Raw genomic sequence first — 288358 nt, 5'->3', positions numbered from 1 at the left:
CAAGTTTATTAGTTTCACACAGTTTCACACGGCTCAAGCAGGAATCAAGTCTAAAAATCTATACTAATATTTATTGGTCACCTTCTTTAACCCCTAGTTTCTTTTATTCATTCATCGATAATTATTTGTGGGTTTCCTATTACAGAGCAGACGCTGAGCTACATGCTGGGGAGACAGTGGGGAACACTCAGCCATCTTGGAGTTTACACCTGAGTGACCAAAGAAAACATCCCTCCTGTTTTCCCCTCAGCTGTCCTGGCTGTCAGCACATGCCCCGGCCCTTTCAGCCTGTTACCAGACACGGCCCTGGGATGAGGGTCTCTGGGCTGGCTACCACTCAAACTGCCAGACCTTGACACAGATATTTCCACTAAAGCCAATCCCTGAATCTCAGCCAGGGCCACAGGCCCAGAGCCACAGAGAGAGGAGGCCCCATCTGAGAGGAGCCATGGTTTAGGCCCACGAGAACTTGAATGAGTCTTGCTTTCCTTGGACGGGAGTGATTTCCACTGCCTTTGATCACTTTCCCCTCCCCCAATAACCTAAGTCTTCAGTACATGGCTTTACTAAAACAAGACTGTTATCAGCTCTGAGAGGACCCCACAGACTGTGGGAGCCCTTTGTTGGGGAAGGACAGGGGGTCTGCTTTGATTTTGCGTTGGCTCTGCTGAGCACCCTGCGTGGGCTCAAAGGCACTAAATGCCTGGGGAAGCCAGCGTGGAGGACAGCAGGATGACCCGAGTGAGTAGAGGACAGTCTTCGCTCTTGAAGCATTGGCTAAGGCTGTGGCTGAAGGTAGCCTACAACCACTGGGCAGAGGTTTTATTTTTACTTCATTGATGACAAATAAATTTAAGACTTAGGATTTATGAGAATTACAAGCAAATATGTTTGCAGATGTTAAAAGGAAAAATTCCGTTACTAATCAATCATTTCATTCATATGACTTTGTATTATCTATCATAAAAAGTAAGTCTTCCTTTGTAGAGAATATAAAAGAGAAAGATTAAGAAGATAAAAATTATACATAGTCCTATTACCAAGGATCATATTTCTAGTATTTTACAAATCATTATACTTTTTTCAAAATAAGATTTCTAACCTGCAATATTTTTAAGCAAGTATATATTGAGAACATTTCCCCCTACTTTCATAGTTTTCTATGACATCCTCTTTGGTAGTTATATTGTATATTCTTCTTTTTTTAAAAATTGATTAAGGTATTAATATGTGTACTTATCCCCCCATTGCGACCTCCCCCCAATGTATATCCTTTTGTATTTTTATTGGAAGTTGAAAGGTTGTTCCTTTTATTTTCACTACAAAGAACAGTCTTGGTTTTAATTTAGAAAGGTCCCTGGTTGCATAAACTGAGCTCTGGCCCCATGGAAGTTAGGGCTTTGAGCTGAAGAAGTGGCAGGAAGGGGGAGCCCAGCCGTCTGCCATTCATCACTCCCTTCTGCCCTCTAGTCTGACTAATGAGGTTCCCCTTTGGCAAGACGGTGACCCTAAGCCTCAGACCTTCCATAACCACGAAACTTCTCAAACTTCCAGGAACACTTGAGGAACAGTTAGTGCTGACTGATGTGGAAGCTAAGTCAGGGGCCGCATGAGTGTGGGGGAGTGGTCTCCTTTGCTGCTTCAGGAATGGAGTCCTGGCCTTAAAACTTCCCTGTTCTCTCTCCATGCTCTCTCCCCCCAATCTCCATCACAACTTGGCGGTCCAAAGCACTAGTTTGCCAGGTCTTAGTCTATTGGCAGAGAGGAGCTGTTTGCCTGTTAGTAGTCAAGGCCATAGCCACAACCACAGCTGGGTTCTCCTCCAATGCAAGCATTGGTTTGTTCCAGCCTGCAGGTAAAGCAATTCATCAAACTCTAGAATGTCGGAGCCCTAAGGGACCACAAAAATGATCGAGTCCCCCACCCTACCCCCTCCCGTTACAGAAGAACAGTGATTTGACCAATGTTATTGGGTTAATGACAGAGCTGGAACAAGGGGCAGTGCCAGGGAGCCACGTAGCCACATGTTTAATTACTGTGCCTTGGGGAGCAGACTGCCTGGGCCAAGCCTGTAGCCAACACTTCAGAGCTGTGTGACCTTGGGCAACTAATATCTCTGAGTCTCAGTTTCTTTATCTGTAAAATGGAGATGGTACTTACAATACTGACATCATAGGGTTGTTGTGAATGAGATAACATGAATAGGATGCATACATAGCAGTTCCCCAGTAAATGTTAGCTAGGGTTATGATAACAAGGGTTGTTTTTGCAGTAGCACTGACTCGCCGGTCCGGGACACAGCCCTCTCCACCTGATGCTTGGGTTGCAACCATAACTCATTACCAGAAGCTCACAGAACTTGTTACTCTTCCAGGGGAGACTCCTCTAAGTAAGCTTGTGTTTGGGACGCCCTCATATTAACCTGCTTGCGCCCACTGCACCTTTTGCTAACAACCGACCCAGTGGCATTCGTGCGGAAAGAGCAGAGCCTGTCTGAGACAGAGATGTAACCACAGGGCGAAAGAAAATTAACAACGTGGCACAACTGAAGCCTCCTGATCTCAGCCCAGGGATGCACAAGGCTTAGAGACAGACACATTCGCTCAGAAGGGCCCCTTTCTTCTTAACAGACCCCTTAGTGGTGTACATTCCACCAAATTTCTTTTCTCTTACATGTTTAACTTAAAGTTTTTCTTGCAATTAAAAACATTTAGGATTTTTAAAAACATGGATTTACTATCTTAAAGCATATCTATCTATCTATTTGGCATCTATCAATCGATCTATCGATTTATCTATCTATTTTTTTAAGCAAACCAGCTTTGGTTAATTTCTATTTTCAGGCTCCTTTTGTGGTTGACTTGTGATGCCACTGCCTGCATCCCAGCCACACCCACTGGAGGACAGACCGCAACAATAGGGACCTGGGAGGAGGTGAGGAGGTTCGGGCACTGAGAATCAGAATCACAAATTCTCGAAATGGGGAGGAAACCCAAAAACTCCTTTCTTTCAGACAGATTCTGTCAAGTTGTCTTCTTCTTTTATAGGATTTGGAAAATATTTTTTATTATCTGAGGAAGCTTTGTTATTTTTTATCTGAAGAAACCTTTAAAAGTGTCGACGGGTTTAGCATCTCAGACCACCCCACGTGCTGTGGAGCGGAGTGTGGGGCTGTGCTCGAGGCCCCGCATGCACACAGCCACCGTGACTGAGAGAGGTGTTGGCCGAATTGAAATCACCCACTGGGTCCTGTTTCCTTTTCTTCTCCTCATTCTCTCCCTCCTCTCTCTCCTCCTCCTCTAATGAACTCAACTTACATTCAATGACCAAAATGAAAAACTACCAAACTTGCCTTTTCCCACACAAAACCAAACCAAACCATAAAATTAGATAATTAAATGAACTAAATAGTGGATCTACTTCTTGCTCAATAAATACAATGCTCTGACTTCAAAAAAATTTAATTTTTTCCCTATGGTCATAATTTGCGGAGAGAGAGTTCTTATTCCTTCTAATGTGATGCTGTCTATAGATTCAGAAAATCTATAGGGGATCTTATTTATAAAATCCATGTTGGGATTTTATTTTTTTCACTCCCAGGACCTGTCCAGGTTGTGGCCTAAGCCTCAATTAGCCCCACTTGGTGTCCACTCCCGGCTAAACTTGCTTGTTGCCCAGCCCCAGGAGGAAACCTGCGGGTGGCCACATGTTTGCTGGATGAATGCTTCTTCTTGTAGGAAATACCTGGGAATAATAGTCCAGAATGGGGCGAATGAAATGGGCAATGCTCCACTTTATTAAAAAAAAAAAAGGAGAAAAAGTCACTTTTCCAGGATAAGTTGGTTTGCTACAAGCAATCCCATAGAGCACGGAGGACGCATAGCAGCACTTTTCCTCTGTCAGGACTGTTCCAGCCCAGGCAGGCCCCGACCCGGTTCGTGGTGCGGAAACACTCCCGCACCTGCACACCCAGACCTGGAACCCAAGTCCAGGGGCCGATTTAATGCGATGACAAAGGTGTTGCATGCGGCTGTAGAGTTACTACGTCTGCCCACGGGGTGCTGACCTGTGTGTGCACGCTCCCCTGCACACACACGTTCCCTCCTGAACAACGATGGCATGAGACTATTTCTTTTTGTTTTTATTTGTCTGAAGTCAAATATTTACTCCTTCAGCTCACCAGTATCTCGTAAGCCCGGCGCTAGCCCGCACTGCTGCAGGGCTGGGACAAAGAGACGATGTTACAGTCTGGTTTCTATGGCAACAGAGGAGGGGTAATGAAAACCGAAATGTTGGAGACACCCCTTCTGACAATTGTGACATAATTCAGTTTATTACGAGGACGCAACTACCGAAGAAGCAGAAGTGTCATTACCTTGCAGCTCATGTCGGCAAAAAGCTACACTGCACATTTCTCTTAGCTGGGCTGCTAAGAGGAAGGAAACATGAAACACACACACACACACACACACACACACACACACACGCATGCCTCGCGTTTTCTGCATGTAAAATGTGTGTGAGCTTTAAAAGCCAGTGGTTGGCTGGTTTTCCGGACATGATGTGGTTGAAGCTGTCATCGTAATGGAAATTCATTGCTGTAGCTATGGTAAATCGAGTTTCTGCCTGTGCTGAATGCATTAGTCTAATGAGATGTGTGCAGCCGGAGAGCAGGGCTGCCGGAGACTAACTGTGAGCGTCTAACACCCGGGTGGACGCTTAGCTTTTGCAGTACTCGGTTTGCACGTAGCGAAAGTCTTCCGTCTTCTGAGCCAACCTTCCCGGCCTGGTAAAGAACCCGACCAGGGCTCTGGTGAACCCGCTGTAGGTAAGGGAGACACACACGCGGAGGGTGTGCCGTGGGCACGGGGTCCTGCTCTTTCCGCTGCCAGCACGACAGGTTCCCTGGCTCAGCTGGGCTGGGTGCATGCCTCCCTCTCGGGCACTGCATGAATGTTCTGCACTCAGACCGCGGAGGCGGCAGGTAACTTTAGAACCTTCTACTCCAAATACGACCTGTGATTTCTCAATCTGATCTCAGGGGGGGAAGACGTAGCATAGAATCGTAGAGTTGATACGTTTAGGGATATACATGTTCACTGCTCTTTAACTCTGCATTTAAATACGGAAGAAAGTTGTTTCCCCCCCGAAATGTGAGCTCAAATAAATGGTTAGCTATTTTTTAAATGATGATGATTTTGCTTTGTTTTTTAAGAAAGACATGTTTAGCATGTCTTGGGATAAAAATATTTACCTAATATTTAAAAGGTAAATATTACATATTAAAAATATGTAATATTTACCTTTAATTTAATATGTAAATTTTACATATTAAAAATATTTAATATGTAAAATCAGTGTGTTGTGAAGAGGCGAGAGTGGTGTTTTAAATGGAATTTTATTTTTTTTGTATACCCGATGGAATATTTTACGGGTTTTGTGCTGGTGTTTCCTAATTTCCCAGGATAAATGAGAATACTATTTATTGCTAGTTGCTGGTGCCGGTTAGTTTTTTTGGAGAAAAATACACACACACACACACACACACACACACACACACACACACACACAGCAATAAATAGTATGAGGTGACTATGGCGTGTCAGGAGCAGTTTTCCCAAATTCCAATACACAGAGTCACATTGGGGACCCGGGGTGACTTGAACCCGATTCCACATGTCCCTCCTGTTGGCACGAGGCTCCCTCTCCGGGTTTCGTGCTGAGCAGGAGAGGACCGGGAGGGGGGCGAGGTGCCGGCTGCATGGAAGTCATCGGACCGATACTCCCTGTCACCGTCAGCGGGGGAGGCTCCGGCGTGGCTGTGCTCCGGGCCGGTCCTCAAGAGGTGAGGCCATCGGTCGGTCGCGTTCTGAGAAGGTGGCTTGCTGGCTGGGCTCAGCCTCTGGCGTGAGGAAGGAATCCAGGTGCTTCGAATGGAGATGTTGGTTGTCCACTCTAGTTTTCCTCCCTTTGCAACCAGAGGGACCCCTTTTAAAGCGAGACATAGTTCTTCTCTTTCCCAAGACCCGTTTCTTTTTAAAGAAAACAATATTTGGAGTGAAAGCATTGAAAATAACTGTGAGGGAAGTGGCCGTGTGGTCGAGTGGACTGTGCCGAGCGTCCTGCTGGGGGGGCAGCTGGGAGAAGATGCAGGCGGGGGTTCGAGGCAGAGCAGCTGGGCGGAGACGGCCTAGAAAAGCAGGAGCGATCGCACAAACGCGAATAAGGCGTTAGTCTAGAACCCCCAAGGGACGTGTTTCGGTTGTTTCAAAATCGTTACTTTCTAAAACATATTTTAAAAAATCGGAGCGTGTGTTCTTTAGCTCTTTAAATTGTGCCTGTGGAGGGGCTCTGACATTTGGGTGAATTTGTCCATCTGCTTGATCGGTGGAATTAGAAGAAGATGGCAAATCCCACAAAAACTCAGTTCTTGGCTGTTTTAGCATGTTTACATTTCTTTTTTTTTTTTTTTTTAATATTTTTTATTGAGGTATTATATGTGTACATATCTTACCATTACCCCCCCACCCCACACCCACACATGCCCTCCCCCCCAGAGTTTTGCGTCCATTGTTTATGCTTATATGCATGCATACAAGTCCTTCGTTTGATTTCATAACTCCCCCACCTCTCCCTAACTTTCCCTCTGTAATTTGAAAGTCTGTTTGATGCTTTACTGTCTCTGTATCTATCTTTTGTTCATCACTTTATACTGATCTTTACTATCCCTAAATGAGTGGGATCATGTGGTATTTTTCTTTCATTGACTGGCTTATTTCACTTAGCATAATGTTCTCCAATTCCATCCAGGTTGCTGCAAAAGATGAGAATTCCTTCTTTTTTATGGCAGCATAGTATTCCATTGTGTAGATGTACCACAGTTTTCTGATCCAGTCATCTGCTGACGGGCACCTAGGCTGTTTCCAAATCTTAGCTATGGTGAATTGTGCTGCTATGAACATAGGGGTGCATATATCCTTTCTGATTGGTGTTTCTAGTTTCTTCGGATATATTCCCAGGAGTGGGATTACTGGGTCAAATGGGAGTTCCATTTTCAGTTTTTTGAGGAAGCTCCATACTGTTCTCCACAGTGGCTGCACCAGTCTGCATTCCCACCAGCAGTGCACGAGGGTTCCTTTTTCTCCGCATCCTCGCCAACACTTGTCGTTTGTTGATTTGTTGATGATAGCCATTCTGACAGGTGTGAGATGGTACCGCATTGTTGTTTTGATTTGCATCTCTCGGATAATTAGTGATGTTGAGCATGTTTTCATGTGTCTCTTGGCCTTCCTTCTGTCTTCTTTTGAAAAGCTTCTATTTAGGTCTGTTGCCCATTTCTTTATTGGATCATTTATCTTCCTTTTATTAAGTTGTATAAGTTGCATGTAGATGTTGGAGATCAAACCTTTATCAGTGATGCCATTTGCAAATATGTTCTCCCATGCAGTAGGCCTTCTTGTTGTTTTGTTAATGGTTTCTTTTGCTGTGAAAAAGCTTTTTATTTTGATGTAGTCCCATTTGTTAATTTTCTCTTTAGCTTCCATTGCCCTAGGGGCAGTGTCAGTGAAGAATTTCTTTTGGCATATGTCTGAGATTTTGCTACCTGTGGATTGCTCTAGTATTTTTATGGTTTCCCGTCTTATGTTTAAGTCCTGTATCCATTTTGAGTTTATTTTTGTGTATGGCGTAAGTTGGTGATCAAGCTTCATTTTTTTGCATGTATCTGTCCAATTTTCCCAACACCATTTATTGAAGAGACTGTCTTGACTCCATTGTATGTTCATGCCTCCTTTGTCAAATATTAATTGAGCATAGTGGTTTGGGTCAATATCTGGATTCTCTATTCTGTTCCACTGATCTATATGTCTGTTCTTGTGCCAGTACCAGGCTGTTTTGAGAACAGTGGCTTTGTAATACAGCTTGAAATCTGGTATTGAGATCCCTCCTACTTTATTCTTCTTTCGCAGGATTGCTGTGGCTATGCGGGGTCTTTTTTTATTCCAGATGAATTTTTGGAGAGTTCTTTCAAGGTCGGTGAAATATGCCATTGGTATTTTAATGGGGAGTGCATTGAATCTATAGATTGCTTTGGGTAGTATGGACATTTTAATGATGTTGATTCTACCAATCCATGAACATGGTATGTTCTTCCATCTGTTTACGTCTTCCTCTATCTCTTTTTTCAGTGTCCTGTAGTTTTCCGTGTATAGGTCTTTTACCTCCTTAGTTAAGTTTATTCCTAGGTATCTTAATTTTTTTGGTGCGATGGTAAATGGAATTGCCTTTTTAGTCTCTCTGTCTGTAAGTTCACTATTGGTGTATAGAAAGGCCATAGATTTCTTGGCGTTAATTTTGTATCCTGCTACATTGCCAAATTCATTTATTAAGTCTATTAGTTTTTTGACGGAGTCTTTCGGATTTTTTATGTACAATATCATGTCGTCTGCAAATAAAGACAGCTTTACTTGTTCTTTTCCAATTTGGATGCCTTTTATTTCTTCTTCTTGTCTAATTGCAATGGCTAATACTTCCAGTACTATGTCAAACAGGAGTGGTGAGAGTGGGCATCCCTGTCTTGTTCCTGTTCTTAGGGGAAATGTTTTTAGTTTTTGTCCATTGAGTATGATGTTTGCTGTGGGTTTATCATATATAGCTTTTATTATGTTGAGGTATGAGCCTTCTATTCCCACCTTGTTGAGAGTTTTTATCAAGAAAGGGTGTTGGATTTTGTCAAATGCTTTTTCTGCATCAATTGATATGACTATGTGATTTTTATCTCTCAATTTGTTTATGTGATGTATCACGTTTATTGATTTGCGGATATTATACCATCCTTGCATTCCTGGGATAAATCCTACTTGGTCATGGTGTATGATCTTTCTGATGTACTGCTGGAGCCGATTTGCTAGAATTTTGTTGAGGATTTTGGCATCTATGTTCATGAGGGATATTGGCCTGTAATTCTCTTTCATTGTGTTGTCTTTATCTGGTTTTGGTATTAGGGTGATGCTGGCTTCATAGAAGGAGCTTGGAAGTGTTCCTTCCTCTTGAATTTTTTGAAATAGTCTGAGGAGGATAGGTTTTAGTTCTTCCTTGAATGTTTGGTAAAACTCTCCTGTGAAGCCATCAGGCCCCGGGCTTTTGTTTGCCGGAAGCTTCTTGATGACTGCTTCAATTTCGTCCATAGTTATTGGCCTATTGAGCTCTTTAGATTCTTCTTGATTGATTTTAGGAAGGTTATATTTTTCTAGGAATATGTCCATTTCCTCCAGGTTGTCCAGTTTGTTGGAATAGAGTTGTTCGTAGTATTTTGTAACAATCCTTTGTATCTCAGCGGGGTCTGTTGTTATTTCACCTCTTTCATTTCTGATTTTGTTTATTTGGGTCCTCTCTCTTTGCTTCTTGGTGAGCCTGGCTAGAGGTCCATCAATCTTGTTTATCTTTTCAAAGAACCAGCTCTTGGTTTTGTTGATCTTTCGTATTGTTTCTTTGGTCTCTATGTCATTTATCTCCGCTCTGATCTTTGTTATTTCCTTCCTTCTGGTTACACTGGGCTTTTCTTGCTGCTCTTTTTCTAGCTCTTTGAGTTGTAGGGTTAAGTAATTTATTACCATTGATTCTTGTTTTTTGCAATAGGCTTGTAGAGCTATGAACTTCCCTCTCAAGACTGCTTTCGTTGTGTCCCAAAGATTTTGGATTGTTGTGTTTTCATTGTCATTTGTTGCCATGATGTTTTTCATTTCTTCCTTGATCTCTCTGGTGACCCAGTCATGGTTTAATAGCATGCTGTTTAGTCTCCAAGTGTTTGATTTCTTTGGATTGTATTTATTGTAGTTGATTTCCAGTTTTATGCCACTGTGATCTGAGAAGACGCTTGATATAATTTCTATCTTCTTGAATTTGAAGAGACTTTGCCTGTGACCCAGCATATGGTCTATCTTTGAAAATGACCCATGTGCACTTGAGAAGAATGTATATTCTGTGGCTTTGGGGTGAAATGTTCTAAAGATGTCAATTAATTCCATCTGGTCTAGTGATTCATTTAGGATTGCTGTTTCTTTGCTGATTTTTTGTTTAGAGGATTTGTCCAGTGGTGATAGTGGGGTATTAAAGTCTCCTACTATGATTGTATTACTATTAATCTCTCCCTTGAAATCTTCCAGGAGTTTTTTTATGTATTTGGGTGCTCCTATATTGGGAGCATATATGTTTACCAGAATTATTTCTTCTTGTTGGATTTCTCCCTTTAGTATTATGAAGTGGCCTTCTTTATCTCTTGTTATGGCATTTACTTTGAGGTCTATTTTGTCAGATATAAGTATTGCTACCCCAGCTTTTTTTTCATTTCCATTTGCCTGAAAGATATTTTTCCATCCCTTCACTTTCAATCTGTGTGAGTCTCTTGTTCTGAGGTGGGTCTCTTGTAGACAGCATATATATGGGTCGTGTTTTTTTATCCATTCAGCTACTCGATATCTTTTGATTGGAGCATTTAGTCCATTTACATTTAAAGATATTACTGAAAGGTATTTGTTTGTGGTCATATCTATTTTTGTGTCTATATTCCTTCTTACCTGTTTATTTCTTCTTTTTACAGTATTCCCTTTAGCAATTCTTGCATTGCTGGTTTGGTGGTAATAAACTCCTTAAGCCTTTTTTTATCTGCAAAGCTCCTGATTTCCCCTTCAATTTTGATTGATAGTCTTGCTGGATATAGTATTCTTGGATTCAGTCCTTTGCTTTGCAACACTTTGTATACCTCCGTCCATTCCCTTCTAGCTTGTTGTGTTTCTGTTGAGTAATCATTTGACAATCTGATGGGTGTTCCTTTGTAGGTAACTCTCTGTCTCTCTCTTGCCGCCTTTAAGATTCTCTCTTTATCATTTATATTTGCCATTGAAATTATGACATGTCTTGGTGTGTGTCTTTTGGGGTTGATCCTGCTTGGGACTCTCTGTACTTGCGTAACTTTTATCTTTCCCATATCCGGGAAGTTTTCTGTCATTATTTCTTCAAATAGATTTTCTAATCCCTGCTGCTCTTCTTGTCCTTCTGGCAGCCCTATTATACGCATGTTACTTCGTTTCATGTTGTCCCGAAGCTCCCTTAGGCTTTCCTCCTGCTTTTTAATTTTTTTCTCCAATTGCTGTTGAGATTGAGCTTGTTTCTGTACCTGATCTTCTAACTCACTAATTCGGTCCTCTGCTTCTTGTAGTCTACTGTTGAAACTTTCCATGGTGTTTTTGATTGTAGCTATATCACTTTTCATTTCTTCCTGATTCTTGCATAAGTTGTTGATTTTCTCATCCATCCGATGTATAAATTCCACGACCATTACTCTAAACTCCTTTTCGGTCATGTTGCAAGCTTCAGCTTCACTGATTTCCTTTCTTGGCGACTCCACATTTTCTTTCCTCTGTGAGTTATTTCGTTTCCCCATTCTGGCTATCACCAGAAAGCTCAAGCTTCCGTTTGCGTGGACCTGGGCCGTGTGCTGTGGGGACTTCGCTCCACCCGAGTTTCACTGAAGTGCTCTGACACTAGGACGTGTGGCTGCCTTTGGTTGGTGGAAACCAGACTTGCCCAGGGTCAGTGTCCCCAGTGTTCCGTGTGGTCTCGTGTGCACACTTAGATTCAGGGGCCCTGTCTGCACCACACTGTTGGTATGTGCCGAAAATGAGATCCTTAGCAAGTGCCAGGAGTCAGAGTTTCCCTGTGTCTGCACCAAGACTAGAGTGTCAGAGTCTCTGTTGCCTTGTGCGGTTTCTCGTTGAGACTCAGGGTCCCTATGTGTGCATGCACCAACAATTGGGGTCGCTGGCTCTTAGTGTGAATGCGCTGTGAGTCAGGGATCCCAGGCAGCTGTGTCCGGCGTGCCAAATTCCCTGAAGTGGAGCTGCGACCTGTGTGTGCTCTCTCTACTGAGCCAAACCGGCTAGGGCGCACACTCTTGATTTCCTGAAGGTGAGCTGGCTCCGTGCACTCTACGGAGTCCCGGAAGGGGGGCGGAGTCTGTCCTGCGCGCCAAATTCCCCAAAGGGAAAGCCCCTCTGTGCAAGCACTAAGATTCCCCGAAGGGAGAGCTGTGACCCGCAAGCCAAATTCCCCCAAATTCTCCGAAGGGGTGCCCTCTGTGCGCACTGACAGATTTCCCCAACAGGGAGCTGATTCTCTCCTGTGCGCTCGCACGCGCGCGCCAAATTCCCTGAGGGGGAGCGAGTCCCTGCGCAAAGCTCTGCGGCTTGGGCGAGAGGCGGATCTATCAGTTAAAATGGCGCTGTCTGCGCGCCTGCGGGGAGGGGGTAGGCTCTTTGACTCACGGAATTCTGCCGGGACGTCTGGATTCTTGTTGTTTGTTGGTCTGAAGCTGTGATAGCAGTTCTCTGTCCCCAGTGGCTGCAGGGTCCTGGTTTGTGTCAGAAGCCAGGATCCGAGTCTCAGGCAGCTCTGTTTCTCAAGATGGCGTGGTCTCCTGTGGTTGAGGTGTGGGAGAAGGTGTGGACTTGTGGAATCTGGGGAGAGTAGGTGGTCCAGGAGAGGTGGTAGTGAGTCTGGTGCTGAGTCATACCTGAGCCCGGGCCGCCATTTCTGTTTACATTTCTTTCCTGCGCCACCAACATGCCTTCCATTTTGCTGGAAAAAGTGAAAATAAATAAATAAGTAAAAAATGGGTGTGTGGTGACGGGAAAGAAAACCATGAGGAAAGCAAGGGGAGAGTGCTCTCCGTGGCGTCTGCTTCTGGTGGTGCAGTGTCACTTCCTGGTTCCTGGCTCCTGGTCCTCCCCCACCCCCCACTCCCGGCAGCAGGTGAGACCCGCAGACCCGCGGCTGGCCAACGAGAATCCGAAAAACGACGACTTCTACAGATGTTCAATAGCATGTTCACTATGGAAACGAAGCGATGCCTCTAAGTGCAAGGGTGGAAAATGTGTGAACTTTTAAGTGGTGTGAGCGTCAGGCTGCATCCACGCTCCCAGGGGGCGGTGGCTTTTATCTGGTTCGTCTCCGTTTTGGATCTCAAATTCTTCAACGCGTTCAAGAAATACATGGCTGAAGTCCCCTTAAATCAAAACGAGGGGTGCTGGGAGAGAAGCAACCTGTCCGAACATTCGGGGAGTCAGACTGGGGAGTGTTTTGCAAGTGCTTTTACAGTTGGCGTGCCGGGTGGACACATCACACCTGTGTATTCTTGCCTCTTAGCACCTGGGAGAGCCAGCAATGGGTGCGGGCAGAGGTGGGGCCGCAGATGGGAGCTCGCTCCCTGGGGCCCCGGCAGAGCTCCGCGGGAGGGGCTCCCCCCAGCCTGCACCCCTGGGAGCCTCAGCATCACGCTGGCACCGAGGGGCGCTCAGCGCAAGCCACGCGTCCTGAAGAAAGCACTGGCCCTTGTGGGGCTGGGCCCTTCAGATGCCAGGGGCCCCCAGTTTTATCCCGAGCCGCTCCTCTTTCCCCTGCCTTCTGCTTTTGTTCAGGGATGCCGTGGGAAAGACGGGGGAAAGAGGAGGAAGACTTTCCCCATCTGATTGTCAAAGAGCATAAAATTCGGCCCAGCATTTTGGAGAAGAGGGTTATGAAAGCCGGGCCATTTGCCTTGAGCACACGTGTTTCTTCATTTGGGTGGGCAAATTTGACTTGTCTAGGAATGAGTTTTGATTTAGTGCCTCCTTGGACATCTTCTTAATTCTGTGATTTCCCAAAAGGCTGGTGTGAGCTTTACCTGTTTTTATTATTTCTGTTGCCTTCAAGGGCAGACAGGTGAGGAGAAACCAGGGGATTAAAAACACCCCCTGGGAGAAAACACAAGTGGTATGGTGCATAAATAATGTAACAGAAGCCACTACTGTGTCTAGTAAATTGCTCTAAATTTTAATTAATAAGTCACAGAAACCACACCACGAGGTTTAAAAATTACCCCTTTATCAATAAGGTGATAATGAACTTGCTCTGGAATTAGCCATTCTCTCAGCCCGGGGCAGTGTGCAGCCTCGTAAGTTGTCTGGAATGCTGCCAATTTTAAACAATCGGTCTTCTGGCAAACTTACTGGGTTTTAATTCAAACATCGATTGTGACGTTTTCCAACAAGGTTCAAAGACCATGGGATCACCCAAGTCACGGTAGAATTTCCGAGATGTTAGGATTGCATTTAAATCTGTTGCTTTCTCTTTCTTTATTTTCCTTTTCTTCCCCCGCCTCCCCTAAGCAAAACAAAACACAGCAACAACAAAGCTTTGCATTTGCAAGAGCGCCTCGATCTAGTCTGGGCTATAAATTTCTGCTAGAATCTCTGCTGTGTCGCTGTGGCGAGTCCTGCGTTTGTTGATACACGTTTACCAAGTTCCAGTGCTTTGGCTGCAAGCCCACGAGGTCCTAAGTGTGTTTTTATTGTTGTTGCATTTGACTCGGTTTTGGTTCTGGCAAAGGTTCATTCCTTAGCATTTCTGCAAACTCTCACGGCAGTTTGTCCGATGCCAAGATTGAGACGGAGACTCGAAGCAGAGGAGCTGCCGGGCAGAAGGGCCATATCAGACGCACTTAGGACTGTTTGAAATTTGGCTTATTCTGACCTCCACATCCTAATGTCCGGAGGAGTACAGGAGCACTGGGCATTTCAGAGCAGCCTGCTCCACAATTCATTCTCTCTCTCTCTCTCTCTCTCTCTCTCTCTCTCCCCACCCCCCCACCTGTCACTGGTGGGTGGCATTCAGGGGCAGCCTGATGAGAGGCACTGCTATTGGCCACAGTGCACAGTGTCTGGAAGGCGAGTGGTGATGGGGTGCCGTCAATCTTCAGAAGTCAGAGCTCTCTCTCCTCCCTCTGGGTTTTCAAATGTTAGCCTTGGTGGCTCGTGCTTCTCTCAGCCAGGAGACCTGGCCAGGCTGGGGTGCTGGTGACAAGGCTCTGCTGGGTTAGCTGGCAGTTCTGACCGTCAACAACATCCCTGCGTCAGGAGGGTGGGATGGAGAGGAGCAGCAAGCAGGACTTGTGTGTTCTGGAACAAATGAGAATGTGTCAATCAGGAGAGGTACTCTGCCACCATGGAGGAGATAAAGCACCTCCCACTTCTCACAACTGTTACCCCGTGGACTACGATTTTAGGACAGAAAGGAATGTATTCCCCTGTGGCTGTTCTTGGGGTGTGCCGAGCTGGAAAGTCTCTCCACGGAGCCCCTGTGACACCCTGGGGTAATGGCGATATATCCTGAGACCCGCACCGAGAGCTTCCCCGGGGTTGCCACGGTCACGTTCGACCAGTTGTGTTTTAGAGAATCTGGTGGCACAAAACCATGTAAACCCCTCCCTCCCCTCCCACCAACCCGGACACATTCCACCTACGTTTTTGTTTGTGGGGAGGCAGACGTATTTCTTTCTTGGCAGCTGCATTTACTGGTCAGATAAACGGAACGTAGTCCCAGAGCAGCTGATTTTCAAAAGCGAAGGCACTCTCCTGCAGCCAGGCCGTGCCCTTCGAGGACGGGGCCGGGCTGACCAGGAGTGGCCTTGCCGTCTTCGTAAGGGTTATGACACAGAAGCACAGGAGCGGAGTTAGCCAGGAGGAGAAAATGACAGGCCAGGGAAAACCAGATGTCTGGTTAGCCCCATGATGGTGACTCAACTTTTGGGAGCTAAATATTTGTTAACAAAAGCCTTTGCTCTTTTTTTTCTTTCTGTGCTGGTCATTATAGAGCAAAAGCCCCCATTCTTTCAAGACAAAACATATGACTCAAAAGTAATCCTAAAAAGAAACATGCAGTCCTTCAATGAAGATGGGCACTAAACCTGGAAACAAAAGCTGAGCTGGGCAGAGCAAGAATTACCCTGGTTGGGTCCCAGTCAACCCCCCTCCCCCATGAGAAATGGCGCTGAACAAAGAGGTGTTGGGATAAAGCTCAGAGGAGAGAGTGTGTTCCACCCCCCCACCCCACCCCCGTTCCAAAAGCGGACCTGGCCATGGCTCTCCTTCCTGTGCCTTCTGCAGTTCACAGAGGGGTCAGTGAGAGCTAACCGTAGCACAGGCTGTCCCCTTTCAGCCCTTTTTACGGGTCTTTTTCTTTTGGGTTGAAGGAAAGCTGTTCTGTTTCCCCTTTCACATTTGTCCACAAGACATCCTGGGGCATCACTGATGAGAGAGAATCAGGGTCGAACGCCAAGCGGTGTGTTTTTCGCTGGTGTTTGGAGCCAGGCCCACCCATCAGACCGGTGGAAACCCCCAGCAGTGTGTTGTGGAGTAAATGGGTGCAGCCTTTGGGGCTCTCTGGGGCTGGCCTCAGGATTTTAGTCCTGTTCTGACAGGCAACTGTGGCCTTGGCGAATGAGGAGAGAAACACAGACGAAAGCCAGTTCCGGGGCATCCAGACTTTCTGTTTGGGAAGACAGGATTTGGAGGTCATGTAACTTAAACAGTTTCTTTGGGCCTAACCGTTTCTATCCGATCACAACCTGCTTCTTTATGGCTTTCCAAGAAAGAGGCTGACCTTTCTCCTTCACAGTCCTTTAGGATTTAGTACCCTCCCTACTGGGAAATGATGGTGACATCAAGGCTTAATCAAATAATTAGCCATTAAGATATGCTGTTTATCCCAAAGAGCATAACTCAAAAATGTCATTGGGTTTATTGATCACTACAGAATTCCACTGTGGCAATATATTTCTGTCATTATTCAGCCTTCAGGACCCTGGGGTCACGGGGTCATGCTGTTGCCATTGTTGCCTGTACTGTGGAGTCTGCCATGAGATTTGGGGTCCAATCCAATCATCTGTGTATGTCCCCTTATACGGGGAACTCTCCCTTTCAGATGCTAGAAGATGCTCAAGCATATTTGATTATGTCACTTTAACAGCTCATTTGCAAAAACGCTTCAAGTGGAAAGCTGTAGATAGCTTTAGATTTTGGTGCACAAATTATGAACAAAGCATGGGAATGGTGAAAATAAACACACCACAGCTTGTTCTAATCACCACCCGCAATGTGATAATATAGCTCTCATTTTGAGTGTTGGTAACATAATTAAGTACTTAACATCAATAATGAGGGCAAACTGCATGGTGGGGTTATTTTGGTGCCTATGTGGAAACGGTTAATTGGTCCCACAGTGAGAAGCTGTACAATGTGTGTTGCCTTAATGAGACCAGGTGAGTATAAACTCTTTCTAGGGAATTGAGTTAGAAACTCAAGTTGGTGTGGGATATACGTGGCAATGTGTGGGGCCAATGCTATGTGGTGGCACAGAGGAGTGGTCTTCTCTCTCTGTTGCCCTCCCTTTTAGTTACAAGTTGTTTAGCAAGAACCCAGTAAATAAGAACACAGCAGAGTTAGGAAAAGGGACATTCAGAAAAGTTTGTCTTGTACTTTTTTTCCTTGGAATCAGCCCAAATTTCTGCTAAGGTCAAGTGCTAAGAAATTGGGTTCTTATTAATTGGCCTGAGACCAGAGTAATGTGGAACAAATTAGAAGTATAATCATTTTAATATATATATATATATATATATATATATATATATATATATATATTTCTGGGCACAAGATAAGTTTTTATGACTCTATTTGACATTTTCCTGCCAGAAGAAAGAAAAAAAAAACTTCCATGCGGCCAAAGACCTAGGCTGGTCTTTGTATATTTCAAACAGTGGACAGTGTGGGTCTCATGACTTCCTGGACAAAGTTAAGGAAATACTTTTGCCAAGATTTTTCTGTATTCTGCTTGTGTACTTAGTAGATGGGTCAGTTTCCAGGGGTTTTCTTTCTCATTCCTGAAAATACAGATTTACGGCAGGTCGGGAGCATTTACACTGGGACCAAGGAACCACTGACGTCCCAGACCATTTTCCAGCTGCTCACCCCTTTGTGAAAGCTGGAAGGTGAAAATACGAGCCAAAGAAATGAGCTTGGAGCAAAAACGCGTGACATTTGATGGGAAGAGTAAAAAGCAAAAAAGCCTCTACGCTGAGAAATGTTCTCTAAGTGAGTCCAGATTCTTAGGCTGAATGGGTGTTGAAGGCTCTCTGGGATGTGAAGGCTCTCTCCCAGGGCAGGCCTCCAGCGCGTCCCCAGGGTCTTTGGAGGATGCAGGCAGCACAGCCTCCCTGCTCTGGAGGCGGCCCCTTTCATTGTTGGACGCTCCCGCAGTGAGCAAGGCCACCTTTCCCTGCAGAACTTCCCCCAGCTTCCTCCTCCGGTGACTTCCTCCTCTGAGGGTGTCCTTTTGTCCTTGAAGCTGCGCAGAATAAATATAAACGGAGCAGCATGGACTTCAAGTGGCAAAAGCCAGTTCAGAGGCTACCAGTGTGACCCAGGACAAGCATGGTGGCCACCCTGGGCCTCTCTCCCCGCCTCTCCTCCATGGGGATGCTGTTCCTGTCAGTCCCCACTGCTGAGGCCCAGCGCCTCGAATGCAGCAAGTGCTGAATAAATATTTATCGAATGAAGGAAGGAACGAATGAATGAATGGTTACAGGAGAGATCATGTCAGCATGGTGGAGGCCACCGCACGGTGTTGTGGAAAGAGCAGGCACACTCTCTGTGCTACCCCCACGATATTAGATCATAGGAGTAACATTTCAGAAGTGGCTGGGAAGGTTACTTCGGGTAACGTCTACAAAGTACAAAGGGAACCGTCTATGGAAAAGGGCTTTGCACACTGTGAAGTGCTGTACAATGATACTAAATAACATGCTCCCATTTATTGAGCATCCTAGGCTCAGGGTTGCTGAGGGAAGCACTAGCCAGGCTGTATCTTATTTATCTGATTTAATCCATACAGGAAGTCAAGATGGGAGGGGCTATTTTCCCCTCCGTGGTACAGCTAGGGAAACCGAGGCTACGTTACACAGCTTGTCAAGGGTCACATGGCCGTGTGAAGTTTGCTGAGTCTTTCCTTTGGGTTTAAACCGCCGATGGGGCTTCCGTGTCTTTCACCTGCGAGGCCTGAGGAGAAAGAGCTCTTTCATGCCCGCCAGCCGAGCCAGCTGCTCCCGCCGGCCTGCGGGGCTGTTCCCAGGCCCAGCCCGTTCCAGAAAGGAAATGATTCCCTGGTGTTTCCACTTGGAAAGACATTTTTGATCCACAGCAAACTTCTTTTTAAAGCGGTAGGCCCTGGGTCCTGCCAGACTCCACCCTCATTTTTATTACAGATGTTGTTTAACTCCCTGTTTCCAACCCTGAAGTGAAATTCCCAGATAACATAACCCATTCACACCCGTAATGTAAAGAGAATCAGTGTCATGTCATAACTGGACTATAAAGATTACACGCGGCCCACCCACGTTGGGGGAGGTGAAACTGCTTCACTCAGTCTACCGATGCAAATGTTCATCTCATACAGGAACACACCCCAGACACACTCAGAACCACGGCCCAGGCAAGTTGGCACATAAAAGTCACCATCAGAGGTGATGTCCAGACAAATGCTGCACAGGTTGTATCTACGGATCTGTATTTGCTAAACACTCCTTTGAGCCCTAGGCTGTCCCTGTCTCTGGCCTGAGGATTTGGAGCTGAAATCTGGGTGGTACGGCTCCATTCATCAGGACTGTGATCCTCTGAGTCCTTCGCATAATTTCTCCTGAGAAAGTTATCCTTCAGCTTTCTGAGCAGCTTTTAGAGCAGGTCCCTGTGGGTGACTCTAATTCTGGGGAAGGCTGAGCCACCTTTCAGATTTTCCAGCTGCCTCTCTGGAGTGGCCGTTCCCAGCATCCCACCGCTGGCCGCTTGTTCCCGCCAGTGCCCTGGGCTGCCCACCGTTCTGCAGCTGCAGTTCCGGGTCCTTGCTGGCTCCCACACAGGATCACACGTCACCGCAAGCGTGGTCCTCTAGTGAGAAAACGTCTGCCCTGGAAGTCAGGGTCCTTCGACACCCTGTCTCACTGATGCTAAGTCTGGCTCAATGGTGACAAGGAGCTCAGCTGTGACGTATATGCTATGACATCATTGGAGCTATGATAGCCCCTGTCTCATGGCCGTGAAGGCAGCGGGACATCTTCATGTCCTCCTTCCCCCCCTTCCCCCCCGGGGCCCTGCTTGTTTGGATGATGATGTGTGCCACCATCGAGTTCACGAGTTCACGGACCCACTTTCTACTTTCTGAATTTGTGTCCAGACTGCCCCCAGAAGTAGGATAAACATCTTCAGAACAACAGTTTTATCTGTTTGGCCTCTTTGACCTGAAGTGTTATTGCAGAACAGAAAATCAGCGAGGGGCGCCTCAGGGGGATTGACAGAGACACAATCAATGGCTTTCAGTTGGGGCAGTTTACACCAAGTGCTGCAATCCAGCACGGCCAGGTGTGCCCTCACCTCTCTGCAGCTGTCCGAGAGCATGGAGGCCTCCACCTGGGACAGGAGGAGTTGTGTAGGTCTCAGAGGAAGCGGGAAGGTGGACTGGGAAGCAATACGAGACACAAAAAGAGGCACAAAATGCAACAAAGAAAAGCACGTTCACAAAACAAGTTGTGTTCATTTTGATCACATATCTATAGGAACAAAACAGCAGTGATCTGTTCCCTGCACTAGAGGAGAAAATGTGCTCTTAGTGCCTGCATGCGTGTGCGAGGGACGCCATCATAAAACACCAGAGGCTGGGTGGCTTAAAAAACAAAAATTTATTTTCTAACAGTTCTGGAGGCTAGCAGTCCAAGCTATTTGGTTTTCCCTGAGGCCTCTCTCCTTAGCTTGTAAAAGGTTACCTTGCTGTGTCCTCACACGACCTTTCCTCTGTGTGTTTGCACCCCTCTTCCTCTTATACCTATTGGATCAGGGCCCTACCCTTGTGACCTCATTTAACCTTAATTGCCTCTATAAAGGCCCTATCTCCAAATATAGTCACATTGCTCGTTAAGCCTTCAACATGTGAATCTTGGGGGTATGCAATTTATTGCTTAACAGTGCTTATCTTCAGATTTCATCTAACAGCTTTCATGTACTTCCCTGTAAACTATCAATGGTGAATGTGCCTCATAATGGTCTCCTATGACTTAGCAAACACCTACCTTCCCTTCCACGTCAGGTCAGTCACATCACTGCTGGACTCGCTCCAGATGGCCAAGAGATGTTCTTCACAAAGGTTCCAACTCTCCCCTTGAGGCAGAGGAGGGGACCTGATGTCTCCAAATCCCTTTTCAATGGCAACTGAAGTCTCCCCTTCTCTCCTCCCCCCAGCAGTGCAAGTTCACAAAGTCCATAAAATGATGAAACTCCACAAGGAGGGTTATACTGGTGGAGTTAGTCTCGACCCCAGAGTTTATGCTGTTGACAGGGCTTCACCTGTGCCTTCTATGCATCTGCTTCTCCAGTGACCCCCCCACCCCCCCCCCTGTGTTCAGGGACATCCCAAAATGCTTTGGGCACCAGTTGGCAGAGGGAGTCTTGAGGCTACAGATTCTATCTGAGCGAAACGTATTAATCTTATTATCATCCTTTAACTAGATTTTCTTAAACTTTTCAATTTCGAATTTTCCTCTAAGTCCTGAGAGATCAACCTGCTGAAAATGAATAACAATTATTGTGGCCTGAGTTTTAAAACGGATGTTCAGATGCACTGTATTACGTTTCTATGAGGTGGTTAACAAATGTCATTGCAAGGAAACAGAGGTACCATAAGTTGAATACCTTGCTTCAGATCAGGTTATACTTGAGCATCCTAGGCATTCTTGACTCATTGGCCAAAGCCGTTGTCTACTGACCTGTCACGTTTTCCTAGAACCGCCAGTTTGAGGACAGGCAATATGTGATGCTTGAGCATGGAGAAGTTTGGACAAACATTGCTTTTGACATAGAACTCACTCTCCTTACTCATATTTGATGTGTGAACTGATTTTGACTTTGGCCTGTCACAGTTTTGGTTGACACCGCAGGCATTGAGAGAAAGCACCAGGAGGTTGTCTTGGGGCCTTTGTTGGTGGCTTTCTTTACCCACACCCCACCCAATGCCCCCAACCGAAGTTTTCCAGTGGGTTCTGGGTCCCGAGTGGCAGGCAGTGTAGGGAAGGCCCCAGTGAGAGGTTGTGAGAGCGAGTGCCCTTGGCTTTGGGTTCCTCACCGGATAGTGATGGCATTAAGATTGTCGTGTGAGCCTCCAGGCAGGGTCCCATGCCCCAGGTGGCTAGCACCAGGGCTCTGCCTTAGCCAGGAATGGCCTCTGCTTGTTAACTGCCCCTCCCCCCAAACAGGTGAGCATGGGGCCTGGCATAGCAAGGAGCTCTCCAGGTTTTCTGGATGGATTAGGGATATATGGACAGAAATGGGTGATTATGTGAAGGGGTTATGTACCCAAAGGCTTGCTTGGCTACCTACCCGAGTTCCAAGTTGAAATTTCAACTGTTTTAATGGACATCTCCATCTACTTGTTTCATAGGCGCCCTAAACTCATTTTCAAAATCAGACCCATCATTTGCACCCTTCCCCACATCTTCTCGTTCTCCTTTATTCTGTCTTCATGCAAACTGCGTTCTCAGCTCTCCAAAATAACCATCTCAGAACCCCCAGCTCTCCTCATGCCATGCCTTAACCTGAAAACCAAGTCCTAATAGATGCTACTTCCAAGAGTTTCCTGTACGTCACTTCTTTCTCCCTCCACCCCTGAACTGCTGCCCTTGTTCAGGCCGTCCTCAGCCCCTTCACTGGGTCATAGCCATGGCCTTCAGCCCTGCCTCTCTGCCTGCAGTCTCCCCTCCATGCACTCACCTCATGCACTGCGCCAAGGTCATCTCGGTAAGACACAGATCCCCTCTAGCCACTCAACTGCTTAAATATCTCAGAAAGATTCCACTGCTTACATCAACCGTTGCCAAATGTTTGGACAGTGTTCTTCATTATAAACAACTCCTTGAGGGCACATCTCCAACACATGTGTATTCATAATTACATACCTACAACTATATTAGTGCACCATATGTATTATAAACATAGGGAAAAGTAGAACTAAGAAGAGGCCACAGGAGGTTTTTGCCCTTCCCCATACATTCACACAGCCTCTTCATTTTTTCACTTTCTATTTCCGTGCCCTGGAATGATCTTCCCTCAGTTCTCCAGGTGATAAGATTCTGTGTGCTTTTCAAGACATCGCTTACACATGACTCCCTTGACCCCGCTTCTTCACACAGACTTCCTCTGTGCCCCCTCTTTATAGGGGATGTAGATCCTTACCCTTCTCTTGCTGAATGATCCTTAACCTTCTCTTGTTGAATGACTGTGGAAGAAGGAAGGTATCAGTGTATGTCCATGTGGTTGCCAAGAACAACATTTTAACACTAATATATCTTTTCCTTCCCAGTCAAACATTCCAAAGAGGTGTGTTTTTTGTTTTGTTTTGTTTTTGTCTTCATTCAAATTTCTGTTATTCTAAGTAAAACATGTCTCCTGCAATGAGTGTGGAAGGAGGCAGCCAGGCAGACGCAAAGTGGGAAGGGAATGATTGAGGGAGACAGCAGAAGGAAGCTTCCTTCTGGTATCAAGCAATTAGGCTAATGTGATTTACAACATCACTGCAGGTGAAGTTTGCGTTTGTGTTACCCTCAGACTGGATTGAATTTATGGAAATGCTGTAGCTTAACTTTTTTTTTAGTAAACTAAGATAATGGAACTGTTCTTTGAAACAAACAACCTAGTCATTTTACGGTAGCATAAATGGAAGATAATTACAGTTTGAGAGAATGTCTCCATCCAGGGCCAGAACCCCAATGGCTTGTCTTGGGGGTGGGGAAGAGTTGCTGTGAGCACAAACTGCCAAGTTTATGGGTGCCGCGTGGGGAGATGGCAAGCATAGCTGAGGAGAGAGCTTAACTCACTTGTTAGGTTTTCCAACCAGTGTCCTACAGGGAACTGTGCAAATAAACATGACAATAACATCGTAATGGGACAAGAAAGGCTGACACAGCGTCTTATTAATTTGCGTTCAGCATTAGCAGGGAGCTTTGCAACCCCTGGGCAATGGGACGGGAGCGTATTGGTTGGACTACAGGCATTTTAATGACAGGTCCTGGGAATATCTCTGTGTCAAGGCAGCTGAGTGAGACCTGGCCGCCCAACATTTACCCACGGCGTGCGTTCCTCCTTGCCCTCGGCAGCCATTAAAAGGTCTTACTGGAGGCAGGGGGCTGGGAGAGGGGAGGGAAATGTTTCTTAGAAGAGCAGGGCCCCTGGCGGGCTGGCGTCCAATACCAATTAGCTCCTCGGCTGTCAGCACCAGAGCCCTTGTTTTACAAAGTGGTGGCAAAGCTTGACAGAAAGGGCTTAACCCCATGATGGATCTCCAGGCATTTTTAAAAGGCTCTTTTTACTCTTGTTACCTTTTCACAATTTGGCTTAAATACAATGCAAAAATAAAGACATCATAAATCAAAAGCTGTTAGCACACGTGGCCCCCGAAATATATGGGTATTAAGCAGAAAATGCGTAGAAATATTTCACCACATAATTTTCCAATCCCCGAAGGCTCATTTACATTTCCTCCCCTCCCTCCTGATTGCTAATGAAGATCACTGGCTGCTGGCTGTGCATGCCTAGGAGCACCTGGGCGCCTGGGTGCAGGGACAACTCTTTACCACGGAACAAGCTGGTTGATGGCTGTGGGGTGGAGAGGAAAGCTCTGCCCGCCTACCAATGCCACTGGACAAAGAGCCAAAGAGAAAGACGCGGCAACTGCCCACAAGTCAGTGATGTGGCCTTGGACACGACAGAGTCCATCAGCAGTGAGCTTCCTCCCCATTTCTTTCACCTTTTGCCTGGGCTTGGAGGGTGGGCGTTCGTGGGAGATGGTGGGAGTAATTGGGGGTAAGGGACCCACTGCCAGGCCAGGGTGGGGACTTCACACTCAAAGCCAGCCATCTCTGCGGCGCTTCAGGAAAGCGAGTGCCGGCTTTGGAGGCCTGGGCTACGTCCTGGAGGACGATGTGCAGAAGGGTGGGCCCTCCCGATGGCCGGCATCAAGGAGCAGAGCCTCCGGGTTAGGCCCTGGATGGCAGCTATCGGGGCTCACTCTGTCAGTGAGGTAGAAACCAATTGGTGGTGTTACTGACATTTGTTCGTGAACTTGACGAGTAATTATTGAGCGCCTCTAGCGGGCGAGGCACATGGAGTGACGTACCTGGCCCTGCAGTTAGACAGTCAGGGGAGAGTGTCCACGCGGGCCAGAGCGGGACTCCTGCCCTTCAGTGCTCACCTTAGGGGGGCCTCCCTGGCCTTCTCCCGCCTATGTGCTTCCTCTCCGAGGGCCACTTGGGTCTGTACCTCCATCCTCTGCTCCCTTAGGCTGGCATTTAACTATTTTGCCTGTGTGTGTGTGTGTGTGTGTGTGTGTGTGTGTGTGTGTGTTCGTTCTCCTCACTTAGGGCAAACTCTGTTGGTGTCCAGGCAGCCCAGGGTTTGAATTCCAGCCCTGCCACTGCCTAGGTGGCAAAATCACCCCTTTTCATCTCCCTGAGCCTCAGCTTTCCCACTTAAAATGCAGACAACAACACCTATATGACAGGTTGCTATGAGGAGCAAATGAGCTAAGCTGTGTCCAGCGCTTTGTCTATTGCCTGGCCCCAGGGAGTACGCCATAAACGGAAGCTATTCGGTGGATATCCCTTAGCTCATGGGTTGTCAGCTGAGCCCCTGCACATTGTCAGGAACAAAATCTCTTTCGGACCGTCTGTGCTTCCCGAGTTGATATGGGGCCCTCTTATGTTGAAAGCTGCTTTGGGAGAAGTCGAGAAGGCAGTCGGCACAGGACTCTCTGTGAAGTCACCTGGCCATGGGATAAATCTTTGTGTGTTTTTAAATTCTTTATTGTTTAAAGTATTACATGAGTCTCCTTTTCCCCCCCCACTGACCTCTCCCCCGCAACCCCCTCCCCCAAGCACCTGCCCTCAACCCCCCCCCCTCCACCACCACCCCTCATGGGATAAATCTTGTTTTATCCAACAAGGAAAGCAAAGCAAAGCAGGGGCATCTCCTTAGACATTCTTCTGGGGCTGATGGGAATATAGAGACCCAGACTCCTGACGGTGGCCTCCTCCGTGTGAACCTGGGGCTTTCCTGCTCTGACCCCCCTGCCCCCCGCCCTTGCTCCTGGTTCTCCCAGGAGATAATGCCTGTCACCTCCAGTCCCCTTGTCCTTAGGATAATTGGGAGTATTATATTTCAGAACCAGGCTGACTTCTCCTCAGGTTTCACTGCCGGTAGTACAGCTGCCATGTGCTCGTAGGTCCAAGGGCCCATACACTAACTCGCCACAGATGTGAGACTTTGCGTCCCTCTTCGCTGAGCTAAGTTGGGGAATTTACAGCTTAGAAGAACACAGTCAAGTTGAAAGTGTGACATTGGCTGGATCTGGGCATAACTGGGGTTTTCAGGTCGGGTGTGGCAGCTTTCATCTCACTGAAGCATCGGGGCCTATGAAATCAGCCCAGGGTCCCCGTGGTAAGGTGTTGTATTAAACATTCCTGCCGGGGCCACCATCCCTTACCTTTTAAAAATGATTGTCGTGTGGGATTTTAGTGATGTAAAAATGGACAGGGACCCAGTTGATCCCGTCATTAATTAATTAATCCACTCAACATATACTTACTCAGTATCAGCTGTGTGTTCATCCCCGTGAAAGGGCTGGGGGATAGCCAGGTAGTTCCTGCCTATGAGAAGCTTTCTATCTGGTTGGGAGTGTGGAGCCAGGAGCCAGGCAAGTCCCACCAAGTCCCTGTTCCCCGAGAGGGAGCTGCGGGGAGTGCCCATCAAGTGCCCATGATGTAGGCTGGGAGTGGCCTTCTGCTGGACAAGCTGGGGAGGGTGTCTGGTCAAGGAAATGCCCTCTAAGCCACCCTGGAGGGATGACTGGAGTGTGCCAGGGCCAGAGGGAGGTGGGAAGGGATTCTGTGCAGGAGAACGCTGTCTGCGGACCAGTGGGAGCTGCCTGGGTCAGACTGCAGAGGGGTAGGGGGAGAAAGGTAGGCCAAAGCGAGTCTTACCTACTCCTCCTCTAGAAACGTTAAGGCGTGTTTTTCCATGTGGAGGGCAAAGCGGAAGGCCCCAGGTAAATCCGGAGGACAGAGGTAAGGCCAGGGGAGAGATGTCTTTGGGAGGCAGAGCTCAGCTCAAGGTCAGGAAGAAGTCATGATCAGTCATGTCCAGCAATGCACGGGCTTCTACCTCCCAGTGTGCAAGCAGGAACCAGGGCCTGTGGGGGTAGTGAGTGTGGGTCTGTGTCTCCTCTGCAAACGTAGAAAGAACACTCACAAATGGGCTGAGGAGGAGATGAACTTGATTCCCAGCCCACCCCCACCCCAGGTCAGCTCATCCTGCTCCATTGGCCTGTGCTGGCTCTCACCCAGGGAGAGAGCAGGGCTTACACTCAGACATGGGCTGGTGTCCACCTTGGCTCTGGGCTACCTCGAGAACCCCAATTTTGCTACACTTTTCTCTTTCAAGGCATAGGAAGAATAGGACAAGTGGATAATGTTCTCTGCAAGCAGGCGTTCGGAGAGCTAGCTAATTTTAAAAAGTAAATGGATGTGGGTACACATATCCATAGGTATGAAATAAAGTGTTGTGTTTGGATCCCAACTATGAGGTCTACTTAGAATGCTCAAGCAACACATTGCAATTGGGATTCGGCTCACGTTCTCTTCTGGCCCCTCCGGACTCCCCTTTGGACATCTTGCATCTGAAAGGCTGAAATTAAAATGGAGAAGCGAAGCCCTGGGCCACCTTGACTTCCCATGGGGCCTGGCCTCGGACAAGGTGGGCATTCTGCCATGACTTAATTTTGTAGCAAGCTGTTGAGGTTATTTATTTATTTTTAAATTATTTGTTTGAGTTATACAAGTTGTACATACACATATGCATGTTTAAAATGAAAATTAGCAAATTAGTACAGAACCCACATAGCTGCGCTCTCAACACAGCAGCTAGAGCGAGCCTTTTGCATGTGAGCCACGTCACTTCTCTGCTCAGCTCAGAAATGGGCGGTGGCCCCGCCCCTCACTCAGGGGGAGAACCAGTGCTCCTAAGTGCCTATAGGGCACTAAGATCCCCCATTCTCTCTCTCACCTCGTCTCTCTCCCCTGTGCCCAGTCTCCTGGCCTCCCCTGTGCCCAGTCTCCTGGCCCCCCCTGTGCCCAGTCCCCTGGCCTCCCCTGTGCCCAGTCTCCTGGCCTCCCCTGTGCCCAGTCGCCTGGCCTCCCCTGTGCCCAGTCTCCTGGCCTCCCTTGTGCCCAGTCTCCTGGCCCCCCCTATGCCCAGTCTCCTGGCCTCCCTTGTGCCCAGTCTCCTGGCCTCCCCTATGCCCAGTCTCCTGGCCTCCCCTATGCCCAGTCTCCTGGCCTCCCCTGTGCTCAGTCTCCTGCCCCGCCCCCTATGCCCAGTCTCCTGGCCTCCCCTGTGCCAAGTCTCCTGGCCTCCCCTGTGCCCAATATACTGGCCTCCCCTGTGCCCAGTCTCCTGGCCTCTGTACTGCCTGGGACACACCAAACACACACCCGCAGCAGGGCTCTCGCCCTTGCCGCTTCCTCTGCCTGTCATTCACTCAGCCCTAACGTCTCACTCTCTAAGTTCCTTCAGGCCTCTGCTAAAGTATCCTTTGCAGGGACGTGGAACCTTTTTCTGCCAAGGGCCATTTGGATATTTATAACATCATTCGCTTAATATAATTCACTTACTGTAAATTGATGTCGCTATGAAAAGCTCCTAGATCTGTTGAATTTTGAGTCCTGCCTGCGGTGATCTTGGCTGGGCCAGAACACAGGCTTTCACACGCGGCCCGCAGGCTGGACGTCCCCCACCCCTGCCTCAGAGCGAGGCCTTCCCACCATCAGCACACAAGAGCACCTCCGCTGCCACCATTACCTCCCTCAGGCTGATCGGTCTTAGAGCATGGGTCACCCCCTGGCTTGTTACCCAGTGTTTGCTTGTTGTCTGTCTCTCCCCCTGGAATCTGCATGCCATGAGAGCAGTGACTTTCTGTTATTGTTGATACTAAAGTCTTAGTGTCCAGAACACTGGCCCACAGTAGCGGTGAGCACCCAATATTTGTTGAATAAATGAATGAACCCTTGAAGATGATAATAAAAAGTAAGCACTCTCTCCACCCTTTAATGTGCCCTCTCACTCCCATTCCCCCTTTCTCAGTTCTTAGCTCTGTAACAGCGTATCCCTCGGAAACTTTTCTTTGCATCTGCGAGAATACCTAGAGGCTTCTGCTCCCAGGTAGGATACAGAAGGATGCGAAAGACGTTTGGTCCTGGGAAGCAATAAGAATAAGCTGGAAAAGGAAACAGTTCTTTTCCACGGCACTGGCCAAAAGTGATGGATACAAACACACCGTGGTGAACTACCTTCCTGAGAGAAGTGAGCAGCGGAGAAGTCGCGCTCCCACACCTGGGGAACGGGCAGGTAGAGGTAGATGCAGGAGTGGGGATCCCCAAGTTGCTGCTCTGTGAGCAATCTGGAAGGCTGACTTGGAGTGCACCAGACCCGAGAGGGAGAGGGGGCAGGGGTTGCAGGCGTGGGGAGCAGTGGGAGCTGTCTGGGGACCAGTGACAGTGTGGCCCGGGTCTGGGATGGAGGAGTGGGCCTGCATGTGACCGTGGGTGCAGCTAGGGAGGGACTGGAACCTGGAACACCCTTGGGTTCAGTCAGAAGACATAAAAACACACCAGAAATTTGAATCGGGCAGATTTAACATACAGAATTGCTCACTGTGCACAAGGTGGTTAGCTGCTGAAAGCGGAGCGGAGAGCTCTAACGTGGTAACTGCAGAGAACAGCAACTATCCCTGAGGCTGAAGGGAAAGGAAGTATGAGGAAACTGAGTCAGACCTCTGCGGGGACAGCGTGGACACACGCTGGAGAGTCTGCTGCCCGACCAGAGAACCGCCCTCCTCTCCCGGCAACACTGCCTTGACCCCTGCAGACAGAGCCACTTGCCACCAAGTAGGAACGCTAATCAGGAGAAGAGGGAAAAGTCCCTTCTTATTTGCAGTGTCTCCAAGGCCCTCTGTTGACGGCCCTGGCTGGGGGAAACGTAGTCTGTAGGATCCAGTACCACAGAGGAGGGCGAAGAAAGGTGGGTTTGTTGCTGACAAGCAATACTTTAATAAAGTGGCACAAAAACACATCCATAAAAACCCCCAGTAAATTCATCTCCCCCTTTCTGTATCGTGCTGAGACAGCATCAGTGGGGGGTGGCTGTTCGGCAGAGAAAAAAATGTGTAGTTTTTGGCTTCTGGGGCCCTGAAAGAGCTGAAGTCAAAGGTAAACAAGAAAATTGAGGAAAGTGGTTGGGAGCTGGGCAAATCGCAGGCAAACGCAACGTGAACAAAGCTGCAGCTCCGTTCACTCCCGGGAAAACGGAAAACCACAGGACAGAAGAAAGGGCTTGCGACTCTGGGGCATAAACAAGACTAAGGGTAAAAATCACGCTCCATTCTCCACTGTTCTTCTACACACAATTCCTGGAGTACAATTTTAAAAGCAGACATGCAAAGAAGCAAGAAAATGTTACTCATGATTAAGAAAAATACATAGACAACAGGAACATATCTATAGATGGCCCAGCTATTGGAATGATCAGATAAATATTTTAAAATAACTATTATAAATATGTTAAATAATATAAAAAAATGGATATTTTAGGAGAGAAATGGAAACTAAAATTAAATAAAAACAAGTAGAAATTGAAATTCTAGAACTAAAAAGGAAAATATAAGACAAAACACTCGTGAGAAAAACTAAAAAAGTCATAAATAAAGGGAGAAATATACAATGTGTATGGATTATAAGACTCAATATTGGCCAAATTTCAATTCTCCCCAAGTTAATTTATAGGTTCAATGCATTCCCAATCAAAATGTCAGCAGGTTTACCACACTTACATGAAAATTTGAATGTAAATTATGAAATAAACTTGAGAAAGGAAAATAAAGTTGGAGGACTCACACTACCTGATTTTAAGACTTATTATAAAGTAAACAAGAGTTTGGTATTGGCATAAGTATAGACAAATATTTCAATGAAATGAAATAAATGGTCCAGAAATAGACTCAAATTCATATGATTAATTGATTTTGACAAAGTAGCCAAAGCATTTCAATGGGAAAAAAAGTATTTTCAACAAGTTGTGTTGGAATGACTGGATGTCTGTTATGTGGGAAGAATGAATCTTGAACCTTATCTCGCACCACACATAATAATTTATTTGAGATGAATCATACACCTTAAGCAATAATAGGTAAAACCACAAAGCTTTTTAAATTAGAAGAAAACAGAAGAATATCTTCACGACCTTGGGATGGGAAAAAATCTAGGAGAGGGCACACAAACTACTAATCATCAAACAACAGGTTGCTGTTTTTGACTTCATAAGAAGTTTTTAAAAATCTGCTTATTGTCGCCCTAACCGGTTTGGTTCAGTGGATAGTGTGTCGGCCTGCGGACTGAAGGGCCCCAGGTTCGATTCTGGTCAAGGGCATGTACCTTGGTTGCGGGCACATCCCCAGTAGGAGGTGTGCAGGAGGCAGCTGATCGATGTTTCTCTCTCATTGATGTTTCTAACTCTCTATCCCTGTCCCTGTAAAAAATTAATAAAATATATATATTTTTAAAAATCTGCTTATTGTCAATGATTTGCTCTCATCATTGATGTTTCTATCTCTCTCCCCCTTCCTCTCTGAAATCAATCACAATATATTTTAAAAAAGGAACAAAAGTATATATGAAAATCTGCTTATTATTGACACTATTTGAAGAGTGAACAGGCAAGCCACAGATTGGGACAGAAGTTTTGCAGTTACGGTATAGAAGACAAAGGACTTGTATCCAAAATATGTAATGAACTTCTATAACCCAAAAATAAAAAAGGCAATAAATATTTGGGCAAAAACTTTAAACAGAAGATACACAAATGGCCAATATACACATGAAAAGGTGCCCATCACTTTGTCTGCTCATCTAGGCAATACAAACTAAGTTCCACCCCCCAGACCAGTGGTCGGCAAACTGCGGCTCGCGAGCCACATGCAGCTCTTTGGCCCCTTGAGTGTGGCTCTTCCACAAAATACCACGGCCTGGGCGAGTCTATTTTGAAGAAGTGGCGTTAGAAGAAGTTTAAGTTTAAAAAATTTGGCTCTCAAAAGAAATTTCAATCGCTGTACTGTTGATATTTGGCTCTGTTGACTAATGAGTTTGCTGACCACTGCCCTAGACAGACAACCAATATTGGTGAGGACATGGAGCAACTGGCTGGTGGAGTGAAGACGGTGCAACCACTGGAATACTGTTTGGCAGTTCCTTATGAAGTTAAACACAACCCCATGACCCAACAACGCTAATAGGCTCTAATGTCTTTACTAAATTGGGCTGCTTAGAATTTGGGGTTTCCCCAGATAGAAGGATGCAACTCACCCTGTAAAGAAGCGACAAAAGAGATGAAAGTAGAAAGAATGGGATCCCATCTGGTTGGTTCACAGTGAGAAAGACACCCTCCTAGAAGCAGGGAGGAGGAACCCAAATGGCCTATTCTGCAATTGTTTGGCTTGTGTTAATATTTGCTTTTTCATGGGTTTCCCAATTCTTCTTCTTCTTCTTCTTCTTCTTCTTCTTCTTCTTCTTATTCTTCTTATTATTATTATTATTATTTTCTTTTGTTAATCCTCCCCCGAGGATATTTTCCCATTGATTTTTAGAGAGAATGGAAGGGAGGGGGAGAGACAGAGAGAAGCAACCATCAATTGGTTGCCTCCTGCAGGCACCCCGACTAGGGCTAGGGATTGAGCCTGCAACCCAGGTATGCTCCCTTGACCGGAATTGAACTTGGGATCCTTCAGTCCACGGGCGATGCTCTATCCTCTGAGCCAAACCGGCCAGGGTGGTTTCCAGTTATTGGGGCTGTGTTTGATGTGCACACAGGGCTACCTGTCCTGTAGGATAATAGCCCCTGGCTGCAATATGTGGTATGCCATTCAGTTCATCTCGCTGCTGAGGAAAGGAAGCCCATGAACTATTGCTTTCTCCTTTGGATTCAGTGGTCAGCAAACTCATTAGTCAACAGAGCCAAATACCAACAGTACAACGATTGAAATTTCTTCTGAGAGCCAAATTTTTTAAACTTAAACTTCTTCTAACTCCACTTCTTCAAATAGACTCGCCCAGGCCTGTGGTATTTTGTGGAAGAGCCACACTCAAGGGGCCAAAGAGCTGCATGTGGCTCAAGAGCCGCAGTTTGCCGACCACGTGTTAGATGGATCTTATATAATGAGAATTCTGAGGGACCCTTCTTTTAACTTTATTTAAATTCTTGACGCAATGTGAGAGTGGACCCCACAGGAGCTGGGGTGGTTGGGGACCATCATGGAAGCTGCCTGTATCTCCTGGCTCTGCCTGTGGTGCCAGAGGAACGATCTGTCGCTTCTGCAGGATAAACCCTCAGTTATTTCAACTGCCCCATGAAGGCAAGTTCCCATGTGCCTTCTCTTCTCCTTTTGAACTCAATATTTATTTTAATTCTTGCCCCCCCAAAACAAGTGTAAAACTCCAGATGTTCTGAGAACAAGGGTGATTGTTTCCCTTGATCTGGACACTATACAACCTATATTCCATGAGCCTTTTGATAACATGGCCCACACCAGAGTCTAAAGAAGACTTGTCATTAACTGGAAGTCCTAGATCTTTTCTACCTAGGAAGCCTTTCCTGTACATCGGGTTGTGACATTTCAGATATTCTATCTTTTTGAACTTTCATTTGATTGATTGGGTCTATCTGACTAAAAAATTTTGAGTCTTAAGTCTATCATCTGGAACATTAGCTGTCCATCCCACACTTGTGTCACCTGATTATTTGATAGCCCCCCTGCCTTGCAAATCTTCATACATGTCGTCAGGGAGAATATAACGAAAACTAAAGATGTCTGGCAGGCTGCCAGGGACAACTACAGATCCGTGCTGTCGTAGTCATGCAGCTTGGGACCCGGGTGGTGTCTCTTTAGCTATGATTCTACCCCAAAGTAATAGCCTTCTGCTCACATTTACTATCTGCTCCATGACATTATTTTGGGAAGTTTTGTCAAATACTTGGCAGTAATCAAGACAGCCCACAGTTCTAGCATTCCTCCGATTTCCAACCTAATTCCCACGCCCCCACCCCTGTCCAGTAAATCTAGTTAGGTTTAGCTTGAATATTAAAAAAAAAAATATATAAAAATATATAAATATATATATATATATATATATTGATTTCAGAGAGGAAGGGAGAGGGAGAGAGAGAGATAGAAACATCAATGAAGAGAGAGAATCATTGATCGGCTGCCTCCTGGACGCCCCCTACTAGGGATTGAGCCTGCAACCCGGGCATGTGCCCTTGACTGGAATCGAACCTGGGACCCTTCAGTCTGCGGGCCGACACTCTACCCACTGAGCCAAACCAGCTAGGGCTAGCCTGAATCTTTAAGGGAATTTGCTCCTGGGAGCCAATGTTCCGATATCAGTGAGGACCAAGTTTCTTTACAAGAGCTTAGCAATATGTTTGACAATCGATTCTGTAACCAATTATTCCCATTCAGAATCCAATCTATTTTGAAAATTGGGAGTAAAATATGCCCATCTGTTCTTCCTGTACTTCTCTCCTTTCTAGGATTTCTCAGAAATTTCCAGCAGCTCTGAGACCCTATCCGTAAACTCCTGCTGGGCAGGAAGGGTATTTTGTCGGAGCCTAGAGAGGTTTAAGCTCACTGAAGTGAGTGACAGCTGTCAATACCTCGCCCCACCTCAGGCAGCTGTCCCCTCTTTTATCATGTGTTCTGCCGCCTCCAGTTTGAGATCCTTCCCCTTTCTGCTCTAAACAGAATGGAATAGTCTCTGAGCCATCCTGTGAACGCCCGGTCTACTTTAAGCAGTAGGCTAATGCTGTCGTTGTTCTTGGTCGAAAAAGTCAAAGTTCACCCATAGACACCCTGTGTTCTTTAGTGCTCTCTGTCACCGGCACTCCTCTGCACGTTGATCTACGAGGAGACGTCTCTTCCTGGCTCCTGCAGGAAGGATGCGAGATTTGTCCTCGCTCGACCAGGCGTGCCTGTCGGCTGCACCCACTTTTCTGTCTGTGCTTGTCCTGAGCCCCTTTGTATCTCCAAGGCCTGGTGCAAATGCCTCACACCTAGTAAGTGTTCAATAAATATTCATATAGCTATAGATTTTTAAAAGGTAAACTTTGAAGGCTAATTAAGAATGGATCTACCTGCTGTTGCATGGCCTCAGGAAATCTTGGAGAAAGGGGGAGATCTGGGAAATTATCCAGGAAGCCTCTGCTTGCTGACTGCTAACCCACTGGAGAGGGAGCAAGACAGAGTCAATCTCTTTTTCATTTCTTGACCTTTCCTTTAGTAACTGACAGGTGGAAGCCCGCAGTTGCATCATGGTATGGTCCCCTCCCTCCCTTTCTTTTTATGAGTCAATCAGATCCTATTTGCTGAGGACTCATTGTCTGCGAGGGCCCGGGAAGTCAAGTCAGCTTTGACCCAGCCCAAGTACTGCGTGGTGATGACATCGCCGACTGTCTCAGGGAGCGTGCGAGGCTGCCAGGCTTTTTGGTCTTGAGGAGTCAGCTTTTAAAATGTAACATCTCCCAGCCAGAAACAAAGGCCTTGGGAGACAACACCCTGGAGTCTCAGCTGCTAATATCTAACAAGGTGCTGGTGGACAGAGGCTGGGCTGGGCCGGTGGATAGAGGCTGGGCATTACTGCGTGACCTCTGGCAAGACAAGCCTTTCGGAGCCGTCATCTGAGCAGGGCTGACAGACTCTGTACCTGTATAATGGGGCTACATAACAGTACTTGCCTTTGAGGCTTGTAGTGAGAATTGAACAAAGTAATGAATGTGTGTCTGTATACTTCATTAGTTCATTTGTTATTCAGCCACTATTTGTCACCTTGTTGGCTCTGTGAGCTGGGCCCTGTGTGTAACCGTGGCTACTAAGGACTGCACCCCAAGCAGAAGGACACAGTGTGAGGGAAGTCGCGGACCAGGGCTGGAGGGGTTGGGAATCCTGCCTCAAGGGCTGTGCTGGGGGACCCAGGGGTAAACTTGCTGCTCTGCTGTGGGCTGGCCGGCCTGGGCCACAGAGGCCCCGTCTCTGTGCCTAGTGGCCATCCCTCCCGCTGGACTGAGTGTGTGGTATGGCTGCTTCTCCTTCTCAGGGGACTTGCTAGTGTCACCAAGCTCAGAGCCATCCTGGGACACTGAGACTGAGGAGCCGTGTGCTGACAACACAGACATGGAGAATCCAGCTGCACAACACGCCAGTGTGTGTGTGTGTGTGTGTGTGTGTGTGTGTGTGTGTGTCTGGTGGGTGGTACTCAAGGAGACACAATGACCCGTAGGTGGTCTGCTTCTCTTCACTCCTTCTGAGAGTGTCTGGTGCATCTTCATGCCCCCAGTGGGCTGGCACATGATAGGTGCCCAGAAAATATTCGTTGAATGATTGAAGGGATGAGTAAGAGGAGAAAAGTCTGTTGCTGTCCAGCGCTTCTCTTTTGGGGCTAAGAAGTTGCTTTTTGGTCCTGGTCTTGTAGTATTTCAAAGGCTCCGGGGCCTCTAAGCTGTGTGGCCATCGGGATCACTGGTCAGGTCCCCCCGCATGTCCTTGGGGGGATGATGCCCTGACCGCACCTAACAGGACAATGCAAAGCCTTTGTGATCCTGGTGATCAGAAGCTAATCAGCACTGCATCTGGTTTTCCTTCCTTCAGTTAGAAAGTTTTCCCGTACTCCGTGTCCCAAATCCTCCGTCCCTTCACCCATTCTATCCCTGACCTCAATAGTTCGCATTCCTAATATTTGAAGACCCTGAAGTTTTCCTTTGTAAAATAAGGGAGAGAGTGGCCCTTGTGTGTAGTGACTGCATGTATGGACGATGGATAGTGACAGTGTACCCCCCTTTAGACGCGCCAGGTACCCCCCTTTTCCTCTAGCCACTCAGCTTCCTTGAGACCTCTGAACCCTCCCCCACCCCGCCCATGCCAGGGTGTCAGTAACAGCACCCCCGGTCCCCCTGAGGCAGGTGTAATCTAGCTGGGAGGCGGGGCTATTGCGATGCTCTGCAGGAAGGGCCGAGGAACGTGGTGTTCTCTGGATGCATTTGGGTGCACTTCATTAGCTTGGTAAATAGAAACCAATGATTTTGTATCGTGTTGTCTTTGGGGCCCCTGCAAACAAGTTGGTTGGGAAATAGAGTTCCTACCAGCTCTCTGTTCTTTGCAGAGGGAACAAAAGATGAGAATCATTTGTCCGGGAGCGGCAGCAATTTATGTCACACAAGGCTCGACAGATATGATGGGCTCTCACAGCCATTTTCCCATTGGACCCTCAAGGCAGCTGGTGACGTGACCCTGGCAAGTACTGGTGTCTCATTCAATAGGTCAAGGGCACCGTGCCCAGGAATCATGCTTCTACTCTACTTATTTCTCACTGCGACTCAAAGCCACTCTCCTGATCCTTGCTTGCTGTCTCCCGGTCACTTTCTCCTCCTACTGGCCCCTTGACCACGGAAACATGGTCCTTGTCTATTGGGGAAGCAAACATTTCAGCTACCAAACATGGAGAAACAAACTCAGTTTCAAGATAACCGTGTGCTTGCTCTTGACTTTCACTTCTAAAATGCATCTCTCCTTGACTTGCCCAAGAAGCGAGGGCATTGGTTTCTGGGTTGTTGTCACTTGTTTTCTGCTGACTGCTGTATCGTGTATACATGAGTCCAAGGCGGTGTTTTTCTTCGTGAGTTCTTCGAGGGCAAACATTGGGTTGCTACTCTCTTTACATAGCGCTGGGGAGTGCCTTAGATACTTCAAGGTTTTGCAAAGAGTATCACAATGAAGATATCACAGTTACACATTTCTCTACTTTAGTCTAAACAATCACGATTGTTTGAAAGTGTTTGTGTTGGAAACGTCATTGCCTAAAGAAGCCGTGTGTGAAATCCTTGAGGAATTCGCAAATCCCCAAGACTGGTGGATGGATTTGCACTGTGTGAGGTGTTGACTTAGAGAGCTGTGATTTGTGTTATATGAATCTCATTGTTTTACTGTGAAAGCTTTAAGAAGTTTTCTCAGCAAAGTACTTTAAAGAAATCTAGCTGTACAATTGGTTTATATTACAAGAAAATCATCTTGAAAAGAGATTTTCTTTGTAGATAAAGATTATGCCAGAAACAACCAAAACACCAAACCGCCAGTACTTTCTCAAAACTAAATGTGAAGTATAAATAGAGAACAAAACAGGAAATAGTGGTTTGCAAAAAAAAAAAAAGAAAAAAAAAGAAATACTTGTAGCTGCCCGAAAAGTGCCTTTCCTTACAGTGTAGAATGCGAGTTCTGAGACGGAGTGACAGAAAGTCTGACTCCACCTCCTAACAGAAACAAGCATCTGCCAGCAAGCACTGCCTTTAACGATCTTTTAAAATATGTGGATCAGTCTGCATGCCATAGGCCCTGACTAAGGAAGGGTGTTCTTCTGTCCACCCAGCCATCACATGCTCAGCGAACTGATTGGGTTGCCTTATACCTGCTAAGCTTTCATCTGCCAGTGTCCTCTCTTCATATCCTATAGACACTTGGGAGACGTGGCTCGAAGGGTTAGGTTTCTCTCCTGTCCCTTCTAACCAGCTCCGTTGCCAGCTCCCCCCCATGCTGCCCAGGCCTGACCCTGGGAGGCAGCTGTAGGGATTTGTGCCAAGAGCCCTGTGGTGGAATCTGAGTCCTTCCCTCTAAGGAGTGACCTCATGAAAACTCTCTGGTCTCAGCTCCTCAATGATGAGTCCAAGGACAACAATGCTTATTTCACAGATTTGTGAAAATTAATAGAGATGAAGCAGGTGAAGGCCCATCTTGGCAGCATGTGGTATACTGTGGCTTTAAAAAAATTTTTTTTAAATTGATTTCAGAGAAGAAGGGAAAGGGAGAGAGAGAGAAACATCAATGATGAGAAAGAATCATTGATCCACTGTCTCCTGCACACCCCCTACTGGGGATCAAGCCCACAATCCTGGCACGTGCCCTGACTGGGAATTGAACCGTGACCTCAACCATTGAAGCACACCAGCCGGGCGGTGCATTGTGTCTTGTTGGGGAGGCCTTATTTTTGGAAAGTGGTTATCATGGGATAGAGTTCTGAGCCTGATGGTAACAAATGCCTGGGTCTTGTTGCCTCAGTGTGGGGAGTGGGGGAGTCCTGGAGGAGGGGATGGCCTACTGATCATTCATGCATTCATTCTTCCATTCATTCATACATCCTTGGTTTAGTAAACATTTGATAAGATGTGCCAGATGCTGAATTAGGTGGGATACAATTGATCAAGACATAGCTAGCGCCTCCTTCAAGGAGCTCACGTATATCGGGAGAGATAGAAAAGGATACCAATAAATAGAATGACATGTTGGAGGTGCTGTGATAGAAATTGTTCCGTCACGGCCACAGGGAAGGATGGAATATAAACACGCTCTCCAGGCAGAGCTGTGGACAAGGAGCCTCGGGAAAGCCACCTCCCTGAGGAACACAGGTCTTTGAAAGTGACTCCTTTTCATCGGGCCACGGGGAAAGGACTCCCATTTCAGGCAGAAGCTGATGCCTTTCGGGGAGAGGTAGAGCTCTCTCTTGAAGAGCTGAGCAAAGACCCAGTAATGCCCCTTCTCTGAGTCCACCTTAGAGAAAACTGAGTGGGGCACCAAGTGAGAAGCTTCTCGGGAGACCTGTGTGATTCGCTTACCTTGAGTTCTCCTTCTACCTTCATTCAGATTGGAAGCAGGTCAGTTTGATCATTATGTTCAAGCCCAGGAGAACCTCCTGGAACGAGAGAAGAGTAGGTTTTGGAGGAAATCCTCAGGGGCTACATACAGGGGACCCCTTCAGCTTGGATGTCCTCTGGGGTCAGCAGTAAAGGGAGAGGGTGCTAAGATCCTGCAGGGAGTGCCAGGTGGCAAGGACCCGGTGAGGGTGAGGTGGAGAGGAGCTGGCAGGCCCCAAGCTCCGACTTTCCTTTCAGGTCCTTGACCCTGAGAATCTTAGTCCCTCGGGACCTCTTCTCTCCGAGAATCCTGGCTCTTCGGTCTTCATCCTCAAGACACTAGTTGCCTCAGAACTGCCCTCCCGCCACACCATATCTCTTCTCCCTTCCTAAGTGGTGAGCTTCTCAAAGGCAGGAGGGACGTGTAGGGGACTGGCTCCACCATGGCAGCCCGGCCACCTTGCATGACTCCCCATAGGCCACACAGGCAAGGCTTGCCCACAGCTGACCTAAAGCTGACCTAAGTCTTCTCAGAATCCCTGGGGTCCTCCCGGAGCAGGGGCGCACGGGAGGCCTGTGAGGAGCTGCTACAAGGCCATTTACTACCCGCCTCCCATGTCTGTCCAGGAGGCTGTTGTGGGACAGTTTCTCGCTTCTTCCTGGTACTGATGAGCAATGAGGCGTTGCCTGGCCCTCCCTTAGGGGGCAGCTGCGGGCTATGAAATTGCTTCACTGCAGCATGGTGGCTCCTCAGCACCAGGGTGCCACACCACTCCTATGGCTTCACCTGGCCCCTTTGGTTTCTGTGTTGTCTTGTGAGGTAAGAGTAGGTCTCTTCTTGCTTTTGCTGTCTATGTAAGTTAGAAACTATCTAAATCTAAGAAGGGCTTCTAGTCACTTTATGTACCTGAGAGCTGTGCTTGACAGGGAGCTTAGACCTGTATCGATGGGAATCTGAGGCCCAGAGACATTAAGTGACTTGTCCTCATCTCTCAGCTGATTAGGAGTAGAGCCAGGACTGGGGTCCAGGGTCATTTCCACCACACCTACTACTATGCCTCATGTGCTATGAATGCCCATTGAGATGGTTGCTGGTCTGGTCATCACTGGAGTTCTTAGGTGACCTTTTTGGTGCACATGCACACAACCATGGCACAAGTGGAGTACATCACCCCGGGCCAGCTGGTACCTTGCAGCCCTTTCAGGGTCCAGAGCACCTGGGCAGCCTGCCTCCCTGCAGCTAGCCCTGGCCGACCAGTCGTGCAGATGGCAGAGCCACTCACTCATTCTCCTCTAGAGTGAGAGAGGGTAGATTAGACTTATTTATTTGTTTTTTGAATGCACACAAAATATAAGAGGTAGGAACCAGCACACAGAGAAGAGTCCCTTTCCCTTTCCAGCCCCTAGAATTCCAGCCGCTGCTGCCTACCTCAAAGATGATTCCTACAATTTAAAAACACTTCCAGAGATATTTTATGCATATGAGCATACATGCATGCACATGTGCTTATGCATCTGTAGCGTGTATCTTCCTCACCTACCATATGGTAGCATGCCATCCATGCTACAAGGTAAACTGAAACATTGATCTTGAAGACCATTCACTCTCATTTTTCTTAGCTATGATTCTGCTGACCACCGCCACGGCAGAGAGCATCCTATCTCCTCCCTCCTCCAGGGCCCTCCTCACAACCATGCATGTGGGCATGCTCCCAGGTGTGGCCACAGGTAGGCAGACTCCATCTTTTGAGAAAGTAGGAAAGATAGGAAGTTTCCAAAGGAGGCGTTCTTACAAGCTTCCCATTCTGCTGGATCAGTGACTGACCTGCCATCCTTTTCCATGTCTGTCTGTCGGGATCTAGCTAGGAACTCTCTTCAGCATTTAAGACACTAGGAATTTAATTCTGGGAAATGGTCGTATGATGATGAAAAAGCCCAAACAGGAGACTGGACAATTAGCCACAGTCCCTGGGCTAGAGGCGCAGAGGGAGGAGGGGTGTAGCAGAAGGCAGGGCCAAGCCACCCCACAGGCTGTGCACCATGAGGCTCTCCAGTGGGAGCTAACAAAGCAGGGAGAGAGGGTGACAGCTTCCCTTGTCTTACCCATGCCAACCCCACCCTCCAAACTCAGACCAGCATCCCCCCTTTGGGCAAACCCAGCAAGCAGCTGTCAAGAAAGCTTGAAAGACAGCTCAGGGGTGGAGGGGGGCTGCTCCTTTCACACAGAGAATTGCAGGGGCTGGAGGAGGGATGGAGCTGAGGGAGATAGGCCGAGGGCCAGCCCACGGAGTCTCTCGAGGGCTGCCTTCTGAAGGGATGTCACCTGAAGGGGAAGGCCTGTCAGTGTGGCGGTCAGGGTGTCTGAAAGAAGGTGGCAGCCAGTCCCTCCTGGGCCCCACTGCTTTCTCTCGCTCTCTGAAACCACGTGCTGAGGAGCAGCTGCGGCCGGTGGGCCCAGGTGGTGGGGCTGGAGTGGGACTCAGCTTCTCTCTCCTTCCTGTGCTGGATGAGGAGAGGGCAGATCCCAGGACATAGGGAGATTTAGGGAACAGCCCAGCCGGTGAATTATTCATACCTCTGTGGTGTGCTGTCTCTCATGCTTTCAGATACTGTAACATTTTCCCAAACCCTGCAGGCGGTAATGGGTGTTTCTCGCACTTCACTACACATATTCTCTGCTCTTGGTTTATGTGTGTTTCCTCCTCCCCCTTAAATGTATGAGTCTCGGCTCTCTGTCACCATCTGCTGCACCTCAAAGTGTTCTTTTATGGGTGCAGGGCAGGTTCCAGTACTGGGAGACGTTTACAAGTTCCGCTAAGGGTAGGACGGACTCCACAGGCTGTTAGCGCCTGCCTTCACAGCAGGAGGCCCATTATAAGGAGGCGGGAAGCCCCCTGCACCCCACCGAGCCACAGGGCTGAGTCCTACCTGTGACGGGGGAGGCACCTGCGTGTTGAAGTCTCGGGTGCCTATGGGCACACCCGGCAGCTTCACCTCCTAGGCCGAGAGAGGACAAGTCCGCACATTACACCTCCTCTGGAGCCATCCAACGGCCTCAGCACCTTTGGGTATTCTATTGCACCCACTTGTTACCCGGTTATTGTTTGGGACAACTGGGGCTTCTTGTTCCTGAGTCAATTCCCGTTTTTCCAGGAGAAGTTGGCTTATTGACGATTTCTTTGTACTCATTCATGTCAATTTAGTCAGGTAGAGACTTAATAGAACAAAATACCTGCGGATAAGCTTTTCCCTACTTATTAAAATCAGCAAAAATAACTGACATTTTACTCTATTCACCCTTCTTTTATATGAAAATGATCACAACTAGAGTTTTGTGCACCTTACCAGAGTCTTCTGAGTCTCATAAAGAACTCTTGGGGGGAGGGGGGAGGGGTTGATGACAAATATGTGATACCTTAATCAATAAAGTAATTAAAAAAATAAATAAATAAAAGAACTCTTAGCCTTTCACAAGCAATTACTTCAACTCATTATATTACCATTGTTGTTGTTGCTGTTGATTCATAAATTGTTACAATTTGCTTCTTTGTCCTCCTAACTGTCAGACCTAACACTACCCCTGATACTCTTTTTTTATTAAATTTATTGGGGTGACATTGGTTAATAAAATTATATAGGTTTCAGGTATATAGTCCATTCTCTGTGTGTTCACCAACCCAAGCCAAGTCTCCTTCCATCATATTCATCCCCCCTTTACCTTCTACTACCCACCTTCTTCCCTCAGGCAATCACCATGCTGCTGTCTGTGTCCATGAGTCTTTCTTTCTTTTTTCTTTGCTTAATCCCTTCACCCTTCTCACCCAGTCCCCAACCCCTCCCTCTGACAACTGTCAGTCTGTTCTCTGTATCCATGATACCCTGGATAATCCTAAATCATCCTTGATCTGGTAATAATAAGATGTTCCATTGTAATCCTTACCTTTCTCTCTTCCCAAGATATGGAATCAGTTATTCTAATTTTATTTAGAGTGGAGAACAGTATCAGAGAGAAACATGTGAGCACTAGGTAGGAGTGAGTACAGATGAGTGCTGGCTTTGCTTCTGTTGGCCCAATTTTAGTGTCAGAACCGGGAAAAATGTGTATTAAGAGGATGTGTTTCCTCAATTTAACAGAACATATTGCTGTCCCTCTTCCTACGGTATGAAGTTTTCATTGACCATCAAAGTGTTCTTTTATATTGATATATTTACATCCAAAATTAAAATTACCTCTGACCCCAGCTGTGGGCTGCTAGCCCAGGTGAGATGGGTAGATTCCTCGGTGAATGGCATTGCCACAGGTGCCAGGTGCACTCTGCAGGCGCAATATTGCACCAGGTGCTGTGAAAAGCAGAGTGACATATGAAATATGGCCCCTGGCCTCCAGGAATGCACAGAAATCATTTATGTGGGTGAAACAATGAGAAAATGATATCAACCATCACTTAACCAATGCTTGCTGAAACTGGTGGTGCAAGCAATAGATGGTGAAGGAGTTGAGAGAAGTGAGAGTGTGAGGAGAAGCAAGAGGGCTTGGGCCACCTTGAGGAATGGTTGAACTTTAGATAAATGCAAGGTACATTCTTATCACTGGAAACCACCTTCCACACAGAATTAAGCATCCCGTGGAGCATGGTGTTAGGTTGTATATGAGGCTGCTGACAAAAGAATCACAATAGAGACACTGGCATATGCGGAATTTAACATGGTGCCCAAGAATGAGAGAAAATAGACAGGATTTTGTTGTTCTTTTGAAATGGCAGTGAGAAAGAGCATTACGGCAAGGTCAGAAACCCATTCCATGCAGTTCATAGAAGGAAACAGTTTAGAGTCCATTAGGAGTCTAGAGACCCTTGTAACTTCTACCTCTTAACGCTTTTAGAACAACAGAAGGCCAGTGATCCTGCTTCCTGTCTGGCTGACCCATCCTTCTCCATGTACCACCAAGTGCCGCTGCACGAACCTGTTCCATTGCCAGCCCTGCGCATTTAGCTTGCCCTGCTCGGCCTGGGAATATCCTACCTCTGGTGTCACCTTCGTGTGCTTTCCTGTCCCCACTGCTCCCAGCCCTGCTAAGAGAACTGATTTCTTTCCTCCATGGTGCTCTCATAGCATTTCATATGAAACCTCTGTGCTACTATCTCTCTCACATATTATTATTATTGTCTCTCTACTTGTCTGCCTCTTCATAGTTGGTGAATACGTTAGGAGATGTATCTTATTTATTCTCATCTGTAATCCAAGTGTCTAAGCACAGTATTTGACACTCATTGTGTAATCAACAGATATTTGTTGGATGAATTGATAAATGAATGAGTGAATGAATGAGTGGATACATGAATACATGCCTCAGGATCCACTCCTAGGTGACTCCATGGCACTGATGTATACTTTTGGATTTGGTCATTCCTTGTTTTTGACCTTGATAGAGCTACGATTAATTTACATGCATTAAATTGGCAAGACTAACAGGTAAAATGTCATCCCTAAATTCATAGATCAAATCTTAGTTTCTCTTGGTTTCAGTTGTAATATTTCTAGCCAAGCCTTGTTTTGATAAGAAAAGGGAGACCTGGGAAACCAGCTATAAATCACTTGATTTAATATGTCAAGTCATCATTTAACAACTTCATAGAGGCAAAACTTGGAGATCCAGAGACTCGATGATTAGGCTGTATTAGGAGCAGAATCTTCTAATGTTTACTATACTAAAGCTCTTTGCTCCAAGATCGCCTCCAAGAGCACAATTGAAAGCAGAGAAACTCAGAGGTCTCATGTACACCTCCAGGGTTGTGACAGTTCTGAAATGATTGGTTGTATCAAGTTGTGTGTCCATGGCTAGGATGTCTTTGGAGAGCATTTGAGGTCTTTGGAGATGATGGGAAATCTTTGGGGAAGGACAGTAACCCAGCTGCCACCTGACCCCACCTGGAAGGAGGTGGTATTAAGGAGGGTGGTTGTCTCTGTTTTTGCTTTCTTCTTTGTACCATTTTTAAAATCATAGGTAGAAAAATAGTATAAAAAATTAACAGTGAGTGAATAATTCCCATTCTATGGAAGTTTCTATTGGAAATGTGTGCTTCTTATTTGGCCTTTTTTGCTTTCTTGTTTTCTAGTGGTTTTGGCTCTTGATCCACAGAACTTCCCTGGTCACTGCTTTAACACCCCAAATTGTTACAAAAAGGCAAAGAAGATTTTGTCACCAGAAATATCAGAGAAGACTTCTTTCTATGCCTAAACATATGCAGATTTATCTATATCTATATACATAAAAATATATGACTAGAATCATACTATATATACTATTTTGCAGTGTTCATATATGCATGAGTGTATGCATACACGCATATATACTTAAAATTACAAAGTATTCTATTTTATGAATGTGAAATAATTTACTAAACTAAGGCTGTTTGGAAAGATATTCTGCTTGCGTCCAGTGTTTCACTATTACAATTAATATGCAAAAATATCCTTGGCCATATATCTTTGTGTTCTTCCCAGATTATCTTCTTAGGAGAAATCCTTAGGAATAATATAGCTGGATCAGGAAGTGTGCATGTGTGAGTTTTAAAGAGATTTTCAGATTGTCCTCCAGAAAGGTTAGCTAATTTCTACCCCTGCCAACCGTAAATAATAGTGCCTGTTCCTCTCCCCCCTCACCAATAGAGGATTGCAGGGTTATTCACATTTATCAGTCTGAGAGCCACAAATGATATCAATTCACTTTTTGGGGAGGTTACCAGTAAAGTTTAAAATCTTTTCATGTGATAATTGACCATTTATTTCTGTTTATCCTCTCTCTTTCACATTTTTAAATCAGAGTTCTTATTTTCATTTTAATGATTTAAAGAAATTCTTTGTATTAACCTTTTGTTGGCCCATCTGTAGCAAATAGATTCCTCAGATTTTCATTTATTTTCAATCATTTTTCATGATTTTACTTTTACTATATGAAAACACTTGAGTTCTATGTAGTCATGTCTATCAATCTTTCCATCATCCCTAGATTACCTAAGTTTTCCATCAAAATTAGAGAGTGCATCACCATCTCAAGAGTATGGAAATTCAGTCTGGTCCCTGCATACTGCCCAGACAGAGTGTAGGGACTGCTCTGTCATCTTTCCCAACTCTGTCTGCAGCCTTTTGAGCAAGAGCCTCTCATTTCCACTGTTTGGTATCACCGATTCTCAGAAACTAGTTTTATTACCTGACATCATTCCTGAATAAAAGTCAAAAGCTCTATTTCATTTGCCACATTACTGAACATTCCAGGAACTCTGACCTCTGAGCTCATGATATCGGTTGTGTTCTCTGGGTTGGGGATGAGCAACAAGCTCTTGCTGAAAGATGTGGCCAACTGTACTTGAGAAACTTATTGTTGGTATTTTTAATTCTAAAAATATTGTAGTATGTGGGGTACTATTCACTTGGAAGAATGGATTTTCATATGGTGAACAGTTACCCAGAGTCCTACCATCTTTGCCATTGGTAACCTTTTAGCATGTTTACTTTTACTGCTTCACCATATACATTTTTGTGTAATTGAAGTCATGTTTATGTGCAATTTGTGTGACACTTTTTCACTCAACACCATATTATTAAGGATATTTTAAAAGGCTTTTAACTAGTTGATTGTTTTATTCTGTAGATAAACCAACTATTCCCCTATTGTTTGTTATTTGGGCTATGTCCATTTTATTTTTGCAATTACAAATCAGGTTAAAATAAATATTTCCATATGTAAATCTCTGTCCACAATTAGATTGAGGGATATAATTGACTTTTAACAAAATTGATTTGCACTGTTAAATTGCATTCACGGGGGGAAAGTTTGTAACAATTTACAACCCAACCAAAGGGATAGGAGTGAATATGAGAGAATGATTATGTCTATTTAATACTATTATTATATCAGTTCAAAGTTGAACTAACTGGGGAAACTGAGATATGGATAGATAAACTTGTCTTGTTGCTGGTAATACTATCAATTGCGTTTGGCGTTGGGAATCTGTTGTCCTCTCCACCTAGCCAGTACCTTTCCTACTTCACTAGAGACCCATGGAAATGTGCTATCCTTGAAATTAGACCAGGAGCTCAACAGCACCATAAAAGCTCCTAGTGGTGCCTGGCTCTCTCCTGTATTTGGCCTTCCCCTCCAAAAAGGGGTGGTATGGCCAAAATCACCAAACCGGATCCATGTTTGCCTTGCAAACCAAACAAACACTTCTGTTTCTGTTTTGCTTTGTGTCTGGACTGACTCTTAGCACCTCTTCTGCCTGTGAGTGATTTGCCACTTCTCCTGCAAGACTGGCACCAGCAGAAATGCAGTCTCAGAGGACCCCTGGGAGAAAGCGAGGCCGACCCCCACTTCACTCAACACCTGTGAAGATGGCAGTTCATAACCTTTATTCCGCTTCAGCTGGTTCTTTACCGGCAGTGAAGATCCCAAAGAAAAGAGGGCGGAAACCTGGGTACAAGGTATGGCTCCATCACCCCCTTTCTCCACAGTGCTACCGGGCTGGGGCACGGGTGCGTGGGCAGAGCTCCACTGGGGAATGTGAGGGAAGGTGGGGAGCTGGGGAAAGGCAGGATCAATACCTCTCTGTCAGTGGAGCTGTAAGGGACGTGGCCCCGCTATTACCCGACGCATGCTGTTGCTGTCATGTGCATTTTCACAAGTGGATGAAGCAAATTACACCAGATGGGGGAAGCTGTAAGGCGAGACCATTTTAGGGTCAGAGCTAGAGACACATTATGCAGCCTCACCTCTAAATTAATGTTTCGGACGCTGAGCTTTCCCCTGACTGTGCCTTTTGGGGCGGCTCTGGAAAGCACTTCCCAGAACTCATTCGTCATTTATTTTAGTAGAAGCAGATGATGTCCCCGAGTCACTTACACTAATAATGAGAGCAGGCTAGAGTCAAAGGACACAGGAGAGTTTTCCCCAATAGAGCCTCAATGAGGGGACTCATCCTGAAAACGCTGGGTGTGAATTCATGGTTTCCTGCTTATAAAAGCTGTTGACGTCATTTGGCTCCAAGGAGGCGTCTCAGGCAAAGTTAAAATCCTGTGACCCTTTTACGAATTAAGATTTGGAGAGGCTGGGGGTGGAGAGAAATTCTCCACTGGAACTGCAGTCACATAAAGCAGCCCAGACCCGCAGATGAGCTTCACCCCTAAGATGTGTTTGCAGACCCTGCTGGAGAGGAAAGACAAGCTTGTGCCCCACAAGCCTTTGGGCATCAGAAAATGAGCTTCAGGAGTTTCCCTTCATTCACTTGTCTTGAAATAAAGAGCTTATGTTTCCATCTTGAGATCTGAATGCTCAAACCAAAATGCAAATTGGCAATTAACTCCCATAGATTTAGGGAAATGTATGGAAATTATTTCAGGTCAGCAGAGAGACGAAGCTTCCGAAGAGCTGGTTATGAATTCAGCCTTTATCCCTTTGGTTCTCTGCAGTTCTTCCAATTGCTGGAAACGAAAAACGGTAGGTGGGGGGAAGTGACTCAAAGTTATTTGGGGGTCGTTGGTTTTAGTAAAAGTTTTCAGGTAAAGTCTTTTGTCACTGGTTATTTTTTTAAATATATTTTTATTGATTTCAGAGAGAAAGGGAGAGGGAGAGAGAGATAGAAACATCAATGATGAGAGAGAATCATTGATTGGCTGCCTCCTGCATGCCCCCAACTGGGGATCAAGCCTGCAACCCGGGCATGTGCCCTTGACCGGAATCAAACCCAGGACCCTTCAGTCCACAGACCGATGCTCTATCTGCTGAGCCAAACCAGCCAGGGCTGTCACTGGTTATTTTTTCTAATGAAGGGACCCCCCTTTTCCTCATGGGTATCGCAGCTTCAGAACTGTGTCTCTGAAGCTGGCCCGGGACAGGTCTCCTGCTCAGCTACCTGCCCCGTGGCCCGCGGCTGGGAATTGCATCTGGAAGGCTGGACCGGGCAGCCTTTCTGTTTATAGAGCCAGGGAGCAAATCCAGGAGCCGAAGAAGAAACACACTGAAAACTTTTCTCTTCTCTTTGGCCTTTCTCCTACTCCCCTGGGAGCTGTGACCCAAGAATGAAAATTACTGACAGACACAGCATTTCTGGAGCCAGGAAAAATGGAAATTCACTCCATGGAATGAACCCGACTTTGCAATTTTCCTGTCTCCTAAAAAGGGCAGCTTTCAGGGCTCCCAACACTCAGAGACACCTCAGGGCAGGAAGAAAGCTTTGGGGATGCTAAGCAGGCGCTGCAGGCCCTGCACCAAGTAGGCAGGTCTCATGCCCATGCCTCACAGGGTTTCATGTGGGGACAATGGGCCACAGCTCTTGCTTGAGTCCACCTCCCATATACTTGGGGAAATGGGGGGGGAATTATTTCAGGCCAGCAGCTCCCAGACAGCTCCCCAAGCATCAGAGAAGAATGGCTCCAAGCCAGGTGCCCGTCTGCATGAAGTTCCGACCCACTTATGACATGAGAAAAATAAGAACCGACTGAAAGGCTTCATAAAGCCAAAATGATTCCACTTGAAGGATTATCCTTTACTCTGACATATCTGCTTCCTACTATTCTGGTGTTAAAGTTTATTTTATTGTGTTGTATGTTGTCAGGATTTGCTAATTTTAAAAAGGTCCTATTTGGCGAAATAAAGTTGGCAAACTATTAAGTCTCTCCAGTTTTATGTTGACAGTTTCTTAGACCCCGAAGCCCCCTTTACTATTAACAAAAAGGTTTTAATTGTGGAGAAGCTAGCAAGGAAACTATACAGTTTCATTACATTTACCAAATAACCACTAATTTGGCAATTTTAACAATCTGGGACACAGTTGGGGAGCCAGAAGTTGCTTAAAAATGCTGAGCAAGCAAAATCAGATATTACTTGGTCTACTCTTAAAGATCTCGTATTTTATTACCAAGAAAATGCTTTCGAGCCCTCCCTGAGTTTGTTTACTTTACTGTAGACACATTTCTTACAAGCTCGATTATAGCAGTTTATTAATAGATTTGAAGGGGGTGATGTCTGGGGAGAGAAGACTACACACACAGCTGGACAACGAGGGAATAATAATAATCATCATCATAATTCTATGATAATGTGTTAATAATATAGAACAATAAAATATGCAATAATATTAACATTATAAAATAATAAATAACATAATTTTGTCATACCAGTAATAACATTATGATATATTTATACTACCAATATTATCATAATAAGAAGTGTTTGAGCCTTCGGCAGACTCGGCAGACTCGCCCCCAGGAGGTTCTGAGAACAGCTGGCCGTGCTGACTGCATCACAGGTCTGTGCTGCTTGCTGTCTGTCACTTCGTGCCTGGTGCTCTCCCAAGCTGCTCTGTCAGTCATGTGCTCCTGCACATGTGGAAACTCTCTCTGGTCCAAGTAGGGAGCAAGCTTCTCCTTTAAGACCAATAACAGGTGGTGACATTTAACCCCTTCTCTGAGTCTTGAGAATAACATGAGTGAATTATAGGCAGAAAAGGGAAAGTTCAACTGGCTGTCAGTGCTCCAGAGTTCATAGGTCGTGGCTCCTCCCAGGGCCCATCTGGCCACCTCTCTCTTCGCCCTGGCTGACAGCCTCATTGCTGGGACAAGCTCACTGCTGTGAGAGGATCATTATGGCTTTACCGTCCCCTTCTCATCCAAGTCAAAGGAAGCAAACACCTCTGAACATTAATTTTCTCTGAAGAGCTGTAACCTGACTACCATGAAAAAAGTCATCTTCGTTATCAAACAGAATTTTACATCTCATTAGCAGCATCTGCTATTGATTTGGGTCCTTTGTTCAGAGACTCCCCCAGGTCAACAGGTAGACCCCATGACTGAAAAACCATCGAAGTCTTTTTTAGGAGATAAAGAGAGAGGGTCTGCACCAAGGGGAAGCCCTAGCTCCCATTCTGTAGACACAGATGATTCCATGTCTCCACGTAGAAAGATTTTCCATTTCTGTGTCTTTATGATTGGAATTCTTATTTAAGCAGAAAAAAAGTACTGGACGTTTAAAATAGCCATTTGTCTCCAATACATAATAATAGTAACTAATACTAATAGCAATGATATGTAACATTTGTTGAGCACTCCTATGTTTGCGGTTCTAGCCAAAGCACTTTATGTGCATTTTCTTATTTGATCCTTGATGGTTTGGTAGTAAGGGGAGTTAGAAAAATGGCAGGAATTAGGCATGAATCAACCACCCCCAGAGCCTGAGGTCACTTATTGTCAGGCTAGCAGCCCTGTACCTTTTCACTATTCTTCGTATTATTATTCAGAAGAGTAATTATCCTTTCTGATTCAAAAAAGAGTAAATTATGTTCTGTCTGCTCTGTTTAATGAGTTAGAAAAGTATAACATGTTCTAGAAAGAATTTCATTCCTGAAATATTAAAAACAAATGGTTAAAATGTTCTTAAGTGTTGGCAGTTGTATTATTCAGGATACAAAGTCAGCTGCTGTAATGGTGGCTTAAAGACAATAGAAGCTAATAATTTCTTTCTCATGTTAAAGTCTGGGAAGGCCATCTGGCACTGATACAATGGCTTGATGGTAATGGGGACCCAGGTTCCTTCTATATTGTTGCTCTGCCATCTTAACAAAAGTCCCTGCTTCATGCTCTTAAATGGCTCATCCAGTTCCTACTATCCCACTCATTCAGCCAGCAGAATGGCGACAGAGCTAGCGGAAGCATGTTTTTCCCCTTTAAGGGCCCAGCCACACCCCTATTCTTGCATCTAGCTGGCCAGACTTAGTTCCTTGGCCTCACTTAACTCCAAGGAAGATGGGAAAATGTAGTGCTGGGTGACCAGGTGATGAGCTAAAATTAAGGGATTCCATTATTAAAGGAATAGGGAGCATGGATATTTGTGAATAATCAGCAGCCTTAGCTAAATACTTAAAGGTCAGTCTTCTGTTTACTGGAAATTTTACTTTTAAAGAAAGTAATTTTATAATGAATATGGGTAAACACAACACTTTGTTTTGTTTCCCTTTTCTTATTGCCATCTCCCCTTCCACCCCAAAGTATGTACTTTTGGCACTGAGTAATAAGAAGTCAAATTCACAAAAATCTCAATTAAGAGAATGTTCAAATTTAAGAAGACAGGGTTTTGTTTGTTTCAACACTTCTTTGAAGTGTCTTTCCAAAATGTGTTTTCTTTAGAAATGTTGAATTGGCGTCAATGCTTCTTTGATCATACAGATCTTATATGCTTTAAAATCATATATATGAGCACTAAATGCAGCTTAATAGCAGGCAAGGGAAGAATTGATATTTAATAACTTCCTGTGCCTAGTTTTAAGGTCCCCCTCTTGCTGATCGTAGGTATGGAGTGCCACCTGTGGTTCATGGTGGAAAATGATTACACAGGCACAAGGCAGGGGCCATTCTCTCTGGCTGGACAGTGTGCAGCACCGACTGCAGGGGCTCTCTCCTTTGAACTTCTGTAGCCCCCCCAGTCCCCACCCCAGGGCTGGAGCAGGGGTCAGTGTTGGGCTCAGCCATAGGTCAGGGGCAGTGGTATGCTGGCAGATGTTTCCAGCATTCTGAGTGTAGCTTCCGTGTGAATGTTAGCTGATATTTTCACAGATGTTAAGGAGTAAGACAAATGTAAACAAGTGAAGTTGTATGTTGGAACTTCTTTCATGTGTCAAGGATGTGAGTTCTTTGCTGAATTGGATAATATAGTTTTGAACTCAAAAAATATTTCAATTTCTTGTCCTATTTACAGTGTAACAGCGACAGACAAGACACACTTTTAAGTTTAACCTGGATTTTTAACACTTTCTTAAATCTATAAATCAGTAAAATAATAATTCCAGTCCTAATTTGTAGCATTTGCCAATTTCCAAGGTCTAAATATTCCCAATATGGCCAATTTCAAGTCACCAGTGTGACGTCTCTGAACATGGTTTTGGGAAAAGATGTGTAGCAACCTACCCTTGCATCTGTATTTTCATATTTGTTACAACTTTTTATATTTGCCATGTCTTTTAACCTCTCCTCCATAGTTTTTATGTATTTGTCTTCATGCTGCTTTTTGGATAATTTCTCTGACATATCTTCCAGCTCACCAATTCTCTCCTTAACTATGTTTCATATGCACTAAATCTGTCCATTTAGCTTTTAATTTTAGTTATTGTATTTTTCATTTATAGACGTTGAATTTGGTTCTTTTTCAAATTTGCAATGCTATTTTTTAAGTTTTCTGTTCTCCAGAGATATTTTCAAGTTTGTCCTTTATATCTTTATACATTGTATCACAGCTTTTATTATATAAGTCTGATAATTGAAAATTTTAAACTATTTGTGAGTTTTTTGCTATGTGTTTTTATTGCTCTTTCTTATTTTGGTTCCTTGCTTCCTTGTGTGTTTGGATATTTTGGATTGTGCTATTCATTGATTTGGGAGGGAGGGGGTTGAGACCTTTCTCCAGAGATGATTTATATTTACTTTTCCAGGTACGGGGGGAGGGGGGCGTGGAGGGGAGAGGGGCACTGTCAGATTGAGTGATTTTTTCACTAAGTTCACAGTCTGAAGTTTTCTTGATTACCCAAGTTGTGTGAATTTGGGCTGCAAACCTGAGATCTGGCTTGTGGCAATTTCTTCTCAGAAATCTTGCATACACCCTTCCCAGTTTCAAGACAACTTTTCTGTAGTTAGGTAAGGGTGGGGGCAGGGCAGGACAAATTTACAGCTGGCTCACTGTTTGGTTAGTACTTCTGTTTCTGCCACACCTGCATATTCCTAGAAAAATACTTGAATTTTACATCACCTGACCCTCTTTCCTTTAGTGTCTTCTGGCCGCACATCCCACTTTGCAAACAGATCCCTTCCCAACTCTCTCCAGTGATTCTCTAGAAATTGTCTGAGAGAAGGTCTGGAGCAAGAAACTCTCTAGGCCCTTATTTTGGATCCGTAAATGGAAAATCAAGATGAGCTGACCCCAGATTCCCCAGGCCCCTTTGGGGGAGAGTCCAGCTGGCAGGGCCGACTCTACTCCCCTGCTTCTTCCCACCTGGATACTTCAACAGGCGAAGCACAGCCCCTCCAGCCACTGGCAACCGCACTGTGGATGAGGAGTTGCTGACTCATATTTTGTTTAATTGATTTTTTGAGAGAGAGAGAGAGAGAGAGAGAGAGAGAGAGAGAGAGGCATCGATTTGTTCTACTTATTCATGCATTCATTGGTTGCTTCTTGCATGTGCCCTGACTGTGGATTGAACCCGCAACCTTTGCTTATCAGGATGATGCTCTAACCAACTGTGCTATCCAGCCAGGGCCCACAGACTCGTTTGACTGAGGGTTTGAATTGTAGGTAAAGGTGCCAACTTTGCCAGGATCTGTACCGGTTGTTGGCTTTGCTGGCCGAGGATCAGCTCCTATATGTCAGAGTAAGGTGTCCTGGGCAGCAAACCTTCTTCCAGCTTTATGTTGCCGAGGAAAAGACCTCTTCTTCCTCCTTCCTCTTCATTTTACCCAGTTTATTCTGCCAGATCCTATTTTTAATATTTCAAAATAAGCTCTCTTTGAGAATAATTTTAGATGTAAAAAAGAGGTGCCAAGATAGACAATTTTCATATACCCATACCTAGTATCTCCTATTGTTAGCATCATACATTACTGTGGTACATCTGTCACAACTGCTGAACCATTAATAATACATCATTATTAAATAATGTCCATATTTTGTTCAGATTCATTAGGTTTCTTCCTATTCCATTTCAGGATCCATCCAGGACACCACATTACACTTAATCGTTGTATCTTCTTAGGCTCCCCTGGGCTATGAAAGTTTCTTAGACTTTCCTTGATTCAAATGAAGTGCTGGTCAAGCTGACCTCTGAGTGTGACCCCAAACATGGATCTTGGACACGGACTCGAATCTGAAGTTCAGCCCCCAAAGCTGCAGAGTAGAAAGGGGTGGAAGTGTTGTAGAGTAGCCAACGTTAACTGCCACCCAGGAAATATTCTGGTAGGGTGTAGAGAGCATTCCAGGTTTTCATTGACCAAATGGGCTCTCTCTTGCAGCTCAAGTCTCCGGTTCTCCTGACTCCGTTGGCCCTCTCACCTCCGCGGAGTACGCCGGAGCCCGACCTCAGCTCCATCCCTCAGGACGCAGCCACCGTCCCCAGCTTGGGAGTCCCTCAGGCTCTCACAGGTAGGTCAGGAGAATGAACTCCAAGGCTGTGATGGCCTGTCCGTCATTTAACAGTTACTTTATGAATTAGAGAGCTGTCACCGACATAGCTCAAATAAAGGATTTACTCTGTTAGCTAGACAGCAGATAGGATGACCAGGTTCTCTGAGAACATGAGTTTAAATGTCTCATAGTTTGGATTATTTGAAACTTGGTTTTCAGTGTATCTTGGGTTCAGCTGGTTGCCTTGGGGTGGGACTGGGAAGAGTAGTTGGTGGCCTAGATTTTTCTTTCCAGAGCCAGGTTTACTTTGCACCAATGGTGAGCCTGTGCACCTTGAAGAGTTTCTACCCCGATTTGTACTTCCAGATCTCCCAAGGATCCTAATCTCCTTTAATTCTATCTGGCACCTTCCAATTCAGTCAGGATAGCACTCAACCCAGTGTCTCTCATGGGACATTCACCAACCAACAGTTCCATGGTAAGAATAGCAGCAATCAGATTTTGTCAAAAACACACACATACACACACACACACACACACACACACACACACACACACACGGTCCCTCATCACAACCCCACTGCACTGCCCTCTCCCATCCCACCTAAATTCCTTCATTCTCCTCCCATTTATGGCCCACAAGGCCCTGTAAGTTCCCTCCCTCTGTGATCCAGCCCACTGCTCTGCTTAGTCCCGGGGGCCCACCGCAGGATCTCAGCACAGTTTCTTCTCTCCAACTGGAATGATCTTCCCTCCGGTCATCCTATGTCTCCCTTGTATCTCAGCTCAGGCACACCTGCCTCCTTCATGGGCTTCTTGCCGGGGTCCTCAGGGAGCCTCAGGCCTGGGACAGTGGTGGTGGCCAGGGTCTATGCTCCATCTGTAGGCCTCCAGGGCCCTTTATGAGTCTGTGTGCCGAAGGCTTCTCTCAGGCTCTCCTAGCACCAGTGTTTCTCCCAGTCCCAGTCCCACACCAGTCCCTGTGACTCTCTGAGAAGGCCTGCCTCCCCACTGAGCCCTGTAAGCCAGGGACCTCCTCGGTTTGGTTCACCATTTTCTCTGTCAGGCCTAGCTTGGTGTCTGGCATGAAGGTTCTTATTAATCATATTTATTAATCACCTGGGATGAGTAGAAGGTAAGGCAGCCTGGTAGATTGAAAAGGGCATAGGCTTTGACCTCAGAAAGGCTGGGTCCAAATCCCTGTTGCTCCACTAATTACAGACACTAATCCCTCTAACCACGTGAAGCCTCAGTTTGTTCAGTAGTAAAGGAGGAATAACACCTAATCCCCAGCTTGTCTTAAAAATGAAACAAGATAAAATATATAAAGTGCCTGGACTATAATAAGCGGTCAATGAAAACTAATTTTCTTCGTCTTTGTTATTACTGTTCAGTAACCCTATTGGTGTCCTCTTAAAGTCCCTCTTCAACTCTCCTTTGCATTAGTGGCCCCCAAGGCAAGATGCTCATGCTCTGGGGTAGGGCTGGGGCAGGGGGGGGGAGGGGACAGGAGAGGAGAGTCGATGTACAGAAGAAAATAGGATACCTATTATTAATATATGTTTTTATCTCATCCTTTAAAATTTTATTTTTCTTGGGTATGTTTTAAAATGTAAACAATACATTAATACAGACAAGACTGTATATGCCCTACAAATAAATAGATACACATTTTGGGGCATGTGCTCAAACTATTTTTACTTTAGATCTGTGGAAAACCATTGATTGTGCTCACCTGAATAGTGGCTGAGTGATTATTTTCCCTGAAACTGTAAATAGCACTCTTTTCAGCCGCTGAATGCATAGTTTTTGGAGCAATCAACATTATATTGATGTTTTTATTCATCAAAAGTGGCAGACAGTATGTATAGCTTGACAGCTCCCTTGGAGAAGAAGGGAAGATGCCCAGCACGAAAGTGCATTTATACACAGTGTCCACATGGGCCTCCATATCTGTCCGATCTGATCACAGGGGACCCACCTGTCCATCTGTCCCCAATCAGGAGGCCCTCTTGGGAACAAGCCCTGGAAGTTGGGGCAATTGGCTTCTTTGCCTCTTTTACTTACTAAGTAGGAAGAATCACTCCCACTTTTGCCCTTTTCAGCTTTCCAAGGCCAGGGCCGAGGGAGCAGCTCCCTGGCTGATGTGCACTGTGCTGAGGGCTTGCGGGTCTGTCTCCACAGTCTGCCTCTACATCAACAAGCAGGCCAACGCCGGGCCCTACCTGGAGAGGAGGAAGGTGCAGCAGCTCCCCGAGCACTTCGGGCCCGAGAGGCCGTCGGCCGTCCTGCAGCAGGCCGTGCAAGCGTGCATCGACTGTGCCCACCAACAGAAGCTGGTCTTCTCCCTGGTCAAGCAGGGCTATGGTGGTGAGATGGTCTCGGGTAAGGCTCTGGGGCAGGTTTATGAGGAGGGCATGGGTGTCTCTGAAGAGAAAAGCAGCCATGCTCTGTCTAGGGGGACAGTGGCTGTGGCCAGGGTCTGGTCTCTATCTGTTGGGCTCCAGAGTCCTTCATGAGCCTGTGGGCTGAAAGCCTCCTTCAGAGCTCAAAGAGAAGATGCTCCCACATTTGGACAAGAAGACTGGACATCTGAAACCTCACCCCTGACTCCTCTTTCTCCCACCCCACTCCTCTTTCTCTCCAACCCTTCAGTAAGTGCTATTGCTCTAACCAAAACATATCCGGAATCCGGCCCCTTTCACCACCCACAGCAACCACTCTGGTTCTTTAAAAATATAAGCCAGATCACGCCCGTCCTCTGCCCTAAACCCTCAATGGTCCAATTTCACTCTGAGAAAAAGCCCACGTCCCTACAAGGCCCGACAGGCCCTATGTGACCTGGTCCTGGCCACCTCTTGGATCTCCTGGTCACTTCTCTCAAGTCCCCCACCCTGCCCTGGCCACAGCTTCCTCCTTGCTGTTCTTCCCGTGTCCTCCGGCCATGCTCGTGCCCCAGGGTCTTCGCACCTGCTATTCTCTCTTTCTGGAATGTTCTTCCCCAGCTGTCCATGTGACTTGCTCCTGAACTTCCTTCAGGTTTTTACTTGAATGCCTCCTTGTTAAAGAGCTCCTTCTTGACCAGCTTATCAGCCCCTGTCACTCTTTATTCTCCTTTACTCTCCGTTCCTTTTTCATGGCACCGATCGCCATGCAGGCCAACTTCATCTCCCTGGGCATGTTTTTTAAAACAAGAGCTTTCAAAGTCAATCCCTTCTCTCACTGTCATTGCCCATCTCCAGTTTCAGCCCCAACCCAACAGCTTCCAGAGGCAGCAGAAGTTGTCACCATATGTGAGAGGTGGAATCAGGAGCTCTGCCCCCTTTAGATGTCTTACTGGAGGCTGTCTACACAGTGGTTGTCACCCTTGACTCTAAGGGGACAGCTTGGTGTTTTCTCTGGCCCAGCATCATGGGCACAGCCTCCATATCAGCAAGGAAAAGGGATAAGATTCCCAGCAATGGGTCCGTGCAGGTGACCCTGCTGGCTGGCTAAGAATGGGGGAAAGAGGACTCCAATGTGGCTCCATCCTAAAGAACCAAAGCAGCACGTTTCATTTATTTATTTATTTATTTATTTATTCTTTATTGTTGAAAGTATTACATATGTTCCCCCCCCCCACCCACGACCCTTTCTAGCCTGCCCCCACCCCCTGCCCTGGACCTTCACCACCCTATTGTCTGTGTCCATAACTCCAGATCCCCAGGGCTTGGGCTGGGCAGGGTGTCCAACAGCCTCCCCAGCTCTGACTGTTTTAGCCCACCTTCTGGAGCTCCCTCTGAGCAGGAAGCTGGGTCTGACTTGCTGGTAGTGGATTAAAATAGAGCTTGGCTAGGTCCAAGTGCATGTGTCTGACCCAGGTTGACTTTTAAGAGACTTTAGCAGATGTGAGCAGAGATACAAGTACTGCACCGAGAGAAGCCAGGAGGAGAGACCTGCTGTGAGGCCTTCCAAGAGCTTCCTGGCCGTTCTCCTCCTAGCTTCTGTCCGAGAGCCAGGTTCTCTCCTGGGCTGCAGCCTGAGATCAAACGCCCGTCCTCTTCCCTGCTAAATAGCAGGGCTCAAGACACAGGTGCTAAGAGAAAGCCCCTCCTGCATTGTGTGCCCACCTTCTTGAGCAAATCCCACCTGACTGATTCTTTACGGCTCCTTCCCCCAAACCTGGGAGAGCTGACCCCGTTTTCCCTCCTTTCTTGCTCAGCCTTTCTGTGGCCTCAGGGGCCTTGGCGCGGGGGAGGAGCTTCGGTACTGCCTGGCACCAACGTGAGTGTGGGCAGAGTCTCGCCAAGTTTCCCTTGGCTGAAGGATTCCCAGGAAGGCCAGAGCTGAGCACTTGGTCTTAGTGTCTTGGAGAATGCAGTAGCACTGAGGGGACTCCTCGTGCCACCACTTTGAGGCCAAGAAGTGGCCAGGTGGTCTTTCATGTTACTGATGGTGCTTGGAAGCTCAGCAAGGCTAAGTGACAGCACTGAGGTGGTTTAGGGAAGGACTCAAGGACTCAAGGAAAAATAGCCAGACACCCCCCGCCTCGCCCCTCCCCCCCCAACTCACACACACACACACACACACTCTCCAACAAGAACCTGATCCTGGTTTCCAAATATTCTCATGGCAGAATACATAAAGAATGGTGACACTGGTGCTGTCACAATGAGCCAAAGGAACCAAACTGCTGGGCCTCGGGGAGCAGTCCTACTGTGCCCCACACCCACTCCCTGCACACCTGCTGGGATGCTCCGCCTTACTGCCCCCTCCCACAGGGGTAGACTTTTTGATCTCACAAATCCATGTCCTCCTCCAGGAGGTGGAATTTTCCCACTTATTTGATCTCCCAGGCTCCTCCAGGAAAGTATGCACACTGATTTATGGGACAGACCTGATGCCCCAGACCGTCCCACCGTGTGTTCAGTTTCCAACACACCCGGTCTTCTATGGTATTGGAGGCAGGCAACAGTACCACACTAGGAAGGAATTGCTAGGGCATCTGAATGGCCAAGATGACCCCTTGGTGGGCATTTGGGAGCTCCTTGGCTGCCTCTCTTAATCAGGGCCACCTGGAGCATTAAAATGACAGGCAAGTCCACTTAGAGGCCACAGGAGCTGGAAAAACCAGGCCCTCTGCAGTGTCCTCATCTGTAACATGGGGCGCCCTTTCCACTCTCCTCACAGGACAGTCAGGAGGCCTAAATGAGGTCATGGATATGAAAGCTCTTGTCACACTATAAAGAGCTACACAAAAGATATGGATGATTTTGATTTCTAATTAAAATGGGTATTTTTATTTGTTTTTAGTTTTGAAATAAAAACTAGCTCTGATCACCTCTTATATCTCCCAAAAGCTTAGCCTTGCTGAATTTCCAACCACCATCAGTGCCTAAATCTTGGTTTCTAAATATCAATCTTCAGTAAATGGAACCAGGGCTGCTGGAGAAACAGCTGAGTTTAGGGCTGGGTCAGAGAAAAGACAAGATGAACCTGGAACATACTGAAGTGACAGTAACTAAAGAGTTGCTAAAAATGAGAGCATGTCATAGGGACACAGGAGTCATCCTAAAAGCTTGGACAATTTGATCAACAAAGTAAGTAACATAGTATTGGATAACCACAGTACAAAGTAAATACAATGCGTCTGTACTGATGATAATAATAATAAATGAACAAATAAATAAATAAGTGGAGGAGAAGAGACTTCTTCCTTCTACAAGGATTATAAATGCTATAGAGACTCTCCCCTTCCAGAAGGTAGAGCTTAATCCCTCCACTACCCTGGAGTGGGCAGGACCTTGTGACTTCTTTGTAAGGCAAACAGAAAAGGGAGAGTACAGAGGAGAAGTGTAGCAAACACTGTCTTGGCCAGGTGACGGTTAAACCCCAGTGATGTCCTGTACACCTAACCTGATGCAATGAGGAAGGCACTGCACCTCTGTGGTCTTCCTCCCCAAAACTCATCACCCCAGTCAAATAATGAGGCAAAATTAGACAAACCCAAATTGAGGGACATTTTACAAAATATCTGACCAGTGCCCTTAAAAACTATCAAGGTCATGAAGAGCAAGGAAAAGCTGAGAACTAGTCACAAACCAGCGGAGCCTAAGGAGACACCACAGCTACCCCCAATGTGGTCTCCTGGATGGCATCCTGGAACAGAAACAGGACATTCGTGAAAAAACAAACAAAAATAAACAGACAGGTGGAATCTAGACGTAGGCTAGCTAGAAACAAAGCCGAGCCAACAAAACCCCGCTCCCCAGGCCTGAGGTGTGTGGCTTTCTCCAGTGCCCTGCTCTGAGCTGCTGTCTGGTTTTCCAGTCTCGGCGTCCTTTGACGGGAAACAGCACCTGCGGAGCCTGCCTGTGGTGAACAGCATCGGGTATGTCCTCCGCTTCCTCGCCAAGCTGTGCCGAAGCCTCCTGTGCGATGACCTCTTCAGCCACCAGCCCTTCCCCAGGCGCTCCAGTGCCTCCGAGGAAGCCCAGGAGAACCAGGAAGGCAGGATGGAGACAGGTAGGCTTTGTCCATCTGTCTTCCCTTTGCCTGCAGGTGGTCCCAGGTGTACCTGCCCTCCCGGGCCAGATGAGGCTGCTGCTGAGGGAGCTGCCACAACTCCTCGGAGCTCTCCTGCTGGAGGCCCACGGCTGCTTCTCTGGGAGCCCTGGGAGTAATCAGGGCCAGTCAGGACCAGGGATACCTAGATGGTCCCCGTCCCGGCTGCAGTGGGAAGAGGTCACTCCATTATAGCTTCTAGGCCTATTAGAATTTAAGAGACCACATTGCATATAAAGAGTGATTTTCTTCACACTCCTCTGATTAAGGCTCTTGGGCATCTATTCATCATTGTTGAGTAGTTGAAAAACCAAGAAACTAAGGAACTAAGAAATCCTGGAAAAACTAGGGCTAAGAATCAATTACATTGGTCCTGCCTGGGGACCTCAGATGCCTACCAATGTCAATAAAAGGTGTGCCTGAGTATCTATAATTGCCGGAATTTGACCAGGCCGTAAACCACATATGTCTTCCAGTGAGAATTAGTGTTTCTTTCTCATCACAGAATGGAAAGTGACCCAGGGGCTGAGTGCCTTTGGTACCACCAGCCCCAGAATAGCTCAGCATGGGAAAGTGGCCAGTGGGAAGGGCATAAGGCCACATGGGCAACCTTGCCATGATGTGTCTGCCCAAGGGACTAGACATCAACAGGAAGTGCTCCTTCTCTACTTAGCATCCCTGAGTTATGGATTTGCAAGTAATTAAATATGAATCCAGGTCCCCAAGGATGAACAGAAGTATTGTCTTTCTCCTTTCTTCAGAAGCAGTGCTGTTGGCATATAAGAACGCATAGACAGTGACACTGGAATCTAATTATTATGTCATTCTGCAAACATTTGTTGAACCCTCTTCTGTTCCAAGACCCTTTCTTGGGATAAGACAAATACACAAGCTTAGCAAAGTTGTTGTGGTATTGAGTGGCCATTATGAATAATGAAAAACCGATACAACTGTAGGTATGTACTCACAGACAGCCTTAGAATATTCAACAAAAGGATCTTTATAATAAGAGTGGCTATATCGTAAGCCTAGGAAGAGAGCAGAAAAGGATAAATTTAGATTTTTTGTCTTACATTTTTTTAAACATATTTCTCTTTTTTATTTAATTTTCAATTACAATTGATATACAATATTAAATTAGTTTCAGGTGTACGACATAGTGATTAGACATTTATATACCTTACAAAGTGATCACCCCGCTAAGTCTAGTACCCATCTGACACCATACATAGTTATTACAATAGTATTGACTATATTCCCTATGCTGTACTTTACAGCCCAGTGACTATTCTTATAACTGGCAATTTGTACTTTTTAATCCTTCCACCTTTTTCACTCATTCCCAAAACCTCCTCTCAAATGGGATCATTACTTTGTTCTCTGTATCTATGAATTTGTTTCTGTTTTGTCTGTTCATTTATTTTTAGGTCCCACATATAAGTGAAATCATATGGCATTTGTCTTTCTCTGTCTGACTTACTTTACTTAGCATAATATCCTCTAGGTTTGTCCATGTTGTTGCAAATGGTAAGATTTCATTTCTTTTTTTATGGCTGAGTAATATTCCATTGTATCAGTATATATGTACCACATTTTCATTCATCTCTTGATGGACATTTAGGTTGTTTTCAAATTTTGGCTCCTGTAAATAATGCTGTTATGAACATAGGGGTGCATGTATCTTTTCAAATCAGTGTTTTAGATGTATTCAGATAAATATCCAGAAGTGGAAGAGCTGGGTCATATGGTAGTTCTACTTTCAATTTTTGGAGAAACATGCATACTGTTTTTCCAGATTTGGTGGCTGCTCCAATCTGCATTCCCACCAGCAGGGCACGAGGGTTCCCTTTTCTCCACATCCTCACCAACACTTGTTGTTTGTTGATTTAGCCATTCTGACAAGTGGGAGGTAATATCTTATTGTGGTTTTAATTCACATCTCTCTGATGATTAGTGATGTTGAGCATCTTTTCATATGCATGTTGGCCAGCTGTATGTTCAGTTTGGAGAAATATCTATTCAGGTCATCTGCCCATTTTTAATTGGATTATTTGGGCGGAGGGAAGAAGGGGGGCTTAAGTTGTATGAGTTCCTTATATATTTTGGATATTTGCCCCTTATTGGATTTATCATTGGCGAATATATTCTCCCATGCAATACATTGTCTTTTCATTTTGTTGATGGTTTCCTTTGATGTGCAAAAACTTTTAGTTTGGTGTAGTCCCATTTGTTTATTTTTTCTTTTGTTTCCCTTGCCCAAGGAGACATAACAAAAAAATATTGCTAAGAGTGATGTCAAAGAGTTTACTGCCTGTGTTTTCTTCTAGGAGTTTTATGATTTCAGGTCTCACATTTAAGTTTTTAATTTACTGTGAGTTTATTTTTGTAGATGGTATATGAAAGTGGTCTAGTTTCAATTTTCTGCACCTATCTGTCTAGTTTTTCCAATATCATTTATTGAAGAAACTTTCTTTACCCCATTGTGTATTCTTGCCTTCTTTGTCATAGATTAATTGACCACATAGGCATGGGTTTATTTCTGGGCTCTCTGTTCTGTTCCATTGATCTATGTGTCTGTTTTAATGCCAGTACCATGCTGTTTTGATTACTGTAGCCTTGTAGTATAGTTTGATACCAGGTAGTGTGATACCTCCAACTTTGTTCTTCATTATCAATATTACTTTGGCTATTTGGGGTCAACAAAGTCTTAGCATAGTTTTTTTTTTCAAATACTGTCAAGAACATTGTCTACAGTTTTACTTTAATCTCTCTGAAACCAGGGAAATTCTGCCTTTACAAAGAAGGGTACCTAATTAAATTTGGCCTTTGTGAGCAGATGCTGTATATTTCCTGTTTTTCTTGATGTCTCTGGCCTCAGTTTCTTTACTTTTTAATATATTTTTATTGACTTTAAAGAGGAAAAGGGAGGGAGAGAGAGATAGAAACATCAATGATGAGAGAGAATCACTGATTGGCTACCTCCTGCATGCCCCCTACTGAGAAGCAACCCATCGAATCTGGGACCCTTCAGTCCTCAGGCTGAAGCTCTATCCACAGAGCCAAACCTGCTAGGGCTGGGCCTCAGTTTCCTAAATGAGGTCTTGGAGTTGCTCATGTCTAATGTTCCTTCTGGTTCTGACAGTATGGATCAGGCTCTCCTATAAAACTTAGTTCACTCAGAAACATTCTAAAGCTAATATATCTTCTAGTGAATCTTGCAATGAGAAGAGCAGAATTATCTAATTTCACTTCTCAAACTCTTGAATCTTTGTTTCATTGAACAACCAATGACCCATGGGACATAATCACAAAGCCACGTAATCCATGTCTCCCATTGTCCTTTAAATGTACCCTGTTGGGACCATTTCTTTCCTGTCCATCAATACATTTAGGACAAATCTTGTGACTCTTCTGGCTCCTTTCAGGTAACAAAACATTCTCTAGTCAATAATTAATATGTCCAGGTCAGTGTGATCATCAAACTTTAAATTTCACTCAAAGATATAACTACTCCCCATTCCCAGCTGAGGCCTGCTTTGCCAGCTGCCTACAGCAGTAAAGGAGGGTTTGGTTGGCTTCCCTGCACCCCCTGCCCAGCCTTGTGTTTTTGCCCCTCTCTCATATCTAGCTCATGGTTTTGAAGGAGGAGAGGCAAGAATAGGAGAGTTTTTACTTGGCTAATCCTGCTGTGAGTTGGCATCATGCCCCCTGATTCTGGCAGGTGTTTAAAGCTGATCCTTCATCCTGTGGGCTTTTACAAGGGTCTTTCGGTGATTCCACCACCTCTCACATGGACAAATGTAACTCCTCTCTGGCTGCTCACTTGCAGCTCCTTCCATAGCCTCAGGTACCTGTGAGTAAATCTCTAACTGCTTTCTGCTGAGGCTCCGTGTGCCCCCAGACAGTCCTGTGGAAAGGATCTAAGATCTTACTTCAGACCTCTCTTCTGATGGCTCCATCCAGCCCCTGAGAAACACACATTCTCTACTCAGACTAACTGTGGGCGTGCAGGCAGATCTCTGCAGGCACCTCTCCTTTGCTCTACCATCACAGCAGCTAGACTTTTAGATTTCTCATGGGAACAAAGCAGTGATCCATTGTGTCTCACAAGTTCCAGAGACAGACAGTAAGCTCTTCATATGGCCACATTGAAGACCCTGGGAACCTCCTGGACAGTTCTCTCCATAATTCATCTTATATTCAACCTGTTTGGCAACCTCTATAATTTCTTTTGTAGACTAGACGTGGATTGTCATCTATAGGTGTAGAACTGGCTTCCCACCATCTCTTTCTGCAAGATTGACACCCTTCACTCTGGTATGGGGTGTCTATTGTCTTGCAGCCTCAGCCGAAATGAAAGCTAAAATAGTTTTATTTTAACATCTTGTCCCAGGAGCCCCCCTTCCGCTGTCTCTAAGTGATCATTGAGAAAACTCTTGCCTTGGTTTTCACCTTATTCTCTCCCCTTCCAAGCTCACCATGTTGAAGGAAGTTCCAGCCTCTCCCCTGGAGTAGTGTTGCTGCCTCACTGCTTCCTTTGACGGGGGCAGGTATTTCTACCTGAATGCTGGTTTAATTCCTAGTTGGCTTGGCTTTGGAAGTAATGACTGCGATTGTTTTCATGAGCCCTGCCCTAGCCCATGGATGCTTAGAAAAACTGAATTGCTCTGAATCAACCGATTTCATGGACATTGTTCCTCATGCCCTGAGTGTTGCAGAACAGAGTGCCATGTGTTTCATGTGTCCAGGGACCTCAGGGAGAGTGGGAGGAAGCAGCTATGGCACAGTATGCTCTAAGCAGCCCCCTTGTTGCACGTCTTTCCCACCAATCTGCCATAGGGCCTAAAATGACACCATTTAGGAGTTTGTCTTTAGATTATGACATTGCCTCTTTAGGCTTACCTTGTCAAAATTCCCTTAAAGGGTAACACATCAAATTATTATTACTTTAGATGAGGAATTCGTTTGTCACCTGTTTTCCCACCATTGTGTCAAGAAAGGCAAGGGTGTTTACAAGGGGGAGGAATGGAGGTCTTTGTTGAGCTTAGGCTCCCTGTCTGTCCATATGACCACATCATTCCTAAACGAGATTGTACAGTCTTGAGCTCATTTGAAGCAGGTCCTGCTTTGCCCTGAGGTTGTTCCGCCAAAGCTGGAGTGTTGCAGGCTTGCTGCCACATAGTTAGAGGGTGTGTCAACATTCATTAGAGCACTTCCAGAAGACAGCTGATCAGGCAATAAGAAAATGCAAAGCCATGGCACATAGGATCTATCAAAGGAACTATGATGTTTATGGCTGAACATGGATGATTTGGGGAAGACATGATTTTCTGTTCCAGTATAAAAAACAGCAGGTCATGTGGATTTGTTCTCTGTGGTCCTGAAGCTGGATTTAATTTAGCCTGAGGTCTTGCCACTCAAACTCTGGTCCGAAGCATTGTCACCACCTGAGAGAGGCAAAAGCTCAGCAGCCTCCCACACTCTTTAACCACAGGTGCCAGGTGTTTCGAAGACACAGAAAAGTTTGGGAAGCATAAATTTAAGGAACACTCTTCTAGGTGGAGAATTTGGCAGCTGAACAACCAGGTGGAACTCTCAGAAGATAGTTCCCTCAGACGTCAAGTGGAGTTGACATTGTAAAGACCCTTTCAAAGCCAAAGCCACCCAAGGCTGCTTGGGCAGTAGTGATGTCCCCATTATTGGTGACACGTGCAGGTGTCCACTTAGGTGCCAGAAGGGGGAACTCTGGCAAGATGTTCTTTCTGGTCCCTTCCAGGTTGAGAGTCACCTCTGCAAGTGTCAGGGGATAGTACTGGACAGCAGGAGGTCAGGGGGCCCCAGAAGCCCCAGCGAGAGGGCCTTTCAAGGTGAAGGTGAGGAAACTAAGAGAGAGGGCTCCCATGGGACCAGAGAAAGGGCTTCTTCCAAATCCTTCCTCAGATTTTTGAAATATAAACTCTTTCACCAAATGATCTTTCTCCTGTGTCTGGGAGAAAACCGGGCTTCAGACCTACTCAGCCGCCTAAATTCAGTCTGGAAGGTAGTTCTTGGCTTGAGACCAGAGACTTAGTCATTTTTCTCCAGGTCTGTTAACTGCCGGCCATCCGTGGTTTGTGTTTTAGAAACTAGAGCAGCTCTCTGGGTGCTTCAGGAGAATGGAGACAGAAACATGGACCTGATAGCATTTGTGGTTCAATGAGATGTGAAATGATTAAGGGGAAAAGTGTACCTTACCTTTGAATATTGAAAATTATAAATAAGTTTTAGCCAGTGCTCCTGAAACTTGAATGTACTCAGGAACCATCTGGAAATGTTGTTTAAAAGCTGCATCTGGCTCCAGGGGGGCTGGAGTGGGCCCGAGAGTCTGCATTTCCAGCGAGTGCCCAGGTGCTCTTGGTGCTGCTGCTGGTGGGGGACCACACCTTGAGGGACGAGGGTGGGCTGACCGAGTCCTGCTTACACAGGAAAATTTACTTCGTGTTTCCAGTAAAGTAAGTTTTCCTCTGCTAGGACAATGCCTCCCCCGTAAAAGGGTTGCCACTAAAGCTAACCCAGTGTCCCATGGAGGTAACCATGGGCTGGAAAGGAAGATAGGGTCATAAGGGACCAGTGAGGTCAGGGGGAGGGCACGTGTGCAAATCCAGATGAGAAAGAAGGTATTTGTAGGGCTGGGGAGGAGGGTGAAAGAAAGGAAAGATTGACAACAAGCAACTTTCTCGGTGTGGACTGGCAACCACCTGCAGCAGGGTCTCTGTTCCCCAAGCCCTGTGTACACATCCACAGTGGCACTGGATTCTGCCGGTCTTTCCGGAATGTGGGTCCAGATCTCATCTCCCTGCTAGAGGCCTGGGGAGAGGACCCCACAGTCCCCAGCAGAGCCTGAGACATAACAAGTCTGCGGTGAATATTTACTGACTTAAATTGTGTGCAACACAACAGACCAAATTGTCTCCTCAGCAGGAGTAGGGGTGATCTGGAAACCACAGATGTGGTAGCTGAACTCTTCTGCAGGATCTAATGTAGAGATTGGTTTCCTGCCTTTTGAAGGTGTGACATGATGGGAACAAATTGTTTACTTTTTGTTGTGAAGCTCTTTTGATACGCGGATGGTAGGGGTGGGAGATAAGGAAGGACATTTATGTTTGAGGCTTGATGTTTTTGTTCCTTGGCTGTGGTGTTTGAGCTAGAAAACTATTAGAGTAGCAGACACTCCCAGTGTGTTTCCTTATGGTGGGACTTATGCACCCAGCATTTAGGAATCAAATCTGCTTCCATGTTGAACTACAAATCTGTCTAATATGCTCTGCGGAGAACATCTACGTTTCCAAAAGACTGTTTATTCCAAAGAGGAAACAGAGTTTATCCAGTGGCATGAGTTCCTTGATACAGAAGCATCCATTGAGTGAGTCGGCAAACATCGATTGGGCTCCCCCTACTTGTGATGCATGAAAGCCGTAGAGCCGAGGCCACACAGAAAGGCAGAAGTGGGAAGGACCCTGAACTCAGGTCTTCTCCTCCCTGGCCCTTTGCTCTTCCTCCCCAGCGGGTCTGTCTGTAGGGCCCTAACACTTGCTGGGTGGGGTGTGTGTCCTATTTCCCAGCGGAGAAGCCTGACGCACAAAATGCATGTTCACAAGTGGCTTGTGGTAGGCACACCCGTGTCACTTCTTCCAGCAAAGATGTAAAAGAACAAAACACCCCCCAGCTCCCATTCAGCAAAATCTCAGAGGTGGAAACTGCATTCCAAGTACACTGATCCTCTGTTCTCCTGGCTTCTCTAACTCGGCCCCAAGGAGTGTTTCGTCCTCGTCCTTGTGCTCCAGCTATGTCCTTGCTGGGCGACATCCAGGGGCCAGGCAGAGCCCGTCACTCCAGACACAGGAGCACTTGCTCTGCAAAACCCACACCAAGTGGCCTGCTCCACCAGACACGAGGCACAGTTTGACCTGGTGCTTTAAATGATGATGAAATGAGAGATGGGAAAAGGAAATGAAGGAAAGAGTGTTACTCCAGATTTCGCTGCAGCTGCGGTCTCCTGGTGCAGGCTGCTGATTGGAACATTGCAGAGCTGTGTTCGTCCCGCCCCAGCCGTGGGCCATGGGAACCAGGTGAGCTGTCTGGGTCTCAAGCCAAGGGGGTCATTTGGAAGGAGGACAAAGTATCAGTGTCAAGCTCGGGTCTTAAGAACCCTCACAGAAAGTTTTGATGGAAAGCTTAAAAGAAGTGTGTCCACAAGTTCTGTAGCAGATTCTAAGGCCTCATGTGTCTTCCGAGCACGGAGTAGAGAGCACTTGCCAATGCGGGAATTCCTAATCTGAGTTCTGTCTGTGTGCCAATAGGATTCATTTAGGAAAAGCTATTAATTATATTTTCAATGATGTTATTCATTAAATTCTAATATCAGTACATGTTTTAAAACATTGAGTCAAAGGGGAAACTATAACCTCTAGAGAAAAGCCTGGCTTTTGTAGAATTTAAAATAGATCTTTTACAATGTTCACTAATTTATTGGATCCCTTTACATTAGAAGGCTTAGGTTCTCCTTTGAGTCCTGTAGATACAGAGGAAGCACAAGATACGTATTCAATAATTATTGGTTAAATGAATGAATGAATGAATGTTCCAATTAAGTTGTTGAAACCTCCCACGGTATGTCAAATATGGGACAAAGGGCATGATAGTGAATCATGTTGACCAATTTCATAATATTTTAGTAGAAAGTGTTTATATTAAAATGCAACTAAAAAAAATTAGGATCACAAGAGAAATCATTTTGTGGATTAAAGATACCAATACCCAAGACCTGAGGAGCGAATGGTGGCGACAGCAAATGCCCACGAGGCTCTTGGCTGTTTGGAGAGCTCCTTCTGTGAGGGGCTGTGGAGGAAAACACGAGCCCATAGAAAGCGGCCATAGGGACTCCTTCTTCCTACAGGGCTGGTCTCGGAAATTCTCTGAAACACACCCATGCCCCTGCCCCGTGCTCTCTCTTCAAATAAAATATCTACTAGAATTCTGCTTCTTTGTCTGTGAGGTTAACTGTGCCTCATGTGACACCCCCACCCATCAGTCCCCAACTGGCCAGACAAGGCTGGGGACTCCTGGGTCAGCTGCAGAGGCCTCTGTCCAAAGAGTCTCCTGTCTGATGGAAGAGATGTAGGGGATGGGCCAGGCCTCGAAGGAGATCCAAGAAGATAGTGACCAAGATCTCTGATCCATACATCAGAACACAGAAATCACAAGACGGATGGGAACAAAGGACCAAGTATATGAGATATACTAGTAGCCGTTCCCAAACCCTCAGGGCTCACAGTGGCTATAATTGAGACTCTATCCACCCCTTTGGGCTGTTCCCCTGGACCCATACCCTGTGGCCCTGTGGTGGGCCCTAAGGCAGTATCTGCCGCTTCGCTTATCCACACCAGTATCTGCTGGCCGGGCATCAGAACGAGGGTAAAAATGGCAGAGCATGCCAAAGGAGCTAAAGTAACTTAGTAACCCAGTAAGCTTCTAAGATAAACTCACACACTCTCTCCTCTCAGTGGGCAATTTCTGGGTCTCACCCCTAAGCCGTAAACCCTTTGCTGAACGCAATCCCCTAACTTTCCCTGCAGAGAATTGGACAGCTATTCCATAGCAGATACAGCCTAGCTGCTACTGAATTAATAATCACAGCTTCCATTTGGGATATGCAGGGTCAAGAGGAAGGAAACAAACCCCCTCTCCCCATCTGTATTAGTTACCTTTGCTGTGTGACAACACTTGGTGGTTTCAAATACCATTTGTTACCTCACAGTGTCCGTGAGTCAGGAGTCGAGGCGCAGCCGGAGTCCTCTGGCCTTGTGTCTCCCACAGGGTTGCAAGGACCTCAAAGCCCAACTAGGGAAGGATCCGCTTCCCAGCTCACTCATGGGCTTGCGGCAGGATTCCGTTTTCCGCCAGCTTTGATTCCTTGCAGTCGAGACCTCTCCACAGAGCACCCTGAGACATGGCAGCTTGTTCCCCGAGTGCGAGGAACACTTGGAAGTACTGGGAGCCCTCCTAAAAGTCAGGGTGTCCATTTAGAACTGAAACTTACAAGGCGTCCTCCCTCTATTCCAGGACTCAGCGTTTCTCTGATTAAGAATCATTTTTAATTTCCTCAGAGTTCTATGAAAGTCCCCAAAGTGTGGGGACTGTTAAGGAAACAGAGCATGACTGTGAAAGTCACACACCCCCACACCCCCCCCCACCCCCCCACCCCACCCCCACCCCCGCTTTCACCTCCCCCTCCTGTGGCAAGTTCCCATGGGCCTTGGGGCAGAGGCTCGACAAAGCTGCTAGTGGAGAGGTGATTACACAACCTGCTCTCCTCCTGAGAATGAAAGGCCATTCACGATTCCAAACGGCTAACTTTGGGCGAAATTGCCTCTGGGCAAAATTTCCACAGGAGGAAATCAACCCATAGGCTTAGAACGAAGTCTGAGGCAAACCAGAAATATTGGGTAGATAAACCAGAACCATTGAGGAGGAGTAAAGAAGTTTAGGTGTCAGGCATTAAAATTATGGCTGGCTTCTGTGCATCTCATTAGGGGGAGAAAGGATATAAATGCATGTAAATGGACCAGAGGGGAGTCATAGGTTGATTCTGAGGGCTGAGGGCTGAGGGAGCTGAACCTCGAGACAAGCTGAAAGAGAAAACCTGTACTGGCCAGAGACCACGTGAAGGGGAAATGTAATGGAAGCAAATGAAATGCTGAGCCTCAGAGGTGGTGTGGCCTGGTGCCCTTTGAACCGGGAAGGCTGGGACGAGAGGCCACCGAGGGCCCTCAGGGAAAACACCACGAGCTTATCTGAGCCAGAACGAGGAGGGGCGGGACTGCCCGAGAGAAGGAAATCTGCCAACCTCCCGCGGAGCCTCAGTGAAAGCCACTGAGGGCTGGGAGGGAAGCTGCAGGTCCTGCCACAGGAAGCCCTCGGAGGGAGGCCTCTCTGCCTCCCAGGCAGGCTCGGAGCAGGTGAGGGCACCGCTGGCGCCCAGAGGAGCGTGTGTGGCTGCCCGGTGGCAGAGTCACCCAAGGTAGGAGACAATGCCCCGTGTCCCTGATCGAGCAGGGGCGGCGCAGCTCTGCTGGGGGCTGGCTGCTGTTCCCTGGGGCCTCTCCCTCCTGCCCCTTCCTCTTTCTGCCTCTCTCCTTGCGGCCTCTTTCTTTGCATTTCAGAGCTTCCTGCTGCGCTCCTCAGGTGGTGGCACCAGGAGAAGCTGGGGCACAGTTGCTCCCAGCTGCCCGAGTGGCAGTGTTATCAGGCTGGCTGTAGTACTTGCTTTTCTATTCTGGTCTCCGGGCCAGAGGTCTGTGGGGCCATCTCTCAAGCAGCCTGGCCCAGCCTTCACACATGGAGCCCTCGGGACACGGACCTGGGGGGCGGGGGATGGGGGGTGACCTTCCTGCCAGCCTGGGCAGGGCTGTGTGGTCTGCTGGGCTGGGCAGACCTGCTGGCAACTGATCCCAAGAAGGCACGGGCTCAGCCTGGGGAAGGTGGCAGTGACGATGGTAGGAAGGGTTCAGCCTGTGCAGCTGCTCCTGCAATTGGGAGGTTATGACCCATGTGGGGAGATAAGGTGGGGAGAGGAGGGTGAGTGTGTGTGTGTGTGTGTGTGTGTGTGTGTGTGTGTGTAGAGAGAGAGGGGGGGGGGAGAGAGAGACAGAGAACAGAAAAAAATAGGAAAAGAACAGAAGAAAATAGTGTCTAAAGCTCTGGAATTTGGGGGTTATTATTGCATGAATAGGTGTTATTGAAGAATAATTTTGCAGATGGAGGTATTTTGCTCTTCAGGGCTTCATTTGGTTAGAGAATCCAAGTAAAGGGCCAGTTTAATTTTTTCAAGTCCAAGTTCATTTAACTGTGCAACGTTAGGTATCGTGTTCTAAATGACAAGGGTCAACGCCAGCTGAACTGAAATTCGGTCAGGAGAGCCTGTGGTTTTATACGTGGGGACCCCTTCCCCTCTCTGTGCTGCTCCTGCCGCTTTGTGGCTTTCTCTCTCTCTCTCTCTGGCTCTTGGTTTCTTCTTCTTGTCCATCCACCTCTTCCTGCTCGTCTTTGGAGGTTTTCTGGGTGCCACGCCTGACTCTCCCCCACCACAGCAGGAACGGGCTGCACCAGGCATCCTGGAAGCCTCTGCAGAGGCCTCTGTGGGGGAGGGGGAGCAGGGGGAGACCACACACTCCTGACCCTGGAGTTTGCTCCCCCAACAGAGAGGCTTAGGCACGCGTCAGGTTCAGAAGCAAGCAGGTATCCCTTGAGGCTTGAGTGGGCTTGACCTCTTCCAGAGTGTTCAGTAGCCTCACTAACCGGCAGGCTTCATACACAGCGGCTGCGGGAAACCGTGGTCCACAGATTAGCAATGGAAGTTCCCGACACTAAACCCTGAAAAGGTGGCAGGCTTCTTTGTGCATTGTGCATTTGCCTGTCCTTTTAGCAGGCTCGTGTGTCAGACAAATGCTGATCAAATGCTGATCATTCCTTTTTCTGGAGGAAAGATCCTTAGTCCCTAGGACAGAGGAGGGGGTGATAGAAGGGAAGTGCATAAAACACCTTTTGTTTGCCCTGCTTTGCTGAGCTGGTGGTCTCCTCTTGTTGAATGGGAGGTGCCAGGGTCACAAGACAGCTCATTTCTGACGAGAAGGGACTTTCTAAGAAGCCAGGAGACAAGGACCGTGAACGTGGTCTGCACGTGTCTGTGTGCAGGGGCTGGATCCCTGCGGGGCACTTGGGTTGGGCGATCCCAGGTCTGCTGGCCCCATCTGGTGTTCACTCACCAGTCAGCCACAAAACCGTTGGAAAAGTGTAGTTCTCTCTCCAAGTATAGATTTGGTGCTTCTTTGTCCCGGCTTTAAATCGTAGTTTTAGGTAACAAACAATTCATGTGTCCTACTTTATTAAAATTTTAAGCTACTAGAAGTTCTGCGTACCTGTAATGCATCTACCTCTGTGGGGGATGGCTTCACGGCTTGAACAGTGTAAAGGTTTCGAACAGCTAGAAGAGAGAAGGAAGGACCCTCCCCTGAAGCTTTTGGAGAGAGCCTGGCCCTGCAGACACCTTGATTGTAGGCTTCTAGCCTCCAGAACTGTGAGAGAACACGTTTCTGTTGTTTTAAGCCACCAAGTCACTGGTGATTTCTGCAGCCTCAGGAAACGAATACACCCAAGTCCCACCTAAACTCGTCCCCTGTCCCACCAGAGGGACGCAGGTAACACTGAGGGACATGCTGGGCTGGGTGTTCTGTGAAGGTCCTTTGCAGTCCCGAGGTTGGATGACGGCCTTCGTTGTATCAGTCAGGTATGATGTAAGCATCAGCGCCCCTCTTTATAAAGGCGGGGAAAGGCAGTTTTCATTGGGTTTGAGCAGACGCACCTCATCAGTTCTGAAGGGCACCCTGGTGTGTGCACCTGACCTTGATGTTCACTCCCAGAGCCACGGCTGGGGCTTGGTGGTGTCCCCGTGGTTGTCCACCAGCTGACTTCAGAATCACCGATTCAGCCTGTGCTGAGCAGAGGGCCAGTGCTCGATGCTCTCTCATGTCTGCTTGACTTTCTAATGAATTCATTTGGATCACAGCCCTTCGATCTCATCCATGGTTTCTAAACCAGTCACATTCTGTTCCCTTGTTTCCCATTTCCACACATTATCATAGGAGAACAATTTTCCACCTGCATCTGTAATTTCCAACTATAGTGCAGATTGGTGAGTTATCTCATTCTCTACCTTAGACTATCAGAATTCCATAGACATATTTAATTTGGATTTAAAATATTTAATAAACAGAATGTTTAAGTTCAATCTCTTTTTCATTACTTATCATTCATTTACATGAAGAATTTATATTTAAGCCTTTGTAGTCTGAATTTTAATACATATTCTGCTAAACTGGCCCAAATGCCTACTCAACAAATATTTATTGAGTGCCTTCTGAATGCCATGCACAGCATCTGCCCCTGGAGACACAAAAAGGATTAGCGTCCCACACTATGAGAACTCGCCTGTAAAGGGAATGTAACGACAGTTTTACCACTCACTGGCCTACAATGATGCTGGCTCAGAGTAGGTGCTCAATAAATGTTTAGTATTTCTCCTTCTCACTCCATTCACGAAGCAGCCTCACACATAGCTCTGTGGCCTGGTCCCTTTTAGAATCTTCCTGCTGATGTCTTCTGACCCAGAGGGAAGAGATGCAATATAGTCCATCCAGGCGAAGGTGCCGAGTTCTAGGTTTCGAAGACACCTTGCAGCCCTCCATTCGCCACAAAGGGTGAGACACAGGGCACGCACACCCTTAGGCTGCTCGGCTTGCGCATGTCCCAGCAGCCAAAGTGTTCGTCGGGCTTGATTGTACAACACTCTCAAGAAGGTGTTCACACCTAACACTGGGCTTCTGCCATGACTTTTAGAAACAGCTTTATTGAGATGTAATTCATACATCACACAATTCACTCATTTAAAGTGTTCGTTCAACTCAATGGTTCTTAGTATATTCGCAGATATAGGCAGGCGCCACCCCAATTGTAGGACATTTTCAATACCTCAAAAACCACATACCCTTTAGCTAGCATCCTCTATCCCCTCAACCTCCATGCCCAAGGCGACCACTAACCCACTTTTTGTCTCTATGAATTTGCCTCTCCTGGACATTTCACAGAAGTGGCACCACCTGATATGCAGCCTTTTGTGGCTGGCTTCTTTCATGTAGCATGTTTTAAGGCTCACCCCCTGTAGCTACATCAGTCCTTCGTTTCTTTTTATGCCTGAGTAATATTCTGTTGTGTGGATATACCACATTTTGTTTCATCAGTCACCAGCTGATAGCCATTTGGTTTGTTTTGGCAATTATGAATACTTTTCTGTCAACGTTCACGCACAGATTTTTGTGTGAATATTTCTCTTGGTATATATCTAGGAGTGCAATTGCAGGGTCCTATGATAGCTCTATTTTATCCATTTGAGGAAAAGCCAGACTGTTTTCCAAAGAGGCTACACCATTTTACATCCCCGCCCGCAGTGTCTGAGGGGTCCAGTTTCCCAGCATTGCCAGGATGGGGGGCCAGAGAAGAGAGTGCAGGGGGATTCAGACGAGCCCCTGAACACTGCCAGAGGGGCCGGGCCATGGAGGGGGAAGACTTTTGTTTGACTTTTATTTCCAAGTCACCCATCACCAAGATCATTACTTTTCCCGAGGACACACCTCCCATGCCGAGGAGAATATGCTTTGTTGGGGAGGAGGGCGTCTCTGCCGGGAGGTGAGCTATTTGGGATTGTGCCCAGGGGCCCATCTCTGAGCTCACAGCCGGCCGCCCCGCTGCTGGGGATGGTTCGCCCAGGCGGAGGCCAGGCTCCCGGGAACCGCGCTCTGATCGCCGCCTCTCTCCCTGCTTTCCGCTTAGCCAAGACCTTCGCCACCGCAGAGTGCCGCCTGGCGACCGCCGCGGGCATGAGCCGCTACAGCCTGGACCCCTCCGCCCCCGCCTTCAGCCACCGGGGCTCCGTGCCCCCCGCCCCCTCGCTGTACTGCAAGAGGCAGAACTCCGGAGACGGCCACCTCGGGGGCGGCCCCGCGGCCGGCGGCCCCCGCACCAGCCCCCTGTCCTCCGGAGGCCCCTCGGCACCAGGGCTGAGGCCCCCAGGCTGCAGCCCCAAGAGGAATGGGACCTCTCTGGAAGCAAACAGATGCGGTAACGTAATGCAAGCCTGGGCCCCCCTGGGCCTCTCCCTCCTGGGCCGGTGGGACCACCGCAGATGGGGGAGGAGGGGACCCTGGCGGTTTGAACGTGGGAACACTGGGAAATCCCAAGTTTCCATAAGTCCCCTCCTGAATGTCTGTTCTTGAACACAGCTGAGGTCAGGCTGTGAGGATAAGCACAGGAAATGATGTGTTAGAGTAGGCGAGGCTGTAGGAGTTAGCAGGCTCCAAAATTACGGTGGCTCGAGTACCATAGAAGTTTATTTTTTTGTTCAGGAGACTAAGGCGGGTGTTCCTAGTTGGTGGGTGCATCCCTAGGGGCCCAGGCTCCGTTCCGTTTGTGGCTCTACTACCCCCAGGCCCCGAGCCCCAAGCACCCAGCGGTGGAGAGGGCAGGAGCAGGTGGAGCAGCACAGCCTCCCTGGAGCCTGGGCTGGTCACATCCCTCCCGCTCCCACGTCTTTGGCAGGAGCGGGCCATTTGGCCACACGTCCCTCTCGGGGGGTCTGAGAGGCGTGGACTAGCTCTGTGCCGGAGCCAGATGTTAGTAAAGAGTTTTGTCTTGCGTGGTGGGTGACACCGGCGGCTACAAATAGATGGGCGGAACCAGAGATCAGCCAAATGCCCACAGCACTGGTTGTGACTCCACTTCTGTCTCACCGTTACAGGTGGTTTGTTGTGATGCAAAGTACAAAAGTGCCGTCATTCTAGGGATAGCTGAGCGTCCATTCTGGTGTGTGTGTGTGTGTGTGTGTGTGTGTGTGTGGTGTGTGTGCTTTTTAAATCATTTTCAAACTCCTGTATTTCGTTAGCGGATAGAAGCTATAGAGCACAGTGGATAATCGCGTGGACTGGGAGCCGGATGACCTGGCCGGGACCCTGGATCTGCCGCTTTCTCTTTAGCAAGTCTGACCTTTGGCACGTCTGAGCTTCTCTGTGCCTCCGTTTCCTCACCTGTAAAATTGGAGTAATAATAGTAGCACCTACCTCATAGGTTTGTTGGGAGGATTAAATGAGTTCATGTGTGTATTTAGCACAAGGCCTAGCCCAAAGTAAGAACTCAGTAAATGTTCGTAGTTGCAGATCACATGAACATACCCCTCAACAGCGCACAGCTCATCAACTCAGGGGCTGAGAACTGCTGAGGAAGGAGGCGTAGGCCAAGGAGGCAGAGTCTTCATCCTGCCCCTCCGGAGCCTCCCAGGGGCTGGCGGTCTTCCTTAGCAAGCCACGTTTCTGTCCTGAGCCTTGGCTCTCTCCGCCAGCAGCCCTGAGAAGCCACAGCAATGAGCACTTTGCGGGATCCAAGGTGCTCCGCATACTCCCCTCAGCGAGCCTCACCCATCCCAGCCGAGCCTCTGCTGGCCGAGGATGGAGAGGGAAGCAGGGGCCCCGTGGCGGGGAGGCAGTCCTGAGGGCATAGCACAGACCCCCTCAGCCAGGCTGGCGGCTTTGGCCAAATGTAGAGTCACCTGTAGGCCACTCCCCAACACTGTCACTCAGGGCCATTGGCCAGGAAGAAGATTCCAAAAGCGAGGGACGCTGTTCCATCTGATCTCTAAGAACAAGAGAAGGGAACAAGATCGGGCACAAACCAATGTCTTAAAGTAAACGAGGGGGCAGCATTTATTTCCCAGGTTTATCCCCAGAGTTCAAGTGACACCTGGCATATAGTAGGTGTTCAATAAACGCTCACTGTACCTGCCCCCTGCTGCCGTGGTGCCCAGAGCCCTCATGTTGCTCCTGGCTGTCAAAACCCTCATTCCTGTGTCCCTCTGGCCTTCACATGTCTCTTCTCTCAACCTCTTCTCCTCAACCCAACTCCCACTTGCTCAGGGTGGTGATCACAGGATACCACCTGGTTGAATTGACTCATAACCCTAAGAGTGCTGCCTCTAGTTGGTGAAACCTCAGGCCCTGTGTCGTAAGTGTAGGATTCCAAGCAGTAGGAGGAAGACACGATTTGGGTAGAGAGAACCATCACTTGCTGTAGAGTTGTCTGCCCCGTCCCAGTCCATCTGGTCCCCCTGGATGAGGAGACCCAGGGCCTGTCAGAGGGGTCTCAAGGGAGCTCAGCTCCCAAGTCCCTTGCTGCCTCTTTCCCGTGGACCCTTGAGATGTCCTCTCACCCCAGTTTCAACCATCCTCCTGTCCTTTATTTTGATCTCCACCAGCCTTTTGTTCTCCTGGAATTAGACCGGGATCCGCTCTCTGGGTAATCTGCCAGAGGCAGGGCCAGCTCTGAGGAAGCCCTCTCTATCGGAACCCCGGCTGTACCCAGGAGAGCCCCCCTCGCTCAGGACTCCTGCCTCCCAGGGTTTTGGGGAGGTCAGAGAAATAGCCCTCCAGTTCCCACTGCCTTCCATTCCAAGCAAACCACTAACTATATCCTGAATATCGAAGGTCTCTTTTACAACTTAGAAATATTAGTGAGAACTTTGCCTGATACCCTGAAAATTAGAGTTGTTCATAGTCAGCAGATGCCCTAGGGCTGTGGGATGTTCAGAAACACACAGCCGCCAGCCTCCCTGGAGCAAAGCTGCTGCAGGATTAACAGCTGAGATTCATGGCCGAGCCTCTGTGACACACTGCAGAAAATGAAATTATTTACCCTTTGTGGGTGCATTAACTCTTTAATGCTCCAAAAATCCCTTTTACTCAGTGCTTCCTTCAGGGTGCGAAATGGAACCACAGATACCAGAAAGAGCTAGCCAGCCATACACACTCTCAGCATCCAGATGAAGGAAGGGGGCAGGGAGGGTTAGGGAACAGAGGGCAGTGCTAGCATCTCTGGCCTGAGGTTTCCACTTCTGCTTACATCTCATTGTCCAGAATTTAGTCACATGGCCTTGAGCTGCAAGGGAAGCTGGGAAATATAGTTTCAATTCCAAGCAACCATGGTCCCAGCTGGAAATCAGGGCTTCTATTACAAAGGAAGAAACAGAAAAAAAGCTATTGGCTAGGCCAGTGGTCGGCAAACTCATTAGTCAACAGAGCCAAATATCAACAGTACAACGATGGAAATTTCTTTTGAGAGCCAAATTTTTAAAACTTAAACTATATAGGTAAGTACATTGTTATTAACTTAATTAGGGTACTCCTAAGCTGGCCTTTGCTAAAAACTCAAGGGGCCAAAAAGCCGCATGTGGCTCGTGAGCCGCAGTTTGCCGACCACTGGGCTAGGCAAGTGGCAGCCTCAGCCACACCCCACGATTAGATGTGTTCCTTCTCTCCTGCTTCCTCCACTGGCACTTTGTTTCCTCGCCTCTAGTACTTCCTCTCTCCAGTCCCATGGTAGGAGCCAGACCCTCCGCTTTGTGAGGTTTCTCACTCGTATTTGTCTCCTCTGCAGCCCCAGAAGAGGGGCCTGCTTGTTTGAGGCATATGCTAAATTTCTATTTATTGAGCAACTAACCCTTAGAGGTTCTAGGGAAGGGGAGAGGGGATGGGAGCAGACAGGACTCCTGCACCCCAATCTCTTTAATCGGGGCCTCTTTGTATTTGCAGAGTGGGGCTTTACATATGCTTTGCTTGAACGTAATTTGCACAGCTAAACATATTTGGAAACCACGGAAATAAACCATGCGGGATTGAGTGGCAGTGTATTAAAGTAGAGAGAAAACTATTGGCCGCCATACCCATTTGTCACCTGGCTGCCTGCTGGGGGCCCTCTGGAGGGCCATTAGTTTTCCCTGCGCCCAAGGAACTGCTCAATATTGCTCTGAAATAGCATCCCCAGTGAAAGCAGTTGGTATGAAGGAACCATGCCCCTTTAAGAGGGTTTGACCCAAGTCATAAACCTTGGAAGGAACCTAGCAATGGATTTCCCCCCCCCCATGGTGCTAATCAAAATGGATTAAAACCACAGAGGCCAGAACACTGCATGAGGCTGCAGGCAGGGGAGTGGATATGGATGGCGTGACAAACCTGCAAGCCTTCCCTCTCATGTGAACACTTACCCTGGCCACCTGCTGTCTCGATATATCACACCTGTCACCTCTGTCAGTGGACTCAGAAGGGATGTCATCACAGGACACATTTACCTGTTGTTTTTTGCTGATACTCAGGTGAAAACTCAAGAGCTCTCTCCTGTCTCTCCTCCAGGACATAATCACTGAGAGCCGTAAGGAGGCTGCAGACAACAGAAGCGTCCTGACTCTTGCCTTTAACAGGACGTGCTGTAGAATTCCCAAACATAACTTCACGTCCAGGTTTCAGAATCAAGAAACAAAGGAAATCAGACATTGTTATTAGCACCCAAATGCTTCCCATGAGTTGGAGTTTGCTTTCGTAGTGTATGGCATCCGGGTGATGGACAGAGACAATTCAGCCAGAAAAAGGATGGGAACAGCACCGTATGTGATGTGGGTGGATGGCTGAAGGCATGGCAAGGGTCTGTTCATTCTGGGGAGAAGAGTTGCGCCCGCTAAGACTTAGAGAGATGCCAGCAGAAACTTACTGAGCACAACATGCCAGGGGATCGTCTCGGGTCTAAGGATGGAGCTGACAGGGTGCAGCTCCAGAGACAAACAGAACAATCGCACACACTTAATCACAACTGTGACTTGCCCCACAGGACAAGTATGGATGCTATGAGAGAGTCAGGTAGTGAGGGGTTGCTGGGCCTCCTCTGGGGAGTCAGGAAAGGCTTCCCGGAGAGGTGACTGTGGAGCCAGCTGGAAGGGGAAGCAGGAGTTGGCCGGGAGGGGCAGTGGGGAGAAGGGGTGAGATCAAGTTGCTTGCCCAGAGGTCACAGTGGTGGCAGAGAATGAGTCAGCCCTGCTAGGCCTCCCTTCAAGCCTATGGCCTCTCGTCTCTAGAGGCATCCTCTCTTCTCATACAGGCATGGCAGCTGGTATTGAAGGAATAAAAGAAAAACTTGATTAAAATCTAAGAATTGGGCAGGCCCTCTTCGGCCTCCCATCTCCCTCACCTCATAGGGAAGACTATTGTAATAGAAGCAATGAAAGACAACACTTTTAAGTTGCCTGATGCTGCCCAGATTGCGGGCTAACCTGCCACCTTGTGCACTGCATGCCTTGTTTCTAGGAAGGGTGCATTGTACGGAGCAGGTGAGGAGGAGGAGCTGAGGACAGATCTACCCTCCCCATTGCCTTCACCCTGTCTCCTCCCAGCCCAGCTCTAGCTGGGGGGCTACGGGGATCTACAGGCAGCCCGAGGAAGGGCACCATAGTTCCCTTTTGGGCACTGATGGGCGTTCCTTCAGATGCTTCTTACCTGGCTCCAGCCCAAAGCTACACATTCACTTGATTCTTACAATATTCCTGAGAAACAAGTTGAAGAAACAGAGGCCCATAGAGAATGATCAGGGCCAGGAAAGGGACCAGGAGCCTGGCTGTTGGTTCTTCATCCCATGGGCTTTGCACATGGACACAGATGAAGGTCTCAGATGCGTGGGAGGCTAACCCGTGAATGTTGCTCAGGGCAGCCTGTGGTGTAAAGGGGCTATGCAGTGTCTCAGGTGGAAGGGACCTTCGAGGTCCTTCCCAGCTCCCTTATTTCACACCCGAGAGGCACAAAGATGCTCACGTAGCTGGTGGGCGGTAGGGATTTCTGACTCTAAGCTCATTGCTCCTTCCCTTCTTCTCGTGACCCCATTGTTAGCTAAGAAATTTTCTCTGACTTATGAATGCACAAAAGGAAATGGTGCATGTGCTTGTGGGTGTGTGTGAGGCAGGAGAGACTCGGAGGTAGCAGTACAAGTGCTTGGCTGTGAGAATGCCGGGATTGATTTTAACCCTGATTCATAGTCATTCTACTCCTGGGGAATGTGAGTTCCGCTTTAGAAATGACAACAGCCATCTTTAATTACACATGCGTTCACAGCCGGGTTTCACGTTCCCATCTCCAGCAGCCCAGGGAATGGACAGGACCCCGCACAGTGGCCTCTGTGCTGGAGAATGCCGCCTCCCTAAAGGCCCCGGGCGAGCACTTTACGCGCTCTGTTCTTTTAGGAGCAGGATTTTTTTCACGTCCTTCACATCTTACCACTGTCCAGTCACATCTGCCTGGCCATACCCGTCCGTCTTCCTGACACGTTCACAGCGCTGGAGGGGCTGGCGTATCTGTTATCTCTGCGAGCAGAGGCCACTGCAAAGGCTTTACAAACCTGCTACCGGAAAGTTCCATTTCTCTTCCTTCTAGAGGGAGTCCATGTGCTTTGGAACTTGAGCAACTCCAGGGGTGTGACAGGCTTCCTGCTGCTCTCTGTCTTGTGTGACTAAAGGCCCCTCTGAGAGGCTCCCAGGCCTGGCTGCAGCCCTTCCAGCCTGGAAAAGTGAAAAATGCCCGCAGTGAGCAGCAGGCGCCAGGAGGGGGCCACTCTCCCTCCAGGGCCATCACCTGGCGCACCTCACCTCCTCGTAAAGACACACACCTCCCTTGCTCAGCCCTGTTCCCTGGCCTTGCTCAGAGGAACTCAGGCTCCCACGCATGAGGCTGTGAGTCGGCCTGGAATTTTTTCTTTCTATCAGATACAGGAAATTAGATTTGCCCTCTGCTCTGATCACTCTAAAATCATTCTTGGCACCGTAGACTTCCAGCCTTTGTAATCAGAGCATCTATTATCACCCTGACTAATGCCGAAGCTCCGACGGGGCGGGATCCAGAGGCAAACGCGATTCCGTGATGCCTCGTCCCCATGTTGAGTGCAGATGTCTTTAAAGGCTGTGGCGTCATCTCTAATAAGCACACATCTGCATGCAGATGGCTCCAGGGGGCAGCGACAGTTTCCCCGGCAAAAGTGCCCATGCCAGACAACCTTTAGGGGCCTCTTCCAGGTGCAACAAGGAAAAGGCAGGGAAATGTCAAAGAAAACCCAATTCTCAGCCACACCATTACGCTGTGAGGCTGTGCTTTTCTCGAGCACCGTACAATGTGGAGGGAAGAAGGGACAGCAGAGAACCGCTGCACCCTGAGGCTGGAGAAGGGGAACAGAGCGAAGGCTCCCCCACTTCTAATATAGGATTATTCTGTGGGAAAGCGGCCTCACCATTCAGAGCCTCAGCTTTTTTTCTGGCCTGAAAATGGGATTAAGGATTACCCACCCAAGGCTCTTGTATAAGTTATTTACACTGTTTCTGCCAAAGGTATTGAATCATTTTACATTGATTGACCCAGTGTTTACAAATATATACTTAGAGCAACGGAGAAGCCAATGATTACAGACCCCGTAATGAGAGGACACCGTTTCCCACCGAACATTTTGCCCAGGACCTGGTAAAGAAGAGACAGATGCTCAGTAGATGTTTTGGAATGAATGGGGGGAGGGGAAGATGAAAAAGATCATCCTCAAGAATTAAAATATAACTGGAGCTTGCAGACAAGTATGTGCATAATTGTAATGCGAGGCAAAATGGAAAGCATCTTTTTTAAAAAAATATTTTTTTTATTGATTTCAGAGAGGAAGGGAGAGGGAGAGAGATAGAAACATCAATGATGAGAGAGAATCATTGATCGGCTGCCTCCTGCACGCCCTCCACTGGGGATCAGGCCAGCAACCCAGGCATGTGCCCTGACCGGAAATCGAACCTCTTAGTTCATAGGTTGATGCTCAATCACTGAGCCACACTAGCCAGGCTGGAAAGCATCTTAAGAGAAGAACAAACAAAGATTTGGGGGTTCAAGGTGAAGGGAGGTGACGTTCAGATGGCAGGACACAGAAATGCTGCCCGGGAAGGGTCTCCCTGGGCGCTGATGCGGGTGGAGCCGCTGTGGGAAGGAGGAAGGGTAACTGTCTCCTGGACAGATGCCAAAGCCCCAGCTCAAGGTGGACAAGGGAAGCTGGAGGAACGCCGGGTCACAACCAGGGTGCAGCCACTCACAGCCTTGCTCTGTCACAGGAGGTCACTCAGGCCAGCACCTTGGACTTGAGGGCCAGGTGGGAGCAGGTAGGTGCTCAGGCCCTTGTCCTGGTGTCTAATGGTCTCGCTCTCCGTGCTCACCCATCCAGCCTCAAGCCCTTCTCCAGACGGGCAGGACGGCAGGCGGCCAAGGAGCAGGAACCCGTCCACCTGGACCGTGGAGGACGTGGTCCGGTTCGTGAAAGACGCTGACCCGCAGGCTCTGGGGCCTCACGTGGAGCTCTTCAGAAAGCATGTATGTGTGTGGTGGGCCCGGCCCTGGGGAGGTGGGTTGGGGAGGCATGGGAGGAGGGTGAGGTTCAGGGAGCTGGGGGCTGGGGGCGGTTCTGAACTAAGCTCTGGGGGCACCACTCAAGGAGGCCAGTTCTTCTCAGAGCACAATCACCACTTAGTTTGTTTTAGAGGGATATTTGTCCCATCGGTTCCATCATGTTGTCCTTTAACAGGAGTGCCTGTTTTCCTGCCCATCCATCCATCCATCCATCCATCCATCCATCCATCCATCCATCCGTGCATTCAACAAATATTTATAGCACACCTACGATATGCCAGGCAAACTATTAGTGCCTCGTCCTAAGCAGTTTGAGGGTTAAGTGAGAAGACGCACCCGAGTGTTCAGCGTGGTGCCTGGTTTGTAGATAGCCTTCAGTTAGCAGGCATTCTTATAATCATGTAGGAGATCCTCAAATGTGTAAAGGTGGGAAATGAAAAAAAAAAAAAGATAAGAATTCATACTTTACCTGCCAAGCTTACTATGTCAGTTTTCTATTGCTGTGATACTCAATTCCCACAAATATAGTAGCTTACAACAACACTTTTAAGAAAATTTAATTTATTGGTTAATAAGGTTATATAGGTCTCAATGGACAATGCTATAATACATCATCTGCATATTGTACTGTGTGTTCATTACCCAAAATCAAGTCTTATTTTGTTGCCAGATATTTGACCCCCTTGACCCTCTTCTTTCTCGCCCAACCAAGAACAACACAAATTTATCGCTTTACAGGTCACTGGGTCAGAAGTCTGGCAGGGGTCTCACTGGGCTGAGGTCAACGCCAGCAGGACTGACATCCTTTCTGGAGGTTCTCAGGAGAACCCGTTTCCTTGTGTTTTCCAGCATCTGTCTACCCTCATTTCTTAGCTTGTATCCCCTCATCCTCATCCTCAAAGACATAACATTAAGCAGGGTCCTCCTCAGGCTGCTGACTCTTTTGTTCTTCCTTTCTTCCACAATAAAGGACCCCGTCATTACATTGCTCCCCACTTCCCAGTGACCCAGGATACTCTCTATTATAGAGTCAGCTGATGGGCAGCCTTAGTTCCATCTGCGAACATAATTCCCCTTCGCCAGGTAACCTAGCATGTTCCCAGGTTTCAGGGATTAGGACATAGATGTCTTGGAGCGAGAAGAGGGAGCATTCTTCTGCCGACTACAGTTACCATTAATTTCCCCTGCCTGTCTCATTTTATTTGGTGTTTCTGTGGAGAAATCTTACTCTCAGATCTGGGGAGGATCCTTATCTAATCCAGCACTGACATTTATTAGGGATCGATTGGACCTCACCTAAAGTGGGCCTTCTGGGCAAGGACCACAGGGTGGGTTATGTTTAGACAGAGCTGGGTGGGAGGAGCCTGGCTGTGGTCTGGAGTGGTGGGAGGCGGTGAAAGTCTAGGGGGTAAAGAGAGGCTTTAGGCAATGAGGCCCCTGGGAAGGCCCACAGGTGAGATTGGCCCACTCTGCATTGTGCCAAGGACATGGAGAGTGAGGGACACAGAGTCAGCACTTCATCAGCACCTGGAGGGCTGGCTAGATGAAGGAGAGGGACTGGTGACCCTTGCACCGTTATATGAGTCCTGTAATTGTGCCTCCTCCCCAGCCCAGTGCCCCACATTTCTACCCTTTATTTCCAGTGCTCTGAAAATAGCACTAACGGTTAACGAGGAAGCCCAGCCCTACTAGGTCCATGAATTCAGCACGCATTCTGAAGGGTTCCCATTTTCAGAGACAAATGGGAGCAATGCCAGGACCTCAAGGGATGGGCATTCCTTTAGTAGTTCTTCGTGCTATACCTTGAGATAAAGCAGGTGCATTATGTAGTGGTATACCACCCAGCATTACTGACAGGGCCAAAAAAACACCCAAGTGCCCTCATAGGGTGTAATTAGCAATCTGGTGATCAGCTAAAGTTAGGTGGGCTTACCCAGAAAAGAAACAAGAGATTAGAGTGATGGATGGAAGTCAGGGCCTTATACCAGCACCTGGCAGGGGTCTCACGGCGCTGAGGTCAAGGTGCCGGCAGGGCTGACCTTCTTTCTGAGGCTCTCAGGAGAATCCGTCGCTCAGGAGAAACTAGTGGAAAGGGAACCACTAGTTTCAGGGTCTAATGGATGACACTTTGTCTTAGTCAGCTCGGGCTGCTCTAACAAAGTACCGTAGCCGGCTGGCTATGAACAATAGCAATTCACTTCTCAGTTCTGGAGACCAGAAGTCCGAGATCAGCCTGGTCTTCATCTGGTGAGAGCCCCTTCCCAGGTTGTAGATTGTCACCTTCTCATTGTGTAAGGACACTAATCCCATTCATGAGGACTTCACCATCGTGACCTAATTACCCCCAAAGTAACCACCTATTGGAGGTGAGGATTTCAACATGTGAGAACACTCAGTCCATTGCACACTTCTTGCTCATTTAGCCCTAGATTGGATGAGGAGATAGACATCATATGTGAGATATTGGGACCCCTGCTGGAGTTATGTTTAATTCCTTCAATCCTCATAAAGTGGGAATATGAAAGATCCACTGTATTAAATTTCCCCAGGGAGAGGAGCATATAACATTTTTGCTCTATCTTTTAAAGAAGATATTGTGTTGGGACTAAGAACATGTACCTAAGTACATCCGCATTCCCTTACCTCACCCCCTGACCACACTTCCACTGTAGCCACCACCTTACCTCACCCCCTGACCACATTCCCTTACCTCACCCCCTGACCACATTCCCTTACCTCACCCCCTGACCACACTTTCACTGTAGCCATCACTCTGACCATCTTCTGGGTTTCCTTTGTTCTGATCCCGTTCCACCAGGAGATTGACGGCAATGCTCTCTTGTTGCTGAAGAGTGACATGATCATGAAATACCTGGGCCTGAAGCTGGGACCTGCGCTGAAACTCTGCTACCATATTGACAAACTGAAGCAGGCCAAGTTCTGAAAGTTTCTAGAAGATAGAAGCAAAATCCAGACAGCAGATCTCAAGATCATCTCTGCCTTACCAACATCCAGCCACCATGGAAAAACAGATTCTCTTCTCAAAACAACAGGCACAAAGACGGGGTCTTTTTACAAAACTCCTTGCCTTTTCAAAAAGTCAACCTGGCCCATTTCAAAGGCTCTTTTGTGTTAATGATTTGCCAAAAAATTACAAAAATGCCTATTACCTGTAACATTCCTAATAGGTTGGTTGCCATCAGAGTGGGTCCTATTTGGACAATGAGAGAGTGGGGAACTGAGTGCTATCGCCCAAGGTGAACCCTGGAGGGTTCCACGGGAATGAAAAGAACCTTGGTCTCAATCTGCAGGCCTTGTGGCCACGCCCACCACAGCACCACCTGCCTTTGACTGTGACCCGGGGGCCTATCATTGTGAGCTTTGCTTGATTCAGCTCTGAAAGTTGTCTTTGGAGATAAATGCCTCCCCTTGCACTATCTGGAAAACTTGAATTCTTTTGCTCTCTGAAAGAGAAGAAGAAAACAACAAACCCTTTTCTATTCCCAGTGATCTGAAGTACTGTGTTATCCCACTAGAGGGCAGACTGCTAATGAGATTTCAGGACCCTCACTCCTGCAGGCTGATAATTCTGTCCTCAGTAGGAGGGTTAGGGCTTCTGTGAACAAGATCTAGCCTACACAGCATAGGGAATTTATTCCAAGGTCGGCACCACGAATTGCAAACTTGGGAAGACCTAATTACCTCCCAAAGTTAATTGGAAAGAAACCGTCTTCTAGAAGGTTCTAGTTCTTAGCCAATCATTATTACGGACTGATGCACAAGCAGCGAAGGCAAGAAATTGGAAGTTCATTCATCCCAGATGGGGCTTTGGAGTTTCTTCTCTTCCAGAATCCTTACTGAGGTGTCGATACGTTGGCCTGCCGAACAGTCTTAGTGACATTTAGCCATGGGTGTTTCTTTAAAAAAGAAGAAGAATGTCTCAGCTAAGCTTTGAAATGGGAGTGTTGGTTGCTAGTTACATTGCTGGATTATGTAGTTGTATCTGTGGCTAATTTTTCTAGTCCTTAACAAACACGCAGACATGCTATTATTGGGTTTAATTCCGTTTACAAATAGGTTTTCCTTCTTCGCTGTGGAGTAATAGAAAAAAATTGATTTTCTACCCCTTTGCAGCTGTGTCCAGGGAAGGACGATGCATCCACAATTTACTAGGCAGAAGGACAACTTTGTCTCCATGCTTCTTTTTATCCCTTTCCCTCTCTCTTTTTTTCCTTCCTCTTTCACTGAACAGAAAACATATCTTCAAAATGAATTCACCTTTGCCAGGGGCCTTTCCTCTTTCTTAAAAGATAAATAAATAAAAATCCATAGTTGGAGGTGAGGAGATGAAGACCAGACTTTGCCATCTGAAGGGTGAGGATCAAAAAGGACCTCAGGGTTTCCCTTGGCCCAAATACACATTAGAAAAGGCACGCCCACCTCCAGGAGGCAGCCTGAGCAGGGGTCTCGGCGGGAGAGTGGAACAGGCTGGGATTTCTGCCCCTCACCCCTCAGCCAGGTGCCCTTGTGCAGGACATGGCCTGCGCAAACCCCAAGGCAGCCCTGGGGAGCTTTGTGAATTGCTTCTTTAGAAATTGGTTAGAATTAGATGAAGATCCTAAGAAATACTCCATGCCGTGCTGTGAGAGGTCCGGAAACCCCACGACAACCCATGCTTCTCCACTGTTTCTGCTCAACCCTCTGGAACTCCTGGTGCCTCTTCCATCAACATATACCTCATTTAGAGACTTTCACAACTTCCCACCCACCCTCACTAGCACCCCCCTCACTACAAAAACATGAACACTGTGCCCCCAGATCGAAACCATCCCCAAACAACGTCAAAGGGATACTTTGGGCAGTTTTCAGGGGTGAGAGATGTGGCCATCTCAAGTCTAGGGGAAAAGTGGATCCATGTTCACGTGTAACTGCTCTCACGGAGGTGCTATCTCATTTCGCATTAAACTTTAAGCAGGACAGATTGCTGAAGCCATGATATTTAAGGTTTGACTTTTTAAAAATCTCAATACTCTTAAAATGAATGCTGCCATATCAGAGAGTAGCCCGGGGAGGAAATTCTCCCTTGCCTGTTTTTGCACTGGAATGCACTTAGCCGACCAAATCATTGTAGCAGTACTGCAATAATAATTAATTTTCACCCCTTTCAAAAATCTTGTCAAACCAGGCAGCCAAATAGCTTAGCAAATGTAAAACATGCCAGGCCATTTCCTCTAAACAGACCTTAAAGAGTCGGGCCGTGTGCGTCGCTCTTGTCTGAATGTGAGCTTATTTGGGGCCCCACACTTGCACAGATGTTGTAGTTGTTATGCCACTGTCGTAGCTTTGCTTCAGGTTGTGACGAATAATGCTATAGTTTTGTGTGTCTCCAAATTAGAGAGAGAGTGTGTGTTCATGTTCTAAATATTTTCAATTATACTTTTCTTTAAACACTTTTTAAAAAATATAGAGACAATTCTATTGCCTAAGGTGTTTTAAATATTTTATGAAGCACATTATTCCTTTGGTGAAGACTTCAGGTAAAAGATGTGAGGAGTGTGTGTGTGTGTGTGTGTGTGTGTGTGTGTGTGTGTGTCCTGACACTGTAGTTGGAAGAGCCTTAGGAAGTGGCTGGGAGTGTATCAGCTACTACGCTTGTTTGGTTGAATTTGTGTCTCCAGCTTTGTAACAGGGAGGCAGAACATGCTTACCTTCTATCGCCAGCAGGGGCGCCCTGGAGGCAGCTGGGGCCTCCTGGGCCTACCCAACTCGGAGATGACTGAGGCTCACTGTGACTGAAGGGGAGAGGCCCCGCCAGGGAGACCTGTAGGCAAGGAGCAATATTCTTCAGCGTCTGGTTCACTGCCCACCAGAGTGGACACTGGCTCCTGGCATTTCCCGTCAGCCGGGCTGCCAAGCTTTTCTCCTTCCAGTAGAAAATGGAGTGAAGGGCTCCGCCGGAGAATCAAGTGTGATATTGAAATACACGGCAAAGGAATGCCGAGCTGAGGCTGGCGTGCTTGAAAAGGAAACCAGTGAGGGAGGGGAGACAAAACTGTAAATTTCTTAGGGAAACAAGAAAAGAGCACCTCTTCGAACAGTCCCAGCCCTTGAAGCTGCAATAGCCTATTTTTTGTATTTGCATCCTGTATGAGATATTTCTTACTTTTTAAATATTAAATTTATTTTTAAGTTGTTTTTTGAGATTGTTTTAGGAGAATTTTGTCATATATCTGAAGATAGCTGGAAATGCTCAGAGGTGGCTAGGAACTGGAATTTAGTCCTTGTCAGTAGGTCTCGAAAGATGAAAAGTTATGGTTTCTTTCCGAAGAAACAGCCAGGTTTTTATGTGTGCGAGCAGAAGGCGGTGCTGTTCGATGTTTGTTCTGATGGGACACTTTTTCAACTCTTCTCCGATGGGGGTCTCATGAAAAAACACACACAAAAATCTCAGATAACAAAACATGGGATGGTGAAGGAGTAGATACATTTTGAAAAAATGCAATCTCTTGTTAAGGAGAAGGCGAACACCTGCCCGTGGGTGTGGCTCAGGAACACACGCCAGGCACGGAGTAGAGCTGTCCTGCCACGTGCACCTCCCCGTGGCAGGAGACCATGCCGAGGCCAGCGCTGCATCCGGCAGGTGGTGGGGGACACACAGGTGCGCACGTACCTGCGGACAACCCGTCCTGTCGTTCCGGCAGCCGCACCCGCACCTGAGCTTCCGGCCTGACTCCGCTGTGGCCCCGGGAGGAGCCTGCACTCCCAGGGTGTCCTCCCTCCTCCTCGGAGATGATTCCTTCACGGACAATTGGAAGCTGGAGTTTTGGAAAGGCAGCATTTATTTGAAAGAGAATCGCTCTTATTTATGGCCACCAGTTCAATATTACGGAAACATGTCTGCTAACAATTTGCTTTGTGTAATTTGCTCTAATGCTAATAGACAGCAGCTGGGACACTTCCTGTGGTAAATTCCTCTGTGGTTGCAGCGGTATGCTCACACATGGACGGCACCAGAACGCTGCACTCCAGAAGAAAGCCCACGCCGCTCGCCCCGCTCCAGGAAATTCCCCTGACGGAGAAGCAAAAGCACGTTTTCAGCGGAACATTTGCTGTTCTGCACTCTCTGCTTCCCCAAGCAGGGCCCCAGACCTACGCGCCGAAACCCTACAGGAAGGGCTTGGGGTTCTCCTCACGCTGAGCACTGAGTTTGATTTCCTCCAGAGGAACAGGCAGCACGCAGAGCTGAAGAATGACACCCTCCTCCAGGTCCGAGGGCTGGACCAGAGTTGGTTCTGAGAGGATGGGGCAGGAGAGGAGCAGAGACCCACTCAAGAGCCCAAGCTGGTTCGGCAGCCGATGAAATAATGATGTCAGACAGTGTGGGGACAGAGCATCTTTCTGCCTAAAGCATGTCAAACTCAAGGCCGGAGGGGGCGTGGGGAGGCCCCTATGCCATGCTTGTCCTAAAGGGTCTAAAATTCCACTTAGACTTGCTCTGGGCTGCCAGCCCACCATGCTCTGCTCTGTAGCTTGACCTCATGACCTGAGCCTTAGAGGCACCTCAGTAGAGGCTTATTGCAAAGGCCAACCCAAATGTCTTCCATTGGAGCCTCCTGTGAAACCTCCCCACAGCCTCGCCTCTCCAAACAGCTCACTATGAAACAGCAGACCCTCACTGGGTGTCCCTTCATAGTAAGCGTATGTGACCTGAGGCTGCCTCCCTCACCAACGCAGCATCCTCAGCTCTCGGGAAGGTCCTCCCTCCCTCTCTGCGTGCAGGAACGCCTTCCCCACAGCCCTGAGAAAGGGCTCTGCCCGGCCACTTCCTATTCGGAGGAGCTCACTCCCATAGGAAGTGGCTTATTTCTTTGTTGGACAGCTCTGGTTGTGAAAGTTATTTCTCAGGGAGACACAGATGTCTGTGAATCAGACGCAGACGTTTGAGAGGGAGCCAGCTCTGCGATCTTTCCCTTTTTAACAGAGCTTGTCCATGCAGTAACCACACCTATTATACAAACTGACATTGGCAAGTGATCCCAGCCCTGCTGCATTAGGATAGAGGAGCAGACACTTGATAGAAATGTAGAACGCGGGTAAGGTCATGGTCGTCAGGTTCATCAGCCCTGTCATAAAACACTAGCGGAATTTTTGTGGCCTCATACACACACAGAAAGCGTGGCCTGGAGAATTTTCCGTGCAGTTGTAAATCTGGCTGTGTTCACATAAGCATGTGATAAAGTTACATAAGCCTGTGTGAAAGAATCGATAAGGCCCGGCGCCTCCCAGTTGTTAAACTGTGAAAAAGATGCTTTGGCACGCTGAGGCCCTGTCACTTAATTGTACTGGTTGGTGATATAATGGATGAAGGAAGCTTTAGTCTAGACAAAAGCAGGTTAGGGTTGATGATAGAAAAGTAAATTTTGTGAATTTATGAGAGAGTCACACAGTTTATGACCCCTCTGCCCAAGTCAGATGTTGTGCTTTGTGCATGCATGAGTGAGCGTGTATTTGAGCGAATGCAACGAGAAGTGGGAATTGGGGAAGGTTTGAGAAGGGATTGCAAAGGAGATTTTGCTTTTTAGAGCACTCTCTCTTAGTCAGAAGAACTACCTAGCAAGGATTTAGAAATCAGACCCAAAAGTATGCCAAGTATGTAGTTGATGTAGCTTGCTTAGATAAAATTCTGGAGCAGATTCTGGAGCAGATAGATTTTTCTATAAAAATGCTTCCATCTTGGTACTTGGAAGAAGTAGGTACTATCCAGCACCTTTCCTAGTACCTGCCATATAAAAGGCACCTCATTAATATGCCTTGGCTGACTGACTGAATGAATGGTTGACCAGTGTTCATATTTTCTCCAAAAAGCCACTAGTTTTCTTGAAGCCCGTTATCTTCACTGAAAGAAAATTGCCAAAAGGAGCAGACCACAGGAGGAGCACACGGCCTTTCATTTCCTCTGGCTCTTCAGGTGCTCAGATCGGTCCACCTCCACAGTCACTGACTTGTATTTCACTCATGTGTGTGTGTTTTTTAATAATGTTGTGTTTCTTTTTAAAACATATATTTTTATTGATTTCAGAGAGGAAGGGAGAGGGAGAGAGAGATAGAAACATGAATAATGAGAGAGAATCATTAATCGGCTGCCTCCTGCACGCCCCACACTGGGGATCAAGCCCGAAACCCGGGAATGTGCCCTGACCAGGAATCAAACTACGACCTCCTGGTTCATAGGTCAATGCTCAACCACTGAGCCAAGCCGGCTGGGCTCACTCGTGTCTTTTTGTCTTAAGATTTCCCATTCTGCTTGGCCTAATGCTCCACTGCAAGCATTAGAGAGTAATAATGGATTGTTTACAACTTTACTTTTAAAACATCTTTTCTCAATCCATGATGCCTCTCAGAAATGAGCAGGGTTTCCATCAGCTGGTGAACTGCAGAGAGCTCTTTCATGACCCCTACACTCCCAATATCTTGCTCACTTTGGGAAGGAGGCCAGCCCAGCTGGGCCTTCCCCGCAAGCCACTCTGATATGTGCCGATGGTACGAAGACTGAGAATATGCAGCCCACCGGAAATGGGTAGATGAGAACTTCCCAGGTCCTCTTCCATTTTTTACTCATCTCCTCCCTTGAAAACAGAATTAGAAATATCAGGGGATTCTCTTTTCCCCCAAATGGTTACATAGGAGCTTTGAACATAGAATCACATGACCAATTTTTTTTTTTTTTTCATAACCACACCAAAACGTAGAGTGTTTCACCTTCAAAGAAATCACCTCAAAAGCCTGAGTGCATGTTCCAATTCGTTGTCATTGCTCCGAATATTTTTAGTACATCTCTTTTGGGGGCATCTTCAGAAGCTAGGACACATTCTTTTCCAAGTGATATTGGAAGCCCATTGTGGTCATGTGAGGGTGCATTTTTTCTTCTGAAGTGAGCCAAAGCCCCTGGGGTGGTGTTTGGTGGACTAACAGGTGTAAAGTGATGTGTCTCCATACTCATTAGGTCTTTTCCTTGCATGTTTTCTTACTGGGTACAAATGGTTTGTGCAATAACAGCCACAATTCATTTGTTAATTTAAATATATAGGCAGATATCAGTGTAAGGGGCTGCAATGTATAGACTACTTTGAAGGCCAATATTAAGTTCGCTTTAAAGTAATCTCATTCTGTATCTTTAGGCATTGTTAGCTGAGGATATTGTGATATGTGCAAATACACAGAGACAGCCCTCATACCTAGAATGCTAGAATCCCAGAGGAACTGGGAGGAAGAAGCTTGAGGGACACCTGAATGGCTCACCTCCAGTGACGAGACTTCTTCACCCTCTCTCCCACGGGTTCCACACCGCCTGGTAGGGGCAGATATGGTGCAATGCAAAAGAAACAAGCTCTCTGAGTTACTGCCCACCACACCTCCATCTCCCCATCTGGAAAACGAGACGGCATCCAGATGACCTTTAAAGGCATTTCCAGCTCAGTTCTCTTCAGCAAAGGCCGGTGGGGCTATTGGTTCCTCGCTCTTCTGCTTCCTGTCTGATCTCATCTAGATACCTTCTCTCCCGGCTCATTACTCCTCCTCAAAGCCTTGCAACCATCACTTTGCTATCCCTTCTCATCATTTTTTACTTTCCATTTCTTGCTCCTGTCTCTTCATGTTTCTTTGTTTTCTCTTTTTCCTTATTCCACCAGCTCAAATGCCTTTTGGGAAGGAAAGGGGTAGAGAGAGAAATAAAGAATTAGCAAGTTGCCTCTTCTTTCCCTGGCTTGGCTGTCCTGACCCTGGCCTGCCTTCCCCTGTCCCATCGTCACCCGCCCACAGCACTCCTTGGCTCTGTCATACGTCCAGCCCAATGTCCACTTGTTCTTTCCATTTTCAAGGTCTAGTCCTTTCCGTCTGTCCTTGAGTTTGGGAACAAGAGTCTAATCCCTTTTGACTGCTCTATACTGTGACTCACTCTGACGGCTCACTAATAACCGTCATCAGCCTTCCTCAAGCACAAGCCCAAATGCCCATCCCACTCTGTGGGTCTCCCTCCTCCTTCAGCCCTGAAGGTCAAGAGTCATGTGACCTAGAGCCCATCTGACATACCTCTTGAGAAGCATGAGTTGAGTTGTTTTTCCCAGCCATGCTGCCTCCTGCCATCTGTATGGAGTCACTCTCACACCCAGTAGCAATTCCGGTCATTCCAAGTCCTTTATAGAACATGTAGCTTTGTCCAAACCCACTGACTGCATCTACAAGTGACCAAAGCCAGGCCAGTGCGTCTGTTTAAGTGAGAAGGGTCCAGCCAGGACCATAGATGAGGCACAATGACGACATCAGAAGCATTTCTGGGATAAGGTTTTGTTTTTAGACATTTACAAGTCTGCTGAGATGTGTGCAATATTAAGTGGCTTGAGTGTGGGCAAGGGAAGATGATGATGTATTTCCCAAAAGGAAATGTGGTTTAGGGGAGGGGAAAAGGCAGCAAAATTTTGGAAAGGGGATGCTCTATTCCTGGCCTTTTTCCAGCACAATCACACACCCTCGAGGTCTGTCTGGAAGTTAAACTTGTTTCCTCTGCAGGAACTCAAAGTGTTTCCGCCCAAGTGTGAGAGAGTTTGGAGGACTGACTTCTTTGTGTGCATATTCATGTGTACATTTCTATCATGTCATAAACCTCAATATTGAATCTGCGGTCATTGTTCAGCCATATCTTTGATCACTTGAAGATTTTTTTAAAAAGTGAGTTCTCATCTCATCCAGAAATTTTGAAATATCAGTTACTTCATATAGCAGACATTTCCATTTTACTGACGTAGTTGATTAGAATGTTTCTCTTCTGTAAATACCTAGAAATAATTTTGTTAATATAAAGGTTTTATACTTTACCTACATTTGTAGATAAACTTTACTTTTTATTCTGTACATACAAGAAAACTAAATCAATGAATAAAATAAAACCATTTCATCATAATTGTCTTCTGTTGCTATTGTCTCTCTACATTCACAGTAAAAACTTTTTGGTAATTAGGTGCCATTGTAACCTCTCTAAGCATCATGAGGCCCCAAGGTTTGTGTTTTACTCGAAGGTTGGTGTTTTACTCGCCAGGAGAGGCTGTAATTATCTGACAAGGCTCTTGCTAAATAATGAGGGCATCTGAGTAAGCGGAAATCCATGTTCTCTACGCTTGTGAGGTTGAATGCTGATGATTGAAATGTTATGCCTTTTGTTTTGGAAGCTGAGGGGCTTATTTTCAGATTCTTTCTTTCTGTAACTCGGCCTTAGTTAATCTCATGTTTCTACTGCTTTATTCTACCTCTCTCCCCGATATGCCCAGGCAGGAGGCTTTCTGATGTCTCTCCATCTGGGAGAGTGGCAGCTGCAACCTCTCTCTGGGGAAAGCTTCTGTCTTTAACGTGCACTGCATGAAAGAGCCAGGAACCAAGGGTGCAAATAGGTCACCACCTCATCTCCGAGGTCACCACCTCATCTCCAAGGTCACCTCCTCATCTCCCAAAGAGAAAAGCAGGGTTGACCACATGTCCTTTTCCCTACCTAGATGGTCTTCCCTCCCTTCTAATTAAAGACTTTTAAAGGGTGGGTGTGTGCATAGTCATATGTGCATTTATGGTTGAGTTAGGGAATCTGAGACAATGGTCATCGAGCGAAAGTTTGTGCGTCCTTTGTCTGTCTGAGGCACGTGTGCAAAGGAACTGGTGTAAGTGCTGTGGGCACTCTACCAGTAATTACTTGAAAATCCATTGTGCTTTCACCTTTTGTGGGCATAATGTAATTTGGGAACGTTGCTTCAACTCCATGCTTTATTTAGAAGTGCTCTGGGAGTGTGGAGCTTTGAGTTTAGGAAATGGTGTAGAGTTAGGGCCTAGCTTTTTTTTTTTTTTTTTTAAATACCAATGGATCTAATTTTGCAGACCAGAAATCAGTGAATAGAACTCATTGTAATGGGGAACAGCATTTACATAGGAGAGAAAGAGCAGTAAACTCTGCCATCTGGGGAAAGAGCCTCTCCTTAATGTTTGCTCTTTGCAAGCATGATGCAATCAGCGTTTCCTAATATTGGGACAATCCCCTCACCTCCAAGTGTTCCTATGTAATTGTGTCACATAATGGGAAATTATAACAGGCAATTTGGTTCTGTAATTCAGTTTGCAAAGCATGCAAACATAAGATAACTAGGTTACATGCAAATAGGCATTACACTAAGGTACAAAAACCAGGGGGAGAAAAGATGCTGTGTCCATAACTTAGAAACAACCTGAATTTTATTCCTCATGTGCCTCAAAACATAGTTTATTAAAGTATTTATCCTCTAGTTTAACTTCATCATGAACAGTTTATACAGATACATTATCTGTGTATGAACATACAGGTATTCTACTGCATATATTTACAAATCTCTCATCTGCAATAAGCAGGCTCCCAGCAAAGCATGTTCTTTATGAGTGAGTTGATGTGCTCATTTCGTTTTTACAATGTACAGTGTTTTAATGAATAGACTATTATATAAAGACATCCGATCAAAATGTGCTTTTAATTTTTCAAAGCCTTTTTGCTGTTGTTTGTAACTTTTTCCTTTGGGCCAATTCTTTCATTATTGAGAGGTCTGTTTTGGATGTACGCCCTTAAACAGTGACTGGTAGGTACACTATAGTCAGATATGTACAGTTTCATGAAATAATACTGGCCTTAATGATTTTAATGTTTGGGCGTGTTTGTTTTTAATTTTGGAAGCAGTGTGTGTGTGTGTGTGTGTGTGTGTGTGTGTTTTTCTAGTACAGTGTATCATGGGCCTGAGAGTGATTCAATATAATTTCTAAGTCTTAAGATTCCAAGGCAGTGCAGTATTTTCTGTTCATGCTGTAAAAAGTATTTCTGTATTTTTAATAAAGAATGGAATTTATATGAGCCTGTGTATATGTTACCTGATCAACTTCTTGGTATCCCTTATTTCCTTAGAACTAGCTCCCATAAGTAGATAGCAAGGAAAAGCCTTTCAAAGGCCTAATTCACAGCTAAGGGAGGCCCTCCGTGTGGACAGGCCAGTGCTGCTGGCTTGGGAGTGACTTATTGCAGGAGCTCAGGGCTCTCTATGGACTATACTTCCCGTCTCCCTGACCTTCCCATTCTGGCCTGTGACTACGAAGGGGCAGCCCAGACAGGGAAGGAACCTGAGACTGGTCAGAGCCCCCAGGTAAGTGTCTGCCCAGGGTCATCATGTTGGACTAGTCTCTCTTCTAGGATCTCCTTCCTCTTGGTCGGTCATCAGGGGTAAGAGGGCTGTCCCCTCTGGTAGTCTGGAGGATTGAAATCAATCACAGTGCTTGGAAAGCCCCCCTACTTGATATCTGTTGACTCTGGAATCCTATTCTAGGCTGTTGATTCCGGGCAGTTGGCATGCTACATGTATTCCTGTCTTTTTTCTGGCCTGTGACTGTAGCTGCTTGGGGGTCACGATTGTTCCTGGGTTTTGATCCTGCTCTCACTTGACCAGTTCCCTTCTCAGAGGCCTCCCTCCTGACTCTAGTGTTTTGCAATGATCCTTGACAAAGGCTGCATGGTTTTCAATGAAACCATTGGGCGGAGGGAGTAGAGGGTGAGTCAGTGTTGTTTGAGGCTGAGGCAAGCAAGGAAGGTCCAGGACAGCTCTTGGGGAAAGCTGGGTGCAAACGCCAAAGCCTTCTCTCACTACCTGCCCTTGGTTTGCTTCCAACTTAATAGACCCTGAAAATATTAACCTTGCTACATGCTCTGCCCTGACAAAACCATTTCCAGGCTCATGTCCCCTCTCTCCTCCAACACAGGTCCAAGCTAGGTGGCCTTTCTCATATGTTCATAAAGTTTCTGAGCCACTCAAGAAAACCCACTTGCAACTACCCTAAGGATCCCTTGTCTCCTCCAACAGTTAGACACAAACTCTGCACACTCAGCTTCTATGGCTTTTCCCTTGTTGTTGTTGTCCTGAACATAAAAGGTCCAAGGGGAAGAAATCCCGAAGTAAATGTTACATGTATTCCTGTCTTTTTCTGTCACGTCTGAACATAGATTTGGCCACTTGAACACTTGCAGACCTGGAGAGGAAAGAGGGACCCCATGATGAAGGGAGGATCTGGCCCAGATTAAAGCATCTGTGTGGTGGGAAGCTGACATCACTGAAGGGTGGGAACAGCACAGCTGGCGTGCATGGGCAGGTGTGAAGCTGATGTACAGGCATGTACACACCTGAACGTATGTATGTACATGCACTCCCCCCACCTCATTCCCTGTTTCTTAAGGGCCAGAAGCTAGATTGGACTAGAAGCCACAAACCTGGGTTTTAGTCCCGCTCTCCCCACTGATATGCTGAGGGCATTGGGCAAGCCCTTCACCTATGCAGACCCCAGGGAGTTGCACCAGCTGAGGTTCATGTCCCCCACCCCCCACCCTGGCCCCCTCCAATAGCTCACGGATCTGTGACTGAGCAGCAGAACAGACCATTTATGAGTAGACTCTTTTTTTTCATGATCCTGAGAGTCCTGAGCTGATAGGATCCATCAGGGCCCCATAGGGAAGAGAGAGATTATTCAGCTGAGACCAAAATGACGACCTACCTCAGGGGTCTCTCTCCTAAGAATCTACAAGGAAAGTAGTTCTGGAGAACACAATGGAGTTGATTTTTGCAGGCGAGTCACCAGAAAGAAGAATTTTCTGCATACTCTGTGAACCACTGCGGAAGATCTACTGCTCCATCCGAGGAATCGAAAGCACCATCGCACACTTTGAGTGCAGACAGATCTTGCCTTCTGATCTCTGGCTAAGAACTTCCATTCATTATAGTGCTCAATGAACGTGCACATTTTCCCATTACCCTTTTCATAAAAATATCATTTTTTAAGTGGACATGCTATTCTCCTTGAACTCTTCACCAAGGTTAATTCGATATCCATCTAGGATTTGCTCCTAACTTATCGTTAACCCATTAGTGGAAACAATAAAAAATACTGAAAGGCAAAGGCTATTTAGATGGGAGGTATTTCTTTAAAATCCCCTGGGGTTGGGAGGTGGGGCGGGGGAGGTGTCAGTGGATCTGACAGTAGCTCTGTTGCTGTTTTCAGATTAACAGGTTTGGCAAGGAGGTTTTGTTAGCAGCAGTTAATCAGCGAATCCCATTACTTAATGAGGTTATCACTCTTAGCAAAAGCTGCAAATTACAGTTTCTTTCTCTCCGGGCTGAGGATAACATCCTTAAAATTTTGCATCTACAAGTAGAATCTTATTAGCAGAAAACGGGTAAACAGAAGCACATTGAAGATGCCATTTGTGTACAACTCGGACTGATGATTTTCATCCCCAAAATTTGCAGTCATGTTAGCCTGCCGCTCATCTTCTCCCCCGTTGTGTGGTGCTGGTGTGGACTGTGAATGAGAAAGAGGTAGGAAGACGCTCCTTTGTTCACCACCAGCTGCAGGAGACACGCTCTCCTGTCCACCGAGAAAAAACTCATAAGCCTGCAAAAGCCTCGCTCTGTCACCCCCCACCTCAGGTGCATCTCCCATCAACGTAGAAGGAGACTTTCCATGATTAAGTGATGCCGGAGAGCCACTTTCTTTCCACAAAGCCACCTCCATTAACCCCAATGACTCTCACTATGCATCTCATCACAGGGCCCTCAGAGTAGCCTATGAACTATGCCCCCCTGACTTCTCACCTCTCCCAACTCCACCCCTTTGCTCCTGCTGGTGTTTAAATCCCACAGCCTCATTTGCCAAACTCCCTCTTCCCGAGTTCATGCATATTCACCCTTCCCTTTTCCGTGGGGCCCGAGAACCTCAGGGAAGAACCAGGTGGCGTCAGCCTTGCTCTCCTACCAAGACAGCAGTGTCATGTCCCCTGTGGAAGGGGAGGTGGTGTGATGGTGAGAGCAGAATGCCGCGGATGCGAAGTGCTGTGGGAGCCCCTCAGACACGGGATGAGGAAAGCTGTTCCCTCCGTGCAAAATACAGCACAGGGAGGAAGTGTGTGGGAGCCAGGAGAACATTTTGTGCAGTGTTCTGGTCAGCATCACCTCCAGTGTCTGAGCACCAGCCCTACGCTCACAGACGGAGGCCCAGCAGGCCACGGCTCCACTTTCCAGTTCAGCTGTTTTGTTTTGTTTGTTTGTTTTTCCTTTTAGCTCAAAAAGCTCCAGAAGGGATGAAATTGAGAGTTTTTCTGGTGCGGGGTGTCGTGTGTATGCACCGAGTCCCTCTGCCTTGGTCCAGTGGTCCATGACATTTTCCCTCCCTCCCTTTCCCTCTCCTCCACCACCCCTCTCGCCCACCCTCCCACACATCCTCTGGGTGCCCAGCATGTCTCCGAGCTGCATGTAATTTCCCCCAGGAAGGACTCTTCATACATTTCCAGTCAAACACTTTCCCCTTTCAGTTGCACCTCTGCATCCGTCCCCCACTTGGCTCTCGAAGCACTTCTTCCTGGTGTTTTATTTCCTCCTCTTGCCTCCTCCACCCCCAACCCGGTGAGAACATCTCCGTGCGTGTCTCACAGCCTTACATTTTCCACCAGCGAACACACTTCCAGGGCCTTGGTGACTTGTGAAAATTCCTTCCAAACTTGTCTCCTGGAAACAGGATGGCAGATGAAAGATTTCTTCATTAAAATTAGGCTCTTTAAAGACTCATTCAGTAAAAGCTCTGAGCATCCCCAATAGGCCTCTGGCTGTATGGAGCTGGGGAAGGGGCCAGAAGGAGGCCTGGGCCCCCGGGAAGGCTAGAACCGGGGTTTCCACCCCTCCTCTTGCTGACACAGAATCCCTCCCCCGGGCAGGGAGGTGTGGGGCCCGATGGGTCATTGCCTCTCTTCCTACCCATTGCTCACACTGTGACTGCTGCTTGACTGGCTCCTGCGCGAGGTGGCTGGAGGCCCTCATGACCCGCTGTTCTCGGGGAGCGGGATATGATTTATGACTTGAGAAGCTGGTCAAGGCTCTGGATGTAATTCCAAGCTGTGATTTCTCATTCGGGCTCCTCATGTTTGATTATGCAGCTGGGCGGCGTCCACTCTACAAGGCAGCTTTCGAGACATGAGCCAGTTCCCAGCTGGGGGTTTCACTGGACCAGCCGAGTGCAATCGGAGCTGGGAGGAAACTCCCGGGCAGGGCCTTAGGAAACGCGGGGCCTGGGAAAGAGGTTGTCTGACTCCGGCTGGAAGCAGGTGGGAAGGAGGCACCCAACTCGTCCCTCTTCTGAGCCAGGCTCACACCGGGTGCGTCAAGCGCAGCAAGCATCTCGCTGACTCCTCAAATGCCCCTGCTCTGGGGGCACTCAGAGGGCAAGGAGGGCGCTTGGAGGATGGGCTCAGGCACGTTACTGGGGCAAACTGGGACACCTGAGAGACTGTCAGGCCTGTGGTGCCTCCATGACCACGAAGGCCTGGTGATCTGGTCTGGTGATTAGGCCTCTGTTCTTGGCAAGAACCGGCTGTCACAGGCCTGCCCTCAGCCTAGGCAGCCTCTTTCTACTCCTTTTCGGGACTTGGGATATAAGCCTCTAAAAAGCTAATGAGATACAAAGCACAAAACTAGGCAGAGATTTTATCTTTTGCCACCTGGCCCACTGAAGGCAACCACAAATAAAACACTTTCTCAGCATGTGCACAAGGTCATTCCTGCACATCCTATTGGCCCAAGAAGTCACAAGGCCCAGCTCAGATTCAAGGGAGGGGAAATAGGCCTCTAGGAGGAGTAGGATAGACAGACAGCAGCAATGGCAGGGATCATTGAAGCTGTCTTCATAACCTACTGCGAGCATTGCCACTTGATGCCTGCAAGCAGGCCCTTGGTCCACGCAATGGTGGAGGGGGCAGCAGCCAACCGGATCCCGACAGTCGGAGCAGCACAAACTGTAGTTAAAAATCCAAGGCAACTGTGTGGCTCTGGGTGGCTAGTACAATGTGACAATCCTATATAATAAAGATGTAATATGCAAATGGTCGTAATGACCAACCACGTAAAGATCAGATCACGGATCAGCAGGAGGGTGGGGCAGTGAGCTACAAGCAGACAGCGGAGAGCTACAGGAGGGGGCAGGGCAGCAAGCTATGGGGGGGTGCAGGGGGGTAGAGGGGGCTACAGGAGGGCAGGGCAGCGGGCAGAGAGCTACTGGAGGGCAGCAGCGAGCTACTGGAAAGCTACTGGCGCATAGATTCATGCACAGGGCTACTAGTCTATAATAATAAAAGGGTAATATGCTAATTAGACCGGATGTCATTCTGGACATCCTTCCAGATGAAGCCAGGGCTGGAGGGAAGCCCAGGTCCTGGATGCCAGAGGGAAGCCAGTGCCAGCAGCCGGGGAAGGAAGGCCTACTTTTGCATGAATTTTGTGCATCGGGCCTCTAGTGTCTAATAAAGTTTAAGATGTGCCTATACTACAACATAAAAATTCCACTTCTTGAAATTCTCACAGGTGTTCACAAGAACATGAGCCAAATATATTCATGGTAACATTGTTTGAATAGTAAAACATTGGAACAACCTAAAAGTCTATCGATAAGGGAATGGATAAATGAATTCTCATATTTATTTAGTGGAATACTATAAAATGACATAGATGTATCTTCATGAATAAGTGCCAGAAAGAGTCCTAGCCGGTTTGGCTCAGTGGATAGAGTGTTGGCTTATGGGTCCCAGGTTCGATTCTGGTAAAGGGCACATGCCAGGGTTTCGGACTCAATCCCCAGTAGGGGGTATGCAGGAGGCAGCCAATCAATGATTCTCTGAGTAAACATAAAAATGCTAACTTTTGTTATATGTGGGCCTTAGAGTCCCAGATTTTTGTATCATTTTCTATACTTATATATTTGAAATATGTCATAATAAATAAAAACAAATTTTTTAAAAAGGCACCAAGAGACCTCAATTCTAGTCTGGATTTAGCTTTGAAGGTTGCTCTTTGATAGAAATAAGTCTGGGAGATACACACTAATGTGTGTTTATCTCCAGGTGATGGAATTTTAGATTATGTTTATTTCCTTAATTCTTATTGCATTTTTAAATACTTCAGTATTTTTTAATATTAGAAAAAAATTATGATATTTTTGAAAAATCTTTTCTTTGGTCCTAGATAAATCATTCAACTTTAAATATATTTTTATTGATTTCAGAGAGGAAGGGAGAGGGGGGAGAGAGAGAGATGGAAACATCAATGATGAGAGAGAATCATTGATTGGCTGCCTCCTGCATGCCCCCTATTGGGGATTAAGCCCACCACCTTCTGATGATCAGGACAATGCTCAAATCCACTAAGCCACACTGGTGGGTATAAATCACTCAACTTTAAAGTGACATATGCATCATAAGAAAAAATAAACAGAAATCACCATTTTGTTAATTGGACATCTGTCTTGGCCTTTGTTATTTTCCATCACTCTTCTGCATGTGACACGTCCAATTGGACAGTAAGCCCAGCTGTACATCAGCATGCCTGGGTTATGGTGGGTGGGGAAGCAGGGATATTATGTGCCACACAAGGCTCTCCCTCACTGCAGAGTGGACCTCCCACCCCACTCCTTTACTAAATAAGTCTTGGAGACAATGGCCACCTGAGGGAGGACCCCCTTTAAGATATCATCCTCTTCTGAGCACAATCCAAGTGTACACACACTTCACCTGTGTGCTGATGCCACCATCCATCCTGTGACCTGTTCATTACTCTCCTGGCCCAGACTCCGACGTTTCTTTATCACAACCAGGCTCGGGTCTCTATCAGGGGCTCCACCCACTTCCTGCCCACCAGTGAATGACCACAGCTTGTTTGAACCATCACTACGGACTGTCACAGGCCGCACTGACTGCAAGTAAGATTGGTAAACTGAGAACACAGAGGCAGCATGAACACCCCCAGTCCTGTCTTCATCCAGCTGATTTCACCACGAATGAGTCAAGAAATACAATTCAAAGTAGCTTAAGCAAAAATGGGGAGTTACTTCTCCACTTTTCTAAGTGGAATGGACAGGGGGACAGGGGCTCAAAGGACAGCAGCAGGACCACTTCTCAGTCTGCCGTCTCAGCTTCTTCCTTGGCGTCCATCTCCTTCTGTTTTTCTTCAAGACATTCCCTCTGAGGGGCAGAACAGAGGAAAGGGAAACGGACAGTAGGCAGTTCCAGACTCACATCCTTCCAGCCCAGGAACTAAGAGGAAAGAAAGGGAGATTCACCAATACCACCAGCGCCCTGACTCTCATGGAAGGACTCTAAGGAACCAACGTAAGGGTTCTGTTCACCGTATGGACCAATCACTAAGTCCAGAGAGTAGGCCCAGCGTGGCCACATGCCCGTCTTTGTGGTGGGGCATGCGGCGGAGGACGGGGGCTGCTGGCCTCATCAGAACCAATGACACGGGCGTGGAGGAGCAGGCCTGTGAAGGAGGACAGTGTGTTGTCAGCTGAGGAAGGGAGGGCAGAGCCTGTGGAAGCAAAAGTAAATGTTCACCAATGGGCATAGGATCCAGAGCTCGTACTCTGTAACCAAGCCTCTCAAATGGAGTGGCGGCATCTTCCTGTGAACTTTGACCCCCACTCCCATTCTAATGGATGTGTGGGATAGGATATGAGGTGTAAAATGATAGCAGTTCTTGCAGGTGTTTGATTGGCTGGGTGGGGAGTTCAGCTTGAATTAGCCCAAACTCCTCCTCTTCCTGTCTAGCACATCGCCACTCCCTCCCCTTGCTTCTCTGTTCTCTTACCTCCTTTCTTTTAAAAGGCAGTAACCTTCAGATTTATAACCTTCCCTAGTGATAATTAAAAGGCATTCCTGGCTTCTTAGGAAAAATCCCTTGTATTTCAGGGGTAGAGGACAGTGAGTGAAACAAAATTTGTAAGCTAATCTAGTGAAATCTGTACAAAGTCTGGAGTTTAGTTAATATTGTTGTATCAGTGTTGGTTTCCTAGTTTTGACGTGGGTACCACAGCCATGTGAAATATTAACAAGGGGAGAAATTGGATGAGGAGTATACCAAGATCTTGTGTACTATCTTTGCAAGTTATTTATAAATCTAAAATTATTTAAAAATAGAAACATTTATGCAAAAAAACTACTTCCCTTAAAGTCAGGATGAGTAGTAGGATGACCTCAGAAGCCACTCAGCACTGCAAGAAAACAAAAAGAATCAAATCTGGATCAAAAAAGAAAAACTAAAACTAGTATCTTTGATATTTTTGTTTACACGGAAACTCTAAAGGACAAACTATTGGAACTAATCAGGCTCCAGTCAATTGCTATCAGTCCACAAACATAAATATTTCCTCAAGTTCTGGCAACAAACAATTAGAAAATGTAGGTATTCTTATAAAAATACCATCCCAACAGTAATACGAAGCTATAATTTATCTAGGAATGAGTCTAGCATAAGATGTGCAAAGTCTTAAGAAAGAAACAAATTTTTATTAATAAATATAAAACAGAAATTGAATAAATGAAAAGACACACCATATTCATGGCAGGAAAAATTCTCTCTCATAAAGATGTCACTTTTCCACAAATTAACATATAATTTAGTAAAATTACAATCAAAACCCCATCGGAGTTTGGGGATATTTCACGGGATATTTTCAGAGTAATTAATTTCCACTGAGCAATAGGAAAATCTCCACAGAGCCCCGCCTAGTGGCAACAGCCTCAGCTCTTCTTTGTCATCATCCCAGGATGTTAGGGTCTGAGCCTCAGTCCCCATTCACTCCAAGAAAGTGATGGGTTGGGCCTATGATTGGGATGTATTTTGACATCAGCTGCGTTCTGTGTTTTTGAAAGAGGAGCAATGAAGAAAATCGGTTCCTGCTGTTTCTATTGCTCAGGAACCAAAGCCTGTTCCACCCTGGAACCTGGCCAGCCAGGCCACAATAAATAACCCCACCAGTGGAAAAAACACCTCATTTCATTCCATGAGTTTATAAATCAGTATGTTACTCAGTTATCCCCTGACTTCATCTAATATTTTTCTCCATCCCTCCACCACTGGGGATGGTGTCCTGCAGGAAAAACTCACATTCTAAAATGTGCATTTCATCTTCTTTTAATATGGAAAAGCAGGCTCAGTGAAGAAGGGAGAGGAGCAGCCCCTGCCAGCTTTCTGCTTGGAAACAAGCCATGGAAAGGCATCCAGGAAGAATCTCGTTGGAAGATGACTTTATCAGGCCAGATCGGGAGTTCATGGCCGCCGCGCCCACCGGAGCTGGCTCCCTCTCCTGCTTCCCTGTCTGCTCCTCCCTCAGAGGAAGCTCGGGGATACCACTTGGGTCCAAAGATGAACCCCAACAACTGCAAACCTCAGAGTTTGCAAATCATTTGTCTCATTTGATCCACATATGACCCTATGACTACTGCCATTTGAAAAATAAAGAATATGGCCTGTTACAGATGGGGAAGCAAACCCACTTCAAAGTCATAGCTAGTAAGCAAACAAGCCAGAACTATGTCCAGATGTGTGTGTGTATTCACCTGAGTACATGTTGTTATAGATTTGAGAGTGAGAAAAAGTGGGGGGAGAGAAAGGAGAGAGAGAGAGAGAGAGAGAGAGAGAGAGAGAGAGAGAGAGAAGAGACATATACATCGGTTGCCTCTCTGACTGGGAATCAAACCCGCAACCTGGAACAGGAATTGATCCAGCCACCTCTTAGTGTACAGGCAATGCTCCAACCAACTGAGCTACTAGTATACAGGCCAGGGCTCCAATTTGTTTTTTTAAATCACTGTCCTGCACTCCATGGTCTCCGCATACTACACATCACTGCTTTTCATGGCGTTATTCCCCAATGCCCGCCCGCGTCGACCTCTTCAAGTTGCGGTTCAAGACGCCAGTTTTACTCATCTGAAGGCAGAGGCATGTGGTCAGTCCACGGGCAAGACAGAGGGGGCTTTTTGGGAATTAATCACTGTGCCCCTACTAATAGGAAAGGCAGCTTCTCCATACGAGGAATTCCAAAGAGCAACTGGCAACCCCCGCTCCCTGCGCTGGGCCTTCCTCCCAGGGCTGCCGGCACCTGGCCAGCCCACTGCTGACACCTTGTGGCTGAGAAACAGCTCCTGCCCGGTCCCTATCAGAATCGCACCGAGAAAGGCGGCCGGGGCCAGGAACCCAGCCAGACCTCCTTTTCTGACCTCCCCTGGCGCCTCTGGCTGCCCCCTCCCTTGAACCCTCTGTGTCAGGGCTGCTCAGAGGCTGGTGTAACCCTCAGTGGGTGGCTGCCGGCTGCCTGGGGGCCCGGGCTGCCCAGCTCCTGCCAAGCCAAGGTGGTGGCCACAGGGCCCTCTAGGTGGCACCTGCTGCCCAAGGCAGTAACAGGCACTCACGGCACTCGCCAAACAACTGACAGAGGAAACGAGGATTCGCTCGTAAAAATAGGCACGAACCAGACACCTGAACACTGGGTCCGCTTCGGGGCCCGGCGTCGGCTGCTGTGAGCACGGGAAGGTGGGCGGAGGACACCCTGCTGGAAATAGAGCTGGCGGCAGGCGGCCTCCTGTGACAGCCTTTGGGGCCAATTACAACTGAGAGGCAGAAACCATCAAGGGACGCGTCCTGATGTCAGCAAGGAAACACTGCACGTTCTCAGGGGACACGACTATTAATAGGAGAGGGTGCCTCTGTTCTCGCCACGGTACCCTTTTCGTAGAGGCCTCTAGGCCGGGAGCGTGGGGCCACTGCTTTAAGATGGGGTGTGCCGTGCTTCTGGTTCAAGGTGTTTTTTATATTCCTGACAGCCATCCTCTGTGTGGCTGCCAATCGCTGAGTGAGAACTGAAGACGGTTCTATCCCAAAGCACCAAGATGACCCCTGACGCCACGTAGCGAAGGGCCCTGAGCGGCTGGTGTACTCTCCAGCCCTCTGTGCCCCCACCCATAACATGAGAATTTGAACCAATAGTGAACCCAAGGCTGTGGGTGGGAGGAAGGAGGAGAAAGTGGGTAGCTGCCTGGGGGCGTCCTCCTTGAAAGCTTCCCGGGGGAGGTGACGCTGGAGTCCTGTGGAAAGATGGGCGCACCAGGTGCTCCCTGAGGCACCGCAGACCTCCAAGCAGCCCGTGACTCTGCCGCTGTCCCGGGCGGGGACTGTCAGAGCTCGGGAGCCCCGCCCCCACCGCGAGGCCAGCATCTGTAAGAGGAGAGGAATACACTAAGGATTAGCCTGTCTTTTTCATTTGATCCAAAAATGGATCTGAAGCTCCGGTAATTTCATCCTCTGCTTCCAAGGCAGTAAGAGGTCAGGTGCTCACGGAGGGAATGCCCAAGGGCAGGGCCCGACTGAGTCCATCCCAGCACGCAGGTAGCACGCCCGGGGAGTGCCCACGAAGCCGGCCTGAGATTGCATGTCAGCAGATTACTGTCTTAATAAAGGACATTTAAAAATATCGTAGTTCTTCCCCTTTTTATATCCCTTTCCTTCCTTTTTTCTTCCAATGTCCTTGAATAATCTTTAAAACTGTTTACTTCCTGTAGCTTTTGGAAAGTTGTACAACCCTCCCCCCCCCCCCCCCCCGCCCCGCAACACACACACAAACCCTTTAGTTACCTACTACATGGGACCTGATCCATGTTCTTAAGTTTACCCTCTGTCCCTCAGCATGGGTTATGCCAGGCCTTCTTACCCAGCTGGTGCTCGTCCTGGTCCCCTCGGCCAGTGGCCTTGGGCATCCACCGACCGGCAGCAAAGCACCCTCCCATCCTTCTTCAAGTGGTGTGCTGGAGACAGCGCCCAGCCGCTCGCGAGAGCTGATTCCAAATTTTCAGGAAACTTTCAAACCAGTTGTTAAATATAGACATTATTAAAAATTAAATTATACACATCACAATTAAACAAGTTACATTAAAAACAGAGGTCATAAATGCTCAAAGCCCATCACTTCCAATTATTTTACACATCATACGATTATCTATGCTCTTGAGGTTATTTTCAGCTATTACATCTGAATAATGGAAACACTACAGTATATAACGAGGGGCCACCGCACATGCCTTGCCAACCTCGAGTTCAGTGACATTGAAACTAATCAGGGTGGAAATATTTATACCATAGAAATCAGCATATTCTAGAAATCAGGGTTTGATTTATTGTTTTATTGATTATCTAGATTTCAGAAAGTTATGTAAAAAATGTTAATAATGAGGAATAAACTTAGAAGTGTGCCATATCAATGGCTGTTACATGGTAAACAGCACAAAAATTTGAGGAAATATCTTCCCATATTTGAAACTAATATCTGATTTAGAAAAGAAGTTACCTGTGTCATTGATGAACAAGCCACACCCTAACCTATGTCTGTGTGGGATCACTTTTGTCTTATATGTTAACACACTAAAAAATGTCATGACGTCAATGTCTCAGGACTAGGTTGTGCATAGTTTAATTGTGGAACATTAAATAATTATATTTTAAATGATTACTATGCAGGTTTAAATTTTTTAATGGTTGAAATTTAAAAAGTAGTGTTTCTTTCATAAAACAAAACAAAACAAAAAAACGTTGAACACTCATTCAGCAATTGCAACCAGGTACAAGGATTCAGCAAAAATCAACAAAAGCATTCTGTGAGAAGCAATTGGCTCTATGGAATTTATAACCAAGAGTGTTGTATATTTTATCATTTGTAATTTGTGTGCTATGCATCCTTTGTATCAGCAAAATGTATAACAAACACACACACACACACACACACACACACACACACACACACACACTTTCCGGAGAGCCCGGAGTTAAAGGTTTACCGGTGTGCCATTAATCTCTGAGCTTTTCACCTGTGGAACACAACGGATGCCCATCAAGGCAGCCAAGGCTTTAGTGGGTTTAAATTGCCACGGTGGCTACTGGAAGCAGCACTAGATTGAGAGGCCATGAAAACCAGGTTCTCATCTCGATACTGCCACTCACGGGCTACCTGCCCCATGTTGTTTGTTACTATATTTTCAATAGGAATGACAGGAAATCAGCCAAAGGGCAGGAGAGGAACCGTACCTGGAAAGAATGCCTTTCAAAGACCTGTCAGCTTGGGAGGAAAGCACATAATTCTGCCTGTGGGATGGGAGCGAGACAGATGCACTACATCTGCTCCTCGGCCGGGCACCGCTGTCCTCACTCCCTCAGCCCTGCCCTTCTCCCCGCACAGCACATGCAGGTCACTTGATACCCAACGAATGACGGCCCACAACATATAATAACTCAATAGAGAGCACTTTATAGCTCACAGTGTGCCTTTGGAGCCTTCAGGGTGCTGGGCAGGAAATGGTTAAGTAGGAACGGTCCTGAGACTGGGCAGCCACAGGCAGGGGCGGGGCTCCGCTTACTAACCCTGCACCGGGAGAGTGGCCTCCTTCTCTCTGCCCAATGGGGAAATCCACGTTCAAGTCTGACCTCAATGTGGAAGTTGCTCTTCCTGCCAAAAGGAGTGGAGTGCAACCTTCCCCAGCTCCACAGCACAGCAGAGGCAGAAAAAGGCAGTGAGAGAGAAACAGCACCGGGGCAGAGCAAGGTCCGGGACAGACAGAGCAGGAGGTGGGTGGAGACAACTTTCTAGCAGTACAGTGACGAGACAGCTTTTAGCACACATCCACTGAGACCGGAACAAGGCCGGGAAACCCGAAAATACTACTTGATGAGGCACAGGAATTGAGGGAGACAGAGCAGAATGTCAGCAGAGCCTGGGCACAGCAGACCATATCGCCCGGAGGTTCCTTAGCAAAGAGGAACTGGAAGGCATACCAGCAGTCACTGGATATATTTTATTATAGTATATTAATAAAATATTGCCGAAACCGGTTTGGCTCAATGGATAGAGCGTCGGTCTGCGGACTGAAGGGTCCCAGGTTCGATTCCGGTCAAGGGCATGTACATTGGCTGCGGGCACATCCCTGGTAGGGGGTGTGCAGGAGGCAGCTGGTCGATGATTCTCTCTCATCGATGTTTCTAGCTCTCTATCCCTCTCCCTTCCTCTCTGTAAAAAATCAATAAAATATATTTTAAAAAAATAAAATAAAAAAATAAAATATTAATTAATATACATTTATTTTATATATTTATATTAAATATATATAAATATATAAATGTATATTTATAAATATATAAATTCCTCCAACTGTTCCTTTTCTCACCAGTTGGCTATTATTATCTAATGTGTTTTGATAATTACTTTATCAATCAAGAAAGGTAAACAAAAGCCTAAAAATACACCCGAGTGAATGAGTTTCCAGAGCCAACCAATCTTCAGTACTGGTTTTTATGGTTTTTTTCCAGGTGACTAGCACACAGACAGGTGACTAGCACACATCCTCTCGCTTAATCCTGGAAGTGACCCCATTTTAAAACTAATATCTGATTAAAAACATACATAGTTCTTATTCCATTTTTCTGTCCTTATAAAATTCTAAGTTTTACGATCTGAAACCCTCTAAAAATTGTTCAGATTGACAGCTGGCCCAGAAAGATCCTGACCTAATGGTGGCCGTTCCGGAACTGATGCTGAGGGTGAGAAGACCAGGTGAGCAGCCTTGCCCCGTGCACTCGGTGGAATGAGATCTCCAGGATGTCTGTTTCCATCGAGGTGTGTGACACGTCCACACGTCCACACATGCTATCAGCCACAGGTCCAACCAGGAAAACAGCAAGCACCTCAGACCTTCACGTGCAAGAGAATTCAATGAAGGGGGCTGGCTCAAGGTGATGGAGAGCTGAGACTTTAGATGGGGTACCATGAAGTAACCCTGAGGCTGAAGGGAGCAAGGGGGCCATTATGGAGCTACAATACTGAGGGGACGCCTTCTCGAGGGGCCTGGCGACATGGCAGAGAGGGAGCCGCTGCTGGAGAAACACCCGTCCGTCCGAGGCAGAGAGGGAAAGAGCACCTTCTCCCAGGTTCCCATTGGCTGACCTCAGCCAGGGTCAGGCTCCCCCCGCTGCAGGGCAGATCAGGGCAAGTTAAGGAGTGGGTCTGAGGAAAAACAAACCCGGACTAGCACACATTCTCTCGCTTAATCCTGGAAGTGACCCCATGAGTAGTAATATGAGCTCCACATCACTGATGGAGAAACCAAGCCTCAGAGACAGCGAAAACCAGCAGCGCCTGCAGCACCGAAGAAAATGGTGGAACTGATGTGGAAAGTTAGGTCTCCCACCTGGACCCCCAGCCTCTGTCCATTCTCCTTACTTGGTCCTGCAGTTGTATGGGGGAGGGGGGGCAGGGACGTCTATCGAGCCCCATGGCACATCCAAGCTACCAATGGGAGTGGTCCTTAACCTCCTGCTGGTTCCTGTGCCAGGAGCCACAGTCAGGGCACCACATGGTGCTCTGGCACGAGGCGAGGCCACTGTGGGCCAGGATTGCCAGCCAGTGGACTCATGGGGGGGGGTCTCGCCCAACTGCCCCACGCCCCCCACAAACGGCCTCTGAATGTCATGAGAAGGCCGTGCCAGCTCCTCATGTAGCCCTCCGTCTGCTCCCTGGAAGCCCCGGCCCTGCTGGACAGGCGGACTCTGTGTGTCTGATGTCAGATGGCCCGGTTCCACGTCTCCGCGGGGCTGGTATTTGGTTGATCCTTCAGGCTCCCATTTGGTTCATAAAACGCAAACATCTGCTGGGGTTCTGGTTGGCCTGTGGCAGACCTCGGAGTGGAGAGGGATGGGGACAGGTGAGGGAGGCAGGCTTTCCGGGGGAGTTAGATACTGTGTGATGGAGGAGGCTTGGTCAAGCCAGAGCCCTGATCAGCCCCCCCAAAGAAGGGGAAGGCAAAAGAGAAGATGGATTTTCCCGGGGTTTCCTTGGAAAGCCCAAAGTGGAGCCTGTGGCTGCTTTCCCTCCATTGCTCTGCTTCCCCCAACTGTTCCTTTTCTCACCAGTTGGCTATTATTATCTAATGTGTTTTGATAATTACTTTATCAATCAAGAAAGGTAAACAAAAGCCTAAAAATACACCCGAGTGAATGAGTTTCCAGAGCCAACCAATCTTCAGTACCAGTTTTTATGGGGTTTTTTCCAGATGTCCTTGAGAGACAGTTGAAGGGCTCGGCTCCGCGTTCACCGGTGATTCAGTAGGACAGATGAACCCACCTCCGCCCTCCTGGCGCTCATCCGTAGAGCCAAACTCATCAGCGAGTTAGGGGAATGCTGTCCAAGCACAATAAACACCCTAAAAAGGCTTGCTTACAGTCTTATCCTTATTAGAATGATTTTTTTTTTTTTGCCTTCATTTGCGTATTAAATCAACAAAAGTATTGGGTCAAGAGTTGAGAGAGCACTTTATGAGCCACCTTCAATAAAAATAAAACGTAGGGAGTTTGCATCATGGCAACTGTTTAGAAAGAAAACTGCCAGTTATTCGATGGATAGAGCTCATATTTCAGAAGCCAAAGTGCTCAGATGCGCCCTGTGAGTGACTGGACGTAAACCCAGCCCTTCAGCCTCGACGGTGCCTCACCGAATGGCGCAGCCCAGCCTGGGTGACTCTGAGCTCTGGGCAGAGGCCAGTGAGCGTCACTCTGGGAATGAGGCATTCCCTCCCGCTGCTTCAGTCCTAACTCCACGACTTCGGAATAAAAACGTCACTGGGGCAAAAGGCCCTCGTGACCCATAGCAAAGGCTTTCATGACATGCGCCCCCCGCCCCCAGCTCTCCCCTCCCCAGTTTCCATTTCCCAAAGTAACAGTGTTCTCTGCCAGGCGGGGGTCTGGGTTTTCTTTCCTGTCAAGAACAGCACAGGACTAACACATTCAGCGACGATTCCGACAACCCACGGCAGGTACTCCGGGCTATCAGACCTGAAGGAAACCATCCAAGTTACAGCTGCTCACGTAAAAGCCATCAGGAGAATCACGAAATGATTCTCCATATGGTGCCCTGAAGCTTCCAAAAACTATACGAGAAAGGGGCTTGGAAGGAATTCTTTCCTCTTCGGAGACAAGGAGGGTGGAAGCCAAGCATCTGTGGCAACCTGGAGAGGACCCTCCTCCCTGACACCCACCCCCCTGGGTCCCCAGGGGTGGCACCCGGGTCACCGGCCGTGGCTTGTTAGGCTTCTCCATTTCGAGCTTATGTTTTCTAGTGTAAACGAACTCTGCAGTCCCCCTGCGTGGAAGCTTCAGGACTTGGTTTGCCAAATGGAAAAACATTTGGAGGTTGGGAAAATATCTTGCACATAAATTACGGAAGGCACAGAGAATCTAAAAGAAGGAGGAAATCGGAAGCCAAGGAAAAGCAGGGAGGGTGCCAAAGTAAAAATGGAGACAGAGACAGAGACAGGGAAAGGGATGTAATGATTTTCCTTAATGACCTGCCTTCAGACCGAAAGGCAAGTTTCTATGCTGGGCTTTGAGCCTCATAAAAGCCATGTGCCTGAGTATCGGGAAATATCCTTTAAAGGGCAAGATCAAGCCCCCATTTTTCATCTTTTCTGAGTGGAGCTCGTCATTGATTAGGTTAAGTGCTGGCCACCGGTAAGAAACACAAAAAGCTCATTGTCGCTGACTGTGGCAAAGGCCAGTTACACACTTGTTAATTTCCTGATTTATGACACTGAGGAGATGGAGCTGAGGGCATGCTTCCCCTCTCTCTTTCCTCCTCTCCCCCCCCCCCCCTCTCTCTCTCTCTCTCTTTCTGTCTTTTGGTGGTGGTGGTGGTGGTGGAAACTATTAAAACAGAGGCAGATCAGGAAGTTTGTGATAAAGAGAAGCCAGGCTCTCGTCTGACATCCAATCTCTCTCTTGGCTTAAGTAAACTTGCTCCTTCAAGGCCTGCCATCAACAGAGCCGGGCTCACGTTTCACCACTAAATCTGAGTCAACAATCTCTAATCTGGACACTGGGTTCGGAATCCAGGCTCAGGTTGCACTTGGAAGCTGACAGCAGGGACGAGAGCAGAGAAAAATACGGCCTTTGTTTGTGGTCTGATCGTCCCCACCGAGCCGAGCTGAGGTCATGTGTCGTTTTCTGTCATCAACAAGATAAAAGTTTGCACCTCTCTGGCCCTGAAATGGCTCTCCTGCCATTTATATTAAGGCCAAGGAGCTCCCTGCCCCGGGATTGGAGGGCCAAGTTTGTGGAGAGCTTAGATTTGGAGCCCTTTTCATCTTTCTGACATATGATACCGTGACATAGGCAGCCCTCGCTGGGTTGCTATGCAGATATACAATTTCTGAAAAGTTACACCCGGAAAATGAAAACCCCGGGCTGGATTAGCATTTCACAAAGAACAGGGATAAAATGTGTAGCAGTTAGGCTAAAAAGCTAAAAAAAAAAAAAAAAAAAAAAAGTGAATTAAAGTTTCATGAAAACAAACTCTTTTTTAAAGGATCAATAAGTATAAAAGTATCTTATTGCATTCCTGGCCTTCGGTTCTGAGCTCTAATCCAGCTACTGTATGTGAAGGAGGTTCTGTGAGTCAAATGGTGGAGGCTGGGGAGGGAGGTCTGGGTGCAGCCTGGAGTTCGGGGGTCCTGGGGAGAGTGAAATAAAAAGGGCTTCTGTTGGGTACTGTCTTAAAAAACCCTTCTTTCCTTCTTTCTTTCTTTCCTTTCTTCTTTCTTTCTTTTTTTCTTTCTACCTATTATTGCTTTCACTGTTTTTATTTTATGATAATCTTTTCCTTTTATTTAAATAAACTTAGAAAGGAGAAAAATTACCCCATAGTCTAAAGGTTCTGGCTAAATAAGCTTCAGCATCTGCCCTCCCTTTCTTAACCAAGGTCAAAGGGCATGCTCTCCAGAGCTCACTCACACGCCAGCTTTTTCTAAACAAATCTTTTTTTCAAGTGTTTCCAATATCAGGAATTGTCTTATAGGGAACATTGAAATGGAATGTGATATTTGCATGAGAAGTAGGGAAAGGGAAATGATCAGAGGTTTTCCTTGTTATCCCCAAACCCAGCTGAGACTGTATGCTGCTCCCCCGTGCCCTTCCCCAGCTGGCCCTGTCCACACAGCTGGGGAGGTCGTGGCCCACCTGCCTCGCAGACACCAGAGCTTCCCACCAGCCCCAACTACAGAAACTCTGGAGGGAAGCCCAGAGCAGGAAATGGGAAAGGGGGTTTCGAAGACACAGAGGGTGTGGAGGAGATTTGAGATGCAACTGCTCCTGCTCCTGCAGGGGATGGGAGGCACAGCGGCCAGCATGCACGCACCGAACAGCTCAGACCTTCCACAGGGAGCGAGTGCTGTGACATGCAGACGGCTTAGCTATGGTCCTTGCTCCCAGGCTGTCAGAGGAAAGCAAATGGGTGGGAATCAGTAAAGAGCTATGGCGTGAATCCCCCTGAGCATTCCTATTTGTTGGATTATGAGGCTGGCAGTGTTTGCAAAGAAGAGTTCTTATTCTCGATAGAAATTTATTGGAGGTTAAGCCAAGAAGATAAGGGCAACGGCATTTTTCCATAACTCAAGCGAAGGGAACCACTTCTGTGCTCCTCTATGTCACTTCCAAGATAAGGTGACATATGTGAAAGTGACTGGTGTAAAATTTGGCCACCGCGAGGTACTCAATTAAATGCTTTTAGGCATGCATGCAGGCATCCATCCATCCACAAGAGGGAGGACAGAATGTGAGTGTGCCTGTTGAGTGTAGGCTCTGTATCAGACTGCCCACGTGCAGTTCCAGGCTCTGACACTTAGCCTCTGTGTGCTCAGTTTCCTCATCTGTAAAATGGGAATAATAATAGCAATTCTCTCCTGGGGCTGTTGTGAGGCATAAGTAAAATAATGCAATGGAATGGCACTGAGTGTGCCTTGGGTAAATGTCATGACAACGAGCAGCGGTGTTCATTCCTTCTTGGAGGGGTTCAATGACTGTTGGTTTGGCCCAACCATGCATGTGAGGAATGGGTGAAGACAGAGAACATTTCCCGTTCTCAGAGTTCTGGAAGCAGGTTGCCCTGACATCATCAGGCATGTGCCCCATTGGCTGGTTCAGATTTAAATCGAATTATGACCTAAATTGGTGATGGTATTTCTGCAGCCAGGTGCCATGAGAAGAGCATTGGACGTGGGGGCCGAGGGTCCGCCTTGGCTCTATTACCTGCTATCTGAGTGACCCCGGCCGATCACTTACTCTTCCTGGACTGTCTCTTCCTCATCCGGAATGAGGATTACACTGTCCCTAGCATGTGGTTTTGTGAGACTTGTTTGAGCTGATCTGAGTGACGGCCTTGGTCGTGGTGTCTGGCATATGGAGGCTGTCAACATTCCATTTGTTCGGTCAGCTAGTCCACCAGGGATCCAGCGGCCCAGCCCAAAATCGACTGTGAGGCTTGGATTCAGCCCCCTGCACTCGGGGCAAAGTGGTGCAGCCCAGTGTGGTCCTCAGAGCTCCACCGCTGCTCCCAGCATCCCTCCACACATCTGAACAAGTGCCCTGGGGACAGCCCAACTGCACCTCAAACACTCAGAGCAACAGGAAGTGGAAAGCAGCTCCTGGCCCAGGTGTTCCCTTCCCCCCTGCCCCAGAAAATTTAACAGGGGTGCCAAAGTGCCTCTCTCTTTTCTTTCTCGGAGCTGCTGGCACCCCACCTCATCTCCCTCAAACTTGACCTACAGACACACCCACAGTAGTATTTTGGGTGGAGAAGTTAGCAGTAGATATCTTTGCTCCCCAAACACAATATAAAAGTCCAAGACCTCTCACTCTCATGGTTTAGGCACCAAGTAAGTGACCTGAGTCTGCAGCCGGGACCACGGGACACCCTGGGCCCTAGTGAGGGGGTTCAGCAGATAGGGAGTGTGGGTGTTGGAGCCCACTGCTGGGATCTGCCTCTTGCTATTTGTGGCACTTGGGACAGAAATGCTTTCACCTCCAGGCCTCAGTTTCTTTGACCATGAAATGGGGATGTTGATAATAGTAGTAGCACCTCCCTCACAGGGCTGTGATAGAATGAAATAGGCGAATGTGTGCAAAATCTGTACACGGGGCTGGGCACAGAGTAAGCACCTGATGGTGTGAGCCCTTTCCCTGTCACAGGGGAGGCCCTCCTCTCTCTAGAAGAATGACATACGCTGGGGGCGAGTGTTCGTGCCATCCACAGTCAAGAAGACAGAACAAGAGGCCCTTTCTGGCTATTGAAGACTAACTTCCCATCTATACATGTGTCTGAGAGTCAAGAAACTACCTCATTTCCAAGGCTCTTCTGAGTAAGAAGTGCAATAGTCCCGTGACCTGGAGTCACTGCGCAGTACAGACATCTCAGGGCTGGTCTCAGCTCCTGCAGGAGAAGCCCACACGCGCGCTGACTGGCTGGGTCAGGCGGCACTGGTGCCTCCCTCCCTTGAACACCAGAACAAAATGAAACCCTGCCATCTTTCTGTTTGCTGCACAACTCCTCTGGTTTTCAGGGTTTACCGTTCCCTTCCACCACTAAGGTAATGGGATAAAAGCGCCTCAACTCCATCCCAAGGGTGGAAAACAGCTCTTCAAGGAGCCTCATTAGAGGGCCACTGTGCCTACCTTCACGGAGCCCCAGTGACGACACGGGAAGAGCAGTGCAAAAAGCGGCCTTCTCCCTTTAAAGAAGAGACATGGGAGTCCATGGGAGAAGCGACAATCACCCTCAGGGAAATCAGGTGTGGCTTCACGGAGGGATGGCATGGAATCTGAGCTTTGAAGGAAGTAGCTTATTAATTGTATTAACAATAATGACAATAAAGAGGGCTCTCCGCCCAGCCGCTGTGGTATAGTTGATTGAGCGTCATCCCATGAACCAGGAGGTCACGGTTCGATTCTCGGTCAGGGCACGTGCCTGGGTTTTGGACTCCATCCCCAGTAGGGGGCATGCAGGAGGCAGCCGATCAATGAGTCTCTCTCATCATTGATGTTTCTGTCGCCCTCTCCCTTTCTCTCTGAAATCAATAAAAACACTTTTTTTTTTTTTTTTAAAGAGGGCTCTTTCCATGTGCTGGGCCTAGGCCATACTGGCAATTCAGAAGGGATCCCCAGTCCTCGGGGACTTGGCAGACTGGCAAAGGGCACAGACAGGTAAGCCGCAGGATGAGCAGAGTGAGACACTGGGATGGAGGTGGGCAGGGAGAGGAGCTGTCCCAGCAGGGGAGGGAGGAAGTGGTGCTGGCAGGCTTCCCAGGAGAGCATCCCCGGCACAGTCAGCTGAGTCTTGATGGGCTGCAGAAATTGCCCAGGGAAGACGAGGGAAAGACAATCGAGGCAGAGACAGCTCCGTGTGCAAAGGCATAAGCGGAGAAAGAGAGCAGGGGCAAGAGGAAAGCCTCCGAATTTAGTGGGTGAAGTGCAGGTGGGGCTAGTGGGCAGGGAGTGGATGGGGCTGAGAGGCGAGCAGGGGCCGTTGGGAGGGCTTTGCTTGTCGCCCTGGACCCTTGGTGTGGCCTCTGCCGGCCACAGGAACCACTGATGTTGAAGCTGGTCAAGGAAGCTAAGGCTCACGCCCCTGGAGAGGAGGAAGAGCCAAGGTGGAGAGGGAGTCCATGTGAGTCGTGTGTGCCTTTGCAGCTGGGCCCTCGGCCCTGGCCTTTGGCTGTGCCACGTGGGCAGTGTGAGCTGGCACCTATGGGCCTGCCTGCAGCTCTGGCTGCCCTTCCAGCGCAGAGCTGTGAATCCGGGCTCCAGACGGGCAATTCCGTAAACCCTGGAAACAGCACTTCCGCACACCCGATGCGTGTGGTGGGCGGTAATAATGAACACAGCCCCATCCTCCCAGGTGTGAGCCACTGTGGCGGGGGCCAGGCACTTTATTCACTTCCCCTGTGCCCTCAGCGTCAGACAGGGGGCCCTGTGTTCGGTGGGGGTTCATAATCACCCAGGAAGACACCACCTGGCTTGTTACTCGGAAAGCAGAGTGGTCTCAGCACTTCCGCACACCCGATGCGTGTGGTGGGCAGTAATAATGAACACTCAGCCCCTCTGGCTTCATTTAAAACGTGAGGGCCATTTTAGAACAAAACCGAATCCCCACCACAGACACACAGGAAGTCAAAAATGGCTCTGCATGAAGAAGTCAACGGTTTCTCTCCAGACTGGGCATGCGACCTCTGGCACCCAGCCCCCGGGGTTTGAATCCCATTCTGAAATTCACTAGCTGTGTGACCTTGGGAAATTACCAGACACACGGAGCTCCTGCTTCTTCATGTGTGATAAATGAAAAATAATAGGGCCTTCCTTGTAGGGTTACTATGAATATCAGACGAGGCTAGTAACACACGCTCCGTACATGCTAGCATTGTTTTTGCATTGTTATTCCAATTTGTCTTTATACACAGTTTTGCTAGCTCAAGAGGATTGTGTGTTCAGGGAACACTCAGCCTCAGAGAGGGAAGAGGAGGAGGAAACGGTGTGCTGATGTCTAATGAGATGCCACGGAGTCTTTTCATGTTGAAATAAAGGCACCTTTTGTTTCCAGAAGGGTCAAAATGTTTGCCTGACCATCTTGGACTGCAGACAAAAGCAAAATCAATATCCCGGGTGATTGTCTGTATGGCCAAGTCCAGGTGAATAAAGCTATCAGGAGGGAGCTTCGCATCAGACAGCACAGCTGGGTGCTCCAGCCCCTGGCACTGCCTCCGCCGGGCCCGTGGAGTTCTGACGGGGCTGTCGTCATTAACACAACCCACACCAGGAGCCTTGGAGGGTCCCTCAGGTGGCATGAGAGAAACACACCCGCTCTCCAGAATGCACGCCTGGGATGGGCACTTAGAGGAAAATGCTGATCGTGCCCAAGTGTTTAATGAGCATTTGTCTTTTGGCAAAAGCTAACCCAAGTCAGAGTGGGACTGCACAAATCAGCTCCCTTTGCTAGGCTTCAGTGTTTTCATATGCAGCGCGAGAGGGCTAGACGAGGTCTACATTGATTAGAACTGTCTATCGATGTATTCTCTGTCTTAGGAACTTTCTGATGTTGAATTCAGGTACCAAGGAAAAGCCAGAGTGACCCACCCCATTTCCATAAAGCTAAACAAAAGCACTTCCCAGCCCACCGGGGAGATGGTACACGGGGGAGTGAAACCAGGAGCGAGCTTTGCAGCCTGGAGGGGCTTTTTGAGCCTTGGACCTGAAGCCTTGGACCCGAAGGAGGTCAGGACTTGGAGAGCACGTGGGAAGGCCCAGCCCAGGCCCAGGCCCTCACTCCACACCTGTGTGAGGTCAGCCGCGGAGCCCCCAGCGGACCCGTGGGCTCTTGTCTGCAGAGGAGTGTGACCTGCAGCAGGTGCGGAAGGGCCAGCGCCACCCCAGCATCTCAACATCCTCTCAAACTCACTAGAGAAACTTATAAAAAAGGTTTCCCTGGAGGAAAGAAATGAACACCTTCAGTAACAAGGAAAATAACAATAGTCATAATAATGAGAAAAGCAAAATAAGCACATGTGAGTGCATTTTTTCCTCAGAGATTTATTTTTGTTTGATGAATCTGACACCGGTCGGGGAGAGAGGAGAATGTGGGGAGCCTGCAGGGAATCGGGCGCCCAGAGGAAGGGCTGCTGCCCCCTGCATGGGCGGAGCTGGGGTTGGGGTGGGCGGGTTGTTTTAATTTGTTGCTGGAAGTTTTCCTTTTGTTCACTTTTATAAATCTCTTCCCGGGCTTGCGAGCTTCCCCTCCCTCCCCCCCCTGCCCCCCAATTTCATTTTTAAAAAGCGAGCTCGCTCGCCAGGTGTGTCCCCCAAGCTCTCACGGCTCTAATAAATAAGGAGCACCTGTAAAACAGTAGCTTGACGTGTGAAGTGACTCTGTACAAAGGAGAATATAGAAACACAGTATGTACACCGCACCCACGGGCCGTGGTGCTTCCAGGCCGGCGTGACCCTGGCTCGGCCTCGCCACCCGCCCGCCCGGCACCCCTCCCTCGGCCGGCTCAGCAGCCTCGTAGGCGGGGGCACCTGGACCCCTCCAGAGGGAACAATTGCTTTATTTGAGTTAGTAAACAGATACACTGAATCACAAGGTGATTTGATTTTTTTTTTTTTTTTTAGTTTTCTTCTTTTTTGGGATTTTTTTTTCTTAATTTTTTTCTCTCTTTTTTTTTTTTCTCTGTACTCATCAGAATGGGATACTCCACGACTGTCTCACCAGCTCAGTGCCAGTACACATGCTCTAGAGGACTTCTGACTCGCAGCTACCACGGCACAAGTGCACACAAGAAAACCTACCCTGTTATCCTCCACCCACCGACTGAGGATCGAATTGCACATTTCTCTTAACCATGACAGGAGAAAGCAAACAGTGAAACAGAATCATGGGCGATCTTTCTCACTTTCCCTCTTGTTTTCATTGGTTTGTCCATACCATTCCAATTATCATGAAAGGGCTCGGCGTATGGAGAGATTGCTTCACGGGCTTCCTGGATCACCGAAAACCATCAGGGTTGAAATTTCATCCAGGTCTTTCGTGACGCCCAGCAAATATTCCCCTCTCGGATTATTTTACACCTTGAGGGCATTTTGGTCTTCAGTTCAACACTCTTGCTCTGTTCCCAAATGGGGCGCTATTTAGGGGAATTTAAAGAGAAAGCTGAGAAGAATAAACATTTACCGAGTTCTCTCGGCATTCGGTCTCTGAAAAACCACAGTATAAACTATTCATGCTGCTTCTTACATCTGTCAGATCGAAAATCAAAAGCCATAAAAGTGTAACACTGAAAATATGGCGTTAGAAAGGATAAAGGTGGCCTTTGTAAAAAATAACAAGAAAAGTGTATCAGCCAATAAAATATTCTAGCTCTTCATTTAAAAGTGCATCCTGGGCAGGACAGAGATGAGTCTGAAGTGTGGGGACTCCAAGCGCGATCCCTCTCCGCCGTCGGGAACAGCGTAGGTCCGAAACCGTACAATGCAAATCACAATTCTTCGTGTAGCAGCAAAACCACAGCAGTTTTTTTTAAAAAGTATAAAAAAAAGATTTGTTTTCAAATCCGTATCCCCTTCCAGCCCCACCCTCTGCGCCTTGAGGATGGAGCGGGGAGAATACCTACATTGGTCCTTGTGGCTTGTTGGTGTTCTGTTGTTTTAAAACCGAGGGCCAAGTCCCTAGTTCCTCTGGGGAGAAGCAGGGGCGGCGGCAGCAGGAGGGCTGGGCCCGCTGGCTGGGTCCGAGGACGGCCGCTTCTCTGGGCGGGCGGCCACCGAGGGAGGCTGCTTCCTCCGAGAGAGAGATGCTTAACGACGGGAAGCGGCTTTATTTGCTTGAGTTTTAGCCAGAGGGGGTGGTGAGCTGAGCAGCTGGTGCCATTGGATGTCGCGACATGGCTTGCTCTGCGCCCTCCTTCCACGCAGGGTGCCCTGAGAGCCAGCGCGCCTGGAAAAGAGGAGAAGGGCCGTCAGAACCCACGGGGCCAGCCGCCGCCCCCCCCCCCCCACCCACACACACACACACACTCAGAGAAGCACCCTCTGCAGCCTCCGCTCAGGCCCACGACCAGGCCCCAGAATGAAGGCAGCAGGGTGTGATTTCGACGTGACTTTCATTCACGTCTCTGCGCAGGGCCAGCCCTGCCAGCTTTGCGTGAGGAAACGCACCTCGAGTCGCTTTTTGGAATACCGCAATGAGCGGGGTGCACCACGCCCTTGCCCAAGGACATCACGGCACCCTTTGCCACCCGACCCAGCCGCTTTCACCCTCCATGGCACAGCACCGACTGGCAGGAGGTCTTTTGAATGGCCAAGGTCACCTCAAAGCCAGGCAAGGTCATCACGGGACCCCTCGCCCCTGTATCCCATGCAAAAGCCCTGGTGTTTGCTGCAGAGGAGGAAAGCCAAGAGAGTCCCTTCTTAGCATCGGGAACATTACTGTGCACACAGCCTCCTCCTCGGAGGGTTCTTACAGAGGCAACCGAGCTGGAAGAAAGGCCCCCTCTGTGGGTCCTGCCTGACAAAGGTGAGCCATTCATAGCTCTCCACATCAAACCGCACAGTAGCTCGGGACGGGAAGGCTGTACACCAGCCAGGTCCTGGGATCCCAGGGCCGAGCATCGGAAGAGCATTGTTCACCAGGAAAGTCCGTTTCTGGGGAATGCCCACCCCAACTTTCACCACAGGCGTTAGGCTCTGCCCCACCATCCTTACTGGCTTATTTCACTTGCTGTAAGTCCCTTGGTTTAAAATATAACTTCCTCAGGACACCCAGTCACTCCCAATAAGCAGCCTCATAGAAATCTGCCAACTCATCTGTGAAGTCCCCGAGGTCTGGGGCTGTATTGATTTTGCTCACATCTCTGTACCCAGCCCCCAGTTCAGTTCAATACACATTTGTCAAACGAATGACGGCCAAACAGCTCTCGCCCCATGCCCCAAAAACAGTATCCCTTTTTCCTGCCCGTGAGCGAGGATGTCAGACATGTGCATGGGGAAAATGGGGCTGGCGCGAGCTGGTGACAGAGGACTCGTAAACATCGTTACAACGGCTGGGATTATTCCTAGAACAAAGAACAAATCATATCAGAGAGGCGATAGAATTTAGAACTTGAAGCGACCCCAGAGATAACATACTGCCATTTCCTCATTTTACGGACAAAGAGGTGGAGGCCACGGAGAGCCCTGGAAACTTGCTCAGAGTGCCTGCAGCACGGATTCAGCACGAGTGTGAGGGGCCCGATGCCCACTGGGAGGGCTAAGCACCAGCCTGTGCTTTGAGCCCCGCTCTCCGAATCTGGGCTTTAATGGTCCCGATAATACTGATCAACCAAAAACAAGGCTTGGAAATCTGAATGTGCATGACAGGAAATGCCCGAGTTCCCCAAGTCACATTAAATCACCAGATCTGTGCACACTTAATATGCATATTAAGTAACCAAAGTGAAAATGCAAAACACCACAAGTATGCACTGGGGTGGAATTACAGGGCATGGAAACCTTGCTATTTGGCATGGTCAGATTGGGAAATGTGTTTATTTCTGAATAAAGAGCTCACTTTGCTTTCCTCCTTCCTTTCCTTCCTTCCTTCCTTCCTTCCTTCCTTCCTTCCTTCCTTCCTCCTTCCTCCTTCCTTCCTTTTTTGAAAGAATGAGACAACAGCAAGAAGGGACATAAAAATAAGAACACCAAGAGTCACCATCAAATGAGAGACCACAGAGGGTTGGGAAGGAGCCTCAGGAAGGACAAACAGCCAAATGCACACGTGTGGCTCTTTCGGGACAACGTCTCATTGAGGGAGCACAGGCTGAAACTTGCTGTGGGAGAAGGGAAACCGGCCCCACCTCTGGGCTTGGGACCAAGAGTGGTCAAACCTTAGAGTGCCAGGAGCCTCCGAATCCTTCCTTTAAAAAAGGAAAAGGGGAGACGAATGCTTACCACGTCCTCTCTGTGCCTAGGACGTACCACCCTTTCAGTTACTTGAGAATACTGCAACTGCTTCTTCAAGGAGGCAGCTTTCCCCCCTTTGATGGAATCATGACCCCAAAAGAGGATTCCTTCTCAAATAAGTTTCTTTCTATTCAAACCACCTTTGGACAAGGGCCACAGGCGGACAGCATCGCCTGCTTAGGGAACATCTCAAGGCTGTCATAAGGGACCGGGAAGACGGGATTATAATGAGCGCCATTCTGGAACCTTAACGACAGCATTTGCCATCCCAAACACTATAATAAGCATTATTATTCTCTGCTATCTATTATTGTCTGGTGAATAATATGTGTTTTCCCCCAAGTTCCAAAGGGTGCAGCTGCACCACGCTCTATTTTTCGCAGCCCTGCTCCTGCGGCTGAAAGCCCGCGCCGAGCTGATTGTAAGAGCCGGCAAAGCAGCCGATCTGCAGTTTCCCGCCCTCTCACCACATGTTTGCCGTGTCTGGGACACACACCAAGGCCAGGTGGCAGCACGGGTCCTGGCTGCTGAGAACATCTCAGGAGGGGGTGGTCCTGAAGCCATCCTCACTTGTTCTCGGACTCGGGGTCAGAGGAATGGACTCCGGAACCAATGGAAATGAAGAACCAAGTTGGGCTCCCCCTTCCTGGTAGGTATTGGTAGGCAGCTCAAGAGTGGGGAGGAAGCAAGCCTGGAGTTTTAAAAAGTGATCATGTCAGGAAGTTCCAGAGCCTGAGGCGGTTCCAATTTTGCCCTCCCCAAGTCCAAGGATCTTACGGAAGATCCGTCTTGTCTAAATTTCTTGATCGGAGCAAAGGGGAAAATCGCACAATAAGTGAGACAGAGACTCAATTACAGTCTGGCCTGACCCCTAACTAGCCGTGTGACCCTAGCCCTGCTCCTTACCCTCCCAAGCCTTGATCCCTTCTCTGAAATGGGTGCCTGAGTGAGTTTTCTATTCTATCTCCCATCTCGCACATTCTCTGATCGTAGGATGTTTGTACCAAAGCCAGTACCAGTTACGGAAGATTATAAACTTGAGCAGCTGGATATTAATCTGTTATCAGTGTGTAAGGAAGACTATTAATTTCTGGACCCCAAAGTCCAAAGTTTCAGAAAGAGTCTCTATTGACCCCCCCACACACACACACTCACTCACACACTCACTCACACACACATTCACACACACACACACACACACACACACTCATTCACACACACACACACACTCACCTGTGGTAGAGATTTTTGGAGTGTCCCTCAATGCAAGAGGTTCTGCGGAAGTGGCTATATTTGTGCATTACATTTGGGTTTTCCGCCTCATTGGGGGTTTGCCTGAAGGCAGGACAACCCAGGGCCCTGTTACATGGACTGTCACACACACACCTTCTGGCCCACATACCATGTCTGCTGTGTATGAAGACCAGCTCCACACTGCATGGTCGCCAGCAGGCAGCTATGACCAGGTGCCTTCAGAACCCCAGGCCGACCTGCCCCTTTGGCCAGAGGAGTGAAGTGTCCTCACAGAATCAGAGCTGCACACCCAATGCACCGGGAGAGGCCTGTCCACCTGGCACATGCCCTCTCAGCAGGAAAGCCCTGCCGAGAATGTGACTGACTTACTCAGCCTCCTGTATCACATACGAATCTTCGGGGAATTGTCGAGAATGCAATTGTCCCCGAATACTAATAAATTCTTTCCATTGATACTGTCAAAATATGGCCATTCTTTCCTTTTCTTCTTTGGCCTTTACAGCCTAAGACTTAAGCTGGTTGCGTTTACAAGGAAAATTTATGATTTCCAAGCAACCACTCACCAAAATAAACGTGTGTCCAGAGAAAAACGCCCGTCTTATTCTATATCCCCACACCCCGTGCTCAGTGGTGCTGGAGCCCACCTCCCCAGGAAGCCTGCTTTGATGAATCTAACCCATTTTCCAAACTTTTATTCATCTTTCCTTCCTCAAATACCTTTGTAATTAGCATAATCAAAATCCGGTATGTCTGGCCTGTCTTACCTGTGTAAAAGACAAGCTCCACGCGTCTGTCATATTCATTCCCAGGAGCCCCAAACCCTGTGGCACCAACTCTAGGACGTGCAAGGAATGCCTGTTGCCAAGCTGGCTTGCCTTTGCCCAATTACCCAGGCCCTACCAGTCATGCCACTCACTCAGGCGCGTCGACCCATCACTTATCACAGTTAAATACAGCCATTAACTGCTGGCTTCGGCCACCCTGTTTATCTGGGACAATAACGAGTCCCTGAGGACTGGACCGCTCTCAGGTAGCTGCAGCTATTCTGGGACACTCACAGGCTCAATGAACAGAGCCACCTGCACCCGCTGATAAGCCCGGGTGTGATGCCAGATGGTGGTCTCCCAACCAGGCCCACTCCAGAAAGAGCTATGGCTTGGCCAGGTTTTCCCAAAAAAGGGTTCTCTCTCTCTCTCTCTCCATCAACCATTGCTTCCTGAAGTGTTTTAAAATGGCTTTTACCAAAATGGAAGCATTTCCAGTAATGAAATGAGTGGCATCTCTTTTCGTACAGTTCAGTAATTGATGAAAGTCATTAAAAAAAATCCCTCCTCCTACCAGTGCGATTGTTATGGGAAATAACCCACAGGGAGGCAGGGGTGGGGACCCAGGGTCAGCTGCAGCTTAGCTCAGCGCTGGCTCTGGTCCGAATCACACCTTCCTCACCCCTGTGCTGCTCACGTCATGCCTCTGACCAGCTAAGGCTCATGTACATTTTTAAAAAAATTAAAACACAGGCCTTGCTTTAAAAGAATAAATTTTTTCTTTAGCAACATCCCTTATTTTACTCTTTAATCAATAAAACTCACAACCATACAAGACCCCCCTACTGGGATAACTCCATCTTTAATTTGTTTTATAAATTAAAACTTTGGTTTTCTTTGCTTAGCTAGTTGTACGAGTTAAATGGGCAGAGAAGTCTGTTTAGTCTTACAAGTCATCGCTGCTATTTCTTGCTGACCTCTAAGCGTTCCCGGTGGACAAAGAACCCTGGACCATGGAACACCCTCTGTGCACTCACAGAGAGAGTATCTTCACCCGGGACAATGGATCGATTGATCCTCTTTACCGACCGCAAATCCTTTCTGGAACCAGGGAGTTTAAGCAAACCAAGTGACCCTGTCTCTGGCCCTCTCCTGACAGCACGGAGGGATTTATGACTACCCGTGCACATTTCTACAAAGGCACTGGAGCAGGCGGCTACCTCCACTCACCAGAGGAAAATAAAGTAAAGAAGAATTACATGATGTAGTTAATGTTCTGCACGCATTTTTTGAAGAAGAGCCTAGAGCCTTATGCGCCTGGCTTTCAGGACCAAGCGCTTCCTATAATGGTTTGGAAACGCGGCAATGTTGTCAGAGAAAGGAGTCGAATTGTACTGAGCACCTACTTTACGTCAAATGCTGTGCGAGGCACTTTTATATCCGATTCCACTTGAAACCAAGTATATCTTACATACTTATTTCACCTGTTTCATTGAAACAACAATGCTATTGAGGTACTGATTATTATCTCCATTTCACAGACAAGGAAACTTCCCAGGAAGGTTAAGGAAATTACTTGCTCGGGGTCACTGCCAGAAAGGTGCAAAGCTGGATTAGAGTTCAGCTCCCATGGTCCATGCTCCCCTCCAGGGGGCGCTGCCCCGAGTCCCCTTTCCTCTCTCCCCTTCACCCTGACAAGCCCGGTCAGAATGTCAGAGCTATAAGGGGCACTAGACATACACAGTCCAAGTCCTTGCTTTGCGAAAAAGAATTCTGAGAAGTTATTTAGTAAGAAAAAGATAATTGTGTTTTCATTCAAGTCCCATCAATACACAAACTAGCTGATGCCGGTTCACGTGCCTTCCAAAACTTCTGCCTTGGACAAAAAAAGTAGATGTTCATTGTGTTAAGACTGAGTTTGTTATTTCTCTCTATATATTTTCTGAGCAAAGGCATTCTAAGTTAAAAAAAAAAAAGAACACAGAAAAAAGGCAGCTTTATGTGGCAAGTTGCTATGGTCTATGGATCAATAATAGATTTAAAAATTTTAGGTGAGGTCTGAAAGAGTGGTCTTTCTGACACTTTATTTATCCTTTGCAACCAGCCCATTAGCAGAGAGAGGGGGGCAACTACACTATAAAAAATCAGAGCAAGCATACTGACTCCCCACTGCACCCCCTCCCCACACCCCCCTCCACCCAGCCAAGGAGACAGAGTGTGGTTAATAATTGCTTCTCTGCAACCCGTCAACCTCATATGTTCAGGTACAACCTATTTCCTCTCTGAAATCAGCCGCCCGATGGGAGGAAGCGATGCCATGGGTGGCAAAAATATGACTCTGGCCCTTGGCACGGGGTGTGTAACTCAAGCAGCTTCGCTCGTATCCTGTGTCCCACTGAGAGGAAAGGCAGATGAGGACTCAGGTTCTAATCCAGGCGGCACCACTCTGCGACCTTGAGCATTTGCTCTGTCCCAGTATCTACTTGTAAAGTGAACCAGACATCTTATGAGAAGTTGAGGTTTCCCTAACCTCCAAGGCTGACAGCACGCAAGTGTTTTGTTACCTACCAGTACACATCCGAGGGAAGAAATTCTGGGCTGCAGGGGCCACCATGGCAATTCTTAATAAGCACCTACTATGTGCCAGGTTCTTCCTGGGCATGTAAACTTCTGTTATTTACATTGGAGCCTGATAACTCTATGAAGTAGGGGTTATTAACTTCATTTTTTAAAAAATATATAAGACTTCCTCGGTGATTTTGCATGGAGATTCTGGAGCCAGGCTGCCAAATCCCAGCACTACCCGAGTCCCCTTTCCTCTAGCCCAGTGGTCGGCAAACTCATTAGTCAACAGAGCCAAATATCAACAGTACAACGATTGAAATTTCTTTTGAGAGCCAAATATTTTAAACTTAAACTTCTTCTAACGCCACTTCTTCAAAATAGACTCGCCCAGGCCGTGGTATTTTGTGGAAGAGCCACACTCAAGGGGCCAAAGAGCTTCATGTGGCTGGCGAGCCGCAGTTTGCTGACCACGGTACTAGCCAATGACACCAGGTAGGAGACAGCTTCTCTGTGCCTCCATTTCTTCATCTGTAAAATGGGTTTACTAATGGTATCCTCATCGGGTTATTGTGGGCATGCAACATTTGGAACACGGCCTACACATAGAAAGTGCTCAATAAGTATTAGCTGTTACAATGATTAATGTGGAAATGCAGGCACAAAGAGATTATAAAACTTGTCCAAATGTTCTCGGCTGGTTTTCAAACCCCAGCGGGCATTGCAGCCCTTCCTGTAGGATGGTTACTGCCAATTCTAGGACACCTGTGATGTGCCACGCTCTACGTGTTTTCTCACCTGTCCTTCACAGCTCTGGTATCATGACCTAGAGACTAACGCCCAGAGAGGCTGAATCGCTTCCTCCTCCACCTAGGGAACGGCTCTGCCGGGATGTGAACCCAGGCTAGTCCCCTCCAAGGCAGATGTTCCTACCCACGAACCACACGGCTGCCTTCCCCCACTGCTGGGAGCCCACTGTTGCCACATGTGGCAGCTTCAGGTCTACAGCCTGGGACGTTAAGAAAGATAAAAGGACATCTCCAAAAGTTACCAAATTTCCATAAAAGTGCCTGCCGGCCTGGGGAGGATCTGACTCAGACTCTGGGACAATGTCTGAAGGTGTCTGGGTAGAGCAAGCCAGCCAAGCCCCATGGCTGCTCTTCAGCCCAAGGACAGAGCTCTGGGCATCACTGTGGCCACTGTCCAGTCTCTGTGTCCGTCGTCAGGAAAGTCCTAGGCGACGAGGAGAGCTGCCACTTGCCTGTGTGGGCCGCACCACAGCCCACGCCTCGGCCCCCCGCCCCCGCTGGCCTACGGCTCAGAGCAGCTGGCCCATCAGAAGGGCGGCGCCCCGTTTCCGTGGCAATGGGGGCCCAGCCAGCCTCCCTCTTGCTTGGACTGCAGCACACTCTTGGGTTGTGAGGTTTCCTTCCACCACGTGCTGGAAAGCCTCCTAGGTCCTACTCTGGGCACCAAGAAGGGGTTTCTTCCCCCCACTGCACTGCCACCATGGCTTTACATACTTAAAACATGGATGGGGCAGCCGCCGCCTCCACCCTGGAGGGATAACCGTCCACCGTGTTTAGAATCACCCGTTGGTAATCAGCCTGTCATCAGAATGCAACTTCAGTGATGCCAGTCTTCCTCCTGCTTCCTCTCAGGGTCTGAACAGCCGCTGAAGTAATGGTCCTCCAACACAGATTTCCTCCTGTCACTCCTCTGGCCCAGGCCATGGCGATGTTGCCTAAGGCACAGAGTACAAATTCCACAACCTCCTGCTCCCCCACCTCCCTGCTCTCCTCCCTCCGGCCTCTCTCCCTCTGCAGCTCCAGCCCTTTGCCCCAGCCACGCTGGTAAAAGGGACAGTCCTCCCTAGTGTGACTCGCTCTTCTCTGCACCCATGGCTCTTGACAGCCCATTGCATCCTTGTTCCTCCACTCCTGCCCGCCAGTCCACGTCCCTCCCCAGTTTTAGAGCCTAATTTCAAATCGCCTGCTTTATGGAACCTGCGTGAAGTCAGTGTCCAATACAGTTAGTTAAAACTGGGTATGTTTCACCCTGGCTGCGTGACTTGGTTGCGGGTTTGATTCCCAGACAGGGTACATGCTTAGGTTGTGGATTCAATCCCTGGTCGGGGTACATACAGGAGGCAACCAATCGATGTTTCTCTCTCACATTGATCTTTCTCTCCTTTTCCCTTCCTCTCTAAAAATCAATGAAAGCATATCCTCTGTTGAGGACTAAAAAAAAAGAAAGAATATGTTTCACCTTCTCGGGAAATAAATGAAGACGCTCTCTGAACCATTAACTAAGTGAAAGGGACTGCCTCCTTGTGTTTGGATATAATAAGGAGTTTGTTAAGTTTGTGGACCGTAATATGTGAATTAAGTATAAATAAAGAACTCTAAATATAGGATTTAAAAAAATAACCTTATTATTCCTGTGCATAGGAAACACACACACACACACACACACACACACACACACGAGACAGAACAAGCTGGTCGGATGGTCAGACAGTGAGGGACACTGTTAAAATCAGAACTAGAATCCTGAACCAGTGGCCCCTCATCTTCATTTTCAAAGACATAATGTTTTTTTCACAAAATTTTTCATAGCTTTTCAATTAGTATTTGGGATTCATGTTGCTCAAACTTTGGTGGATAGAAAAATAGATATTAAGTCCCATATGTCTGATGCCATCCTATTAAATGGGAGGAATCGAGGGACCTGGATGTCTTTTTGGTTTGGCAAATTGTGGAACTATTCTTTCAAACATTTGGGGTTTGTCTGAAACCAAACTTATTTTGCCAAGCACTTTGGCCTTAATTTTTAGACCCATGTGTATTTTCTTTTAAATATATTTTTATTGGTTTCAGATAAACCCATGTGTATTTTAAAAGACAGTCAATCCATATGTTTCTGACTCATTTACACTTAACTCTTGAAAATTCTGTTTGGTAAGAGCTATTAGATGCCCAAGCAAGTTTATGAGCCCTTTTAAGCCATCTTCCCCCGTTCTTATGAGAAAGCTGTATTTTGCCAGCCATAACGAGTGTGAGCCCCAGAGGCCTGTGGTCAGTTTGAAATTTATAACCTCCTAAGCTTAAATGGATTCTAAGTTTGGGGGAAAAAAAAATTTTCCCTCTCTTATTTTTTTCGTATTAAGTGCATAAGTAGGGAGCTATGATAAAGACAGGATCCTATGTCCTGGTTTCCAAAAATGGCTGAAGTGAGTAGTGAAGAATTCAATCTAACCGCCAATAAACTGTCCCTAAGACATCTGGGAGGAACAATATGGCCCACGGACACAGGTTCCGATCCAACATGCTAACGGAACATTTTACTAATTACTCCTCGGCTAAGAAGAAGAAGTTGGAGTCAATAGGATTCAAGTTGAACCTTTTACCTTTGAAGGACTAGAGGATTTTTTTTTTTAAATTACAGACAACCAATCCTGTTTGTGACTTTTCATACATTTTAAAAATAAGCCGAATCTACTAACAACGGCAATTGAATTAAAACCAGGAAAGCAGGAAGAAGGTGTGTGCGTGCTGCAGTGACCTCACCCTGTAGCTTCTATATATAGAGATGCTCAGATCCCACTCAATTAGAGTATTCTAGTGGGGGAACGCTTTCGGATAAAGTACTTAAATATGGCTTATAAATATTTAAAGAATAAGCATCTAACAAATCATAATGACAAAGTTTTACATTTAACCACATGTGCTCCAAATATCTTGAAATTACTCTAAATATGGGTTTAAAATATCAAAAGGGCCTGTTGATGGGATGCAGAACTTTTCAGAGCAACTTAAACCTGATCACTCTTGCTCCCACAACACCCAATCTGCACAATTTTTAAAGTGTGCGTGTGTAGGTTTCTTTAGAAGAAGATCATGTTACAGTCTGAATTTCTACAACAAGCGTCGAAGAATGAAATATAGGGTTTCCCCTTCTCTCACCAAATGCAGCTTAGCCACTTCGCTTCTAGATAATTTGTTATTGTAGGTTGGCTCAAATTTAAGACAGTAACGTTTTAGAAACACTTGGAGAACGAAGCCAGCTGCAAGGAGGGTATCATTACAAATTGAGACACATGTTGTATGGGAATACCATTCATTTTCAATACCAGAAACATGTCTGGGGAAGAAAGCCATGCAAATGAGGGAGAGATACACTTTTTAATTGCAGTTTTTGGACGTTAGGTCAACGTTTCATATCAAACGAGTCCATAAAGTTATGTTTCTCCCTTCTGTTCTTTAAGTGCTACCAGTCCTATTCTTACTTCCCTTTTTACCAAAAAACAAAACCCAACTTGCTAGCGAAGGAAGACAACAGACGAGAGGTTCGGAGGGAGAAATGATGAGACAACTAGCGGGGGCAGCCAAATATCTGGATGGGGTGCGGCTGGGAGCATGGGGCAGCTGTGATTAGTCACAGTCCTGACCCCACGGCGGCATGGGAAGGCAGCCCTGCTCACGTATGCCCACCCCCCTGTCCCCAGTTGTGCATCGGGCAACGCGGTAAAACTGCACGAGCGTGTTGCTGCTCAAGGCCGCAGCTCTCGGTCCCAGGAGCGCAGAGTTAAGAGATCTCAGAGACAACCTGACTGGTTTCCAATGTAAGAATGCTTAGCACCCTCGGGAGCTATTAGAAAGCAGGCGAGACTAATGCCAAGTTTCTGTTGTTATTGCTTTTGCTCCATTTTCACCAAAATCTTTTAAATGACCCTTGAAATAATTTGTGTGTGTGTGTGTGTGTGTGTGTGTATGTTTCCCCTCCTTGTTGATGGCCTCCCATTTTCAATCCTGGTCCCACCCTACTTTTTTTTTTTTTCTCAAGCTGTGGAAATTCACAAATCTGGAGAACTCTATGTGGTTAGTTTTCAGAGCTGGCATCCGAGATGGCACTTACTCCTTCTCCTTGGTGCCAGCCGGTACACTGTTTAACTTTCAAAGCTAATGTATTTGTTTCTCTGAAATGGATTCCTTTGATGCGTTTGAGGCATTAAAAAGAAGTTTACACATGCAGAGTACATTGCCTTAACATGCGTCCACCCCCGTAAGTGCTATGCATTTAAAATGGCAACTGAAAAAAATACGAAACAATCCACCCGGGACAGGGTGAATGAAAAGAGAATGCCCAGCCTCTGCCCGGTTGGCACCATCTCTTTGACAAGAGAGTCTGGCAAAGGCCGTGATGGGGGTGGAGGTACGCGTTCCACGACATGAGGTAAGTGTTCCATGCTGTAGTGTATTTTGGTCTTCAAACACCTCTGCCCCTCCGCAAGGCTTGTCTGCATGAAGGTAGGTGTAAGTGATTGAACCATGATGCCCAGGCAGCCACTCAGGCCGCAAGGGAGTGATTCATTGGAAACCAGACAGGGAGCTTATTTGCAAAGCCCTTCTGGGCAATGGCGTGTGAGTAGCCAGTTGAGTGCTTGCCCCGTTCCGAGCACACTCTCTGCAGGTGAGGAAGCACGCTAGGAGCTGGGGAGGATGGGGAGCCCCAGACGTGGCCACGTCAACGCCCTGTTTGTCAGACTCTGGCCACTCCACTCCCTTGGCCTCAACAGCAGAGTGGAAGGTTTTCCCCTGAAGGGCAACGTCTCCCTGGACAGTATGAACTTGGGAAGTCCAAGTGCGGGGGAGTATCTCGCTTCCCTTTTCTTCTTTCACCACGGGCACTCTACAGGGCAGGGTAACGGAGAGAAGTCTATAACCTTCTGCATTTTGCCTCTAAGGCCATCTTAGGGAGGCTAGTGCTACATTATGTAACCTCCTCGGTGATTCTGCAATATTAGGTCCACAACAAAAATTGCTGAAAATGAATTCTAAGTCTTAAAGAGAACTTACAATTAATTCAGCTTCCTTATAGTAACAAGAAAAACCCCAATTCCGATATTGCTTGGTGGTAATAGGAGATAATCCTTCAGAGATGTAAGGCATACGTTTTCATACTTAAGCCAAACTCTGTGGACCTCTCCTCTCAAGAAAATGCCTCTGTGCCCAGGCACACAAGACGTTCTACACAAATCTACAAGGAACTGCTAAAGGCCACCCACAGACTAGTCCACGGAGCCAGGAGACCAGCTTCAGGGAGAGGCCACGTGGGTCAGAAGTCTGGAGATCAGGGCCAGGACTAGCGCTGCCCTTGCACGACCCTGGGAGTGAGGTCCTCTTTAAAGTTGTGCACTAAGCACCTCCTTGCCTTACCTCAGTCCCAAGCCCTGCTGAAGATGGGGAGGTATGGCTACATCTGAAAGAAAGAAATACCCAGTCACATAGGTCATTTCCTACTCCATCATAATCACATTGGGAGAATAGCCAAAAGCCAGATACTTGCACATTAAAAGCCCTCCTTCAATCCCCTCCTCATAAGGGGACCCAGCAGCATGGAACAAGATGTGTCTAAGGCCCATCTTGACACTGCTTATTCCAGAAATCTCTCCTCTCTGCGTCTGAAATGACCACAGCAAGCACTCTCCCAGGTCCTCGCCACTCGTGTGTGCACGCTGCAGACCTGGCTCTCTGAATGACCTACACCTAGAGGTGGACAGCCACCTGCATCCTGACAGGTGCCGGAACTTTAACATTAAGGTTCCTGTCAGTAATGAACATTTCCAATAATCAACTCCTGGAACACTGACCATCTCAAGTCTGGCAAAGGATTCGCCCATCCCATTGGTACTGCTTCTCTCTCCTCTGTTTTTCTTCTTCTTCTTGCTTTAAAAGTAGGCATCCACAGTAATATTTCAAATGTACGAACTTGACTTCTCAGGAACCCTACTGCTCTCTCAAACTTCTCAGTTGGAGAAACTAAATTGGCAAGAGTTACATGTCATCTCTACCTTTTTGGCTTTCTTGATGAGGCGAGCCCCCTGGCCTCCTCCTGAAATAGCCCTTTCTGGGATTGTGGCTCAATGACCAGAGGAATAATTAAACTCTAAACTCCAAGAGGCTAAAACGACAGTTGCCTCCTCCAGCTCCTAAGGAAGACTGAAGTGGAGGGGAGCCCTGCTGCTGAGGCGGGGGGGGGGGGGGGGGCGGGGCGGGGGCGGGCCAGGAACTGGGGCCGAGGAAGATAGTCTCAGATTTTTTTTCTGGTTTTAGGAACACATAGGAAAGCTAGGAGCCACGGAAGTGGGAAGGACTTGTTGCTCCTCAGGAATGGAAAAAGCGAGGGTGAAAGGGTTATTCACAGTACACATTTTTTCCATTGATTACTTTACTTAAAGAGACTATGTCATTTCCCTGGAAAATCGAGGAGGGGGGATATTTTCTTTTGAATATCTTCAAACATTGGCAAATGGTTACTCTAAACTCCCCAATGTACCATAAACAAGTGTAAACTGTAGAAATTCAGAAAATGTGCAAATACAAACAGCTATCCCCAAGCTCCAAGGCAAAGGCAGAGAAGGGTGTATTCCATTTATAAATGGAATTCTTTGTGGATAGAATAGTTTGGGAAATGTTTATACATTGTTTTCCTTATTATTTGGGGGGATATTTTTTTTTTCCGGCTTACAGAAGCTGCAGAACTGGTATTTGGAGTCTTAAAAGTTGAAGATTAAAGAAAGTTTACAACCTTTGAAAATCTTCAACTAAACTTCATTAGTTCTGCATCTGGGAAAATATCTGCCCATTAAGATAATATGTAATCATATCAACAAACAAGAAGGCACAGAGCCAGCTAACCAGGAACAGAATAACTTCAAAATGGGGAAAAATACACTATAATTTGACAAGCACTAGTATATATGATTACTTTCTTGAAGACAACTGTGGCTACCTGGATTCAAAGATACAATCTGCTTTGAATCTATCTAAAATGGGGGTGGGGGGAAGTAATACAGTATGAGGGTGGTGGTATAGTGAAAAGAATGAAGAACACTGATTGAAGCTACTGACTGACCTATGAGCAATACTATAATGAGTCACCAACAAGCAGGTGAAAAAGCCACTCACCTGCACCTCACCCACCAAACTCAGCCCAGGTTTGTTTTGGGTTTTTAATGCTTTCCACTCTGGCTTCGAGTCATCACCAAACAGTGTTCACTGTCAGGGCGCAAAAGCCACGCCATCCTTTATTTAACAGATGCATTTCCAATTTCTACAACCCCACAAACGGGCTGGGTTTCTGAAGGCATAGAAGCAGCCCAGGAAGGGTGCGAGGGCGTGATGAATTATGGCAGGTTGAGACTGTGCTGCGAGGTGACTCGGAACGACAGAGGGCAAGAGAAAAAGTGATTTAGTGGAGGAGAGGCGGTGCTTCCCCATCTTAAATCACGTGCCTTGTCACCCGCTGTAGCTGGCAAAGCCTGAGAGTCCCAGACTTTAGAGAAACGCTGTAATTTCTTGGGGGCCCCATCATAAAGAGAACTCGCTAACCTCAAGGGGCTATGGGGTAATTTCATCACTGCATCTTCTGAAATTGGCTAAAGCCAGGTTAATATGTTTAGTAACGACTCTGGTCCACACACAAGACCCTCACCTACTTCTTTATTCAGAAACATATATCATCCAAATAGCCATCACATATTTCATGCTTTTATGTGCTTTTGGCCAGAGGCACTTAGGCTACTATGGACCAGAGGCACTATTCTTGACCTGGTCACTTCTCACTCCAGTCCTGGTAGTAAAATCTTTCCCCTTCCCATTTTTCCTTTTCTGTCACTTGAATGAATGATATTAGAATGTGTTTAAAATGACAGTTCCAGTGCTTCCGGGCTTTCTGAAGGCCATCACTTTTTTTTTGGTCCCACGTCTCCCCATTACTCACTGCTTTGTCAACCAGATGGAAAGACTCTGGTGGAGAAATCTGGGGCATTTTCAATTGCGGCAACTCTAAGAAGGCTGAGGCCATCTGTCTTCAGACAGCAGAACTTGTAGACGGAGAATCGAGAGGAAACGGCGAACTGATTTTAAGTACTCTGCTCCTGCTGGCAAAGCCCTCCATGGGAAAGGAAACCTCAAACTATGATGGCTGAGAATGCCTTCTTGCAACACCCAGCAAGCCCCTTGCTCTGGCCCTGCGCCTCCCAGGCAAGCTCTGGCTGTCAGTTACACACGTGCTCGTGTAAAGACGCTGGACCTAGGGGCAGTGGTCTGGACACACCACGTCGAGTGTTCTGGTCCACACCTGCATTGCCCACTGTGGACTAATGGGTTGTCATTCTAGGTTTGTTGTTATGAAAACAAGAATTGGACACTGTCAAATTAAAAAAAAAAAAAAGACTGAACCCTGTCCAAACACTTAGAGAAGTTGGTAGGTAGGCTTGGTTTTTCTATAGGGACTTTCCCCTCAGACAACTATGGTGGATAAGAGAATTTTATCAAGCACTGTAATAAAGGGACCCACTAGCCTATTCTCTTTTGATGGTTTAAAGCAGGGGTCCTCAGACTTTTTAAACAGGGGGCCAGTTCACTGTCCCTCAGACCGTTGGAGGGCCGGACTATAGTTTTAAAAAAAAAACTATGAACAAATTCCTATGCACACTGCACATATCTTATTTTGAAGTAAAAAAACAAAACAGCAAAAACACCCGCAGGTGGCCCGAAGGCCGTAGTTTGAGGACGCCTGGTTTAAAGAAAATGTAGCTCTGGAGTCAGACAGGCTGGATTTGAATACCGACTCTGCTTACTAAGTTGATGATCTTGGACAAGTTACTTAATTTCTGTCTCAGTTTCTTCATCAGTAAAATGAAGACAATACTACTTGTTGTCTGGCTTGGATCTGAATAAATACTATGAAAGCCCTCAGAAGACGGCCTGGACACAACGAACGTGAGCGATTGCTCTCCCTGTGCACTCCACTTCCCCTCCCCAGGCCTCCTCCTGCCCGGGCTTTCACTCCCACCCCCTGTAAATGCCTGAAGGGCAGGCACTGCATCAACTTCACCTATCTCCCCAGTTCCTGGAAGGAGCTCTGCACAAGTGTGGTGCTCAGTGAATGTTCATTTCCCTTCCTTTCCTCTCCATAAACAGTTAATAAACCTCAACTGAATGCCCGTGGCACCGCCAAGCCTCATCTTCCTCCTTGGTAAGAGCAATGATGCCTGTCCCACCAGGATGGGCAGGAGGATCAAAGCAGGCCACACCTGGCTACTTGGGGGCATAGCACCCATGTGAGTTCCCCTTCCCCTTCCTGACATTCTGGACTCCTTATCAATGGCTCACTTGGCTTCAGCAGGATTCCCCGCTGAGGTCAGAGGCATGCACTCTCATCCACTCCAGCAACGTGGCCCTTTCCTCCGTCAAAGCCTCCTACTGTCTGCAGGGTTGAGCAGTCCACGGCGGAGCTGCTGAGCCCCAAATCAGGAAAAAGCAAAGCTGATCAGTGATGCTTGACGCCTGCCCTAGGGAATGGTGGTTGGGGACAAAAGAAGGAAGAGATCCCATGAACGGGAGCTATGAGCCACGACTCCAACACCCTGCCAGGCAAAGGGCACTTAGTGGCTTGGGTTCCGTTGGCATAAGCATGTAAGAAAGGTAGTTTTTTAATTCTCATCTTGCAAATGGAATACCGCGGTGATTGAGAAAATTTGGTGAGTTGGGACATTCTGCCCATGTGTATACCAGCTCCAGGAAGTGGCCCAGCTTACCTTGTATCACAGCCCTGCCAATCTCATGACTGAACATTTATTTACCTGCCCCAAGAAATCTCTCCTTCCTCCCCACATCCTCCTTTTCCAATACGGTGAATCATTACAGAGCATAATAAAGGTGTAATGAAGGAGATAGCGTTTCAAGTTAGGTTCAAGCCTGGGTTTTACCATTCAGTAAGTGGCCTCAGGCATGGCACTTACAGGCTGTGACTCAGTTTTGTCAGCTGTAAAATGGGAATGATGTTGGACCAAAAACGATGACCGTGAGTGACGACACCAGCTGTATTGTACAACACGTAAAGGTAAAATCACGATTATCCACGCAACTCCCTGGCCTCTGCCTTGTAAGAAAGAAGGAGAGGCGCCCCGGCTCGGGCGGAGGAGTGCCTGGGGCACATACAAACCTTTTACTTATTCTGATTTCTAATTCGGAGGCACCTCCTTTTGAGCGGAGGCTCCAGGTCCTCGGGCCCGGCGCCGAGCAGGGGCGAGGAGATGATGCAGGGCGCCATGGCCGTCTTCTCCGCGGGTTTTGGCACCGGCTGGATCACGCAGCCCGTCTTGGGCAGCATCCGCAGAGCGTACGCGTGGTCCTCGTCCGCGGGGTTGTTAAGGTTCGGGTCTGACTTGTCGCCCCCCGCCAGGGCCTCCTCTCCCATCAGCTTTTTGGCCGCCTCCCCGTCCAGGTGGCAGTTGGAAGCACAGTTGTTCTCCTTGACGGACTCCAGCTCGCTCACCGCGGGCTCCTCGGGAGACAGCAGCTTCTTGGGGGGCGCGGGCAGCGGCGGCGGGGGCTGCTCCGGGGGCGGCTCCGCGCTCTTGGCCCCCTCGGCGGCGGCGGCGGCGGCGGCGGCGGCGCGCGTGCCGTTCACGATGACGTTGCAGGCCGCGGCCGCCTCGGGGCCCGCGGGGGCGCCCGGGCCCGGGTCGCCGGCGGCGGGGGGGCTGCAGTGGCCGTCCCGGCAGCCGCCGCAGGTCCGGCTGCGCTCCGCGGCGCCCGGCTCGCGCTCCGCCTTGACGTGCGCGTGCAGCGCGCGGTGGATCACGTTGTGCAGCCGCGCCCGGTGGCCCACGGTCAGGTCGATGACGCCGTCCTGCGGGCCCTGCAGCACGCCGCCGCCGGGGAAGCCGAGCGGGCCGCCCGCGCCCGCGCCCGCGCCCGAGGGGCTGCCCGCGCGCCGCGTCAGGTCCACCACCTCGGCCCGGCCGTGCTCCGCGGGCGCGGGCGCCAGGCTGAGGGCCTGGCCCGAGCAGCCGGGCGGCGAGTCCGCGGGCTTGGACGAGCCCTGCTTGGAGTCCCGGGGGGACAGGGAGCGTCCGCCTGGCTTGCCTCCTGCCGCCGAGGAGTCGCCAGGGGCGCTCGGAATGAAGTTCTCCCCGTTGCTGGAAAACCCATTGGGGGGCTTGGAATCATTGACGTGAGGGATGGGGATAGGGATGGGGATGGGCACGGGCAGGGGCACGATCACGGGGTATGGCACGAGCAAGGTGGGGGGTGGCACCAGCGGGGCCAGCGACGGCAGCCCGAAGTTCATCATCTGGGGCACGGGCATCGGGCCGTTGGGCATCATGCTCACCGGCGGGAAGGGGAGACTGGGCAAGGGCGCGCCCGGGGGCGGCGGGGGCAGCAGGCCCGGGGGGTTCCCGGGCATGGTAGGGGTGCTCGGGGGGTGGATGTGGGGCGACAGCATGGGCCGATGCATGGGACTGGAAGTGGGGCCCAGGTTCCTGGGGCCGCCGGGCGGGGGCCCGATGCCGGGGAGCATGGGGTTGGACAGAGGGCTGTTGGGGTTGGAGGCGTGGTGCGGCGGCCCGCGAATGAAGGGCGGGCGGATCTGCTGCATGATCTGCTGTTCCATGAAGATGGGCAGCGGCACGGGGCCGCGGTTGGTCATCACCATGGGAGGGCTGCGGGGCGGGACGCCCAGGGGAGGCCCGATGCTAGCAGGCGGCTGGACGGAGACGGGAGGGAGGCTGGCAGTCTCGCTGATGGGCATGGACTTGGGCACTGGCGTGGGGATCTTAGTGACAGAGCAGTTGGCAGTGTCAGATGGAGAGACGGTGGTGGACGCGGATGGGCCCGGGCCCTGGCTTTGGCCAGCTGCAGCCACCGGGGAGGGGGCCTTCCTCCGAGCATCTGTTAGAGGAATATTCCAAGAGTCTGGCGTGAGCAGCTGCACTCCGGCGCCTTCTGCTTTATTTTCCAGGGGAGGGTGTAACGTGCTGCACAGCCCAGCTGGGAGATTGGCCTGTGTCTCTTTGTAGAAAATGTCCATTTTGTACTGATTGAGACATTTTGCACTGCAGAACTGAAGCCTTCTTTCCCCGTCCCCAAAATCCAGATATTCTTTTGTGTGTCTGATGTGCTTACACCAGTCACATACCTACAACACAGCAATAGAAAGAAAAAGTAAGATAAGCAATGCCCTTGGGTAGATGGCGTTTCATGTTTCCCGTACAGGTTCTTTCAAACTTTATCCCAATTTTTCAAACAAACAGGCTGAAAGGGTTTCCTTCCAAAAGGGACAATTCTTTAAGAGTCTGTAAAGTGATTTCTCCCTGGAAGCCAGAATTGCTTTATTAATATTAACTCGGTCAGAATAGCAATTATCACCATATCCTATTTTTTTAAAAAAAATGTGTTTTTCCCTTTAAGGTGGATCTGACAAAAAAGGAATACATATACCTGCCCACACATTTTCACTTGTCAAAGACGCTCATTGTAAATGCAAATTTAATAGTTTTGGAGAGAAGGATTCTCCAGAACGTTCCGTGGGCTTTGAAATAGATAGCCCCTTAACATTCTGCTCATGCAAAGTCACTTTGCACTATTGACTGTGCTCGATAATGCAGTTGGAAAGGGTGCGCTGTGTTAACCAATAACACAAGCGCCCAGCATCATTATGTCTGCCTTCCAAGGGGAAACTTGGAATTAGTCATGAAGTCTGTGTGAGGTTTAGCTCTTCCCAACCTGTGATGTTGCAGCAAGCTAGAATTATTTTTTGAGCTGTTTGCCCACTCTCTCTCAGTAGTCAGAATTTTTGGTGACATTTCTTGGCATGCAATCTTATTTAACAACTTTTCAAACACCAGAGAACGTTTTCCAAAGTTGTTATGGCTTTTTCCCCTCTTCAAATCTACTCCTGGCAAAAGAAAGGCATCACCAAATTTATTTTAAAGTTGGGCTGCAGAACGAATTAAAGGCTGAGAGCTTTTCCCAATTGGAAATCACTAGACATCAAAGTTCAAAAAATAGTCATTCTCGGCTTCAGAACCCATTACTTTGGAGAAATTATTGTGATTTCATTAACACATTAATTTTGCAACACCATCAGCTCTCACAGATGGTGAAGGCATGATCTACAATTCAAATATGACTCTTGTTTGCACAAATGTCTTCCCTTCATATGGCATTTTAAACAAGAATTAATATGAGTAATCTTGCCATAGCTATAAACAGATAAACAGATGTCAAAATTTTCAATAGTTCTTTCAGTGCCTTACTTTTTTGACTGAACATTACACACACAATTTTTTTCTTTCTCTTGTTCTTTATTTTTTTAAATTGTTTTCTGAGCACCCAATCAATCCACACAGCAGCAGCAGCATTCTGAAATGCAGTGCAATGGTGAGTCCATTGAATTGAGTCTCTCCTCACTGAAGCCCTGGTTCCAATATTGTTCTAAATCGGACCCTGCTTTTGTTGAGGAAGATCTCTGCTGTTCCCTTGTTGTTGTTGTTGTTTTAACTATGATAAATTAATAGCATTAAAAGATAATACATTTCAGTAATGATTGGTCACATCAACAATGCAAAAACAACATATGCTGAGCATTTGATTACTCATCTCATTTAACTCTCAGCTTTCCTTGACTGTAAACAGTGGTGGCATGCTAGTGTGTGATTGTGGGTGCACACACTCACGGCAGATGTGGGTATGTAAGTGGAAATTCACTCTTTTTCTTCTTACTTTCCCCCCCCCACTGATATTTGCAGGTAATATACTTCACAGTGTGAGGCTGAATAAGAAATACTTATTGGCACAAATTAGTTTTTTTGTTTGGCCTCATATCGAATTACTCTTTCAAAATACTTGTTGCCAACAACAAATAATTTCAATGTTAATATACTCCCATGTCTCACTACAGTGTTTCAGTTTTCTCCAGAATTAAGGGAACTTTTAAGAAAATCATAGTTGAGATGTCTAGTTTACACATAAATACACAATTGCCTCTGATGAGAAGACACACAGAATCTGGCAGACTCTCAAAATTATCATCTAGGAGAAGATTAAATAAGCTATAGTGAAAACTTTACACATGTACATTATTATTTTTAAGATCTGATATTTTTATAAAGTTAATGTATAGTGATATGACATTTAAATTCCAATATGAAATAAAGCCAATTTTAGGCATCCATCAAAAGCCTACAATACCAATTTATAAGCTTAAAGTGAAGGATCAAATATGACTTCTTTAATCATGACTAAAAAATATCATCAATGAATTAAACTAATTGAAATTATATGCCAAAATTTCTGACATATTTCTTTTGGATCTTCTTTTTTAACCATAAGGGGAAAGAGTTTTCTGAAATCCTTAATTGGTTCTTAAATTGCCAGATTGGATTATTTGCCTGCAGAGGATTCCTCTGTTTCCTCAAGCCAAATAAATATTTTCAAGTGGAGTCACAGAAAATAATCTAAATATAACTTAAATGTTCTCCCATCATTTCCTTTACTTTCAATAATTCATTGATGAGTAAGAAATGCTCATACATCTACCCCAAATATCAAATAGGTAGTCTCCACTATAACACGATTTACTACAGACATCAAGTTTCCAAGCAAAATTCTGTTTCATCAAACTTTCCAGTTAATGAAAAGGCCTAATACTTAGCTCCTTGATTTTCTGCGACATCACAAAGTATTTAGGTAATAGTGTGACAGACAGTTTATGACTATCTCGTTTTGGGTAATGTGAGTGTGAATGTGTGCGTATCCTTATTACATTTCCATTCAGAACACCGATCTAAAAATACAAAAAAACTATCTTTCTGAGGAAGCAAAAAATTATTAGAGAAAAAAATTGTCACTTAAGAAATAATGAATCAAGTCTGTCTAACAGGACACATCATTTAAGATGAGGTCAATGAATTTATGGCACAAATGGCTATATCATGTGAGGCAATAAAACGCAGTACCATTATTCATTCGACATCTAACTAATGGCACACTTCTAGTAATTAAAGATTTCATCATAAGAGCCTGAGCTGATTACTTAAGATGTGGTAGTTAGGTGGAAATACATACTGTAGATCTCTCTCTTTAATAAAATAACATTTGCATACCCATGGAATACAAGGCATGTGTCTCAAGAACTAGGGTTGTCTGAATTGTGGTGTTACGAGGTACCCTTCCCTCCTTTTTCCACAGATGGCTTTTTTTTTTTTTTTTTTAACGTTGTAAGGCATTTTTTCCTCATTATGTCAAGAAGTACCAAAAATCTTTCAGATATTTTAAGAGATAAAGATTAAGAAGTGCAGAGCTCCACTCCCTGGGCTCTGGGATGGTTTCCGCTAATTCCACGCCGGCTTTGTTTCTGTTGGAATCTGGCCGCTTCGGTTCCACTCTCTCCCTAACAGGTCCCAGATTGGACAGAGCTGAGGCTGAAGCTGTTTAACGATGGCAATCTGGGGACCGAACAATCAGCTCATGCAAGGCCACTGAGCGAGACAGCTGAAATGCTTCGGATCACAGATACATAATGTATCACCAGGACGACAAAAAGATCACAAAGGAGATAAACAAATGGGTATTCCATTCAACCCCATAACAGCAGTCCTCACAAAGATTACATTCACCTTCCTGGGATGTGTCCAATTCTAAACAACAGAATGAACATTTCCTCTAGTCCATTTAGACTATTTATATTTTGGTGGCTGGCTGCCAGGGTAGTACTTATAAGCTCAGTGGCCTGATGGATTCACTCCTTTCCTGTGAAATAAATGTGTGGCAACCTACACCGCTAAACTGCTCCAAAGACACCGCCTCAGCAGAAATATCACTTGCTCTCAATGCAAGGAAACTGAAAGGCAGGACTTCTGGTTCCTATAACTCTTTCCATCTTGTATTTCCCCTGGAAAGAAAGAAAGCTATTCATGTTATTTTTATATACACGTCCGAAGTCAAAGCCAAAGTATGCCATAAGGTTACCCACATGGGCACAATATATACATTCTGCTGGGCTTGAGAGAAGATTTGGGTGGCTGGGGGAGGGGGCCAGGGTTCCTAATTAGCACATTAATCAGCTGTCAGCTGTGAGAGTGAAGTTCATTCTTTAATGGAACCCAGCACTGTCTTCTGAGTGGTAATCTGGCATCAGGCACTATTTCATTAAGAAACCCCTTTGCTGAAATCTTTCTTACCTAGGCAAAGACATTTTCAGCAATGGAATAGTAAGAAGACATTAATAATCCTTTGAATGCCATCAACAATTTCAAAAAACAAAACAAAACCTTCACATGCTCCTGACTTTCCACAAATATAGGGCCCAGGTAACAGCTCAGAAGCTGTAGCTCCTTAAGCAAAATTGTAACTTGCAATAAGATGCTGGTTCCAGACAGTCCAACCTATGAGAGAAGGCAGGGGGTGAGGGGGTAAGAGATCAACCAAAAGACTTGTATGCATACGTATGAGCATAACCAATGGACACGGACAGTAGGGGGGTGAGGGCATGTGCTGGGGAGTGGAGGCAGCCAGGGAGAGGTCAATGGGGGAAAAAGAAGACTTATGTAATACTTTAAACAAAACAAACAAACAAAAATTTTCTTAAAGATGCTGGTTCCTTTGATCTTGGCCTGTTAAATGTGGCATTGATCCTCACTCCAGGCCAGTTCAAAAATCATGAGTTCACCCAAGGGTGAAGCAAAGGAGGATGGAGACATGGGTGAGGGTGGTCAGTGCTTTGAAGGATTTGAGCCCACAGCTGTAGTCACCTTAAGTGAGTTGAGGGCCTCAGACTGACCCCACCTGAACACTTGCTTCTAATTTGACCCTGGAGTCCCATGGCCCCACCATCAACTGTTCCTTTGCATTTAGACACTACCTCCATCAGGGCACTTGGGTGGCAAAGGATGCCATGGAAATCACGTGGGATTTGGAACCAGAAGATGTGGGTTTGAATCCGGACTCCATTGTTTATTTACTAGCAGTGAAATCTTACGGAAAGCTCAGCGTCAGTTGCTTCCTCTGTGAATGGAGCTAATAGTGGTAACAGGTCCTGCTTGTGTGTCAGGCATTTAGAGTGCATTCTTTCAGTCCTTAGCCTGTTTCTCTCATGGTTGCTGATGTCCCAGGAACATCCCATATGTTTAAGTTCATTTTAATTTAATGGAAGGATGTCTCTATGGCAGTGTGAGGAGGAAAAGGCAAATCTTCATCCACAGCTTTCCTATGAACCTGCGCTGCTTTGAGACAGAATGGTGCATGCTTCCCTCTGGGCAAGTACACGCGGCACCTCGCAGACACCAGCCGCCCACCCCACCTCCTAGGAAACTTTCCCAGAGATAACAGAGGGGCTGTCTGCAGTGACAAGGAACCATGTCCAGCTGCCTGAGAACGCTCTATTCAACTCCTGCTGAGCCATCTTCTTTTTCCAAAGCCAGTCAATCTCTAATTCAGGCAAAGCCTGATAAAACAGCACCGCTGCTTGGAAATGAGTGTTAGAACCATTAAAATGAATAATTCCTCTTAGGCTCAACTGCTGTTTGAATAGTGGAAGCCATAAACTGTGCTACTCATGTTTTATTAAAAAATAGAGCTGATGAACGATCTGCTTGACTCATTGCATGGCAGAGCCACTGGATCTGTCACACACCTTGAAGGCAGGATGACCCAAGCCCCGAATGGCAGAATGTGGAGGAGGAGGAGCCTCCATGGAGGGGAGAGGGTGCATCAAAACCTGATGGGAAACCAAGCCCACCATTCCAAGTTTCCTTGCAAAATTGGATTAGAGAGTGTAGGAAGGAAAAAGATGACCTAACTATAGATATGCGAAGCCATGCAGAAATCAGGAGAGGGATTTAGAACCACCAGGGCTATTGTCCTTTTTTAAGAAGGAAAAAAAAAGCAAATTCATGGAAAATTTCATTTTCAAAATAAGTTTTCTGCTGGCTTAGATTCCAACATGATGATGTTTGCTACATCGTTCTTTTTAAGGGTCTTATTTGTGTCTTTCTTTCTTTTTATTTTATTTTATTTTTGCTTTGTAGTTTGTGCGTCTCTCTTTTTCTCTCCTCTCTCCTCAAATGGGATTGGGAACTCAAGGAGAGGCTAATGAGCACCTTTGTCAGAACTGAAAATCTCATAAGAAAACTGCCCTGTAGGAACCTTATACTGTGACTCACGTTCTGCTTCTAAGTTTTGAGCTGGGTTTCAGAAATCTTGGCCCAGGTCAGCAGGGCAGACCCTTCCCTTCCGCATGCGCCATGCAAAGGCAGAGCAGAGATGGACTTGGTGTTTTTGGATCTCAGTGAGCACTGACAAACGGCTCATTACTGACCCAAGTTTCTGTTTCCACAGCCAAAGCAAACATGGAATCCTGGCCTATTTTCAGTGACCACGGGCCCATCCTCACAGCCAAACATGATTCAGAAGGTGATTTTTTCCTTTGGTTTGACGTATTAGGTTGCCTAAGAACATTAGCATATCATCACAAAACTCTCTGCTTTTAAGCTGGACAAAGACAACTTACCTCTTCCTAGCACAAGTTATCCAGATGGAAAGTGAAAAACTCAAACATTGGAAAATCTGGTCTACCTGGTGCCAAATGTCAGCCTCTCTGTTTTCCAGTTATTTGGCCCTGAGAGGACACAGAAATAGCCCAAGACAGTGGTGGGCAAACTGCGGCTCGCGAGCCACATGCGGCTCTCTGGCCCCTTGAGTGTGGCTCTTCCACAAAATACCACGGCCTGGGCGAGTCTATTTTGAAGAAGTGGCGTTAGAAGAAGTTTAAGTTTAAAAAATGTGGCTCTCAAAAGAAATTTCAATCGTTGTACTGTTGATATTTGGCTCTGTTGACTAATGAGTTTGCCGACCACTGGCCCAAGACATCTCAGAGCAATGACATCCAGGCCTGGAGGTACCTCAGAGGTCATCTAGTTCAGCGGTCGCCAACCGTGGACCACTGGTGGTCCGTGAGGTCCGAAAGGTTGGCGACCGCTGGTTTAAGGAAACCTTTGGAGCAGCGGTCGCCAACCGGATTCTAGTCCACTCCCTCAGCCTCCAGCTCCTGGTGGGCCAGGCGCTTAATCACTCTGAGCCTCAGGTGCTCAGCTGTGACGTGAAATCATCAACAGTGACAGCCGGGAAACACGTGCAGAAGAAATAACCAGCAGGTAATCGCAGACATAGACAGCATGCTACGCAAAAGCAGAGAGCGACATCCTTCCCAACCTCCCATTGCCGTGCCCCATCACTCGATTTTCTCTCTCTTTTTTTTTCTTTCTTAATCAATTCCAGGTACTATAACTATGACCTGCTCTGGAAATCTGCCATCACATAATCCAATTTATTCATTCCTAAGTGAACATTTACTGAGGACCCACCATGTGTCAGGCACTGGGCTAGGAACCGGGGATATGAGTTAAGAAACATCACCTGAATTCATACAGCTTATTTTTTGTTGTTGTTTTTATTTAACCATCTGCACATTTTTGTTTTGTTCTTATTTAATCATCTTTGCTTCAAAGTGAAGCTTAGGGAAAAACTGAGCTCCTATTTGTAATGTTTTTTACTTATTCAAAAATGAGTGCTGAGATGTGCTCAGAAAGTCACTGGCCTGGGACCCAGTGCAGGAAAGACTCAGAATCTGTCTATTGACAGTCATGGGAGAAATTTGCATATACCTCCTGCCCCCGGAAGTACGCCACACTCCCCATCAACAGACTTGTTCTAAAGGTTAAAATTCAACTAAGTTTTTAACTAAGAAATAGTCAATATTTTACTCTCTCAATATTGTACTCCCCTTTGTTCTTCTAATACAACACTGTGACTCTGTTTTTCAAATGCACACCTGAATTTTTTTCAGATTTGTAGTTACCGTGTTCATTGTAACTCTCCTTGTGTTTAAAATATATATTTGGATTTCTTTTCAAATGTACCTTTGATCTCATTTACCCCTATTCTCTCTGTTTCCTAAATGCACACCTGAGTGGTTGACATTCCATTATTTGTGACGAGAAGAGTCTTTCTCTACCTGACCAAGTTGAGGGGAGGGACCATGGGTTGTACTTGAGTAGAAAGGGAGACCCGTCAAATTGACGCGTTAAAAGTGAAGTGTGCTAGTTGCCTGGCTTCTATCTGCAGTTGTTCACCATATTCATTTCTTCCTTCACGCAGACTTTGTAGAAAATGTCAAAAATCATAATTCAAAACCTGTGGCTTTAGTTAAACAACACAACTAGTCACGTATCAGTGATGGGAATTTTGGGAAGGACTGCAGTTATTCTCTGCGACACCTGAAGCAGTCTTTTTCCCCCGGGGGTTTTACTGAATCTGCCTCCCAGCCTCCTCACCTGCCTTGGCATCGGCGATGGGCAGCACCTCTGAAATGCCATAACTAAGGCGGTGTGTGTGCAGGTGGTCCGGGTCCAGGGCACGGCTGGGCAGCATTAACAGCCTCTCTGCTCCCTCTCCACTGCTTCTCGAAAGCTTGCAGCTGCTCCTGGTGACCTCTCTTTCACTTACCAACTACGTACATATGGATTGCTTGGAATCTACCAGGCACCTGGCTAAGGGCTTTAGTTGCAATGCCTCATGCAGTCCTCTTTTAACAGCCTCTTGCTTACTTCTCTGCTCCCTGGGTGGACCAGCTTCTGCCTGTGGATGGCCAGGACTGACCCACTTCCGCCCATCTCTGACCAGTCCTCAGATCTCTCCCGCACACTCCATCGAAAACTATGGCTTTTATTGTAGTGCCTAATGGAAGCCCCAATTTGATGTGCTAATAAATTATACTAGCAACAATAGCTAGCATTATTTCAACACTGGTAACCATGCTGAGCATGTTATATGGATTACTTCATTAATATCCACAAGTACCTCATCATAGAGATAACTGGGGTTTAGATGGGTTAAATAACTTGCCCAAGATTACCTACACAATCAATGGCAGATGCAGACTCTAACTTAGATCTGTCTGGCTTCAAAGCCCATACTGCCCTCACGATCTCAAGGATTATTATTATTTTTTATTTTTTGCATTTTACTTTAAAACTATAGAATTAAACGTTTGACTAACATTTGCTAATAACTTTATTTTGAGATTCCAGAATCAAAGGCAAGCACAACCTATCGCCTTCAGCGAGCTTGGGTTTCCGTTCACCCACAGATGGTCTTCAGGCGGCATTCATTCTTCCTATGACAGGGAGAACCATCCAATCCATCCACACAGCCAAAGAGTGATTCACACCATGGCGGTCTTTCTCCTGTCTTCTCTGGCGGCCTCTAAAGTGGGTTGCCCTGTAAATGCAAAGCCCTGTGCAGCCTATGTTGTTGCCGGACAGCTTTGATTATTAGAAAATTTAGCAACTCCACATCCCTGTCACTTCCACCCACGGACAGTAGTTCTGTTCACCAGGGTCTCCCAGCACAGGGCCATGCCTCTTCCAAATCTCAGCCTTTCAAATACTTAGAAAAGAGCCATCACAGTTTCCCCGGATTGCTATTTTTAAACATTTCCGGTTCCTTGGCTCATTCCCTAGAGGACAAGTTCCCAGGGCCCTCCTGTCCTGTCTGTCCCGTGCCTTTTACCCAGGCATGTGCTTCACCTTGGTAACGCCCCTCCTAAAGGGAGCAGCCCAGAGTGGAGCGCAGCAGCCTGACGGGCACAGAGTCCAGGGCACTCCCCGCTCCCTCACACAGAACACTATCCCCCCATTCATGCCACCCAAGAAAGGATGTAATTTTTAACAGTCATATCCTGCTGGTAGATCTTTGCTTTTTAGAAACAAAGATATACTGAATATCTGTTATCCACCAAGCCGGAAGCTTTCACTTAAGTTATCTCTGTTAATTCTGACAACAAACTTGTATAGGAGCTATTGTTTTCCCATGTTCCTGGAAAATGATTATGTGGTTTCCCTAAACTCTAGAGCCTACAAATATATACAAGGATATATTTTCCTGAATTGTACTCACCTACTCGGCAGTTGGTGGGGCCTGTTGTTTCATATTCAATTCCTATGTTAGCTCTAGTCTATCTAGGCATCACTTCCCCTCCAAGTCTCAGTGGTATCTCTGAGATTGTCTTCATCTTTTTATGCCCACAGTCCAGGGTAACGTGGCCCTTCCCTCTCCCTGCACTGGTAGGGGGATGTCAGAAGCCATTCGTTTATTCCTGCTCGTGACTTTGCTTACTCTTGAGAAGGACTGGCCCCGTCTTCAATACACATCTCTCCCTGGCTCATACCTGCTGTTTCACTGTGTCCAGTTTTACAAGTTTACTGAACAGCTTTTGCCTCTCTTCCGCACCTCACAACTTAAAGTTTTCCTGATTAGAACCTTAAATCTCTAAATACATTCTTTCGGATTGCCAACCGATGCCCGGGCTTCGGCTCTTTCCTTGGGAAGCAGCCTGGCTCGGTGAGGAAAGAGGCGGGCTCGGGAGCAGAAACCCACGTCTTGCCTACCCTGCAACCTGGGGTCCTGTGTCTGTGCCCCCGGAGCCTCTGCTAACCTCAAGATCTATTGTGACGATCAAAACAAATAGTGAAAATGGAAGCCCTCTGAAAAACAGAAAGTGTCATGTAAATATAGATATTTTAATTTTATTATTATAAATACATAAAAAATAACATTCAGATATTTTTTTTTTAAACCAGCCAACTGGTCCACCTACACTCTACTCTTATTTACCCATTATTCTTCTATTAAATCTCAGCTATAAAAAACAAAGAGAAATTCCACTACTATGAATTTTCCTAGGATGTGTACTTCCAAGTAAAAAGCATACCACAAAAATAAAACCCAAATCAACAAAACCTTGGACCCCAAATTCTCCACTGTGTTCCTAATGGCTTGTGGAGGAGTGTTTGACAGCAACATAATTGCAATAATGAGGAGGCTTGCAGGCCAGGTTGTGGTCTTAAGCTCATGGGTGTTTTAGCCCTAGGCTCAGCTTCAGGCTAGCACCAGTCACCCAGGCCAGAATCACCAATGGAATCCTTCATGCTCAGTTGTGTGCAAATGTGACATTTATGGCATCTGGTGCACAATATTGCAAATTTAAAAGGCCCCAAGTGCTGGGGCCACAAACTTTGGGAAATGAAATAATTTAGGCTGCCTATTGTCTTGTCTTTTTCGTTAATTAAAACTTGTGTGAGAGTGCCCACTTGGTGATAGTTTCTTAAGTATCTAGGGGGGAGATGCTGGACTACCTCTGATTTCGGATCTACATGTTGGTTCCTTTGTTTCTGAAAAGCTTCCTGCATGTTTGTGAACTGCTGGTTTGCCTGGTTCTCTTCCATCTTTGTTCTATGAATTTAGCCATCCCGCTGTGATAAATACCTGGTTGAAAGCCAACAGTCCACTAATGCTAGATTCTCCACTGAGCATCCCTCTTACAACTTCATCCTCATAAGCAAAGCCTGGGTCAGCCCAGCCCAATCTCCCCATCCAGGCTGAATGTCTGAAGTGCTAAATGGTGTGAAGCGAGACAACCTGTATATATTTAAAGACACCTGTTACTTATATAACTCCTTTCTTCCGGTAAATTCAAATAGCTCAATAGACGTGATCACAATACCACTCACCAGAAATCTGTAAAAAAGGCAGCCAGATAACGTACCTTATTTTAGAGATAAGTAAATTCAGAATAGCAACAATTATATATCAATTCTCAGTATTTGGGTAAAAGGCCCCATCACATAGCCTCTGTGAAACTAACCTTATCATTATTTGTTCTACCCTGAAGAAGGAAACACACGGGGAAGTACACTTTCCACCTGGCCAACTATACCACTGGGTGAGAAGAGAAGTGTGTGACAGAATAGCCTAATCAAACAGCCTGTGCAGTGGGCCTAAAGACACGAAGGAAAGGCATAGCTGGTGGGTGATCTAAATATGAGGGGGGGGGGGCCTCTCTTCTAGTGTCCAGTACCTAAGAGTGAAATAACAGGCATGTGGAGTAGATGCTGCTTTATCAAGGCATGCCCCCGGTCCAGACTGGCATGTGCAGAAGTGGGAGGGACAGAAAAGGGGAGAAAGAGGAGGAGGAGAAGAACTGTGTACAACTACCTTTGTGTCAGCACAGAACCCATCAGATGCTGCGAGCCTGCCCTGGCCACCGCCCCGCTGCTTCCCTGGCCATGGTTGCCTGGACCCCAGGACATCTCAAGACCTTGGTGTGGCTCTGCCTCACGGGGCACAGAGTCATTTAACAAACCAATAGCAGTTTCTTCTTTGGGGAGTTGGGAATCAAGGTAACTCCAAGAGACTAAGTCATGGTGGGGGTAGTGGTGGTGGAATGAAGCCAGAGGACCACAGAGGACAGGGAGTAAGCAGACGCTGTGGGGTAGCAGAGGTCACCAGGCAGAGTGGGGAGAAGGGCCTGAAGGGGCAGGAGTAGAAGTCAAGAGGCAGGGAGTTTCAAATCCTGACAAGGCCATGTGCTAAAGCAGGGGGCAATGATGCCTACTCCTGGGGGCAATTAGAGAGTCGGCTGCCTGGTTGGTAGCGCTGTGGGACCCTCTCTGCCGCCAGAACAGTCGCCTGTGCTACATGACGATGGGCAGCAAAGGCTATTCCATGATGCGTATTCCCTTCGGCTTTATACCAAGTCTCCACAAGTTTAGGAAAGCCAAGGATCTAACCCAGCTTTATACCCTTTCTCCGGTTTAATTCTGACCACGACCCTTCCAGGTATTGCTCTCTATTGAGAGGGGAGGAAAATCTAGGAAGGTACAGTGACGTCAAAGTCCTGCATAATCCCCCATACTTCTTCCCTATGGTTAAAAGCCCCTTGGGACACATTCCTATTGTGCACCCTGCTACCAGTGTGGGGTGCCCAGGGCTGGGGTGGGCCATTGGACACCCAAGGGTTGGGAGCAGTGTTTTCTGCAGGTTCAGAAGCAGGAAGCTGACACCAGGACAGGCCTCTTACATACACCTATCCACACCAGCACTGCTTCTGAAGGTCACCCCAGAAAGGAAATGTGGCCGAGACATCAGGGCTTGCCCATTGCTAACCCACTGCACTGCCCCTGCTCAAGGACGGCGCCTACCCAGCTCTCTATCGCCGAAAGGGTGTTCTGAAGAACACTCGTCCCACCAATGTTCTGCCCCCGAGAAAAGGACTCATGGGCCAATGCGCTTAGGAAATGCGGCCTAGCCCGTTTCTTTTGGAGATTCTCAAGGCGCGTTGCCATGTTTAAGCCTCTGAGAAGCTCTGCAGGAAAGAAGCATGTTTAACTGCATTATCCCAGCACTCCCTCAGCTTTCCAAATACGGAGCCCCTCTTCTCGTGGGATCCTGTAGAAAAACACTTTGGAAAATGTTACTTTAATGATCTGGATGAGAACCTAGGCCTGGGTCCCACGGAACTTTTGTTTGTTTTTTGTTAATCCTCACCTGAGGATATTTTTCCCATTGATTTTTAGAGAGAGCGGAAGTGGGAGAGAGAGAGAGAGAGAAAGAGAGAGAGAGAGAGAGACCTATGCAAGAGAGACACGTCGATTGGTTACCTCCCGTACATACCTGGACTGGGCCGGGCATCCATCCTGTAACCCAGGTACATGCCCTTGACTGGGAATGGAACCTGCGACCTTTCAGTGTGCAGGCTGATGCACTAACCACTCAGCACGCCGCCAGGGCTCCCCTGGAACTCCTACACCTCAGCACAGTCTTGCCCATGATAAGGGTTCCACATGCAGCTGCTGGTTGTTGACCGAATTGTAGGGAAGGTGGAGGTGATTCGATTTACCCTTCTGCATCTTAGTAGGCTCTGTCCTGCCAGGAATCAAGGTTACTCTTCCCCTCGCACCACTTTCCTCAGCCCTACAGCTCCCCCCTCACCTCTCATCAGCTTCCTGTGCTCACCCAGCCCTAGACCCTATTACATTTCATCATGTGGTTTCAGCTTCTGCAGTCACTACAAACTCAATTTCTGTCCTCTCAGTTCCAGTTACCCCACACAGCCCGAGCGCCCGGCAGCATGTCATAAATACCGTTACCTAGTGTGTGACCTTCCAAACCCCGGAGCCCGCCGAGAGCATTTTAGGTCACACCACTGCATCTTCTGCTTTACAGATGAGTTCGTGAGCATCTCATGAGAAACGAGCCACCACATGGAGGGGCAAACTCTTAACGCACAACCAATGGCATATCCATAGTTTGATATTCACACACAAAGGACTCTCCTTATCTGCCATGCTGAATAAAAATATAAATTCAAGAGATGCTACCTCAACCAGTCTTGCTGGCACACTGATTTTGAAATAGCTTCAGTTGGTCTTTGTGGGTTTATTCTACTCCGAGTCACACCAATCATTTTATCTCTTCCTTTGGCCGCTCTCTGCCTCAGGCCTCTGGGCAAATTCACCCTTATCAAGAGCGAGTGACACTTGTGTCCTACAGGGCCAGGAGAACTGTGGTCTCAAAGGAAAACCAGTGATTAAGTATCCCTGGACTGAGTAAATCCTTCTAATCAGACACCTGCGTCCTGTAACACATACTTGGCGGCCTCGATAAACTCAGTGGTAGCATGAATATCCTAATACTGTGATTTCTACCAGGTAACCTAACTCTCCCAAGTCCCACCACTTGGAAGTAACTCAAATTCCTTTCTAAGTCCTGTTAACAATGTACAGTCACTTTAGCCATCAATTTGACTAAAAAAGAGTTGCAACAATTGTCTAATGCAGTGGTCGGCAAACTCCGGCTCTGTTGACTAATGAGTTTGCCGACCACTGGTCTAATGAGAAAGCATAACACTACCTAAGCTGCCCATATCTATGCTGCTAGAGAGTTTAAGAGAACGTGGCCTGGGTGCTGTGATGGTCACCATGAGCCGTGGCGTGAGCAGGCTCGCTGGCTAATTGAGCTTTTTGCTGTGCACCAGTGAGATGTGAGTTTGGATTCAAATTCCATTACGGGTTTTTAATAATTAAACGTTACACGTTTGGAACCTCATTCTCCTGTATTACTTTTTAAATATTAATCTATTTGCATCAGCTGGACTTCCTGCAGCTCAACATGCAGTAAGCGGGAGTCACACTGAGACAGACAACTGTGCTGGGAGCTGAAGACACGTCTGCTGTTCAGTAACAGCAAGTGCGACGCTAACCCAGCCCTATACCAAAACCACCCCACCTCTTTTCAACACACACATGCCTGGCCGTTACACCGACTTTTTAAATGAGCAAGACTCCAAGTCCGTCTGCGTCGGAGAGTTTCATGGTGCCCCTGGAGATCTCCGGGGTGGGGAGCGCAGCCATCTTCAGAAGCAGGGGTAGGAAATGGATGAGGGGGGCATGTGAGCAGTTCCTTGGATGTTACCTCACACTGTGATGAGGCTCCAGCATAAAATTTCAAAAACAGGAGCGCACACAGAAACCTCATTAGGAGCTCTCCCTGCCTTCCCCAGTGCCCTCAAGCCAGTACACTTCTCCTCTGGTGCCCAGCAGCCACCCTCCTGGGCGAGCGCTGCTGCTTTGCTCTGTCCTTCCCTCCTCTCCTTTCATCATCCCTGTCAGCCGCTCCCGTGCCTCTCTCTGCTGCTGAGAGTCTAACTCAGCCGTCCTCTCTCGGCTCAAACACAGGACCCCTGAGGACAGAGAGAGAGTCCTCCCCAAAAGCCTGAATGCAATGAGGTCCGACTTCAATGGATCTGAGATTCTGAGCCAGGCAGGACGGTCTAGGGCCATATAAATGCAAGGGCGGGAGCTCCGAGGCCGCAGTGTCACTGCCTGGAGACGGTGGCCCCACCGCTACTGCCGTCGGAGGAATCATGAGACCAATGTGCACTGGGCCCCTCAATGGGCCCCTCACAACAGTGTCCAATTTGGTTTCTATTTAAGAATTGCATTCCCTTTTAAGACAAAGCTAGCAGCATAGACCAGCCATGGTCTGTTTTAAAGAGTAAAACGCCATTTTACTCAATAAAAAAGAGATGTAGGAGTCAAAGTGGAAAATTACGTGGGCGCTACCCTTGTAATAGAAAAAGAGCCCCCAGCTGCCCAGCTCTGTGACCACAGAGGAAGCGAGAGTAACGACACTGCAGAGGGATTAAACATAAAATCTCTACCAAATGTCAGCATACCTTTCCATTGCTTTACCTGTCAATACTGTCAAGTGGCTCATGCAAAACACGTAAATGCAGATGTCTCTAATTAAATCTCAGAAGGAAACCCGGGCTCGGTGCACCCTCCAGGCAATGCATGGTGCCCAGCACTGCCGGCCCGGAAGGCTGCAAGTCCCACAATAGTGGCTGGAGGCGCCCAGAGGCCAGGTCCACCTTGGAAGAGTTGTCCGTACTGGACTGTGGAAAGGACAAGTACTAGTAGAGTCCGTGCACATAGGAAATGCTCCAGAGGAAAAGAAAAACTGGGGGCTTATTGAGAGTTCGGCAATGGCAGAGGCTTCCGTCTTCCTCAACCAGGCTCAGTGCTCCTGGTAACAGGGATCTCCTTCAAACCCAATGGTTCTGCCTGACCAGCATGCCTCAGTGGTTGAGCATCAGTCTATGGAACCAAGAAGTCATGGTTCGATTCCCGGTCAAGGCACATGTGCAGGTTGCAGGCTCGGTCCCAAGTGGGGGGTTGCAGGAGGCAGCTAATCAATGATTCACTCTCATCATTGATGTTTCTATCTCTCTCTCTCTCCCTTCCTCTCTGAAATCAATAAAAATATAAATTCAAAAAACAATAGCTCAAGACCCTTGCCCACCAATCACAGGAACGGATGGAGTTGGCCTCCCCTTCCTGCCTTCTGGAGGCAGAACTAACAAGCAGGTGGGGAAGTCAGCCCAGATTCCCTCCAGAATTTTCCTCTGATTCTCACATTCAATTTTTTTTCTTTGGGGAACACACCATCCTTTTAATAACCCCTGGTTTTAAGAAGAGCAAGCACTTGCTATTGGTAGACAGTCATTCAGAAAGGAATCACCTGCTGAGCTTTTCGTGTTTATAAGAAAGACCAAAGGGAAGCAGTGACAGCTAAGGCTCTCCATTCGCCTTATCCCCAGAGGCCCGGTTTCTTCAAGATTATTTCAGCCTTTATCCCTCTGATTTCCAACCCACTTGGAAAATACAGAACAGCATTCCCTAGAAAATATCTAAAAGCTTCACAAATCTATTGCTTGGAAGTACCCCACTAATACTCAATCTAAATCTTTCTTTGCTTAATTTCACTCCATTATTCCTACCCTAATTATACCCTTTGTCTCGAACTAAATAAATTCCTTCCATCCTCGGTGTTTATATCCTTCAGATGTCTGAAGAACATGATCATGCCAACCACCCAAGTTCTCAGCCCTCACTAATGTGAGCCGAATGCAATAGAAAGATGACACACACAGTCCCTGCACATGCCTCTGGCTCCAGCTGGATCTTTCCTGCTTTGCTGTCTCCCAAGATCCTTACCCATGGAGTGGCTCCATTTGAGTTTTTTAATTATTAGCTTAAAAAGGGAAATGCCAATAGGTCAGAGCAGTGCACGGTTATCAGAAGACTCAAGTTGATGCTCCCCTACAACAATCTGTAAACAGGAGGGAGATGAAATCCCCAAAGAATAACTCTATTTCAGAAATTTCCATCAGTGATGCTGAGTGATGTTTTTTAAAAAGAGGGACATACTTTGAGAAGTGAAAATAATAGATCAATATCAAATTCCCTTTTGATACTGGTTTTGTATTCATCATATAATAATTTGGCAACTTTTGCAAGTTCAAGGTCATAATGCCTTGGAGTTGAACTGGTACCAGGAAGTCATTTCATCCCACCTTCCAGTCGGTAGCCCTACTACAATATGCGTGGCTGGTCATCTCACTCACAAGGCTGCCCATCTTATGCTTGATAGCAACCCTTTCTGGTACTAAGAAGAGATCTGCCTTCCTGCAACCCTGACCCATTGGTCTGGTCCTCTCCCTCGCGGCCACCCAGCATGACTGTATCCTCTTCTACATGGTCACCCTTCATATACCTGACAATGGGGATATTGGCTCTTTCATCCTCAGTTGCTTCCCTTGTCCGTATGATTTTCAGACCATCATCATCTAGGCTGCCTCAATCTCGATCTCACCTCCATTTCATTCGCAATATGTGTGTGACACATCAGGTGAAACAACACCTTCTGAACCTGCCCTCCAGGGATTCTGAGAGCTGAACTTGCAGACTCCGTAGGATTTTGCAATTGCTGGGAAAGTCTCCCCCTCCACTTCCTCAAGTATAACATTCTACCGTTAGAGATTTACTTCTTTAGGCTAAAATATTCCATGTCTAGGAGTCCTCTGTTAAAAATCTAACTATCGCCTAAGGCAGTGATGGGCAACCTTTTGAGCTTGGTGTGTCAAACTTCGCCAAAAAACTGAGCATAACTCGGGTAGTGTGTCACTTTGAGGAAAAAACTAACTCCAAGACTCTAGTCGCAAATGTTTCATCCTCAGGAGCAGCAAATGTTTCATCCTTGGCATGCAGCCGCGTGTCATCAGAAATGGCTACGTGTGTCAGTGCTGACACGCGTGTCATAGGTTCGCCATCACTGGCCTAAGGGGTAATATTTAAAACCACCAGCAGCCAGTATGAATAGATTTATTCAACAACTTTGGACTGAGACATGAATTCTAATCCTGACTTATTCATTTTCTAGCTGTGCAGCCACATGCAAGTTATTTAGCTCCTTGAAGAGGAAGGAATTAATTAGTTAAGAATAAGATGTTGGGACTTATAAATGCTTAAGACAATAATCATACAACATTTCCAACTATCTTTGAACTTACAGGAAAAAAAAATTCCTTTCTTTGTTTTCTTCCCACTGACTACCATTATAATGCTCAAAAGAAAGAAAACCACCCCAATTTCCATCGTGAAAACTAGAGTGGGTCTTTGTTATAGCTAATATCCAGGCAGTCGTAGAGTAACAAAATACCTGAGTGAAACTCCACTCAACAACAACCAAATGGGTATGCATTTTTAATAAATGGTTTTCTGCCATCCCTTTGAAATACTTTAAAAATAGTTTTATTGATTCCTTAGAGAGAAGAAGGGAGAGGGAAAGAGACTGAGAAACATCAATGTGAGAGTGAAACATCAATCGGCTGCTTTCTGCATATCCCCACTATTGGGGACGGAGCCCCAAACCAGGCATGTACCCTGAGCAGGAATTAAACTGGCAACTTGTCAGTGCACAGGACGATGCCCAACCAACTGAGCCACACCCACCAGGGCTCTCTGAAATATTTTAAGGTATCACCCATGAAACAAAGTCAAAGAGAACCCCAATTCTGGATATTTTCCTTCTAGAATTAGTCTTAGAAGGACCTTGAGAAACTCTAAAAGATTCGTCTCTGAGGTGTGAGTGTCCACAGCCTTGACCCCTGGCTGGGATGGACAAAGCTGCAGTAGGGCACACAGCCTCCACTGAGTTTCTGGGTTCCTACATAAAGGCAGCTCTGGGGTTCTGGGCCAGGGCTTCTCCACTCAAGTATACATCAGAATCACCCCGAGAGCTGGTTAAAACACCGATTCCAGATGTCTAAACACCAATGGTCATTGCAGCATTAGTCACAATAGCCAAAGGGTGGAAACAACCTAAGTGTCCATCAACAGATGAATGGATCAACAAAAGGTGGCATACCCATACAATGAAATATTATTCAGCCATAAAAAGGAATGAAGTACTGACACATGCTACAACATGGATGAACCCTGAAAGCATTATGCTAAGTGAAAGAAGCCAGACACAAAAGGCCATGTATTGTATGATTCCATTCATATGAAAGATCTAGAAGAGGCAAATTTATAGAGACAGAAAATAGATTAAAGATTACCAAGGGCTGGGGAAACGGGGGGTGAGGAGATACTGCTTAATGATTACAGAGTTTCTCTTTTGGGTGATGAAAAAGTTTTAGAAACAGATAATGGTGACGACTGTACAACATTGAGAATAATACCACTGACTTTTACACTTAACGTGGTTAAAATGGCTAATGTTATGTCGCATATATTTTACCACAATATTAAAAACTAGAGGCCCGGTGCATGAATTCGTTCGTGCATGGGTGGGGTCCCTCTGGGTGGCCTGCAGGGATCGGGCCGAAACCCAAAGTCCAATGCAGCCTGCAGCTCCTACCTGCTGCTCCTGCTCATCCCAGCCACACTGTGCCTGCCACGGGCTCGCACCCAATCAGTCCCGACTGGAAGGGGCTCGCACTGTCGCAGCAGCGCCCTCCCAAGGGGAGTGGCCTGTGGGATCGGGTTGAAACTGGCTCTCCAACATCCCCCGAGGGGTCCCAGATTTCTAGAGGGCGCAGGCCAGGCTGAGGGACCCCACTGGTGCATGACTGGGCTGGGGAGGGACCACAGGAGGGTTCCAGGGCATATCTGGCCCATCTCGCTCAGTCCCAATCGGCCAGACCCCAGCAGCAAGCTAACCTACCAGTTGGAGCATCTGCCCCCTGGTGGTCAGTGCACGTCATAATGAGCGGTTGAGCAGCCTTAGAATATCATTAGCATATTATGCTTTGATTGGTTGTTCGGTTGTTCTGCCGTTTGGTCTATTTGCATATTACCCTTTTATTATATAGGATTTTAACCCCATAAATTTCTGGGCCCTGCCCCTGGAATTTCTGACTCAGTGGGTCTGGGGTGGGGACCGAGAAGCCTCATGTTTAACAAGTTCCCAGGTGATGCCAATGCTGCTGGTGTGGAGACCACATTTTGAAACCACTGCTCCAAGCCCCAGAGAGGCTGAGCAAACCCTTCAACCTCTCTGCTCGTCTTGCTTTACTTTGCTGATTGTCTAGAAAAGTTCATACTTCTCTGCAAGTAGAGCAATGTCAACAAGAGCTAGAAATAATAAAAACAGCTGCATGCAGGTTGACTGGAGGCTATCGGTTCTGCTCTGGTATTTTCTTTCTCTTTTCCTTCTCACTCAGTTTTCAGCCACCGCTGACCAGTAGGAGTGCCAATAATTAACACAACCTCAGCAGGGTAGAAACAGGTGCCAGTCCGATGGGCCGTGGGTGAGTGGAAAGCTCATCTTCCAGGGCTTGTCCTCAGAGATCTTGCCCTCCATCCCCATAATCAAACTCACTACCTTAACGGTGAATTATTTTCCTGTAGGACTTAGGAAAGTGCTTGCTGCTTAAAGTTTCAAAAAAGAACGTGGGTGCCAGGCTTCCTGATATTGATCTGGGCAAGATATTCATACAGGACATAGCGGATGTAATGCATATGTCTCATTTGGGGACTGGTAAACTGCTGAAGGGCTCACATTTCTGGGATTCTGGTTTTTGACATTGCTGGGTTCACCTCAAGTTCATTGATTTTCCCAATGGTATTGCTTAACTTCTTCAGATTTAATATATTTTTATTCCTGCTCATTTGAGTGTTATATTTCCACACATGCATGCTTAATTGAGCAAAGTGCACTGAACATTTTCCTACAGAGGTAACACTGCACAGCATTTTCACCTGGAGAGAATGGCATCCTTGTCACCGCTGTGGAGTAGCCTGCCATCAGTGGCTGACATGTACATAGCCATGGCAACACAGGTGAACCCAATGCCTCGCCGGGCCAGACATCCCATGGAACAGGTCCTCCCACTGAGCTCAGGGGAGGTGATAGCGTTTAATCAGCAAGCAGGTAAAGTGTTGGTTCTTTTTCATTTTCAGGGCTGTCATGTTTAAATATGAAAATGTTGCTTATAGCCAAATGTTAGTGACAGCAGCCTGTGGCGCCTATCACAGTGTGCACCCACTCCTGCTAAAAATAGGTTTGCTCTCTCTAGATTCCTTCCAATTCCACATCTGCGGGGCTTTTTTGTTGCTATTGCTGGCCCTTTTCTTTCTTTCCCCAAGAAGATGACTATTCTTCAGCTCCTGGTCTTTGGCTCAGCCCCTGCCTTGGGAGAACACCATTTCAAATGATAATAAACACCCCAGGCTCAGACAGTCCGACAAAGGCCTCACATCGTTCCCAGTTACTGCCACAGGCCTGCACCCCTGAAGTCTTCAGTGGTGGGGGGACTGGGGCAGCTACCAATGCAGAATCATTTGATCTTCAGCAGTAAAAGATAGAGCCTCATGGGACTGGCTGGGAAGGTTGGGAAGCAAAAGCCAAGGCCAGGCTCCTGTGTTTGGGATACACTTGGCGACCACACCTGCACCAGCCAAGCAGACAAGCCTGCTACAGTGCCCCCCCTCCTCACCCGCACCCCCACACCCCGCGTTCTGGGATAATTTTGTTTCCCAGGTATTACAGTCACACCTAGCAAATGGTAACTATGGTAATGCTGCATTTTGAACACATGTTCCAACTCTTCTCAAGGCAAGTGTTCAGTTGCCTTTATTATTCTCTCTCCCTCTCTCTTACATGTGTGTGTGGGGGGGGCCAGGGGGTAGAATTCTGATTCAGCCCGTCTGCAGTTAGGGGGGCCTCCCCGAGGTCATGTGTGGCAGCCACCTGGCCCTGCAGGGCCTCCTGAGCAAAGGCCATGAGTCAGCCATGGACTCTTGGCTGCTCAGATGAGCTGTCCTTCTTTCTCAGGTCCCTCCTCCTCACTCCCTGCTGCTTCCCTTCATGGGCCAGGTGCCTCTGATGTGCCCTCCTCTTCAGGATCTAGCAAGGATTTGGGCTAAGAAGCATTTTACAGGAGACAGTCCCAGGAGGTGTTATGGTTCCTCCCCGAAAAAGGAAGATGGGCCATCTCGGCAGTCCTGGCCCCGCTGTCTTGCACGGGGGGACCCAGACAGCTCTGGACCAAATGAGACCTGTGGGAAGGGAAGAATCTGTCTCATTCCCTTCTGCTCCCAGCTCTTCCCAAGTGCCTGACACTTGGTTGGTGCTTGATAGAGGTTCGCTAGTGTTGAGTGCTTTCTTCAAGTTTTCCCCAGAGCTTATGATCTACGTGGCGGAATAGGTGGCCCCCAACTGAGAGAGGACATGTGACTAAGAAGAGGTGTCTGTAAATGAATTTCTCTGAAGTGAGTTCTTTGGTGGCCCCAGCCTGGCTTATGGAAATAGGAGGTTTGGGTTTTGGTAGGGGGATCCTCACAGAGCTGGGGGGCCCTTGGTCAGGAACAGGTCAAAGAGCACAGATGGTCAAACCTGAAACACTTGGGCAGCATGTTAAGAGCACGATCCCACTGCGAAGTCTTAACCAATTTTCTCCTCAGGGATAGTGATGATATGGGGGTGCAGGGCTTCCCTGCCAGGCCTTCTCAGAACCTCTGTCTTCCTCCGTCTACCTGAGATTGCTAATGCCTAACGGAGCGCCCCCCCCCCCGCCCCCCGCGCCACACACACACACACCATGTGTAAGAGAGAGGGAGAGAGAATAATAAGCAACTGAACACTTGCCTTGAGAAGAGCTGAACATGTGTTCAACATGCAGCATTACCGTAGTTACCATTTGCTAGGTGTGAATTTAATTCCTGAGAAACAAAATTATCCCAGAACGCAGGAGGGAGCAGGCTGTCTGCTTGGCTGGTGCAGGTGTGGCTGCTGAGTGGATCCCAAACGCAGAAGCCTCTGTCCTCCTCCTTCTACCTGAGTTTGCTAATGCCCCACTCACCAGGGTTGCCAACCATGTTCTACTGCAGCCTGAAAACTCCTTAGGATCAAGCAGAGAGGTTCTGGGAATGCATCACCCACCTACGTGTTTGACACAAACTCCACACTGTAAGTGGACTTGTGACACAGAATCTTCACATTGCGTTTCACAGTTGTTCTATAATTTCTCTCTGCCACCCACAGACACCAATATACTCTTAGGATGGTCCAGGGACAGGCTGTGTAGGCTACAGTATACTAGTACATCTTGGGGCTTTTCTTATCTATAAGAGCTATTACTACAAATCCAGTTTCCTTCAACAGCCTATGCACACTTCTCTAGCGTGATCTTTAACAAGGAGTGGGGTACCCCAGAGGGTGCAAAGATGAGCCACTGAAGTAATCAAAGAAAAGGTTAGAACATCTAAGTTTTTACTGATGAGGGGTGTAATCAAAACCTGCTGAGATCACAAGTTTAAGTGACTCAGTCTGGCTTCACTTTTCATGAAATACTTACTGAAAGTAGCAGGTCAGGGTGTGAATAGCTATGGGGGGCATGTTTGATGATACTAGGTTCTTTGTTGGAGAGGGGAATAAACAGATAAAATGTGATGAAAACCCTTTGATTACATGTCAGCCTAAGGAGCTTCCTGATGCCAAATCTAGCAGACCAACTTGATTCCCCCACCCCAGTAGGATGTGATCTCTTCCACCCTGGGACCCTTCTTTGCCATGTTTCCCCTAGCTTAACCTTTTGCACTCGGATGTCGAGTGTGACTCGACACGGTTAGCATTAAATCCCGAGTAGAACAAAGGAATCGAGAAAAAAGCAAGCGAGTGCAAAGGGTTAAAGCACAGGTGACTGCCTTCATACAAGTACCTATACAACATCCTCACTCATCATGCCCCGTGCCCAGATCACCACTCAGGAAGCTCTGCGGTGAAGGAAAACAACAACATAAAAATTCTAACCAAATATTTGATAGCATTTTGTTCCCCTGGTTGGTCAAGAGAGAGACAACCCCATTTCTGAATAGAACTCTGATGTGTAAGATGAAGACATTTATCCCACCTGCTCCTTTATCGGTCGGTCTGTCCCTTGGTTATCTATCCTTCTTTCAGGGCCCTTGATCCTAGGCAAATGAAACCCAAAATGTCAATCTTTATAAGGCTTTTAGTTTAGAAAGCATCAAAACCCAAAGAAAATAATCTCTAACAGAGGGATATCAGGTGAATAGGGGCTTCATTCCTCCACTTGAGTAGCTCCTCAAATCACAGCATATTTACAGCTACAATCTAATCCACCTCTCTCTAGAGCTAGTCCTTAAAGAGGTCTAAGCTCCTGCAGTCTTTAGGACCCTGGATTGACACAGGATCTCTTATAACTGATAGCTCTCCAGAACCCCATGAAAAGCATCATTTGAACTAAAGACAATGTCATACCCAGAAATAACGATTATATTGAGCCTGGGGCGGGGCGGCGGGAGCAGGAGTGCGAGTGGGGGAGCTAGAAGAGGTCAATGGGGGGGGAAAGGGGCCATACGTAATAATTTGAATAATAAAGATTTTTTTGAATCCACAAAAAAATAAAGTAAAATTTAAAAAAATGATTAGTTGACTATACTGTATGTACATAATCAAGAAAACCCAACCTGAAGCCACCTACTTCCCACATGCACACTAAGGCTGTTGAACTGCACATGGCCAGCTCTTTCTGAGTCCTTTACATTAGTTCTATTGCTTATTTGGTTTGTCAAGTGTAGGCATATGCTTGCTACAATAGGTACCAGATACCAAATGCTTAAGAAAAATTAGAAGAGACACTCTAAAATGAGCAAAAAATTATACTCATTAACTTCATTTTTTTTTTCTGCAACAATGCAAGTATTTGACACTAGCAGCAGAACGAGAGGTCCACTAGAGGCGCATCCGTGTTCCTGGGGAGCTGAGTGACAACAGGCCAGAATATTTCACATGGGGCCTGTCCCAGAAAGCCCAGGTGGCCCCAGGCGTGATCCTGTAAGTTAACTGTCTACTTCCTGTTGTGCAGTAAACTGTCACTAACTGCCTGGAAAAAAACACACACAAACAAACAAACAAAAAACACAAAGACACATGATCTGACCAATATTTGTTCTGCTGGGTGGGATGGGTAAGGCAGACTGGAAAGTATAGACAGAGCCCCACACCACCTCAGTGATTTATAGTGACAATAAGCAGCACATCTGAAACCAGGTGTTCTGGAAAATGTACAGTAGCTACATCAGTAACATCACCCAGAACATGTCTCTAGGACTGGACTTAGGGACAAATGTTCACTGGCCCCAATCCCTTGTCACACATACCTTTTCCCCCATCCCCTTTCTTGGTGTGGACAACAGACTCTGTCCCTAGATTATGAGAAACCCAAGGCCTCCCAGTCTGCCGTGCGCTAAGCTCCCTCACCTGTTCACTGTGCTGGTGGGGAGAGGTGGGAGAGGTGGGGGTGCTGAGAAGCCCCAAGGTGGGCACCACTGCAGCTACTTTGAAGCCATGGGTGGGGGCGAGGGTTGACCCAGCTATCCTCCCACAGCACGTGGCTCTCTATCAGCCTGGGCAGGGGGAGGCTAGTTGAGCCCAGCCTCTCCTGGTCCCACAGGAGAAAGCAAAGACTACCTCCCCTAAGGTGAGCTCCGAGGTGGGAACCCTCTTTCATGTTCCAGGGGTTAAACAATGAAGCCCAAACTCCAGGCACCAGAGGCAGTTTCGGATTTATCTCCCATTAGCTGTCTCACCTTTTCTTCCTAAATTGGAGCCCTAAGACTCAGACATCAAACGTGCAGAGGTAGTTGTGGGATGAACCTCCGGCGGGACTGCACTCTCTCCTGGCTGTGTCCCCCATCTCTGCTGCCAGCCACCTTCACTCGCCCCCAACTGTTCCTTCTAGAGACTCCCAGCAGGACACTCTCTCAGCTGTGGGCAAGAATTCTCTCTGTTGTACATGACAAGTTTCCTAATGGCTGCGAGAGACTCTGGGGGTGGGGAGAGAGGGTGAATATGTCGTAGGCGTGTGTCCTATAATTATAAGGAGCCCACTGAAGCAAACCCAAGTTTACAGGATAAAAATCTGTCATCATACTCTGGCCCAGAGCTTCTCAAACTTCAGCATGTACGCAAACCCCCGGGGACCTATTTAAAATGCAGTTGGCTAAGTGGAGCCTGAGCATCTGCATTTCTGCCTGGGACCTGGGTGGAGTGCACACTGCTGGTGGCTGGACCACATTTTGAGTAGTGAGAGGGCTACAGGCAATTTGGGGTTGGAGGGTCAGCCCACAGTCAAGGAGAACAAACCAGGACATAACGTCTAAGGAAAGACTGGAGATTGCTTCCTGGAACCAGAGGCATCTGGGAGGCACACCAGGGTGCTGACAGTTGGAACTCCCTAGGGCAGTGGTCGGCAAACTGTGGCTCTCGAGCCACATGAGGCTCTTTGGCCCCTTGAGTGTGGCTCTTCCACATAATACCACGGCCTGGGCGAGTCTATTTTGAAGAAGTGGCGTTAGAAGTATAAGTTTAAAATATTTGGCTCTCAAAAGAAATTTCAATCATTGTACTGTTGATATTTGGCTCTGTTGACTAATGAGTTTGCCGACCACTGCCCTAGGACATTCTCAGAGATGAGGGGGAGTGGTTCTCAAACTCTGCTCCTGAGGACACACCGTTTGCCTGGGAGCTGGGCAGCTGGAGCTGTTACTGCAATCAAACCACTTTTGTTTTCTCCCAGACCACTGGGGAGAAATGTTAATGCACTGATTTTGCAAATTTATGTTTTTTACCTCCTATATTTTTTTTTCTCAGCTTTAATTAGAAGCCTTCAAGATTTAGCTATGACAGGATAATCTCTGGTCGGAGAAGGGCAGCTAAATGAGCAAGAGGCAGTAACCCCTGAGGGTCACCACCCTGGGCTCCCCGCACGTCAGCCCTGCTGGCCCCACATGGGTCTGCAGATGGCAGCTGCCTGGGCTCCGGCACAAGCATCAGCCCTCTTTAACTTGCTTTATTTCCACTGGGAAATATAATTATAGGACACACGCCTACAACATATAATATGAGAGAACAAAAGGAGACGTACCCAGAGAATACAGAAAGCGCAAAGGCTGCCTGGCTGGTAGTTGGTCTGTTCAGCTTAAAAAGTTGAGGGAAATTTGCGCATGGGGGTGAGCAAGCGGACTGATGAGAGAAGGAAGTGGGAGGAGCGGAAGATGGCTCTAATCAGGCTGACAGATGACTGGAACCTGTAGGAAATGTGGCCAGGGAGGAATTCTGGGGGGCAGGTGGCCAGAGAACTTTCAGCATTTCACAGTACTGTGATATACTAGTAAAAGCCCTTATAACTTGCCCTAGCTGGTTTGGTTCAGTGGATAGGGCATCGGCCTGCAGACTGAAGGATCCCAGGTTCGATTCCGGTCAAGGACACATGCCCGGGTTGTGAGCTCTATCCCCAGTAGAGGCCATGCAGGAGGCAGCCGATCAATGATTCTCTCTCATCATTGAATATATTTAAAAGCCCTCATAACTTGAACCTCCAGTCGAAGTTATTGCATGCACACATGCACGCATGTGAGGACAGACACACACACACACACACACACACACACACACATACACACACACACACATCAGAGTCTGGCTCAAGATTCTAAAATATCAAACTTACAGGCCCAATTTGCAGGCTTGGGTCCAGATACAGGACCCAACTCCAGGAACAACTTGAAGGGTGTTATTAGACCACATATCACTAGGGGGCGCCCTCATTGGCATACTGTACTGAAAGCCAAGAGAACCTGCCCATCCCCTCCCCTGCCCTCACCCTTCTTGGTTTCTGAAGGGAAGGAAGTAGGTAGGGGAGATAGGTGGCAACAGGGATAAGGGTAGAGGCTCAGGATTGAGTTTAGAAATATGAGACCCACTCCCTTCGGGTGACACCCCCGTATCTTCATAAACAGAGTGGCCAGGTCTCCAGAACAGAAATGTGCCAGGAAATAGACTCACGTCACAAGACAATAACTGCAGTATGCATAAACAAGAATTACCCAGCTTCATTAGGAAAGGACTTATCTCACAGACCAATGCAGCTGTTTCTGCTAACGAGCATTCAACGATGACAAAATCAACAAGCAGGCGGCAAAGGAATACTAATGGAAACCAGAAACGGTCAATCCACTTTGTTAGACAGCTTGATTATATATTTGTGAACCTGTTTATGACTCAATTTTTCATATGTGTATTATAGGTGGCAAAAATCACTCCCCGTTCACACAATGGGTCAATAATTCATGGTGTTTTCAGGAATGACACTATTTCCAAATGCTGGGCACCTGAACCCATCTGTGGATCACTGATTTATAAAAACAGACAATAAATGTGAAATTAGAAGGTCCTGCAAATCCTGGGACATGCGGTCGTCACTCCCACAGCCAAGGTCCCTCTGTCTGCCTAGGGGTATAATGTCCTAATAAAGGATGCCCCACAAACAGCCCTGAAATAAGGAAATCCTATATAATAAAGAACTAATTAGACTGAACAGCAGAACAACCGTCCGGGCGACCTTTGGGACGAAGCCAGGGCTGCGAGGGCCGAGGCCCTTACGCGAATTTCATGCTTCGGGCCTCTAGTTTTCCTATAGCAATCCAACTTGCTCAATCCAAGCTTATCTCCTTATCCTCCAGTTTTAAAGAAACAATTACAGGGACTCTAGACCCCTAAAGCATGTGAGCCACAGGCGACCTCTGCCTTCTGGCCCTGCTTTCCCAGGAACTCCCGACAAGACCTCGCCGTAGCTCACATTTCTGGTGTGCACATACTACTTGGTACATCTCTCTGGGTACAGAGGTTTCCTTCATGCTCCTACAACACTTTCTTGGAGGGGGGCGGGGGGAGGGCGCTTCTATTACGTGGTACTTAAAGTGCTTTTGAGACAGTTTTCCACTGTGTTTTAAAAGCCAGCCCTGGCATGTCTGTAAACATCAGTTCATATTCCTGGAATAGATCTTTTTTGTGTTCCATCCTACTTCCCACAGGGGCACAGATGGCATGTTTTATGTGGTGGCCACTATTTACAAGTCAGCCCCGTGGAGGCCCATGAGATGCCACAAAGGCAGCCCACACAGGAAGACGGCCCCTTGGACACAGACATTTGTCCCGACGGGCCAGGAGTGCCAGGAAAGGACACACCCTCAAAGTACACGGGTGTCTCTGCTGCTGACACACATCCTCTGTCCAGGCCCGGGGGGTCTTGGGCATCCCCAGGAGGCACACGGAGAGGCAGGCTTTGCTGAGTGACGATAGGGTGTGCATAGCCAGTGGCTATAAGCAGAGAAAACAGTACACAAAATGCCCCAAATTGGCTGCAGTTAAAAGCATCAACAAAGCAAATCCTTCTCTGGCCACATTCATTTGCATGTTCATGAGCATCTGCTAGCTGAGTATCAATGTATCTCTCTTTCTATTCTGATGGACGGCCATTAATCACAGTAGACTTGACCTTGTCAGTACTTCAATGAGCGGATAACAGAAGCAGGGTTTTTTTTCTGAGGAGGAGGAGGGTGTGAAGGGGAGAAGAAGCACTTACGCTGAAGAAGCCACTGCTGTCTCTGTCTCAGACTAGGATAGCATTTGCTGAAAATGTCAACAGATTGCTTCTTGAGTTGGAGTTGTGCAGACATCAAAAGCTTATTTTAACAGGGCATTTTACTTAAAATCACTTGGTTGGTGTAGGCATTTAGAATGCCTCTGACTCTATAATTTGGACTAAGAGGTTCTTGTTGAATTTTACTGGTTTAGCATAAATCAGAAGGACATACTGGAATAGACCCCTTCCCATAACCAAAGTCTTTAGGCCATTAATGTAGTAAAATTTGCTCTCTTGTGTTGCATTTTTAGTGGGTTCTCTTTCTTTCCTTTCCTTTTTTTTTTTTTTTTTTTCTTAACGCAGCTTAGTTGCTATGCAGGGGCTTAGCGCTCCTGCATGGGGATCAGTTCCAGACTTTGGTTTGATTTGAAACAAGCCAGGCAAATTTGCCTGAATGTGATTTCAAAAGGTTTTCCTGCATCTCTCATCAGGAGACTGAAGGAAGCTGAAAAGCAAGTCACTATTTGTGTTCAAATAATGCTGGCCTGCTTTCTCCAGTGTTTGTGTGATTCAGTAGACACAGGTCAGGTGGGTGAGCACTGTCCTCTAAGGAGCTACTTTCACCATTTTACTTTTCTTCCAGTGTTTCTTTTTCACTTTCTCCTTCCATATCACACTGATGAGATGTAACTGGAAAAGTTAATGGTAATTGCTCTCATCTCGATTTAGCAAAGAGAGAGAAATGAGTGTAATTTGCAGATGTGAGTGCAGGTCATTACAGGTGTGTTATATTCGTGTATTCATGAGCCCCCCAGGACAGGCATGCTGAGCTATCCAATAACTTTCTTAATGTGTAATTACACACCATCGGACTATAATTGATTAATTGAAAAGAGAATGTAGGCAGATGTGAGGGCAAGACTTCTGCTGCTCATTAAATGAATACGTCCTTGCTTCTCTTTAATAAGTTAAGTGGAACTACTCAAAAGCAATTAAATCAGTAGTGAAGTTCATTAAATTTTAAGTAATTATTGATATTAAATTCTGTAATAAAATTCAAGACTTTGCATATTCTATTTCAAAAAGAATTATAATAATTCTATGGGGAAAATTCAGCAGAATGAGGGTTCCAGAGAAAACTATATCTTGGACCCACTAACATTTCATGTGAAAATCACCTAAGAGAGAGGGAGATGGAAGGGGGAGAGGGTGTTCAACTCTGCTTGTCATTCTAGACCAACCAGAGGGACTGTCTCACTTCAACCTGGAGATGTATTAGTGTTTCCAAAGTAATTCTTTCATTTAAAATCTTAATCATCTACTTGGCACTGGGTGAAAAAGGTGAAGGGATTAAGAAGTACAAATTGGTAGTTACAAAATAGTCACAAGGATGTATATAGTACAACAGAGGGAATATATTCAATAATGTTGCATTATGTATGGTACCAGGTGAGTGCTGGAAAAAACAGGGGGAACGCTTTGTAAAGCATATGATTGTCTAACTACTATGCTGTTCACCTGAAACTAATATAAAATAATGTTGAATGTCAATTGTAATTGAAAAATAAAATTTAAAAACTGAAATATTAATCTAAACATATTTTTAAACCTAATGTCTTGAGTACTACATTTGATGCCTTTTCTTGTAGCTAAATTCAAACATAAACATGAGTATGGAGAGTTGAATGCAATTTGGAGAAAATTCTTCCCAGGCCCTACTCTCTCACTGGGGAAACAAACTTGGGCTTGTTGGGGTGGGAGAGAGGAGGGGATATGCCAGAGTTCAGGGAGGGAGTCACAGAGAGTTCTCAGAGTCCACAGGTGGCTTCCACATCTTCTGCCACTATTCATTCTGCCCAAGAAACTGGTCGGCTCAGAAATGTGTCAGAGAGGAACTAACTCGCCAACGCTGCCACATTCCTGACATTCCTGACACTCCCGACACAGGAGAGACCTTGGAGCCTGAGCAGGCTGTGGAAAAGTGCCAGTGGGAGCCACACCAGTATGGTTGTTCATTTATTCTTATAGTACATGTTTCTTGAGCTCCTATTCAAAGCCTTCATTAGGATGATTTTATATCTATCTATCTATCGATGTGTATCTATATACTATAAAGTAAACATACAAAGATCTTATACAAACTAGAGGTGGAATTCTGTCAAGATGTAGTCCATTTTGCACCCATCCAAGGTGATCTTGTGCCCTGCACATAGTAGGCACTTAATAAAAGCTTGCTGACTGAATGATGGGAGGAATCGATCACATGGGCTCTGAGGAAAGCAGGGGAGTGTGTGGCACTTGCTCAAAGTTCTCTATGTAATTTATGGAAACAGTTAAGAAATGTTAACACTTGGCCCAGATAAGCCAAAAAGATGGTGATGATGGCAGCTGAGAGTGAAGAACTGATTCCAGAACCTTGACGTGTTCCCAGGTTTCTGCTCTAACCATCAGCATCCTTAACAGCCCTGTCATTTCTCTCTTGCAATCTAAAACTTAAAATGCAAGTCCATGTATTGTTGTCATTTTTTTTAAAGAAAGTAGAGTCAACCACATTTATTTTCTAAACTTGTACCAAATCTAAAAATAACTTTGTATGGTTAGTTTCGCAATCTAAAAAGAAATGGTTGTACTTCCATTGTTTACTGGTGCTAACACTTTGATGACATAAGCCAGTCTACTAGACGCAAGATTGTGGGGCTGCTGGTTCCGGGGGGGACCATTGCCATCATGGGTCCCATGAGATGTGTTCCTACTGCAGCCTGACCAGACATAGAGACAGCAAGAGAAATATGTGACTCTTACCATACCCCGAAGGCAGGGAGAAAAGCATTTTACATACACCCTAATTCCTGCTAGAGGAAACATTCCAATCTTCATGCACACATTGTAATTTTAGAAAGCATAATGAAAGCTAAAACTAAATTAGGCTAAATAGGTATATTAGGCTAAGAAAGAACAAAATCAGAGTGTGCAGAAAGACACTAGATCTCCTTTTCTGGTTGCATGTTTTGCTGCTGTAATGTGTCATTTATTGTCCCACAGCTCATTTTAATCTTCAACGGGACCTTGATCATCTGTGAAGGGGAAGCCCAACTCTTTCAAAGAGTTCTAACCACGAGAGATGAGCTCTGGCTTTATCATGTTCAGTAAGTGACATTTTGCTCACATTATTTTAAATTTGTTTCTTTGTTTTTCATTTTTACAACTGTTACAAATCCCAATGTATTCCAGACAGTTAATCACACTAAAAGAAAACTGATTTATCAAATCAATGAAGCGTCTGATTGGTATATTCTGAAACTTGCCAACATATGAACAAAAGATGATGGCCAAAGCAGTGGGTGATGGTGTTCACTTCCAAAAGAAAAGTGGGAGGTACTAAGAAGAATCAGGGAATGTAGGATTATAAGAAATTTAATTTGGGAGATTAACTAGCAAACCCTTTTGGGATGAGTCATTCCTCCAAAATCATTTTCTATTCATCTAATGTTCTATCTTAGTAAACACAATATATTCAATAAGATGAGTTTTCTTTGATGAAGATCCTTGAAAATCTTTAGGTTCATTACTGGAGCAATCCCAGATCTTCTTTTACAGTCTATACAGGCACAAATTGTAAAGAATAAGCTAAGTCCACACAATCGAAAGCTATATATCATAAGCTTTTTTTCTTCCTTTTGAAAAGACAAGGATTCTGAATACTCATGTGAGTCTCACTTATTGACATTTCCTTCTTTCTCTTAAAAGTTGAGTACAAAGGGAACTCATACAAGTTAACAAAAGGAAGATAAACAATCCAATCAAAAAACGGGCAAAGGACCTAAATTGACCCTTTTCAAAAGAGGACATACAGAAGGCCCAGAGACAAATGAAAACATGCTCAAAGTCACTAATCATCTGAGAGATGCAAATCAAAACGACAATGAGGTACCATCTCACACCTGTCAGAATGGCTATCAACAACAAATCAACAAACGGACAAGTGCTGGGGAGGATGTGGAGAAAAAGGAACCCTCGTGCACTGCTGGTGGGAATGCAGACTGGTGCAGCCACTGTGGAGAACAGCATGGAGTTTCCTCAAAAAACTAAAAATGGAACTCCCATTTGACCCAGTAATCCCACTTCTAGGAATATATTCCAATAAACTAGAAACACCAAACAGAAAGGATATATGCACCCCTGTGTTCATAGCAGCACAATTTACAATAGCTAAGATTTGGAAACAGCCTAAGTGCCCATCAGCAGATGAGTAAATTAGAAAACTGAGGTACATCTACACAATGGAATACTATGCTGCTGTAAAAAGGAAGGAACTCCTACCATTCACAATAGCATGGATAGACCTGGAGAGCATTATGCTAAGCGAAATAAGCCAGGCAATGAAAGAAAAATACCACATGATCTCACTCAGTTGTGGAATATAATGAACAACATAAACTCATGAACAAAAACAGATCCAGAGACAGAGAAGAATCAATCAGATGGTCAAGCCTCAGAGGGAATGTAGGGGAGGGTGGAGGGAAGGGGGAGAGATCAACCAAAGGACTTGTATGCATGCATATAAGCCTAACCAATGGACACAGACACTAGGGGGGTGAGGGCACGAGCTGAGGGGTGGGGGGTGGAGCAATAAAGGGATAAGGACACATATGTAATACCTTAATCAATAAAGAAAAAAATAAACTACGAAAAAAAAAAGTTGAGTACAAAAAAAGAGATTGTATTCCCTTTGTTACCTTTTATTGAGTGCTCATTATATGCCACACACTGTATATGGAGTATCTCCTTTAGCTTTTGCAGGAACTCTCAGTGGTGTATACAGCTATTATTTCTATGTTAGAGATGCAGAAACGGGCCTTCCCAAGGCCACAAAGCTAGTAACCACATAGCCAGGAAGTGGACCAGGCCAGCATGATTCAAGGGCCCACATACTACACTGCCTCCCTTGTGCTGTTTTCAGGGGGCAGGGGCGATGGCATTCTTGTAAAGGGAGATTCCATTCCTCGTTAAATTATCCAAATTTAAGAAACTGTTTACCCTACTTTATATTTTTACAGTCTAAATCATACCGATTCCTGAGTCGTTCTGTATCAGAAAGGTTTTGAGCTTCAGTTGCTTGCTTCTACATTGACCCTGTTTTTCTCATTGCACACAACTAGCTGCTCAATTAAGACTGTTGTCCAAAATCTAAATTTACAAACAAATTGCCTTAAGATGAAATCTTGGCCGGTTATTTATATCACATGGCCATGAGAACTCAACGATCAATATTTTTGGACAATCGTCCGCAGTCTCGTCCTCGCCTTCCCAGCTGTGAGAAGCCTCTGTCCTCATGATGGTGTGCCCGGACTGTTTCAGCCGCCTTCCGGAAGGCTCCCTGCTGCCAACCTGGGAAAGCACTGCTTTCATAACAGTGCTCTCCGGCTCGGGTACCTAATATAGATCCCCTTAGCCCGAAACACCAAATGTAAAATTAATGGATTAGTTCTCACTGTTTTTATTATCCGACCACAACCTACCAAGTTACTGCTATTCTCACCACTTTTAAAGTGATGCCAGTCCAGGCAGTCTCTCCACTGGACCCCGTGTACTGGCTGCTCATCTCCCTCACCATCAGTCAACCCGGGGATACCCTGCCATTCCCACCCGCCCTCCAAGGACCAGCCCAGATGCCACCTCCTCTACGAATCTATTCCTGATGGCTCCAGCTGCCATCTCTTCCCCATCAAAGGGCCCTCTACTTCCTCTTTGCACATAGACCATGTTAATATGTATTTCTATTCTCTAATCACCACCCCACCCCACCCCACCCCCCATCCGGCACTTTACACTGGAAGTTCCTATAAGCACAGTTTGCTTGTAAACTCCTGATGAGAAGGGCCCACGTTTTATACTTTGTTTGCACTGCAACGGACTCTGTAGGACAGCACTGAGGAGACCAAAAGACCAATGTCTTCAAAACCTGGGCAGGCACCCAGTCTCAAATTCATTCCACTTTCTGAGCTGTGTCCATGACACCAAATACCCAGATTTTAAAAATCAGTTTTAAATCTTTATAGACATTATCTTCATGCGGCGTGTACAAAAGAATAAATTAGAGATATAAAAAGCTATTCAGACCCAATAAACCAGGGAGGAAATATCCCTCAAGAAAAAGTCTTTGGGGGCTGAATGATCAAAATTGTCTGTCTCCATCAATGCAACTCAATTTTCAACTCGGCTGATTTGATGACAGTCAGAACAGTGTTTAAAAATCAAAATGCTAAGGAAAAAAATGAAAATAAAAATTTCATTACAACTGTCTTTTTCCATGTTATTTACTTTTATGTACTCATATGTAAACATCAAATTATTATAGAAAAAAATACTGCATCAGTGATTGAGATGTCACTGCCATAGGCTGATAAGCACTTTTATAATGCTCTACTTTCATTCTCCTTTACATACCCAGCCATATTTCTAAATAAATTTGCCTTCAGATATTGCATTTTATGTGTGTATATATGCAATGATATTGCATATTTTCAAAATTCAAGCTACCTGGCAAATATGTAAATATTTATCTAAGCCACAAATGGTGTTTAGTTCCCTGAGAGTCTCCTTACACATTTATCAAACAATTTAGAAGTTAAAAGCACCACTTGTTTAAATGGCTATATAACGAATGCCCCCAAAGTATTGCATATATCTTAATAATGCGGATACCTTTTATACAAAGGCCTTATCCTAGCACATGCTTGGTATTTACACACTGCCTCCCTTCCCATCTCAGGCATTGACACTTACGAATATTCCTGTGGTTTTTCCCGACCTGTTCACACAAAGAAGTGTATAACAGACCCTGCTGCAATATCAGAGTCAAATTCAAACTTTCCATTCAAAGCAAACCACACTATATTGAGACCCGAACACTAAAGAACAGCAGAGTATTTCACATACTAAGCTCAGGGTGTGACTTTACCTATACAGGTTGACATTTTGAGTGTGGATTCTAAAATTGGAAGGGTAGGAAATGCACCCACGTGTACTTGTCTCTTCTATCAGTTGGGAACCTAAGAGATGATGGTAATGGAGAGGATAATGAATAGGGGCATCCTAATTTATTAAAAGCAGTTATTTTGTCCCAATGAAATATACAGTTTGTTCTGTTGAGAGAAAGAAATAATTGCTCCTCTACCAATGTATCTTCGTGAAATTCAAGAGAAATATTCATAGATACGCAATCCAAAGTGGAACATTAAGCACATTCTGGACAATGAAGACAAAAGCACTGCTTATTATTTTAAAACTGGCTTCTCTGGGGTATGTCTTAATGGATCCAACGTTTCACTTGAAAGAATGAGCAAAGCCATCTACCAGCTCCACTGAAGGGTAAGTATACACACAGCAGCAACATGCTCAGCCAGGACAACCACAGGCCAACCCTCCGCTCCGCCTTGTCAGTGGCTGGTGCACAATCCAGAACCAACCTTAAGCATTTCCTTCTTACCTGAACTAGAACCAGGGGGATATGTTATTGCATACATTCATTCAACAAAGTATAACTGAGCACCTACCTCCACAGTTCATTAAATCTATATCACCATTGATTAAGATGCCATTCTGTTCTACCACCAGGGAAAAACATAGCCAATTAAAAATGTTTTTCTCATTTGTGCTACGCAATCAATGGTAATATGCAATCCCATTTCTGAGATGCTAAAATGTTTGAAAGGAAAAGTGCCTCTTAGACTCCATGAAACATGGTGTGGGCATGCATGATCCTCAGGGGCACAGCGAGGACAAGAAAGCTCCTGCCCCACAGAGCCCTCAGCCAGAGGGAGCCTCGTCTGGAATTACAAGGTGTCTCAACGCCTGGTTATGTGTGGCCATGCAGGAGGGAGGAGTAGCTAGGAAAGGGCCCTCCAGGAAAGCCCGACACCTCAGACCAGAGGAGCAGGAAGCATACAAAAAACACGATCATTAAAGAAACTTCAAGCCAAATGCAATGAGAAAGTACATTATTTTAAAGACTCTGGTTTGCCTGAATCTGCTCACTTGCAGCTTAACCATGGGCTTCTATCTACCTTCTTCCCTTTTAAAATTCCCTCTCACCAGTCCCACATCTCCACATCCCCATCTCCAATTTCTTGTCTCCTTTATTACTCACATATGTCATTCATCTCAACTCCAAATGTTTTTTATACCCTTTCCCTTTGTCTCCCAAGAGACTTCCATTAGCTTGTTCTTCCAGCCATAAATCAAGCTCATGACTGAATATGATTAATATTAGCTCTGGCTGGTTACTTGCACAATTTTATATTGATAATTGATATCCTATCTGATTTTCTGGTTTTGCTTGATATATGACCTAGAGTTTCCATGAAGCCATCAAAGGCGAATTCTCTTTGGTATTTTAGGTAACTGTTCAGATTTAGCAATTAAAACAACGAGAGGAATTGTGATTGACATCTGACTCCAGTATGCTACTTGTTGGCTAGAATCCTCCAAGATAGCAGATCAGTGCACTCTGCAGACTACAACTGCAACAAATCAAAAGAGCCCAAGCCTTTTAAAAATGACCTTACTCATTACAAAAAGAAATCAAAATCTTCAAAAGAAGAATTAGCACTTATTATACATGATCTATTGCTGTCAGATAAAAATAATACACTCAAAAGCTGGTATCACATTGAAAAGTATGTTTTCTATAGTCTACCAAATTAAAACATATGTTTTGATTCCTTTTCCCTCAATGTATTATGCATTGGGAATCCTCAAACACTGACATGCCTTTCTGAATAAATTCCCCTTCCTAATATTCCCACTGATATCCTCTCTAGCTTCAGAATTCTACAAATGAATTGTTACTATAAGGAAGCTAGAAAATGTGATTCTGAATTAATTTCTTCATTCATTCCCCAAAACATAGATTGAATCCCTTCTGTAGCCCTGAGATGGAACACTGCATCGCACCTGGCTGTCACCCTGAGAAGGTGGCAGTGTGTCTGTCTTGTCCTAAGTATAGGCCAGAGATGTGGGTCAAGCCTCAGCTCTGTGACCCTCTCCTCCCTCCTCCAGAGCAAAGAGTAGCATCTCTCAATTTTAATTCCACACCTGTAAAATGGAAATAGCAATATCTACCAACTTAGCAAAGTTATGGAAAATAAAGAATCTAAAAAGGGCCTGTAAAGACTGAGCACAGTGCTGGCCTGTTGGATGCATCCCATAAAGGATGGTTTCCTGTCTCCTTCCCTTCACAGGATTATCAGATGCACAACCCTTTGCTATTGTAGATACTTCCATGTATAAATTACATTTTTTCCTTTCCTTTGCATTTATTTTTCTTAGTTACATATTTCTAAGATTAAAAATTTTACTATTAAATGGTAGTAAAAGAAGAGTTCCTGGATCATGTAGAGTCTTCCTTGAGAGTTTTATCTATATATATAAAAGCCTAAGCAAGCATTACAACTGAACAACTGGAACAACTGGTCCACCAGTTGCTATGATGCACACTGACCACCAGGGAGCAGACGCTCAACACAGGAGCTGCCCCCTGGTGGTCAGTGTGCTCCCACAGCCAACCTCCCTCAGCCCCTCCCCCCAGGCCAGCCAGCCCCATTGGCCATGATCAGGGGGCCAGCCAGCCAACCTTCTGCAGTCCCCCCCACCCCCAGCCAGGCGGCCCCCCAATAGGCCTCAATTGCCAGCCAGGCTGAAGGACCCCACCATGCACAAATTCGTGCACTGGCCTCTAGTGTGTGTGTGTGTGTGTGTGTGTGTGTGTGTGTGTGTGTGTGTATATATATATATATATATATATGCCTCAGCTCAAAGAATTATCTGCATAATGTATCTTGTCCATCTCACTGTCCACAAGGAAATTCTGTGGCATTTGCATGTAAATATGCCTACTCAAGACTTTCAGATAATCTATTGCTAAAAAATTTGGCCAAGTGGTAGTCTATAATATGATTGAAAGTAAGCAACCTTAGAAGAAATAATTATAATCATAATCACAACATTGATTGAGTGCCAACTGTTTGCCAAATACCATTCTAAGTATCTATGGGTATTCATTCATTTAGACCTCACACCAATCTTATCAGATAGGTAAAACTGTCCTCATTTTATAGATAAGGACACAGAGAGATCCAGTGACTTGCCCAAAGTCTCATGGCCAGTGGGTGGAGTGGTAGAGATTCCTGAATTTGAACCAAACAGCCTGGCTCAAGAGTCTAAGCTCTTCACTCCAATACCATACTATTTCTTGGAATTTTTTTATTCTTCTTGAAAAGTATTCCAACATTACAGTACCTCACAAATCAGCAACATCTGCTATGCAGTCAACAGCATCTCTAGTATCCTCAGCATAAACAGGCAACTGAGTGGATGGTCAGGGGTTTCTCTGAAGTTCTTTGTTCTAAATTAAAATATTACATATGGGCTTCTATCCAAACCAATTAGGAAGAAACTCTTTAAAGAGAGTCTACAGAAAAAAGGCAAGTACTCCCAGCACCTGCCTAACATTACAAATAAACTAATGCCACCTTCTAGCTCCATTTTATTAGTAATAAGACTACTGCTTATTAAACATTCATTGCATGGCAGGCATACTAAGTCCTTCATAGACATGATCTTGCTTACTCCTCAAAACGACCCCAGGAGGTAGGTACTGTAATTTATCCTCATTTTATTGATAAAGACACTGGGCTCAGAGCAGATAAGAAACGTGCTCAGGTTGCAAACTGGTCTATCTACAGAGCTGGGGTCAAGCACTCACTCTTACCCACCACACCACGGGGTCTCCCTTGAAGAACACATGGTCCCTAACACCTCTCTCTGGCTCTAAGAACCACTGCCGTGTACTGTGTGAAAAGCCAGCATGAAGCCCAAACCACTATGCCTCTGATATTTTTGTGCAATGGCCATGAAACTAGGCAAAGATCTCCATGCCAGGAACCAAGGATTGCCAAGCAAATCAGGCTCCCTGGCCCTAAGAAAAGTCCTTTTACCAGGGCAGAGGCTGGGGAACTCTAGCCCTCCCCCTGATGGCTTCTCCCCCAAATACACTAAAAAAAACACGAGTTAAAAGAGGGTTTGCATGGGTGGGAGGTGAAGGCAGATGGTCTACTGTGGTACAGAGGGTCTTTGTATAAGACAAGAAGGCTCTGGAACCACGAGACCATAGCCACCGTGAGAGCCAAGAGGCTGAAAAGAAAGAGAGAGAAGCAGCAGACCCAGCTGGGGAGTGAGGTGAAACAAGGCACAGATGGAAGCCGAGGAATGAGCAGGTGACAGGACGGCTTAAGCAGACTCCACCCCTCTATTTGGGCTAAAGCCTAGATGGTCTTGCTGGGGAGCACACTGTGCTACCTTTATTGGACATGACCTGGCTCAATCTCATGTTGATCCATGTCTTTCTAAAAAGTTTTATTTTTCTCAAACATAATTCAGAAAACTGGAGGTGCACAATCGCCCCCCACTAAAGGGAACTAGAGGGTGAGAGGAAAAGTGGTGGGCTAGGCCAGTGGTCAGCAAACTGCGGCTCATGAGCCACATGCGGCTCTTTGGCCCCTTGAGTGTGGCTCTTCCACAAAATACCACGTGCGGGCACGCATGTACAGTGCGATTGAAACTTCGTGACCCATGCGCAGAAGTCGGTTTTCGGCCAGGGCAAGTCTATTTTGAAGAAGTGGCATTAGAACACTCAAGGGGACAAAGAGCCGCATGTGGCTCGCGAGCCGCAGTTTGCCGACCACTGGGCTAGGCCAACGCTCTCTAGACAGCAACCAGCCCTGGGTTTTTCTGGGTCATTTTACACTTTGGGGGCTTTCACTATTACTCTGTCAGGAAACTGGGCACACAGAGTACTCTATATATGCATATGTCATGTGATACTTAATTTTATGACGGGAGGCCGAGTGTGTCACCTGGAATTTGAATTCTCAGTGCCAGTGCTGCTCAGTGGCAACATCAAAGAAACTATACAAATTCAAGTTGAGCTGGGTCATGAATCTGGCTTCCTGTGGGGGGAGGGGGGGTACTGTTGGTTAATTGCGCCCACTTTGAAAAGCTTATCAAGTTTCAGGTGAAATGTGGCAGTTTCTATCACCTTTTGGTCATTCGCATTATGTCCCCATGCTCTAGCAGGAAAGTTCTAACAACAGCTAGGATGTGACAGCAATCCATAATTTCTCCTCATTGCTGCATAAGAGAGCTGGGCTGGGCTGCAAAGAGAGCTGCTCTTACCCTATATATTAAAAGGCTAATACGCAAATTGACCGAACTGCCAACGACCACCAGGGGAAAGACGCTCAATGCAGGAGCTGCCCCCTGGTGGTCAGTGCGCTCCCACGGGGGAGCGCCGCTCAGCCAGAAGCAAGCTCAGGGCTGGCGTGTGCAGCAGCAGTGGTGGGAACCTCTGCCACCTCTGGGCAGCACTAAGGACCCCTTGGGGGATGTCTGCCTGCTGGCTATCCCCTGAGGGGTCCTGGACTGCGAGAGGGCACAGGCCAGGCTGATGGACCCCCCCACTCCCAGTGCACGAATGTCGTGCACTAGGCCTCTAGTTTTTAAATAAATGCATTTAGAACCAGGGGCCTGAGCGTGAAGAAGACTCAAGTCTTCACCTGGCACCGTGGTATGTTTTTCAGCACAAGGGCTTTTTTTTTACTGGATCTGACTGTCCAAGTCTTACAAGGTTGTGCTGAGCAGGGAGGGAAAAGAAAACTGGGTAACCAACTTTGTTTTACGTATACATTGTCCCAAAGCTCCAATTCCCCAATGAATTATTTCCAGACAGAGAAGTGGGGTGCTAAAGTGTTTACAAAAGAACAAGCAAACAAATAGATTGGCTTCACAATATTCCAGCAGAATAAAAGGGGGTAGGGGGGTTGGGTTGAGGGTAAAGGGATAGATGAAGCAAGATTAAGAATTGATCTTTGTTGGAGCTGAATGACAGGTATATGGGCTGTCACCATATGACTGTCTATTCTACTTTTGTGTATGTTGGAAATATTCCGTAATAATTTTTTTTTTTTAATCCACAGAAGTACTAGGAGTTTCCATGAAGTACAACTACTTATGTCCAGACTTGCTAGGGTGGGGTCAGTTACTGACACCTCTGCAAATGGACCGCCTGCCAACTCACTCCTTATCCTTCAAGTATTCTACCCTCCAGCCAACCTAGATGCCAACTGAGGTGTGGGTCACCTGGCCTGTACTTTCCCACCTCCTCGCCTTTGCCCATGCTATTTCCCTCTGCCTGGAACCCCTCTCCTCTTATACCCCTGCTCCGACTATCAAAATCCAACCCATGTAAGGCCTAGATCAAAGCTATCCCCTTTGGAAAGTCTCTAATTACTGCATGTGGAAGTAATCTCTTCCTCCTGAGGACTCCAGAGCTTTGCCTGTGCTCTCCTGGGGCACAGCTCACTGGGTAATGATAACAGTCATGAGAATAAGAAGAATCATAATAATAGCAGCTAATATGTTACTGTGTGCCAGGCACTTTAAGTATGTCATCACTTTCAATCCTTACAACATCCTCTGCGGTTACTACCATTTATTATTACATTGAACAGATGAAGATCTGAAGCTCGGAGAAGTCCAAGGGTGAAACAGATCCAACGTGACGTGATGCCAGATGTGGCGCCATAAATGTTAAGCCTTTGTGCCCATGATCCTCACGCTATACCGTCAGAGTGACGTAGCGTAAATTAAAGTCTAGCTGGGGCAAAATTCTAACCTTCAGAAAGATCTGAGAGTCCACGTTCCTGATGACTGTAAGACTGTTTAGCCTCGTCTTCCTACTGAATTGTGAGCTCCTTCAGGGCAGGGACTGGGCCTTATTCTATGTTGTGTGTCCACAAGCACGGTCTGGTGTGGTGCCTTACACACAGAAGATGCTCCATAACGTCTTGTTAACTGCACCCTGGATTACTACAGAGCTGTCTGTGTTCGCAGTGCCGAGGAAGCACTAGGTCCAGTAATCTACCTGTCTGCCTGCACAAGGAAATGAGATGGAAATCAGCCCCCTGGACTGCCTTAAGCATCTCTCCTCCCCAACATCTCCCAGCATGTCCAGAAGGCCACGAAACTAAAATAGTTATCTTCTCCCTATGCTGGCACTGTAAGTGACCAGAAAGAATTCTTCCCCGTGCTATTTTTGTTCACCTCCCAGCTGTGGGTCCCTCCCTCTCCCTCTGTAAACCCCCATCCCTCACAGCCTTAGGAAACGCCAAGGGAGTTGGACTTTGTCTAGATAATGTCTTGGGAATCTGAAACTGAGGAAGACAGGCTGATCCCGCCCCCCACCACCCCCAACTCCCAAGTTTCCTTTCTCTTACTTCCCCTTTCAGACTTGCTAAACCTGCTTTCTTCCCAACCAAACTACACTGCATCGTTGCTGCTGTTCTTTGACTATAGTTGGACCTTCTTCCTGAATGCAGTGATGTTCTCTGGACGGGCCCTAAACACTTGGGGAATAGGCTCAGTTGCCTTCAGTTCCTTCCCCCAAACCCTTTCCACATTTTTCTTCTAGCTACAGTCTTCTCCCTCCAAGGACCCTGCTAATGTTGTGACTCTGCAAGGTCTTACTCCCAGCTGGCTCTCAGGAACTGAGAAAGTACTGGCTGATGAGAAGGTGTGAGCTCATAATATGATTAAGGCCCTCCTCTCTAGCTCTTCATCCAACTCCCACCATCGATATGAGCATTTCCATCGAGGAAAGGAGAAGGCCTAGTCCCAAAAGAATGCGGCAATAATGGTAAAGGGACCAACACTGGTGTTGAAATTTGGGGCAAAGGGTTCGCCTTCCAGCCATGAGCTCCTTATCACCTGGGAGCCTAGAAGTAACCTGTGCCCTCAATGCTTTCTCGTAAGAGCTATTGGCACCCCCAGGACACCCCCCGCCCCCCACTTTGTAAACTGCCCACTGCTCTTGCTGCAGTGAGCCATGCACGATGGCAGAACCACCCTTAAGCTAAGAAAGCACTTTGGAGCGGGCCTGCAACCTCCTCTCGTGAATTTGCTCTGAGCTGCACTAAGAACTCTCAGAGGACTTCCTGTTTCTTTCTTAATAATGAACAGGTCTCTTTCATATAGAAGCAAAGCTTCTCAGGGCTTCCTAACCAGCCAAAAACCACTGCTTCTCTTCAGCTAAAAAAATAAATAAAATAAATTGATTTCTCCTTGGAGACATAAGCTTACTTGTTGTTTTTTTTTTCTTCTCCTTTTTCTCTTATCATATGCTGACCAAAATAAAACATTTCCAACAGTGGCTTAGAAGAACTAAGATTGTACCAATCTCTCAAAACGACTGCCAACACAATGCTGTGCTTAAGCACAGCAAGGGCTAAACATACATTTCCTCTAAAGATAGCTGAAGAACACTTCACATGTACGTTTTACTTTTCCTCTAGTATACAATGACCACAACCAAGACTCGGGCACATTCATTTTTCTAGTAAATAGAAAAAACAAAAACAAAAAACAAATATGGCATAGCACTCGTAACAATTTATCCAAAAAGTAGTAAGTGACTCCCCAAAGCATTCTGATACCAAAACATAGCCTACATGGCCCCTCTGGTTTCCTGCTGGATAACATTAAAACGGAACCGAATGAAAAGGGTTTCCCCCGAAGAGGTAATGCTAGCAGGCCTGGAAGCTTAAGAGCCCTAAGATAAAATACAAGGCAGCTCCATTTTCAGGGGGAAAACTGCATTTACAAGCAGCAAATTTGCCTGCGGATTGGCTGGTCAAGGGACTCCACGCAGAGAATGAGGGGTGCTATTGTAACCGCGCAGACGGTGGGGCTGGGAAAGGAGTTTCTTGCTGTCAACATCTAACTACTGCGGCTGGACTGGGTAAAAGCTGTATTTTTCTCTCTTCTCCTGCTCTTTGGACACTTTGTGTTTAATGAATACTTGGTATCAGAGCTAAGTCCAAACACTGTTACATGTGGGATTTCCTAATGCTGAGACCTGGCAGGGCGGCACTGTGTTCTGCCAAAAAACTAAACAGGAATGAGACTACCTCGAAATGTAACAACTGGGCATCCTCGTTCTCTTTCAGCGTTTTCATTTAGTGGGAGCAAATGCGTTGCTTTAATGCAATTGAAAAGAAAAGAACATTTTGGGACAACATAGCTCGATCCCTCATAAAGCTTCATTTTCCAAAGCAGTATGTGAATCTCTAAATAAATGACAATTCATTCTCTGTTTACTTTAGGTAAACAGAAAACGCATTGCGGAGTACTCATTTTCAAACGCTAATCAAGAACATTAGGTCCCAACAGATTCATTTAATAGAAATATAATAGGCATTCCTGCTTGCTTTTCATCTTGTCTCGCTGTAAATGCTAAAATGAACAGCAAATTAACCCTGCGTTGGAACGGAGTCCCTGTCACAGCTGATATCCTCTCTCTCACGACTTGTAAACATCCCCGCATCCTGTCGCTGCTTTGACTTCTGCTTAGGAGAGACGAAAGTGCCTGATTGAGTTTGGCAAGAGGCTGTAGGAATACTTGAATGCTAAAGGGAGTACTGCATGTCAACCCTGCTATCTTTCCTAGGAGAACAAAATATTACCACGTCGTCTCCTAAAATAGTGTACAATTAGGAAGTAGGAGGAGGGTGGGGGTGGGACTGTTTTTTTCCAAGCTCCATGTAATCAACTGCATTTCTCTATATTTTTAACTTTACTAGCCATTCTCCAAACGGCTGCTTATAAACTACTATACAAAACAAGCTAATAAAGACAGGGCCATCCAAGCTCTATAATCAGATATAAAAGATTTGCAAACAACTTGAGATCTTATAATTAATATTCAGAGATATCAGAATTAGCATTTAGAACTCTATACAGAAAAAACTATAATACTTCATAAATTATGTAATAATGAACAAACCCTTTCAAAAACTGTTTTCACTGTGCTAAAGTAACATTCTAGACTTGTTGTAAGTATATTATTCTTACAAGTAGTTCGCAGTTATTCTTGAAGGCAAGCCTTGGAGTTTCCTTAGCATAGTGCTGCTGGGGGAAATTTTCAGCATGTCCATCTTCATCTCTAGCCTGAAGGGAAATATAATGGCCTATTTAGGGACTTACAAATAATGGAAGAAAAAAAAAAAGCTAAAAGCATAACAGCTCAGATCATTAAACAAACGGGAATCCAGAAATAACAACATCATTAAGAAGTTTGTTTAAACACGCAGTATGCCTTTTACATATCAAAATTTGGGCTTTATTTTTCTTTACATGGTTTAGTTTGAACATGCAAATTCCTTGTGGTGCAATATTTAACATGTTTAAATATTAAGCAAACCAACATAAAATAATTTTGTTGGAAATTGCCACCACTTCAGTCTTTCAGTGACTTTGGTTGTACGTTTAGGATTATCTGACATACATATGTGTTTAAACTTTTTGGCATGCTTAAGCAATCTCTAGATAATGCACTTTAAAAAAATTCTGATAGCAAGGCCATAAGAAAAGCAATTTGCATAGTTATATTTTGCATTGTAATACTATTAGAGATAAACTGATTCCCCTCGATTTTTAAATAAAAATCCGAAAGGAGCAATGATCTCGTAAGAACAATGATTCTTCAATCAAATGCAGTAAAAAATAGATTTAGTTAAGAAGCTGCATTAAAAGTTACTGGTTATTTTGATCTACGCTGTTAATTAAGAAAGCTGAAGTGTACATGGAGACATGAACAGAACCCATCAGCAATACCGCTTGCATACAGTCTTCTCTTTCTAATCTCCACCGGTTGCTGGTTTGGAGTTGGAGAGAAGGGAGAGGTAGGTGAAAGGAGGCGTGTCTGCAGCACACTCATTAAATCACTCATTTAGGTGACACTTGCACTCCGCTCTGCTCTCATCTCATCGTAGCCCTAACTGCTCTCTCCTTCCTGGCCTCCTGAAATTCACAGCTGAGCTGTCTCCCTCACATATGGCTTGCATATAATTATGCATATTCCATTTTGCACTGCATTAAAATGATGAGCTCCTGGCTCCCTGCCAGCTGGTTTTTAAAAGCCCAAGTGAAGTAGGAAAGAGGAGAGAAACACAGGGAGAGCTGCACAGGAAGCAGCAGGTAGTTCTGTCTGCTGTCTCTTTAGATAAAATGTATGTCTGGCACCAAGGGAGCAGCTGAGAACTACCTGTTGTGATGTATGGATGGAGGCGGAGGAAACAATGAGCGCGCGTCTGAGGCACGGCGATGACAGCGCCCGTGGGTTGTTTCTCCCCTAATGGAGTGAAATCTTCCCGCTGACAAGCGTCACTCAGAGCTCCTGAGCTGGACGGGGATTGTCCTTCTAGAAAGGGATCCGTATTTGGTGCAATCGAGAATGGATAGCCTTTGTTTTTAATAAAGGTTTCTGCTACTCATGGCAGGGTGGGAACTGGATTCAATTTGGAAGTGGAATGTCACAGGCGGTAATATGTGGGCTTCGAGAAGTTTGTGAGGGGGAGAGGAGAGATGGCTCTGTTTTGGTTTCATTTTTGAGGTTGATCAATATCGCTGGGATTTAGTGCCTTTGTATGGTACCCCCACCACCACCACCACCACCACCGCCACCACCACCACCACCGCCCAATCAGAGTAAAATAAAAACACAGTGAAAAGACTGGACTACATGTGACGGAGAAACCAGTGATGTTCCTTCTCACTGCATCAGTGCTAGTCCGCAGCTCCATGAGGGTTTCACATCGCCTTAAAGGGGGCCCGTGTTAATGTGGAGTGTATACGAAAGGGCAGGTGTAAGAAGGTAGTAAAATGCTGATGGGCAGGACAATGTCAGATTCCTCACAGCTGAAACGTAAGCCACTCTGTGAGGCACAGGTCTTTCGAAGGCAGGGGTATCTTTTTTATCTCTCTTACTCTGCCAGGCCCCGTGCCTTATTTTCACTCGATACTTAACAAACATTTAGGTGATGGGGGGAAAAAACCCCATACAAGGATTGTAACTAGACCCTACCATAAACAACTCTGTAGAAAAATGCCACCTCAAAATATGCTAAGCTTGGTGGGAGGTTTATTATTTTCCTGATGCACTGGAATACATATGCTTGGAAACACACTTTGCAGATAGTTTACGAGGGCTACTATTTACATATGTACGTCTACACTCAATATATATGTATCTTGTGTATAAATATTCATAAGGTGGAATATGTTTATTATGCATGTACTATCTATACACATTCATACACACCAGATGCCTGGGGATATTTTCAACATTAGTGGGAAACATACATTCATTCCACTTATATGTAAGGTGCTCACAGGGCTTTTTATGTGTTTTAAAGGAAGAAAACAAATCGAAGGCTTGAATGTGCTTCCTCAAAAAGGCTACGGATTTCATATAAAGCCTCATAATCTAGGAGGTTAAGTAAAGCAGCAGCGTAAGAGACCGGAGAGGGGATTTGCGGTGGTTGGAAGTGGAGACAGAACGCAAGACACTTGCTTCTTTATTGAGACTTGTATCTGCCTCTGCAGCCAACTCCCAGGGCCGTGGGCACGCTCTGCCTCTGACAACCAACCTGATTCTGGGCCCAGGGAGCGCCGCTGGCCGTGTTTCCACCGCGCGCCACAGATGGAAAGCGCACAGCGTGCCGGGAGACAGGCACGACCACCCCACGTGGGTGTGCACACACACACTCACACTCCTGTCTCCAAAGTGGCTCTCTGTGCATCCTGAAGATTGTTAAGGTAAATTTTTCTATCATTCTTACCTGGCTAAAGTAAAATGATCTCATGCGTGTATGGCAGTAGTTCTCTATACTGGCTGCCTGTTAGAATCATCTGGGCTGGTTCTTTTTCTAACATATTGGTCACCTTTCTAAGATCCTGATTTAATTGGTCCAGAGTGTTTTTGTGGGTTTTGTGTTGTTGTTGTTGTTTTTAATAAAAAGCTCCCAGGTGATGGTAATGTTCAGGCGGGGCTGAGAACACTGATCTAAGGAGAGTGCCAACTGGTATCAGGAGGAGGCTCTTGGCAGTTTTCAGAACAGTCTCCAACTACATCGGAGTAACCTGCTCGAAACCCCCCTGAGGTGGGTCTCACCCTAAAGATTCAAGAAATGACTTGACTAGCTACTTGTGGGTAAAAAATTATCTTTAGTTTCTGGTGTAACGAATAATCTTAGAAGAACTACTAGACCCTTCGTAAGAGGCCTTCCTGGGCCTCTTGAACCAAGTCCCATATCTCCACTCTGCCCTCTCTTGGACGAGGCACAGGTGCGCCTTCCGCTGCGTGGTGGGATGTTGGCCTCTTTCACTAGACTGGGAGCTCCCTGAGGGGAGGATGGTGGAGCCACGGCCGGGTACGCAGTAAGTGCTCTGGAGGTGTGGGTTCCATCATCATTCCACAGCAGCAACTTGGTGACAATGACAGACAAAATCTGAGGGAACTTCCTTACCCTCCATGTCAAATCATGTTACAACATTTTAGAACCTCTTATACAGGGAAGCCAGGGCCTTCTTCTCCATCTGTCCCATTTGGGCTGGCAGACAATAAGATCTGCCGGCGGGGGCAGGGAGGAAGACAGAGAGAGCTGATGACCCCTTCAGGGAGGGGTGTTTGAGCCCTGAAGATGCTCAGAGTCACCGGTCATGGTAATAGTATAAAGCCGGCCGGCATTCAGCTGGCCTTATTAGTGTTCTTAAACCCTCTGTGGACGATGCCTTCTCTAATTGCCTGTCTCGGGCAGACCACCCTACTGCCAGCTCTGGGGATCCACGGGCCAGGAGGCCTGTGCTGATGTCTGACTTTGTTCTGGAATGACCCGTTCTAACATAGGAAATGCCCAGCTAGTCATAATGAACTAACTCTCTCCATGTGTCCTATTCTCACAGCCTTATCCTAACATATTAGGACTTGCATGCCAACCATGGGGAAAAGCAAATGGGAAACTATCGTTTTGCGTTTGACTACAAATGTGATTGTCAGACCAAAGGTGCATTTCTGCTCTATTATTCTAAGACACCTTTACTTCTGCCATCAAACAGAAGTAAAAATTAAAAGTCTTCAATTAAACTGCAAGGAGATTTCCCCATCTTGCTGACAGCCATTCATCCATTCTCATGCTGTGCCTAGCATTTGAATAAATACTAGGTTAGGTGAGCAACTTAGACTAACTGCCTCTCTACTTCAAAAATCCCTGGCTTAAACAAACTTTGCCTTCACCCCTCTTTCCCTGTGAATCATCACTAACTCACTTTTTTACTTTGTTTCCCACAACAATCGTTAGTGCTCTTTCAAAGAATCTGCTTCTTCCTTGGGCCAAAGTCTGGGTGCCATGTGCATATTCAAGCAAGAGCAACATTCCTTCTCCTCGGGAAGACTCCTCTAGACAATGCGGGACCTTCTAAACACAGCTCCACCCACCCTCCCCAGAAAAGGGAGCTGTTTCTGACTCCAGGAAAAGGTGAACACGGTTGCCATTTCAGTCTAACGGTCATCAGGCTGCAGAGTTGCCACCTCCCTGCGGTGAACAGGAGTTTGCACCTCTGTGTCGTCGTGATTCCAGAATTTCTTTTGGAAACAAGGAGAGGTTCTGGCTGGCAGGAGAGCTGGGCGAGCTCTGCAGAGCCTCCAGGCTCAGCCTTCCAAGGCCGCAGCAGATGCGGCTCATGGCAGCTCACACATGTGGTGTCGCTCCCAGACTTGGGAGCATCAAAAATAGTGCATCTCAACGTCGCGGGAATAAGTTTAGAGATGACTAGTTGGGCGGGGGGCGGGGGGAGATATTACACTTTATAAATAACTTTTTGAACCAGAAGTAATAGAATTTCTTTTTCAAAATTCACGATAAAAGCAGGGGGAATACCACTTCTGAAAACTGTTAGAATTGCGTTACGATGTCCCATGTCTGGCCTATCCTTCCCTGGTCAAATGCCTATGCACATTCTCTTGAGGAGGCTCCGAGAGGGATACCCGGCAGCTGTCAGGTGCAGCCTTTCAGTGTGCTGTGAATGTGACATAGGTCAGCCCATTTTCCCTGCCCCTCAGTGAAGTTCCCCGGGCTGGAATAGCATGCGGAGGCCTGCAGAGTAGCTCTGTGCCCACGTGAGTCACTGCCCAGTTATTCTCATCTTGGTGGCCCAACTCCTCATGACTCATGTCCCAGTTCACTTCAACTGCGTTCCTGTCCTTTACCTCATTTTCTGAGGGTAAAACCAGATTCCACCTCTCTTCCTCACTTCTGGAAAACTCGTATGCGTCCTCCAAGCCTTAGTTCAGACTGCAGCGCCTCTAGGAAGCCATTCAAGACCCCTTCCTCCTGTGCCCCTGTCTATAACCATTCCATCCATCACACTCTCTTAGGACCATCTCTGTTTGCCTTCCCCGGGAACCTGTGGGGTCCATGAGTGCAGAAACTGTGTTCTGCACAGCTGCAACTCTCTAGAGCCTCATCTGGTTCCTGGCATATTATGAGGGCCCCATAAATGATGAGTGAATGAATGAATGGGATCCTATCCTTTAACCCTAGCAAGTAGACATTCTGCCTTGCACTCCAGTCCCCAAAAGTAAGTGTTCTGCCCCCTGAACCTCAGGAGTTGTTTTCATACCTGATTCTCAGCAGGCCTCTGCCAGGGCTCTCTGATCACACCTGCCTCACAGCTGGACCTGCACTGACTATCCCACGTGCTTCTGCCCAACACCAGTCCTTCCCACTTGGTTACCCCCATGGGTCTTAGCCTCACTGCAGATATTATACTCAAGTCAATAATGGGCCAATAATCCTTTTGTCCCACATGATTCTCTCCTCTGCTTCCCCCTAACCTGGTTAATCTAACCTCTGCTTTTTGTCTCATCCCCGAAAGTCCATTCCTAGATTAACCAATCTGGTGCCTTGCTCCCTGTATCTCACCTGGTAATGGTGGCCCAGTCAGTCTGGGTCTCCTGGGGTAACTCATCCTGGTCTGGTTGTGACTCATGTCTGATCTGCCCTGCCAGACTGGACACTGCTTGAGGGCAGAGACCATGCATTATGGATGAGGCCCATGCTCAGCAGAGCACACCGCCTAACAAACAATCCTGTAAATACGTGTTAAATGGACTCCTTAACCCTTTGCTCCTCTGGAAGCCAGGGGGGCTCAGAAGTGTTTTGTTTCTCTCCCTGTGAACTGCCTACTTCTACAATGAATACTTCTTAATTATGAATTGTTTCTATGCAAATATCCAGGTGGCTGCACAGATCGCAGAGTTGTGGGGCTCAGGGACAGGACTGTGTGTGCACGCAGCGTGGGTAGAGGCCTTTCTCCTGGACAGAGGACTCCCACCCAGCATCGGGTTCCCTACTCTGGAGGTACCCCAGGCACCCAGACACACGAACGTGTGGACCCAGGCATCTGCTCAATTCACGTTACTGCTAATCTTTGCATCAGGAGGCCTTGCCCACCCTTCCATTAGCTCGTCATTGAAGACTGACTATGGGATTCGCGCAGGGGTGCTGTTTTACTCTGTAACAAAATGTATTTGAATGTCCATTCTGCCTGCGGACCCAGGGAGAAGCTGTTTCCCCAGGGATGTTCTTTCTCCATCCTCCTCGCCCAGCAGGCGGAGGGGCTCTCCACACCCCTCCAGGCTCCTCTGACAGCTCCCACATCTCTGATGGATGGCAAGGACTGATTGGCTGCAGCTATTTTTTTTCTTCACTCCCTGCAAACCTTTATATATATCATAAATTTTTAATATCCAAGTTGGTGTCTTCAAAGAATAATGGCAACAACTATGCAACATGAAGATAATGGGAATCGAATCATGTTTACGGCCTCCATGAGCATCTCCTTAAACGATGTCAGGTCGGAGCCACTGGCGCTGCGAGCCTGTGGGACTGCAGGCTGATCCGGGGCCTGATGAATGGCTGCCCTCACTCAGGGGCCCTAATGGACTGCATGACAGTTACGGCAGCAGATTCCACAGCAGCCTGAATTACAGCCACCTCGCGAACTAAAATCCATCATGCTCCTCCCGGCACATTCCAGCTGTGTCTGGAATCATCAGAGCCGTTGCTAAGCGGGTCTGAAAACCCTTGTTTCTGCTTCTCCTTTTTCCTAATCTATTTTCTCCTTTATTAGACAGGTGACCCTTCTGGATGTGTCTGGCACTGCTCTTTGTCAGGTCAGCCGAGTGTCTCTGTTCGGGAAGAACTATTTTGTGTGGTTTTTTCAAAGGGTCCACAGGTAAGGCCCAGCAGCCAGAGCACGCAGCCCAGTTCCTTTCTCTTCTCTGCGAAAGCCACGCACACGGCCATCACATCCCAGGCAGCTCCTGATTATCCCAGGACCCTTGATCCATGGTGGATTATCCAGCCTACTCGACTACGCCCCTTCCCCCACCTCCTGCCTCCGTCCACCGCTTGCCTTTTGCTTTTTTACTATTCATTTGCATCTATTACCCAGGGACCCATGAGGGAAACAAAAGGCAGGGAAACGCAGATGATTCCACTTTGCTACTGGCTGGCGCCTATAAAACGCTCCAATAATTGGCCTAATCTAGGCATTTCAGGTGGTCCTTTTGTTCCTGTTCCCTGAAATCACGAGGCAGAAGGGACTGGACGCATGTCAGTGTGTACAGGCCTCGTGATGGACCTGAGAAATTAGAGATGATGTGAAACAGGCAGGGGCTGCAAGGCTAGGAAAGGACCCATCTGCAAGGCTAGGGAAGGATCCAGATGTCATGGAGGCGATTTACTACCCACAGGAAGTCTCCCCCAAGTAACCTGGCCTCACATGGGAATAGGAAACACACTAGAACCAGATGAAGAAACTGCTCTGGATATTTTCAGGAATTCAGAGTAACAGCTAACATTCCTACGGCTCCTATGTATACATCAGACACCGTTCTAAATGCTGTATATGTTTCAACCCCTTTAACGCTCACCCATACAGACACCAAAACCAAAATCAAAACTGATGAGGCAGGTACTAGCCTCCATTTGCATATGAGGGAATTGGACCTCAGAAGAGAGATTGTGTAATTTATGCAAAGTCACACAGCTAATAAGTAGTGGAACCAGGGTTCAAACTCGGGCTGTCTGCCTCCGGAGTCCTCACTCTAAACCCTGCTAGTGGTAAGAATGGTAAATAAAATAAATGTGGAATAACTTGAAAATACTAATGTCATTAATTTTAAAATGTGTTATTAATGAAGGGAGGTTTTCATAATTCCTTGGTTTTAGCATTCCAAGAGTGAATACAGCAAGGAAATGGAGAAAGGAGGGTATTTAATGACAAATAAAACCGAAGGGGGCAGGGTGGTCTGCGAGGACCTAGGAAAAGAGAGGCCAGCGCGAGCATGAGTCAGTAGGTCTCTAGCACGGCCTAAGGGAGATGGTACTTCAAAATTTATAAAATTAATTCACAAAACAAACCAGCCTCTTTAACCTGATTCTTATTAAATAACCCTCGGATACCTGAGCCCATCAATTCCAGAAGGACATGCTGACACAGCTCACTCAACAATTCAGATCCTTTATCGCAATGTCCTTGGTGAATTTCTAATAGCATTATCAATATTATATCATTTTCATTGATACCATAGATGATGCTGTACAGACGATAAAGGATGCCCATGTGTCTCAGCTCATCAAGTCTTGGCTCCCTGGTATATAAATGGGGACTGTGGCTTTGGTTAACATCACTCAGTTCATTGAAGCTGTAGAGACCCTTGGACAAACTGATGAGACTGCGTCTGTGGACTTGCCTAGCTGGACAGTGGGGGTATGCAGATCCGGAGGCCAGTTCACCAGCCTCTGCTAAATACCGCTACCCCCTCCACTCCTAGAAATAGAGACAGAGCAGCAGTGATGCAACCTGATCAGGCCAGTGAGACTTGGGTCACAGTCTTCCTGGGAGAGTTAGCCTGCTCTGTGTCCCAGTCACCCTTCATCATGACCTGCCACATCATACACCTACAGGTCTTGGCAAAGGGGAGACAGACATTGGAGCATGGGAGAGGGTGTGCACAAATTGGTGCACAACTCACACCTCTACGTATAGAAGAAATGACTCAAAGGGCATACCCCACTGATGATGGTCATGGACAGCTGTGAGTCACAGACTGAACCAAGGGGTGTCCCCGAATTAGCTTCTAATTCTGAGGTCAAGGACTATAAGCTCTGAATTAGCTGCAATCCTTTTCAAAGACCATGATGTCACAAGTGTTATCTGTAAGAAAGGTTCACTACTCTGCCCAACTTAGCTTTCTTTACTCCCACCAGCAACTACAGAAATGCCATAAACAGGGTCTGGATACAACAGTGTTGCCTACATTCTCTCTGGATGATTCATATACTGAACGTCAGTCCACCCCATCTCTGGGTGCCCATCAACCTACAGAGTGGGCTTACAGATGCCTCAATGTGCTCTCAGTAATCCGCCTGCACTCCTGTCACTGGTTCCCCACCAGCTCCAGTTTGAGCCCACTTCCACACCATCCCCAGCTCTGGACTTTCACCCTGACTCTTGCCCTGCCCTGGGACCTCTGACCTGTACACTTGGCCTAGCTGGAGCTTGCTGTCCCTCACTGACATCACTTTGGACCAGCCACCCTAGTCCTCCACTCTGGACACCACAAGAGGGTCACTGCTCTGGCCTGGGACAGTTTTATAGTCAACATCCTATAATGGTGCCCCATATACAATTTATCTTAACGAAAAGATTTCTTCAGTAAGAAATGGAAGTGAGAATTATGCAATGTCTGTAAAGATCTAAAATTAGCCTGAACATGAAGAAGAAAGACCAGGACTAGGAGTAAAATCCTGACTGTTACTGTGCACTATCCACACGAGTGTCCTGACCAACTCGGAGTGCGGCCGTGATTGATGCCAGAGGAAGCAGGCAAAGGAGAAAGACAGGGAAACACCTCTGTTCCCCCTGCCCCTGGGTGAGGGGGGATATGCCTCTGAACAGGATGGTCTTCCTGACAGCTTCAGTGACGATCCATGTGCACCTGACCTGTTAACAGGGGCTTCGAGGAACAAAGTCTAAATTGCCTAAACCCAGGACCAATCAGCCTGTCTGAGGAGCCAAGTGCAAAGATAGCAGCAAAGGGGCGTCAGAAATAACAACCTCTGCTCAAATGGCTCTCTCCGGAGTCTTAACTTTAAATCCCAGCCATTCTGCAGATGATGAATGGAGGTAATAAAAGGTGGGAGTGTGGCGTGTTTAAATAGAGGATAATCGCTGGAGCAGAATCTGGTGTTGAGAGAAGCCAACAGCTGAGTACCGGTTTAAGGTCCATTTTCAGATGATAACCTCATCTAAAAGTTGCTCCTCTGTCTCATTGTTATCATTGTTATCACTATTATTATTACATTTCCAGGAGGTATACATATTATAGAATTGAAACCCAGGTGACAAAAGTGACCTGAGTTTCCACATCATCTCGCTTTTTAGTGTAACTGGGAACAAGGTGTGGCTTTTCCCTGCACAGTGAGCAGCCCCGCCCCTCCTATTTGCTCCAAGTTTGAATCATCACCTCCTTGGCTTTACTGAAGATTCCATATTTGTTTGAACGCATACAGTATTTCTGACCAAAAGGTATCAGTGGACACACAGCCTCCCTCACCCAGCCTTTCTGGTTACCAACATTCCCAATGGAGTCCATTTCCTCTGCACCCCGCTATCTCACTGCCCAGGGCAGTTCTAGCTACGAGCTACCTGGGAGCCACACTAAAAGGAGGTTCTCGAACCACAGACTGGACCCGACTGGAGAGACTATCGCCACTTCCAGAAACTTCCAACTCAATGCCTCACAGAGCTGTCACCCAGAGGGAAGAGAACTCAGTATAGACGTCCCTTGACATAACATAACGTTAAAGCTCTCCAAGTCTTTCCAGGTCTGTACTACCATTCCCACCTCCATTTTGCCAGCAAGGAATCTGAAGTGTAGGGAAGTTAAGTAACTTGTCCAAAGCTAAAGAGCTTATAAATGAATGGCAAAGCTGGGCTCTGAACACGCGTGTGGTGACATCAGGCACAGGCTCAACCCCCACCCCACACTGGCTCTTCCGCTGCGGCACCGTCAGCAGAAGCAGCTTGGCTGACCATGAGCCACAGGAACCGTAGAGATTGCCAGAGGCAGAGAAAGAAGTCATGGCTCATTGTCCCTGTGGGTTCCAGGGCCCCCTGCAGATACCAAAACCTGCAGATGCTCAAGTCCCTTATATAAAATGGCGTGGTATTTGCATATAAACTACACACCCCCTCCCACGTGCTTTCGATCAGCTCTAGGTTACTTAGAATATCTGATACTGTACATGTTATGTAAATGGCTATTATACTGTGTTTTTTAGGCAATAATGACAAGAGGAAAGCCTGCACATGTTCACTACCTAGTACACATTAACAACTACGTAACTCTTTTCCCCAAAATTATCAATTCTCAGTTGAATTGTTGGAAGTGAAAGTGCAGACTCAGAGGTCCCTGTAATTTAGCCAAGGTTTTACTGTTGGTTACCTTCATTACCATTCATGCCATCTCCCTTTATTCTTTATTTTCCAGCTACGAACTTATCCACGTGTCAACTTCGTTTCTCAGGGAGTGACAGAGGACACCCATGTCGCTTGCCGATTGAAGTGCTCAGCACTGTGACCCAGGCTCTTCCCAAGCTGAACGGCAGAACCAGACAGGCGCAGACCAGATAGAGGGGGGAGCGGGGAGCATCTCCGAACAATCTAGCACTGCAGTTGGTTCACCATTTTCAGCACATGTGCAAATGAGTGCATATTATATTTTTACTCGAAAGGCTAGGGCTTTTTATAAAAAACTAAGTGTTGCAGCATCTATTAAGTCCTTGTTGGTTTTAGCATGCAGCTCAAAACTGTTGCCTTTGAGTTTTGTTGTGTTTATTGTGTTCGTCCCCATTTCTGACACACCATCTCTCCTTCACAGCCTTTAGGACTCGGAGTCACCGGGCAATCTCTTCTCCATAAATGAGAATCGCCTCCCTCAGTCACCTGTGCATTCACAGACAGCTTTCTTCTATTTTAAAGATTTATTTCATCTTAAGTCGTCCTCCCTGTGTGAAACGTTTTCATCTCTATTTCTCCCCACCCCTTGCTCTGTCACAGGAAGCTGCTCTACAGGTGCCACACGCGCTCCTTCACACTCTGTCCTGCCCGCCTGTGCTCTAGGACCCGAGGTCTACAAAGATATAATCAAAACAAAATCGTATTAGCTTAGATTAGCGTCTGTGGCGGCAATTCCTCTAAGTGATACAGACAAGGCCATAGCTGTAATGTCTGTCGTGTTTCGAGGTAAAAATGAAAAATGACATCTTTGATGGAGAAGACTCCATGGAGACCGGGTGGAAGCGCGCCCGTTCCTCGGCTCACAGACAGCTCTCTTTCCCGTCATGTGGTGACAGGTGTGTAATCATGTTCCTTAGTCACAGTTTGTGTGAAAATAACCAATTACCGGGTGAATGAGAACCGAGCTCCGGGTGACTCACCACCCCTGCAGAGTGATGATGTGCATCCAAAGCCAGGGCTTCAGGGGGGGCTCTGAAGGCCCCTGCCCGGCCAAGGGCGCTCTCCAAGGCTCAGGAGCCAGTCCTGCCCTACAGGGAATTTGCTAAAATGCAGGCATGTTCTCCTCTGGAATGAAGATTCCAACAGGGCCAGCGTGATGGTCTGTCAGATTCCCCGGCCAACTCAACGTTCCTACCATCTCCTGTCCTGGATCTTTCCAGAACACGTCGCTCCCACCTCTCTCTGAGCACCCGCTAGCCCAGCTGTCTCCCTTCCCACTCACATGTCCACATGAACACGGCAGTGTCTACCTTCCGCCTGTTCCTTCCCCTGTGGTGGACATCTCCTTCCACCACACCCATAGTGACAGCACAATGCTGAAACGCCAGAGCACTGCCATTCCCAGGGTACCCTCACAGGCAAAGAATTCCCCGGGTCTACGGGGCAGGAGAGGTGGCGTAGCTCACAGAGCCGCACAGTGCTCTGTGTTGTAGATATAGTCAGGAGCAGCGAAACCTTTAGCATTCATGGAAAATGTAAGCACACACACACACATCACACTTTCTATTGGCCCAAAGGTCATTTGTTCACATGTTGGGGGGAATGCCTGCAAATAATAGAAATGAGGTCCATGTAGAGAGTTGAGATAATTACTTATTTGCAACAGATGGATTCTAATAGCACTGTTATTACACGTAGGTGACCTTCATCAAAAACAGACCAATCGCCCTAACCACCGGTTTGGCTCAGTGGCTAGAGCATCAGCCTGCGGACTCAACGGTCCCAGGTTCGATTCCGGTCAAGGGCATGTACCTTGGTTGCGGGCACATCCCCAGTAGTGGGTGTGCAGGAGGCAGCTGATCGATATTTCTCTCTCATCAATGTTTCTAACTCTCTATCCCTCTCCCTTCCTCTCTGTAAAAATCAATAAAGTATATATATTTTTAAAAACCAGACCAACCGCTCTTGTCCATGGGACATACCCTGTTGCAGGGCTCGTGGGTAGAGGAGCCCTACCTCCCAGACTGGTGGCTGACAAGTTGAAGGACAGAGGAAAGGAAGTTACTGCCTGTGACTTTGTTTCCCATCTGTGAAGTGGGGCTACTGCTTGCTACCCATACTTGGTTGAATGAGAGTGGTTGTACATGCCACATAACACCGATGGCCTAGCTCAAGAAGAGTCTGAGCTAGGTGTCCACTGATACCTTTTGGTCAGAAATACTGTATGCGTTCAAACAAATATTAAATCTTCAGGAAAGCCAAAGGCGGTGATGATTCCAATGTTAGGCAGCAAGCATCAAAAAGCAACTCAAAAAATCTCTGGGTGGGTTATATAGGCTAAAGGATACAAGGAGATTCAAGACAGATCCCAAGAGGTGAGTGAAAAACACAATTCCTCTATATCATTCACTTCATTTTTTCTGATCCTGGAAGATTTATCTACAAAGACCAGACCAATGTTACTTTCCAGCAAAAAGGCTTGGCACGCTATGCTTTGCCTGAGATGAAGGACAATAAACATTTAAGGGGGAGGAAAAAAACATCAGCTGGTTTGGCTCGTGTCATTAATGTAACTGATGAGTTTTTAACCACAGTCTTGTCATCCTCATTAGCATAAGTGCTAATTACCCCCTCTCCTCTCCTACGGGCAGGGCATCCCGAACTCCACTGCTGACCTCAACGGTGGCTGGCACCCCGGGCAGGGCTGAGGAGAAGGATGAGGTTAGGGCTGTGTAAAGGTGAGTGGAAAACGTTGTGACAAATGAGCTAAAAGTGGGGGCAACCAGGCAGGTGGCTGCTCGAAGCAAGGACCTCCTTCTAAGGAGGGGCGGGGCCTGGTGTTGGGAGGGAGGTTCCTGCACTTATTCATGGACTCCTGGCAGTCTTGGCAGGGGCGCCTCGAGTGAAAAGCACACTACTTTGCACATATGGTGGGAAGAATCTCGTGCATCAGTTGAATGCATACTGTACTACATACGCATTCTGTTTTATCTCCAGGCCCAGCCGTGCTGCAAATGCTTGCAAATTGGGAAACCTTCTGTGCAGTAAAGATACGGACAGGAGAAGCTAGACTGTGACTTATAAGATGTGACACTAGCCAAAAAAGCCCAAGTAACGGAAAGTTAAGGCATGTGCTTCACACTCATTGCAACAAAGGCAGCTCTGCGAGGTGGGGACTCTGCGAGGTGGGGACTCACTCATTTCATGCCCCTTCATCCTGAGCTTTCGGGCCCACAGAGTGGGCTTCCCTTCCACACGCACAGGGCTCTCTGGGAACCGCTGCCGGCACCCATGGCTGCTGTATTTGGGGGAACGTTTAGAATTGATATGGAAAATCTTTCAGTGACATGTCCCAGATTTACCTTGGTTGGGGGGAGTGATGAAATTGCTATTTTTGTCCTCCATTTTGTTTTGAGGTCATCAGCCCACCACCCTGCAATGGGATTCCATTGCCCTTAGCAGGTCACTGCTGTCATTTTCACTTCCGAAGGGTTTCTCAAAGCAAAATCCGACACTGCATGGGGTTCTGAGCTCCCTGTATATGTGGGATATAAAGGGGGCAAAGGGGCAGATTGTTCTGACCTTCCATCTTTGCCTGACCCCCAAATAAAGGAATCATTTTTAAAGCAACTGGCCCCTAATGAAGGAGATTGATATAAAAATCCTTTCTCGCGTCAGAGATGTGCCTTTCTTTTCTACTAGTCTTGTATGCGAGTAGGGGGGAAAGCATGAGAATGTAAAGATTTCTCTAATAAACGAAGATAATTTTTAACAGGGGTCAACGCATCAAGGCCTCTGTCGCTCCTTTTCAGCCTGCTGAGAAGGGCAATGCCTCCTGTTTCACAATGAAGCAACTGAGAGGTAGCCAGGTGATCCAATCAAATGTATAGAAAAATTATAATGGGGGGTCATAATAGGGCAGGATGCTGGTTGCTTAGGATACAAAAGGAAAAGAGCAGAGGGAGCCCGGAGTGATGCCTCATATTGTCCCCACCATCTGCTGGCAGCTCCTTCTCATTCAAGGACACATCTCTCCCCTCCTGACCTTTCGTCTGTGCAACATCAGAGGTTGGGGAGGAGCAGCAAGCTTAATCATGCTGGAGCGTGGGTGGCCCCTCTCCTCATTTATTCTGTGTGTGGAATTCATGATTTCGTTTCCATGTTATTTAGACTCACCCTCTCACAAATGTTAGGAGTGAGGGAAGTTAACCCCAAACTGGCGGAAGTGCTGAGTTGCCTGAGGCATGCTCCGGCTCATTTCAGTCACATGTTCGTTTTCAATATGGTTTTAGTTTGTCAAGTTGCTAGAAACAATGAAATACATATTTAAAAGATGGTGTTTTATATGAACTCCACAGGCAAACCTGCCACACTTCCCACTATTCAGCTTTATTCTTCTTCGTTTTGTGTCGACAGCTGCCTTCTTTTTTAAAAAATGGGTTGAGATACACAGAAACTATAGTAAAGTCAGTAACTGGAAATGAGTCTCGCCATTTAAGTCTATCTATGACGATTAATGTGTGATAATTAGTGTTGCTATATCTGAAATTCTTCGATGGAGAGTTCTGAACAGTATATATGAACTGAAGGGAAAGGACTATTACCTACTTGGATACAGCCCCAGGCTCTTTAAATGGACCTCTTCACAAAGGTCATGAGAGAACTAGCCAGTTGAATGTAAATGCTGCCCCTCCTTCCCCACACCCACTCCTGGCAGAGTCTTTAGTGCCTCCCTGGTGAGCCAGGCCTCCCAGGACAAAGGCATGCACACCATCGGCATCACAGCTCACCCTTCTATGAGCAACGACTTTCTGCACCACGTCCTTACTCAATCAAGAAATTACCCCTCACAGTCTATATTCCTGGGCTTTTCAAGTACTGATATTTTGTGTTGTATCATCACAATTTTACTAACCAAGTTTGGGACTGGACTGCATTTAATACATAGTCTATTCAGTCATTGACCAAGGCTCCTCCTAGAGAGGAACCCATTCCAGCAGTCTGACTTCATTTCACCTCAATTCACAGAATGTCAACCATGGGAATTATGGGGAAGAGGCGCTCAAGATCTGGTCCGTTCTCTTAAGGAGTTTCCTGCCTAATTGTACTCATTAAAGGAGGGGGGAGAAATAGTGGCAGATTCTTATTGAAATGTGGACCTTGCTAGGCAAGGCTGTGAGGAAGGGGCATCCTCTTGGGCTCGAGTAGTCAGGAGGAAACGGGATTTTAGCTGAGCCCTGGACGTAGGCTTTCCATTGGAATTTCATTCATTGTTAAGGGCCTATCCATCTTTCACAGCCACACTCAAGGAGCAGGACTGCAGAGGAAGAAAGTGTGCTCTGGGTTTTGGTTATGGAGTATTAAGCCTACATTCCTACCATCTTCCCATGTGCTCCCTGCTATTTCTTATCTGCTTCTAGTTCTGGCCCTTCCCTCTTTACTACATAAATAGAAAATGAATGACTTTTGATCTCCCCTGATACCTAGCACAGTACTTGACACAGGTGAATACTCGATGAATGTTGGACAGTGGGCCTGAGACAGCAATCAAAGTGTCTGCCCACCACATCCCCTTCTGAGAGGCTGTGTGCCATGTTTTGTGCCATGTGATCCAGCCTTAGCTGGCTGGACCAAAAATGTGCACATGACCCAAAGGCAGCCACTAGATTAGGTGTCCAGCAACCCATGATATGGTCTGTTGCAAAAAGACAAACTGATTAACTCAGGCTTCCTGTCTCAGGAACAAGAACTAGAATGCACGGAAAGACTACAGCAGGTAACGCCAGGACCTGAACCGAAAGGGCACAGTGTTGGAGGAGCTGGTGACACCGTGATGGAGGTGCGCACGCTGAAGTGATGAGGACCAGGAACTATGGGGAAGCAAAGAAATCTGGTTGACACAGAGAAAAACACGGAGCAGACAGCCAGAGAAAATCAGAACCATGAGAGAGGAGGTGGAGAGAAGCCAAGCCCTAAAGCTGCCTTAGTTCTCACAGCTTTCTGGTTCCAATTCCTGCCCCCCTTTCCTAAAAAGCCAGGCTAAAATAGACAGTAACATCTTCTGTCTTCAATTTAACTCCACTCCCTTCCCTTTCAAAAGTCTTGATGCTTGTTTTCTTCCTCTCCCATGGTGGAGAGGGGAAGTGGCCACTGCGGATGAAAGGCACCTCAAAGGGCGAGCAAGCATGAGGATTTCAGACCCACCAAGTGTCTCATCAGAAACCTCCGTCGCCTGCTGGCTCCCACGGACTGGGCACTGCATTAAACCTTAGAAAGGGAAGGCAGGAGCGTGCATGGCCTTTGTTTTGTTTTGCAGGAGAAAACAGCAGTGTGAACAAGCAGAACCAGGCTGTGCATTTTCATTCAGTACCTGAAATGGCCACTAAATGTGCAGATTAGACAACGCTGTCTGTTGGTGAAGGGTGGAGTCAGAGTGGGTTCTATTTTTTACAGAAAATCAGCCACGGCCTTTCACCCTTCAGGGCATCTGTCATTTCGAATTTCTGAGAGTGGCAGATGTCAGGTCCCTTAGCAAGGGACCATTTTTTAAAAATCTGTTTGTACAAATAAGCTGACACAAACTGAGCCGAAAGCCACTGGGAGAAAGTACAAGATTATGCTGGAAGCCACTGGAGAACTTCAAGTGCCTTCACGGCATAGGGAAACAGGTGGATGAGCCAGGATGCCTTCCCTCCCCAGTCTCCTTTTTTCCATTTCACAGGTTAGAGTCTTGGAAGGTACAGAGACTGGTCAATTAGTCTGAATTTTCAGATTAGGTTCACTTTCAGGTGCACTTTGATTTTTTGGTCTCTGGCTCTGCACTAATGCCTAGAGATTAGGTGTATATTCTACAATTTAATAGAACCTCACTTCTGTGTTTGTTTGTTGTTGTTGTTTTTTTAGTTAATATTATTTATGCATTTCACTTATCTCCAGATACCTCTAGCATATAGCCGAAGTCCAAGGAAGTGCTAAGGAGTAAGGAGTAACACTCTGAGCTCTACCTCCTCTTCTTGGGCTCCACCCACCCCATCCCACACCTGCCCTGTTCCATTCTCGACTCATGAGCCTGGGAGTCTAGAATAGGCCCAAGTCACCTCCTACCCAGATGACCATATGCAAACTGAGTCCCTTTTAGTGCCCCCCCCCCCCGTCTCTCTCTCCCTCTCTCTCTCTCTCTTACACACACACACACACACACACACACACACACACACACACACACACACCTTCCAGTAATCCCTTTGTCTGAGTCAGACCCTTTGCACCTGCCTTGTACTGGGTTTGAAGAACCCAGCATGAGGAGGTAGGGGTGGGAGGTATAGAGGTAGAACTCCTACCATGCTTTAGACTCTGAGGCAACCTGGCCTCAATCAGATGGAGCCTGAGGGCAGCCTTGTGCAGACAGCCTACAGCAGACTGAGACAGAGAGCAGCTCAATGGGACTGGACAGAGGCTCTGGAACCCATGGACAGCTAGGACCTACTTCTGATTGTCTATGTCCTTTGCTGCATGAAACACCATTGAATCTTGAGTAGAAGACTTTTGGGGGTCTCCTGACCCTTCAATGACAAGGAGACTTCACTCCTTCATTACACGACAGTTGAAATACCACAGGTTGATCTGTGCATATAATCCAAACCAAAGAAAAACACGAGGACGTTCTCAAAATTTGTATTGCAGGCATCCACACCTCAGCTTTCCACGGCCATCTCTTCTCTCTCTCTTACCCTCTTTATTTTGATCGGGTGCCCTCTCAGGCAGCGATGCTGTTTTCTTTAGCAGACCAAAGGCAGTTTGTTTCTGAGTTAAATGTCACTTCAATATTTCCCCAAGTGAGATGTTTGAACCAGTTTATGAGTTTCCTAAGCAACAGAGAAATGCTGGAAAAATATTTGGTATCTCAGGTCTGAAAGTTGCCTTCAACTTTGGCTCCTCGACGCAAATGAAACAGATAGATTGAATATTCCAGTCTCACTAAAGTTACAAGTTGAAAAATAAAGTACTGGCCTGAAAACATAGAGCTCTAAAAGCCAGCTTTGGAAAGCCATGACACTCAGGTTTGTGCCCCCAAAACTATTTTAATACTGAAATTTCTGGTGACAGTACAAGAAACAATCGCGGCACAAATCCAGAGTTATGAAGCCATGGTCAACAACTAATGTGTAAGGAGGGAAGTGAGCTTCCCTAGCCAAACACAGAATTCTGCAGGAAAATTCCTGTGGGAACCCGGATTATGCCCTGAAGGCTGAGATTTGATTAACCTTCTTGTAGCATGTGTAACGACAAATGTTATTGGTCATAAAATTATCCAGCCCTTATTAAAACACAGCTGCAGCCCTGGGCTCAGGGACCTCCTGGGGGAGAGATTTCTGTAAGATAGTGATAGACTTTATGGAAGGAGAGTGCCTTCCCAGCGTCGACACTACGGGAGAGTGTTTTATACTTTAATGAGGAGTTCCTGAGTGAGACCAGGCTCCTTCGTATTAAAAGCTTTAAGAACTAGAAGGGCCAGATTACATTCAGTCTGCTACTTGGTGGGCAGCCAGCCCACAGCTCACAACATGGCTACGTCTTCCTTTACGGGGAACGTGTAGAGCCACACTCATCCAGACACACCTATCTTGCATCCAACTGTTACCGCTGAGGATGTTTTCATTTCTCTTTGTCTTACATAATCATAGAATCTCAGAATCTAAAGGAAACTTAGAGACTCCCGGGTCCAACTACACATCCAACTCCATCAGTAAGCAGAATATGAAAATAGAAACCGGTCTTTGGAAGTGACCCAAAGCAGTCCTATGGGGTGTTATCAAGGGCTACCACAGCCAAAGGAATGATTCCTCCCAAGACGGGGGCTGGTGGGCTCTCCCTCTAAGTTGTGGGGGCCTCCCTCTGCTTTCCTGCACCTCCACATGCACGGGGAGTGTGGCTGTTCTAGGCACACTGGTGCATCCTCCAGCAATGCCCCTTTGTCTGTTACAAGTTCTTTAAGAAGCTAGGGATAAAATAAGAACAATGAAAATGCATATTCTTTTCTGCAGTGTGTTCCCTCGCCATTTATACCCTACTTTCTTTTCCTCCACATGAGCCACTAAACTCATTTTTACTAATAGTGCTTTCTTTATGAAATTTAAATCTGCTCCTAGAAATTCTTCCCCCAGATAGAGTATTTCTCCAGCTTAAATTCTCCTAAATTAATCATATATCTGCTGGGAGAAAAAAAAGAAACAGAATCTGAAGAATTCTAGAGTTGCACCTCATTAATTTTTTCTCAAATTTTTTCTTTTTTCTTTTTCTTCCCTTTAAAGCTTTTGTTGTGAAATTATTTTGGTCCATCAAATTCCTATAATCCACAATTCCTTTTTTTTCCATCCCTTACCTATTACCTATCGTGTTTCAATTAACATTGCATCATTTTTAACACTTTTATTATAAAATTTTACATATATACAAAAATAAGAATGACAGAACAGCGAGTCTCCAAATTCCCATCACTCAGCTTCAACAATTATCCAGCCATCACTTCTTTTAATTTTTTCCTCACAAAAGTATCTGCATTAATTCTGAATCATTTCATCCCTACATACAGCAATATAAATTTCATTCTATCAGGTTTTAATTTTGACATTATTTTATTTTCCTTATTTTCCTTTTTTGAGATCTCAGCATTTCAACATGGGGGCAGTTTGACTCACAAATAAGAACACTCTAAATATGGAATTCTGGCTATGAATTTAAAGTCTTTTTTATTACACCAAGTTGGCATATACAAATTATTTGGGGGGGGGGGAGGGAGCCCAGCCAGCATGGCTCAGTGGTTGTGAGTCAACCTACGAACCAGGAGATCATAGTTCGATTCCTGGTCCGGGCATATGCCCCGGCTGCAGGCTCGATCACCAGTGGGGAGCAGGCAGGAGGCAGCTGATCCATGATTCTCTCTCATCACTGATGTTTCTATCTCTCTCTCCCTCTCCCTCTCCCTTCCTCTCTGAAATCAATAAAAATGAATTTTTTAAAATTATTTTGGGGAGACAAGTGAGTGTGCATTGCTATACTTACTCAGTAACCATGAGATAAAAGACGCTGCTGCCCATATTCTCCCCAAGACATCCTGACCTGCCAGTGCCTAAAGACAATCTTTCTCTTAAAATTTCTTTTATTAACCTCTAAAAGGCTTCCTTTTAACATGCCACCATTTAACGCAATTCAGTATTTAAGAACCAGGAAGCCATTAAGAAGCAAACGTGGGATGATTTAGTAATATTTCAGTTCAAAGCATACATGGTTTTAATGGTCTCTTTTGAACACCACAGCATCCCAGACACTGGAAAGAAATAGAAACATGGAACACACGTTTCTCTCTGTTGTTCTTATTTCTTTTTAAACTATCGAGCTGTAATAATTATTCAGTCCAAGCAGCCCCCAGGAAATGAAACAGCCCTTAGACAGCTGTCAAGGCGCAGTCTACTGGAAGCTTTGATTTTAATGAAACTCATTAAGGAAAGAAATTAACAGAAAATATCATAATTTGTCTTGTTTCAGAAAACTAAACAGAAACAAAGGGCTTCTTAACTTGACAAGGAATCTGACCAGCCAAGCTCCTTTATTATACTCAGAACCTTACCAGGCAGCTCTGTACATGAACAGGACGAGGTTAGAAAAAGTGCCGCCTCCCAGAGGAATGGCCCAGCCCAGCCCAGCCCAGCCCAGCCCAGTGACCCGTCTCAGCTTCATGGAGAAAGGCGTCCTCATCCAGGGCAGGGTGTGTGAAGCCATGCTCTGCAAGCACAGAGTGTCCAAGGAAATGAGCGGCTGGGAGAATGTAATTCCCATGGAAGAGCTACAGTTGGAGAAACTGTCCACACATCTGGCTGAAACACTAAGTCCAACTTCTCTCCAGACAATGATGAAATTTTAACTTAGACTTCCTCCCTTTCTCCCTTCCTTCCTCCCTTCCTTCCTTCCTTCCTTCCTTCGTTCCTTCCTACCTTTCTTTCTTCCATTTAAAGAAGCCTTTTCATAAAGTCTTCCAGCTCAAATTAAGCTGTAATGTTTCAAGGAAGAAACAACCACCTAAACTTTTATCTACTAGCTGGGACATTCTCTAGGAAGACTCTGGAGATGCCCACTGTCTTCAAACTGATAGATTAGGAACAGCCCTGATAGGTCAGACTCCCCAGAGAGAGACCTTTCCAGAGAGAGGGCATCAGAAGTGTTTATGGTACCGAAAGCAAGTATATTATTGGCAGGTTCTCACTGCTGCACGCACACATTTCTGAGACCCTCAGGAAAAGCCTGAAAAGGCGGTTGGGCTTTTCCAGGGATTTAGGTTGTGTCAGTAGGAGGCAAGATGAGGAGCAGAATGGGGCAGGGACCAGGTACGGGTCACCGCTGCCCCCCTGGCCGTGCGCAGCCTGATTCGGGGAGAGTCGCAAACACCGTCTGATGGGGAAAGAGGATGGAGTCCATTCCCAGCCTGGTCACAGGGCATTCTGTCCTGAGTAACTTACTGAGCTTCTCTGCGTCTTAGTTGCCTCTTGCGTAAGATGGGGACAAATTACCTTTTGTCATCAGGTTGTGGTGAGGATGAAACCAACCTGCTTAGCCCAGTGTCTGATGTAAGGAGAACATTTGAATTGGGAGGAACTGTGAGTATCCACAGGTGAATGGAGAGGGTACTCACATGCTAACCCTGGGGGGTCAAGAAGGATTCAGGGGCTAGGATTTCGGGAGAGGATGGATCTTGGGAGCCAAGCCCTAGAAGGAGAGGAATGAACCCCTGGTGGGTGGGCAGAGGTGAGACCCTGCAGGGGGAGCAGGCGGAGTGCCTGCACATGGCTGACCGCCCTCCTGGCGATGCACGGCCCCACAGGCAGGTCCCCAGGAAAACCCTCAAATCCTCCCTGGGCTGGTCCAGCCTTACCATGAGGATCTAGCAGGGCACTCAGGAGAGAGAGCTGCAGAAAGCTTATCTGAACATTACCTGGGATGGAGAGGGGTAGGTCAGACTCCCCAAATTGTCTTTCTTACAAGCTGATTGGTGAGATGTAGGCAGGAAGCCGCTAAGAAAGTAGAAACCACCAGACAGACAAGAGGGGGAAAAAGAAAGTTCTTTTGTGGAACATAGTATCATTTCAACGGTTGATAAGGTCGTTTTGAATTAGTTATTTTCTACCTTTTTCTGGGTTCCATTTGATATACACTGGGGCATCAGACCGCCCCCCCCCCACCCCCCCAAAAAAGGTGCCTCCCCGAAGGTTATAAGTCAGTTCTATGCAATGCATTAAACACAGTTCCTTTTCAAAGGAGAAAGATATTGACACGTATATTGCAAGCCAGTGAGTGAATGATGACTGAGATTTTTACTTTAGATTACAAGTCTGTGTTTGCTTCAAGGTACAAACTACATGTGGATGTTATTAAGGGGGGAAAAAAATCAGATCTGTGGGTCAACCAAATCCATATTCTCTTACACAATACAAAATAAAAAGTTTCATATGGCGACGCCACTGCATGGATGAGAATAAAATAATTATTCCTATTACTATAACCCGGGAAGACAGTTAGTTAATCTGCAAAGGTTTTATACAACCCAGTGGCTTAGGAACAAAGCTCTGTGGATGAGTGATCAGGAGATTAAGTACCCCCAGACTCTGCGTCCCTTTAGCCCAGACAGGATTACTCATGCATTATAATTCTCAGTCTTTTTTCCAATATCTCCTCTTTTTTCTTATTTTATGGCTGTTTCTATTGTTTTCTAAGTTAAAATAAATTCCATGTGAATTTTTATCTCTGATCCATTTAGATTCTTTGTGCTAAAGGATTTGTACATTGAAAAAGAAAGAAAAAAGAAAACCAGGGCAATCAACTGGTGTACCCTTTATTTTGCAGCCTCCACATCCTCTATATGGACAGATTCCCAGTTTCAACAATTGCACCCAACACTTAATGCACCCAAACCAGCTCTTTTTAACATTTAATAAATCTAACTTATAAACAAATTAACATGCCTTTCAATGCTCCTTGTTTTAAAAAGTCGAGCCTGATTTATTTAATTCAAACCTTTTTATTCATTCATTCAATGAATATTTACCAAACTCTTTCATATGGCTGAAACAGTTTTAAACATTGAGCATATAGCAGTAAGTAAGACAGACAAAAATCACTATCTTCATGGGGTTTTATTATAATAGGAAGTATGGACAATAGACAAACACCTATAAAAGATATGCTATCCAGTATTATTATATCTTCTGGAAAGAAAAGCAGTTGTAAGAAGTGACAGAGTAATGACAGCTGCTGATCTAAATGGGTATTTGTTGAATAAAATAATAAATGCCCAATTTTTAATATCACTAAGCCAAATTTTAAATTTTTTCTTTATCTCCTGAGTGTGAGTTAGCAGGTTAGAACAAACATGCTGGCCATAATATTCTGCAGTATTACTTACTCAACTTTCCTTTATGGATTTACTTTCAGAAGGGATTTATGGCAGAGCCACCATGCAGTTGCCCAAATTGCCCTGCCCCTTTGCTATTAAATCTTTATGAAAATAATAGAGACAAAAACTCATTTCTAAACTATCTCATTTTCTGTCATCTGAGGTTGATTTCCTTGACAATTTAAGTGTGGCAGTAAGCACTCAGAACCAAGATTTTCCAGGAAGATGAAATGAAAAGGCTAAAAATCAATACAGGCAGCAACTGCTTCTTATAATCACAATTTTCATAGAAATTTAACTTTGTAAATTTTTTTTTCGGTCTCAGAAGCATCTCAGGTTTCTTTCTCAGAAGCATCTCAGGTTTGATCCTGTGAGTCAACAACCTAATCCTAAAACATTCATATGTTGCATTCTAGCAACATACAATGAATGTCAATATCACAGGGGAGGGGAGGGGCCAAACGGAGGGAGGAATGATTCATAAATGATGCAGAGGCATCTTTTGCTGATCCTCCTTGGTAGAATGGGAGGAAGCTTCATGATGCAAGACAAAGGATAACCTAAAAATTGCAACGGAACATGCACAGCCAATACCCCCTCCATGACCAATCAGCCCCTCCAAGTTCCTCTCAGCAGCCAGAATTCAGAATGATGGTGACAGGCAGCCCCTTGTGCTGCTGTGAAAACTCAATTCGTGGATAACAATTGTAATCAATACAAATGTGAGCAAATAAAGTCGAATCTCTGTTTCAAGTCCACTACTTGGCGTGCAGAGTCTGTCTATTAAAACATTTTGTAATAACTTTCCAAACGCTTGACACATTTTGACCAAGCCTGATATATAGTACAACTAGAGGACATGATACACTTTGATTTGTGGTTCATTTTGCCATTCCCCAACGAGTCGTCATTAATAGCTTTAAAATAGTTGTTAATAGTTTTTAATAGTTTGAGAACAGTTTTATATAGAGATAGTAGAAACAGATATCTGCTTGTAAAAGCAAGTCGATAGCTCACAGAAGCTCTACTATTTATTTAATAAACATTTATTAATATTGTATTTAATAATAAAAGGTTTAAAATTATCTTTTTCAAATCATTTCTAGCAGGGTTATTCATTAATCACTTATGCAAAGAAAATATGTTTTCTTTTTTTCTGTTAATTTCAAAGGGAGAATCTCTAAAATGAAAAATATATTTCCTATAACTGTTGCGTGCATATTATGTTTATTTTATTCACAAAATAGCCACTTGAACAGATTACAAAAGTGTGTACCAAGTGCACAGAAAATATATATACATTAAATAAGAGAATTAGTAAGGATCAGAGAGAAGATATTAAGTTGAACTATGGAAGTATGTAAATGCTTTATAAACTATAAAATGTGATACAAATATATATTCTTATTATTGCTTATATCCTACCAATTAATTTCCTTTGAAGCTAGTTATGTGATATGTTAGGTCACGGCATTTTTAACTACCATATGACTCTCTTCTACCAGCCACCTGATTTTCAGAACTGACAGGTGGACACATCTGTTCTGAGGTCTGACTAGACTCTGACTCACCCAGGAAGAAGCAAGCTTCAAACCAGACCAGTGCCTACAGCTGCTGAAAGACCTGTCCCTGCTGACATGCTACCTCTTCTTCATGTAGAACCGTGATTCTCCCGCTCAGAGTCAAGGTTTGTAGACGAGATTAATGTGGCCGAACTAGATAACTTATGCCATTTTGTCAAGCCCATTCACAGAGAAAGAGCTTTGGGAAATCACACCATTACCTCCTTTGATATCTCCAAATTGTGTGCAGTCATTTGCTCTCAGGTTCAATGGATCGGAAGGGTCTCCAGAAAGTGCCTGAAATGATGGAGGTCATGCTGCTGTGAGCACTATGAGATCTAGGTAAGCTGCTGTGTGTGTGTGTGTGTGTGTGTGTGTGTGTGTGTGTGTGTGTGTAAGAAGTATGGCACTGGTATACTATAATAGAGGCCATTATTAGGTCACTCAGCACATCACGAACAAAGCACTGATTTACGGCGCTAGCTTCAGCATGTGCATTTCTGCCTTTTACAAATGATGAGCCACTGAGTGGGATCATTAGACACCACCTTTGACTCAGGACTGCCTTAGAACACAGGCCGCCTGTGCCCCGTATGATACCTCCATTATTTTAACAAGCAGAGCCATGGTCTGGTTTCCCTGACTTGCCACCGAATTCTCAGGTCAAGTGTAAATGCATATTACAGAGCACCCTCTGGCATGTATTGTGAAAGCCCTCATTAAAAAAAACCTCCAAAAGTTTTCAACTGTGCAAATGGAAATGTTTCCAAATCCTCTTATCCCCAACATAACAAACCCCATTGTTTATTAAACCTGATGTTTTGTAAATGTGATACTGCCTGGCTTACAGGGGAGAAATCTCTTCCAAAACAACCAAGAGTTCTTGTGGAAAGAGAAGCAAATCAGGAGGAGAACCCCTTCCCCCGGTAAGAAGACAATTCCGGGATGAGGAGACACAACAGGGCTGCTAACCAAGTGCGGGTCTGTCTGGGCCGCGCGCTCTCTGCTGCAGAAAGAGGCAAGATGGCAGATGCCCTGGGTTATTTTAATTAATTTAATCATGTGACTAATTGGTCTCTGCTGGGTTTCTGTGGTAACTGCTTCCTAAGTGCTGATGGGCAATTGTGTTAAATGTAGCTTGGAATCCGCACGTAGGGCGCAGAGCCTCGGAGAGCTCGCGAGGAGGGCTGTGCAGCTGCGCTCCGAAGGTGCCCTGCTGGGCCTCTGATTGTCTGACTGCGGAGCGCCCACAGCTGCGGCGTCCTCTGGACACGGGCGCTGCCCACCGCCCCCCCCCCTTCCTAAAAGATCACCGCTTACCTACCTACGTGGGCGAGAACTCGCTGTGGACCTAAGAAAATGATCTGTGATCAAAGAACACGCTGGTTCGGCCAGGATTTGGGAACTAAGTGGGAAAAGGTATCTGTAATAAAGGCACATTGGGATGGCAAAGAGGAGAGGGGGGAAATTAAGGCTCCTCTTCTGTGAATAATAGGCAGCCCCAGAAGCTATCGTGTGTTATTCATAGCTGTCCAAATGACACTAATAAGCCATTCTTTTCAATGCCTTGCAGGGTTTATCTTTTTTTTTTTTTTTTCCCATTCTCTTACAATGCCATCTCCTCTTTGTCACCGGGAAGGTGCGTGGGAGAACGGGTGGGTGGGTGGCCAGTTTTAGAGCTCAGTTTACTTCAGACAGATGGAAGGAAAATGACTTCCAAATTTCCTCATGAAGTGGGATATGTTTGTATTTGCGCAAAGCGTTCCAGCACCTGTGCAGAGAAAAAATGTAATCACAGATTTCCCTCAGAAGGGGATTGGGGGAAAAAAGTAAAAGCGCTAACTAACTGCAGCACCAAGATGCTGCTGTCCTTGCCAAACCTCCCACTGCAGCCACAGGCAGGCTCTGCGGGCCATCGCGTCTCCGAACCCCACTCCCACCCTGAAGGAAAAGTGGTCAATGCTTGGACCATTCTAGAAACTCAAGACAAACTGCCTGAGACCATTCCCGTGTTATTGGAACAGTGGCATGAATGACACTTTCTTCCAGAGCAGAAGTGGGGGCAAAAGCAGGGTGGCATTGCCTTTCCTTAAGAAATGCCACAGGGACCCACGGTAACCCGTTCTGTGTCCTGTGTGTCCCAGACTTCTGCAAAGGGGCAACGCCAATGGCCTCCAGCCCTGCTTCCTCCCCTAGACAGGAAGCAATATCTTGGTAAATCAAGCTAAGTGGCTTCCTCTAGAAAATTTCACATTAGTGATGAGCGGCAAATGGGCTGACAGTTTAAATTCCTTGAAGAGGAGGCAAGTTCTGTTAAGTATTCCAATGCATCTGACAGCACACTCAGGCAGCTAAGGCTGGGGCCTCCCCCATCGGTATGTCCCTGTGATGCGAATGGAAGAATCTGTCCATCATATCACTGGTTTGTGACCTTACTGACGTCCATTTTGAGAAGAATGTCCGCTCTAAGGATTGGACAAATTGCTGAATAACTGTGTCATTTGATTCTCAAGGTCTACATGGTGCGAGGAGCATCGTCTCCGGCACTGAGGCACTGCCCTCTCCCCTATGCTGTGAAGTTTATTGTTGGATGCTTAATATTCCAGAAATCTGCCTCGGGACAGCAAGTGGTACTAGTCACCCCTTGTCTGCTTTCACTGCCCCTCCTGGGGACAGGTTTACAGCTCACCTCCACCTCTTCTGAACCGCCATTCCAGGCTGCAGAGGTCAAAAACTCCCTCTTTCATCTCTAGTTTAAGGGAAGGACTCTAATTTTTGAAGAGTAGATGGGGAGCTGCATTCTCCCACCTCCAATAACCCTTACTTAGGGTTCTAAACCTGGATTCAAAAGGCCCATGAATAAATTTCAATTCAGAAAGTACCTGAACCCATGAAATGATCTGTAAAGTTCCGTGTGTGTATCTATTTATTGGAGAAGGGGGTCTACGTTTAAGTTGTCTTTGGATTATCCTAGAAGGCCATGATTCAAACAAGAGGTTAAGCACTGCCCAACCAGCATGGCTCAGTGGTTGAGTGTCAGCCTACGAACCAGGAGGTCACAGTTCGATTCCCAGTCGGGCGGCACATGCCCGTGTTGCAGGCTCAATCCCCAGTGTGGAGTGTGCAGGAGGCAGCCAATCAATGATTCTCTCTCGTCACTGATGTTTCTATCTCTCTCTCCCTCTCCCTTCCTCTCTGAAATCAATTTTTTTTTTTAAATTTTAAAGAGGTGAAGCACTTCTGCCCCAGTTTTCTATGCGGTTTTATGCCCCACTCCACCCCCACCCTGCCTGCAATCTGGCTGCGAGTATCTAATTATTTAAATGGGGAAGCATTAGCTGTTATTTATCAGCCTACTTTGAAACAGGTTCAACCACTCTTTCTCCTTGGTAGCCAACTTGTCTTCCCAACAGCTCCCCTGATGTAGGCCAGCCCTGAGAGAGAGAGAGAGAGAGAGAGAGAGAGAGAGAGAGAGAGAGAGAGCGCGCGCCTGGGGCCACAATTAATAGCACAGCTCTGCAGAACAGGCTGGGCATCATCTCTTTGACTGCGGCATGAAGACCAGCCAAACATGGCAAGAGTCTATCCCTCCAGGTCACTCCTCATCTCCTTGGCCCAAGGCTCAGGACTACAGTGGGCAGCTGCTTGCAGGCCCCTCCCCCTCCTTCACTCCACTGGTCTGGCGCCTCCGCCTGTCTAGTCTTCCTCCACCCCCTGGCTTTCTTATCCTTGTCCTTCCCCACCTCCCCACCTCCCCACCTCCGCCTTCCTTTCCTTCACTCTCACCTGGTACAAGTGCTGGACATCGCACACTTTAAAATTCGTGCACCTTCTTTTACTGTCTGATCAATAATACACCATCACCCCCAGTTTTCCATCAAGACAAGAGCATACTTTAAAACAAATGATGAATGGAGCAGCCATTGACCATTGTAAGAGATAAATCTGACCCATTAAGAGAGCCCACAGTGAAAGTTTAGAATAACTGATAGAAATACTCAGATTAATGTGCAGTGTTATGGTCAAGAGGAATCCAGTGGTGAGACCTTGAAGGCCCCGCTATTCTGCCACAATAATTACATTTCATACAAATTGATCTATTTATCTAGTGTTTTCAAGCTGGGTTCTCAACCCATTAATGAGTCCCAACAGGCAATTTTTTAATGAAATAGAACAAAGCAGAAAATATCAAAGCGCATCACACAGAAATATAGTATCGTTTCATGAAATCTTCGTTTTAGTTTTAAGTAGATATATCCTGTATTGTGTATTCTAAACATTTTTCACATTGTAATACCGCTGAAATCGTGATATATTTTACAATTGTTGTCAGCTAGGGTGCAGTTGTGACATAACTGTGAGAAAATCTTCTGTTGACACGTTCTGGTAATATCAAAAAAATGCCAGCATCCAAGAGACTTTGAGACAATGAAAAGGAAGAGAGAGAGAGAGAGAGAGAGAGAGAGAGAGAACGAGAACTAAATTACAAAGCAAAATGTATTTCTTACTATGGGCTCAGGTTAAAAAATGGCACAATGCGCCCTTCTATAGAGTTTACAGGTGCACTCAGTAAATATTACCTAATCTAAAGGAGAGCCGTTTCTCTTGCCCTTTGGGCAACTGCCATTACAATTCTCCCCTTGTTGACGTCAGAGACCACACGCGTCATAGCTCCTCACTCACTGTGCCACCCCTGCAAGTCACTTCTCTTCTCAGGGCCACGGTTCTCTCATTCGTAAAAGGAAAACATCTTTCTAAAAGCACTTTCAGCTTGAACAGTCCAGAAAGCATATAGACAAGCATTCATCTCCTCACATGTCTGCCGCGAGCCCCATCTGATTATTCTCTGCTTCTCTGCCCCCTCTACCTCTGGTAGGCTTCTTCAGCTACAACCCGAAGACAAAAGGATGTCCAAAAATCAATGTTTGAGGCATGTCATATGGTTTTAAGTATTCCTGTAAAGCTTGTGATATTTTTAAATGGGAAGATATAATGTGGGAATTACAATAGGATTATACACTTGCTTTTTAATATGTGATGTCGAGCTCTCCCTCCTGACTCAGATCCTTTGTTCTGCCTCCCTGTCCCTAGCGTTTTTCCTCTCCATCCCATTTCCTGAAGTTGTATTTTGGTCTCCGGCCTAGCAGGTGCTCACTCAGGCACAGAGCCTGGCCCCTGGGATGGGGAGGTCCCACTGCCGCCCCCAGTTCTTCTTATCCACATCTCCAGCACGCCTCACGCTGCATCATTTGTTTACTTGTTGGCCTCCCTTATTCAACTGTGAGAGCCTTCGAGGCCTCCCTTATTTATCTTTGCATCCCCGGCCACAGAACAATGCCCAGCATGCAGTGGATGCTGAATAAATAAGTGAGTAAATGTGCAGCATGAGGTCAATTTCCACACAAGCAGAGAACTCGCACACTCAGGCAGACATTCTTCAGAGCATAAACCACGTCTCAGATTTCTGTGTGCCGTGGCATTCAGCCCTGAGATAGGTCCCGGCCTGTGAGGATTAACTGAGTGGCTGGTTCCTCCACTAGCTGCACAGACTTGGATCTGCACCCAAATACGCATCACCGTGCTCTCCTCCAGCCTTTTACTCCCCCAACCTATTCCGGCACCTTGGCCTAAACCAACTGGCCCTGGCCCTGCTAACAGCAGCCCCTGGCGAGGGGCTGAGTGACAGGCAGACTTATTTTAGCCTCAGGACCCCAAATCAAGATGGAAGAAACCAACCTCTTTCCTGCTCCTACTAGGAGCAAGCTCAGCCTTCCAGGTGTGGACAAGAGGGCCCCAGGGGTACTGGGCTGCCAGGAGTGAATGAGGCCCATCTCTCCACCTCTCCTCCCAGGCACAGCTGGTTTAGCACAACATGGCAGTCACCCCTGGGTGTCCCCAGAGAGCACAGGTGATGGGGGCAAACTGAAATAATTACTTTGACATAGGTTTTATTCAATGTGTCACCCTATGTCCCTATATACATAGGGAGAAAGCAATTGAGGTCCATATCACCATTACCAACGCTGAACAAGTCCGTAGCCAAATATGTAGGCCCTGGGGATGTCGCAAACCTCCTTGGCCAGAGCTCAATTACATGGTCCTGGAGAATTAAATGTAACTGATATTTATTAAGTGCTAAATGGCTGCATTAGAAATGTAAAGGAAGTGAGCAAAAGGGCTTGATTGAGGAGGGGAGTTCTGCTTGTGGGGGAATGGAAATGTTAACTGAAGCTCTACCTCTGTTTACTTTTGTGCACTTTAATTTTCTTCTCTCCTCACATTTAATACATCACGGTGCCCTAAATCTCACCCAACTCTTCCCGACTTTCTATTTAATTCTGGTTGTCTTGATTTAAGTCTCAATAAATACAAGTATTTTCTATGAGCTCCGTGCCTGGTAGAGGGCTTGGGTGTGTGCCTCCTCATAATTCTCCGGGTTTATGTGTTTTTAATTCACTCTTTAAGTCAAGTTTAATGCTCTGGAATTGGGAGGCCAATATCTTTTTTTCTACTTATTCAACAATTTAGGGCAAAGAACATGGGAAAAGGTATCATTGGTACAAGGCGGTGCCACCAGGCCATGAGATTGGGGCTGCTGCTTTTTTAAAATCAGTATTGACTTGAATATCCGGTTCGACCTTCCATTAGATTTACAGCAATCGTGTCTGCTACCTTCACATCTGATTCACAAATTCCTCATACTTGATGGACTCTCTATGGCACCACTTCATCCAGAAGTAAGAAGTCGTGAAACTAAACCGTGCGCTTGGGGTGTGACTCCACCTTCTCCCTTCCATCCACCCACCATGGTCTAAGCCACCCCTCCCCGAGCACGCCTCATCCGCCGTGCCGCCACACAAAGGGGAAATGCTTTCCCCACCAGAAACGCTCCGCTCGAACCCTGAAGCATGGCACCTGAATACCTTCCTGCAAGAGCGGGAGCACTCACAACTGCTACACACGATCACCGACAACCTGCTTGCATTTCCAGGGCCACCTCGGTGGACTGATATATGCACGAGGCATTAAACCATCTGCCACGAGTTTGACCCAGTCTTTCTCCAAGGTGGCCAACTACAAAGGTTAAGTAGGCAGAGTACACTTTCATTCCATTTATCTCCCCCAACTCTTTTGTTTTATTATTAGATCTTTTGTCTTCAACGAGCAGTATACCTTCTCAGGCTCTTGTATCCCATATTTGTGTAGGCTGGAGTCTAATGAAAATATATTTAATCCTCTATGTCAATTCTCCTAAAGTTCAGCGTTAGCCTTTTGTAAAAATCAGGTTAAAGAAGGATGAACTACACATTTCCTATGAAGATGGGACAAAGCCTGATGATCATTGGTTGATGTACTTTTGCCCACTTTTTAAAACTTTCTTTAATGCAAACCCTTCAAAACTTTTTTTTTTTTTTTTTTTTACTTTAGTCAAGAAACACAGCTGAGCCCCCTTCACTCTGGACCAAGCTCCCTCTCTGGGGATGCTGAGAGGCAGCCTGTATCAGGAAGTGTGAGGGCGGAACTTTCTGTTCCTGTGAGCTAGCTGACAGCTCAGTGAATGAAACTGCATCTAATGTCGAGTTACCTCTTTACATTTATATATTTGTAGAGCAGGGTTTGTTTCTGGGGGGATGGGAGGGAGAGGTAATCCTCTGTGGTTTTTTAAATGAAAGCAACTTAGAGAAAGTAGCAAACTCCCCTCTCCTTCCTGTCATCTCCTTCCAAGTAAGCAACCAGTACATTAAGTGTCACTATTCCTAATATAAATCCCTGGGATGGTATCTGTTAATTCACCTGTGCTCTGAGGAATGGCATCCCCTCCTTACCCAGCTTCTTAATCCCACGCAAGGCTTTATTCTTTGCCTTGGTTATTTATTTTCCTCAAGGGTCCTTTTGGAGGGAGTCGGCCAAACTCTAAGTGAATAATTTGGGTTTCTGAAAAGCCAGACAACTTACCTTACCTTCTGCATGGCTGTATTTGGTCACTTTTATACAGGTTTATATTGAATGCTAACTCAAGACACAAGTACAGTTTTTCTATCCTCAGAGAAGGCTTCTTAAATGGCAGCCCTGCAAACTGTTCTGTTATTCTCCAGAGTCTGACTTTTCTCCACATTATAATGGCAGCTCACCAGTGGAAACCCCAGTGGCTGTCTGTGTGTGGGCATGTGCATGCCCCGGCGGGCACAGGAACGTGTGGAGATCGCATGCAGGAGCACTCAGCGGTACCCCTGGAGGAGGCTGGGGGCCCTCCAACCCCACAGATTTCCCAGTTCTCAGGGCTGCTTACAATGTTTAATAACACTACCAGCAATCCCATGCTTTATTTCCTCCCTATGCTTTGGACCTTCTGATTTATGGCACTTAAGCTCCTCAAATTTGCTCCAAGCTGATTTTCCTCAGAGACTCGAATCACCATTTAAGTTGCATCAAAATCCCTACAAAAGCTGTTCTACATCAACAATACAAGGCAGGGAAGCCACACCCACTGTCCACATACTGCATCTTCTTCTTGCATTGCTTTCTTTCTTTCTTTTTCTCCAAAAAGTAAATTGATAAAATTTCTGAATGAGAATTTGACATTCATAACAAAAACTTTAAAATATTGTATAATAGAGGTCCGGTGCACAAAAATTCGTGCACTGGGGGAGGAGGGTCCTTCAGCTCGGCCTGCACCCTCTCACAGTCCAGGAGCCCTTGGGGGATGTCCAACTGACTGATGGCTCCCCTGGGGAGCAGGCCTAAGCCACAGTCTGGCCTCCCTCTGCGGTAGGCAACCAGAGGGCCAATTGCCACCACCACTGGTGGCCTCTCTCTGCAGGAGGTGACTGGCGGTCCAATTGGGGGACAGCGCCGGCTGGCCCTGCCCCCCATCACCGCCCCACCACTACCCGTGGCCTCCCTCTACTGGAGGTGACTGGGGGCTGGCACCAGCCGGCAAATGGCCAGCCCCACCCCCCATCGCCCCGCCACTGCTGGTCACCACCCCCCCCCCCCCCCCCGCATCGCTGTCCACTCCCTCTGCCTGCTGGCACCTGCTTTAGCTGTCCCAGCGCCACCCGCTCACCAGCCCTGCCACCCGCCAACCGGCAGTTCCACTGCTCAGTTGATTTGCATATTAGACTTTTATTATATAGGATACATTGATCCAACAATGCCATCTCTATATATTTAGTCTACATATTTATTCTAAATAGTAATTTCTATATATTCATCCATATGTATTTATTCACCAGAAGTAATTATGAATATGGTCAAATATTTAGTTACAAACACATATTGTCATGTTACTTCTGACCAAGCATTTTATCTTGATGAGTTATACTTTCCTAATATGAGTGCTAAAATCTTTGGAATGGATTACATTAAGACAGGAGCAGACATTTAGTTCGTTTTACATAGATATGTATATAACACATAAATATGTATATGCTTATACATCATTAAATATTTTTACAAGGCCATATTTACATGAATACACAGTATCTCACAGTAAAAAGTGCCACAGTTTATTGAATAATTCCCTATTATTAAACATTTAAGTCTTTATAATTATTTGATGTCTGACACTTTTAGATCTCCTCAGGGCACATCTCTCCACTGGACGTAGGCACATTGTAATTTTTCACTACCTTTGATTGCGCTTTAAGATGTCATCTGTTTGACCTCTCCATTTCCCACTGGCTCTTAACAGGTCTTCCAACTTTCCGGAGATAGATTTTTCATTTTTCTAAAGGATGCCTTTTTAGTACTAATAAAACTTTCATATTTGTCTGCTTAATCGCGCCAGCTTTACTGTCCCCTTTTTACTTTTTTGTTTTTGGCTCAGAGGTATATGAACCATCTGTGCCTCTAAAACAGTTTGCTTAAATAGCCTCCAGGCAGATTTTATGGTTTTTAAGTTTTTTACTTTAACCTTCAGCCTGCTGTTAGCCATTTTCATCACAGTTTTAAAATCAGCCTCTTTTGGAAACAACCGTCACTCGATGAGGTTTTTCAGAAGTTACTGGAACTGGAGAGGGTCTGCTGCCTCCAGCTGAACTGCCCCGCGGTCCCCACTCAGCCATCTGAGGCAGGTGCAGGTCTGGTGAGCCTCGGGAAGGGTCAGCTCTTCCCTTTGGCATCATAAAGAGCGATGCAGATGCCTTTCATTTGAGGCACACACCTCCACATCACCCAGGGGAGACCCCGGATGATAAAATCTGAATAACCTGCCTATTTACTTCTCCCTACATTTCTACGGAGCTGTCATCATGATCCTAGGCACTCAATGAGATACGAAGCTGAAACAAAGAATACAAAGAAACGCAGGAGGACTCCTTCCTGCGTGCCACACTGCTGTGCCGTGAGAATCGTCCCGTGTTACTGTGCCAGCAGACATGCTGTTCTGTTTCCATTTTATCACCGTCGTCTAGTCTGGGGACCTGAGTGTCAATAAGCAGTCCTCTCTCCTGGAATGTATCATCACCCCACTTCCTGTGTGCCCTCGCATTAATGTTCACATTGCTCTATGGTTCTTTCTCTCTGTAACAAAACCACATCTCTCCCCACACCTGGCAGGAGGTAGAACGAGGGATCTGCCCTTTCTGTGGCTCTTCCCATCAAAAAGTAACTTACCCCATTTATTTTCAACCATCCAACCAGATTGGCCAGACAGTAATTACATTATCCCCTCTCTCACATCAGTGCATTTTCACCCAATCTTTTTTCTCTGTTGCCACTGTTGCTTTTCTGATACATTTGATCCTTAAAAATACTTGGGCTCTTATAGTTATCATTATTTTTATTATTTTTATTTCTTTATAAAATGCTTCTGCCTTCAGGAGTTACAAGTTGTCAATATAACCCCTGAAATAAATTAATAATAATATGCTAACTATGGCTGAGTGAAGTCAGGGAAGGCAGAAGCCAGTGAATCCCCAATGAATGAACAGATGAATGACTACACAAACAAATAGATAAATGGGATTTATCGTTCCAGGGAATGTTTGTTTGTTTTCTTGTTTGTAGGTAATGTTCAATTCCTTCACATTGTAGGTAATGTTCAATTCCTTCAATTCCTTTCACAGACTATGTGAAATTAGCAAAGAAGTGGCAAATCGGGGCCAGAAGTCAACATCATGCTGCCGTGTCCTCAGCCCAAAAGCTCTTTCCTCCCCTCCTTACCTACTTAACATCTCTTCATCCTTATTATTTCAGTCCAAGTACTACTTCCTTAGGGAACCTTCCAGATCTGCTGACTATTCAAATCTCCCTGCCAGGGCCTCTCTTGGCACTGTGCCCACGCCACCATAGCACTGGTCACCGTGGCAATTTCACATCTGTGTTATTATTTGAATAAATGTCTCCCACTGGACTATAAGCTTCATGAGGGTAGGAAACAGGTTTTTGTTGAATGAAAATCTGGAATGAAATCCAATACGACTAGCACAGGGCCTGGCACACAATGGCTGTTCAACAAATATGTGTTGAAGTCAATAACTGTGAAAGTTGCAGCCTTCAGGGTCTCTGCTCCATGGGCCATCTGCACTTAATGCATTCAGCCTCAGACTAAATCACAATTTGCTTGAACACTCCCCTTTCCCTTCTGTTTAGCACACACAGTTTCCAGCCACAGAGGAAGTAGCTTAAATGTGTGGGTGGGCAGGCTGACTCTTGATGGTTAACAGCTGCGTCGTCCCATCACGCATCCCATCCCAGGCATCTGCCTCCCTACATTCAATATGGTCCTTGGCCAACACCTCCCAGGCCACTTACACTGATGAAACTACGGGGTAGGGCAAAAGTAGGTTTGCAGTTGTGAGTATGTGAAACACAGAGCTTATTCTTATATTATTATTTATTAATATTTTATTACTTTTCATACAAGTAACTGTAATCCTACTTGTGCCCACCCTGTATTTACTGGGCTTGCTGTTTTAACTGCACCATTGTTCCTCTTCATAAATGAGCACATCTAATAGCTAACCACAATCCCTTCATCTTAGTTCTGAGCAATCTCATGTTCTATAGAGCACAAAAAATATAGAAAAAGTCAGCACTTTGGTCTGGGTACTAAGGCCAACATTCTAATCAGGTTTGCAAAGCCTCTGGTCCTGGCTGGAAGAAGTCGCTCATCTAAGTGCCCCATGATGAATGGTGACCACATTTTTTATCTTTCAGTCCACACTTGGATTCCAGATTCCTTCCTCCATATGACAAGAGTAGATGGGCGTGACATGTTCATTGGGTAAAGAATTCAGCTTCATGGGATAACCTCAGGAGATCACCTCTCCTTCTCTCCAGTGGGCATTTGCTAGCACCTGCCATCCGCTATCATTCTGACCCCTTCCTCTCTTAACAGTTTCCAGATTTTCATTCTGGTGACTTCCCTTCCCCATGCAGGCTTTAGAGGAAAATGAATCCAACCCCAACATCAGAGGAAAACCCTAACTGGCTTAACTAATTTTAAAAATCCATTGCTCTTGTCATAATCTCCAGTTCAAGCATGAGTATGTGACCAAAGTATAGACAGAGAGTGGACATTTCAAGATTCCTGCATGGATTGCTAGTCACTCTATCTTCTATTGGATGTGAATAAAGAAGCATACAGCCCTGATCGCTGCAGTAGTCATCCCATGATCTCTGAGGGGCTTGCCTTGGAAGCTAGCCAACACTCTCTGCAGAAGAATATAGAAATGGGAAGACATGAGACCGTGCTAAGACCACTACACTGCAGGATCAACCCACCTAAAGTATACCCTAACTTAGAACTTCACAGTTCCATCAAAGAAAAGATGCCTTAAATATTTAAACCATTTTGAGCTGAATCTTCTGTAAGTTGCATAAAAATTCCTGATACATCTTATAAGTAATCAACAAATTAAGTCTACTCTTAGAATAAAATAAACTTCAGAATAATTCCTTTACCCAAAGATGTTCGCTTCAAAATACCATCTCTTTATCATCACACCACGTCTAGGGGTAGGGCTTGAGAAGACCTGTGGATGCTAAAGACTAGATTTCTGTGCCGAGCTTGCCTTCTGAGGCCTTAACCTCCCACTATGTTGGAGGTAAGCTCTGTCCACTGTAGAGAAGTAAAATCACTGTGTCAGCATTTAGCCTACCATGTCCATCCTTGGTTCATTTTCTCCAACACTTTAGGAAAAAAACTAACTAAATTGGTTCAACACACTTTTGCTACTGGGAAACGTTTCATAACCACTAGTGAATAATTCAGTGAATATTATATTTTTAGTTTTCTATTGCCAGACACACTCAATTTTAATGAGAATGCTGTTGCCTTTGTTGCTCTCCAAATCCCCTTTGCATCCAGGATCTTAAATTTTAAATGTATTACTTTCTTAACAGAGATCCCATCAACAATGAAAATCAGATATGTCACACTTCCCAATAGCTGCCCTCACATTTTGGAATAAAATTCAAACTATTACCTCTCTGGCCTATGTGACCAAGCCCCTGACGACCTTGATCGTTCCACTGCAGCCTGACTTCCTTGACAAAAGTGTCGAGCCTATTCCTGCCTAAGGACCTCTGCTTCTTACTTGCTCCGCTCCTCTCTGAAACTCTGCTGTAAGCTCTTCAAATGACTAGCTGTTTGTCCCTACCTACATGTCACCCTCAAAGATAACCTCTGTGACCACCAGATGTAACAGCATCTTATCACTATCCGTCCCTCCACCCTCCTTTTTCCCACAGCAGTTATCACTACCTGAAGTTGTGATATGCATTTACATATTTATAACTTATAAATTACTATCTCCCGTAGAGAATAGAATGTAAGTCCCTTTAAGGCAGGGACTTTTTTCTTATTTAATAATAATCCACCAAACCTAAAACAGTGCATAGCACATGATATAGGCATTCAATATGTCTTTTTATTTTATTTTCCAAATAATAAATGGATGGCCCTAGCCAATTTGGCTAGTGGATAGAGCATGGGCCCATGAACTGATGGGTCCTGGGTTTGATTCCGGTCAAGGGTACATACCTGGGTTGCAGGCTCAATCCCTGGCCCTGGTCGGGGCGCGTGCAGGAGGCAACCAATCGATGTGTCTCTCTTACATTGATGTTTCTCTCTCTCTTTCTCTCTCTCTATCCTTGGGTGAGGATTAACAAAAATAATAATAATAACGATAATAATAAGTGGATAAATAAATAACAAGGTTGTTTTTTAATCTTGGCTAAAAACAAACAAAAAATCATCACAGAGGAACTTGCCTCCTGTTGGGCAAATCCCCTGGTCTTCAACTATTTGCCCAGCTTTATCTCACCTACCCCGGGGGTCTCTGTCTCCCTAAGTCCTTTGACACCAATAACTTAAATTGCTCCAACTAAGGAAACATATAATCCTACTGATGATCACAGAAAGTGCCAGGGCCTTCAAAGATTCTTATAACAGAGTTGGTTGTGCAATCATAGAACTGCTCGGCATATCTTAAAATACAAAGTCATTGTATCAAAACAGATTACAAGATAAGTCACCACTTTGTCACGAAATGTTTGGCAAAAGGCCCGTGAAGCTGATAAACAGTTATCAGACTTCAAAATTCCTATTACCCACTGAACCTCCCACACACACTTACTGGAGTTGGATCCAGCTCTTAATGTTAATTAGCTAATCAAGAAGTGAAACACTAAGAAAGTTCATATGACCAAAATTAGATATAAAAATCTTTGGTTTATGTTATTAATTCTAACTCTGGGGGGGGGGGGGGGGGGCGCGATCATTTCAAAGTCAGGGCAGTAGTTTTTCGACAATCAAAAGTGGTTAAATACTTTCAAATACATTTCAACATATTTATGAAGCAATTCTCCTACATGTCTCCAATATCTCTCATAAATCAGTATAATGTTTCCAAAGCACATTTGGAAGTAAAAAATTAATATCTTCCAACTATATTTTCCTCTATTAGAAGACGAATTAAGCAGAAAATACATTAATGTCTGAATTTATAATAGGAGTGGTTAACTCTTAGCCATAGCAAACTAATGAGGAATATTTTACCAGGAAGGATTAATCAGGGCTCTCCAACATGAAGCAATTTGACATTTTGAAGACTTAATCATGAATGAATTTTATTCCCTTATTTACTTTTCATCATGGGGATGCCTGACAAAGACACTACATGTTAGAATAAATTTAATTCCTAAACTTAATCTTGTTGCTTTAAAGAAATATTATTCAAATAGTATTTCATTGCTTTTAAAAATATTCCTCACAGAAGCAACGCTACTATGATTATGTCATCTCTGGGCAAAATGCAGCTCAAACATCGCAGCCTGAGTCGGCCTAACCTCTGTGAGCAGTGAGATGACAACACAAATTCTGGGAGGTTGTTGTGACTGGACACTGGCTTCCCTCCCCAGCCATTGATTATCTCTATCTTTGTTAAAGACTACAGGAGCTTCATTTAACTGGAGTGCTCCGTAAATTGCAGCCGAGTTCAAGCATCTTTTTATAGATTCATTAAACCATTGATCTGCCTTCTAGTGCTTATAGTAGTGCCCACAGCCTGTGTTTACAGAGAATGCAACAGACTGATGTTTGTAATCTCCAAAGGCAGTCTGTCAGTAGACATTAGATTCCACCGTGTGCACGGCCGTGGGAAGAGTGGATTGTAACACAGGGAATTTGCCATTCTCTGTCTGAACTGTTGGGACAGAAATTAAGCGGCCATCCGCAACAAGATCTTCTTTATTCCATCCTAGTCTTCGATAACACACACAAAGGGCAAGGGGCCCAAGCAACACAGACTTACAGGTGGCTTGCCCAGTTCCCACTTCCGCTTATGTGAGCAAAAGCCATCCACGGGTACCGAGGTGGGGGAGAAATAAAAATAACCACGGGTGTGCCTACCATGTGCATCTCCTGCATATGCCACTCTTGAGAGTATTAGGGTTTGAGATCAGATATTGCAAGTGTATGACAGAAATTCTGGACTCAAACTACTACCTTAAAATATCTCACGACAAACCACCTGGCCTGTCTTATGCATGCAATTACTTAAGACAGTTAACATTTTTTAACAAAACATTTGAATTAACAGAGTATAACTACAACCCTAGGAAAATGCACAATCATTCTCTCACGGTTTCTCTGGACAGTGCACTAAGACCTCTTATAAACGTCTCCTTCCTCTGGTCTTTACTTTAGCATTATAATATCTCGGTCCTTTTACAGTCAGGCACAAAGAGTAACTCTGTGCTTAGACAGCGTATGCTGGGAGAAGTGCGTTAAAATGGCCCATTAGATAATTCTTTAAGTGCTTATTCTTCAGATAAACCTGAACACTGTTAACAGCAGGGTGAGAAAGCTGGCAATGCAAGTGACTAGATCGATAAGGAGAATGCATGTCCCAAATAACTAGATCCCTTCCCGATCATTTGCTGCACTGAGCTGCCCACTGTCCTACCAGGCAACCGGACCAGGAGCTCAAAGCGCACACATTCATCACTCTGCAGCCGCAGTCACCAGAACACAATGTAGCTGATGCAATCTGACACTGTGGTTAATGTTAAAAGGGAGCGTGCCTTTGAGATGGATTGGATAATTACTGGCAGTTCGGATGAGAAAAACTTGATTTAAGTGTAGAGCATTAGCTATCGCCAGAAGGATGGCCAGAGATTGTGTCTGAAAATTAACATTCAAGTATATATGTCAATAGCCCTGTGTATTGATCTCCAGGGGACTGAATTCAGATCTATTAAAAATCCCCCTCTTCCTCCTATTCATTTGGCGGGGAGAGGAGGAGGAAGCACTGAACAAAGATTGGGACTTGACGCTTTTTGGATTTTTATCGTATCTTCATATTTAATCTAAAATGTCTATTATTGTTCAGAAGTTGACATCCATTCTGGGAAATTGATTAGAATTATGTCTATTTCCCTCACAACCTCCCAAAATGTAGCCCATTAAAAACCAGGTGTCGTCGCTATTTTCTTTCAATATACCCCCTTGCCCCCGCTGTGTTTGTTCCCGGTATCCCTTCGACCACTATTTCCCAAGCAGTGGTCAAGTGTTCTGTAAGCAAGACCATCACATGTGTCTCCCCCGGAGCTTCTGATGACTTCCTAGGGCATGGTGTCCCACTTGGCCGGGCACTCTTTCGGGCTTTCTTCAAGAGCCTCGGCATCACCTTAACCTGACCTACATTTTACTGCACCGGCCAGAATTCTCCTGCTCTACCCCCAGCCTAAATGTGCTTCAAAGGGCTAGCACCTTTCCCTTCCTCTGCTCTTGCTTTTTCCATAGGTTCTTACTTTCAGGAGCTCATCGTATTCCATTCCACATTCCAAAACACCAGGGAATGAGAAAACCCCTGGGTTTGTTGTTCTCTCCCCAGAGCTTCCCTGTTGGTTGTGACCAACAGGGAACTCAGCCACTGGCCTGCAGGCTTAAGCCTGGGAGGCAGAGGCCACCCTAGATGCAGGCACAGTTCCAAAGGTCACTGCAGAACCAAAGCAATCGCCCTGCAGAAAGACAGACCCGACAGCCTCCTTGGTGACCCATAAAAACAAGGTGAATCCAGGGGAAGAACTCCGGTGCTCCGTGGGCACATTTACTTGTCAATCAAGAATATTTGCAAGCAACTGGCAGAAGCGAGTCTGCGGCCTGAGCTTCAGGCAGTCAGGGGACATTAGTTACAAGTAATTTCTAAATGTCATTCCCCAAACCATCATGACTGATAGCCTTTTTGCAAATTAAATCTTGCAGGTGTTTAAAGGGAAAAAAGTGGACAGGTTAATCACTAGATTAACAGGGCAATTGTTACAATTTCTTCGGCACTACTAGGTTCTATAATTAAGTCTCAACCTGAGAATCTTTCCCAGGATATATTCAAGTTTAACAAAAAAAAAACCCAACAGTCTAAATAAAATGTAACTCCAACTAATATGATGATACATGTTAACTAGCGACAGATTCTTCCAAAAGAGATCTCTTCTAAGAAGAGATCGCTGTGTATCCAGGGATATAGTTTGAAAGTAAAAGAAATGCTGCTTATACAATATTTCCCTCACTGGATAGTATTATCATGATTGTTAGGAGATCTTAATGACATCATCTGCAAATGTTGTTTGTTTATATAATCTTTTTATTTTTTATCTAGAGGCCCGGTGCATGAAATTTGTGCATTCGGGGCGGGGGGGGGGGGGCGTAGTTTCCCCCCAGCCTGGCCTGTGCCCTCTCACAGTGTGGGAGCCCAGTGCGCACAGGAACGGGGGGGGAAGACACAGGAACCCTGGCAGAAGACGTGCGGAGCGGCCGCCGGGGCCCCACCCCCATGTCACGCACATGGGGCCGCGGGAACCCCGCCTCCACTGGGCGTGCAGCCATCTTGTGATGGCGTGAGGACCACCTAGGCTTTTATTAGTAAGATTCATCCTTATCCTTATCTCTTATCCGCATAGGTTTCTTCCCACTACTGTTTGTTGGGGGAACAGCAACATTATGATATTGAAGAAATATTTCTATGTATTCTTGTCTCACATTATATAAAAACTAGAAGAAGGAAGCAAAATTTTAGTGCTCATAGGAATTTTTGTTTATGACTGAAGTATCAATGCCCCTAATCCATAAAGAATGCTATAGCCCTAGCTGGTTTGGCTCAGTGGATAGAGCGTTGGCCTGCAGACTGAAGGGTCCCAGGTTCAATTCCAGCCAAGGGCACATACCTGGGATTCGATGTGAGGTGTGCAGGAGGCAGCCAATCAATGATTCTCTCTCATCAATGATGTTTCTCTCTCTCTCTCCCTCTGAAATCAATAAAAACATATTTTAAAAAATAGAATGCTATAGACTTGAGATCTGAACAAGGACAGAAAACAATCATCCTTGACATTGCCTGCACGAACCATCTGTCTTGAGTTTTGATTTCCTGCTTGATTTAAACAACAGGATATTTCCCATGCAGAAGGAAAAACACAAACACAGGATATTTAGAAATGATTACTATTTGTAGTCGTGTTTGTTACCCTCGCTCTTCAAGGGATAATGGTTACAAGACATTACTCCCTTAGTAAAGAATAGTTATAAGTGTGTGTTATGGTAGAAATAAAACTGGCATTAGTTGGACCAAACACTTCAGCATCTCCTGCAAAACCACCAAGGAGTCCCTGCAACTTGCCAGCTCCTCAGTGAATCACTAAGCTAGAAATGTTCTCAATTCCTTCTCTACTTGTGGCTCAAAAGGGGGCTGCGAAAAGCGTGAGCTATTAGTTCCATGACAAGTCTCTAGTGCATCTAGTAATGAGACTGACATCCCATTGTTCAGCCAATGCCCACAGACTACAAACGTATTTTTCATAGCCACTGTTTCAAAAACTTTTGAGGCAGCAAGTGAGCCTGTTGGGGATAAGGACTCCACAAAATACAATTATTAATTAACACTGTACACGTCTTAGAGCTGACATCCTGAAGTGTATAAGCTAGTAGTTGGGTTCATGAAATGAATACAGCTGTGAGTCACAGTCCTCTCCTAGGAGAAGCATTCTGAAGGCAGCCTACATTCTTGTAGCAATCCAAACAACTCTGCATATAAAATTAATTTGGTTTAAAAATATCAGCTGCATGCCATAAAGAGTTACGTTGATTTCAATCCATCCCACCTTACTTCACAGTGCCAGGGTTTGTATGAGAAGGGATGTGACATTCTTGAACTACTCCATCAAAGAGAAAGAAGGTTCGAGAAGCAAGTGGTAAATTTAAAGAGTCAATTTTCAGGGGGGCCTTCATTTTGAGAGTTGGGTTATTTTTGTCCTTGTTTTTAGAAGAAAATCAGCCCCTGCTTCTATCCCAAGCATCTGAGAAGAGGATAGCAGGGGAAACACGGGCACAGCTGTCCAATTTACATTCACAAATGCAGGTGTTGCACAGACACAAAACAGAGGTCAGCTGAATACTGCTCCTAATTAGCTACCTTTTTCACAAGGATTTTCCTTTGTGAAGTTATGCATGCAATTTGGGTTCAACTTAGAGACCATTTTTAGATCCCAGCATGCTATCCACTAAAAGCGGGCTGTCATTATAAAGCATAATTTACAGCATAGTTAATTTTACATGGTTGTTTTTTTTTTAAATCTGCATCATACCTAAGGCAAAATTCTGTTCTGCACACACATTACTCACTCTGTTTTCCATCCACTTCTCAATATTTAAAAGTGTAGAATTTAGCCAGAAAATCTTTTATGAAGGAATGGGAGAATTTTTGCCCTTTTTCTAAGATTAAGAAAGTCCGCAATTTTAATAATGAGGACCAAAGACTTTGTTAAATGATACAAGAGAAGTAGCTATTTGCTATTGTCTTCAGTGGGGAACACCCTGGGGCTGATTACAGCAGTTCTTAGAAATGGCAGGATGGAGACTGGTATCTAATACAATCCATTAAGAAACCCAAGCCCTAAATGAAATGACCACAAAATCCTATCAGTTCACAGAAATGCAGCAGCTGTACATGTTTATTGTAATACAATAGGATATTGTTACAGAGATAACACTCTTAAAATTAAAAAAAAAAGAACCCAGCAAGTGATGTGACCAGTTTATTTCTCTATTTGAAAAACGAGAACGTATATAGTGTGGCAGAGCTTTTGATACATAAATAAGCATGAAGATTGCAGAGAAGACAGGCATAGTATGTACACTAATGGGCTGCTGGGATCAGCCGGCAAACTTCAAGCCACTGTGACGCCCAGGTTTTGCAGGCTATGCAAAGACCTTCCCCAATAACCCTGCAGCTGACTGAGAAGTATTCCACATGCTAATTCTTATCTTGGTCCCAGTTACCCAGTTTCCAAAACCGTATGCTATGGAAGTTTGACCTTAAACTTTATAATGATGTAATATTACATATGACTTACAGTGATGTAAATTTATATATGGTATTATTATATATGGTATTTTATATAGCTATATTTAGATATATGTAGAATCTATATATATAATTATATATGTAGATATATAGATATAGGTAGATTATTCTAGGTTGTTTTCCAATTGGGTCAGGTGCCTTCCTTCAAAGGCTTACTAAAGTGAAACCAACTTTGCAAAGTATAAGAAGTATCGCCAGGATTGTAACAAATTCATCTTGCTGGATTTTATTCACTACAGGCAGTCTATCAGGATTCAGACCCATAACCTTTCAGAATCATAGAAAGACAAAAAGAAAACCTGTTCTCTAGCCATCTTCTAGGGTGGAATGCAAAGTATTTTGTTGTGGTAAGTAGGGCTTTGAAGACTAAAGCGCTGGGGCCATTCCTGTGATTGTTACCCCAGTGTTCAGCATTCAAAAGGGGGGGGGCCCAGGGTCTCAGAGATCATCGAATCCCCGTATATTAAAGCAAACCATGTCTTCATGCATTGCTCTAACCACCCTCTTCTGAAGCTTCACTGCCCCCCTAACACCCAAGGGAAAGTGAACTTGACTGGTGACTGTCCCAAAAGAATCGCAGTTTCCTTCCTGTTCCGGTGAAGATTATGAGCCTAATTCTTAGAGACTGCTACTAAATTCCACCCTACTGAATTCTGCAGCCTAATTCTTTCAGCGTTATGTTTTTTGGCAGAATGATGTGACCCAAATTTGCAGGAGATAATTTGCTGCAACAGTGCTCCTTGTAATGCAATGAGCCCGAGATGAGCATTTCAGGATTGCAAATATCAGACTTAAAAATAATTATTATTTGCTTCAAGAAAGGACAGGTTTTGCTCTTTCTTGCATTATGGAAATGGAAATGCTCAGCAAAGTGTGGACAGTTTTATGAATTAAGGAAGCTTTACAGATCAATGGAAATAATCAAGAACTAGCAATTTACTTCAGTAATTGGTGGCAAAATGCTATAGAAGTTCTTTAAAGATTAAGGAATTAGCTGTGTGTGTATATGTATGTGGGGGATTGTAAAACCATCATGCATTCCATTTCCCATCAGTGGTGGCTAATACTATTCTTTAAAAGGACATTTTCAAATCTGAGATGTCTTAAAACAAACAAACGAAACAAAACAAAAAAAGCAAAAAAAAAAAAACACCACAACACACAAAACTATGACTATGGCCGTTCCTGTGTTCGCCCACCATGCCTCTCAATGCTTGGCTATGTGAGTAATGCTGGTTCATGTATTCATTCTTTCACCTCTTCTCAATATCCATCAACTTTAATATTAAGGTGTCAAGAGAGACTTGACGTGTTTCTTGATTAGAATTTGTGGGTCGGATTTTGGAAAGAGCCAGAGCAATAGTCCCATTGGGAGCCAGTAAACTGAGTGCACTAAAAGCTACCTGGCCATGCATGGCCTGTGGCTAGCTCCCCAGGAATCTCTACCCCTTATCTTGCCAGATCCTAGTCTGCGTGTCCTACTGCTGAGGAGTCCCTGTCCACTTAGGGCACCAGCTGCGATCACCGTGTCCTCATCAGATTCATTCACCCTCTCAGAATTCAAACGCCAAGGCCAGAGAAACTGAAGAACAGGTTATTATATACATTAGAAGGGGATCCCTTATTCCAAAAGGTTAAGTATGACAGAGAAAGAGAACAGAAAAATAAAATAAAATAAAACAGAAAGCATAAAAGGTGCGCAGTGTTTCCAGCTAGAGGCTAAGAGGCACATGCGCACGTGGACGGGGGAGGCCTGCGGGGCCGCCTCTCTACGTGCTCTTACCTTGTTTCTCTTGAAGTAGGCTCGACGGCAGGCGGCAAAGCACTTCTCGCTGCAGAAGCTTTTCACCTCACTTCCCATACTCAGGGAATAGCGCTTGATCCCCACCTTCTGGCACCAGGCACACATTATTTGTACATTTGACACATCATCTTCTATAACAAAAGTATAAGAAAAATGTTCATATCAGAAGCAAACATCCCTTCAAACTCAAGTCACACCCTGAACCTGAAAGAGCTCCCCGAGGTCTGATTTCAACCTCCGCACCTCACCATGCTCTGACCTAGGAGGACAGCCAGCTCGTCGGGGGGGACTCAGTGCTTTTTTTTTCTTTTTCCTTTTTTTTTTTTTTTCTGTTGGCTTTTAAGTTTCCAAAAACATCACTTACTTAAAAACCAGAGCATGACTACAGAGCCATGAAGAGTTCCCAGGGCTGCTTAGCCTGGTAAAAATGCTTATTCTGCCTGGTTATACCAGGCTCAGTACTAATGAAGCTTGTAGAATGGCCCATATCTTCAAAGGTGCAGCTGACAGCCTACAGGATCTGCATATGGGGGAGGACACCACACCCACATATGTGATGTCCTAATGTGAACCTTGACAGTCAGGAGCCAGGACCGATCTTGGCATGTTCCCTATCACATGTTACATATGGAGTGTTATTTACTTTTGCAATACAATGATTCCCAAATGATATGGTTAGTCAACAACAGAGAGATGTGAGTGGCCGGATTCTGCTGATAGAAAGGCAGTGGCCCGGCTCACTCGGTGGTCTCCTGTGATGCAGCCTTCCCACATGGGGTCCCAGACAGGCACAGGCCTGATTGAAATTCTTCTCCATGAGACGTGTGTGATTCATGGTCCCTGGATGGAGGAATAGTCATGGGGTGTCAGCCATGAGCCCTGAGGTCACACGGCTGCCCAGATCACTCTTGGCCAGACGGGTGGTCCTCACAGCTCCAGGAGGACCTGTTGCCCACGTCATGGGGATGCTCAGAATGATGTTAGGTGGTATGCAAATATTTTCAATACTTAAAATGCTGTATTTCTTTTCCTTTGTAAGAAAAGAAAACAAATTTAAGTAGTACAAGTCCATGACATCGCAAATACTACTGCTTAAAACAAATAAAGACTTTTAACGTGAGCCAGTAAATGAAATGTAATAGTAATTACAGTGCAGGTAGCGAGATGTTAAGACAAACATGGGATGGTGATATTCAAATGACTGAAGTCTGGGAAACTTTGGTGGGTGACTAAACATAGACCTTAAGTACAGGTCTCAGATATTGCCTTGCTATATCTCCTATGTGCTCTGGCTATATCTCGAGTTTCCTTGGTCCTCCCAAATGACAAAGTGTGTCTGACTGGTTGCCACTATTAGCCACATCTCTTCCTCCTTTATGGATTTTTTTTTTATTTTATTAACCCAGACTCATGCTCCAGACATGAATGGTAATCACAAAATCCCCAACAAGCTCTGCTATAGTGTTGTCTGATTCTGAGTAAAATCCCCCAAAGACTAATTGCTAAGCAAGGCCTGGTCCATGAGCTGTTGACATATTCATGGTTCATAGAACCTGTCATGCAATCATTCCATTTCCAGGGGAAAGATTTGGTTTGAGGCAGTGCGGTCATCAGCCTGCAAAATTAGAAGCAAACTAATTTGAAGTGCGGTGATACGGCTTTTTTCCCTGAGGATCACCACTCAGAACCATGTGCAGCATTTTATTTACTTTAATGGAATATTGTCATTTTAATCACCATTTTATTTTACAATTACATATTGTGATTTATTATAATTAATAATAAATGAGACAGTACAACAATGACCTTTGATGTTAATCAAACATTTTTTATAACGTAAGTTTCTTTAAATGGAGTCAACCTGAGTTCAAATATCATACAATTACTGTATTTAATAATTTGTTCTATTCAAAGAAAGCTTTGTGTTTTATATCATCTCTAATATGGCATCTGTCTATAGACATTGTACATGTATGAAGAATTAACAAAACTCTATAATTTACCTTACAGTACAGAGGGGTTTTTAATTAGATTAGAAATGTTATACCTTTTAAATAATCATCTATCATTACTAAACTTGCTAGCACTAATAGTTTCTGATTTTCCCAAGCGATTAGCTGCTTTATAATCTTAAATTCCTGAAAAAGAAGATGATATAGCAGGACTCTCACAAATGATCCAGCGGCAATAAACTTGATTCTGGTGAAATCTGTAAGGAAAAATACTTTATGCGAGAAATTATTTGGCCTCAGCATCCAAGGAGGAACTTTAGGACATACATTAGGTTCCCCTCATTGTTTCTTCCATTTAAATTATCTAAAACTGAGATGACAGAGAACAGAGCACAAAGCTGCAGCAGGGACGGTGCTCGGCCTGCGACTGGCCTGCCCAGAGGAATGACATTTGGAACAAAAAGGCTGCTGGTGGGTCTTCCTCACGCTTCATCCATTAACACCAGTCAGACCATTTGTCATTTTTTAAGGAAGGCAAGGATACTTTCTTACAAACAATAGACCTAACAAATGGACAAAAAGTAGAATTTTAAAGCAGATTATTTTTATAAATCATTTGTACTATGAAGTAACAACACGGGAATATGAAACAAAAAAAATTGTGTATCTGGAAATTGGAAATGGTTAGCATCTGTCTTGTTAAATAATTCAGTATTCCCATCCGTTTTTCATAAAACTCCGCTTCATAAAGGCAAACACTCTGGAAAACTTCCATGAGATTTCTCTTTTTCTGTCATCAAACTGTTATCAATAGCTAATGTTCCAGAGAAGAGTCTGATAAGTGGATTATTCCACAAGTTCAAGAAAACATTTTTACATGTCTTAGGTATTCTAGTCTTATAGAGTCATTTTTATTAATAGTATATTTAGGAAACTAAGAAAGATCTGTGATTATATACATTAATTTTGTCAGCTAAAGCATAGCTCAAGATTCTGCCACCAGACATGAGATGGAGTCCCACCTTAAGCAGTATGACTGCACCCCTAGAAAAGTGAGATTTTCTTTAGTGCTGAAACCTGGAACTTATGTACATGCTTTATGTTGGCAAAATAGAAGGCCGCAGCACTTCAGCTTTTCTAACTTGATCTGCTTCAAATTTCTTTATTTAAAACATATTTCTTCAAACTAGGGAAAACCCGATGCGCTGTCTTATATTTAAGCTCAAGGTCTGTGAGATTTTGAGATTACCTCAAAGAAGATTCATGTAACATATTTTTCCTTACTGCCATTAGCCTATGTATTTTTCATAATGAACAATGCAACAACAAATGCAAAATATTTATAGTATTAAATCACATTCCCAAATTGAATAGTTTGTATAACATGATAAAAATTTTCATACGATAATGTCACATAAATATGCATCAGTCAAAATATGCATGTTTCAATTAATCATGAAGTTTGTACCACCTCTTCAGGATTTAATTAAGCAAAATGTTTAGGGCATTTTCTTTCCGATGTAATGTTCAAAGAACTATAGAAATTATTCTATTTTACATCCCAGAAGGAGAAGTTCAGATTAATTACTCTGAGATGAAATCAAAATTGTGTTTGTTTATCACAGTGCAGAGAAGTATGATGTCAAGCATTTCTGGAATGCCTTGCTGAAGTTGTTTGAGAAATTGCACTATTTGGTGACTATTAAAAACAAGGATGGCCATTGGCCAGTGGCATTCTCGCGGCATTTGAATTGGCTATGAATTTGCATATTAGTTTACCTGACAGAGCCCTAAGACAATCAGGAAGACCTTAATGGACCCCAAGTGATTAAGCTGTAGATTTATCATCCCTTTGTAGTTTTCATGGGAATCCAAGACTGAGGGGGTAATCTGAAAATATTTGCTAGTGATGTTTCTCTCCTCCAATAATTCCTAGAATGTACATGTGCAGATACTCATTTCAAGACTTGAATCATATTTGAAGCAAGTTACAAGTTAGTCTGAAGTGACTCCTGTGAGTTCTCCCTACCATGAACTAGAGCTATGGCACAGGTGGCACTCGGTCAAACTATGTGTTGGAGCAGCTATACTTAAGAACAAAATGAAGACGTGGTCTGGAAGGCAGGCAAGAAACTAGGGTTAAAACTAGTGTGCTTTCTTTTCAGCCCTTTTTTGGAATAATTCAATTCCAAAAGCTCTAAGGAAGTCCAATTTAAAAGTTTCCACGGAATCCTATAGATGCTTCTGTACAATTTCCTGTGTTCTAAACGAGAACATTTAAGGATACCCAGAGAAAATTTGAACCACTGAGCCAAAAATAAAATAATCATAGCTAGCCTTATTCAGTATTTAGTAGGTGCCAGGCACAGTGTGAAATTCTTTAAATCCATCATTTAATCTTAATCACAACCACCACCTCCAGGCAGGTACTAACATTATCCCCACTGTGCAGACGGGGAAAGTGAGGTTTAGAAGTTAAGTAATTTGCTCCAGATAACACAGCCAGTACATACCAAAGCCTAGATGAAGACCAGGCCATCTGCCGCCAAGCCCAAGGTCTTGACCACTACACCTTAAAGCACACAGCCTTTCTAAGCATGGGAGGCTGCACACCATCCACACAGACTTCCTTCTACAGAAAGCTGTCACAGGTTCTGCTACTTACACAGGACACTGTTGCAGGACACACTAACAGACAAAGAATATGGAACCAAAAGGGTCAAAATGTCTTTGAGAAGACAGCTGAAATGTTACTCAATCAATATTTGTCGACTGACTTAAAAAAAAAAAAAAAACGGTAAAGGCCTGCAGTGCAAGCCTTTATGACTATGGGGCTTGAATTTGCTGCAAACATTCTATCTGCACGTTCACCAGCAAGTTCCACTTAAGCATTCAATGATGAGAAAGAACCAAGAATACCTGGATCGCAGGATGCAGTCATTCTACCCACAGGCAAGCAATAGTCTTCCCAGCTTTCCCTTTTGTAAGGAGGGGGACCAACAGTAGGACATGGATAAGACTGACTTTCCATGTGGGTCAAGTGAGTAATCACTTACATTGGTAATTTCAAAGATCCCAATAAGAATATCTCCGCTTCAAAAATTACCCCTCAACTGCTCACTAAAATTAAATTCTACCATTAGAGAAGACTTTATTTGACTAAATATTTCTTATATCCCATTTAAAACACAAATTCCCTGAAAGCAAGAAGGTTTAATATACATTTTTCAGCAATCATTTATGCTTTAACATGAGTTATTCTTTCTGAAGGCTTTCACAGAGAATGGGAAGAAGGGCTGAGTATCGGCTTCTAATGAGAAACATGGAAGGCAGAGATGGAAGAGACTAGGGCACAAGACGCCTTTGGTCATTACTTTGCTATGTCTCTCCCTGGACCACAGGTATAACAAGCTGAGGGAAGAGTGGACAGAAAAAATACAGTGCAATCATACTGTGGCACAATGTTAAATATTTTCACAGAACCTTTTAGATGTGAATATAAACCACAGTAGAAGTTGAAGGAGGTGGAATAAATGGCATATAGCTAGGGATCACTAGGAAAGAAAAGCAACAGGCAGATCCACTTACTACAGTCTCAAGGGGGTAACTTTTTTAAGCAAGTGAGGTCACAGATAAACACTGCTTTGCAAACCTGAGTCACTATTAATATTTGAAAGACAGTGTGGTGGAGTGCAGAGACATAGAGACAGAGGCCATAAGTAAAGTATTAAACTGCCCCTCCCAGTTGTGTGACCTGGGCAAGTCACTAAGGGGATAGTAATGCTCACCCTAGCTGTGGTGAGGATCAAATGAGAGAAAGTAGGAACATTCTATGTGTAAATGAGCCTTCCTTAGACTACTGGCAATTAGTCCCATAAGAGGGTAGGTGTCAGCTGTATGTAATTGGACAGGCCCAGATGACCAGGCACCAGTCACTTCAATTACATTCCCTCCCATGGATGGCATCTTTAGAACCACTATCTTTGAATACAAAGAACCACCCAGTAATTGCTTAAATTTCACTAACTCAAACTATTTAAGGATAAAGATTTATTAAAAGCTTCACTTACAGCTATTCTTTCAAAAAATTTCTTAACTTGAATTAATAGTTGACAAGGTGTTGCCAAATATATCACAGTACTGCCAAATATTCTGTAATTAATAGATGGGAATTCTTTGTAATTATTACATCAACTATCCACACATGGGTGGATCTTTCTAAGTGCCTGAGAAGTTTGCTCTTTTAAAAAGTATCATAGCAACAACTGAAAATGTCTGCCACCTTAACTATCAAAATTGCCAAATAATAGAGTCCAAATTAATAAAATTTTATTGCACTTGTTGTTAGTTAAAAGGATAGATGCTATTAAATGATAACAGTTCATACAACTATGATTCTTTGTAGTACCTAAAATTATCCCTACTTTTCTTTTGGAAATGGAATTATTTGATGTGATTTCAAACATTTAAATAGTCTGCACCCCTCTAACTAGAGTAGTATTTAACACGAAAATAAAATCTAAATCTTTATACATGAACTAAAATTAGTTCCAGTAAGTTACAGAAATAAGCACATATTAAACAAAATGACAGAAAAATGATAAAATTCTTAATTTTCAATTTCCTAATGAAATCTTTCTAGCAATTTTTAATTATTTATATATGTATGATATATATAGATATATAGATATATAAATAGATATAGATGTATATGTAAAAGATGTGACTGCAGAATGAACTAAACATTTGCATGCAGGTCCCTGCACTAGGAAACTGGTCAAGAATGCTGACTTGAGGGAGAAACCAAGATGGCGGCATAGTTAAACACCTAAACTGCAGCCTCGCACAACAATTTCAAAAATACAACTAAAAGACAAAACGGGCATCATCCAGAACCACAGGAAAGCTGGCTGACTGGAAATCCTACAACTAGAAGGAAAGAGAAAACCACAAGGAAAATCAGAGGAGCTGTAAAAGCCTGAGGTACAGAGACACGGGCAGGCATGCGCGTGCGGAGAGGACAGAGCCAGAGAGGACGGGGCAGCTGAGTGCCTGGCTGGCGTTCTCTAGCGGGAAGGAGATAAAAGCTCCAACTGCACTGAACCCCAGCTCCAACTGCACTGAACCCCAGTTCCGGGCGAGACCCTGGGGACCCAGGCTCATACAGGGGGAATCTGGGCTGTAAGGCGGAAACTCAGGGGAGCAGTGAAAGGCAGAGCTCCGGAGGCGCGCATGTGAATGCGCACAGAGGACGGACTGTTGACTGTGCCACTGAATTGCCCTAGTGGGAAGGAGACAAAAGCTCCGGACTGCGCTGAACCCCAGTTCCGACTGCACTGAACCCCAGTTCCAGGCGAGAATCTGAGAATCCAGATTCATTGGGGGAGAGACTAGACTGTTTGGCAGCGGGTGAAACTCCAGGGCACCTTTCTCTCAGAGGTGCTTGCAGCTAGTACCGAGGGACACTGAGACCCAGGAACCTCATAGGGTGGGGCTGACGGGAAGCCAAGGCTGTAGACTCCACCCTGAGACTCTGACCCATCCAAGCTGAGCACAGAGGCTTTTACAATTTTGCAAGTCTAGTCAAATAAGGCTGTCTCCCGGCGTAGAGAGAGCTGATCCTCACAGCCAATTGGCCTGGAGGTCAACTCCTCCTACTAATACCAACAACAATCAAGACTTTACTACAACAAGGCTGTACACACAGTCCACAAAGGGGTGCACCAAGAGTATCCACCTCAGGTAACTGGGGAGGCCAAGCCACTGGCCCATATAGGACAATTAGCACACAAAGCTACCCTACCAACTCAGGGAAGCAACGAAAATGCAGAGACAAAGAAACAGATCAAAAACCAAAGAAATGGAGGAAAACAAACAAGTGGAGATAGAGTTCAAAACCATGGTTATAAGGTTTTTCAAGAATTTCCTAGAAAAGGCCGATAAATTTAGCAAGACCCTCGAGGATATGGAAAAGGACCAACTAGAAATTAAACATACACTGACTGAAATAAAAAATATTATGCAGACACCCCACAGCAGACTAGAGGAACGCAAGAATCAAGTCAAAGATTTGAAATACAAAGAAGCAAAAATCACTCAACTGGAAAAGCTAAAAGAAAAAAAGAATCCAAAAATTTGAAGATAGTGTAAGAAGCCTCTGGGACAACTTCAAACGTACCAACATCAGAATTATGGCGGTGCCAGAAGAAGAGAGAGCAAGATTCTGAAAACCTATTTGAAGAAATAATGACTGAAAACTTCTCCCACCTGGTGAAAGAAATAGACTTACAAGTTCAGGAAGCGCACAGAACCCTAAATAAAAGGAATCCAAAGAGGACCACACCAAGACACATCATAATTAAAATGCCAAGAGCAAAAGACAAAGAGAGAATATTAAAAGCAGCAAGAGAAAAACAGTTAATTACCTACAAGGGAGCACCCATACGATTATCAGCTGATTTCTCAACAGAAACTATGCAGGCCAGATGGGAGTGGCAAGAAATAGTCAAAGAGATGAATAGCAAGAACCTACAACCAAAGGTACTCTACCCAGCCAAGCTGACATTCAGAATTGAAGGTCAGCTAAAGAGCTTCACAGATAAGAAAAAGCGAAAGGAGTTCATCAACACCAAACCAGTATTATATGAAATGCTGAAAGGTATTCTCTAAGAAGAGGAAGAAGAAAAAGGTAAAGATAAAAATTATGAACAACAAATACATATCTATCAACAAGTGAATCTAAAAATCAAGTGAATTAAAAATCTGATGTACAGAATAAACTGGTGAATATAATAGAATCAGGGTCATAGAAAGGGAGTGGACTGACAACTCTCAGGGGTAAAGAGGTGTGGGGGGTGCGGGAAGAGACTGGACAAAAATCGTACACCTATGGATGAGGACAGTGGGGGGGGGAGGTAAGGGAAGAGGGTTGGATGGGAACCAGGTGGAGGGGAGCTATGGGGGGGAAAAAGAGGAACAACTGTAATAATCTGAACAATAAAGATTTATTAAATTTTAAAAAAAGAATGCTGACTTGAATAGGACATGGCTAGGAGAACAGATAGGAAACAGAGAGAGAGAGAACAGATAGGGAAGTGTGTGACAGAAAAGAGAGGTTCAGAAACCTGTGAGAGCCCACAAAGTTAGGTCCTGAAGAATTGGAGGGGGAGAAAGTTCAAGAGAAGGAACAGCAGGAGCCAAGGAGTGGCAGACAGGCTCAGGGATGGGGAGGATTCCTGAAGTCATGCAGTTTACCAAAATTGTGAGAAGGCAAAAGTAGGAGATTAGACTGGGGACAGGGGGGCCTGAACAAGGAGTCGCTTGAATGGCATTCTGCTATGGGGCAGGAGGAGCTCATCTTTGTTCCACGGGTAATACAGAGCTCCGGAATATTTCTCAGCAGGACATGACAGGATCATAAATGTTACTCCAGGAGGGTATATCAGAATTTGCAAAGACTGTAATCTTGTTCCACATCTAGAAGCGTCAGTAAGCAACATGAGAGCATGCTCCATGACCATTCACCTTTGTGTGTTCAGTGCCTACCACATAGCAGTGCTTAAACTATGCTGGGTGAATGAATAAAAGGACAGATGAATAGGTGGGTGGGTAGGTGGCTGGCTGGATGGATGGATGGATGATTGAGAGGAAAGGGGATGAGTTCCAAACCTATAGAGTAATAGTGAAAAATGAAAAGAAGAACAAAAGGAGATCCCATAAAGTCACAAAGTAGTAATTCTCTCCTGAACATCATACTGACTTGGATTCTTTAACAAGACACTAAGCTCAGGGGCCTGCAGCTCCTCAGCATTAACTTGACTATCTCCCCATAGTTTCAATGCTTTGCCAGTGAAGAGATGTCTTTTGTAAACCTCTTTGCCAACCTCACCTCCACTTCTTAAAACTCACTGTAGAAAGTTAGTCTTTTCTATGTACTCATCCTAAGGAACTGGAATAAGAAAAGAATAGAACTTCAGAGTACGGAAAACCCAGAGTCCTCTATGTAATATTTCTGAAAGCACATGCCACAGAACACTGATCCTCTGGGATACTTAAAATGGTGTTATTTTTTAAAGACTTCCACGGTGAAATATGTATGGAAAACACTGGCAAACAAAGTTAAATAACAGTTTCTTTACTTTAAGGTTTTTTGGAATGTATAATGTATGTATGATCTTCAAGAGGGGGAGGCAGAGTATGCTGTATTTCACCATTTGGGCCATGAACATGTCTTTCCACAGAGAAGCCACAAGACTGGACTTCTGAGAAAGTTTCCCTGGGACATGCTGCCCCACTGCCCTATATTAGCACCGAAGCATGAGCACTTCCACATGGATCATAATTATCAGGAAGGTTTCTTCTCTTTTGCCCAAATTGGATCTTTCTTTTCAGGAGCCTTCTTTGTTTGCGCTGGGCAGAAACACAAGGCCTGTAGCTATTTGGCCAATGCTAGGTGTGCTGACCAATGCTTCCCAGTCTTCAATAAATACTACCAGACTGAACTAACACACCCATGATACACAAAATCCTGTGGCATAAGCTATCTGCCTCAAATACAGACAAGGCACCTTCTTCTCGTCCTACAGAGAAAATGACAGAAATCCCAAGTAAGGCGGAAGAGTAATACTGCTCTTGACACTTAATCATTCATGTTCACTGGGTATGGACAAGGAACTCAAGTAAAATCTTGCCCCCCTTCCCTGAGCCCTGGATCTGACCAATCTACGAGGCCCTGGGACAATGATGCTGTAACCATGGGTTTGCTCGACATTGGACCTCTCTTTCCTACATGGCTGAAGACCACTCACTGAGCCCTAGCAACTAGCTGACAAATGAACATGATTAAGGATAGGGGACAAGGTCAAAGATTGTGCACCAGCAAATCCATCACTGCTGGAAAAGTAATTCCAAGCCCCTGCAGAGCAAACAGGGGCATCATCACCAAAGAAATACAATAGCAGCGTAATAGGACTAAAGAGCCAAACTGCTTTATATAGGATGTCAGAGCAAAAAAGAGTATTCCCAACACCTACTATTTATGTGAAGGACTCATTGCCCCTTCTGAAATCTGGCTTTCCCATTAATTACACTCACTGGGCCCCATAGTGGTTGACAAATCTCCCCAAAGGGGAAACCTTAATTGTAGACAAAGAATTCACTTATTTACTCAACTTTGTGCCAGGCGCTGCAGCAGGAGCTGGAAATACACTGTGAACAAGACAGACATGATCCCAGCCCTCAAGGAGCTTTCTATGGCTGCCCCCAGTGTAAAATGCCAACATGCAGTAGAAAAGGACTGTGGAAAAGCCATGCCTTCTCCCAGGGCTCTGTCACCAGTAGGAGGTCACAGAAGCCAGGTGTTCGTGGTGAACACAGAAGGGGCTATAAGCAGCCTCATTGTGACTGACCAGCAGGCAAGTCCCACCTTAACATTCTAGCCAGTCCTGGAGTAGCATCCCATGCTGGGACTACCATTCCAGGAGAAAGGAATTCACAGGCTAGAGACTCAGGTCAGAGGGACACCTGGAAGGGTTAAAGCGCTCACATAAAGCACTTGCTTCTCTCCTCCTAGGCTCTTCTTGTCTCCATGCGCTGAAGTACGAGTTGAGTAGATTGAAGAATAAGAAGTTCACTGTACTGAATTTGTTAAAAGAACCAAGGTGAACCTGCTGGAACATTGTCCACAATATAATTTATTTCCCTCTTCAACCTTCCTATCTTGAAATACTTATTTAGATTTCTTGAATGAGAATCATTAATGATGGAGGGACTCTCTGAAAGGGCCCCATGCCAATCCTTATTCAGGAATATGATGAGACAGAACATGCCAGCCATGGGCAAAGTGGAAGCCACACCAATGGGAATCTTTCAGAGTCCTCCTCTCTTCTTTCTTCATCTTCCCTTGGGTCATGTAATCTATGTACTCGTGACTCCAGGTATCATCCATGAAATGAAGATTTTCAAATCAATAGTCATCTCTCATGAGATATTATTTCCAACGGCCTCCCAGACAACTTGTCATATCCAAAGCTGCACACATACCTCTCCCATAACCTGCCCCTTCACTCTGTTTCCCTTCTCAGTTCCTGGCCCTACCATCCATGCAGGTACCTGCTAGCAGAAATCTAGCATCTTTCCTGCCTCTTCCCTCCCGCTTCCCTCCCACATTCTAATTAATCACCAGATTTTCCTAAATATTTTCATAATATACTTATTCATTCATTCAATATATACTTATCAAGTATACTTACGTCCCAGACACTGTTCTAGGTGCTCCACCCTCATGGAGTTAACTGCTGTCTATTCCAGTGAAGCCACTAACACCTCTTGCCCATACTTACATGTAGCCTCCTATCTCACTCCCGTCCAATCCATTCCCTCCACTCTGGATGAAGAAAATTCTATTGAAACACAAATGTTATCACTGCTGCCCTTACTGGTTTGGCTCAGTGGATAGAGCGTCAGTCTGCAGACTGAAAGGTCCCAGGTTCGATTCTGGTGAAGGGCATGTACCTTGGTTGCGGGCACATCCCCAGTAGGAGGCTTGCAGGAGGCAGCTGATCGATGTTTCTCTCTCATCGATGTTTCTAACTCTCTATCCCTCTCCCTTCCTCTCTTTAAAAAATCAATAAAATATATTTTTTTTAAAAATTTTATCACTGCTGTCACTTGCTCAAAATCCCTTAGTGTCATCTACTGCCCTCAAGAAGTTGGAATTCTTGGTCATAGCCTCCATGACTCCCATGACCAGGCCAGCCTCTCAGCTTGTCAACTCCCAGGACTCTAGATTCTTTTACTTTCCTTGAACCTCTCTCTCCATTCTGAGCCTTTCTATGTGCTGCTTCCTCACCCACAACCTCAAAATCCTTGAACGATTGAGTATACTATTGCTCATTCATATCTTATCTTAAACCTCACTCTAGGAAGATTTTCCCTAACCCCAAACCTGGTCAGATCCCACAGCACCCCTAAATTGATCATCTTCAGACTTGATTGAGATTTCTTTATAACAAGTCTCCTCCACCATATTGTGAGCCAGTTAAGACAGGGACCATGTTTGTCTTGTTCAATAGAATGTAATGTCTACTTTGGGCCTCAGCATAAAAAAGAGAAAAGCAGAATCCTTACAAGGTGCACCTTCGATGATTGGATGCCCAGTGGGAGTAGGGGAGCAGGAGGAGCCAAGGACACCATCTGTAGTAATCACTTAGAACAAAGCTGCCTTAGAGGGAAACACCACTTAAAATCCCCAGAACAGAATGCAATCGTTATTTCCACTCTCCTTGGCCAAGTCCATTAACTAAGCCTTCTCAATTTAATAGGAACTTTGAGAAGTCAGTATTGGGAATGTCCCTAGAATAACAAGAGTTACTAACTTCATCATTTCTCTCTCTTAACCAAACTGTGTACCTCCAAATAATAGCAAATAGTTCAGTCAAGTCTATGTTAATTCAGAAATACGGTCACCCTCTACAAGCAAGGGAAAGCACAGCTGACATTTCCTCTTATTTCCTGTTAGCATCTTAGCTCTTTGGTGACCTGAGGCAGAGTGTTCTGAAAGTATTATCCCAGCTAGGTCATACATCCCTAAAGTGAGGTAATGCCACGATAAGTTATGAACTGCCTCAGGGATCACAGACACGTGTGATTTAGAATTCATGTTTAGATTGTGTCTCCACTTCAGAAGTGAATTTTGGCTCTGATTCTTCCATTAATCCAACTGAATGACCTTGAGAAGGTCATTAAGCCTCACTGGGCCTCATTTTCTTCATCTGTAAAAGAGGGCATTTAGCTAAATGATCCCTCAGGTCCCTTCTAATTAAAATTCTAGGATTCTAAATCTCTCAAAATAACAAGATCCATTTAAAAGAGTTTAGGCACAGGATATTCTTTTTTCTTTCCTATTTTTCTTGAATCCCTGAATTAATATTTTTCCTTTTTCTCCTTCTATATAGCCACCACCGTTGTCCCTTGCTTTTACAATAAGAGGCTTAGAAAATTCTTCCGCTAATGGGACAATTTTAGAAGCGGCCCTTTCTAAGCTCTCCAATATTTGCACCACCAAGAACCTGGTATCCTCTTTTTTACTCCTCTATTATATATTTATGCTTAACTTTAAAGGGAAAAACATGAATGTTCATAAAATTCTATTTTAATATTCTTTTCCATTGATTTCTGATCTTTTACCATGTACTTCCACACATGGTATTTTTATCCTGAGTTTCCCATAAAACAGAATCTGAGACAAAGACATACATGTAGGTGAATCTATTGGGCATGTGATTCCAGGAAGTAGGAGTGAGGGACAGGGAAATGAACCTGGGGAGGTGGAAAAGCCAACAGAACAATGTGTTATTGAGTTGCCCACCACTAAGGGGACTGGTATTCAATCATAAAGAACATTTTTTTGGAGTTTTTTGAAATACATTTTATAACCACTCACACAGGGGACAAAGGAAAAAAGTATTTATTCATCAACTCTCATGTCCCATTGGTCTGGTGTGTTCATTTCCCCACACTTCTAGTTTGCACATGTGTGAGCGAGTGCTGAAAGGATTTATGCGATGTCCATGCTGCCATATCAGAGAAGCCCAGAACTAGAAGCTAGAGACAGGTGTGAGGCAAGGCCCTTTCAGAATGCACATGCGTAAGCTGTCAGAGTGCTCCAGCAATCACTGAAGTCAGATGTGGGCCAGAGGGTCTGGAGTGGTGTACTAGAAGTGTCCCATACATAGAGTTGTCATCACCATAAAGTAGTTCTCAACCTCAGCGCTGTTGACATTTTCAGCCAGATAATTCCTTGTTGTGGGACTGTTCCGTGCATTGTAGAATGTTTAGCATCCTTTCTAGCCTCTACTCGCTATATGCCTGGCCTCTACTCAATACATAGCAGCGCCCCCTCTACAAGTTGTGACAACCAAAAATATCTGCAAATATTGGGGGGCAAAGCCTGAGAAGAACCAATGGTGTATTGTGTATCCTATTCTTGTCACTTCCCTGTCTCTCCACTTTATACCATATCAAAAGCAGCTTCCAAGTAGACCACTGTGAGAGATACTTAGGCCTTCTGCCTATAACTTAATGTATAGGCTTTAACATGAAATATTTCATGTAAATAGATAATCTATAATAATAAAAGGGTAATATGCTAATTAGACCGGATGTCATTCCAGATGAAGCTGGGGCCAGAGGGAAGCCCAGGTCCCGGGTGCCTGCCGGGAAGGAAGCCCAGGTCCCAGGTGCCAGAGAGAAGCTGGTGCCGGCAGCTGGGGGAAGGAAGGCCTACTCTTGCACGAATTTCGTGCATCGGGCCTCTAGTATCTTAATAATAAGGAATGATACGATTTAAATTTCAGAAAGCTATGAGCAGACTAGGTATAAAATAAAAATGTCAAAATTACATTCTGGGGTTTAGTTGCTTAAATTAGAAGAAGGAGTTAAATAAATTTTTTTTGAAATCTACGTCTCTAAGTCAAGGACTCAATATTTTTGAGACAAGGATCTTCGTCCCTGAATTATACACATGTGATATACCGGCAATTTCACATTCAACTTCAAGGCCTACACTCACCCACCTAAACCCATATAAGGACCCCCCCCCACAGGAAACTATGTTAACTACTGTTGATGAGCATTTGTACTGTTTCCTGTGTTTAGCTATTATAAATAAACTGGAGGCCCGGTGCACAGATTCTAGCCGGCCCCAATGGGGGCCGATCAGGCTGGTCAGCGGGGAGGGTGGGGTCCCGGGAGGTTGGCCAGCCGGCCCCACCCCTGATTGGGGGGAGGGAGGGCCGGCCAGGGGGAGGGGCCGCGGGCAGTTGGGAGGGGCCGATCGGTGTCCCAATCGGGCCAGTTGGCCTCCCCAGTGCGCATCATAGCAACCAATCATTCTGGTCATTCCGGTCATTCCAGTCTCTTGCCTTTTATATATATAGATGCTACTATGAAGGGCCTTCTATATGTCTTTGGCTCACATATATACACATTGGTGTTGAGTACATATCTAGGATGGAATTATTGTGTAATAGGATATATGTATGTTCAGCATTAACAGATATTGGCAATCATCTTTCAAGAGTGGTTATACTAATTTGCACTCTCAATAGCAATGTATAAGAGTTTTAGTTGCTCCATATCCTCCTCAGCACTTGGTATGGTCAGTTTTATTCATTTCAGACATTCTGTTTGTGTACTGGTATCTCACTATGATTTTAAATGTTATTTTCCTGACTGAAATTAAATAAATTCTAACATGTTTATGGACCACTTGGATATTTTCTTTGGTTTAGTGCCTGTTTACAGTTTTGCCTATTTTTCTACTAGGCTGTTTTTATTTTTATTTTTATTTTTTTTACTAGGCTGTTTTTTAATATATATGTATATATAGGGATTCTTTATATATTGTGAATATTTGCCTTTTGTGGAACATGCATTATGAACATCATCCCTCTTATTTTATTTTGAAAGATGTCTTTTAATCAGCAAAAATTCTTAACTTTAATAGAGCCTATTTAATCAACCTTTTTCCATATGGTTAGTGTTTTTAGTGTATAGTTTAAGAAATACTGGCCTACCCAAAATCATAAATATATTCTCGTAGGCTTTTATACAAGCTCTATTGTTCTATATGTCACATTTAGATCAACAATCCATCTAGAACTGACTTTTGTGAATGGTGTGAAGTAAAAAATCCATATACATTTTTTCCCATAGGACTAGTTTTCTTCACTGCTCTACATTGTTATCTTTGTTGTTATGGACTCAATACTTGTGTCTCTTCAAAATTCATGTGTTGCAGCCCTACGTCTCATTGTGACGCTATTTGGAGATGAGGCCTTTGAGAGTTAACTAGGGTTAGATGAGATCATGAGGATAGAGATCTGGTCCAATGGGATAGAGCCCTTATAAGAAAAAACACCCAAGAACTTGCTCCTCCATACCCCACTCTCTCTCTCTCTGCCACATATGGACACAGGGAGAAGGTGACCATCTGCAACCCACAGAGAAAATCCAAACACCAACCCCAATGACCTTGATCTTGGACTTACATTTTTCAGAATCGTGAGAAAATAAATTTTGGTTATTTAAGCCATCCAGGCTATGGTATTTTGTTGTGATAACCTAAACTAATACATTTGTCATAAATCAAGTATCTGTTTAGATTAGTTTCTGAAGTCCACTGCAATGATTTATATGTATATTCTTGTATCATTATTTCATTGTCTTTTTTTAATGCAATGGAAATCATTTATTATTGCTCATGTTTTCTGTAGGACAGATATTTGGGAGTGGTTTGGAGCACTTCTGGATAAGGGCTGCTCATGAGGTTTCAGCCAAATGTCTTTTTTGGCAGTCATCTGAAGGCTTGTCTTGGGCTGGAGAATCCACTTCTAAATGGTTCAACCACAAGGTTAGCAAGTTGGTGTTGGCTGTTGGTGGGAGGCCTCAGCCTCTATCCACATGGGGCTCTTCACAGGACTGCTTGAGTTTCCTTAGGCTCCCCTGAGACTGAGCAATCTGAGAGAACTAGGCAGAAACTGCATTAACCTTTTATGACAGCCTGAGAAGTTCATCCCCCAGACCATTCCTGATTCAATGTAGGAGGAGACCACCAGGAGGACAGGACCACTGCCATCTTAGAAGCAGGCTACCATAATTTCATTTACCTAAAGTCCAAAAATAGGCAAAATAAACTATATTTCTTGGAGGGGGGGCACTTCGGTGTTAAAACTGTATAAGAAAAGAAGGCAATGATTACCATAAAAGGGGTTACTTCTTTGAGGAAAGAAGCTGAGTTGACAAAGATCATTATTTGTTAAATAATAGATTTATGTTTTTTTCCGACATGTAATATATTTCATGATTGCAGTTTCCTTTTTAAAATTTAAAACAAAAGGGAATTGACATGACAAACAGAAAGTATTGTTTCTCTTTTATGCCTCAAATATACACATATTTATTCTTTTTTTATATATATACTAGAGGCCTGATGCACAAAATTCGTGCAAGAGTAGGCCTTCCTTCCCCTGGCTGCTGGCACCAGCTTCCCTCTGGCACCCGGGACCTTCGTCCAGAAGGTCATCTGGAAGGTCATCCGAAAGGACGTCTGGTCTAATTAGCATATTATGCTTTTATTATTATAGATTTTTTTTATTTCAGAGAGATAGAAACATCAATGATGAGAGAGAATCATGGATCGGCTGGCTCCTGCACACCCCACACTGGGGATTGAGCCTGCAACCAGGGCATGTGCCCTTGACCGGAATCGAACCCAGAACTCTTGAGACAAACCATCTAAGGCTATATTAATTATTCTTAAAGGCTAATTTAAAGTATGGTTAAAAGAAGAGTAACAACAGCATCAACAATTAACACTAATAGTAAAATAAAATTATTTAATTATTAATTAATTGTTATAGTCTTATAATAATTGTTGAGGTCTGGCAGTATAAGTCTTCCAATTTTGTTTTTCATTTTTTTCTATGTGTCTTGCCTATTCTTGCCCCTTTGCATCTCCATGTAAATTTTAGAAACAGCATTTTAATTTCCACAAAATTTTATGCTGAGATTTTTATAGCATTAAATTACGAATCAATTTAGAAAGAATCTGCCGTTTTAGGATATTTAGTCTCCAATCCATAAACATGGTGTGTCCCTCCACTAATTTAGGTCTTCTTTTATTTCTCTGAGCAATGTTTATCATTCTCTGTGTAACAATCTTGCACATATTTTTGTTAGATTTTTTTCCCCTCTGGATATTTGACAGTTTGATGATATTTTAAATGGAATTTGGCCCAGCTGGTGTGGCTCAGTGGTTAAGCATCGACCTATGAACCAGGAGGTCGAGATTCGATTCCTAGTCTGGGCACATGCCCGGGTTATGAACTTGATCTTCATTGGGGGGCGTACAGGAGGTGGCCAATCAATGATTCTCATCATTGATGTTTCAATCTCTCTCTCTCCCTTTCCCTTCCTCTCTAAAATCAATAAAAAAATATATATTTTTAAAACAGCTTTTAAAAAAATAAAATAAATGGAATTTGTAGATATTTTTAAGTTTTGCTTTTAATTTTTTTGTGATTGGTATATAAAAACATAATGGATTTGGGGGTATCAACTGTGTTAGAGACTTTGATTAATGCGCTCATTAAACATAATAGGCATATCTCATTTTAGTGAGCTTCATTTTATTGTGCTTTGCAGATATGGCATTTTCATCAATATCCAGGCAAGAACCACCACTAGCAATACAGTATTTTTATAAATTAAGGTATGTACTTTTTAAATATGTAATGCTATTGCACACTCAGTAGACTACAGAATAGTATAAACTTTTATATGCACTGAGAAACCAAAAATTTCGTGTGACTTGCTTTACTGCAATACTCATTTTAGTGTGGTGGTCCGGAACCAAACCCACAATATCTCTGATGTTTGCCTATACACTGGAGGAGGAGGCATTCTGTTCTAAACAAAATGTCATTTCTACCTTTCAAATCTTTTTTGTTTGTTTGTTTCTTTTTCTTGCCTTATTACATTATCTATGTAATTGGACAAAATTAAATAGAATTGGTGATAGTGGTCATCTTTATTTCATTCTTGATCTCAAGATAAAAGTTTTCAATATTTAACGTTAAGTATAATGTTTGTTATAAGTTTTTTGTGGATACTTTTTGTCATATTAAGGAAGTTTCATTTTATCCCTACTTTGCCAAAAGTTTTTTATTATTTATTGTGTTAAATTTTATCCAATTATGTTTCTGCATCTATTGAGAATATTGTAAGAGGTTTTATTTTATTCTGTTAATGTGGTTAATTATATTGACTGATTTTTACATTTTAAGTCAACCTTATATTCCTAAAAAAAACTCCTAGTCATGATATAATATCCTGTTGTACATATAACACTGGCTTTAGTTTGCTACAATTATGTTCAGAATTTTTTAATCAGTGTTCATGATAAATAGAAGTTTACCATTTTAATGTAACCCAATTACATTAAATTATTATTTTCCTTACTTCTAATGCCCTTGTCATGTGATGGGATCTATTTTTTTCCTTCAATGTTTAGTAGAATTTACCACTGAAGCTGTCTGAGTCTAGAATATTCTTTGTAAAAAAGATTTAATTATTTAATTTCTTTAACAGATGTAGGACTATTCAAGTTTTCTATTTCTTCCTGTTCTTGTTTTGGTGAATTAAGTTAGACATAATGTGACTTCTCTTTTGCAGAAATTCCCATAATTACTCACAATGATCACTACTTATGTGTAACAAATGATTTGGTCTAATAACATATGTGTGATATAATCTTTTTTATTCACTCACATTTCACATTTTTGGTACTTTTCATAAATTCTAAAGCTATTATTTCAAGTTATTCACTCTTTCAGAGTAAAAATTAACAATCATTGAAAGCTGGCCTAAGTAGCATAAATCTTTCATCTTGGCTGCCATAACTACACACACAGCTGAGTTTGCTTTAAATATGTTCAATCGATTAACAAGTACATATTATGGCATATTAAAATAGATCCTTTCAAATCATAAAATCAGGTGGGAAATTCACTATACAAGTCATAAATCAGGATTTAATAAATGTAGGAAAATTACAGATTACCTAAAATAAATACATTTTTTTCAGACAAAGACACTGAGGCTCACAGAAGTAAGTGACTTCTCTGCGGTTACATGACCAGTAAATGGCAGAGCTGACATTAACAACCCGGGCCTCCTGGTTCTTGCTCTAGCAATCTTTCCATTCAAACTACACATTCCATTCGGCACTAAGAATGACTGAGCATACTGAAATCTGGTCTACAATTCTTTAAGACCCCCTAATTATATAAGGAAAGATAAAACAGGACCCATATCAGAGTAAATAACATTTTTAGGCTTTTGTGTCTTTTTAATCACTTTGAATTTTAAGTGACTATATTCTAGCTTACATTGTGTTTCAGATCCCATTTCTCAACTGTACAAATATAGCAAGTCTTATCTGCCTAAAGACCTTCTGCTACTCCACTTTCCTCGCCTTTCTGCCCACACCATGCACTGTCCACATGCTGCTAAAATTATATTGACTTTCCCAAGTATAGCTGATTATATTCCAGCTATACTCTAAGTTCTTGGTGCTCAGGGATGATGATAATAGATATTGATATTATCTGGTGCAATGTGAAAAACATTCAGTAAATACATAAGGGACTGGGAGACTGACATAGTATTTGGATAACCTGGTGGTTATAAGTGTGGGTTAAGGAGACATCATGCCTAAGTTCACATATCAGCTCTGCCACTTATTACCTGTGTGACCTCCGGTACGTTGCTTAGCTTTTCTGGGTCTCAGTTTCCTCAAATGTAAAACAAAGTTAATAACAGCACCCACACAGAGTTGTTAAAAAAAAGTCAAATGAGATCATCTGTTTAAACAACAACTGCCTCATAATAAGTGCTCAAAAAATATTAGCTGTGACGAGATTATATCATTACTGTTATTAACTACTCTGGTCCTGCCATTCACCATCATTCCTCCTGTTTTTGTCCTAAATGACTTGGAAAACTCCAAATCTGAGGGTTCAGTGAACCTCTTCTTTGAGAAATGTATCTGCTACATAAATAGTAAGTCATCCAAATCCCATTAACTCAAGGTAATTTTATTTAATAATCATATTTTAAAAGTTGGACACACAAATAAGTGGCAAAGCAATTTTGATTAAATCCTGTTTTCTCAATGGCTACTTGGAATACAGCATGCATATGCAAGCCCCAAGAATATTGAATAACAGATAAAATAAATAATGATCATAATGCAAACCACATTCTGATTCCCATTTCCCTGCAAGTATGACTCCATGTAAGAATTATAAGAGCCAAGAAGTAACATGCTTATTAACTGTGGGTTACTCAGCTTTATACATAGAGCTTAGCAGGTCACGTGAATGTTTCCACATTCTCAGCTAAGCTAATGGTTCCTTAGAGCCCCGTTCCTATAACCCCTTAAGAATTTCAAGATTTGCCTGAAAAAATATATCATATTTCCATGACCATGCCTGAACACATATTTGGAACGCTCACCGAGAGCAAACTATCCTGGAGGACAGGAAATGGTCATTGTTTTCAAAGAAAGGCAAGACGCTCCTGCACACAGGAAATCAAGCCGGTCTCAGGGGCTTGATCTCATCTCCCTCCACACAAACCTGCATGTCCTGTGTGGGCCCTGCCCTTCACTTCACACGTAGGAACATGGTGGGGGATAAGAATACGATCACTTGCCATTTAAAGTCAAAGACGTTTTATTCAAAACTGCCACATAAATGCATCCAGAGAAATACAGTCCCTCCTTCTTTCACATTTCATTTCATTTAAAAGTAATCAGGGACTTAGAGAGAGTCTGGGCTTACAACAGGCAACTTGTAAGCCTCTGGGAAAACCTGTCCAAAGACTCGGATCTAAAATGTCGTTTCCTAGATACACTGTTTTCTGCAGCAGAGCTCGGTAAAACTTTCATTAGAAAGTTGCTGCATTTCATCTTTTCCTCGGGAAAAGGAAAATAATGGCTCTGATGGTTTTATTGATTTTTATTTAATTCTTGGGAGCAAAAATGCTGTTGTAGGGCAAGTCTGAGATTGAGATATAAAAATCCTCGTTCGAGTCCCCAGCTGGTTACTTTGACCAGAGGTAGGGGAGACCCAAACCTGCCCAACCACAGCAGAGGACTGATGGCAGATCAATGGTGCCGAGCACTATTTCACTTGTAAAGCAGCAAAGACCTTATTTTGAATGTCTTTACTTCAATAGTCAAACTTGCAGGGGAGCAGGGCGGGCCTAGTATTTTGATGGAGATTCACTATAACTCGGTTCATGCAGAAAAGTCCTTTACTAGCGCAGTTCTCTTTGAATGAAGTCCCAAAGGGTTGGATTCATATTAAAATCTCTAATATGAGAAGAATTACAGCGAGGTTACGATATAATTAACCTGAGTTATCTTTCAAAACTCTTGCTGATAGGCAGTCTGCCACTTCAGACTATGCTCATGCTGTGATTTTTAAAATTAGCGAGGAATGAGGTTTTCATATTCATTCAAACTAAAAAGAATAAACGAATCTCTGCATAAAAAGAAGGCGTTGGTTAATTCTTTCAATTATTTTCTAATATTATTCTTCTAACAGTGTTTTTTTTAATGACTGCTCTGTATGGCAAAGCCTTATTCTGTCTACCTCCCAGAGTCTGCAAAAAAGCCTATGATTCTTATTTAAGGATTATGATGATTCTCTTCACTGCTTGGAGAGGAGAAAAAAGAAAAAAAAAAGCAAAATCGGGGCTATTACCCTGTGTTTATAACAAGTCTATTACCATAGTAACAACTGTGATGTCACAAACCCAATGCCAAGGGCCAAATTCTGTCTCTGAGTGGGGAAGGGCAGCTTAGCCTCAGAAATCGGGTGAAATCAGATGCAAACATGTGTGTCCAAAGGAGGGTCCCCAAAGCACAGGGAGTTCCCCTTCTCTAAAGAAGAAGGGGGCAGGAACAGAAAAGCAGATCCCCAGGCACAGAAGTAAGCTACACCCACACTTCTGTATGCAGCTGTGCAAAGGGAGAGGGGAAATCCAAGAGCATGTGGTATCACCGTGTTCCCAATCACGAGTATTCCACTGGGCCCACAGCCTGCCAAACGTGGACGAGGGCCAGTGGTCAGCCTGAGTACATGAAACATGCCTGGAACCAGCGCCCGACCAGACCGAGCCCTCTGGTACCTCCGAGAAGCGGCAGCTTGCCTCAGGATGGCAATCACTTTCACACCAAACTGGGGTTTTACCCCTACTGCGTCACCCCAGTTCACAGAACCAAGGATTCTCAGGGTGAGAGAACTCATCGGGTCTTCCAAAAGATGTGGACTTTTAAAAAAAGAAAAAATAGCCTTTTGCAGGGATAAATTGTATCCCCTGTCACTGGGGAAGTAGCAAATTAGTAAGTATTCTTGCTAGAAGTGCAACTCTATGTTATAAAGTATTAGATTAGGAGTCAGAAGACCTTCGTGCTAGTCTTGGCTCAAGTACTTAGAAATCACGTGGCCTTGATAAAGCCATTTAACCCATATGAGCTTCAGTTTTTTATGTAGCACTATCAAACATGCTAATTCCCAGGGTTACTGTAAAGATCAAATTAAATAAAATAGCAAGTATCAATGAGTTTCATATACTGTAGAGGATTTAATACAAACATAGGTACTATTATTAACATACTCACATGGTCAGTTCACAGTACAACAATAATTCGAACACTAATCATTATTTTCTCTCCAGGAATCCAAAGCATACCTAGGATCCCCATCTGTCCTCTCCTGAGAGGTGGACACTTGCATGATACCGTCCACTCTACACTATTCAGGGGCTGATTATCGAGGGGCCTGTGGCTTCTAGACAATCTACCAGTTCTTAGTTCCCCCTCAGGAATGCCAGGTTCACCTACAGATGGCTGTAAAACTCTCAGTGAGAGTGCCTCGGCCCGAATAACAACTCTGGTACAAGTTTTAGCAAAAGAAAGAATTGAAATGATTAACGAGACAGAAGTCTTTGGATAAGCTGTGGACTTTCCTTATCCACAGGGAATTACTCACAGAACTGTCGGAGAGACCATGGTCAAGGTCAGACAGGTGGGGACTCACTCAACAACAAAGTAGTCTGTGCTGTCTTCTATGTGGGCAACGGGAATTCGAATAGTATTCACTTATCCAACAAATATTGGTGGAGCACCCACTATGTGTCAGAGCTCACCACATACCCTGAAGACCCCACTATTTTCCGGCCCTTGTTACTGTCCCTCATGCTGTTCCACAGAGGACCTTGGCAAAGCTCACAGCCTGACTCTTAGAAACGCTATTCACCTTCCAGTTATCATGAGACTTTTACCAACCTTACCCTAATGCAAGGGTTACCAAACTATGTCCCTGGCCAGATCCTGCTCACGGCCTTTTTTAATATAAAGTTTTATTGGAACCCAGCCATGACCATCTGTTTACGTATCATCCATGGCCGCTCTCCTGCGACCACAGCAGAGTTCAGCAGTTGTGATAGGGACAGTACAACGCCAAAGCCCAAATTCCTTCCTGGCCCTATATAGAAAAAGTTTGCTAATCCCTGAATTAGATAATAGGACTAAATGAAAATTCATCTCTCCTGTACATTTCTGCTTAGGAACGAATAGGGTAAGGTCCTTGAAAGCAGAGAACCTTTCTGTATCTTTGTCTTTTCCTACAGAGCCCAGGAGTAGGATCGAGTCAGGTTGAGAGCAGATACAGAAAATTAAACATGTCCTTCCCTACATTTTGCTCTGAACAGATGAGCGCCTTGGAGTCGCATGGAAGACAGCATAAAACCACTGGTGTTGGGTTACTCTGGCTTGTAATTCCTCAGAGCTCCAACGTCTAAGACTTCCAAGGCTCAGTTTTTGGCCTCTATCCCTTTGCATATTTATTTCCTGATCTGATGTGGAATTAGAATTAAATAGGAGCTGTGTGCTTGAATTCCACGTGGCTGGCTCAGCAGGAAACTCCAGGGCAGGTTTTTTGGCATGCCAAACACATGTTAGCCTCAGCTATGCTAATTTCTAAAGCTGTTTGCTTTTGCTCAAATAAATCTTAGGAGGGAATTTGCATTTGGATGCACACCTTTCATGCACAAATTATGTGCATGATAATTCTAGGGCCGACTGAAACTGAAAAAAGGAAAAAATTAAATGGCTTTTGTTTGGCAGGCACCATGTTAAGGAGCTTTGCATACATTTTCTCAGCTCAGGGACACAGCAAATCCCCTGGCATGGAACCACGATCCCCATTTTACAGATGGGGAAACTGAGAAGAAGAGAGTTTATGCAATTTGTCCATGTTCACAAAGCTGGTAAGTGACGAAGCTTAAATTTGAACCCACGCTGCCTAAATCTGAAAGCTGTGTTCTTTTCACTGAGTCGCACTGCCTTAATGATACCCTCATCGCCATCATCACTCCCCTAAGCCACTGGACATCCATTCAAGCATGAACCTTACATTTATAAAATTAGTCACCCCTCTTCTTTTCAGTTGGCCTATGCAAAATGGGTCTTACAAAAAGCCATTTCACTTGTTCTTCAAAGTTCCTTCTTCTAAACCCACATAAGAAACAGCCTAGATTACCCATCTCTGCCATAGAGTTCTTTCTAATTCCTAGAGAGGTCTTTGAGAGCTTTACAAAACTGCCCATTCCTTTAGAACCCCATACAGCAGACCTGGCCCTCAAGACACTACCAACCATGCTTACATCTTTTCTTGCTAACCAGTCAGTATAGATCTTATTTTTAAAGGATGATTATTTCAAACAGATGATTTCAGAGAAGGAAAATACGTTTTTGTAGCCAGTGGCAGGAAAAAAATTGATGGTAGGTTGAAAGTTTACAGCCTAAGCAATAGATTGGAGAGTTTGCTTAAAATAGCAATACTACTTTAAAGAATGCATGCATTCACATTTCTTATCTACACAGTTTCTAAAAGTCTTTTCCAAAATTAACTCGAGCTTGATCATTATTTTTAAGATAGTTAAAACAACTTTCTATGAGTCATTATTGTTGGAAACCCCAGGAATGACTTACCTGCTGGTGGCTTTATGAAAGGTGGTGGAATTAAAGGTACAATAATGGGCACGTTGCCATGATCCTTTGACCCTGCAGGTGAGTCACTGAGTCCATTTCCTGTGGCAAGCCCTGAATAGCCTGTGCTTATATTGTATGGTGAAATAACACTGTCCTCGGGTAATTTTGGTTTTGGCAAGGAATTTTCTGTAAAAGAAAAGAAATCGCATTCAACACGACAAAAGAACTTTATTTCCCTTATGACCACATTTTCTCGAGTAAAATAGCTATGTAGCAAAACACATTTTCCTAGCAAACCTTTAAACACTTTACCAGAACTCTACAAACCATCCAGGACCTGTTCAGGCTTGTTGCCATAAATTTCCAACACGCTCCTTTATAATTTGCCCCGCTATGATAGCTAACATCCCAATTGCATCATGATGATGAATTTTAGCACTGTAAAAGCCCATAGAAAATTGAGAGGCAATTAACCTTTTCCATGTACAAAGTGATGTATAGCAGGCATCGCTCTCTGTCTAGCGGGGAAAAGCTGAAAAAGTGCCCCACCCACCCAGCACTGTAACTAAGTCCCAGTGTATTATCAACTTGGTCCATAATATAATCAAAAGAAAAGAAGCAAATGATTAGGAACAAAACTGTTGTTGCACAGGGTAGACCCATTAAATTAACCCATTAATATCAATTAAAAATGAAAATAAAGAAAACTTACAATAACATGAACTTTGTGAATTTTATCTTTGCATGTCAATCATTTAAAACAAACAAACAAACAAACACCTTAACCATAGAAAACAACTTAGTCCCTTTAGTCACATATCCTGGTACACAGTTCCACAGAGGGAAAGGTTATTACCTAGACCAAGTATTTTATGAGCTATTAGTTTATAGAATATGAACTCATAACTCGTATTTGTCATTTACAAGTGAAATTGGTACTATTGCCATAACATGATGTGTACAATTTCATAGCAAGCTTAACATAAAATTTGTCACGTACATTCAATTCCACATGCCTGCAGGACAGCTCATTTATAGTTCGTGGCTTGGCATATAAGAAGGAAAAGTGCTATTTTAGAGACTGGAAACAAAATGCATGAACAGGTAGTTTATGCCAATAGACTCGGAAAGCAATGCAAATACTAATCAAATTGCCAATGACAACACACAATTAGTTTTACCCACATTTTATTAAAGTTCCTCAAATTGCTTCTTCACATATTCCTCTTCTTTTCTTGGACATTTCTTCCAAATTTACCGTATTTTCCGGTGTATAAGACAACTTTTTAACCCAGGAAAATCTTCTATATACCCAGTCGTCTTATACGCCGGAAAATACGGTAGGTTCATAATTTCAGTATCCATACAACACCTCCCGATGGTCCTAAGCTCCCTCATGATGAGACATCTGGTTCTGCTACCACCAGCAGAATCAGTGTTAATTCAACTCTGTCAAGCCTCTAATTTCCACTCTTTGGCTGGGCTTTAAGGAACTTCTTATAGAATAATACAGGATCCAACCATCTACTACGTTCTTACTCCTCTACCTACCCCACCCACAGGTGTTGGGGAGGTGGGAAGGGTAAAAACTTCAAACATGAAACAGAAATAAGGCTTTTCTTTAGAATTCCTACCAACAAAAGGGGAGGTTGGGGGAATTACCAAAGTAACCATGATACTCTCTTGCATCTGAAAATCTAAATCTAGCATTTCACGTCACAGAAAGCACCAGTGTCCAACAATTCATATATCAAAGGGCTTAGAAAACCAGGAGAAGTTAGCAAACATTAGCCCTTTCTATACATTTGTGGGCAGGACTAGAGCACTAAAGGTCCCTAGCTCTTGTCTAGCTAGTTCTCCCGTTGCTGGAAGGAGATCAAGCTGTGTCTACCTTTGTTTTATGTTGTGCTCTTATATTCCGTGGAATTCTGCTTATGGGAAAACACCACTGGGGATGTGCGTGTAAATCAACCATTGGCATAATCAACAAAATGAGTCCCAAAGCAGCTCAATTCTGGCAAGTTGAGATAGTTAATCCTTCTTGGCATGAACACAGGCACATTAAATGTCATTACCTTTGAGAACAGAAATGTGCTGCCGGCTCTCTCCATCTGTAGGGTAGCTCCTGAATTCAATATCTTCGCCATCTTTCAATTCAACCTTATCATAGCCATACCAGCCAAGGAGTTCATTCATGGTGTTTTCTGCAAAGTTCTGAAAGAGAAGCATAAGCTACTTGTTTATATAATCAATAACTATTTGAAAAGAATGCATAAATCAAATTCCATTTGCACCACCCGCTTTCTACCAGCCTCCACCCACCTCCCCTAGGGGCATGTTCATTTTTCAACTCCTATTCAAAACTGTAATGCATTTAAATGTCAGGATGACACGTCAAATTATGATGGGCCTTCAGACATTTGAAATTTAAAGATAATAAGAGAAAAGGTATTAGTTTTGCTTACAAACAGAAACACAATTTTAGCATCTTCCTCTGCAAAGTCTATACCTATACCACACTAATACAGAAATATTGAAAGGTATAGCACAAAAACAGCTAAAAAATTTTTTTGAAAATGAAAACAACCAATTGACCTTTTGTGGCTCGGATTAATGTAAGTTAGAATTGCTTTCTAATTCATTTCAGATAAAGCAAGAACTCAGCAAAGAAATGATTTAATTGTACACTACCACACAGAAAGCTAAATAGGCTACAAGGTTCTCCCTTTATTTTAATGAATGAAGAAAAATTTTATTAATAGTAACACTGAGTGACAAGGGTTTCCCTTTTTTACTTTCCCTTTTCAAGAGTATTCTTTAAAAATAAATGCAGAATTTGCTTTATCAATTTCATTAGTGACAGATTCTTCCTCCATGAAATCAAAGGGCTCTGTGATTGCCTTTTGACATGTAATATAAAATTACCAAATAACTTTAACATTTCCAGTCCACCCAAATTTTGGATAACGTATGAAAACTTTCTAAGCTATAAATTAATATCTAAATATAAGGTGCTGTTGTTATTATAGCTATCAAACTGTGAAAATAATGAATCTACCTGGACAGATTTAAAGCCTTTATATCAGGTGACTATGTTTTATGAATTTATCAATTGCTAGATCTAGAAGCAAAATGTGAGGCTCTGTTTGTTAATTATCTTAATGTTTGTGTGGGCCTTAAAGAATCACTACCCAGGGAAATAGAGAGATATTGGTTAATGGGTACAAACTTCCAGTTATAAGATTTAAAAGTTTGGAGATATAATTTACAGCATAATGATTATAACTAATAATACTGTATCACATCCTTGAATGTTGCTAAGAGAGTAGATCTTACATGTTCTGACCACAAAAAGAAATGTTAAACTATGTGACAGATGGAGGTAGTAGCTAATGTTATAGTGGTAATAATTTTGAAATACATAAATGTATCAAACCAACCCCTGTACACCTTAAACTTGCACAGTTATGTGTCAATTATAACTCAATAAAGCTGGAAAAAATTAAAATAAAAAGAAGGAATCTACATTACAGAGTAAGAGCTTAATAAATGTTTATTGAATGAATTTTTAAAAGCATCTCTATCTGACAAGGCAGCCTGAGCCTTCTAGTCTGAGCTAGAAATCTGTATATTCTAACCTTCTCTATCTTTTCAAAGTCATTTCTCATTCTCCCTAGAAGCTGTCATTTCTGCATTACACTGGGATGTATAATTTATATACCTGAAACAAAGAACCCAGATTAAACCAAAGTGCTCACAGGCTCAACGTGTGAGTTCCATGTTCTCTTAAATTTCACAATGAGATTTCAGCAGAGGTTGCATTATTAAAAAAAAGAAAATGATATTACACTACTGACTCCACAAAAACAAACCTGGCATTTCAAACTACCCACAGGATGCTAGATTTTTTGCTTTAGTACTCACTTAAGCTTAGAGCTCCAACGGGGTCAACCTGTGATGGCACAGTGCACAAGCAATTAAAAAAAATCTAGCCAGATTGATTCAGGGTTACCATCCGTGAGGCCAACAGTCATCCATATCAAGCTCTAGTGAGGCATTTATTCTCGCTGATGGCTGGTCATGTCCACATTAAATAGACATTCCTTTCATGAATGCACAAAGATGATATGATCAATATGTATAATAAGCTCAGCAACTTCTGGAATACCACTGAGGAGGACTCAGCTAAATGCCGCTCTGCTCAATCAAAAGTGATCTCTTTAATGAGGCATCAGTCTCCCCTAACACCCAATTTCTTTCACTGAGCTCAGTGCCTGGACTGAAGAATGACAGTCCCTAAGCACACAAACCGAGGTCCTCCATCAGTGGTCTGGCAGCAGAAATCTCCAAGGATAAGGATTACACCTTGCATCAAAAAAACAACTTCAACAGTTTTAAAAGCCAAGTTCAAGCCATCCTATTGGTCTATGGGCTACCTGCCCCAATCTCTCAGAGAACCGTGCCAAGACAGAAAATCTTCTGCAAAGTAACTCCTGGCCACCATATCCAATTTTTTAGACCATTTTAATCTGGGCACCTCTCTCTCCAGTTCTGTCGAACCTCTGAAGTGACACAAAGGCTACAGATGCATAATTCATGGAGCAACCTCCCAGTCAGCATATAGATGTGTCTGTTTTGGTTGAGCTGCAAATCCATTCATTCTTTCAGAACCAATCCCAGGGATGAAATCCAGAAGTTCCACACATTTAGATAAAAACTAAAATTTCAACTGGATTATTAACACCAAATTCATATTATTTGGGCATCGTAACTGCATCACTTAGTTTATGGTTTGTGCTGAAAACTCAGACACTTCATGAATCAATATGAACTTGATCTATTCCATGATGTTCAAGTTACTATAAATATCAGTGAAAATACACTCTAAAACATTCCCTTTCTTGTCATTGAAAAGAAAATAAACTCCTTAATGTTTCAATATATGATTTCAAAAGTAGAAAACAAAAGGTTTATAAAGCCTCAAGCCATAAATCTCAAACCTTTCGTGACAGGAGGAACAAGACTTTCATTGAAAGAAGAGGAAAACAAACACCAAAGTTTCCTTTTAGTGTAAGCACAAGAAATAGACTATTACCTCTGACTTATACACTGCTGTATTAAGAAAGCGGCCCTGCCCTGGCCAGGTGGCTCAATTGGTTGGAGCGTTGTCCCATACACCAAAATGTTGTGGGTTCAAAACCCAGGGCACCTACCTGGGTTTCCAGTTTGACCCTGGGTCAAGCATGTATAGGAGGCAACCGATTGATGTTTCTCTCTCATATCTCTCTCTCTCTCTCTTTCTCTCTCTCTCTCTCTCTCTCTCTCTCTCTCTCTCTCTCTCTCTCCCTCTCTCTCTCTCCCTCCCTCCCTTCCTTTCTCTCAAAAATCAATTAAGACATGTCCTACGGTTGGTTAGAGCATCGTCCCAATAAGCCAAGGTTGTGGGTTTGATCCCTATTCAGGGTATATACAAAAATCAACCAATGAATGCATAAGTAAGTGGAACAATAAATTATGTTTCTCTCTCTCTCTATTAAAAAAAGAAGAAGAAGAATAAAGAAAGAAGGAAAGCAAAGAACCCCAAGGAATAAATAACTTAACATTTTTTTAATTTCTAGGTAGAATTTGATGCCAGATATCATGTGGACTCATTATGGTGCTAAACCAAAGGAAATGAAATATACTTTTGTAGTTATCATCCAAGAAACATAACATATTCTAGGAGAAATGAATTTAATGTTTATGGCCCATAAGGGGTTTAAGCCCTTCTGCCAGAGAGTTCCAACAGGCATTTTTTCAACATTTTTGTATTGTTATCCTTTATTAAAAAAATGTTCTATTAAAAGAATTATTCTTTTCCTACATAAGGCTATCTATGTCAGTTATGTGTTTTTTTAAGGTGAAAAATAAAGGTGTTAACAGTTAAAGTACAGAGATTCTGAGGTAGGGGTGTTCAATAGTAAGAGAAGCTACTGTACTAAGGGAGACTATAACATTTGCTTCCCCCTTAATCTTCACCCACCATTTGCCCTGGAGACTTAGAATAGGAAACTGAAGTAGAGTCTCTGAAAGTCTTTCCAGGCTCTGAGATTTTGTTAAGCCAACGAACTTCTACTTATATGAGAAATGAAATACCTTTTGCAAAGAAATATAATTATAGTGATCACACATCATAAATTTTACTGAACAGCCACTATTTCAGATATTTTATCATTGCTCCCATAAACCATCAAAATGTGCCAGAAATTTCAATATCCTGGCATCTGAATCACATTTTGCAGACTGCCTCTCGCCCTTGGAAGTGGCACAAAAATCCTCTCTCATACCATGTGGTCCAATTTGGGTTTGGAAAATAGGTCACTATAATTATAATGATAATGTCTAACACTCTTATAGCACTTTATAGTGTTTCCACATCCTTTAAAAGTCTCCTGTTCCTTTCAATAACCCTATGAATTAGGTATTTGATTTCCACAATAAACTTTTGGTGAACCTATGTAACATCCTCATTTTACAACAGAAATGAAAGCATCCAGAAGGTAAATGACAGGCATGAGAGATCACCCAGGAGAATCAGCATGAAAATACAGGTTCTTATACCAGGTCTCTTTCTGTTATAACTTCTGTAAGGTCCAATGTGTCAGCAATTCCAAAGGAGCTACCTTCTTGGACCAAAGAATTGCAAAGCATTCATCCCATAGGATGTCAATATCACATATATACAGCTTTCAAGCCAGGGCACGTCGACCTCTGTTTAAAACTTCACTTTCAGATTTTATCATTGGGCCCTACTCTCCTTAATTATTTGTACTGTTGAAATGGGGGTGCTCAAATTTTATAATTAAAATTTAACCTTCTCAATTGACAATTTTTGACATCACATCTGACTCTAATTGCTTTGCACGCCTCTCCCTCACCCGTTACAGTCTCTCTCTCACCACCAGGACTCCTAAGGTAAGAAGACACCCTAACATTTAGTCTGAAAGCATAATCTCTTCCTAGAATTAAAAAAAAAAAAATCACAGAAAGATGGTGGAAAGGCAGGAAATTTTACTATTTCTCCACTCCTCTGAGTTCTTTATATACTGGCAAACTTTATTTTTATCAGAACTGAATCCCCAGGACATTAATTAGACACTGTCGTTATTCAACTGGAAGTACTGCAAGTTCAATCTAACGATTTTCAATTGAACATTTTACCAATAAAGAGTTGGCTTCAAGGCACTTTGAAAATAACAATTATTACAAATTCTCAAAATACCTCTGAAGCACAAGTATTTCAAGGTCTTCCAAAAGGACTAATGATTTTATTTTTAAAACAGCAAGCAGATTTTAAAATATACATAAGTACCACTGATTTCTTTCATCCCAGGCCTTGCATAACTGAATGTCAATGTGTTTTCAACTTTGTATCCTATCCTACCCAAGAGAGCAGAAAGCTTTCAAAGAGCTCCCAATGACTCATTGAAATAAAGAAAACGCCATGTCCTTCTTCTCCCCACGAACATAATTCCCATTTTCCCTCCAACTTCCAGTTCTTTTTATTTTTAATCCTCACCTGAGGATATGTTTTCATCAATTTTTAGATCATTCACTTGCCTCCTGTGGGCATCCCCATGGGGGTTCAAACTCACAACTTGTGTATGTGCCCTGACCAGGAATCGAACCCACAACCTTTTGGTGTTATGGAGACAACATTCCAATCAACTGAACCACCCAGCCAGGGCCCAACTTTCAGTTCTAATAAGAGATGTCATCTATCCCAAATACACTAAAAGTTACTTGAGGGCAAAAACCTTTTATTTCATTTTATGCCTCACCTAGCACCATGCCTGGCATTTAGAATGTACTCAAGAAATGTGCTAATCCATTTGAATGCATTCACAAATATTTTAAAAATGTATAAGTGCAGAGAAATGATCAAACAAAAATTTTTAAAACTGATTCTAAAAATAAATATTTGCACATTAAAAATGTATAATAGCCAGTGTTAATGAGCACTCTCCTAGTATTGGGAATTGAAGCTGATACAACATTTGAAAAAGGTAATTTGTCTCTATGCATTAAAAGTCTTCAAAATGTACATACCCCTTATTCAGGAATATTATGTCTAGTCATTATAGAACCTAGTCTAAGGAAATAAGTATGAAAATATGCAATGTTCAGGAACATTTATCTCAGTGTTATTTTTCTTAGAAGCATACTATAATGCCAAACAATAACAATTTGGTTAAATAAATTACAGCTTAGTCATGGAATACTATTTTATTAGTAAAATATATTCTGTAGATAAACTTTTACTGCCATAAAAAATATTAACAATATATTCAGTTTTAAAAGGAAGGTTAGTACACTATAAGACTATTTTGTTTTTTAAAAGAAACTATATATTATACATAGAAAAGGGCATGAAAAGATGTACATCAAAATGTTGACAGTAATTGTGTCTGGGTGGGAAAATTATAGGTGTTTTTTTTTTTACTTATTTGTATTGCTTATTTTACTATTTCTGTCATGTCCATGTATTATTTTTGTAAAAATAAAAATAGTTTTAATTAAAAATTAACAGTCTTCTCATAGACAACCATGCCAGCCAAATTCACAATCTTAATGACAATAGAGGATCTGCCAGCTATATTACTTAACTTCAAAACATTCTGACATACATCATCCAAGAAAGTGGAGCATATGAGAAATACTTTCAAAGGAAAAGGAAACCCCAATCCTGAACAATTTTACAAGGTGGGAAAAATGTGAATATCTCACTAGTTAAGGTTATTAACAATAGAATTATGGTTGTTTATGGAAAACATTTTATCTCCCCTTTTACCTCCATGTGTACTAACTTCTGAGGTAGATTTCTATTAAGAATCATTGGACTCACTCATTGAGACTCAAATAGGAGATGGGGAAAGAATCTGCAAAAGAGAGAGACCATGTCTTTTGTAGAAAATAGGCATTGAACTTGATTAGAAGGCAGCACCTCGCTCTATACCCAGGTCTGGTCTAGGGCTGAATCTAAATCATCTCTGTTAATACAGATCAAGTGGATGGATTTTATTTTATGGTTCTGCCAAGAAGGTGGGAGGTAAAATTTAAACAGTGGAAAAGAAATATTGGAAGAGCCCATTAGAGATTACAAAGTAGTTCCACATTCATGATCCCACTAGATCAGATGGTATCCTAAGGACCAGCCACTCTGCACAGATGACCCTTAGAGGGTCATTCGCATGCATGAAATAACAAGAGCAGCCAGGTCTGCATTCCTGATGCAGACTTTACCCACTGAGCCCTGCTGGTTTTACCTGAACTGCACCATTTTCGCTTGAAATCCTTTGAAGATGGCCACTGCGCTCCATTTGGGTCACTTCGCAGCATTGTTCTCAGCCACAACACAGTTATTACAAATGCAGTTTTACGAGCAGAGGACATATCACAACACTAGAATCTAACCCCAGCCTCCAGCAGGCCTGGAGAGAAAGTGTGGTTGTCCTACTGATATAGTCTGAATTGGATGGTTGTATATGGTAACTGGCATATGAAACCAAACTTGTGTGCTTCCACATATAAAATCCATGTTGTTTTACTGTCTTCATGTAACACAGAGCAGACACTTATGTCCTCACATTTTAATCTTTGGCCAGGACATCATTTATCCCAGGAAGGTCAAACAAATGCTGTGAAATTGGGAATAGCAGCCCTCGGGCTAATATTGTGGCAGGCATGGCAGGTGTGCAGCTGTGTGCAGCTGTGTCCTGTCACAGCTCAGAACTGCCCTAAAAATCACCAAGGCCTGTTACATTGTTTTCCTGGCTGTGCCAAAGCCTCTGGTCCTCAAGCAGGACAGAGTTCCACAGCCCTTTGGTTACACAAGAGATATTAACACCCATCAGTCTACAGATCCTAAAATACATCAAAATCTCACTCGCCCCAGGCTTTCATGTCTGTTTACATGTTTCAACTGGCACCAGCAAAAACAAAGTACTCTAGTTTTTTCTCATTTTAGGAAAATATTCAATAATCTTATTAGCTCGAGAGTGCAGCTGTGGCTGACTTCCCATCCCGCAAGAGGAAGTTTTAGACTTCAGAGATTTTTATACGACCCACCTTCTACTACTTCCAATAATATTTTTCAAAAGAAGTAAAAAGACTTAATAAAAAGAACTCTTCCTTAGAAGATATAAAAAGTCTGGTCCCCCTGACAAGCCATTATAGTTCCCTAGAACTCCCCTTTTGTCAGATAGTCACTTGCACTCACTGATATTTACACTTTTTGAGGCTCTGTTGGTTTGTGTGTTTTTTTGTTTTTTGGGTTTTTTGTTTTTTTTACTTTCCTTTAAAAACTCTGTTGCCTCTTGGTTTCTGTAAGTCTGTCTTTCACACAAGGAGAGTAGGGCTTGGCTTCTCAGAGCGGTGCTTGGCAAGCACAGAGGCAGGAAACGCAGAAGGGAATGAGTCTGTCAGACTCATTTTCTTCTAGTTCAAATGTTTATTTCAGATTTGGGAGGAAGTGGAGTGGTTCCTTTCCATTTCCTCGTCTCTGGAACCTGCGAGTTGTATAAGGCTTGGAGAATCTCTCTCACCACACATCATACTCACAGGTTCACAGATGGAGACGCTTCAGAAAACCTCCAGTTGAACAGAGCAGAATTCACAGCTCTCGTGCCCTTCTGGGACCATCTCCCAGGGGCTTAGGACTGGAGCACTGAGCTAGAAGACGGAAAGCAATGCCGAGAACAGGGCTGGTGGGCTCGGGAACATCCTATTCCAGCTCCCAAGGGGCAAGGACTGGGGTCTAATGTCTCGACTGACATTAGTCCCCAGTCCTGCCACATGGCACACCTGAGGCGGAGAGGTGTGACATCATTTGTGAATGCCCCAGTGGGATCTGGTCCTGAGCCCACTTTCTAGGTTCCTGAGACTTACCGGGTCTGACACCAGGATGGCGTTTCAACAGCAAAACCTAAAATATACATGTTTTAATAATGAACGGATTTCAACCCATGCTAACTTTTCTAATCCATACTCTGATTTCTCCCTTTTATTTTTATAAAGCCAAGCTATTCATCTCACCGCACTCACCAGCTCAGCTCTGCAACTTGTTTTATCATCTACGCAACTGACACAGTTCATTTTTAATGCCAAATGGAGACCATCAGAAACCAAACTAGAAAATCTTGTGGCGAGTTTACTACTAAACTCTAACAGATGTGACTGACTCTAACTGTAGGCATCAGGACTGACGCATAATTTTAGGTACAAATTACTTACTGAGAATATTTGTAGACAGAAAACTTCTTCAGCAAAAAAGAAGACCCTAGACATTTAACACAGATTATCTTGTAGTTTAGCAATTGACAAAGTAGCCAAGCATTGTAAATGCATTAATTATGGTTTGTTTAGGCAAGTTCCCAGGGCAGAGTGCTTGATCTAATCATGTTGGTTTTGCCAAAGAGTTTTAAAAGGTAAAAATCCAACTCATTATCTTTACTCATAGTATAGATTTTCTAGTTGCATTACTGTTTGATAACCACTGATCATGTTCCCTAAGACCTATGTGCACAAAATACATACCTTTAAGTGAACTCTGCTTACACTTACGCATCTATACGCATTTACACATCCAATAATACAAACTAGTTTTTATATTACAACGACCATGCTCTGGATGAACTCCCAAAACAAATTAACCCTTCCATATGTCAGAATTCCCTCCTAACATGCATTTATTATGATACTCATGAGTTGACAGCATAACGAAGACATATTACATTAGATACAATCACAATATTCAATTCTGAAACCAAAAGTAGTCAAAATATAGATTACATTTTTTTCAAATTTCCTTTGTTGGCCACTAATTAAATAAGGCATACTAATTGCACGTATAGTAAAGTAATGAGTCTTTTTAATCAATTAAAAAACCCAGGAGGAAGGGAGGAAGAAGAAAAGGAAAGATAAAAGAGTCATTGTAAAGGTCATAATGAGACAAACATTTCTGCTTGAAGATATTGTCACTAAAGTTACACTATAAGCTAGCTATGCCAAGTCATGTACTTCTCACACACAAAATTATATTGTATCAAATTTAAATTTGTTACAACTGCCATGTACATTAAACCAGTGATAAGGAAAATGTAACTCAATATCTGATCTAGTGAAACAGCAACCAATATTAGCTCCCAGCCACATGAAGACAATCCCCAATGCCATTACTGGTGTCAGCTAAACCTCAGCCAGTCTGTCTTCCCCAGCCGTTTTCAAATAAATTTGTGACTATCTCAGTTAGGGAACCTTGAAGGAAGTCTCTATGAGGAGGTAATTTTGTTGCTCATTCTCAGTGCCCTGCATTGGCTGTACTTAAAATAGACACTTGTACCAATGTCCTTTCTATTACCGAAGGGGGAAAAAAAAAATCACATACACACCAGTCCTTTTTCTTTCAGCTTGCAGAGAGGCAACTTGATCCAACCAGTGTTGAAACCTGAGTAGGTCACTGTACACCATGATAAAACTCCCTAATCCCTGAGCCAAATCTCCCTAAGGGGGGCCTCCTCCTGATCCTCCACTTCCCAGGCTGACTTTTCCATTCGCTCTCTCCTCTTTCCCCCTTTCATTTCCCCTACCTTCAAGCCTTGATATGTGATCCTGGTGGGGGCTCAAGTTTCCGTTTTTACAGCTTAGGCCGTGCTAGCTGTATACATTCCTTTCTTTCTGCCGGGCAGTGATTACTTACCAGGGCTTAGTTTACACTGGTCCAGATGAAAGCCGTTCAGATGAAGGCAAACACAGCCAGGCAGCTCCAGCGGCACCGATATGAAGCTGCACAAGGCCACATTGTGCTCTCGGTGACATTTTGTTGCACATATTTTTATACAGGGCAACCAACTTGTTATGTTCCTCTACACTTTAGATGGAGGGGTAACAGCGCCCTGAGGTTGGGGATGGGTTTTATTGATATGGTTATTACTCTTAAAAACGGAACCATTTTAATGAGTTCGAAATAACCCTTTCACCTTTTGTGTTTGAAAAAAATCACTTTTAAAATGAGGACTTTTCATGCTATTATATTAGAGGAGTGCCTACTGAACAATTCCACTAGGAATGGGATTTCATGACTCCCCGGCGTGGTGTGCTTTGACATGACTGGAGATTTCGGCCAGGGGTCTCTGACACATTGTTCCAAACCGGAGAGAAAACACCATGCTACAGGCAACTGAACTATTGGCTGGCTGAAACTTTTCATTTACTGCTACTATAGGTTGAAACAATAAGGATTAAAACTTCAAATAGGAGGTGGGGATTTAAAAGAAAAATAACGTTTTCAAAAAGGAAATTCTGTGCACAGAGGTTAATTCTATACTTAGTCCTGTAGCATTGGCTAAAAACTGTGTAATTTTTCCCTTCACACAATGTTGTTTTTGTTTCTTCCTCACCAGTTCAGACAAACATCTGTTATACTGTAGAAGGACAACTATCTCCCAAACCACGGAGTGCACCCGCAGCCAAAGTCAACAACGCGAGCCCCAAGCATCGAGCACAGTCAGCCTTTATATCCAGCCGGGATAACATTTCACATGTTTTGATTAAAATTAGCTAATTTGTAATTCTAGAACCTATGAAACTTAAAAGCTGCCATCCATATAGATCACATTAGGCAGTGTTTTAAAGGGCCAGTGCACACTGATTTCCTGGTTACTTCACCTCTCTCCTCTTCCTCCACCCCCAATTTAAAATGAAATGGAAAAGTGATCTGGAAACGCAGGAAGGGTAAGTGAGGAAGAATGGTTATTGTAGATTGTTTGAATTCCAGCCCCTTTGGAGGACAACAACTCCTACTGGTCTCTCTCTCTCTCTCTCTCTCTCCTCTCTCTCTCTCTCTTTCTCTTTTTTAAACTATGATTGGAATCAATGGTGGTTTCCATCCCAAAGAATGGCACTGATTTCCAAAGCAAATCTTCCTTAACTCTCTTAGGACTGAAGCTGTACCTCATACTTCCACGCACTAAGTCCCTCACCCAGAAAATAAGAGCCTTAAGTTCAAAATCTGGATTGTATGGAAATTTCCCGGGGGTGCACATATAGGATATATTACCCATGTGTCCCTCTCTAAGCGTGGGCTTCATGCAAGGCACTCTCATAGAATATGTTTGTTCTAAGGAAGAAAACATCAAAATGCGATCAATTCAACTCAGTTGCGTGCCGCTTTCATTCAGTTTGTCTTTTAAACACAAACTTAACCAGCCTGACCAAGCCAGTTGGCAGTGTTAAGGATTCTATGCAGAAGATGGAGACCTAAGACAGCTGCAGGATGAAAACTAAGGTCCCCCCAAATCTGCTCCTTGTGTGTAACTCAAAGAAAAAATAAGTAAATAAAATATTCTTTTTCAAAGCAGGAGAGGCTCCTGTAATCACGGAATAAACCCCTCGCCGGGCAAAAGCTGCAACTTCATAGAAAATAAGGGGGTGGGGGGGGGGGGGCCGAGGAGGGTCTGGAGGCTGAGCGGTGCTCGCTCCGGTGCAATCGCTCCGACGGGAACAGCTGGAGCACCAGGCGGCTGCGCTCGCCACCTCTGGAGCACCGCTGGCCTGGCGGGGAGCCCGGCCTCGCCGAGCGGACCCGGGGACGGCCTGGGCGAACAATGGGCAGGGGCTCTCCGCAGGCCGCCCCTCCGACAGCTACCTTCCCGCGGGGCTGGCCAGCGGCTGCTTCCCCGGGAAGCGAAGCGAAGCGTGCAAAGGCGCGGGAGCGAGGCGGAGGCAGCCGGGAGAGGGGAGCGGGCCGGGGCGGGCGAGGCGAGCCGGACGTCAGAACGGTACCCAGACCCGCGCCGCCCGGGCCGCGACTCTCCCTGGCACTGACAGCCCCTTTACGCCGCCCCGCCGGCTCCTTGGGGGGGAAGCGGGGGGTCGCGTGGCGCGGGGGGGGGACGAGCCGGGGAGACGGGGGAACCGAGCGCTCCCGGGTGCCTCGGCCCGGCAGCTGCCAACTTTGGAGGGACCGAGAAGCGGAGAAAACTGCACCGCCGCCTGGGAAAGCCTCTTGGCCGCGAACCGCCGCCACTGGGGCCGCCGGCCGCCTCCCCCTACAGCGCGCCGGCCCCGGCCTGGGGTTGACACGGTTCAACGGTCTGTGGTTCCCCGGCCGCCCCCACCCCCATCAGACCGGAGGCCGGCAAGCCCCGGAGGATGCAGCCCGCGAGTTGGCCTCCGCTGTGCACCTGGAGGAGCGGCCGAGGCGTTCGGGGCATCCTGCCGAAACTGACAAGCGCTCCCCTGCACCCCCACATCCACACCGCGGCCCGATGGGGGCGGGCGGAAGAAAGAGCTCGGCCTCTCCGGCCCCGACGTCCAAAAAATACCTTCATTTCCTCGTTGATCTCCCTCTTCACGGGGTGAGCCGGCTTCCTGCTCCTTTTATTTTCCGGAGGTCTCCCTTCTTTCTCCATTTCTGCCATGTTTTTGTGTCTGGTTTCTGCGGAGATGAAATGGCTGCTGCCGCCGCCGGCGGTGGCGGTGGCGGTGGCGGCGGCGGCGGCGGCGGTGGTGGTGGTGGAGGTGGAGGTGGTGCTGATGGTGGCAACGCTGGCGGAGGTAGCGGTGTCGGCGGGGCTGGGCTGGGCGGGGGAGGGAAGGCAGGCGCCGGGGAAGCGGGGTCTCTCCTAGCGGCGGAGGACGTCAGAGGCTGTCAGAGGGGAAGGGGGCTCGAGGAGTCTCGGGGATGCCGCCGCCGCCGCTCCTGCTCCCGCTGCCGCCGCCGCCGCCGCCAACGCCGCCGCTGCCCCTGCCGCCGCCGCTCCCGCCGCCGCTCCGGCCGCCGCCGCCGCCGCCGGGCTGCATCCTCGGTGCCCCGTGGAGTCGTCAGCCATCTTCCGTCGCTCTGTCCGTCGGCATGGGCGAGGGGGGACGGGGGCCGGGCGCGGAGAGAGCTGCTCGGGGTGTGCGTGCGTGGATGTGTGTGCGCCCGGGAGAGCGCGCCAGCCCCGGAGCCCGGAGCCTCCCGCGAGCCGAGCCGGGGGGCGGGCCGGGGGGCCGGCGTGCGGAGCGGGGAGGGAGGGAGGGAGGGAGGGAGCAGGGCAGGGAGGGGCGGAGGGAGGGGAAGGTGGGGGGCCTAGGACAGCCCCCAGCTCCCGAGCGGGCGTGGCTTCCACCGCCGCTGTGTCCGCCGCGGCCGCGCGGCTCCGGGGGCTGCTCCCCGCCGCCCGGCTCCCCCGCGGCGCCCCTCGCGGCCGCTACCTCTGCGCGACGACCCCCGGGCCTGCTTGGACCCCGGGCGTTCCCCTAAGCTCCGTGCGGTGGGTGGGGTGGCCGTACCAGAAGCTGCGGAGGAAAAAAAAAAAAAAATGAATGGGGGTGAAGGGAGGAGGTTGAGCGGTGGGAGGGCGTGGGGTCCTGAGGTCGCCATGCCAGCGACCCGCCTTCCTAACCCGGGGCAAGGCCGACGGAGCTTGCCGCCTCCCGTGGCGGGGCCGGGGCCCCGGGGCAGGAACCCACAGCCCTGACCTCCCCACAGCTGCCAGAAGAGAGGATCCCCCTGGGGCGGGGGGGACCTTAGGGCACCCTCGGGGCACGTGGAGGCTGGAGGTCCCTTTGGAGAGGTCCTGCACCCTGCTCGGCTGGTCCCCAACGCGACGCGGGCCACGGTCGCGATTGCAAGAAAGCTTTTGCCTCTCAATGAACCAACCACTCAGGAGTAGGACACCTGGGCATTCAGCCTCTTTTCCTTTTTCTTCTTTTCCCTCGTGTGTGCGTGTGTGTGTGTGTGTGTGTGTCTGTGTGTGTGTGTGTGTGTGTGTGTGTGTGTGTGTGTCTGTGTGTGTGTGTGTGTGTGTGTGTGCGCGCGCGCACTTGTCTCAGCTTTACCCTGTCCCGGTGCCCTGGGTTTAACCCCCAAAATTGCGCACTTCTGTGAGCTCAGGGACCCTCGTAGGACCGCGAGCTCTCCGGGAGCCGGGACGCCCGCGCCACGCCCCGGCGGGTCCTCCCCACTCCGCCCGGTTGCGCTCTCTCCTCTGGACTTCTCTTCGCGCATCCGCTCCTCCGAGCCTCGCTCTCCTTCTGCGCCCACGCGCCCCCTCCTCGGCCCGCTAGGGCCAAGCCTGGATTGCGCGTGTCCCTCTCTGGGTTGAGGCGTGGGCAGGAACGGTTCGATGGGGCTTCGGGGAGACGCGCAGCCCCGAACCCCCTACACGCTGCGGAGGACACGCCTACGTTCCGGGGCTTCGCTGTCCCTCGCCGCGACACTTCGTAGTTACCTGACAATGCGATGTGGGGGGTGTCCATTGTTCCACGGCTTGTTACTGTGGAGTGTTTCTTATGACAGTGGTGGGACTTAAAATTACACATTATTTTTACCTTAAAGGATAGAATGAATTCGTTGTGGGGGATATGTGGTAGCTTTCCATTAAAAATCTCAGTTGTTGGCCTGTCAAACGAGGCTCGTCGTTCTGGGTGTTACTTTGCCTAATTTGCATCTTAGCATTCTTTTGTTTCTTAAACGTCAAATCAGAGATATTGGGGTGTGTACTTCGGGGTCCCGGGTCGGCGAGAAACTCTTCCCAGGAGAAATGTTAAAAATCCTGGGGCGGTTATCCAGGACCCGAAAAGCCAGGAGCCTAGGATTGATGAGATTTTAGGGAGCGCTCCGCGGTACAGCATTCCCTAGCACAGATTTTTCCAGGAGCTTCCGAGAACGTACCCAGGTCTGCACAGGTGGTGAGCCAAGCCCTCTGGCCCGGCCTCAAAGCCTGCTGTTGCCCACAGCGAGCCTAAGACGACCCGAGCCCAAGGACGCTGGCGGAGGCCAAGCCTGTTTGCACCAACACTGCTCCACCCCCAGCCCCTTCCTGGACACACGTGTGTGAGAGGGGGTGCATTTCCCAGTGAGGAATACCTTCCTAATGCTGTGACCGGAAGGGAGAGAAGACAGGGAGGTCTTTCGTGGTTTTCAGTCTGAATTTCATCAAAAAAAAATCTGATAAATAATATGTGGGTTGGAATGAGTTTGTTTTCTCTGTTTTGTCCTCTTGGTCTTTAATGAGAAGTAGTGAGAAAACTTTTTGTGGACTTTTGAATATTCTAAAATTGCAGCATGCGTTGTAAATTGTACACAAAGAGAAGCTTTTTTGTCTTCTGGAAACATATTTAAGTCCCCTCCATTTCCTTTGGTGCCAGAACCATTACAATTGATTCACTGTTGTTCAGCTCATATCAAATAACAAGTTATATACCCCATGTCCTAAGATACAGTTTCACAAGTTAAGAATAAAATAAACAGAAAAGGTGAACTGTGGCCCAGAGTTATATTTAGAGGCAGCTATACTTCCTTTAAAGAAAAGTACTTACTCTGCAATGTTTCAGGCATTTAATTTAAAAAAAAAATGATATCAATCAGCCACCTGTTCCTTCACAGGCATATATCCTCCAGAAAACTGATGTGAGAACATTGTGTTAGAATCCACAATGCATATCTTCAGTGACAGAATGAAAGCTCATAAAGTATATGTGAGGAAACTTTTAGTCTAGAATGAACTTCAGAACTAATGATTGTTATACCCTGTTAGTGACAAGGTGTAGGTTTCTTCAAATATACTGTAGATGAAATCAATTATAAAAAGTGTTGGTTTATGAATTTGGACATACCATAAGGCCAATAATGTTCCCTATATAACATCATAGTGTCTGTAAGAGTGTAACATTATGTGGATAAGAACATTCATACATATCTCAGAAGAGCTACTCTTTTGCTACTATGATTTACCATTAGACTCCCCACTAGCTCGCTCATTCTCATTCTCTCTCTCTCTCTCTCTCTCTCTCTCTCTGTTTCTCTCTCTTACAAAGAGATTTTCCTGTATGTGGTTTGAAATTAATGTTGATCTTAAATGTTTTGTGATCCAACCAAACATGTGACTAAAATATGTGGAATAATTACTATGCTGAACTCATTATACATTATCTCATTTAATATTCACAGAATCCTAAGAAACAGCTTCACATATGAAGAAAATAAGGTTTACAAAGGCTAAGTTACTAAGTCACAAGCTAGTAAGTATTGAGATTTGAACCCATCTTTCTGTCCAACTCTAGATTTGGAATTTTTGACACTATGCTAATCGGTTTTAATGAATTCATTTTAACAATCTGTATTTTATTACAGGTTCACATCTTTCATATTTTAACATCTCAGAGACTATGATGCTTCTTATAATGAATTCTTACAATTATAAATGACAGCTTCTTTTCCCTCAATAGTATAAAATAATAGTATATTTTCCAACCAGTGGTATATTTTGGTTATGTCAGGTTATATTGTAAAAGCAAATCATCAGAAAATCTCAGGGACTCAAAACAACAAAGGTTTCTAATCCTTGTTCCCACAAAGCCTGCTGTGTAACTCTCCAGAGCAGGGATCCTTCATGTGATGGCATGGCATTGCACCTCCATACCACCATGTTCTTCTGCAGTCACTACTATAGGAGAAGGTAGAGCC

The 288358-nt window shown here is 45.5% G+C and overlaps 2 protein-coding genes across 2 annotated transcripts; one reads left to right on the top strand and one right to left on the bottom strand.

Moving 5' to 3' along the window:
• The first annotated feature begins 48056 nt into the window (after nucleotides 1-48056).
• SCML4 (Scm polycomb group protein like 4) lies at nucleotides 48057-89253 on the top strand. Its single transcript, XM_054722381.1, has 7 exons — nucleotides 48057-48212; nucleotides 55776-55905; nucleotides 58072-58272; nucleotides 62197-62391; nucleotides 77854-78141; nucleotides 86122-86267; nucleotides 89122-89253. Exons 1-7 carry the CDS (start codon nucleotides 48057-48059, stop codon nucleotides 89245-89247), a joined length of 1242 nt encoding a protein of 413 aa, XP_054578356.1. The 3' UTR covers nucleotides 89248-89253.
• A 54560-nt stretch (nucleotides 89254-143813) lies between these two features.
• On the bottom strand, nucleotides 143814-284324 carry SOBP (sine oculis binding protein homolog). The gene is made up of 6 exons (XM_054722094.1): nucleotides 284229-284324; nucleotides 270942-271080; nucleotides 268867-269052; nucleotides 242269-242420; nucleotides 193093-193188; nucleotides 143814-146130 (listed from the first exon to the last, which is right to left on the bottom strand). The coding sequence occupies exons 1-6, from the start codon at nucleotides 284322-284324 to the stop codon at nucleotides 144154-144156; spliced, it is 2646 nt and encodes an 881-aa protein (XP_054578069.1). The 3' UTR covers nucleotides 143814-144153.
• Nucleotides 284325-288358: the final 4034 nt, after the last annotated feature.

This window comes from Eptesicus fuscus, chromosome 10, assembly GCF_027574615.1.
Source record: "Eptesicus fuscus isolate TK198812 chromosome 10, DD_ASM_mEF_20220401, whole genome shotgun sequence".
NCBI lineage: Eukaryota > Metazoa > Chordata > Mammalia > Chiroptera > Vespertilionidae > Eptesicus > Eptesicus fuscus.
This window is presented reverse-complemented; position numbering and strand designations above follow the sequence as displayed.

Excerpts from the sequence above, each read along its gene's own strand:
- SCML4 (XM_054722381.1), top strand. The coding sequence starts at position 48,057 with ATGCAGTCTCAGAGGACCCCTGGGAGAAAGCGAGGCCGACCCCCACTT. Across the intron at positions 48,213-55,775 it reads GGCGGAAACCTGGGTACAAG|CTCAAGTCTCCGGTTCTCCT; the intron begins GTATGGCTCCAT and ends TCTCTCTTGCAG. Across the intron at positions 78,142-86,121 it reads TCTGGAAGCAAACAGATGCG|CCTCAAGCCCTTCTCCAGAC; the intron begins GTAACGTAATGC and ends TCACCCATCCAG.
- SOBP (XM_054722094.1), bottom strand. The coding sequence starts at position 284,324 with ATGGCAGAAATGGAGAAAGAAGGGAGACCTCCGGAAAATAAAAGGAGC. Across the intron at positions 271,081-284,228 it reads AGATCAACGAGGAAATGAAG|AACTTTGCAGAAAACACCAT; the intron begins GTATTTTTTGGA and ends CTTCTCTTTCAG. Across the intron at positions 146,131-193,092 it reads AGAATAACTGCGAACTACTT|GTATGTGACTGGTGTAAGCA; the intron begins GTAAGAATAATA and ends GCTGTGTTGTAG.